This window comes from Schistocerca gregaria, chromosome 6 (genome assembly GCF_023897955.1).
Source record: "Schistocerca gregaria isolate iqSchGreg1 chromosome 6, iqSchGreg1.2, whole genome shotgun sequence".
NCBI classification, from domain to species: Eukaryota; Metazoa; Arthropoda; class Insecta; order Orthoptera; family Acrididae; genus Schistocerca; species Schistocerca gregaria.
Window position 1 is genome coordinate 490,589,986 of NC_064925.1, and position 288,358 is coordinate 490,878,343.

General features: G+C 40.0%; 3 protein-coding genes across 3 annotated transcripts; 1 reads left to right on the plus strand and 2 right to left on the minus strand.

Annotated features, from left to right (window-relative positions):
• Positions 1-407: 407 nt before the first annotated feature.
• On the minus strand, positions 408-2,047 carry LOC126277989 (gem-associated protein 6-like). The gene is made up of 2 exons (XM_049977655.1): positions 1,664-2,047; positions 408-1,589 (listed from the first exon to the last, which is right to left on the minus strand). The coding sequence occupies exons 1-2, from the start codon at positions 1,813-1,815 to the stop codon at positions 1,232-1,234; spliced, it is 510 nt and encodes a 169-aa protein (XP_049833612.1). The 5' UTR covers positions 1,816-2,047; the 3' UTR covers positions 408-1,231.
• Positions 2,048-2,085: 38 nt separating this feature from the next.
• On the plus strand, positions 2,086-71,337 carry LOC126277990 (transmembrane protein 62-like). The gene is made up of 14 exons (XM_049977656.1): positions 2,086-2,427; positions 2,511-2,622; positions 2,699-2,836; positions 12,818-13,032; positions 13,337-13,575; positions 25,922-26,077; positions 26,159-26,306; positions 42,664-42,786; positions 42,889-42,970; positions 50,226-50,354; positions 61,721-61,839; positions 61,929-61,984; positions 62,069-62,290; positions 69,648-71,337. The coding sequence occupies exons 1-14, from the start codon at positions 2,203-2,205 to the stop codon at positions 69,712-69,714; spliced, it is 2,031 nt and encodes a 676-aa protein (XP_049833613.1). The 5' UTR covers positions 2,086-2,202; the 3' UTR covers positions 69,715-71,337.
• A 40,170-nt stretch (positions 71,338-111,507) lies between these two features.
• On the minus strand, positions 111,508-236,299 carry LOC126279075 (serine/threonine-protein phosphatase CPPED1-like). The gene is made up of 6 exons (XM_049979533.1): positions 235,806-236,299; positions 235,663-235,731; positions 164,732-164,941; positions 159,595-159,733; positions 129,709-129,992; positions 111,508-112,382 (listed from the first exon to the last, which is right to left on the minus strand). Exons 1-6 carry the CDS (start codon positions 235,816-235,818, stop codon positions 112,183-112,185), a joined length of 915 nt encoding a protein of 304 aa, XP_049835490.1. The 5' UTR covers positions 235,819-236,299; the 3' UTR covers positions 111,508-112,182.
• Positions 236,300-288,358: the final 52,059 nt, after the last annotated feature.

Below are 288,358 nucleotides of genomic sequence, written 5' to 3' on the forward strand. Positions count from 1 at the left end.
GTGGGTCACAACTGGAGTCACTGAACTCGTACAAATAGTGGGATGTGACAATTTGTGGAGATGTGAAATGGAATGATCACATAGGTTAATATTAACACTTGCAGAAATCTCCTATCTCGAGCTTGAATGTTGTTATTTATGTTTTAACACATTTTGCCCAATCAGCAGTCAGCAATTAATTACAGTGACAAAGTCAGCCAAATACAACCCCTGCCAGTTACCACAGATGTTTCATTGGGCTCTGTTCTGGACTTTCCTCTTCTAGATTCTGAAGAGTGATTTCTACAGTTTTTTCTTCTATAAGTACAAAATTTGTTGTATTCCAAAACTGTTGTTAATCTGAACAAGGGAAAGGAAAAATTGCAAATTATGATCGAAAGTTTGACTTCTGCTTCCACAATTTAGGCTTGAACAGTAACAAAGCAAACTATTTATTTCTACCTCCATACAACAATGACAAGACTAATTAATACTTGTGCGTAGGCTTTTGGGTTCAGAGGCTGCGGTTGATGTAAGATACTATTTACTGACATTTCACACTCTGCGGGAGATATCTACAGAGAAACACTGTACAGTGGAAAAAACTCAAAAGGTCCCAGCTTTCCAGCTTTATAGGCCATTATGAGCTGTACGCAGGGTATTATTACTGATCATGTGATGCTAGTGCATCTCTGATAAGTTACATAAATTTTGATAGCTTGTCCCTAAAGATGTCTCCTGCAAACAGGGCTAAAATATCCATATGTACGGAAGCGAGACATGGATGATAAACATAATAGACAGAAAAGAATAGCAGCTTTTGAAATGTAGTGCAACAAAAGAACACTGAAGATTAGAACAAGTCGACTGCCACAATGCTGCCAACAGACCTTACACTAGGTGCAGTGGCTTGCCAATGAAACATTCATCACTATGCATATGGCAATCAACATGTTAACATTGCACAATCCAAATTGTGTGTATTCACTGTGAGTATTAACCAAAGAGTAATTGCCAACAAGTTACAATGGCTGAGCATATTCAGACTTTTCTAACAGCATGCGTACAGTAATATCAAGAACCACACTGGGGCTACAAGTATTGCACCTCAGTGAAGTTACTTCAAAACTTGAGACATTAGAACATTGAATAAACACATATTTTAAAATCTCTTTCACAGTCTACAGTAAAAATAATTTAATGACAATGTCTCATCTTTTACACGTTTCGCTGTTCATACTAAAAAGAGCGTTCATGTTGCCAGATCGTAATTATCTGGCATCGATAACATCAGTTTCTGTATGCGGTCCAATATAATTTCATTACTGCTTAAACAGTTATGCACTCCATATGGTGGGTGTATTTCTACAACACTCCCAATTCGTAAAATCTGGCCGTCTTCTTCTACTGGTGTCCTGTTCTTTTCCAACCAACCGGCCAATCTTCCCTTACGTCGCTCGATTTCACCTGATGGCATTTCTTCATCCTTCTTTAAGAACACGTCAACTGGTGCTTCCTCACAACTTTTTTTCATTTGCAAAGACTTAACAGCATGTCCCATTATGATATCCATACTCAGTTTGTCTTCATTTTTATTTACGAGAACAACGCTGAAGGAAATAAAACTGAGATTACTTTCAACAGAGATAATAATTACAACGAAAAATAACTGGAGTTATCATACCTCTCGGAAACAGGATCAATGGTATACAGTGTTCCTTTATGTACGTCGCCTTCGATGGTTTCCACTTCCACATATTTATGGACGTAAGACCGGAATTGAATCGGATTGTTTACGAATACTGCGTGAGAAAATTCACACTTGTTTTCACCCATAATCGCGCCAACTCGTTAAATGCTACAAACACTCAGGTTAACCAACATGTGTAAGGCTTCAGAAGTATTGAAGTCGTGGTTGTGAGATTTGTACTGATAATTTTAAATAATGACACAAGTATTGACAGATTAATCACTGACACAATAGCAAACACTTAGACACAATATTATATCACTACCACGAAATAATTTCATAGAAGCTACCTACGATAAATGAAACAAAACAACTACTAGCAGGATGACAACATTGAGACTGCGGAAATGCTCGATATCATTCGTATACACTATACAGGTGTTGGTCAACCTGATGGTGACGGAGATTGTTTCAGTTTCTGTGTATACTGTTGTAAATAAAACATAGAATACGTAGGAAACTCACAAGGAAACATGCCCGTGTTACGGAAAGCTTTAGTGGCAGTTGTAATGGTCCTAATTTTTTCTATATTCCTTTCTAATCTTGTTAGTGTCATAACTGTAGATATTGACCAAGTTCTCGAAAACAACAAATTCTCATTCAAGTCCAGGCGGCTGAAAGACAAGGAAAGAGGTGGCACGGATACTGACACTGTTATAATAGGGAATTCGTCCGAAAATTTGATGTGGTTTTTGCAGGTCTGTATTAGCAACGTTAATATGGGAAAGTAATTTACTTTCTTAATTTTAACTGAGAGGGTCAATGACTTGAACGATTACAGGTGTCAGACATACACATTAGTATTTTCCACGATGAGACGCGGGTCACGGAATTTAAAGAGTTTTGTGATATTACAGTTGATGCCATTAGGCCATCAGTTGTGTTGGCATCAGGTTTGTATAGTTAATGGCGACATGTAGTTGGGACTTCGCTTCGTATCTAGACTTTTACGAATGATTTTTGTTGAAGGTGATCTAACAGATGCCAAATCGGAAGACAACATGGGATCACGCCAGTATGTAAAGGAATGGATGGTATACAAAAATGTTTTAGATGAAACTAAAATAAACGAAAAGACGGTGTGGTTAGATATCAGAGGCAATCATGGTTGGTTTATAGATTTCTATATCATTTGACTCTTAGTTCCAGATGCCTAAATAGCGTATCTACTCGTATTGAATTCCTTGCCTATCTGTGTTTGCTGCATGCTGCTTCTCAGCACAACGAACTTAACCAGTTTTAATAAGCAGTTATCTGGCTTATGATGTTCCTTCAGTCTTGGTGCACGTATGTTTTTGTGACCATCACTTTGCATTTGTGGTAGTAGTCATCAGAGAATCAGTATATGATGTCACATTTTAGAGTTGTTTTTTAGGTTCTTTCTCGTGGTATGAGAACAGTTCCTAACATAATGGTATGGTTTAACCCTTATTTTTCCATTGCTAGACTCTGAACTGTAGTTGTTCACTGTTTACCTTACACACTTCTTTTCTTGCTTTGATAGTGGGGTGGTATTCTGCCACTGGTTGATGTTTGATTTGTCAGAAAATGCTCCATGTAGTTCATAAAGGCTAAGCTGCTATTTAATTCCCTTGAAAATGACTAGTTATAAATATCAGCTGTATAGGTTACAAATAAGAAGATAAAAATGAAATTTGTGTGTTTAAATGAATGTAAGAAGCCAATTGTAATTAAGTAAAGCTTAAGAATAGGGTAGGTGCTGTTATTTACATGTTACATTGATTTGTTGGCAGTGCTCAAAATTATGTGGGGATCCAAGACATTGTGTTGACAGCTGATCTTAAGCAGGCCTAGCTAATGAGAATACAGCAGGCAGGCAACACATTTAATAGGGATAAACCAAAACCAATCATTTGTATAATAACCTATCAGATACATCACAGTATCCATGGAATTTGAGAAAGAATGAGTTTTGTTCTTTACATACAACACTTTAATCTAAAACCACTAAGCAATCCTCTAGAGGAAAAAGAATATACTGCACTAATTAATTAAGCTATTCGCACAGATTATTGTGGGACTACTCGAATATTTGGTTCTCGAATGTGTCTTACCTGGCTGCCTGCTGGACCCGGGCCCTCAGTGTCCCACATGTCCTAAGCAGTACTTCCTGGGAAACAGATTGCACCACCCTCCTCTGATTGTACCGATCCCTTGGCCGTTCAAAACTGGACTATGCATGTTTCATTTGTGCATCTGTGTGTCTGTCCTCCTTATGCCATCTAAATACAATCCACCACCATGGCATTCGTTTCGCAACTGATGCGTTTTAGAGTAGCGCAGTTGAGAGTCTCTATGCAGAAGACGCTGAACTACTGTTGTCATACTGGTGTGATGTTCTCCTCAGTGTATACTCATGCCGTTTGTCTGCCATACCTGTCTACCCATCCTGTGCCTCCGTCTTCAATGATTCCTTGGACTGCCAGTATGGGCTGCGTCCCTCTTCTCTGCTACTTCCAGGAGTTGCCTTCAGCTCTTTTTCCGGCAGCTTAACTTCACACTACCTGCCACTTTACCAGTGAGTGTGAACCTTTCACCATCTTGGCTTCATGCGTCAGTGGCCTGTGTTCTCCTTGGATTTCATTCACTTCCTAAGGAAACTACTCTCGATCTTCGCACATAACTTAGCAATAGCACGTTTGTGTACACTGATGATACTCAGACTGACCGTGGTGTCGGGTGTTTCATTGGCACCGATGATTTTCGGTATTGGCTCCCAGAACACTGCTCAGTATTTACAGCAGAGCTCTTCACCTTCTATAAGGCCACCCAGTACATCCAGTGACACAGGCTTTTCAAATGTGTCATCTGCTCTGATTCTCTTAGTGCCCTTCAGAGTCTCTGTGTGCTGTACACCACCCATCCCTTAGAGCAACAGGTCCAAGAAAACTTCCACTAGCTCGCTCTTGAGAGAGCCACTGTAATGTTTATACGAGTTCCTGTTCATGTTGGTCTGACAAGAAATGAGGATGCTGACGCTGCTGGCGAGGCTGCAGTCCTCCTGCCTCCGCCTGTTGGTTCTTCCATTTCTTCCAATGATCTCCATTTTGCCGTCTGTCAGCAGGTGGTGTCACTTTGTCAACACCACTGGTCTTCCCTTCATGGGAACAAACTTCAGGGATTAATACCTCTCCAGCGACTTGGCCAACCACCTCTCGGCCCTCTCGCGATGAGGAGATCATTTTAGCTAGGTTGCATATTGGACACTGTCGTTTTAGCCATCACCATTTGTTAAGTGGTGATTCCCACCACTTTGTGCTCATTGTCATCAATCTTTGATGGTTCACCATTTCCTGACAGAATGCCCTTTTTTACCACTTATAATCTAATATATGTTTGCCATCTGAGTTATTGCCCATTTTAGCAAATGACGCACAGGCTGTCGATTGCATTTCACTTTTTATGCAGTACAGCAATATGACAAAAGACATTTAATCTTTAGTTCGAGACCTCCATTGTCTTTATGGCATATTTTGTGGGCTTTTCTCCATGAGGAAGTCCTTGTTTTTAGCTCTCTTTTCTTCCATCAATTGTGCTCCTTTTCTGTATTAGTGTTCTAAGGTTCTGACATGGGTTGGTGTGATCTTAGTTGTTCTTGAACCCTAAAACAAAACTGGCTTAGTCTGGCTTTGGACTGGCTTATATGGCAAAGTCTGGCATGTTCCCATCAGAATGTGTGCTTGAGGATCAGCGCCATCTCAGTAGCGGCACCACAGTGGTCAGTAGTAATGTAGCACCAGCTACTGTGTTTCCATGGTAACATCAGCTGGTGCCAATGCAGTGTGCTTCTGTACATGCCCTAATATCTCTTATCTTATTCTCACCATCCCGTAGCTAAGATATACAGTGATGACAACAGAATGAGCACACAGTCTGTGTCAAGTCCAAGTACTTATCCAACAGGGTTTGTGAAAATCAGGCAGTCTTTCTTCCAAGGGTTCACATTTATGTTCCCCATACATTTCTCTTACCGTTTCATAGGGGCTATACCACCATTTTAAGGTCTTGGTTATGCATCTCTCAATTTGTTCAATGTCTATTATTGTGCTTACTAGATAAGGTCTTGGTCACACTAGTGGCTTGTATGCAGTTTTCTTTGCAGATACACTGCACTCTTCTGACATATTTAAGTCTGTACTGTCAGGGTTCTTTCTCTTACTGCATTGTCTTGCATTTATCCACATATAAAGACAACTGCCAATCATTACACAGAGTGGAAATTTTTGTCAAAGACTTTCTGCATTTCCATACAGTCGTATGACAATGATACTTTCCTGTAAATAACAACATGGTCAGTGAATAGTCTTGTAGTGCTGCTGATTTTATCTGATACAACATTTATATACACGGTGAGCACGAAGTCTTGCCCTGATCACAAAAACTTATAACAGAATAACTGTTTGACATAATAATTTACATTTGATGCCGTTACATGAATAGTGTTACTAGTTTTTTAAAGAAGATTTATGTTAGTAAACCTCAACATGTGCTGCTTTGGTAGCTCAGAGAATGTCGAGGCGGTATTCCAGTTCCTGCCAGGTGTTTCATAACGTGTTCTGTCACAGTATCCACAGCAGCTTGTATCCTAGCCTTCAGTTTGTCGATGTCAGCAACTGGTGTGGTGAAGACTCTGTCCTTGATATAGCCCCAGAAAAAGAGTCAAGGGACGTAATGTCTGGAGAGGGGAGTACCCGCTCCCCAGACATTATGCCCCTTGACTTTTTTTCTGGGGCTGTATCAAGCACAGAGTCTTCATCACACTAGTTGCTGATGTCGACAAACTGAAGGCTAGGATACAAGCTGCTGTGGGTACTGTGACAGAACACATGTTACGAAACACCTGGCAGGAACTGGAATACTGCCTCAACTTTCTCTGAGCTACCAAAGCAGCACATGTTGAGGTTTACTAACGTAAGAGGTTTTAAAAAACTAATAACACTAACCCATGTAACGGCATCAAATGTAAATTATTATGTGAAACAGTTATTCTGTTATAAGTTTTTGTGATCAGGGCAAGACTTCGTGCTCACCCTGTATGTTGAGAGCAGTGGAATTCCTATTGTGCTTCTTTTACACACACTCAGTGATACTTTTATTTCTGTTCCAGAATTTGCCACCCTATATAACATACTGGGTTCTATTACTCGATCGTTCATCAAGCCTATTGTATCTGTCAAGATACTCTGTATGATTGTGTTTTGGTTAGTTGTCAGCAATGTGGTGCAGTATTTAATGCAGTCTCAAATGAGTCCTGTACTTGCAATTTTCATCATCTTCCGGGGCAAGGTCATCACCTGTTCCATTAGCATAAGGATGACCGTATACATAAAGTGTGTCATCAATCTAGATATGTGTAGCCACAGTTCTGTGCGGAGGGATGTGAAGTTCTGCATTCATCGGAACATACAATGCCACACACAAACACTGCCTCTTCTGCAGGCATTATCATCCTGACGAATGGATGATGATTGGTACTGGTTTCTTCTCAAATCAAAGCATACCTGCCATCACTTTACAAGATAAAATCTCACTTCAGTTGGTATGTTGTTCAGCATGCTCCTGAACTGAGCAGATGAAACTTCACATGTGGCTACATACATACTATTGGCAAACCTTCTACACAAGGCAAGTTCAGAGAGAAGAAATAAAAACTGTAATGTCTGCCATGATACAATATTTCTGCCAGTGAAGCCAAAGCTTTTTTTGCGGTAACTGGACTAAAAAAATTGTAGGTTGCTGGGGCACACTGTGAGGAATAGAAAAATAATTAATTTGATAATAGAGGGAAATGTGGGGGACAAAAACTGTAAAAGAAGACCAATGCTTCACGGCACTAAACAGGTTCTACTGGATTTGGTTGCAGTAGTTATGTACAGATGTAGAAGCTTGCACAGGATAGACTAGTGCGGAGAACTGCACCAATTGTGTCTTCAGACTGAGGATGAATGTTTAAACCTTTGGCCAATGCCGTCTGATCACTCTCTTATTTGCAGTGCACTACCATCACACACCATCCAGAAAATTCGATCCAAATCAAGTCAAACTGCCTTCCCTCACTCTGCATGATCTTCCAAACTGCAGATATCTGCTGTGTACAGGGAACTAAAATTTATCACAGTAGCACTGATTTTCATGTCATAGGTTTCTGCAGCTCTATCACAATAAAACCTATTGCCAAATGTTTTCATAAGCTGTTTCAGTTTTTGTGATTTTTCCGTAATTTATGGAAACCATTTTATTACTTATTGCTTAAACTCACATCTGCTTGCGTAGTTACATTTCCACTTTGGTTTCAAGTATGTGTGTTGTTATTCAGTTAGCTTTCTTGCCCTCTGTCTTAATGCTCATCATTTATGTCTGTAGCATCTATATAGTGTTCTTTGCATTCTTTCTACACAAGCAAGCCCAAATGGCCTAAAACTGAGACAGTACTCACTGTGTGTACGGAAACTTGTATTGAGTGGCATAGCATGTCTGGTCCAATTGGATTTTTTTGTACGTCCAAAATCCACATTGCCAAGCCACACAAATCCATCTGAGTTTCCCTACACACAGTGAATTAAGGCCTGCTAGATTGCTAGTGTGTTCAGTTGTTAAATTACTTTCTCCTAAAGTAACAGTACAGCTGCCTGCCTATTAATAACGACAACATTTTATGTACCTGGCATTTCAAAAAGATTCATTAGTTTTCCTAAGAGTATGTATTGCACAAGAATGAAAATAGAAACTTGATGTGGATTTTAACTTATGCAGAGGACTAGAGTGTTTCTACTTATAAAGGAACCTTCCAGTTTTGTGAAGGTACATCTTTTAAATGCATGCACATATAATCTTTGGAATACTTTTTTCATTTAGGATCAATGTTTTGATTTATCTTTCACAAACACTCAATGAGCATAACAGTCATCCAGATTGTGTAGTAAAACTTGACCCTTACTTGTACAAGCGTGAAGTTACTGCATTCACTGCTGTTCTTATGTTCCACTGCAGTCCACCCAAGATTGTCAGAAGGTGAGGCACATAGGTGAATTCTTAAAAGAAAAACCTTGCCATCATATCAGACAGTCTTAGAGGCCTATGTTGGAGTAAGAGGTCTTTAGGCCTCTTATAGCTGATCCAGCACTGAAGGACTTAATTGTTAAGATGTGTTTGCATGCAGGTATCAGTGCGATGGTACACAATCGTGTTGAAAAATGAAATTTTTGGCATCATCTTGCCATTGTGGAAGAAGCCAGATCTACAACTTTACTGGGTACGCTATTCATGTAACTGTTTCTTCTTCACAAAAGAAAAGGCCATAAATATTTTCTCAGAAAATGGCTCTAAACACATGAAGCAATGGAAAGTCTCTCTTGTCCTCAACTATGGTATATGGGTGTTGCGTTCTCCATAGTCTGAGTTCAGTTTGTGGCAGTTCACTTTCCCACTTTAGTGAAACATAGCCATATCAGTGAACACCAAAAATGAAAGGCAATTGTTATGTTCTACCTCCACACCCAGAACGTATGTGCAAAACTGCACTTATTTTTATCACCATCATGAAGGACTTGTAGCCGTTGAATCTTGTATGGTTGGAAATAAAAACATTGCCTGAAAACACACCAGATAGACATGTGAGGGATGGCTCTCTCTCGGCTGGCACGATGACTAAAACTTCACGTGCTCTGTTTCTTGAACAAGCATATTTGGGAAACCTGCAAAATTCCTCGTATAAAATAAACTAGTGTCTATAAACTACTGTTGCTGTCATCAAATACTTTGATCTCAGGAGGAAAAATGGCAGCACACAGTTGTAACTGAATTGCACTTGTTGACATGGAGAATGCAACTCTCATTTTCTTGTGCTGTTGTCATTGTCCCACTTCAGTGCACATTGGGCTAAGAGATAGTGATCCAGCTGCACCATGTAGATCTCTAATGGCAGTAAATGGAAAGCAACTTAACAACTGCTGCCGATGTAAGCTTTTAGTTGTGGTCGTAAGTTAAAATTTACTCCAAATTTTTATCCTTGTTAATGTAAATTATGTAGTCTTATGAAACTGGATGAATTTTTTTAAACACTCCTTATTATGGGTGATATTTTACTTTTATTCTTGTTTTCAGAGATTGACCCATTCGATGATCATCTGGTGAGCATAGTCAACACCCATTCCTTCTTGTACATGTCAACAACTTTCAAATAACCTCAAGTGTAAACAAACCAAGCGTCAGAAAAATAGCCAGAGGAATAAAACAACCTATCTCCATCCCCACACCGTATGTGGATAAACAAAAATTACTACATGATTCTGTTGGCAAACAGCTTTAGTGACACAAACTCTTAAATCTCTTAAATTAAGCAATGCACAGTTACTGAGCATACCATTACTGCTCTGTCAACTATAAATGAGAAAACAGTTGTGGCAGCAATTAACATTTCTGTCAGTTCAGTTAACAACAATAATGATTGAAAGGAATAATTGTGAGAAGCAATAACATTTTATATACATTGTTTATGATTTCTTAGTAATTTATTGCAAACCTTTTTTAATATTTAAATAATTTAAAGTTTTATTGCAGGTTTTTCGATATATGCCTATATTTATATGGTGTTGTAAACAACACAGAATCAATTGGCAGTTGTTAGGAATTATCTGATAAAAACCTGAGGTGAAATACCTGTAAGGAATTTCAGTTCATCATAGGTACACCCATGTGTAATCTACCAAAATGTGGCAGTCTGTCTCTCAAGTAGGGTAATGGCTTGTCTCGTATTTGTATCCTTTGCCCTGATGATTAGGGGTGGCAGTTTGGAGCAATGCAATGTACTTATTCACATCCATTTGTAAATACTTTCACCAATCAGCAGGTGAGTGAGACAGGGTTGTAGCCTCTCCCCGATGTTATTCAATCTGTATATTGAGCAAGCAGTAAAGGAAACAAAAGAAAAATTCGGAGTAGGTATTAAAATCCATGGAGATTAAATAAAAACTTTGAGGTTTGCTGATGACATTGTAATTCTGTCAGAGACAGCAAAGGACTTGGAAGAGCAGTTGAACGGAATGGACAGTGTCTTGAGAGGAGTATATAAGATGAACATCAACAAAAGCAAAATGAGGATAATGGAATGTAGTCGAATTAAGTCGGGTGATACTGAGGGAATTAGATTAAGAAATGAGACACTTAAAGTAGTAAAGGAGTTTTCCTATTTGGGGAGCAAAGTAACTGACAATGGTCGAAGTAGAGAGGATATAAAATGTAGACTGGCAATGGCAAGGAAGGCGTTTCTGAAGAAGAAAAATTTGTTAACATCGAGTATAGATTTAAGTGTCAGGAAGTCTTTTCTGAAAGTATTTGTATGGAGTGTAGCCATGTATGGAAGTGAAACATGGATGATAAATATTTTGGGCAAGAAGAGAATAGAAGCTTTCGAAATGTGGTGCTATAGAAGAATGCTGAAGATAAGTTGGGTAGATCGCACAACTAATGAGGAAGTATTGAATAGGATTGGGGAGAAGAGAAGTTTGTGGCACAACTTGACCAGAAGAAGGGATCGGTTGGTAGGACATGTTCTGAGGCATCAAGGGATCACCAATTTAGTATTGGAGGGCAGCGTGGAGGGTAAAAATTGTAGAGGGTGACCAAGAGATGAATACACTAAGCATATTCAGAAGGATGTGGGTTGCAGTAGGTACTGGGAGATGAAGAAGCTTGCACAGGATAGAGTAGCATGGAGAGCTGCATCAAACCAGTCTCAGGACTGAAGACCACAACAACAAATCAGCAGGTGTGAGTAAGAGTTCTTGAACCAAGTTGAAGTGACTCAGCTTCCTTCTAGCCGAAAGCGACATTTTCTGTATTTTCCTTTTCAGTTTTCTCTGGACAAATATGAATAACATCAGTAGCCAAATTAACTGATTCCTCCTCAGTCGTAATCTTAGCCATTTATTGAGAAGATTTCACCGTCACAAAATCACTGTGAACCAGCAGCGTGACTCAGTGTAGCCCATTTGCGAGTGTTGTTTAATTTGGAATCAGAATAAATTCACTGTTCCTGTATAGTGGTGTTTAGTTTCATGCCCCACTGGTTTATCTCTTTCTCTCATTCAGAGAAAATTCTTATTTTTAAGCATTCTTTTTGCTATCATCATATACACTGGCTTCTTCATATTTGTTTTTAATTCATGGGGAAGTAGTGTAGTTTAAGTGAACTATTCATGCCCAAATGCAATTTACTAATCTTTCGCCAACTAAATGATGATGGATGTCCGTCTTGTGTAAATTTCCATATCTTGATTTTGGCCCACTAGAAGTATAATGAAATTGCAAAATAGTTCACACCATGAATTATTACTGCTATTTTTAAGCATATGTGTTGTATAGAGGTCTGCCTCATACTTGATTAGTCAGTGTGATTTACAACCATACAGAGGACGTAGGTTTAATTCCTGGTAATGCCAGGCATTTTTCCTTGATGGGAGGACTGAAACAGGGTTTACTCAGCTTTGTGATCCTGATTGAGAAGCTGCTTGAATGAGAACTAGTGGCTCTGAGATCTAGAAAGCCAACATTTGCTGAAAAAGGCCCCTCCTTTCCTCCCCCAAATTGCATCAAAATTACTTCACTTGTAAATTATAGATTGGAGCAATCAGATGTCCTTTTTAAATTTTATTGTGCAGATCTAGATTTCAGCTAGCCTCTAGCCAAAATCTAGATCTGCACAATAAAATTTAAAAAGGACGACTTATCGCTGCAATCTGTAATGTACAAGTCAATATAGCACTAAGTGCAACAGCTTTCTGAATGGAAGGTAACCTGAAAACGACTTCATATGGCAGAGGATGACAAAGTGTCTGGTCAACGTTGTGCAGTCCTGTGAGCTTGATTGTGGAATGCTTTTGTTTGTTATTTTATTTATTTGTTTTGATGAAGAGATCTTGGCCTAATTTCAGAGCACTTAACATATTTGCCACATTTCACTTAAGAATGTTACATACATCAACTATGTCTGTTACTTAAATAGTCACCTCAGTATAGTTCTTTCAGAGCTATGAGTTTCATATTTCAAATAATATACATCTGTTACAGATAATTTTAATGTCCCAGGCATACAGTCAGCTAGAAATTATTATCGGAACTATTCAGTACAAGGACCAGCACACCCAAAGTCTTACTTATACAGACTGAGGCACAATGGAGACACATATTCATTTATAGCAATGGATGCATGCCTCGATCCTGGTCCCCGACGTCCTTTCAACTTCATCGGTGTGCTGTCTGCCGAGGAGATATCACATGTTAAGGTTAGCTATGGTTTTTGTAAAATTGCATTTTAAGCATATAACTGTTTCAATTTGGATCAGAACCATTTTTCATTCTTCGTTTCAAGTATTGTGAGTAAAAGATCTTTCAGAACAGAAACATTAATGACATATAAAATTAACTGGGGTGCTACATCTGTATTGAACTAATATTATATGTATTGCATGTTTGTTATTAATAGTCAGAAAAGAATTTTAAGTGGTAGATTGGCATTACATTTTTAATTTCAGGAAACTTTCTGATAATATCTTTACATATTTCTCATTTCACATCCCACTGCAACAGGGATTGGCAGAGGAAGCATCCGCTACTAGTGATGCGGTGATATGGTTTGGTCATTATCCAACATCCTGCATTTTAGCACCATCTCCAGGTGCGCGAGCATTGATTGGGGGACCACCTCAATCTGTGGCGTATCTCTGTGGTCATTTCCATATGTTGGGAGGTGTTGTTCCAAACATGTACACAATACAAAATGATGGCTTTCTAGAACTTGAACTTGCTGACTGGAAAGATAATCGCATGTAGGTATCCCAAAGTACTGAGAAATATTGTGTGCAGAGTCATTTGTACAATATTTGTAGTACCTCTCGTACTACTTAAACTATAATATTTGTTCATAGTTCATTAAGTGTAAAGAATTTACTGAAATGTATTGTTGCTGTAGTGTGGCACTCACCTCCATGCTGGTATACATTTGTTTATGTTAGCACAAGAGTTGGCTTATAACAAGCAACAGCAATCCAAAAATCATATGATAAAATATTAAATACAGGTGTAGAAAAGAAACTTGTTTGTGAATTCTGTTTGTTTCACTTATCCTTGTTTTTAACTTTCAAGCACATGAACAATGTCTGCAAGAATTTTGTTGCTCATAAACAAATGGTCTTACCTGCCATGTCAAAACATAGTTTGATATTTTTTAAGATAGTAAATTTTGCAAACAGAATTTTAGAGGTTCCTATGGCACGGGAGTTACTCATAAAAACAGGTAAATATATTTTCACACAATTTATGCTTTAAGAAACTATTTTACATGCAGCTTGAATTTTCATGCTATGCAACTCCAAGCGACTACATTATACTGGCGTTGTAGCTTAACTAAGGCGAGGGATTGTGTTGGGTTGAGTGGGAAGAAAGGTGTCAAGGAGAGAGGAAAGGGTGGCTGGCAAACGTGAAGGGAGACACAGCAAGCAGATGGAATAGGAATGTGGCATCAGTAAGCCAACCCTGGAGCAGCTGAGGAGTTGGATGTATCACACTGTGTACAGTGGAATGGAGGAGTGGATTGTAAGGATGATTTAGAAACAGGAAGGGAGCATGAGAGAGAGAGAGAGAGAGAGAGAGAGAGAGAGAGAGAGAGAGAGAGAGAGAGAGAGACTGCAGAGAGGAGGGTGAGAATGTAGAGAAGTGACGTTTGGGGTGTGGGGAAGGGTGGGGGTGGAGGGGCAGATCAAGAGCTCCCCCCCCCCCCCCCCCCCACCACCACCACCACCACCACCACCAGTCTACTCATTGTCCACTCACATCTTCCTCTCCATGTTCGCCCTCTTCCCCCATTCTGTCTCCTTCCCAATTCACTTAATTGTGAGTTACATGCAGCTCCCCCTGCCCAGTGCAAGAGCGAGCTTATCTCTACCACATTCCTATCGTATCTACTTGTCAGATATGCAGTGAGTGTTTCCATATCATGAACTATTGAAACAAGAGTGTAAAAACAACAAACTCAAAATACTCAATGCAAATTTGTGTCAAATTTTTATTAGTAGAGTGGAAAAGTGTCTGCTAACCTACGTCCAGGTGGAAGGAAACACAAATTTTGGAAGGACAAGTCAATAACCGTAAGCAATGTTTTGTTCATGTAAATCGAGTTATTTCAAAAATTCTGCACAATGTAAAATTATGATTCAATTTTTTTTTTTTAATTTCTCAATATGACTTTACAGGTCTTCAGTGTAATCTCCAAAGTTCTCATTAATAGCGTCTCATAATTTCAGCATGTCTTGTATTCCCATTAGGATGCATCTTCATTGATATCTTTTATTGTGTTGGTCACTGCATCAGAAGCCTCTTCAGTGGTTTGATAAATTTCCTTTGGAGTGGTTTCTTGAGTTTGGAAACATCAAAGTCTAGTTGGGCTATTTGGGCCATTTCAGGACTGTAGGATGGATGGGGAATGTTTTCTCATCCATAATTCTGCGAAACTGTTCATATTTCCTGAGCAACATGCAATTGTATGTGGTAATGAAGAATAAGCACTCCAACTGGAAAGTGTAGGACCTTCTTGTGGTGCAAAACATTTCACAGAAAATCCACATAGTATTATTCCGTTACAGTGGTGCCCTGGAGCACTTTATCTGTTGCTATCACTCTATTCTCGTTGTAAACCACAGTTATCACCATCTTGTCTTTCACTGATGGTGATGGCATTTTTTGGGCTGCAGAGAATCAGAATGTTTTCAATTCTCGCTCAATGTCTCACATCCTGTTTTCATCCCTGGCAACTGTCCGATTTAACAACTGATCTTCCTCTGTCTCATAGCATTTAAGCAATTGTGTGATTCTTGTGCAATTTGCTTCATTCAGATGATAAGGAAGCCATTTTGCAGTGACATTTCTTTTCTGTAGTTTCTCAGTAAGATTCTGAACATCAAACACACATTTGCTTCATTTTTAATTTCTTCACATTTTTTGTCGATCTCCTTGCAAAACATGGTCAGTAATGATGAGGAATTAAATAAATAGGAAGGGCATGTAAGTTAAGATGAAATGGCTGCATGAAAAATGTGAAGAAATAGAAAAATAAATGATTGTCGGTAGGACTGACTCAGCATACAGGAAAGTCAAAACAACCTTCGGTGACATTAAAAGCAAAGGTGATAACATTAAGAGTGCAATGAGAATTCCACTGTTAAATGCAAATGAAAGAGTGATAGGTGGAAAGAATACATTGAAAGCCTCTATGAGGGGGAAGATTTGTTTGTTGTGATAGAAGAAGAAAAGAAGTTGATTTAGAAGAGATGGGGGACCTGGTATTAGAATCAGAATTTAAAAGAGCTTTGGAGGACTTACGGTCATATAAGGCAGAAGGGATAGATAACATTCCATCGGAATTTCTAACATCATTAGGGAAAGTGGCAACAAAACGACTATTCATGTTGGTGTGTAGAATATATGAGTCTGGTGACATACCATCTGACTTTCGGAAAAGCATCACCCACACAATTCCGAAGACGGCAAGAGCTGACAAGTGCGAGAATTATCGCACAATCAGCTTAGCAGCTCATGCATCCAAGTTGCTGACAAAAATAACATACAGAAGAATGGAAAAGAAAATTGCGAATGCGCTAGGTGACGATCAGTTCGGCTTTAGGAAAAGTAAAGTCACGAGAGAGGCCATTCTGACGTTACGGCTAATAATGGAAGCAAGGCTAAAGAAAAATCAAGACACGTTCATAGGATTTGTCGACCTGGAAAAAGCGTTCAACAATGTAAAATGGTGCAAGATGTTCGAAATTCTGAGAAAAACTGGGGTAAGCTGTAGGGAGAGACGGGTCATATACAATATGTACAACAGCCAAGATGGAATAATAAGAGTGGACGACCAAGAACAAAGTGCTCATATTAAAAAGGGTGTAAGACAAGCATGTAGTCTTTCACCCTTACTGTTAAATCTGTGCATCAAGAAAGCAATGATGAAAATAAAAGAAAGGTTCAGGAGTGTAATTAAAATTCAAGGTGAAAGGATATCAATGATATGATTCGCTGATGACATTGCTATCCTGAGTGAAAGCGAAGAAAAATCAAACGATCTGCTGAACGGAATGAACAGTCTAATGAGAACAGAGTATGGATTGATAGTAAATCGAAGAAAGACGGAGGTAATGAGAAGTAGTAGAAACGACAACAGCGAGTAACTTAATATTAGGATCTATGGTCACGAAGTAGATGAAGTTAAGGAATTCTGATACCTAGACAGTAAAATAACAAGAAGTGATGGGCAGAGCAAGGAGGACATCATAAGCAGACTAACAATGACAAGGAGGGCATTCCTGGCCAAGAGAAGTCTACTCATACCAAATATCGACCTTAATTTGAGAAATAAATTTCTGAAAATGTACATCTGGAGCACAGCATTATATGGTAGTGAAACATGGACTGTGGGAAAACCAGAACAGAAGAGAATTGAAGCATTGGAGATGTGGTGCTACAGATGAATGTTGAAAATTAGGTGGACTGATAAGGTAAGGAATGAGGAGATTCTGTGCAGAATCGGAGAGGAAAGGAATATGTAGATCACACTGATAAGGAGAAGGGACAGGATGACAGGACATCTACTAAGACATAAGGGAATGACTTCCATGGTACTTGAGGGAGCTGTAGAAGGCAAAAAGTGTAGAGAAGACAGAGATTGGAATACATCCAGCAAATAATAGAGGATGTAAGTTGCAAGTGATTCTCTGAGATGAAGAGGTTAGCACAGGAGAGGAATTTGTGGCGGGCCACATCAAACCAGTCAGAAGACTGATTGCACCCACCCACCCCTCCAAAAAAAAAAGTGGAAGCATTGTCTGTTGCAGTTATTGGCCACCCAATCCATCGGTACTTGAGTGGCCTTTGCATTTATGGGAATTCCACTATAACACTATACTTTGATCCAGTACACTATTCCTGCACAGTTCGCCTAGAGCGTTGTGAGTTTTGGTAGGTGTTATCCCTTCAAAATTCAGTTTTGATATAAGACTGCTGGTCACTAGCTAAGATTTGACTTGAGTCATTTCTTCCCTCCATTTCAAATTAGAACATCTCACTCGAAACAAGAATTATTACTAAATATACATGGTGGTAGCTGAAAATGTGGTTCACAACTTACATTTTTCACATGGGTATCATTCAGTAGTTCCACAGTTACAGACGCTCGTGCACTTTGTGCAGAAGTTTTGAAGTGGCCTTCGCATATCAAGAAAAGTGAAGTACCATATTTAAAAGCAAAGTAGTGTTTTTTTGCAAATGGTATTGTGGCTGCCTTTGGCTGTAAATTTATTTGTTTGTAAAAGCCAGTATTGTAATTTTGGATGTGTGGCCATTATCAAGTGGAATACTGCAAAATTGTGCTTTAGCACACGTCAAAACCAAAATATGACATATGTGCATATGGGCATGTGTACAAGTCGGACATTTTTTAGGCTTTGACATGTGCTAAAGCACAGTTTTACAGTATTCCACTTAATAATACCCACACGGCTGAAATAACAATAGTGGCTTTTTACATAAATAAATAAATTTACTGTCAGAGGTGACCATGATGTCATCCACAAAATTTTATGTGGCTGTGAACCCCAGCTGTGCGAATTTAATCAATACTGCATTACACCAGAAAAAAAATCCACTTAAGATCCCTTTAATATACAAGAAGAAGTAAGTCTGGAACATAAATAACTACTGAATTGCAGTCAGAAAATGTTGTTTGAATTTATGAAATGAATATTTATATACTTACTGCAAAAAATGACCTCTCCTAAAAACTAGTTGATTATAAACAAATTTTGTGCAGTATCAGATGCTTCACTTCCTAGTTTCTTGTTTGAAAACAACTTCTGTTTTTAAATTTTCAGTTGGCCACATTCTTATGACATCTGTTATAGTAATCAAAACTAATGAACTTTTCATTTCATTTTCTGGTCTTCTGGCTCACTAATTTCCTGTGGCATGTGCAACTTGCTGGCTATATATTACTTTGCCAAATGTATTATAGAACCAAGTATGTCCACAAATTATGCATAAAAATAGTACACAACAAATTATATCAGATTATATATTAGTACTCATATGTAATCCATATCACTAAAGAATACAAACACAGTAATTTTCTTAATGAAATTTGTTGTAAATAATGTATTCTTCTTTCTCAACCACCATCCATTTCACAAATTCAATACAAGGAGTAAGAGAAAATTTGATAAAAGTACTTACATTAACCTCAAAATGTGCCACAATTCAAAAAGAAAATTTTTTGAATTATTATACACACTGAAGAAGTAATTAGCAGAAAAATGGAAAGGCAGCTTCAACAGCACAATGGGTGAAAACAAAATACATTGGAACTTTACCAGCACTACATAAAAAGCCTGTAAATCTTCAGGCTTTTCCGGCAATCTAATGACATCTTGGGTTGTCGGGTGTTCTGCCGGATATCAGCGTTGTACTTGCATGATATTTTGGTCACATAGCTCGTAACCTTCATCAGGTGCGACCTGAGACTGCTCCTCGAGTGGACCTGGTACAGTATTTATGCCTATGGCCTTCCCCCTCCACCAATGGCTGCAGGCGCTTCCTCTGTGGTCTGCGCCCATTCCCTGCGACCTGTTGGAGCGTTGCTGCTCCGTTTTCCGTCCGCTGCGGTTCTAGGTGTTCCCTCTGCGGTCCGCGCCCACCAAACCCACTCCTGGGAGTTTCATCTACGGTCTGGGGTACCAAGTGTTCCCCCTGCAGTCCGCACCCGCTCACCACGACCTGTTGGAGCGTTGCCCAAGATAAAAAGCCTGTTAAGTAAGAAAGATGAGCTTCTTATATCACAAAAGGAAAAGGAAAAATGTTGAGATATTCTCACAGATTAGCTATGCATAACAATATATCATTCAGAAGGCACAGAAATTGAACAGATGCATCTTCATTGATACAAGTTATTGTCCCATTACTGTAGACACAATATAAGGGAGGCTGTGTTTACAGAAAATGTGGAATGATGTCTCAGGGCAGAGCCTTTAATGTAAATTGCATGAACTGCTCTTTGAGTGCAGTACTTTGGTACAGATTTAAAAATATACAGTATTATGATCTGGCTGCATACGGATGCCACAACAGGAAATATTTTAAACTTTTAGGTAGAGTATAATACTGACTCAGTAACACTATTGAAGGAGACTTTACTCATCAGTCAGTGGGAATAGTTTACTTTGGATTCACAATTCCGAATCTCTGCCAGTGGATGTCTCAATAGAGGAAGACGAACTGGCATGGGTAGAACAGCGGAAATGTGGGCGAATTATCTTGCTGAACTGTCAAGTAAACCGTATCGTCTATTCAGCTGATAGGGCCATGTTGTTGTCGTTCAGCAGTGTAGATTTATTTGCAGCTGTCCAAAATTTGAAGCCTTGCACTTAGCCAGAGAGATTTCCTTTGATGAGCTTTGTCGGTTGCTTTGCTGTATTTCAGCCATTGAACCTATGTGGTATCAGACGGTTACAGCTTAAGTAGCACCTGCCATGTAGGGCACATGTTGTGTCACATGGGTAGACCTGCTGATGTCAGTGTTTAGTTGCAAGTGGCAGTAAGCGGAGCAGTCTGGTGGTCCTGCAGAGTTAGGCCGTCGCAGACCTAGCCTGGTGCTCGTGCTGAGAGTTGCCATGTGTTCAGTCACTGGCCACCCATGCCAGCTAGGTGCTGAATTATTGTCATGTACATATTCCCGTGTGTGTAGGCACTCTACTTCCCATAGTTAAATTCATACTGTGAGTTGGTTCCATTCACAGGGTTCTGTTCCCCAGTTGTCACCTAGTCACCAGCGCACCAGTTGTGTCGAGTTGCAGCATTGTCATGCTTTCTGCAGATGCTAAAGTGGCGATAAAGGACAATCTTATGTGTGTGATGCCCCTGTTCCCTGTCCCCCTCCCCCCCCCCCCCCCCCCTATGGGGGGAGGGGGACATTTCTGCAATGCTCACAGGAACAGTTGTGCCTATAGAAGCAGTAGCAGCAGATACAGCCTACACTTACCCAGAATGTAGACTTGCTTCATGCTCTTGCACCATGGGGAGGGGGGAGGTGGTCAGTGGCCCAGCTTTCTGCCTCTGAGGCCATTTGCGGCTTCGGAGAGTCTACTGAAATGTGGGAGAATTATCTTACTGAACTGTCAAGTAAACCGTATCGTCTATCCAGCTGATAGGGCCATGTTGTTGTCGTTCAGCAGTGTAGATTTATTTGAAGTTGTCCAAAATTTGAAGCCTTGCACTTAGCCAGAGAAGATTTCCTTTGATGAGCTTTGTCGGTTTCTTATGCTGTATTTCAGCCATTGAACGTATGTGGTATCATACGGTTACAGCTTAAGTAGCATTAAAAGTGCTCTGGGCAGTCGTATGCAGTGTGGATTACATGTTTACAAGGTCTCTGGTACAAGTGTCATTTTGAGCATTCCAAATGTGCTACTGCTTATGCAGACTCACTAATTCAGGATGTGATTGTCAGGTTAGCTCCTAATCGTGAGCTTCAGAGTAAGACATTGACCTTGTGTGACCTTCCTTTAGCCCACATTTCCCGAATTGCGCAATCACATGAGATTATGGCAGTGGCGAGGGACATCCTTTCTGATAATTGGCAGGTGGATGAATGAGGTGAGTGTGGTAAACAGCCATCAGTGCCCAGAGGGATACCCAAGGTGCCTCGCCTCCTTCCGAGTCACCTTGTATTGCTGCTATTGATGATGCTTTTGCAGAGGCATTGTGGCTGGCCTGTCCTCATCCATAGCAAGCTTGGTGAGTTCATGCCGCTCACACTGTATTTATGCCAGTGGTGTTTTTTGGGTCCTCAACATCATTCGCCCATCATTCGTTGGGCGAGCCAGTTATCCTGCCCCCATTGTCATTTGTAATTAAGTTCGCTGTGACTGCCAGCACATGGAGGCCATGTGCATGGTAATAGACCATTTTGGAACTGTTTGTGGCAGTCAATGGGCCATAAGTCAGTCCTTGGATGCCTCAGTGTTCTCACTAGACTCTGGGACTGCGTCTGACACCCCATGCATGTTGCCCTACCATGTTTTTCTGACATTGATTGTGGATGAGTGGCTGGTCAGATTTCAAATAGATCTAGGAGCCTCAGTGGACCTCATTAATTTGGATATGGACAGGACCTTGGGGTATCTGGAGTTGCAATGGTCATTCTGTCAGGTTAAGTCTTACAGTAAAAACTGCATTCTCTTGCAAGGGCAATTTTCCATCTCTCCGCATTACAAAAATGTGGAGCAACAACTTGCTTTGTTAATGGTCAATTCACCATTGGTACAAAATTTCTTTACAGTCAGTGCATTTTCTGTTTTCTGCTTTCAGATTGTAATTGGAGTGCATTTAATGTCTCAGCCCGCTTCCTTTTCATGATTTAGAATCCTTACTGCAGTCCTATAGCCTGCTGTGTGAGAATACCTTAGGCTGGGCGGAAAATTTTGAGACAAATGTTTTTCTTTTGCAGTCTTTTTCAGATAAGATTACGTATTACGCTCAGTTTGTTCTCCAGGCTGCACGTCTGCCAGGCTTTTTATCAGCTTCACCAGAACGACATTAATTTTGTCAAGTGTGAAGGTTCCAATGGGATTTGCAGTTTCTCGAGCAGTGTTTGTGCTCTGCTCCCTGTCTGGCTTTTTTTCCATATAATCCTATGAACATGGCCCATAATACAACCCACTGTGGCACATTTGCCATCCTGTCCCTGCAGAAACAAGACAGTACCAAACATCCCATTGCTTATGCTTCAAAGATGCTTTCCACTACCCAGCGTGTCAGTGCTGATGCACTTTTGCTATGACCAGTGGGGCCCAATCTGAAGTTTGATCAGTAAGAGGCCCTCGTGTTCGCATTGGATGACACCTTGCAGCAAACCCTGTCACGTTTTCTGTTGATAACACAAGAATTTGTGAATGTCACAGCTGCTGACCCGCTTTTCCAGAAAATTGTTTCAGCTGTCCAGATTGGTTGACTGAAGTGTATCTTGCCAGGTACAGATCCAGCATAGCATATGTTTTTTTCTCGTCTGTCCTTGGCTTATCGTTGTCGTGGCGGTTCTCATGCTTGCTGCAAAAGAGCAGTGCTATTGAGTTATTGTCCCCCTGGCATTGTGTTCTCACATTTTCCAGTTGCTGCATGCGTTGCACTGGGTATGACTTGAATGAAGACATTGGTGCAACACCACATCAGCTCACTGGCGATCAATCGCGACATCAGACATCTGGTACAGGCTTCCGCGGCTTGTGCTCAGAATTGGCCCACTCTGCCACACTTGTTCTCTCTTTGCCAGTCCTGGAGCACACTTTGGACAGCGTGCATGTCAATGTGGTTTATGCACTGTCAAATTTCCCATGTGTGGCCAAGCTGTTGTTCATATCATTGACGGCCACTATTCATTTGTTGCCAATTATTTTTGCCATCGACGGATCCCCGAGGACTCTCGTGTCTGTCTATGGTAGACAGTTTGTATCACATGAGTTTGAAGACTTTTGTTATTGCAGTGGTATTCAGCATCTGACTATTACCCTGTTTCACCCTGCTTCTATCTGGGAGAGGGAACACTTTGTGTGTACTTTAAAGACCTGGATGAAGAAGTCCAAGTCTGCCTCTTCTGGCAATGATACAGTGTCAAGTTTTCTTGTTATTAACTGAGTAGGGTGACACAGCTCGAAGGGTGCAGTCCAGTGGTATGTCTGTATGGATGCCAGCCATGGTTTCTCCTGGATTTATTGCCTCCAGGGTCACATGCCACAGATCACTGTAGCCTACCATGTTTCCCTCCCAGGGCCGCCGTTGGGCCCGGTCCTTCGGCGGCAAGCTGGGGTGGCTATTTGGTGTTGTGGTGGGCCACATAGATGACAGTTTTTGTGGGTCACAAAGATCGGCAGTTTTTTGTGGTGGATGTCGGTGGGGAATAGCTGACTCATCATGCCAATCAGTTGTGCCCATAGTCAGTTGGAATGTTGCTATTACGGCCTTCAACTCAATTGGGCAGCAGGATTGATTATGACACTGTTCAGAGAGCTGGCTCTCACTTGCAGCCGTGTGCGTGCTTCTCTGGCTGGCGTTGGGAGGGAGGGGGGGGGGGGGGGGGGGGTCAGCTATAAATACAGCTATTGGCTCCTGGCCATGTGAAAGGGAGGCAATTCCCACATTACTCCCTGCCATTGATTTCACAGCTAATACAGAGGCTTGTTGAAGGGTTGGCCATTGTCCCAGGTACTCATTGTCTCACAGGAGGAGGTGGGAGAATAGCAGCTGCTACTGGGATGCGGTGTTGGCTGAACATTGACTGGAATGGTCAGTGCCCAGAACTTGGCACCCAGCCTACAGCACTGGCACTGGCTTAGATTTTGCCATTTTACGGGAACAAATTATGTTGTACCAGGAAGAGGGAGCTTTCTTTGAAACAGATGTTTATCTTTAATGGAGACTTAAAGATGACCTACAAGCAGTGTTGCAAAATATTTCACAGTGTCATCAAAAAGGTAGTAACCCTGTATATGTTCCAAGAATAAAGAAAACGCAATTTGATGAATTATAAGACATAGAATGAATATACTGAGCAAGGCAAATTGTACTAAGTTGATAGTAATAGTTGGATGGGTAGTGTTAAATTCTTATCATTGGCCACAAAATTCCATGAATTCTTCCTAACAGTGTCCGAAAATGCAGGTGCAGACATGGACCTTTGAAAGTTGTTACATTCGATGTACTTAGTCATTGTATACTTCACCACCAAGACATCAGTTTTACATATCATCTGTTAGATCAGAAAAATCATTAGATTGATGAAAAGCAGGTACCTCATAGTTATTTGGTATTTCTCGTGCTGACCTGCTACTGCATATGATTTCCTTTATGTTTCTTGAAAGACTGTGACCCTCCATTGTAGACCCTCGTCCCTCCTTCCCACGTTCTCGAAATATTTGTGAGAGGGTAGCTTCCACAGAGTATTGAACTACCTTTCTGACAATAACAGCAGCTCAAATTCATTTCTAGTAGAACTACCATTTTCTGTGATCTTTCCAAGGCCTCTCTGGATGATACAATTCTACTAGGGGAACTAAAATGGTGTGGTTTTAAAAGCAAAGATTGAGTCAGATATTAATAGTAGAAAACATCATGTTACATTAACGAATGATACAACAGGAGTAAAACTGAATTCGAAGTAGAGAAACATCAAATATGGTGCCATGTTTGGTTTGGTGCTTGGTCTAATCCTGTTCTTGGCCTACACAAATGATTTACTTGGAACATTGGAGGGTCTTTAAAAATTGTGATGTTTGCTGATGATGCACATATACTGACAAAAATGCCAGACACGTCCATATCAGACACAGGAGAATAATGCTTAAAACTGGTAGTCAGCAGACAGCTTAACATAAATATTACAATGATTAGAAATAATATAATTCCAAACAAACAAAAACAACAGGAGGTGCTAGAATTGGAGATTAACAGGAACACACTGGTGAGGCTCCATGTCTGATGTTCTTAGTCGTCTAGATGGATAACAAACAGAGATAGCACCAGCATATGAATAGGGTAAACAAAGTGCTCCAGCTGACTTTTATATGAATCTGCTAGCGTACTTTGCATACTTACACCCAATATTGTACTGTGGCTTAATCTTCTGGGGCAGTGCATCTAAGATAAAAAAAAAAATAGTTATTCTACAGAAGTGTAGAGTAATAACAGTAATAATATTCTGTACAGCTGATACAATAATAATATTCTATAAAGTTGATAATTGAAATCTTGCTTAGACTCTTGAGGAACTTGAGGATTCTTACACATAAGTGCCAATACATGTATTTCATAATATATGTGTGGGTAATGAAAGGAGTGAAATTAGACTGAATTATTTTGTATTAATCATTACAAAAAAAATCCACATTTTCCTTCCTTTATAGTATTATTTCACTTACAAGTTGTCACTCTGCTTTTAAAAAAAATAATTTGACATCCATCTTGTTATTTGCAACTTCACTGATGGCAGTAAGTAGACTTTTTGATTACTTTCACATGTTTTTGTTAACTCGTCGTCAGGATTCTTCCCTGAAAGTTTGAAATAATTTCACTACAATGTTGCAGATATCGTTTAGGTGTTATGGATCATGGGTTGTTTTCTTTTGTTGATGTTGTGCATCGAGACTGGCCTGTTGTGTTGGTTACCAATCCAAAACATCTCTTATATACACTACCAGGAAGAGAACCATTAGAAAGGATACACACTTCAACACATATAAGGCAAGACATTTATACCTAGAAATTATGATGCTTAATAATTTTGTTGTTACATTATAACTATAATGCATTTTGTTATTTCAGAATATTAGCATTTTCTTTGGCACCTGTTGAAAAAGTACAAGTTACATTGGACAAAGAAATTTGGCAAGACTGTGTACACATTGAGGGCCCATTGTTTGTTGCCAACTGGAGCCCTGACAAATTTAACTCTGGAATATATGAGATAACAGTAAGTCAGATGTAAACTAAACGTTTCTGAAGTATCGAAAGGATTTATTACTACTGTTATAATAATCTATAAGTTTGTAATAAGTTAGGCTCTTTAAAACAAATGTTTTGAACTTTTACTGCCAAGTGTGCCTATCACCTGCAAACACTGAATAAATATAAAGAAATAAAAACAGAATTAAATGAGCAAGGCTCTGTAGATATTGTTAATTGTAAAAATATGATTGTTGCAGTTAATTGGGAGATGAAAAACTAGCAACCATTTCACCCCTCTTGCTGTTGGGGATACCGTGTTGGTCCAACACAGGGCTCTTGCCTCATTTCCTCTTTGTGCAGTTATCAGTGTCAAATCTCCTTGGCAGGAATTTTTCTAGTTATAGAGACAGTTAGCTCTTAACTCATGTGGTGACTCTTCTGTAAAGTATTCTATGAGGTGTGGTCTCTGGGATGTCTATGTTTAAACTGAGATTTTAAGTATACATCATTTGAAAATTTGAATTTAAGTTATCAAACAATGGAAACTCGAGGTAGGAATATCAACAATGTAGGAAAAGACAGATAGCTGCTTATTGTAAAGAAAACACATCAAGTTGCAGACAGGCACGATAAAGACACTCACTTGTAGCTTTCAGCTGCAGCCTTCATCAGTAAAAAAACACACACACACACACACACACACACACACACACACACACACACACACACACACACACACACACACTTGCAAGGAAGCAAGTACACCTCACATTCACACGACCGCCAACTCCAGCACCTCGGGCCTGGCACAGGCATTGGCGGTCGTGTGTGTGTGTGTGTGTGTGTGTGTGTGTGTGTGTGTGTGTGTGTGTGTTTTGCTGATGAATGCTGTGGCTTCATTGTTGATTTTATTGCACTAAATAATTTGTGCAGTATGTAATATGTTTTAGTGTGGTTTCTTGAATATCACACAAAACATACTGTTACAAGTGAACGACTGTCTGAACACCTCAGTATGATCTCTTATTTCCCCTATCTGTGAATGGTTATCATTGTGCAATTTAAAAGTTGGTGGTAATAATATATGCTCTACATCCTTGGTGAAGATCAGATATCGGAATTTAGTGAACAGCCCCGTCCATTTAGTGTGCCATCTATATGCAAGTGTGTCTCACTTCAAACTTTCTATGAGATTTGTAATGCTCTCACAATGGCTAAATGTACCAGTCACAAATCTTGCCATTCTCCTTTATACCTTCTCAGTCTCTTGAATCAGACCCAACTGGTAAGGGTCCCATACAGACAAACAATACTCCAAGACTGGACGAACTAACGTATTGTGAGCTATTTCCTTTGTTGAAGGACTGCATCGCTTCAGTATTCTACCATAAACCACAATCTAGAGTTCGCCTTACCCGTTACTTTTGAAATCTGATCATTCCGTTTGAGATCATTTCGAATAGTCACACCAGATACTTGACGGACAGTACTGCTTCCAAAGACTGGGCATTTATTTTGTACTTGTACATTAATGGGGATTTTCGCCTTGTTATATGCAGTAGGCTACACTTACTAATATTGAGAGATAACTGCCAGTCATTACACCACACATTTATTCTCTGCAAATCCTCTGTTGATTTGTTCACAACTTTCATGTGAATCTACTTTCCTGTAGACTACAGCATCAACGGCAAACAGTCTAAGGCCGCTGTCAATACCATCAACCAGATCATTTATGTAAATAGCAGAGGACTTATTATGCTGCCCTGGGGCACACCTGGAGTTACGCTTGTTTCTGTTGAAGTCACCCTGTTCAGGATGACATACTGCTCCCTGTCTGTTAGAAAACTTTCTATTCAAGCGCATATGTCATCAGATAGACAGTAAGCGCGCACTTTTTGTAGCAAGCAACAGTGAAAGAACTGAGTCGAATGCCTTTCGAAAGTCGAGAAATATGGCATCAACCTGGGAGCCAGTATCTAGAGCCTGTTGTATATCATGCACAAAGAGGGACAGCTGTGTCTCGCATGACCACTGTTTCCTAAAACCGTGTTGGTTTCTGCAGATGAGCTTTTCAGAGTCTAGAAAGGTCATTATGTCTGAACACAAAATATGTTCCATGATTCTACAACAAATCAATGTCAGTGAAATTGGCCGGTAATTGTGTGTATCTGATTTTCTACCCTTTTTATAGATTGCTATGACCTGGGCCTTCTTCCAGTGGGGTGGAACTTTCCACTGTTCCAGTGGTCTCTGATAGACGATGGATAAGAATGGTGATATGTTTGTAGCATAGTCAACATAAAATCTTACAGGGATACCATCTGGACCAGATGCCTTCCTGACATCTAAGGATCATAACTGTTTTACAATCCCAGATACACTAAACACTATGTCAGCCATCGTTTCATTTGTTCAATAATTGAAACGGGGAATGGCGTTGCAGTCCCCTACCATACTACCGTAAACGAGTTTTTGAAAGATCATCATCATCATCATCATCATCATTTAAGACTGATTATGCCTTGCAGCGTTCAATCTGGAGCATAGCCCCCCTTATAAAATTCCTCCATGATCCCCTATTCAGTGCTAACATTGGTGTCTCTTCTGATGTTAAACCGATTACTTCAAAATCATTCTTAACCGAATCCAGGTACCTTCTCCTTGGTCTGCCCTGAATTCTCCTACCCTCTACTGCTGAACCCATGAGTCTATTGGGTAACCTTGCTTCTCCTGTGCGTGTAACATGACCCCACCGACCAAGCCTGTTCATCCTGACTGCTTCATTATAGAGTTCATTCCCAGTTTTTCTTTGATTTCCTCATTGTGCATACCCTCCTGCCATTGTTCCCATCTACTAGTACCTGCAATCATCCTAGCTACTTTCATATCCGTAACCTCAACCTTGTTGATAAGGTAACCTGAATCCACCCAGCTTTCGCTCCCATACAACAAAGTTGGTCGAAAGATTGAACGGTGCACAGATAACTTAGTCTTGGTACTGACTTCCTTCTTGCAGAAGAGAGTAGACCGTAGCTGAGCGCTCACTGCATTAGCTTTGCTACACCTCGCTTCCAGTTCTTTCACTATGTTGCCATTCTGTGAGAATATGCATACTAAGTACTTGAAACTGTCCACCTGTTCTAACTTTGTTCCTCCTATTTGGCGCTCAATCCGTTTATATTTCTTTCCCACTAACATTACTTTCCTTTTGGAGATGCTAATCTTCATACCATAGTCCTTACATTTCTGATCTAGCTCTGAAATATTACTTTGCAAACTTTCAATCGAATCTGCCATCACAACTAAGTCATCCGCATATGCAAGACTGCTTATTTTGTGTTCACATATCTTGATCTCACCCAGCCAGTCTATTGTTTTCAACATATGATCCATAAATAATATGAACAACAGTGGAGACAGGTTGCAGCCTTGTCTTACCCCTGAGACTACTCTGAACCATGAACTCAATTTACCGTCAACTCTAACTGCTGCCAAACTATCCAGGTAAAGACCTTTAATTGCTTGCAAAAGTTTGCCTCTTATTCCATAATCTCGTAGAACAGACAATAACTTCCTCCTAGGAACCCAGTCAGATGCCTTTTCTAGATCTATAAAGCATAGATACAGTTCCCTGTTCCACTCATAACACTTCTCCATTATTTGCTGTAAGCTAAAGATCTGGTCCTGATGACCTCTAAGGCCTAAACCCACACTGATTTTCATCCAGTTGGTCCTCAACTAATACTCGCACTTTCCTTTCAACAATACCTGAGAAGATTTTACCCACAACGCTGATTAAAGAGATATCTCTCTAGTTGTTACAATCTTTTCTGTTTCCATGTTTAAAGACTGGTGTGATTACTGCTTTTGTCCAGTCTGATGGAACCTGTCCCGACTCCGAGGCCATTTCAGTTATCCTGTGTAGCCATTTAAGACCTGACGTTCCACTGTATTTGATGAGTTCCGACTTCATTTCGTGCACCCCAGCTGCTTTATTGCACTGCAATCTATTGACCATTTTCTCCACTTCCTCAAATGTGATCCTATTTCCATCATCATTCCTATCCCATTCTACCTCGAAATCTGAAACATTGCTAATCGTATTTTCACCTACATTGAGCAACTCTTCAAAATATTCCCTACATCTGCCCAAGGCATCCACAGGATTCACCAGCAGTTTTCCTGACCTGTCCAAAATACTTGTCATTTCCTTCTGACCTCCCTTTCGAAGACTGCTAATTACATTCCAGAATGGTTTTCCAGCAGCTTGACCCATAGTCTCCAACCTGTTTCCAAAGTCTTCCCAAGATTTCTTCTTGGATGCTGCAATTATCTGTTCGGCTTTGTTTCTTTCTTCAACATAACTTTCTCTGTCTACCTGAGTTCTAGTATGTAGCCATTTTTGATACGCCTTCTTTTTCGTTTTACAGGCTGCCTTGACTGTGTCATTCCACCAAGCTGTTTGCTTCTTCCTACTTTTACACACTACTGTTCCAAGACATTCCTTAGCCACTTCTAGTACTGTGTCCCTGTACCTTGTCCATTCCTTTTCCAATGACTGTAATTGACTATATTCAACTAACTGGTACCTTTCTGAGATCGCTGTTATGTACTTGTGCCTGATTTCCTTATCCTGAAGTTTCTCCACTCTTATCCTCCTACATATGGACCTGACCTCCTGCACTTTCGGCCTCACAATCCCAATTTCACAGCAGATTAAATAATGATCAGTGTCATCAAAGAATCCCCTGAATACACGTGTGTCCCTCACAGCCTTCCTGAATTGCTGATCTGTTATTATATAGTCAATGACAGATCTGGTTCCCCTGCCTTCCCAAGTATACCGGTGAATGTTCTTATGCTTAAAAAAGGAGTCTGTGATTACTAAGCCCATACTGGCACAGAAATCCAAGAGTTGTTTCCCATTCCTGTTGGCCTCCATATCCTCTCCAAATTTACCCATAGCTTTTTCATACCCTTCTGTTTGATTTCCAATCCTGGCATTAAAATCACCCATGAGCAGAACACTGTCCTTGTCCTTTACTCTAACAACTACATCACTGAGTGCCTCATAAAAACTATCCATGTTATATTGATCTGTCCCTACACAATGCGAATATACTGACACATTGTAAAATGTAAACTTTCAGGGCCGGAACTGTCATGATTAATAAAGTTCTTTTCCGGGCAATTATGCCGTGGTCTGATGGATTTCGCATTGTAACCCAACGTTTCGTCCCCATCTGCGGAGGACATCTTCAAGGGGGTTCGTGGCTTCTGTTAACTTCCGAAACACACACTGTCTCACTACTGTCAGTAGTGAGACAGTGTGTGTTTCGGAAGTTAACAGAAGCCACGAACCCCCTTGAAGATGTCCTCCGCAGATGGGGACGAAACGTTGGGTTACAATGCGAAATCCATCAGACCATGGCATAATAGCCCGGAAAAGAACTTTATACTGACACAATCCTAATTTTCTTGCTAGACACTGTCAAATCTATCCACATACCTTACTGCAACTACGCTGGGTTCCATTTCTTTCCTGATGTAAAGCCGTACACCCCATTGTGCTATTCGTGCTTTGACTCCTGACAGGTAGACCTTGTATTCTCCCACTTCCTCTTCTTTCTCACCTCTTACCCGAATGTCACTAACAGCTAAAACGCCCAGCCCCTTCTTACTTGCAGCCTCTGCCAGCTCTACTTTCTTCCCAGAGTAGCCTCCATTGATATTAATAGCTCCCCATCTCATTACCATTTGTTTGCCAAGTCGTATCTTAGGAGTCCCTGGTTTGTCAGTCAGAGGTGGGACTCCGTCACCTCCAAAGGTCTGTGGCATTTTGCTCTGATTGTTTCCAGCATCATATTTATAGTAACGGGGAAGCAGGTTGCTAGCCTTACTTGCCCCGAGTCCCATTGAGTTTTACCCCTAACGGTTGAGGGACTAACCGGTGGATTTGGTAGTCTTTGCCGTATGAGCAAAGCTAGGTTTAGAATTTCGGCCTTCTGTTTATCATCATCAGTTACATTACCCATACTGTCAGCAAGAGAAGGTATTAAATTATTTGCAGCATTTATAGATTTTACGTACGACCAAAATTTTTTTGGGTTACTTTTAGAATCTGCAGATAAAATATTGCTTTCAAATTAGTTGAAAGAATCTCTCATTGTCCTTCTGACAGCTGCTTTCATTTTGTACAATTTCTGTTTGTTAGCGGGGCAGTGACTACATTTAAAATGACTGCGAAATTTTCTGCTTTCTCAGCAACTTGCTAATATGTTAGTTGTACCATGGTGGATCCTTTCCCTCCCCTGTACTTCTGCTAGGTACATACACTCCTGGAAATGGAAGAAAGAACACATTGACACCAGTGTGTCAGACCCACCATACTTGCTCCGGACACTGCGAGAGGGCTGTACAAGCAATGATCACACGCACGGCACAGCGGACACACCAGGGACCGCGGTGTTGGCCGTCGAATGTCGCTAGCTGCGCAGCATTTGTGCACCGCCGCCGTCAGTGTCAGCCAGTTTGCCGTGGCATTCGGAGCTCCATCGCAGTCTTTAACACTGGTAGCATGCCGCGACAGTGTGGACGTGCACTGTATGTGCAGTTGACGGACTTTGAGCGAGGGCGTATAGTGGGCATGCGGGAGGCCGGGTGGACGTACCGCCGAATTGCTCAACACGTGGGGCGTGAGGTCTCCACAGTACATCGATGTTGTCACCAGTGGTCGGCGGAAGGTGCACGTGCCCGTCGACCTGGGACCGGACCGCAGCGACGCACGGATGCACGCCAAGACCATAGGATCCTACGCAGTGCCATAGGGGACCGCACCGCCACTTCCCAGCAAATTAGAGACACTGTTGCTCCTGGGGTATCGGCGAGGACCATTCGCAACCGTCTCCATGAAGCTGGGCTACGGTCCCGCACACCGTTAGGCCGTCTTCCGCTCACGCCCCAACATCGTGCAGCCCGTCTCCAGTGGTGTCGCGACAGGCATGAATGGAGGGACGAATGGAGACGTGTCGTCTTCAGCGATGAGAGTCGCTTCTGCCTTGGTGCCAATGATGGTCGTATGCGTGTTTGGCGCCATGCAGGTGAGCGCCACAATCAGGACTGCATACGACCGAGCCACACAGGGCCAACACCCGGCATCATGGTGTGGGGAGCGATCTCCTACACTGGCCGTACACCTCTGGTGATCGTCGAGAGGACACTGGATAGTGCACGGTACATCCAAACTGTCATCGAACCCATCATTCTACCATTCCTAGACCGGCAAGGGAACTTGCTGTTCCAACAGGACAATGCACGTCCGCATGTATCCCGTGTCACCCAACGTGCTCTAGAAGGTGTAAGTCAACTACCCTGGCCAGCAAGATCTCCGGATCTGTCCCCCATTGAGCATGTTCGGGACTGGATGAAGTGTCGTCTCACGCGGTCTGCACGTCCAGCACGAACGCTGGTCCAACTGAGGCGCCAGGTGGAAATGGCATGGCAAGCCGTTCCACAGGACTACATCCAGCATCTCTACGATCGTCTCCATGGGAGAATAGCAGCCTGCATTGCTGCGAAAGGTGGATATACACTGTACTAGTGCCGACATTGTGCATGCTCTGTTGCCTGTGTCTATGTGCCTGTGGTTTTGTCAGTGTGATCATGTGATTTATCTGACCCCAGGAATGTGTCAATAAAGTTTCCCCTTCTTGGGACAATGAATTCACGGTGTTCTTATTTCAATTTCCAGGAGTGTATTTCTCTAGCACATGGTGGACAATACCTTTAAATTCCGACCAAAGATGCTCAGTATCTTTGTGTCCCGCAGTGAATGCTTGGAGCTGACTATGAAGATAATCATTAATGACACTTTTATTTGCTTTCCCAAACAAGAAAATTTTACTCTGTTTTTTGCAACTTCCACTGACATAGAAGCCACAATGACATTATGGTCACTAATACCTTCTTATAGATTAACTTCCTCAAAAAGATCAGGTCTGTTTGTCACCAAGATATCTAATATGGTCCAATCCCGAGTTGGTTTGCTAACCAATTGCCCAGGGTTGTATGTTGAGAGTGCTCTTAGAATAACTTCACACGAATCTTTGCTTCTGCCCCCTGCGATAAACTTGTAATTTTCCCAGTCAATGGATGCTAGATTAAAGTCTCCACTTATAATTAATGGTTAATTTGGATATTTACTTCCTATGTACTCAAGACTTTCCCTGAAACGTTCTGTGATGTTTGTTCCGGGTGCTGGTGGTCTATAAAAACATCCTAATACAATGCTCAGTCCTTGTCTGATTGACAGCCTTATCCAGAATATTTCACAGTCCGACCCAGTATCGATCTTAACTGCAATGAACACACCACTTCCCATAGCATCAGTCCTATCCTTCCTAAACATTGTCCAAACCCGAGTCAAAATTTCACTGCTTTTTATGTCTGGTTTCAACCAGCTTTTGGTACCTAATACAATCTTGGCATTGCTACTGTTTATTTTGGAGACTAACTCTGGGTTTTGCTACAGACCCTTCATCCTTTGGACTGACCTGTTTAGGTGAACTAACAATTTTTACAGTTGGCACACCCACATCAGTGCCATGAACTGGTAATTTTTCAGGCCAGCAATTTGTTCCACGCGGGGAGGAACCTCGTCTAAAAAAAACCCTTTTGTATGCCACAAGTACTGTGCTACCCATGTAGCTGCTTCCTGTGTGTACTGCACCCCTGATCTATCAAGGAGCATCCTACAACCTTCCACCCCATAGCCTAGGTCAAGGAATCTACAACCATTTTCACCACAGAGTCGATGTAGCCTCTGGTTTATATTGTCCACTCGACTCTAAACCAGAGGACCCTGGTCCACCCTGGGTACTATGCTGCAGATCTTCAGCTTGGCTTCCACTCCTTGAGAGATGGAGGCCCCTTCACCAATTTAGCCAGCCGTCGAAAAGACCCAAGGATTTCCTCAGAACCTCGACGACAGGCACTGTTGGTGCCGACATGTGCGACAATCTGCAGCTGGCTGTACCCTGCACGCTTGATAGCCGCCGGAAAAACCTCTTCCACATCATGGACAAGTCCCCCCAGCAAGCACACCAAGTGAATGTTGGACTTCTTTCCCGCCCTAGCCCCTATGTTCCTGAGGGGCTCCATGACCCACCTAACATTGGAGTTCTCAATAACTATAGTTCAATTCTTTTATCTTAGCAGCTCGCGCATGCCCACCCAGACACGAGAGATTGTTGCGTTGCCAGTTGCAAATGACGCACGCGCCAAGAGAAGCAGCGCCATAGTATAGTAAGTTTGCAGACTTACGTATAGGGGGAGCGCGCAGTTCATGAAGTAAAGCCACCAAGGCCGCATTAACCCTTTGGCTGCTACAGAGAGATGCTCGCCGCATTCACTGCACTGCTCGTCTGCGCAGACACATGGTGTTCGGACTACTTTGACACACTTATTTGCTTTCACAAAAACTATTTGGCCCAAAAAATTGATTTTTAGACATCTTCTTGACTGGTACCTCCCCCCTATAACTAACTTAATTTTGTTTTGATGTTCAATGCACTTATTGTGCAGCATTAAATGTAGTAAACAGTTGCACGAAATTTTTAAGAGTTTGCAGAGGTAAAAGTCCATAGCGTATACTTTCCGTATGGTCAATTTTAGTTGCCACAATGTTGAGAACGAAATGTGGACAAGATACCTAAATTTCATATACAATTTACTGTTTAACAATATCTCTTTTAAGTACCAGATAGGTGTCGTATGTAATATTCAGAAATATTCCGTCTTTCGCAACTGTAATAAAAGTTTTATTTATACCAGAGTCATTTCACTTTTTTCTAAAAAGTTCTGATTAAAACAAAGTTGGCGAAGTACACAAAACTGAATTGTGGATGTAATAAAACATAGAAACTAAAATATGTTGTCAGTGAGCAGGGTGTATACGACCCAGGACAACCAGGAGATCCGAGAATAAACCCAGGAATTGTATACGTGGAAGAATCCTGGAGATACTGGAAGGTTTTAGATAGATTATATAATGGTAAGACAGAGATTTAGGAACCAGGTTTAAAATTGTAAGACATTTCCAGGGGCAGATGTGGACTCGGACCACAATCTATTGGTTATGAACTGTAGATCAAAACTGAAGAGACTGCAAAAAGGTGGGAATTTGAAGAGATGTGACCCGGATAAACTGAAAGGACAGGAGGTTGTAGAGAGTTTCAGGGAGACAATTAGGGAATGACTGACAAGAATGGGGGAAAGAAATACAGTAGAAGAAGAATGTGTAGCTTTGAGAGAAGAAATAGTGAACGTAGAAGAGGATCAAGTAGGTAAAAAGACGAAGGCTAATAGAAATCCTTGGGTAACAGAAGAAATATTAAATTTCATTGATGAAAGGAGAAAATATAAAAATGCAGTAAATGAGGCAGGCAAAAAGGAATACAAACGTCTCAAATGAGATTGACAGGAAGAGCAAAATGGCTAAACAGGGATGGCTAGAGTACAAATGTAAGGATGTAGAGGCTTATCTCACTAGGGGTAAGATAGATACTGCCTACAGGAAAATTAAAGAGACCTTTGGAGATAAGAGAACCACTTGTATGAACATCAAAAGCTCAGATGGAAACCCAGTTCTGAGCAAAGAAGGGAAAGCAGAAAGGTGGAAGGAGTATATAGAGGGTCTATACAAGGGCGGTGTACTTGAGGACGATATTACGGAAATGGAAGAGGATGTAGATGAAGATGAAATTTGAGATACGATACTGTGTGAAGAGTTTGACAGAGCACTGAAAGACCAGAGTCGAAACAAGGCCCTGGGAGTAGACAACATTCCATTGGAACTACTGACGGCCTTGGGAGAGCCAGTCCTGGCAAAACTCTACCATCTGCTGAGCAAGATGTATGAGACTGGCGAAATACCCTCAGACTTCAAGAAGAATATAATAATTCCAATCCCAGAGAAAGCAGGTGTTGACAGATGTGAAAATTACCTAACTATCAGTTTAATAAGTCACAGCTGCAAAATACTAACACGAATTCTTTACAGACGAATGGAAAAACTGGCAGATACGGACCTCGGGGAGGATCAGTTTGGATTCCGTAGAAATGTTGGAACCCGTGAGGCAATACTGACCTTAAGACTTATCTTAGAAAAAAGATTAAGAAAAGGCAAACCTAAGTTTCTAGCATTTGTAGACTTGGAAAAAGCTTTTGACAATGTTGACTGGAATACTCTCTTTCAAATTCTAAAGGTGGCAGGTGGCAGGGGTAAAATACAGGGAGCGAAAGGCTATTTACAATTTGTACAGAAACCAGATGGCAGTTATAAGATTCAAGGGGCATGAAAGGGAAGCAGTGGTTGGGAAGGGAGTGAGACAGAGTTGTAGCCTCTCCCTGATGTTATTCAATCTGTATATTGAGCAAGCACTAAAGGAAACAAAAGAAAAATTCGGAGTAGGTATTAAAATCCATGGAGAAGAAATAAAAACTTTAAGGTTCACCAATGACATTGTAATTCTGTCAGAGGCAGCAAAGGACTTGGAAGAGCAGTTGAACGGAATGGACAGTGTCTTGAAAGGAGTATATAAGATGAACATCAACAAAAGCAAAACAAGGATAATTGAATGTAGTCAAATTCAGTTGGGTGATGCTGAGGGAATTAGATTAGGAAATGAGATGCTTAAAGTAGTAAAGGAGTTTTTCTATTTGGGGAGCAAAATAACTGATGATGGTCGAAGTAGAGAGGATATAAAATGTAGACTGGCAATGGCAAGGAAAGCGTTTCTGAAGAAGAGAAATTTGTTAAGATCGGGTATTGATTTAAGTGTCAGGAAGTCTTTTCTGAAAGTATTTGTATGGAGTGTAGCCATGTATGGGAGTGAAACGTGGACGATAAATAGTTTGGACAAGAAGAGAATAGAAGCTTTCGGAATGTGGTGCTACAGAAGAATGCTGAAGATTAGATGGGTAGGTCACATAACTACTGAGGAAGTATTGAATGGGATTGGGGAGAAGAGAAGTTTGTGGCACAACTTGACCAGAAGAAGGGATCGGTTGGTAGGACATGTTCTGAGGCATCAAGGGATCAGCAATTTAGTATTGGAGGGCAGCGTGGAGGGTAAAAATCGTAGAGGGAGACCAAGAGATGAATACACTAAGCAGATTCAGAAGGATGTAGGTTGCAGTAGGTACTGGGAGATGAAGAAGTTTGCACAGGATAGAGTAGCATGGAGAGCTGCATCAAACCAGTCTCAGGACTGAAGACCACAACAACAAAACCCCCACGTGCCTGTCCAGATCTTGCTGAAGGAGCTGCCACTATCCTGACAGAAGGTGCATTCTGATGTGGCTCAGCCTCCCCCCTCCCCTCCCCCAGCATCATACAGCACACTGAATCTATTAGCAAAGTGCATGAGATTTGGTAGCAGCCTGGGTACCCCATGCAGCCTTCACCTTGAGGCTCTAGACCTCGACACAGTCTGCCACCCACACTGAGGTGAGAGTGGGCTGGCCGGTTCAGTCACTCCTGAGGTCGGCTCAGTGAAAGAGAGCTGTGACATCCCCCCCCCCCCGCCTCAAGCACCTCATCCCCACGGCACCACAAGGTGGCTCTCTGGAGCTTATTGACTGTGGCCAACAAAGCTTCCAGCTGTGTTTGGACTGTGGCCAACTCCTCCTGCATCTTAGTGAATACTAAAGAATAGGACAGTGACCTACAGTAAACTGCTGGGGGCTATCTAATGAATATTACAAACGAATTAAACAGTGACCTACGGTAAGCTGCACCTACTGATTATCCCCCGTGTTTGTAATTTAAACAAGCGATTACGTACACGCGAAAGTGACCTAATAAAACTATAAAAACTGCCCACCTTAACTGTTCCGTATCTGAATGATACTAATAAACATAAACACTGGACAGGTACAAAACAAAACCATTAGCTAACAATAAGAGTTCAGAATGAAAGTACAAATACTAATTCTACTTTATAGGAACCGATGGGCTCACAGTACATGATCACTAAAGCCCACAACAAGCTAAGGTATTTAAGCAGATGGCAAAGTGAGTCTTAGCTTTCTGCTAACTAAACCATATGAAAGAAGGGCTCAGAAGTTGTATTGTAACACTGATTTACTCAGATATTGTAGTGTAATACTAATGTACCACGTATTTTACATTTCCTTAACTGTTAACGATCGCAGGTTGCGCTAGTCAAACGTTTACAAGTGAGGTTAGAAATCACTGTCAGTATCACTATTCATAATAAAATGTTTAAAAACTGCTACCTTCAATGTATCGAATCTAAATGACACTAATAAATGTGAATACTGAGTATTGTACACTAACTTAAGCTGATTAACCCTCGTATTGATAATGTAAACAAACGTTTATGTTCACGTGAAAAATAACCTAATAAAACGTATAAAAACTGCTGCCTTCAATGTATCGAGCTTAAATGTCACTAATAATTGCAAATACTGAGTATTGTGCACTGAATTAATTGATAATCCTGTGTTTTTAACGTCAGTTAAGAATGTAAACAAACGTTGGTGTACTCCCGGAACTGTCCTAAATAGAAACTTCACTTATCTTGTTCAGCTGCAAATAAAAACTGAAACCTTAATCACATGTATCTAACACTAAAGCACGTAAATACTATAGAATAGACAGCAAAAACAATTAATTACGAGCTAAATTACTTATTTTCTAACACAGCAAGGGAAAAGCGCTCGTAGCTGGTGTCAGGGCTGCCTCGTGACCACAAAAGATAGTCTGAAAAACTGACTTTCAGTGATGAGATCTACATTTTTCTTTACAACCATTCAAAGCACATTTGATTTTAACCGAGACATTAAATGTTTTCTTGGAGAACCAGAAAGGTGCCCATCACCATTGTCCTTCAGTTCTTCCACTGCATCACCAGCTACTGCAAAATCACCATCTTTTTTGTGTATTTCTTGATCTATATCACTGACATCCTCCTCCTCCCACCGAAGAATAATTTCATCAAATTTAGGATCATTAAAATTGACACATTCCTGCGAACACTTTTTGTTGTATACTGAAGAACAGCTATGTAGTTTATGAGGAACTGACAGCAAAAATGTGTAGGGGTTGTGATTTAAGAAGGGTAGGTGGGGGAGGGGTTTTTAGAAGGAATTCCATTGCTGTCTGAAAGACCACTCCTCTTGAGTTAAGGGTTAGCAATTTATTTTAGTGAATAGTGCACAGATTTTTAGGCTAACTTCTCTAACTTTATTTATTTTTCAGTGATAACTGTGACACTTTTGCTGCTAACTCTAATATACAATCTCTCTCTCTCTCTCTCTCTCTCTCTCTCTCTCTCTCTCTCTCTCTCTCTCTCTCAGAACGTATGCTGCCGTCATCAGCTCTCACAGTGTTCTTTGTCATCTCTAGCCATCATGAACTTCGCCCAATACAGTTGATGATTTGCTTTCTTGAGTAGCAAAGATTTATTATTATTATTATTATTTTTAAATTCTGATGCTAAATTTCCCTGCTGAACTGTGAAAAATCCATGGGTGTGATATCTGAAGATTATGGAGACCATTCAATAGTACCCTGTCTGCTGATAACTCCATATGGTGCAAGAAGAGTCAGAAATGACAAGATTTCATCGTGTTTTTCAAATCACACTCTTATCTAACAAGACTTATTTCGGTGGGTGGTTGGTAGGTGCTCATCTTCTTTCTGTGATGTTGTTATCATAAAATGGTAATCTTCATCAAATGTTTGACGTTTGGTGAAATTAAACTTTGAAACATGAAAGAAGAATATGAATGAAAGCTAACGGCTTCTAGATGGATGCCATTCGCTTCCTTTTTAACTTTTCCAGAGTATAAGTTAAACAATGAAAGTTCCCACATATAACTTCGATACAAAACAGATACTGATTGAACAGTTTTCTGTAAGCAATTGCAAAGCTTCCTACATGCTTCGGTATTTTTATGGTGAATCATTTTTAATTCTTTTTATTCAGTTAACTTACTTTTAGGTACTTAAAATCTAAATTTGTCTCAATTTTTGTGCCATGTTTACTGGTTGTTTCAGGTAACATCTATTTTTGTTTAACAAAATGTTGCTTCTCATTTATCCATGGGTTTGCCTTTCCTTTCTTCACTGTGTTAAATTAGCACTTGTTCTTAGTAGGTAACTTCTACAGGTGATGCAGGTACTTAAATAAGTCTTATGTCTATGTTTGTCAACTTTTTACAGGAAATCGGCGATAGTTTGTTATTTAAAAACACTCTCTGTAATGATTGGGATCACATTTGTGTGTTTTTGACATATAATCACACAGGTGACTTTGATAATTATTGAAAACAGTGCCTGATGACTGCATATTAGTGACAGCCTCTGTTGCACGTAATATACGTTGGGGAAAATGCTAAGCCCAATCATGGTTGGTTGGTTGATTTGGGGGAAGGAACCAATCAGAGAGGTCATCGGTCCCATCGTATTAGGGAAGGATGGGGGAGGAAGTTGGCTGTGCCCTTTCAAAGGAACCATCCTGGCATTTGTCTGAAGGGATTTAGGGAAACCATGGAAAACCTAAATCAGGATGGCCAGATGCAAGTTTGAACCATCATCCTCTTGAATGCGGGTCCAGTGTGCTAAGCACTGCACCACCCCACTCAGTAAGCCCAGTCACACTGTAGTTGATGTTCAGTACTGAACTGTATGTTTGCTACATGAACTTTATTTTAGGTGAGAGAGATGCAAAATCACTACATTCTATGAGATTAAACCTGTTCCAAAAGCCCTGATTTATGTATGTACTTAATACACATGAATTGGAGTGGGAGGGGGGGGGGGGGAGAGAGAGAGAGAGAGAGAGAGAGAGAGAGAGAGAGAGAGAGAGAGAGAGAGAGAGAGATGCCACATTAGACAAATGTGGTTTACATTAGCTATTCTGAATCTCCAGGCAGGGTTCTCAAGCATCTTGACGTATGTTAACAGGCAGTGGGATACAAACCATTTACACAGTTTCAGTTGACACAGGGCTTAGAGTAGGCTAGAGAGTGCCTAACCTGGACTACGAGCAATGGCCAACAGTTCGTTTAGAAGTTAATTGCAGTTTTATCTCAATTTTGATCTGCAATCTCCATTAGTTTAGAGAGGTACAAGGACAGCCGTTTCATAATTCCTGGAAGAAAGAGAGTGCATTCTTTAAGACAGTGAAGCCGATCTTTTAAAACTATGTTGTTGAACAAGTATTACTTGGGTCCAGAGTTTACAGCATTGTATTGTGTGCTTCTGATGTTCACTGTGTCTCCCATAAGCCATGTGAACTAGAATTTGTTGCTACTTTTTGCACACTATAGTTACAATTTTTCTGCTCCAGGTTTTCGTTAGAGACACAGAAGGAAGAGAAAAAGTGATAACTCAGCCATTCTCATTTGATGGGTCCCGCATCAGTTTCAGACTTCTTCCAAGAATAGCATTAATGTGCAATGTCAGTGTTGTGGTAAGACTGACTTCATTGTGCATAGTTGTGTTGTTGATACAAGCAATTTAAAATTCATTGAATATGAGATTACAAGATAACAGAGTTTTGATTGTGCTTCAGTTTCAGTTCTTGTTTGGAGTCAGCCTAGTGATTTGTATTGTTCCCCTCTGCGCTGTGAAAATCTTACATGTTCTAGTCAAAGGTGAGTTTCTTTTTGCCAAAAAAGTATGCTATTGCTGTTGAGACATATGACTATTGTGTATATGACTATTGTGTGTTTCTACTTACTGAAAATGAGGACTACACAGGAATTAAGTTTGCAAAACTATGTCAGTTAAATAACTTTGTTTCTTGATAGCCTTCAGAGACTCTTTCTGATGCAATTGTGCAGTAGAGGAATTAAGGTTATGTCCATCATCCTCATTTTTTAATTTTTTTTTCCAACTTCTTCATCTCACAGGAACACTTACACCCAGAGTCCTCATTTATTTGTTGGATACATGCCAGACTCTATCTTTCCCTGCGGCTTTTACCCTACACAGCTCTCTATAGTTCCACTGAGGTTATTCCTCTGTGTCTTAACACATACCCTGTACCTTTTTTGCAGTGCTTTCCATATGTTCATCTCCTCGTGATTCTGCAAAAAACTCCTAATTTCTAAACTTATCTGTCCACCTAATTTTCAGCGTTCTTCTATAGCACCACATGTCAAACGCTACGATTCTCTTCTTTTCAGGTTCTCCCCACATGATTGACTGCCATATACTTTCAGTCCATAGTGTGTTCTCATTACAGTGTTCATCCCATTTAACAGACCCTGTAATTCTTCTTCACTTTCACTGAGGATCGTAACGTCATTAGTGAATCATGTCATTGTTGTAAATAGTCGTCACAGTTTTGCCGCCAGATCATGTTGTGCAAATTCCACAATATTTCCTTGGAGCAACTGTCTGACATCTTCAGGTGGTTCAACATTGCTGGTGGGTAGGTACGACAGATGGTATCTGCATGCCCTGTTTCTAAAACAGGTGAGCAAAGAATGTGCAGGTGTGAAAATGGTGCATGTGCAATGATTTGCAGATAGATGGTGCCATATGTAAATTCCCTCTGCCAAAAATCGCAGAGCGGCTCTCTTGTGTGTGCATTGTATGCTGCATATGCAAACAGTGCAGCCAGACGTTACTCACCAAAGGCCATACTAGACCAATGTTATGAAGGGGTCTGTTATCGAAGAATCTTGATTTTCACATCGTGATTTTATAGCAGCCAATGCAGGGTTCCAGGCTGTGCTGAGTTGAAATTCCACATCCCTGTTGATGAGCTTATCGGCTGTACAGTATGTATTGCTTCCTTAATGATGCAATTCTGCGGATAAAACTTCCATCATAAACCATGAAGTCCTGTCTGTATTCAGACATTGTTCCACAATTTCTGACTTTTCTGGTCAATGAAGACATGTATGACACTGATGTTCATTGCAGTGTTCTTGTACTGTGTGACATGCCTGACCTATATATGCTGCCCCACATTGACAAGGAATTGGCCTGAAACCCAGCATTGGCTGCTATTAAATCATGATGTGAAAATCAAGATTCTTCGATGACAGACCCATCATAACATTAGTCTAGTATGGTCTTTGGTGAGTAACGTCTGGCTGCACTATTAGCAAACACAGCATACAGTGCACTTGCAAGAGAGCTGCTGTGCAATATTTAGCAGAGGGTGTTTGAATATGGCACCATCTATCTGCAAATCATTGCGCATGTGCGATTTCTGCATTAAAAAAAAAAATTTTTTTTTCAGATCCCAAACCAGACATACATGTGAATTGTCTGGTAATCATTATCTAATGATATAACTTAATTTCTTTGGTTCACACCATAAGTAAAAGAAATGTTTAAATCTCACACACACACACACACACACACACACACACACACACTCTCTCTCTCTCTCTCTCTCTCTCTCTCTCTCTAAACATTACTTTAGTATCAAAGATTTCATTATTTGCATTATTTCACATCAATTACATCTCACCCTCCTTGCCAAATCTAGTTATTTGTAGCATCTATTGATTTCCCCCTCATCTGCAGTGTTCCATAAAACACAAGTCCTGGGGAAGTTTTAAATTAATTGATTACCCAACAGCCATATGTATCTAAAAACATCTTCCCTTTTCAACATTTATAAATTCCAAGGTGTAAAGTTTGCCATATCTGTAAGTTTTTATTCCTTTAAATCATCTCCCACCTGGAAATAAATAGTTTCTGTTGTGAATGTTGTTTTATTAGTGCATTTTTGTTAACATGAGTATTTAATAAAAGTAGTCATATTTACTAATAGTGGAAATCATCCTCATTCAACATAAGTATAAAAAAATACGTACACATGAAAATAAAGAAAAATGAGCAAGTAACTCATGAACTAAAATTAGAATAAAGATAAGAAAATTTTATTATCCCCTGCAGTGTTGGGGCCTTCCTTGCCTGTTGTAAGAGGCGGCTAATAGGAGTCTTTTATTGGGTCAAGTTTTTACTTTGGTGTTGTGACTGCATTTGGACACTTTTATTTTTAACACTTTTTTTCCTCACATTTTTTGACTTTTTAAATTGTGGTCCCCTTTTTGGCTCTGAACTCCACTTTCCAAATTTTACCGAAGTGTGGGCGGTCTGGGGAAGGACACCTTACTATGGTGTACTACCTCTCCCCGTGCGCTGTTACCTATTGAAGCTACCAGTGAAGTGGATCTACCTCTGCATCCAAAATCCAGCATGGTAGCCAGTCTGTCATGGTGGATGTTTTCATGTACCCTCTCGGTGGTAGCCCCCTGGCAATGCAGGGATTGCACTGCCAAAGCAGTCCGCGGCTTGTGGTCTTGCAGTAGCGTTCACGCGCATGGGGTCCCAGGTTCGATTCCCGGTGGGGTCGGGGATTTTCTCTGCCTCCAGATGACTGGGTGTTGTGTGTCTTCCATCATTATTTCATCCTCATTCACTCGCAAGTCGCCGTAGTGGCGTTAAAAAACTTGTGCAGCGGCGGCCGAACCGCCCCGCGAGGCGTCTCCCGGCCACCAATGCCATACGCTCACAAGACAACACACACTGCCAAAGCCTAAGTTGTGACCTCCCCATGTCAGCCAAGGGGTAGGTGCCCGTAGACTTCAGGGGGAGGGGGGCATGAGGAGAGCCTCCGATCAGAGTGTGCCATCGGGGTGGATCATCTGCAATAGAACGGATCAAATTTAATGGTGGCTGAACCAACATGGCCATCTCATCAGTAAGGAACAGTGATTTTAATACACAAGTTTACAATCCTAAGGTATTTCCATCAATAACCACGCACAAGATGAGAACCAGGCAAGGAGAAATGAAAGTAGTCAGTTTGTCAAGTTCTTGCTTTGTTCCTGTACTGGCAGTGGCTCTTTAGCTTCAACGCAGCATATGTTTTTCGTTGAAAATATTGAAGATCAGTTTGGAGAGATTGCGGTAATAGGGAAGATGAGAAATGTACCTTTGCTGATCAAAACATCACATGCTGACCAATCATGGGCACTTCAGGCATATGTCAAGTTAGGTGATATGTCAGTTACGGTTTCTCCTCATAACAAGCTCGATAGAATTCCATTGGGACTCAACACTTCAAACTAATGAAGAGGTGAATAATAATGTGGTGTGGTGTGGAGTCCGTTTCGTTTGCCCCATCAAGAAGGGACCCAATGATAATAGAGTGGACATTGGAGCTCTTATCCTAGCCTATGATGGTAACATTTTGCCTGAGAATGTTAAGGGCATGATTTATAGGTGTGACCTCAGGCCTTACTTTCCTCTTCCAATGAGATGTTCTAGGTGCCAAAGATTTGGACACATGTCCTGCCAATTTTCTAATGAGGCTATCTGTAGGGCATGTGGACGGGCATCCCGAGAGTGCAGCCCTTGTGACCCACCCCCTCAGCATGTCAACTGTCAAGAACTGCACCATCCTCTTTCACCATGATGCTGAATATTCAGGAGGTAAAAGAAAATTCAAGAGTATAAGATTCTTGACCGCCTGTCTTACCAAGATGCAAGGAAAAAGTTTGAAATACTTCTTCCACCTATTATGGTCTCTAATTTTGTGACTGTCATGTCACAGTCCACACCTCATGCAATGCTAACATCTCGCAAGACACCTCCATGCCCTGGTTGTGTTCCAGGGCCTGCCCTCAAGTTGGGGGAGGTAGTATCAGCTCCTTCATCTCCTACACCTATAGCACTGGTGGTTGCCGCACCATTGGTGTGGCCAGAAATCCTGGACCACGACCTGGGAGCAAAATAACCACACCCTTATTTTCCATTTGCCAATTTCTCAGACCTGACACTAATGCTCCTTCAATGGAACTGTAACGGCTACTTTCAACATTTGAACCACCTCAGTCATCTAATGGTTGCTTATTCTGTAATTGGCATAGCGCCTCAGGAAACATGATTTACGGCAACACACCTCCCTGCTCTGAAAAACTACCACCGTTACTGTACCAATCATGTTAATGTTGAGAGAGTGTCCAGTGGGGTCTGTGCCTTCATAAGCTCTGCTATTTTCAGTGAGCAGGTGCTCCTTAACCACTGTACTAGAAGACGTTACCTAACTGTCAGTTCAGATGACAATGTGTAATGTTTATCTAGCCCCAGAGTAGATTATCACGAGCTGTTAGAGTTAGTGGCTCCCTGCCTCCTTCCTCTTATTGGTGGACTTTAATGCCCATAATCATTTGTGAGGCAGCAATACTATATCTCACAGAGGCTAAGAACTAGAACACCTTTCAGAATTGGATGTCTGCCTGATCAACGCTTGAGCTGCAACTCATTTCAGTATGGCCCAAGGAATATTTTCAACTATTGATCTCACAGTTTGCAACCCGAGTATCTTACCCCTGATTCAGTGGCATGCCCATGGGGGTCTTTGTGACAGTGACCATTTTCCTATCTTTCTCTCCCTCTCTACTCACAGATATCTAGAACATACTGCACGTTGGTCCCTTCGGAAAGCTGATTGGCAGGCTTTCTCCTCTGCAGCCACTTTTGCAACCCATCGTGTGACAGATAATGACAAATTGATACAGGATACTATTGATAATATTACTCATGCAGCAGCAGGGACGATACCTTACTCCTCTGGCTCATTCCAATGACTGCCAGTACCATGGTGGTCTGAAGATGTAGCCAGGCAGAAGCCGGTGTCCCACCACTGCGGATCAGACAATAGCAGCTCCTGGCAATTTATGCAGTCACAGTCTATCAGATGCCTACCCACCCATGTCATTCAACACAACCAGCAGTTCAGACTGTTGCACATTGCCCAAAACTGGGAAGACCAGCTGATCTGTAGTGATTCGGTGAGTTGCTTAAAGGGCATGACCCTGTGCTATCCCAAAAATTTTTGGCTGCAAACACCTAGGACCTTGCTGACCTCTACAGCTCTGAGAAGACAGTGAGCTTCATCTGACACAGAGCCACATAGGCATTCCAGGAAATGAACTCACCGATTGTCTAGATAAAGGCGCATCTACAGGAGATCAACTTGACGTGGGAGTACCAGGCCCAGACTTCAACTCCGACACAATATTTTGAAGCTCTGGGAATTGTAATGGTAGGCTACTGTGACCCAAAACAAGTTGAGAGTGATTAAAGGGTCCACTATGGTGTGGCATACATCTTTGCAGTCCTCTCGGAAAGATGCCATTGTGTTGTGCCGACTACGCATTGGCCACACGAGACTCGCCCACAAATTTCTTCTTTGTCGGGTGGATCCTCCTCACTGCAGCTGCAATAGTCTACTGACAGTAGCACGTGTTCTTATTGAGTGCCCCCTCCTGGTTTATCTGCAGCACGCTCTCAGCTTCCCTACCTCACTATCTTAGATGTTTGCTGGTGACGTGAGAGCCACTACCAAAGTGTTGCATTTCTTGAGGAAGAGCATATTTTACTCTGACCTATAATACTCTTCCACTTCCAGTATTAGGGGTGGTTGAGAGGCAAGAGTCTTCCTCTGTGGCAGGTATCGACCAAGCAACCACAGATTCCTGTCTTCCCCTCTCACTGTGTTGTGCTTTTAGCCACCCTTGTGCAAGATGCTGACTGTTTCTCTCTTTTCTTTTACCTGTTGTGGTAGAACTGCTGTTATGCCCTTTTAAACTTTTTGACTTGCTTATATAGTTTGAGCAGCCTAGTCCCCATCGTTTTCACTTTTTACCTTTTGACATGTTTCTTTCATGATAAGGAGGGACCCCATTGTTTAATTCCATAAACATGTAATCATCAAGAAGATTTTATTGCAGAGTATTTACAGGATAAAACTGTAGTTTTAAGGTACTGCTGTCCAGACATTAGAAACACACTAATAATGTATAGCACAGAAATATAAAATAAAAGAGAAAGGAAATAGGTAACTTCCCAATAAAGGAAGGGCAATACAAACTAATCTGCATAGGATGGGATATTTCTTTCCTGCTTTCACAACCTCAGTTCTTGTTGCACATACTCAAATCATTTATTTTCTGGTAATAGCTTTTGCTATTTTTCTTTGTTACATTTCATCACTTTCTCTTATTTATTCCTATCTTACTCAACAAGTCTTTTTTGTTTTATTTTATGCATTTTGCTGGTTTCCCTTTCATTCTTTTTAGTCTTTCTTATATTTCATTTCTCTTGGACCCTGTTCTGCTATTGTATTGAAAAGTTAAATGTTGCAGTTTAACACTGAATCTGATATTCTACTATTTGTCATTAGTGATTTCATTGCTATTGTTACAATCCAGTCTGACTGTGGCCTTTACGCTTCCATTATTCATATCTCATTTTTAATACCTTGTCATTACCTAAAGTATACATATACATCAAACCTGAGGGTTGTTGTGCAATCAGTGGCAGTCTTCCCTTAGAGTGTCTCATAGTGAATCCACAATCAGCTTCTGCCTCTGTATCGGTCACACCAATCTGATTCATGGATACATCCTGTGACATCATGACAGTTGCCCATATCTTGTGGAAGTACCACACCTACACCACTATGCAGTGATCTTCGCAGATGTCCAATCACTCCCCAAAGTCCAAGATGATAATGCCAGAGTAGACTGTAAAATGTTACACATTGTGCTTATTATTATGCTCCCCTTAAAACCTCGTAATCCATGATCCTTAGTATTGTTACTTTGTACAGTGAAAAAAATCTATACTTCTTGATTTTATGTAGTATTGTATCAGCTTCTTCTCCATGTGTTGGTACCGTGGTAATAGTTTTAACAACAAGTGAGTCAGTCTTTTTGTTTATTTAGTCCTCATATTTTGCTATCTTCGTGATCATTTTGTTTATAAGGCTGGAATTTCTGTTCGAATATTGATAATCTTGATACCCTTTAATATTTCCAGTGTTTTGTTTAATATTAGCACAAACTGTTTTTATGGTGTTCTTACTTTTTCCAGCTCGCAGAATGCGTAAACCCACATGGAATGCATGGTTTTTGCGTATATGGGTACAGAAGTTATGGGTTTTATCGACTGTAGACCGAATATTCTATCCTTTGGTGATTTATCCTCTGTATTTAACTGTTGGTAAGTCCATGTATTTTTCCTGAAATAGGAAAAGCCAATAGATTCATGAGATTTTTTCTGTAAATATAATAGACAACATTATTGCTGTACATTTTAGTGGTGCAGTGTAATTATTTAATAATGATAACACTGGCCAAAAAGAAAATTTTTTAAAATGTTTCCTGCACTTCATGAGTCAATTCCTACTAATTTTGGGTTGAGAAAAATGAATATGACAATGAAAAATTTTCCTTAGCTCTAGTTTTTGTGTTACACACCAGGTGGAAGTATTATTAATGGATTAAGAGAAAAAGATAGATTTTAATTACAAATTGTAACAACTTTGAAAGTGTGTTTGATTTTTAAAAAAATGGTAGTTACATTTTAAGAGTTCTAAATTGCTGGAAGAACACCTCACAGACAGTTGGGTCTGAAAGGAATCATGTAGTGACTGAATGAGATCGTCATCTTTTAGCTTGCCTCTTGTAACGGAGTCCTGGAGCATCTCTACAGAAAGACCAACAGTAATCTGCAATCATTGCTTTGTTGCAGTGGCTCTGATATCTTTCTTCCATAACAGAAATGTCCTGATGGAATCTTTCTCCATGTTCATCTTCATCACTGACAGCTCCACAACAAGAAGGAAAAAAGTCTAGGTGGGAGTGGAGAAAATGGATTTTAAGGGACATGTTGCATCCAAGGTTGTGGTATTTTTGCAGGAGCATTTTCAGCATCTGAGTGTAGTTATCATCTCCTTTTTCGCCTAAAAACCCACGAACAACTCCCTTGAAACTAACGACCTCAGATGTTAAGTCCCATAGTGCTCAGAGCCATTTGAACCAACTCCCTTGAAGGCTTCCCAAGCTTCCTTTTCTTTCTCCTCCAAAACTTGATCCAATGCAGGATCCTTTAGAAGTTCTCGAATTTGTGGCCTGATAAAAATACCTTCCTTAAATTTTGCATCACTTGATTTCAGAAATTTCTCCCTTATGTACTTAAAGGCTTGGTTCGTACCTTCGACAAAATTTTGCATCAAATCCAGCTTGATATACAGGGGTAGAAGAAGAACATCTTTTGGTTCCACGAGAGGCTCGACAATGACATTTTCTCAGTAGGGCTAAGATTTCTTGCAGGCCTTTGTGCTTAATGCAATGTGGTTTCCTATCCCTACTGTCTCTCAAACATAAGAAGCAGCAATGTTTTGCATGCCCCTGGTGCATTCCTATAAGGATGGCAGTGACTTTTGGATCACCACACATTTTCCATTTGTGTTCATGATATTTGATTGAGTCCAGGGGGATTGTCATATTTGCATGCGTCTCCTTCATGTGAACTGCATGACCAACAGGAATAGAAGCAAGAGGGTTGCCATTGTGAAGTAACACAGCTTTCAAAGTAAACTTGGAGAAGTCTATGAATAGCCTCAATTCAGTTGGATAGTGGTTCATCCTCAAAGATTTTATCAAGCCATTAATGTGGCAGCAAACAACAAGATTGTTTTTCTTCTCCAAAAAGCGAAGCAGTTCTATGTGACATTTTCTGTACTGTGTGACTGTGACATCACTTTCGAGAAGATTCCATTTGACAGATCAAGACCTCTAATAAAAGCACTCAATTCCGCTTGACGCAGTTTGTGAGGTTTATCATTTTTGCCCTCAGAATCAGGGTCATGGAATGTGGAAGGCTTGTGTGGTTCTTCTTCTTCTTCTTCTTCTTCCACACTGTCTTCATTTGCTACTTCAAACACACAATTTTCAGGTGGAGTAGTAACTGGTAAACTGTCCGAAAGCAGAATGGGTCGATTAACAGATCGAAGATCGGAGTACTGAACTGTTGTTCTTGTCTTCATATACAATCCTGCCTTTATAGGTGGAATCAAGCAGAAACAGCAGTCAGCTGTATGGTTTGTAGGCTTCCGCCAAACCATAGGCACAATTCTAATTTTTCAGCCATTCTCACAGTGTAACTGAACATGTGTTGCAACATATATGTGGAGCCCAAGATTCATCCTGGTCCCCTGCTTCCTTACCAAAATAATGCTGATAGGCAGTCTTCACAAGAGATGTCAGGTTGTGTTTCTGTGAGGAAAATGTTATTTCACCACAAATGTAACAAAAATTATTCACCTCATTTACACATTTTTGTGAATTTTCCACTACAAAAGCTCTCTCAAACCAGAAATTCTGCTTTAATTGCAGCAGAAACTATATGAAACTCACAGTCACAGCAACAGTATCTATGTTGATGACTTACGAACAGCTTAAGAGTATTTGTGTTTTGTTATTAGACAGGTGTGCCAACTCCGAAAACAAATTTTCCTCCAAACTGAAAACGTTGACTATAACAATACCAGAGAAGGAAAGATGGTACTCACCATATAGTGGAGATGCTGAGTCGCGATAGGCACAATAGAAAGATTCACACAATTAAAGCTTTCTGCCATTAAGGCATTTTGTCAGCAGTAGACACACATATATAAACATACGTGCCCACTCACCCCCCCCCCCCCCCCCCCCTACACACACACACACACACACACACACACACACACACACACACACACACAAGAAAACAGTCAGCATGGCTTTGACATTTTACCTGAGCTGATGAACTTTTCTTGGCCTTCGAGAACCTTTTCCAATATATGGTGAAAGTTGAACCTTGTTCTCACCATCATAACTATAGACCTATGTCTCATCACTAGTGATGATTCTCTTAAGGAACATCTCATTCTCATTTGTGCGATCCAGAACTCTTCGCAGGTTGTGGGGCAAATGTCTTTCTTGGTCTTGACTCGTGAGCCATGGGACGAACTTGGTGGCAACATAATGCATTCCAAGATACTGTCAGGATTTCATTACATGATCCAGCTGAAATGTTACATTTTTTTGTATTGTCTCTGACAGTCAGTTTTTGAATGGCACGCACAATTTCATTGATGTTTCTAGCATGAGAGTTGTCGGTAGATGTTAAAGGGCGTCCTGAACTAAGGTTATCTTTAACTTTCGTCCTGCCATTTTTAAACCATGTGACCCATTTGTAACAATGATTAGGACTTAAGCACTCATCACTGTAGGCTTCCTGCATCATTTGGTGTGTCTCTGTAAAGTTTTTCTTGAGTTCACATAAATTAAATCAGATGCATTGTTCCCCTAACTCTGCCATCTCAAAATTCACAAACTGTGTAACACAATGTTCTACTCAATACAGCACTAAACAATAACTAACAGACATACAACAATGAAACTTCCAGCAGTTACACATTAAACACAGGTGTGTGCGGGGATGCTAGCCACATTTCACTCGAACACACCATTGGTGTGAAATTACGAATGTTCCGGAATGTTTTAGACAGCATGTGATGGAATCCCTAAATATTATTCCATATGTTACAAAAAAAAAAAAAAAGATTAAAAATAGCCAAAGTGTGCCATCCAGGCACCATTTGAGGTACAAGTGTTTGTGTGGTATACAATACTGATGCCATCAAACCTATGGAAAATTCATCTTAAAGTTCATACCATGGAACATTTGTTAGAACACAAGACAGTCATTTGTGGACCAGACATGACTGATTATGTTTCAATTATGATGAGTTCTCAAAGAGATTTCAAGGCTTTACACGATTGAAGACTTAATTTCGATTTATTTGTCAGGCCATTCTTGGTTTTGGCTACTTACGTACATCAATCCTTCAAACTTGAGTTGATAGACATACAGTGTAGCACCCAGCTCAATGACCTGTATGTTGAATCTAGGAATTTGCAAGACTATCTTAAAATGTTAGCCCAAGAGCAATTTTCTCCACAGCACAGATGCGCTAAATGCCTTTACACAAAATTTCTTGATTCATAAGAAAAGTTGCATAGTTCATCATATTAATAATATCCAATGTACTTATTCAATTAAGTAATAAAGGTTTTGCTTTGACAGAAAAATAAAAAGCTGAAAATAAACATCACTGATAAAACCCTGCTTGGCTGCAATGCTGCAGTATTCACCTATTCTCTTCCTGGAAGTGTAGCTTTCATAGCTGGTGAGGGGTAGCCAGGGTGCTGAGTAGACTCGGCTGCACTCGTGGCGCAGGAGTGCGATCCAGGGGCACAAGCATCTGCAAATGGCATGGCATTCACGGCACTGTGTGTGGCTCTGTACATCATTTTACAGATAAGAAGTTGTATTGGTCCTAGACTATTGCCTTGAGGTGCTCCTGTTTCCACTTTTCTTTTCCTTTTCCCTTTTTCTTTTTTTCTTTTCCTGTCTGAAACTAAATTGATTTTGTGAATGTACTATGGTGATATCTGTACTACAACTCTCATGATTGACAGTATCTAAAGCTTTGGAGATATCTAAATTAACTACTGTTATGCTATTGTCTTTCTTTTTAAGTCTCTGAAAGCAATGCTGATTACTGTTTAGTAACTTGGGGTCGTTTAGGCATTTGTTGATTTGGTGCGTCATTAATTTTTATACTGTTTTGGAGAAAACCAGTACTTTTCTGCCTTATACTTACCATTTTTAATAATGGCTTCAGTTTTGATATTTTCAACCTATCTGGGAATACTTCTTCAGTAAACGATAAGTTGGTAGTGTATGCAAAGGTCCTGCAATCTGTGGAGCTCTCATGAATATATTCAGAACTTGTGACAAACTTGCTTAAACTGATTTTCTTGAAAGAGAGAGATTAAACGAGTGGAATGAGAATCATGAGTGCACAGGAGGAGATAGATGTGGAACAGGAACTGCCAGAAATTCAGGCCAGGAGGATTGCATAATCAAAGAATGTGCTATAAGAACAAACCCCATCTATGTAAATCAAACTAGCTGGTATAATGGTACAGGGGAGTGGAGAGGGTAGGGAGATGTGAATTGTGTTAAGCAGTGACTGAAAAGCATGTTGTGCTCAACATGTTCTTCCATTGTATAATCAACTTTGCTATTCCCTTATTATTCAGAAAGGTATTGATACAATTGCTGGCCCTGTGAAATCCTGCCCTCATTTACACACTGGCACTATGCTTTTGGAGCCTACTTCTGATTCTCAAGCGCAACAGCTGCTTGCAGTTCGTTCCTTCATGGCTATCGTGACCGAATGCTGCATTCTTCTCAAGGTGTTATTTGCGCTAGGCTGCTTGACGATCTGACGGAGGCAGAAAGCCAAACATACTTCCATGATCAGGGTGTCATTGCTGTCCATTGCATCCTTAGTGCCCACATGCACTCTTTTTCTCACCTTTGATAGAATGGTGCTCCCGTCCAAGATCAAAGCAGTCTATGAAGTTACCACTGTCCGACCATACATTCCAAACCTGATGAGCTGCTACCAGTGTCATTGTTTCAACCACACTCAAATGTTTTGTCGACACCCAGCCAAATGTGTAACCTGTGGCTGGGATGCACACGAGGGCGATTGTCCACCTCCTTCTCCCCATTCTATGAATTGCATTGGTGACCACGCTGCCGCCTGTCAAAATTGTCCCGTGTATCTCAGTGAGCATCCAAGATAGGCGGGTAAAGGGAAAAGTGACTTACTTGTTCGTCCACAAGTTGTTGGTTAGTTGGAAACCCTGTGTTCTACCATTCGGTACTTACAGTACTGTTCTTGCTACATCTCGCTTCATGAAGGACATAGCCATGCAGACATGCGATTTCAAATTCAGCATTGGAGTTGTAAAATTGTCTAGTGTCATGGTAGCCCCCCTGACTACTACTCCCTCTGTCCAACAAACCGCCAAACTTTTGCCTCACGAGACAAAGTCACCTGCTACACAACCAGCAGGCTGGAAAGGACAGAAGGAACACTCCCGTGAAGACTTCTTATGTCCCTTCAGCCAACAAACATGTGAGTCTTGCTCTGCCAAGACCCGGAGAAATCCAACAATGCCAAATGGTCATCTCCTTTGCTGACTGGGAAATCCCCTTTGACAGTGTCGCTATGTGATACCCTCGCCTGGGCAACTTCCATGTCACTAGTGCACACCGCCATCCATTTTTCTGCCCTGGACTCCACAGACCAACAGAAGGAGAAAACTGATGCCTCTGTAGATCTCGTGGACCAGGATCCTCCAGCCTCTGCGACTTGTAACAGTGAGTCTTCGAAGGCTGACACAGAAGCTGAAGGATCCTCTCCATTACACCCCTTCATTTTTTTCCTCCTCCCCTTTCTTCATCATGACTCTCCTCCAACGGAACATTTGCACCCTCAGTCCAACAAAGAGGACTTATGGCTGCTCTTGGAATTGCAGCGTCCATCTTGGTCTCTGCCATCTAGGAACCAAAATTACATCCTCATGACAATTTCGAGCGCTCTCATTTCTTCCCAGTCTGCTTTCATCTACCCCCTGAGGACAGGATTCCATCTCGTGGGGGAGTCATGCTGCTCATCCTGGATAACTTTCATAGTCAACCCTCATCCCTGACTATCAGCCTTCAAGCTATTGCAGTGCGCATTTTCCTTCCTCGCTTCCCGTTTTCCCTGTGTAGAGTTTATATCCCTCCGTCATTCGGTGTCACCAGGCCAGACTTCCTCCATCTTATTAGGCAACTCCCACACTCCTTTCTGCTGCACTGTGACTTTAATGCACACCATCCCCTAATAGGGCTGTCCAAGAACCTGTCGGAGGTTCCCTCATGGCTGACCTCAATCAACTTAGCCTCATCTGCCTCAACACGGGTGCAGCCACACTCCTTTCAGACTCCACGCACACCTCTCCTTCAAAGCTGCCCAGCTTGCCCATCTTCTTGAATTGTCTGTTCTCTGTGAAATGTACTCAAGCAATGATTTCCAGTGTGCTATCCATTTACTGACTCCTACTCCACCTACATGCGCACTCAAATGGCAGCTCCGTAAGGCTGACGGGAGGCTTTACTCCTCCCTGGCAACCTTCGATGAACAACATTTCCGCATTTGTGATGACCAAGTAGAATATCTTACAGTTTTTTCCCTTACCTCCGCAGAACATTCCATTCCCCGCACTTCCCCTTTACTCTCCTGTGTCTCGGTCCCTTGGTGGTCTGAGGTGCGCAGAGACATGCTCTTTGTTGTTTTAACTGTCATCCTACAATGGCATTTGTTATAGACAGTTGCGTGCATTCTTCAGGATAGCAAAAAAGCTAGCTGGATTTCTTTTACTAGTTCTTTTAACAGTTCCTCTCCTTCTGTTATATTGGCCAACCTCCGATGGGCCCCTGGGACCAAAGTCAATTCCCTAATTTCCGGCCTGACAGTAACAGATGATGTCACAGTGGAGTCTTTTGCTACCTCCACCACCTTGGGTTGCTATTTTGCAGAGACTTTGAGCTCCACCCATTATCACCCACCCTTCCTCCATTGGAAACGAATGGAGGAGTCTCAGGCGATACCCTTCTCTTCTCAGAATTGGAGAGCCTTTCTTGTGCAGGCAAGCACTTTACGTACAACTGCGTCTGGCCAGAGGGCACAATTCCCATACACTGGTGTGAAGCCACTGGCATACCCATACCTAAACCCAGTAAGGAGAAACAACTTGCTTCTAGTTTTCACCCTATATCTCTCACCAGATGTGTTTGCAAGATGATGAAACATATGATTCTTGCTCGGCTGGTATGGTGGCTCGAGTCTTGCAGTTTGCTGACTACTGCGCAGCATGGATTTCGAACGCACCATTCTGCAATTGGTCATCTCATCACTTTGTCAATCCATGTCATGAATGATTTTCTGCAGAAATACACTGTGATCATGTTTTTCGATTTGGAGGGAACCTACAACACCTGCTGGAGGACTGGTATCCTTTGTTCTCTCTACACGTGGGGTTTCACTAGCCACATTTTTAAAAGACTGAGTTTTCAAGATACATGTGGGTTCTGCCTTGGACACCTTTATACAGGAAACAGTGTGCCTCATGTTTTCGTCCTAAGTGTCTTCCTCTTTGCTATTGCCATTAACGCTATTGTGGTCTGTCTCCCTCAGGCTGTCTCCAGCTCCCCTTTTGTTGTCAATTTTGTGATGTATCGCTGTTTTGCACGGACTTGTCTCTTCAAGCGGCGTCTTAAGTGATGTCTCGATCATTGTTATTCACAACGGCTTCATACATTACTATTTGTATGAATTTCTGGTGGTGCAGTTGGTTTCTTACACTGTCTTTACATCTTGGACTTGTTGCTCTACCATTCATTGAAACTACAAAATTCCTGGAGCTCATGCTTGAAAATAAACTTTCCTGGTCCTCCCACGTGTCTTACCTGGCCGCCTGCTGTATGCAGTCCCTCAGTGTTCTACGTGTCCTCAGCATTTGGTCACTGGTGCCTTTTTACACTAGCCTGGTTGAGAGTCTGTATGCAGAAGCTGGTGAACTACCACTGTAATATGGCTGTTACTTTCTCTTCAGCAGATGTGCTTGCTGTTTGTCTGTCATGCTTCACCACCCATCCTATGCCTCTTACTTCAATGACTCCCTTGATCACCAGTATGGGTTGCATCCCTGTTTTCGGTTACCTCCTGGAGCTCGCTTTCAGCTCTTACTCCAGTAGCTTAACTTAATGCTACCTGTCACTTTCCTAATAGGTGTGAACCCTTTGCCACCATGGCTTCGTGTGGCAGTCTGTGTTCAGCTTGGCCTCCATTTGCTTTGTAAGAACACTACTGCAGCCTCTCTCTATTGCCTTAAGTTTCACGACCTTTGCACGGAACTTCATGTACTATCTTTGTGTACACTAATGGCTCTGGGACTGATTGTGGTGTTGGATGTGTCTTTGTCACTGACACCAACCAACGACTTGGTATCGGCATCTGGAACATCGCTCAATATTTACAGCAGAGCTCTTTGTCCTGTATCGGGCCTCAATGTACATTCGGTGTCACAAGCTTTTCAATTGCATCATCTGCTCTGGCGCTTTCTGTCCCCTTCAGAGTCTCTGTGTGCTGTACATCGTCCATTCCTTTGTGCAATAGGTTCACGAAAGCTTTCACTTGAGGGAGCAACTGTGATGTTTATGTGGGTCTCTGGTCACATTGGTCTGACCGGAAATGAGGTCACTGACACTGCTGCCAAGGCTACAGTCCTCATGCCTCAGCCCAACAGTTCTTCCATTCCCTCTGATGATCCCTGTGTTGCCGTCTGTCAGCAGGTGGTGACAGTTTGGTGATGATCTCTGTGTTGCGTCTGTCAGCAGTTGGTGTCACTTTGGCATCTACACTGGTCCTCCCTTCGTGGGGACAAGCTCTGGGTAGTTAAGCCTCTCCCAGCAGCTTGGAAAACCTCCTCTCAGCCCTCTTGCCATGAGATCACTTTAGCTAGGTTGCATATTGGGCACTGTCTTTTTAGCCGGCACCGTCTGTTAAGTAGTGTTCCCCCACCACTTTCTGCTCATTGTCATCAACCTTTGACAGTTCACCATTTCCTGATGGAATGCCCGTCTTTTAACCATTTACGTTTGCCGTCTGAATTATTGGCCGTTTTAATGAACAACCTGTGGGCTGTTGATCACATTTTTCGATTTATCTATCATAGCAATATGGTAAAGGACATTTAATCTTTAGTTCAGGGCATCCATTTCTCTATGGCATATTATATGCATCATTCTCTTAAGTGCCTGATTTTAGCTGTCCTTCTTTCCATTGATTGGGCTTAATGTGTAGTCGTTTTTAACTCCTTTTTTTTGTCTTTGTGTTCTGCGGTTCTGACATGGTGACTGGTCCCAAGCAAAACAACCAATACATAATTATTGCAAATCAATACTAAACTATTTCAAGAAGAATATAATAATTCCAATCCCAAAGAAAGCAGGTGTTGACAGATGTGAAAATTACCGAACAATCAGTTTAATAAGCCACAGCTGCAAAATACTAACACGAATTCTTTACAGACGAATGGAAAAACTAGTAGAACCTGACCTCGGGGAAGATCAGTTTGGATTCCGTAGAAATACTGGAACACTTGAGGCAATACTGACCTTACGACTTATCTTAGAAGAAAGATTAAGGAAAGGCAAACCTATGTTTCTAGCATTTGTAGACTTAGAGAAAGCTTTTGACAATGTTGGTTGGAATACTCTCTTTCAAATTCTAAAGGTGGCAGGGGTAAAATACAGGGAACGAAAGGCTATTTGCAATTTGTACAGAAACCAGATGACAGTTATAAGAGTCGAGGGACATGAAAGGAAAGCAGTGGTTGGGAAGGGAGTGAGACAGGATTGTAGCCTCTCCCGATATTATTCAATCTGTATATTGAGCAAACAGTGAAGGAAACAAAAGAAAAATTCGGAGTAGGTATTAAAATCCATGGAGAAGAAATAAAAACTTTGAGGTTCGCCGATGACATCGTAATTCTGTCAGAGACAGCAAAGGACTTGGAAGAGCAGTTGAATGGAATGGACAGTGTCTTGAGAGGAGTATATAAGATGAACATCAACAAAAGCAAAACGAGGATAATGGAATGTAGTCAAAGTAAGTCAGGTGATGCTGAGGGAATTTGATTAGGAAATGAGACACTTAAAGTAGTAAAGGAGTTTTGCTATTTGGCAAGCAAAATAACTGATGATGGTCGAAGTAGAGAGCATATAAAATGTAGACTGGCAATGGCAATGAAGGCGTTTCTGAAGAAGAGAAATTTGTTAACATCGAGTATAGATTTAAGTGTCAGGAAGTCTTTTCTGAAAGTATTTGTATGGAGTGTAGCCATGTATGGGAGTGAAACGTGGACGATAAATAGTTTGGACAAGAAGAGAATAGAAGCTTTCGGAATGTGGTGCTACAGAAGAATGCTGAAGATTAGATGGGTAGGTCACATAACTAATGAGGAAGTATTGAATGGGATTGGGGAGAAGAGAAGTTTGTGGCACAACTTGACCAGAAGAAGGGATCGGTTGGTAGGACATGTTCTGAGGCATCAAGGGATCAGCAATTTAGTATTGGAGGGCAGCGTGGAGGGTAAAAATCGTAGAGGGAGACCAAGAGATGAATACATTAAGCAGATTCAGAAGGATGTAGGTTGCAGTGGGTACTGGGAGATGAAGCAGCTTGTACAGGATAGAGTAGCATGGAGAGGTGCATCAAACCAGTCTCAGGACTGAAGACCATGACAACAACAAACAACTAAACTATTATTTAACAAGCCTTTACTTACTCATTTGTTCTAATCCCATTGTCCCCCTCTCCCCCAATTTCACCACTTTGCTAATAAAAATAATCACAAGAAAATGTTCTGAATTACTCTTCTAGACATTACATGGCTTTCTCTCTCAAGGGTGGCTAATGTAGGTGCCACAAGGCATTCAATAAAATGAGACTTTTAGATTAGTTGAGGTAGGAAAGGACCCTGCTTGCAGTTACTCCATACTTTACAATGAAAGTGTTTTTTCCCTCTGGGACTTATTGTTCTCATAATATTTTTTCTGTTTCTGATGTGCAGGTCCGTGGTCAGTGGGTGAAGTGATAGAAGGCTACACTGGCGTAATTTTTGCATGGGGTATATTCATCAATAAGAGCTATCTCCCTGGCTCTTTCACTTACGCTTATGGATTTTTGCAGGTATTTTTCTCATTGTACTTAATTAAAGCAATATTCTTAATGCCTGTGTACAATGTCTTGTGTTCTGAAGACTGTTTTTTATGTTTCAGATGTGTAGTTTTCAGCTTCCACTTACCCTCTTCCTTGCACATTATCTGGAAAGAAGGTACACTTTTAAAAAGAGTACTTCTCATTAATGCGAGCGATACATATGTTGATAGTCCTTAATTTCTGCTCTTTATATTTTCAGGCTTTATCATAAAGTCACAAACAAATCGTGCACAATAATGCATACATTTCTTCATCATTTCCCATTTACTGTGATAGTGACATTGCAGATGATGTTTGCATATTTCTTTTGGCTTGCCTATGGTACAATGGCTTTTCTCTTGGGCCCTTTACGTACTTGGTCCGTGATTTTGGCTCTAATTCTGTGGTGTTTAGCTGTAAAACTTCCAGATAACTGTCTAAGGTAAGTGTATTCATAGTAGATATAAGAAATTTATATTTAACTGAGATAAATGAGATGTTTACAGATTTTCTCTATTGGTTCAATGATAAACCTAAGAGCTGACAAAAAGGTCATAAACCATATGGAAATTTTTAATGTCAATATATGGAACAATACTTGTAATAACAGAGATGTCATGATAAAAGTCATTGATTTGATTAAGCACATGTTGAAAGAGAAGTGCAATAGTGGAAATTTTAGCTAAGGAATAATTCCATGTACTAAGGACAAACCACTTTTGTACAGACAGAAAATTTCTGCTGCGTTGCAGATTTTTAAAAGAGCTGAAAGTAATGTACCTCATCATAAGTCCTGAAACAATCAACTCTTTCAAAAATAAAATCTCATGTGAAGTTGTGCACTTCTTTAAACTTTAGTCTGAATCACATTTATAATATGATAATAGTCATTACCAATTTCAGCTGTAGATTAGAGATAGTTTATTCTATATGTTATAGTTTGGATATCACTTGGTAGACAAAGCATTGTCATATTCAGTATGATTCTCATCATGTTATAAATATGACTTTGTCTAAAATAAAAATAAGTGAGTCAGTCAATTTTGTCCATAAAAAGGGTGTACCTTTCTCCATTTCATTTGGTGTTGCTTTAATTTTGAGAATACCAAAGTTTTGTGTTGAGAAGTAGTAACTAACATTAGTTTTGAAATATGTAATGCATCACAGTCTCCGGTTTTTTTTTTTTTTTTCCAAAAAGATTAAAATCAGTCATTGTTCAGCTCATTTTTAAGAGAAGTAATAAAATGTATCTATAGTTAACGTTCATTCAAACAATGGATAGTCCAGGTTGGAATATCAACAATTATGGAAAGGATAGATTGCTACTCACTGGAAAGATGACATGCTGAGTTGCAATCAGGCAGAACAAAAAGATGTACATATTAAGCTATTGGCCAAAGCCTTCATTGGAAAAGAGAAGCACACACTCATTCGTCCAAGCAAGCACGCGTCACCCACATGACCACTATCTCTGGGTGCTTAGGCCTGAGCAGCCAGAGATAGCGGTTGTGTGTGGGAGGCATGCCTGCTCGTGTGAAAGTGTTAATGTTCATTCATTTATGCAATCAGTCATGTTCCATAGATCGCTTCAGGAACCAAAAACTTTAGCTTTTTCTCTCTACGGCTCCCTCTAGTACAATGGAAGTTATTTCTAGATATCTTAATGTGTCTCCTATTGTCTCTGGCCTTCTTGTAGCTAGTATTTTCCACATATTGCTTTCCATGTTCATTCCTCAGAGAACTTCCCCATTTCGTACCTTGTCAGTCAATATAATTCTCAGCATGCTTCTGTAATACCACATCTCAAATGCTTCATTTCTCTTCTTTCCTACAGTCCATGATTCACTTCCACGCAATGCTGTGCTCCATTCATATGTACTCACAAATTTCTTGTAGGCTTATATTTGATAATAGTTGACTTCTTTTAGCAAAACATATATAAATTAATCAATAAAATAAAAATTGTGAGAAATGCTCTCTTTGTATGTGCTAGTCTGCATCTTACACTAGTGTGAAAAAGTTAAGGATGATGGTACCTTTAACATGATGTGTCACTGCCAAACAACATAGCTCGATGAAACTTGGACCACACACAGAAATAACTGCTACAGTATAGTACAGGAGGTAACTGAAAGAAATACGCAATGAGATGAACAAATATGAGACTTTTATTCAAAGACAATAATTACATGGAAGTCACCACAATTCTTGGTGGTTCATGGGACAATGTAAAAGGTAGGATATGGTTTTTAATAGAATGTGTGATCACCACTGACAGCAGTACATACTCTGCAATGTGCTTCTGTGCTGGCCACAAGACTGCTAAGGAATTGTTATGTTAGGACATTCCATCCTCCACCATCATGGCTGACAACTGTTGGATGGTGATTGGTGCATGTGGACATGCTGTGGTATTTCTCCCGAATGCAACCTGCACATGCTCAATGGGATTTAAGGTGGAGGAAGAGGCAGGTCAGACCATTCACCGAATATTCTCTAGTTTCAAGAGCTGCTCTACCTGTACTGTTTGATGTGGTTGCACTTTGTCACCCATAAAAATGAACTGTGGACCAAATGCACTCCTGAAAAGATGCACCTGAGGAGTGGTATAGTGTCATAATAATGTTGTCTGGTGAGTGTACCATGTTCAAAGATTTAGAAGTCAGTACATCATTGCAACATAATGTCTCTTCACATCATAACACCTGGACCACCAAAAACAATCATGTTCAACAATTCTGGATGTACCTTCATATGGTGAGAGGTGGAACACACAGTGCACCAAGGTACATTCTTGAACATGATAGTTTTGGTGGTCCAGGTGTTACAGTGTGGAAAGGCGTAATATTGCATGGAGAAACTGACATCCAAATCTTGGAACTCAATACATTCACCAATCAACATTATTATGACACTATACTCCTTCCCCGTGTGTGTGTCATTTCAGAGATGGTTTCAGTGCTGACTTCATTTTTATGTATGACATAGTGCAACCACATCAAGCAGCACAGATGGAGGAGCTCTTGGAGCAGATTGTAGATTGTATTTTATTGGTCCTGTTGTCTACATAGCAGCTTATGCATAAGACATTGGACATGTCAAGTTATAAATATACAGACTGAAAGTAATTTCGAGGCATACATATTTAAGCTTACAATAATACAATTTACACGTAAGTATTTATATAACATATTTCATAAATTTAAATATTCTACAATGGAGTAAAAGCAGTGATGCTGTAAATATGACTTTAGAGATTTTCCAAATGTATTGACCTCAGTGATAGCTTTTATGTATTCAGGAAGTTTGTTATAAAGCTTAACTCCCATGTGAAAAGTACGTTTTTGGCACAGTGCTGTGCTGATTTGAGTCGTATGTAAGTTTCTGTTTTGTCTGGTAAAGTGCTCATGTATATCACAGTTTTTTTGTAGTCTCCAGTCCTTGCCTATTACATTTAATTTAAAGAACAAAAGGGTTTCCATGATGTATACACATGGTAATGGGGGAATACCAGATTTCTTAAACAGGGGTTTACAAGAGTCTCTAGGCTTGCACCCAAACAAGATTCTATTGACCCTTTTCTGTAGTTTAAAAGTGCTATTAGCTGTTTTAGAGTTTCCCCAGAAGGTGACCCCATATCTAAGACGAGAATGAAAGTACACATGATATGCATTCAATACTGTTTTCTCACTACAGCATGATTTTAATGAACAAAGAAGATAACATGTTTTGCTCAGTTCTGCATTGAGATATTCAATATGCTTATTCCATTTGATGTTACTCTGCAGCCAAAGTCCTAAGAATTTGGTTTCAGTACTGTTACCAACTGGTTCGTCATTGATAGAGACTGATGGGATAAACATGTCCTTGTTAGGAACATTGTGGAATTTTAGAGCAACGGTTTTCTTCCTGTTTATTACAAGCTGATTACTCTGTGCCCAGCTACTAAGTTGTTTCGTGACCGTGTTTACTGTCTGCTGTAACTGTTCATCGTCGTCTCCTTTTAGTAGAATCGTGGTGTCATCTGCAAATATGATTGTTTTGTGTGCATCAATATTTAAGCTTAGATCATTTATGTACAGAAGAAACAGAAGAGGTCCCAATACGGATCCTTGGGGTACACCACATTTTATTTGTTTATAGTCAGATAAGTGATTAGATACAGTTTTTAGTTCAATATTTGTGTGCTTGATGCACACTGCTTGCATACGATTTGTCAGGAAGGAACTGATCCACTTGTTGGACAGACCTCGAATACCATATCTTTCTAGCTTTGATAGCAGAATTTTATGGTCCACCATGTCAAAAGCTTTTGACAAATCAATAAAGACTCCTATTGTTTCCTGTTTTTTTGTCCATCAGGTTTAGGATGGAATTAATGCACTCATAGATAGCAGTTGCCGTTGACCTCTTATTTCTGAATCCATGTTTTTCATTACATAGGATGCTGTTTGTATTAATAAATTTCATAAGCTTCTCATACATCACTTTTTCCAGTACTTTAGAGATGCAGGAGGAAATTGTGATGGGTCTGTAGTTATTTACATTGTCTTTATCCCTTTTTTTATATAAGGAATAACTTTTGATGTTTTCAACACATCAGGGAAAGTGCCTGCCTGAAGTGAGCAGTTGCATAAATGTGTGAGTACTTCAATCAGGTTTGATGTGTTCTTCTTTAACATTGTTGCAGGTATACCATCAATACCTGCTGATTTGGAATTTTTTAGTCCTTTTATTGCTTTAGCTACTTCATCTTGTGAAACAGAACTGATGTACATTGATCCTCTACATGCACTTATTTTATATTCATTTGCCTGGGTGCTCTTAAACTTTGATTGTGACATATTTTCAGCAACACCTGTGAAAAAGTTGTTAAATGTGTTGGCTACTTCTAAGAGGTTTGTTACTTTTTTATTTTTATGTGATAGTGTTATATTTTTCCAAGGTTGTCTGTATTCTCCACATTCTTTTTTTATAACATCTACATAGCCTTTGATTTATTAGCTGAATTATGATTGATTTCATCATTACGCATTATTTTTGCTGCTTTTATTACGTTTCTTAATATTTTGGAGTATTTTTCATAGTATGTACGTACTACAGGTGACAAATTTTTTGAGTTACATATTTCATGAAGTAGTCTTTTCTTCTGGCATGAAACCCTTATTCCCTTTGTGACCCAGCTGTTTGTTCTAGAGTTTCCCTGTATGGTTAATGTTTTCAGTGGGAATGCAAGTTCAAAGAAATGGGTTAATGTATCAATGAAAGTGTTGAATTTTTCATTTATATCGTTCATTTTGTACACTCCTAGCCATTTTTCTTTCTGTAATAAGTTGTTGAAGTAGTTCCCATTATGCTGATTATAACTTCGATATGCTGTTCTGAAAGACATGTTGTTAATAATACTGCCTTGTACTTTTATGCTTAATATTTGAGCAAGATGATCACTAAAACCTCCATTGAAAATTTTTAGTGAGGTATTGTGTAAACTCTTCTTGACTAGAAACTGATCAAGAGCTGTTTGGCAAGTTTCTGATAGTCGAGTAGCTGCTTTTACTTCAGCCTTTAAATTGTAGGACATTGCAAGGTTCAAAATGGTCTCCCTATTTCCACTATTCGTGAGGAAGACAATATTGAAGTCACCACAGATTATTAATTCACAATCCATTTTATTTACTTTATTTAGCAGTGACTCCATTTTGTTTAAGAAAAGTTCAGAAAAGTTCAAAATTCCCGGACAGTGATAGGTAAACTGTAGCAATAACTGAGTAATTTTTATAGCTGCAATTTCATAATCCTTTTCGACATTTGCCCTAGTTAAGTCAGGTAGTGTAATAAAATCTACATTATTCTTTGTGTAAATTTCTACCCCACCCTACTTGCTGTTTTTCCTGCAGTAGTAAGTAACCAAGACAAATTTGTTTATTTTCGTATTCTGGATTAATTCTAGGTTAAGCCAGTGCTTAGAAATGCATAACACTGAGATATCATTAAGTTCGTGTGTTAATAGAACGTTAATTTCACCGCTCTTATTACGCAGGGATTGCACATTATGGTGATAAATTTTTAGTTCGGGCGTATTCACGATTTGGTAATTGGGAATCATATTTACAGCATCACATACCTCTAGTTTAAATTAGGAACGTCAGCAGTGTTGTATTTTTGTTCTTCTTTCTTGTTTATTTTGTTTTCCTCGCTGTTGGAAGGATGTTCAGGAAGCTGATAAATTGTTCTATGCCTTACAACTCTTTCTTTAATTATTTCACTAACACAATCACAAACAAATCTTTTCCCTTCGTAGTTCAAATGCATTCCATGCTTCGTGTGCAGATTTCGATGCAGCTTGCTTATATCCAATACATCGCACTTAGTGCGTTGAGAACACAGTTTCCTTATTTTAATGTTTGTTTTCCGAATTTCTTTGTTTACACACGAACTATAAATCAGATCATGCCTATGAGGAAGTGTGGCAACTACTGTGTTTCTGCATTTATTAGCTTGTAAAAAATTGTGTAGCATTTTCACGCAAACCTCTGCTTCATTTTTTGCCACATCGTTTGAACCCATTATACAGACGATAAAGTCATTTTCTTGCATTAATTTCATCTGAGAGTCAATGTCTATAACATTTTTACATCCCGCTCCCGGTTTCACTACACTAGTCATTGCTATGTCATGATTTTTCTCACGGAGCATGCTGGATAGATTCCTGCCATGACTGTCTGTTAGTAATCGTACATAACTCTTTTTCCCTGATGACCTGTGTTTGTTGTTGACATTATTTGAAAAAACACTATTCATTTTCAGTTCACTGACTTTTTCAAGTTCACGATCATTTGGAGAGTCGTTATCACAGCCACTTGTTTGCAAAACATGATATTTGTTTTTTTCCGAAAGTGTGACAGTTTTAGCAAACTTTGTTGTTCTTTTTGTAGTTGGAACACTATTTTTTGTACGGCACTTGTACCCACTTGGACGATATATTACTTTTGTCTTGCATCACTTCACTTAGTATTGGCTTCCATCACAGATCCCGATTTTCTTTCTTCAGTGAGTCAACATCACTTCTTAAGGAACTGACTATGAATTGTAAGCTAGCAATTCGTTCTTTTAGCGTTGTTATTTCAATGTTACAATTCTTACAAACTCTCTTTTTAACAGCATAACTATAACTATTTCTCAAGTTAGATTCACACTTGCGCGCGCGCAACTCACACACACAACTGCAGCCTCAGGCAACTGCCACTGGCATTGTGGTTTCAGTTTTTTGAGACTGCAGTCCTGTGTGTGTGTGTGTGTGTGTGTGTGTGTGTGTGTGTGTGTGTGTGTGTCTGTGTCTGTGTCTATTGTAGACGAAGGCCTTAACAGCCGAAAGCTATAATTGTGAGGGTCTTTTTGTTGTGCCTATCTGCGACTCCGCATCTCCGTTATATGGTGACTAGTTTCATTTTAACTACTCATTTATACTGTATATATATTTCTGAGGAACTTCAAAAAAATGTTCATTTGGTTTCGTTCATTCATGTAGGTAGTTTGTTAAAAAAACCTTTTGCCTGGTACACTCATTGTCTGCTATAAATGTTTATTTTTTCATTTATTTATAAATCTTCGCAGTTGTGACAGTACATTTACTAAATGTTTCATAATTTTTATTTTAGCTTGTTTGTTGACCATTTCTCATTTTCATGTGCATATTCAGTTGTAAACTAAAACAGTTAATTTAAATCTAATCACTCTCATGTTAATTCAAAGTGAAGTTCTTAACAAAGCATTAATTTGTATCCATTGAAATCTTGCAGGGAAGCTGCTTCAATGTGGAATATAAGAAATCTTCATAGTGGAGTTGGGGAAATAAGTGCTACCTGAAGTTAGTTACTACTTGTACTGCATGCAAATGTACCTGTTTACTCCAAAAGGTTTAATTTATTCCTCCATGTAGACTTCTGACTGTGATTGTTAAGCTTTTAGTGAATATACAGTAGATGCATTTTAAAAAGTTCCTTTATAGTAATTTTTTAAAAGAAATAAGTTACTTTTATATATCTGTATCCATTCCCATGTTGTACAAGTAGTTTATATCCACTATAGATGCTCTGTGTACTTCCAAAGAATAGCATTTAAAGAAAGAATGTATTTTTGTATTTTTATTAATTTTTTTCCTGCATGTTGTGGATGATGAAATATTTTCTAACAAAATAATGAAATATGTATTACTATATTTATAAAGTGATTCCATTCCTACTTGTGCCAAACATTTATTGCTATTCTGTCTTACTGCATGACGTACTGAACATATAAAGTCTATTTTGTTTGAAACTTGTTGGACCACATTTCAAATATACTCTTCTTGTAGAAAACTGTTTGTATCCCTAAGTAATATCTAACTATGTACCTTAAATTGGTGACATTTGTTCATTTGCATAAGACAATTGATCAATCAGCAGATCACATTTTGCAATGGAAGACATCACCAGTTACATTAATTGAAGTAGAAAGGATAGATATTACAACATTAAATAGAAGAATTTTGATTTGTAATAATTTAGTGGGATTGTATCTGTCTTGTATATCCTTATCTAACATTAACCTATATTTATGTCATCTGCTTTGTGCATTCACTTAAATGTACTTGTTTGTTTTTATGTAACTATCATTCATTGTGTTCTGGTTACTCTAATAACAGAACTCTTTTGAGTGATTTTTGAGGTGTTCCATGGTATAATTAATAGACAATATTTTTCTGGATGTCAAGCCAGGTTGACAATACCATTATTGTGCAATCTGATCAGAGATCAAACAGAAGGTGTGTGTAAGACCATCATCAGAAACACTTTTCAAAGATTATTAGGTAATCCATTTTATTATGCACAAACATGGAATCCCAACCTGGCTGAGCATCCAAAAATATATCTTCTGCAAACAACTACACTTTCTTAGCTGAATTTTTAGGTTTCTCCATTTAACTATTTGTTGTTGTGTTTTCCATACTGCAAATTACATGAACACAGCAGTCAGGTATGTCAGTGAAATATTAACTTTTTGTGTGTACGCCACGACTTCAGTCAGAGAACTGTCTTCAGTTGCAAATTGTTTTTTTAAGAAATTTGAACAAATGCTACTGCTGTTCATAATTGTGAAACTGATGGTAGTTGTACTTATCTGTGATGAAACTGTTGTGCTTTCAATGTATGTTATTAGTCATAAGTATATGAATTCTAAATCAGATTTTACATGTAATCCAAGTACATTTGAAGATAAAATCCTGAGAACTGTATCAGTATTGTAGACAGTGAAATGAGTGTCCTTGCATCTTATCTCATGACACACGCAGAAATTGTGCTTTAACTGAGAACATGTATTGCAGCTGTACATAACTTCTGTTGGTAATTCATCATGTTTTGTCTGCTTCCATATACTAAATGTCATTGAACTAAAATGTTATGTACATGGGTGTTGGCTGGTAACAATTATATATGTATATATTTTTGACATTCTGGTCATTTGTGCAACATTCATCTTAAACCAGTGGAAATTCAGCATGATACTACACAAGTTGTAAGGTGATTAATTTTGAAATTAGTAACAGCAGAAGTCCTGACATATGTACAAGAAATGTTCATTCTTAGAAACAGGTGAGGGAAGAAAAGTTAACTTTACAATACGCTTGAACATGCGGGAGTCTGATTGTGATTTTACTGAGCACTTAAGATTTTTTTGAATAACGGATCAAAAAATTAAAAGCTGTAGTATCAAACAATTTATTAAATTACTTTGTCTTCAGTAAAAGTTACCAGCCATGTATCTGTGTTGGAACGTCTACATTTCACACACTTATGCAAGACACACTTTTCATGAACTTCCAGATTTCATAGTTTTATTTTGGACAAAAGTCTTGGTAATTTGTAATTCAACATAGCCCATATAACCTGTTGCTAACTTCTTGACTTGCTGTTGAAAGTTTATCTTTGTTGCAAACATCTCAGGGGAAAGTTTTCTCAATAAGAACAAAATTTGACTATCCTGGCTGTGTTCTTTTAGCATTTCCGATCATTTTGGTTACATTGACTGTGAACCATTTTTTGCCGGTTTTAAGTTATTAGAGCATGATTTCCATTAGAATTTTATATTTTAAATACTTTATTTGTCAGTTCTAAAATAAGATCTTTTTCACCAGCATCGTGCTGTTGAAAAATGAGTGAATACACCAATTTGTTTAATAGTTCCCATCAGCACATCACTGCCCCTGTGTAATAGCTAAGTAACATCTGTTATTCAACAAGTAATATTTACTGGTTTTGTCAATTTTTCAATCTAGTGGAACCATTTTCACTATCACTGTTGGTAGGGGGCTTTTTACTTGGCAATGGTAGTACAAAAGGGATGGAATGTTGCATTGATTGAATACAAGTGTATCAGTGACCAATTAATACAGTGAAATTTAACATCAAACCTTTCCAGTTAAATGCTATACACACATATGCAGCAACTTTAGCAGCTGGTGATGAAGAGTTAGAAGAATATTATAAAAAGTAAGTTACCATAGTCCAAGGAGATTTGAGTGCTAAGGTAGGGGAATGGGACTTGTCAAATGCAATACTTGGTTGTCATGGTTTCGACAAAATCAAAATGATTCAGGTCTGTCAGGCAAATAGGTTTGTTATTATCAACACCTGCTTCCATCAGCATCCACAAAGACTTTCCTCCTGGAACTTACCATTATATTGGATATTGACTCTAATTAGTCCTCTGTGAGATTATAAAGTTGACCTTTTAATCAAATACGCAATACACCATATTGCCAGGAACACACATTTTTAGAGAGTATTTATTCAGTGATGTTACACAACGAAGATCAAAGAGAAAACATAAGCTACCATACATATAACACATCAAGAATAAAATATGATACTTCCCAACACCCCCACAAGTTCCCCAGATGTCAATTCATGAACTCTGAAAGTCCCACAGCTTGACAGCACCACTGGTGTTTACCTTTAGGCAGTGCCTTTGTCAAAAAATCGGCTTGCTGCTTATCGGTACTTACAGGTTTCACACTGAATTTTCCTGTTTTAATTAAATCACGAATATAGTGGTGCAATGTGTTTTGTTCGAGCGTGATGCACACCATTGTGACTCAGTGCAATGGCACCTCTATTATCACAGCATACACTTACTGGTTTTTCACTGTGCGTAACACATACGTCACGAAGCAATCCTTGAAGGTATACTGCTTCTTGCGCTGCTGCTGATAGAGCCATATACTCAGCTTCTGTAGTTGATAGAGCGACGGTTTGTTGTTTTGAAGTCCAGAAAACTGCTGCCCTAGCCATCTGGAAGATATAGCCGGTCGTTGATAGCTGCTGATGGAGGTCTGATGCATAATCAGCATCACAGAAACCTTCAATTTCAGTTGTTCCACTTTTTCGGTAAATTAGTCCTACATTGACTGTGCCTTTAATGTATCGCATAATTAGTTTGACCGCTTCCCAGTGGATTTTCCGATAATTAGAATTGAATCTGCTTAGAACCCCCACAGCATATCAATGTCCGGTCTTGTACTTTGAACTAAATACAATAGTGATCCTACGGTTTGCTGATAAGGAATGCGATGTAACACAAGGTTTTCCTCATCTGTCAATTTATTTTCAGATTTTTGCAGCTTTGAAACAGGTTCAAATGGATATGCAACTGAATTACAATGTTCCATACCAAATTTGTTGAGTATGTTTGCTGCATATTTACTTTGATCAATACTAATCGTCCCTTGTTTCCTGTTTCGTTTTATTCTCATGCCAAGACATCAACTAATTTCACCAAGATCTCTCATCTTAAACTGATTCATTAATCGTTTCTTCAATTCTTTCCTCCACTGATTATTTCTATTAGAGAAAATGATCAAGTCATCTACATAAACAGCTATAATGAGTATCTTTTGTTTCTCAATTCTTAAGTAAATGCAAGGGTCATATTCTGACTTCTTTAGTTTCATTTTATGTAATGTCACATCTAATTTCATATTCCAAACGTGTGACACCTATTTTAGACCATAAATTGCCTTCTTCAGCTTTCAAACCTTCATCTAATCGATAGATACCATTCAAATAAAACAGAAAGAAACTTCCACATGGGAAAAATATATTAAAAACAAAGATTCCAAGACTTACCAAGCGGGAAAGCGCCGGCAGACAGGCACATGAACAAAACACACAAACACACACACAGAATTTATAGCTTTCGCAACTGGCAGTTGCTTCGTCAGGAAAGAGGGAAGGAGAGGGAAAAATGAAAGGATGTGGGTTTTAAGGGAGAGGGTAAGGAGTCATTCCAATCCCGGGAGCGGAAAGACTTCCCTTAGGGGAAAAAAAGGACAGGTGTACACTCGCGCACACACACACACACACACACACACACACACACACACACACACACACACACACATATCCATCCGCACATACACAGACACAAGCAGACATATTTAAATGTGTGTGTGTGTGTGTGCGAGTGTACACCTGTCCTTTTTTTCCCCTAAGGGAAGTCTTTCCGCTCCCGGGATTGGAATGACTCCTTACCCTCTCCCTTAAAACCCACATCCTTTCATTTTTCCCTCTCCTTCCCTCTTTCCTGACGAAGCAACTGCCAGTTGCGAAAGCTCGTAATTCTGTGTGTGTGTTTGTGTGTTTTGTTCATGTGCCTGTCTGCCGGCGCTTTCCCGCTTGGTAAGTCTTGGAATCTTTGTTTTACGATAGATACCATTCGTTTGAGTTGCAGTTGCTACTAGTGTTCCAGAAACAATTACATCACTTTCATTGTATACACCACACTGCACATTGTCAAACAATACACACAATCCACGTCTTATCATCTGACTAACCGACAGTAGGTCGTAAGCAAGGCTTGGAACATATGCAACATCATTAGCAGTTATCTGTTTATTCTTGTTGTCACAAGTAACTTGAAGATGAACATCACCTTCTCCAATAGCCTGAAGATTGCTGTTATCTGCTACTGTCACTTTAGCAGCTGTGGTCAATTGGAAAGTGTTGAACAAATCTCTTTCATTTGTCATGTGTCGTGAACACCCGGAATCCACATACCAGCCATCATTATGATGCAAAGATGCAGTTAGAGCCATTAACACAGTTTTGTTTTCAGTACTCACTGCATTCGCAGAATCTGAAAATTTATTTAGAGTTGCGCAGTGGAAGCATGCTGGGCCCATAACCTATTAGATATTGACTCTAATTAGTCCTCTGTGAGATTATAAAGTTGACCTTTTAATCAAATATGCAGTACACCATATTGCCAGGAATACACATTTCTAGAGACTATTTATTCAGCAATGTTACATAACGAAGATCAGAGAGAAAACATAAACTACTATACATATAACGCATCAAAGAGTGAAATATGATTGTTCCCAACACATTATCAGATTGACAATTCTTTGGTTGGGTTAAGATGGGGATCATCCTTTAAAAACATCAGGACTCTTCGTGATGCTTACTATGGTTCTGCCCATCAGCTTCTATGTCTTGAACTGAAAATGAAACTGTTGGAACGTAAATGGTCCCCTCTGCAAAAGGCCGAAATTGAAATTTTTAGGAATCAAGTCCACAAAATACTTTTGACAGATCATTCAGTTAATGTGACATCTGCACAGAAATGGAATTTCCTGAAGAAGACTTTAGTTAAAACAGTAGAGGAAGTAGTCAAGGATAGCAAAAAAGAGAAGAATAAATGTAATTGGCTTATTAATGAGACCACATAAATCATTAAGGACAGAAGATGAGAGAATTACAGGGAACTCTACTGTGTGACAACTTAGCAGTGTTAATACAGAGAAGTTACCGAAGAGACAAGAATAATTAAGAGTGAAACATAGATAGAACTGAGAAGTTCCAGGATCGCTCTAAGTCCAGGTGCATGTTCAATGAAATAAAGAAACTAACAAGATCCTTCAAACCAAGGACATGTGTTGTAGATTTTGAAGATGGCACACACTGACTTATATAGAACTAGGTGCTGACCGGTGGAGAACATACTACATGAATAAAAATGGAAAACTTGGTAACGGAAACACTCCAGTAGAGAAGGAACATAGTATCTTAGGAAAAGAATAAATCTGAAAAGTTATAGGTAAACTGAAAAACAAAAAAGCATCTGGATTGCCCTTATTAATGCCAAAATTATCAAAGCATCTGGAGATCTGAGTTAGGAAATCATTGCATGATTTATGTAACAGCATGAGTGGACCATGTAATGATTCACTTTCATAAGAAAGGAAACACACAGCATTGTGGAAACTACAGAACCATTTCCTTGCCAGCAAGATTGAGCTGAATGTCATCCATGAATTTCTTGAGAACCTACTAAGATAAATAAATACCAGCAGAGCAAGCTGAGTTTGTGCATAATGAAGGAACATTAGAGCAGATTCTCAATGTGACAAAGATAACTGAAAACATATATGATTCAGTACCACTTTAGTTCTTTGTTTCGTAGAGTGTAGCTAGGCATTTGACTGTTTCTGGTGGAAATAGCATACTAGGAGAAATGGACTTTCCTTATCATCTTGTTACCCTTATCAGAAATCTATGTTCTGATATCAAGGCATTAATCAACCTAGATAAGACTGTTTCAAGTCTCTTTGAGCCATGTAAAGGAGTTCCACAAGCATACATTCTGTCACTAGTTGTATTTAACTTCTGCTGAAAATATGTTATGAGAAAAAGTCGTCATGGTTGGACTGGTGGGATCCAAATTGGAGGACAAAGAATCAGTAATTTAAGATTTCTGTAGAATCACAAGGGGAAATGAAGGGACTACTAGATAGAACGAACACAGAATGTGAGAAACTTGGATTGTAAGTTAATAAAAAAAAAGGTCAAGCTCATGGTAATTGATAGAGATGAGTTAGTACCAGCTACTGATGTATTGTCGGAATATGAAGAAGTTGATCAGTTTGTCTACCTGGGCTCAGTGGCTCTGAAAGAGAGCGACACTACTCAGGAAATATGATGTAGAATTGTTCTTGGTTGGGATGTTGCATCAAAGCTGACAGTGACTTGGAAGGACTGAGCCCCCAACCAGACATGCTAAATTTAGAGTGCTGAAATCTGTAGTGTTTCCAGTTGTCTTTTATGGTACTGAAATGTGGACAATAACTGAAGAAGAAATGATGCTTTTGTGATGTGGAAATATAGAAGCTGCTGAGAATATCATGTATGGATGACCAGACTAACAAATCAGTCCCTCAAGAACTCGAGGATCCTGCAGTTCTTTGGACACACAGTTTGGTAATGCAAGAATATCTTGGGAAAGATGGTCATTCAAGGCAAAGTGAAAAGGAAAATATGGCAAGACGACCACATAGTTGATGGATGGACAAGTTAACGGAGAAGACACACCATGGGCCAGCAACAAGATCAGAAAAAATGGAGACAGACTGTTACGAGGCTTTTGTGATCGATCACTAACTCTCAACCAAGAAAGCAGTGTTGATGATAATGGACAAGAGTAATGAACTCCACAGAAAGTGTTTTCTTCCTCAAAAGTGTGTTTTAATTTTGGATTTGTTTGTTCTTTTTTATTCCATACAGCTGAAATGATATTTCATATCATGCACTCCCTTTTTCAATATAAGACACTGTTTTCATTGTTAAGTACTTAACAAAATATCCATTGTTGAAATAATTTATTAATCATCATATTCGAGTTCACTGTCATTGCAAAGTAGGTATACTGCATTACAAGTAACGACCGCATCCACATTTCAAAACATCTTTATTTCATTACCAGTTTCGGAATAACAATTTCGTTTTAGATCATTACCTGCATCACCTGGAAGCACGTATTTGTTGGCATAGTAGTGGTAATAATTTATTATGTAATTTGTATTGATATTTGTAACTATTACAAAGTTTCATGTATAATTACAACTGATACAAGTAAGGGTCTTTTTTATTCCAGAACTGTCACAAAATAAAGATACTTTGAAATGTAACTGTGATTGGTCCTTATTTAGTATATGTACTCCATAACTGTGTTGCTGTACTACCTGTCCTCCACTTATAGTCAGAGCTTAATCGAAGGTAATATCTTTTGGACCATTCAAACTTCTGACCCTTGTGGAATTTACTACTTAGGAAATGACTCTTTCTTAGTGACAGCAAAATGAAAGTGAATCAAAACACTATGCAGAACATAAGAGGAATATGTGCTTACTAAATGTCAAAACTCTTTTGTCTGTGTGTGTGTATGGGAAGGATCAGATAAAAAATGGTCAGAAGTCATGGAACAGATGTATGGACATGGTTAAGAAGGAAAAGTTGCTCTACTTGAAACTGAGAGGAGTGCAACTTGTGTTACTCCTAATACAGTGTTTGGCACTTCACAACAATCACTTTTTTTGCCTCTTTCTTGTTATAAAATAAGTTCTTTGAAAATTGCAAAAAATCCAAAATATTGATTATTTTGTGTGCATTTAGACTTTTCCTCACTTTCTGTTGTTTTGACAGCTGTTCTTATTTTGACAGTATTTACTTTCAGTTTTTCCTCGTCATTGTAAATACAGTATCCCATAATGAGATTTTAATTTTTGTCAATTCAGTCAAACCAGACAGTTTGAAGTTGTCCACCTTGTTCACTGGTTTTGAGTCTTAATTCCACAGTTATTGCATATTTTCCTTATATTGTAATTTACCACTACATTGTTGCCATATCGTACGTTTCACAAAATTTGGGGAATGGCACTTTTAACCAATACCACCTCCTCCGATTCTATGAATAATCGAACTCCTATGTGTAAAACAGCTTCAGATTATGTTTAGTTTGATAAGTTGCTAAGTATGCATGTTATCAAACAGTGGATGAGTACAGACTCTGGGTAATTTGTGTTTCGTTTCAAGAAAAACAAATTGTTTCTTGCATCTCAATTTTTATGATGTCTTAGCTCCTAAACCGTGTGTTGTACAATGATATAGTTTTGTAGGTACATTCAGTGGTATGTGTGGAAACTCTGCAAAATGTTTTGTGAATACAGGTAGTAGTAAATAAGTAACATAATAAAACAACATCGTGATGCTGAAGTTTTTTCTGGATGAACAGTGAAAATGTAGTAAGTGTTAATATTTTTATTTTGTTTTTTGTTAATAAAGTAAAATTTCTTTGAAGTCCCTAAGTGCTCTCACTATCAAATACTGGATGAATGAGTGTGGGTGATTTGCTCATTGTGAGTTACACTGCCTCAAGATAGATGTGCAGTCTATAACTTTAGTACTTGACTTATTGTGTTAAACCTTTAATGTAAGATTATACCTACTAAAGAGCAGATTATGACAGCATTGATCAATTATTACATGACACATGGAAAATAAAGTTTTTGTTGCCTGGGGGATCCGTTAAACCTGCAACTGAGACTGATGACCATTTCAGCTGTTTAGTAATATAGATGGTTGTTTTGTTTTTGAATAATGGATTAATCCAAGTATATCAAATGTTAATTTTAAAGTCTTTATGTACATTGATATGCTTATAATTCTTGTCTAACCCTGTAACATATTGAATTTTCTTCAAATTATGTTCCAAAAAACATTTTTTATTAATGAAAAACATCCTGTAATGAACCACATTACATATATAGACATATAAAGAGACCATTAAAATCTCAAAATAATGAGTTACAAAATTTTGAAGATCACCCATAATAAAATTGCCACTATATTCGTACACTGGACTTGTGTAAAAATCTTGACACTTTAAGTCCTTTTTCTGTTTCTGTGTAGGTATGAAGTCTAACCATGTGTTTTACAACTGTCTCCTGTGAACATAAATCTTGGAGCAGCTGGCTAAAGCACAGTGAATGTATTTATCTCATACCACTAGCAATTGTTACTTAGCTGATGAATTTCATCACTTTATCTGTAATGAAGTAACATCACATTCTTTTTCACTTTCTGAGCAGCTAAATTCAGTGTCAAACTGAGAATCACTATCGCCATCCTTTTTTGAAACCATTGTGTAAATAAGAATAGAGGAGAGGCTGAAAGGGTGCATTTTGTTGCTAAGTATCCATGACTGCACACAGTAAAGACGAAATCTAGTGGCAACCACCTCAACCAAAATAAGTCACTCAGGTTACAAATGTAGTACCAGATGCTCCCTAGTGGCTCAACACTTAACTATAAGTGCAAAAATGCCTGTAAGGGGGGTCTTATTTTTTTCTAAGGCCTGTTCATAAGTTGCCTGAGTGTACTCACGATTTTAAGTTTCTGTCAAAATAAAAAAAATTAGATAACTTAGGGTTTCATGTTAAGGTGCTGTTATCCTTTGATGCAATGTGCAAAATTACTTTCAATAAACCCAATCTTACATTTTAGCCCCTTGCAAATTTGTGCCCATGTTTATATAGAAATAAGACACCATCAAGTGCTATTACTCTCAAATGCTGAACCACTACCTCTCAAAATTCTGTTCAGATAAAATGATGTAGTTGTTCTTGACATGAACTACATCATCACTGCAACTACTCCTGTGCTGAAAACTGGAAGCTATAAGCAATTCTCATATCTATCTTTTTCTCTCCCTCTCCACCTCCCCCCCCCCCCCCCCCTCTCTCTCTCTCTCTCTCTCTCTCTCTCTCTCTCTCTCTCTCTCTCTCTCTCTACCAAAGTAATGGAAAGCTCTTCTGGTATATACAGTCACATTGCTTCTCTTGATACAATATCATGTGAGAGGTAACACTTCATTTACCATTTGTGAACACACATCTATCTGACATTAATCCTGTACAATGTTCATCAATAGCAGTACTGTACAATCTACAACAGAGTGAATCTCATTTTTTTTCTTCTCTGATGCAAGCACTATTGTCATGGCACACCCTGCTTCTGCGAGCCACTGCGCAGCAGCGGAATACTTAGCTAAACTGCTGTCATCGTCCCACCTTGGAGATGTGCATAACTTCCCAACAGTTTAAAATTCTAAACAAATTAACCAATACAACACACACACACATACACACACATACACACACACACACACACACACACACACACACACACACACACAGACCGAGGTGAGGTGGCACAGTGGTTAGCATACTGGAATCCCATTCAGGACTATGACGGTTGAAACCCGCGTCCGGCCATCCTGATTTAGGGTTTCCGTGATTTCCGTAAATTGCTTCAGGCAAATGCCGGGCTAGTTCCTTTGAAAGGTCACGGCAGACTTCCTTCCCCATCCTTCCCTAATCCAATGGGATCGATGACCTCACTGTTTGGTCCCCTCCTCCCAAATCAACCAACACACACACACACACACACACACACACACACACACACAGAGAGAGAGAGAGAGAGAGAGAGAGAGAGAGAGAGTTTTTGAAAGGTAGGCCAGTATGCTATTGTAAATAACGCTTGTTAAGTCTATGTTGTAATTGCCAAATATACAATTTTGAAAAAAAAAATCCTGTATGCTTGACCATGTTATGGAGTCAAAAAATTCTAATACCATAGTATTCTCTTCCGAGACATTTGAAGACATCAGTAGCTGCCATATTTTCTCATGCCTTTTTATTATCGTAATGCCATTATTACAGCCTTCCCTACCAATTCATATGAAGCCATTTATTTTCTGTCTGCCCTGATAGCTGAGGGATCAGCGTGACAGATTGCCGTCCTACGGGCCCGGATTCGATTCCCGGCTGGGTTGTGGATTTTCTCCGCTTAGGGACTGGGTGTTGTGCTGTCTTCATCATAATTTCATCCCTGTCCGGCATGCAGGTCGCCCAATGTGGCGTCGACTGTAACAAGACCTCCACCAAAGCAGCCTGATCAGAAAAATTACAGCAATAATTATTATATCACCCTTTACTCCTGCCTGTTTTCATAATGTTTATATGATGAGTGAAAATACATTCCAAATAGTATGTTAGACAAGGAATCACTTCAAATCCTACTGATTATGAGATACATTTGCTAAAAGAAAAATAATAATAAATAAATAAAACAGAAGTGTGAAGAACTCTGTTCATTTATAGAATACGCTTAAATGTGAAGATGAAAATTGCTTGCACTTACTATGTCTCCTACTCTGCTTACCTAATTCATACTTAAAGAAATGTTTTTTAGTGGTATCAGTTACTCTGACTACAATATCTACAAGTCAGCAGCAAACAGTGTGTTGTTTGCTACTGCCAGTGTTGCAGTCAAATGACTTTGTGAATCTATTACATGTGTGTTGATATTAACTGAAAGCAAAAGATTATAAACATGTGAAGTCCAGGATGGAATAACAACAACATCATGAAAAGGATAGCTTACTAAGCATCACGTAGATGAGGCACTGATTCGCAGACAGGCACAATAAAAAGCTGCTAAACATTTAATGACAAAAAAGTTATCTTTTGGAACTAGAAAACGCACAGGCCACTGTCTCCAACCACTGTGGGCTGATAATCTGAAAGCTCAGCAATATGTTCAGTGTGCTTCTACAGAATCTAATGTGCTGAGACAAAGCAGTCAGCCAAAACTATTTAGCTGTGAATGCACTTTTTGTTAGTTATATCTGAAGGAGGATATTATCCACAAGCTCAGTATCATTTCCAATGTCGTTTATGTGTCTCATAGCCACTTATCAACTCAGCTGTAGTGGTTGCCTTTACTAATGTTATTTTGCATTCCACCCAGAACTTTCTTGTGTCTAACTTAACACTCTTTCTTACACTGTTCTTTCACTTGATTTTCAGTCCAGTATTTTACTAGGGTTTAGTTGTTATATCATGTGGCTTTCTTTTAAATAAAATGGTTATGTTCTGAAGCATGATTTTCAGCTGACTTGGCCAGAAAATGAATATTGCAATTCTGTACAAAGATTCTGTTGAGATCAAAAAGGAAGGAAGGTTACAGTTAACCACATGATAATGATGTGGTCATTAGAGACTGAGGACAGGCTTAAGTTGTGGAAGAAAATGAGCTGTGTTCTTTTCAAATGAATTATTCCACCACATTTGTCTAAATCAATTTAGGGTATGGTAACTAAGAAAAAAGTAAATCTGGATGTCTGAATGGGAATGCGAACTACCATCCTCCTAAACACACTGCCAGGAAAAAAAAAAAAAAAAAAAAGAAAAAAAAAAAAACAGTACATCTAGAAAGATGACATCGATTTTGATCCGATGGCAGCATATGCCACCTGGAGGATAGTAGATGTACTAATAATGGTTTCAGTGCCGTCTGCTAAGAGGTAGTGTAGGTGCGTAGCTACCAGTGTGCCATATATGACTACCTTTTCATAAGGAATGCTCACAGCCAGAAAGCTCAATGTGTTGCAAACATGTGAAGCAAGCAGGCAACCATGCCACAGAGAAGCACTCGTGCTTCCTACAGCCAACTGCACAAGTTCGAAGAGGGGCAAACTGTGGCCATTCCTGTATCAGGATTGATCCTTTTGGAGAACTGCCACACAAGTTGAACGTACTGTATCATTTGTGAAACAATGCTCGTATCAGTCATGTTAACATTCTCACGTCAGTAGATGCCCACCAGGATTGTTGTATTCTAAGGGCAACAGTGGCAGATCGTACAGCTATCACAGTGCAGGTAAGAGGGCTCGTGAGACCATATGTGTCAACACTGTGAACCGATTATTAGCAGCGGGACTGTGGGCATGCACATCTCTAGACCATATTCCACTCAACATTCATGGCTCAACTGGTGCTATCAGAGGATCACTTTGAAGATGGAATGGTGCAGTATGGTCTTCACAAATGACAGCAGATTATGCCTGCACACAAGTGCTAGTCGTGTACATGTACAATTTACATTTGGTGAGTGCCGTCTCATAGAGGGCATTCGTCCAAGGCACGCTGGCCCCATCCCAAGCCTTATGGTTCAATAAGCTACAACTCTTGTCCACCTTTGGTGTTTATGAAGAGGATGCTAACCAGCTGTCAGTACATGCATAATGTTGTTAGACCTGTTTTCTTGCCATTCTTGCAACACGAAGATGATGTGTTGTTCAAACAGTGTAATGCTCACCCAAACACTGATATGAGAACCAGAAAGGTTGATGTAAAGAAGATGAATTCTATACCTTTGTACCTTAAGAGATGCTCACACTCTATAAATAAGATTTTATTAAACATAAAGCCATAGTCAGTCTCTCGTGTAGTGGAACAAGTTCTCTCATACAAGTCTCCTGTTTTGTTGTATGTAGAACAAGCACTTTCAGTAAATAGTTACATATTTCAGTGTTCATTCTTAGGTAATTCTGGTAATTTTCAGCTTCTCCACACACGCTGCAAAATAATATTCGATGGTGAAATTGTCACTTTAATTATCACCATCTTCATCATGTGGGTCATTCTTTGTGCAACAAATTCTTTGTTAACATTTTTTCAACACAGCAAATTATGAAAATACGCCACGGCAATTGTCCTCTGTGACTAAGTTGTGGGAGTGAGGGTACAAAACTCTGCTGAAAGCTGCATAAAGATTCCTCTCCACCATGTGATTTTGAGAGAGGAGACTTGGTCTCTCCTTGTCCCCACAGTTGGTAGTTTCCTTTCATCTCTGGGTTTGAGTGACCTGCTCATCCTTTTTAACCTTCCTCAAAAAGAACAAATTGTAGTGAAAGTTAAGGTGGTTTGTTGTGTGTGTCTGTCAACAATACAAAATATTTCACCTCCTGTAGGAAAGTGTTACGCCGTCACCCTACCTTTCTTTGTATTCCTCCCCCTCCCCATGAGTGAAATTTGCTTTTGATACAATACAATGGGAAGTTTTATATACAAGATCGTTTCAAATTTAGATACCTCAAGACAGAATTATTAGGAGTATCTCACCACAATGTACTAATTTCACAACTCACACTTTTACAGTGAGACAGAGACTTCTTACCTAGAAAGCAAATTTCTCTGTGAAAAACTGCGCAACTTTATCAATAGTCAAAGTAGTAACGAATTATCAGTAATGTTGCCACAAACAACTACTATATATGCTTACAATACTTTCTTTTTGGACTTCTGACCAGATGCGTACAGCATGAGGACAGTTCCAACCAGTAAACATGCAGTAGTAAGGGCAAATGATGCACTGCAAATTCAAAATGACATCTGGTGTATAATTTTTAATCAAAATTGTGGAGACCTAAGTACATATTATGAATCAATCATTTTGAGGTGTTTCTCCAAAGATTAAAAACTTCCAAAGTGATGCCATTATTTAAATGTGTAACATGGATAAAGTTGAAAACCATCACACTTTTCCACCCTTCTCAGCATTCTCAGCTTATCAATAACAGAGTCCCTCTTGTTATTCCACCATAAGGAAACAGCATTATGCTACAACCTTTTTTTGAGTCACCATGTCTGAACATCAATAGAAGTATTGAAATATGAAGAACCAAAGGATTCCAAATCATTAGCTTTTTCATTAGATAAAAAAAGTCACATTAGCCCTTATATCTTGGGTTTGTAAGTTACTGATGTAACTTTACCATTCTTTCTTAATATGTTCTATAAAATTTTCTTTGTTTGGAATTGCATGTCATTTTTGTTTACTTTCAGAAACTATAAGAACAGATTTTTGGAATAGGCAACCTTTGCAATACCCCAAGGGTAAGGGTCTCCTGGCACCCAAATGAAAGACAAGTAAAGGAGTTGTAATTAAAATAGGAAAGAAAAGTGGAATATGTGGCTTGCATCAGCGTATGTGTAGAAATATCCTTACTGTGTTGGTGAACAATATCTTTATCCAGAAGTAGTTCTCTTAAAACACGCCAAATGGATTTTGATCCATTCAGATTGTGCCAACTGCTCACAGCTGCTGACAGATATACCTCAGATGCTTGATGGCCACCAATACGCCATCCATTAGTGGAAGGAAAAGGTCAGGTGTACATAGACTGCTAAGCTATGGTTGTCTGCCCCAGAAGAAAACACAGTCCATGGAATTTCTTGCAAAAATTTATGTACGGAGGAGAACAGAAGGGAAAGAAGTCACACAGGTGATTTCTCTGACAAACAGTTCACTTTCGGCCACTTACGTTGTAATCGGTATGAAAGACTACAAACATAAGTCACTTAATTTGTGTGTTGCTAATTCTGACCCATGAACTTCCTGAAAAGTAAGCTGCATACTTTTTCACTCCACTGCCTGCTACTGCCCCACACTATGCATTATTGGTGGCTGTGGGCATGACATGGTCAGCATACACTTGTCCATTATACAAGTTACTATTTAAATTTATTCCTTAAGATGCTATCAATCAAGATACAACCATATTTTTTGAAACAGTGGAGAACATCTATACATTTCTCCATCGCATGTTATGGTGGCATAATTTAAAACTAATTATGTATTTACTTCCAAGGTCACACTGAAGCCACTAACTCAATGTGCTGAGCTGGGAGGTACAACACCATCTATGCGCGTCATTGACAGACATAATTCTTATGAATAAGAAATGTATTAGTAGACAAATCCCAAAAAGAAAACTGAATCCTTCTTCTCTGTTATCAAACCTAGTAATTCAATGCAAAATATGAGACAGATTCAATATAGCTCCTAAGGCCTAGAACTGGTGAATATGGACTGTGGAGTTGCATATGGCATCTTACGAATGGCACTGATAGAAACGGCTAATATCAAAGGATGATTCAACAAACTTCTTGATGAACCTTTCGACATTAATTTACGTGGTCCATGTTATCTAGCATTATACAGTGTGCCTCAGAAGTTCAAGGAAAAAAAATGCATTGGCTAGGTTGTGGTTTACAATGCATCACAATAAGTTTATATAAGATTTTTGTTTCAGTACAGAACAGTTCAGTGCTTCACTTAATCATAACCAGCAGATTTACTGTTCTGCTCTTTTGTATAGTAAAAACAATGACACACCCAATAAGACTTCATAGCTTACAAAATTGTGTATTGTATCCTGTAGACTTATACTTGTGTGGAACTTATTGAACAGCTGAAGACCGGTGTAGAATGCTGTGTTTTGACAAGTTGTATATTACATACAATCCATATATTAAAAACAAAGATTCCAAGACTTGCCAAGCGGGAAAGCGCCGGTAGATAGGCACAATAAATAAAACACACACACAGAATTTCTAGCTTTCGCAACCGACGGTTGCTTCTTCAGGAAAGAGGGAAGGAGAGGGAAAGATGAAAGGATGTGGGTTTTAAGGGAGAGGGTAAGGAGTCATTCCAATCCCGGTGTATCCCTATGCGTGTGTGTGCGAGTGTACACCTGTCCTTTTTCCCCCCTAAGGGAAGTCTTTCCACTCCCGGGATTGGAATGACTCCTTCCCCTCTCCCTTAAAACCCACATCCTTTCGTCTCTCCCTCTCCTTCCCTCTTTCCTGAAGAAGCAACCGTCAGTTGTGAAAGCTAGAAATTCTGTGTGTGTGTTTGTGTGTTTTATTTATTGTGCCTATCTACCGGCACTTTCCTGCTTGCTAAGTCTTGGAATCTTTGTTTTTAATATATTTTTCCCATGTGGAAGTTTCTTTCTCTTTTATTTACATACAATACATATATGTTTGAGTTTGTTCTACAGTAATCATCTGTGAAAGATGGAAAAAATAAACTAAATTTTTTAACAAATGAATAAAAATGGTAAATAAGCACTTTGGTGATGTGGTAACAAGAGCTATGCTGCCACAGTGTAGGTGCTAATTTGGCACTATGAGAGAAGATGGTCCACACCGACCACAGTGCCCTCTGGCTGACACTGTGGAGCTCAATGAGCTTAGCTTGCTATAGAGACTCTTACAATGTCGCACCTACGTACTCATCACCTAAGTTACGTAACATGTTTGAATATGCTTATACACTAGTAAAGGTGCTTTAACTGTATTTTCAGTACCAAAAGCTTTACCTCATCTGCTCCTGCTTGCTTCCTACATTCGGCCTATGTTACCAATTTTAGGAGCAGACCCACACGCAGCCTTCCAGGCGTGATACAAAAGGTGAGACCTATCAGAACCAGTAGTTAGATTTAGAGCAACAGCATGTAGTTTCCAATAGATAAGGAAATGATATATGCATACAGGACAATGCAACCTTTGTTAAAAATCAACCACATGTGATGAACATCTTAGAAATGAAACACTTATTGATTCAGTTGAAAATGTAGCTCAATGGTATCAAATTACCACGATGTATGCACAGACACCCTACTGTATCTAGTACCTCTGAAACTGAAGTGACAAGGGGAGGGGGCAGTGGAAGTATGCTGATGGTGTACGAAATGAGTCAAGAATGGTTATCTGGATTGAAAGTGATATCAACAAAAAATTAATAGCAGTGAATAATTTTTTTAAAAATAATGTAGGTAATATTACAATTACTAAAATGAGGAAAAATGATTTAAATAAGAGAAAAATTTAGATAATTAAGCATATACATATCATTATCAGTTTATATTTTAACAAGGATATTCATATTTTCAAATTAACTTTTTGTTTCTGTTTTGTTCTGTAATGTTATATCAGGTATTATTACACTTTTATTGTAATCAGAGGACACAAAAGGAAAGTAGTAGTCAAGAATGGAGGGAGACAGAGCTGTTGCCTACCCCAAATGTTTATCAACGTGTGCACTGAACAAACAATAAAGGAAACCAAAGAGAAATATGGATAGATTATTAAAGTCCAAGGACTTGGAAGATCAATTGAATGAATGGAAAGTGAGCATCAACAGAAGTATAACAAGAGTAATGGGGTTGGTTGAATAAATCAGGTGGTTGTGAGGGAATTAGATTAGAAAATGATACAGTAAAAGTACTACACAAGTTTGTATATTTGGGTAGCAAAAGAACTGATGATGGCAGAAATTGAGAGGATTTAAACTGAAGACTGCCTGCAGGAGCATGTCAGACACCATCTCCATATGTTATCCAACCTGCTGACGTCCTACTGCCACCTCGGGTCACTGCTATCCTCCCCAGGGTTTGTACTAAATTCACACAATAAAAAATAATGACTTTTCAGCACCTTTTCTTTACTGACAATAGTTGCACTCAATGCTGTAGTGAGGTCAAGAATAAAATAACATGCATAAATAGATGATAACTTCAACGTAGTATCACTACAATAAAATTCAACAGTAACAACAAAAATAAGGCAAATTCTTTAAAAACTTACCAACAATATTCTTCATTGCACGGCTGCTTGATCTTCAATAAATGTTTATCTTATTAATGTAGTTAAAGTAAGTGTGTAACATTTTACAGTCCTCCCTGCAGTTTCTATCATACAATCAAACATAAAAGTAATTTCAAATGTATGAATTTTAATGAAATTGAGAACGAATTGTCGACAAGAAAAACTTATAAGCACTAAAAATAAATTCATTAATTAAAAAAGTGACAGAATAGATAAAAAACAGTAAGTTCCATCAGCTTTTTCCTTAATCTGGCTTTATAATGCTTGAACATCTTCTTTCTTTTTATGACCCTTTTTCCTTAGTGCATTAGATTGTGAGCAGTAAGAGAGATCATTGTCTTTTCTACAACCTCTGAAAGTTCGTCAATTTGTGTAATGAAGAAATGTCAGAAATGAGATGCAAATTTTCTGCTTTAAACCTTCCAACTGCTCTGCAATTTGCACTTCCTTTCTGGTTGTGTCTTGGTCTTCTATACTTGTTTTTGTTCCTCACGATAAGCCCTGTATTTTTTTCTTGCAGACGATGCAGGCTCCAACAAACCCTTAGTAATTTGTATATTTTGCACTCCCCTGCAAAATTTTTAAGGTGGTCTTTAAGTTACCACACGGAAAACAGAGGAGCTTTTTTCAATTTCCCTACTTCTACAGTCTAGCTGACTGAGAATCTATTGTCTGATGTTGCCCTGACCATGTCAGTACATTGAAATCTCGTTGTGAGCCTTCCAGATTTTTTTGAAATCTCTTGAATACATGTTCTTGTACAGAATGTCATCTAATACTGAAATTTTAATGTCAAAATCTCTACATTCTTGATATGCAATTTGCTGTACAAAATCTCCAAACACCACTAGGAGGGAATCATGATTTGCCACCAAAACATGGCCACTTTCAATCAGACTATTCATTATTAATTTCATCTTTTTCTTGCAACTGTCTTTTATTTTCGAGAATAACTTTTGGATCAAGACAGGCTGAATTATGAACAAAGGACTATTGCAATGGAAATTTTTCAAGAACACTTTTAACCATTTTCAAAATATGTTATTATCCTTGAAGGTACAGATGAAATGTGTTAACAACTCATACACAATTTAATGTATAACGTGTATTTAAGCCCATCAAGTCAAGTCATTCAAATCAAGTTACATAAAACATGAAATAACACTTACCCTTCATTTACACTTTTAATGCTGCTTCCCCCATCATTGCTTTATCAATGTCCTTTATGCAAATCTTACACTTCCCTTTGTGAGTGTCTTTCAATAGCACCAATAGTGTTTATACTCATCTTGCTGTGGCCACTGTTGGCTAAACACACAGTTTACAGGCTTTTTAATCACTATTTTAAAAATATACCTGTTCTGTAGTGTTTTCATCAGACATGTCTTGCAAGTACTGATGACCAATAAATCGCAGACTGATACTTTGCCACAGTTATTTTCTTGTCACAAGTGTATTATGTAGTTAAGGTTCCATTGCCCTTGCTGCCAACATATAGTATCTCCCACTACCAGCACTGCAGTAATGAATTTACATACATGAAACAGAGTCAGTTGCCAGTGCTGTGTTTAATCATACCCCCTCTCAATTCAACATTCCTGATGCAAGGATAGCCTTACCCCTCTTGCCCTACATGTCACCCATGTTTGGACATAATTGCCAAGACAAAAATAAGGACTTACACGGACAATGACTTTTTAAAAAAGATAGAAATAAGCACTTATAATGACTTTTATTGCACAGTATAAAAATAAAGCACTTTTAAAAAGTGTACAAACCCTGCAACCTATATCATACCCACAGTGTTCCTCTTGTCCACCATCATAGCAGCTAAACCCTGTCAAACTGACCACTTCAACTTGCCACACACCCCCCAAAACTCCCTACCAACTCTCCACCAAACCCAGAGTCAAAACATTAACGTAACACTGTTATTGACATTTCCACCAAAACCCTCAGCCCCACAGAAGATTCAGTCCTATACACAGACCTCACCTTTAGCCCTATACTCAAATTTCACCAGGCTGAACTTGTCAAAGACCTACTCTTCTTCTCCCGATCCCTGCAATGGAAGCACTTCTTTGCTGCCAGTACCTCCAACCAAAACCATTTCAACATTGAATCCTGCCCCTTCTAGTTCATACCTCCATCCAACCATGATCCTCCTCCCCTCCCACCTAATCACCTGCTAGTCACCTTCCACGAATTCTTTACTTCCAACATAGGCCCTCCATCCTTTCTCAGGTCCCTTCCTAAAAACACCAACCTTTCAGCAGAAGGAAGAGCAGCCATACACAACCTCAAAACAAATTCTGACCTAATCATCCTACCTGTAGACTAAGGTTCCACCACTCGTGTTATGAATTGCAGTGACTATTGGCAGAAAGCATCCGCCAATTATCTGACTCCTCAGCCTATAAACTCTGCCAGAGTGATCCCATCCTAGAAGTAAAACACAAACTCCTATCCATGCTTAAAGCCTTAGGCCCTTCCCTCAACCTCTCCCATGAATCCATTTCCCTCCTCACCCCTATGGCACCCCGCACACCCACCTTCTACATGCTCCCTGCTCGTAATCTAGCTTCCCACATCAAAGACACCAACCACTTCCCTCTTCGACTCTCCACCATCCCTGCCCCTTTACCTCCTGGACCCCTGCTCATCACTGTTGACACCACCTCGCTCTACTCCAACACTCCTCATGCCCATGGTTTTACTGCTATTGAACATCACCTTTCCCAACATCCTTCAGACTCCAAATACACTACATCATTCCTTATATATCTTATTAACTTCATCCTAACCCACAACTGCTTCTCAAATGAAGGGAAAGTATATATAGCGTTGGGCACCAGCATGGAACCCTCCTATGCCAACCTTTTTTAGGCCATCTAGAGGAGACCTTCCTAGCCTTCCAAAACCATATTCCTAATCTGGTTCAGTTTCATTGATGATATCTTCATGATCTGCACTCAGGGCCAAGATGCCCTGTCTTTGCTCCATCACAACCTCAACACCTTCTCTCCCATCCACTTCACGTGGTCCTCCTTAACCCAGTGTGCCACATTCCTAGATGTTGAACTACTCCTCCTCCTCCTCTCTGATGGCTCCATCAACACCTCTGTCCACATTAAAACCATCAACAGTAGCCATTCACACCAAAAAATCCCTCCCATACTGCCTGGCCACCCGGGGACTGCACTGAGGGTCTCAAGAAGGCCTTCACAGACAGTCATTATCCCCCAGACCTAGTAGGCAAATGGATCTCCCATGCCATTATCCTTCACACCCTCAATCCTCCCACCACCCTCAAGAACCAGCCACAACGAAGTGTCCCCTTCATCACCCAATATCACTCTGGACTGGAACAACTCAACCAAATTCTTCACCAGGGCTTTGATTACTTATCATCATGACCTGAAATGAGATATATCCTACCAAAGATACTTCTCACCCTCCTAAGGTGGTGTTCTATTGCCCACCCAACCTCCACAACTTCCTAGTCCACCCATATGCCACTCCCAGTTCCAACCACTTGTCACAAGACACAAGGATCGTATCCCTGTGGAAGACTCAGGTGCAAAACCAGCCCAGTCACTTACCCAGCACTTCCTATTCCAATCCTGCCACAGGTTTATCCTACCCCATCAGGGGTCAGGCCAACTGTGACAGCAGCTACGTCATTTACCAGCTCTGCTGTAATCATTGCACAGCTTTTTACACTGGTATGACTACCAACCAGCTGTCCACCAGGATGAACAGCCACTGCCAAACTGTGCCCAAGAGCAAAGTAGAGAACCCTGTGGCACAAAATGTAGATGAAAATAACACAGTTATTTTTAATGGCTGCTTCACTACCTGAGAATCTGAATCCTTCCCTCCACCATCAGCTTTTCTGAACTGCACAGATGGGAGTTATCCTTACTACACATTCTCCACAACCTCCTGACGCTGCACCTGTTGGCAGTCTAGTCCCTGCACACTCCATTCCACCAGACAGCGTTCGTCTTTCTCCCCATCCGTACACTATCCTTCTCTTTCCCCACCCCCGCCAGATTGCTGCTTGCAACCCTTGTTATAGTTGCATTCCGGCCCGAGATGCTGGAGCTTACAGTCGTGTGTGTGTGTGTGTGTGTGTGTGTGTGTGTGTGTGTGTGTGTGTGCGCACGCGCATGTGTGTTACTGATGAAGGCTGTGGCCGAAAGTTTTATGCAAGTATCTATTAATTGTGCCATGCTACGACCTGATGTGTCTTCTTTACAGTAAGTAGCAATCTGTCTTTTCCTACATTGTTGATATTCCTACCTGGACTTTCCATTGTTTGATATTCTGGAAAGAGAAATATATTAACATCTAATATAAATTTTGAGTGTTTGAAGAATTTCTGAAAGTATTTGTCGGAAGTGTAATCTTGTACACAAGTGAAACATGGGTGATTAACATTACAGACAAGAAGAGAACAGAAGGTTTCGAAATGAGGCGCTAAAGAATAATGCTGAAGATTAGTTGGATAGATCAGATAACTAATGAAGAGGCACTGAACCAAATCATTGAAAAAAGAAATTTAGAACACAACATTGCTCTATTACCAAATTACCTATTCATTGATGCCTCAGGATGTGTCCCATCAGTGTATTCCTTCCTTTAGTTAAGAAGTGCCATAAATTTATTTTCACCCTGTTTCGATACCGCACCTCTTCATTAGTTACTTTTCTGCCCACTGGATCTTCAGGATTCTTCTGTAGCACCACACTTCTAAAGCTTCTATTCTTTTCTTGCCTGTATTGTTTACTGTCCACATTTAGTTTTGATATAATGGTTCAATGAAGACAAATAATTTCAGGAAAAAATTCCAAAAACTTAAATCTGTATTCATTATCATGTGTGTCTTTTTCAGAAATGTTTTTCTGGCTGTTGCCAGTACATATACTATATTCTCTCTACTTTGTCCATAATCAGTTATTTGCAGCCCAAATAGCAAACTTGTGTAGTATCTATAGCGTCTCATTTCCTAATGTAATTCCTTCAGTATAACCCTAGTTAATATGAGTACATTCAATTACTCTTGTTTTACATTTGTTGATATTCATCTTATAACCTACCACTGAAGACAGCAAAAAAAAAAAAAAAAAAAAAAAAAAAAAAAAAAAAAAAAAAAAAAAAAAAAAAAAGGTTCAAATGACTCAGCACTATGGGACTCAACATCTTAGGTCATAAGTCCCCTAGAACTTAGAACTACTTAAACCTAACTAACCTAAGGACATCACACACACCCATGCCGGAGGCAGGATTCGAACCTGCGACCGTAGCAGTCCCGCGGTTCCGGACTGCAGCGCCAGAACCGCACTGCCACCGCGGCCGGCTGAACACAGCAATGCTTCACAAATGGCTAAATAATTATAGGAATTGGATGTTTGTCCTAATCTCCATCTCCCTCTCTCTTTGTCCATCTCCTCTTCCTCGTCGCTCTCTCTGTCATTATCTTACTTCCTCTCTTTCTCTGTCCATCTCCTTCTTCTCACGCTCTATCTGCATTTCTTCCCCCCCCCCCTCCCCCCTCCCTCTCTGTCCACCTCAATCTTTTCATGGACTTTGAGCTTTGTTCATTGGTGTTGCAAAGTAAACCTTGATTGAGAACTGAAGTGTCTTAAAATGAAAAGGTAAATAGTTTGGTATCATTGGTACATGGTGTGTAGAGAGACCTCTCCAGGTGTTGGCTCTGTCAGGATAGTAGCTTCAATGACAGTATTTCACATGGTTTTTATCTGTGAACAAGTAGCATTCAGATGACTGATTCCTTAGCAGTATTCTAATGATAAGCAGATAAGCCATAAACACAACTTTCCTGTTTTCTATTAAAACCAACAGCAACGAATAAAAAGGACAATGGAACAGTACATTGTTGTGTATATAAATTTTGTTTAAAATTTTATATAAGGAGTAATATAGGAGAAACAATTTGTCTAATGGTTTAAAAACCCCAATATCGTAGCTAAAATTGGCTGTAAGAAAGAAAATTAAACCACACATTTTCATACCACGGCATCATTTTCTCTTGCTGTCAGTTGTAACAGAAAACTGTACCATGTTGATTAAATAAATTTATTGCCCACGCCCATCCAAATACTTATTAGAGTAACGTATAAGAATTTGAAGTATATCAGTCAAGAACTTTCAAGAGTTTTGCTAACAAAGGTTCTCCTTTATATATTATACATACATATATTTATATACCACATAAATTTACAAAAATATATAGCCTATGTCTGTCTGAATGTTTATTAGAGAATAGTGTAAAAATTTGAAGTAAATTGGTCAAGAACTTCTTAAGGTTTTTTCTAACAATGTTTCTCCGTTATATGATGTATATATTAGTAAATTACTTATATTAAAAAGGATATAGCCTATGTGTGTCCAAATGTTTGTTATAGTTTCATGTAAAAATGTGAAGTAAATTGCTCACAAACTTTTTGAGATTTTTGTCAACAACTTACACCCTTTATATAGTATATGGATATTTATATACCACATATAGTAAAAGATATGTAGTCTTTGTCCATACAAACATTTATTAGAGTATTGTTCAAAAATTTGAAGTATATTGGTCACAGACATTTCAAATTTTTTACTATATCCCCTTAATGTAGTATATAGGTATTTACACACCATATATATCCTAAAATAGGTAGTCTACGTCCATCTGAATGTTTATTAGATCATTGAGTAAAAATTTGAGTAAAACTGTTCAAGAACTTTTCAAGCTTTTTACTCTCTGTCAGAATTGCAGCACCCACTGACAAACCATAAAGTTTTTATTTCTTCTCATTGGACTTAAATAACCCTTCAAAAATTTTTCCTTACTTTACTTTACTGCTTGCTCAGTATAAAGGTTGTATAACATAGAACTGAAACTTGAAACTTCCAGGCAGATTAAATCTGTGTACCAAGCTGGGACTCAAAATTGGAACCTCTGACTTTTGTGGGCAAATTTCTCTACCAAAACTGAGATATCATGATACAACTCACAACCAGGACTCACAGCTTTACTTTGTACATATTTCTTCATACATGAATTTACATACTTTTACACATCCAGTTTGAGAAGGATGGGGCAGATAGTCTGCTGTGGCATTATAATAGGAATCATCCTGCAATTTGTCTGAAGTAATTTTGAGAAATCACAGAAACTTATATCAGGTTGGCTGAGTGGAGGCACCAAATTTCTCTTCTTCAGAAACACTTGTCTTGTCACTGCCATTCTAGATTTCATATCCTCTCTACTTTTATCATCAGAAGTTAGTTTACTGCTCAAATAGCATAACTCATCTACTACTTTTAGTGACCCATTTTCTAATCTAATTCCTTCAGCATCACCTCATTTAAATCAACTACTTTTCACTTGATTTGCTTTTGTTCATGTTCATCTTATACCCTCCTTTCAAGAAAGTACCCATTTCAATCAATTGCACTTCCAAGTCATTTGCTATCTTCAACAGAATAACAATGTCACTGGCAAACCAAAAAGTTCTTCTCTCTGAACTTTAATTTCCTTTCTGAACTTTAATTTCCTTTCCGAATTTCCCTTTCCTTCACAGTTTGCTCAGTGTAAAGACTGAATAGTGCTGGGAATAGGCTACAATGCTGTCTCACTTCTTTCTCAACCACTGCTTCCAACCGTCTCTTATAACTGGTGTCTCATTTTTGTACAAGTTGTAAATAGTCTTTCACTCCCTATATTTCATCCCTGCTACCTGCAGAAATTTAAAGATTGTATTCCAGTCAACATTATCAAAACTTTCATGTCAGAGCATCCGCACTGCCTTGCAGGTTCAAACGTTAGTCTGGAACCCAAACTGATCTTCCCTGGGGAGAGCTTATAGCAGTATTTCAATTATTTTGTAAATAATTTGTCTTGCTATTTTGCAACCATGACATATTAATCTGACATTTCGGTAACATTCACAAATTCAGCACTTGCTTTCTTTGGAACTGGAATTACATTCTTCTTGAAATCAGAGGGTACTCCCGTTGACTCATACATCTTGACCACCAGGTGGAAAAGTTAAGTCATGGCTGGCCATCCCAAGGATATCAGCAGTTCTGAGGAAATATCATCTACTCCAAAGGACTTGTTTCAACTTAGGTCTTTCAGTGCTTTGTCAAATTCTGTTTGCAGTAATATTGCCCATCTCATTTTCATATACTTCCTCTTCCCTTTCTATGATTTCTCCAAGCTCATTTGCCTTGTATAGCCTCTTTTTATACTCTTTCCAAATCTCAGCTTTTCTTTCAATACTGAGATTTTAGTGATAAACTTAACTTCCATGTCTTACTAAAAAGCTAATGTGTTATAAGATTTATATGCTGTTATGCCACTATTAATTTTTTTCATCCTCTTTGACATTTTGATAAATAAATGAAATCATAGCTGGCTCAGTATTTCTAGACAGGTTCAACAAAATTCAAAATTATTAATGGACAATGGACTGCAACAATTCTACTGTGATATGATGGCAATGTTGGGAAATATGTGTTGTGAGTTTCCTGTTGTGTTTGTATAACAGAAGTTTTGTGACCACATATAACTAACTGTCACTGCCGAGATATTCACTTTGCCAATTATATATTAGAAATGAAACTTTATATATACTCCTGCAGTACATTTGGTATGAGACGATCTCAGACAGTTTCTGCATACTGGGCGCATCTGCTTCACATGTATACAACACAATTTTAGTAATGTCTCTACAGCAACATCTCTTCATAGCTCTATAGACAGCTATTGATTTTGCCTGCAGCCATTTGCACTTCACATGTGAAAGGTGTCAAAGGCACTGCCAGTATCAGGGGTTTCTTTAAGGTGTCTAGATTGTAGGAGTACCTTAGTAGTAAAGAACAAATGTATTAAAACTTCATGCATGATGCAGCATTTTTTCATGCATCTCTGTGTTTATGAAGTCATATCTCTATAACTACATGCCTTACAATGATATATTTGTGCAGATACAGTAAGCGGCATATGTGGATACCGTCTTTGAAATATAATGTGAATAAAGTTTGTAGCAAAGAAGTTGTTGTTGTTGTTGTTGTTGTTGTTGTTGTTGTCTTCAGTCCTGAGACTGGTTTGATGCAGCTCTCCATGCTACTCTATCCCGTGCAAGCTGCTTCATCTCCCAGTACCTACTGCAACCTACATCCTTTTGAATCTGCTTAGTGTACTCATCTCTCGGTCTCCCTCTACGATTTTTACCCTCCACGCTGCCCTCCAACGCTAAGTTTGTGATCCCTTGATGCCTCAAAACATGTCCTACCAACCGATCCCTTCTTCTAGTCAAGTTGTGCCACAAACTTCTCTTCTCCCCAATCCTATTCAATACCTCCTCATTAGTTACGTGATCTATCCACCTTATCTTCAGAATTCTTCTGTAGCACCTCATTTCGAAAGCTTCTATTCTCTTCTTGTCCAAACTAGTAATCGTCCATGTTTCACTTCTATACATGGCTACACTCCAAACAAATACTTTCAGAAACGATTTCCTGATACATAAATCTATATTTTCTATGTTAACAAATTTCTCTTCTTCAGAAACGCTTTCCTTGCCATTGCCAGTCTACATTTTATATCCTCTCTACTTCGACCATCATCAGTTATTTTACTTCCTAAATAGCAAAACTCCTTTACTACTTTAAGTGTCTCATTTCCTAATCTAATTCCCTCAGCATCACCCAATTTAATTTGACTACATTCCATTATCGTCGTTTTGCTTTTGTTGATGTTCATCTTATATCCTCCTTTCAAGACACTGTCCATTCCGTTCAACTGCTCTTCCAAGTCCTTTGCCGTCTCTGACAGAATTACAATGTCATCGGCGAACCTCAAAGTTTTTACTTCGTCTCCATGAATTTTAATACCTACTCCAAATTTTTCTTTTGTTTCCTTTACTGCTTGCTCAATATACAGATTTAATAACATCGGGGAGAGGCTACAACCCTGTCTCACTCCTTTCCCAACCACTGCTTCCCTTTTTTTCATGCCCCTCGACTTTTATGACAGCCATCTGGTTTCTGTACAAATTGTAAATAGCCTTTCGCTCCCTGTATTTTACCCCTGCCACCTTTAGAATTTGAAAAAGAGTATTCCAGTCAACATTGTCAAAAGCTTTCTCTAAGTCTACAAATGCTAGAAACGTAGGTTTGCCTTTTCTTAATCTTTCTTCTAAGATAAGTCGTAAGGTCAGTATTGCCTCACGTGTTCCAACATTTCGACGGAATCCAAACTGATCCTCCCCGAGGTCCGCATCTACCAGTTTTTCCATTTGTCTGTAAAGAATTCGCGTTAGTATTTTGCAGCTGTGACTTATTAAACTGATAGTTCGGTAATTTTCACATCTGTCAGCACCTGCTTTCTTTGGGATTGGAATTATTATATTCTTCTTGAAGTCTGAGGGTATTTCGCCTGTCTCATACATCTTGCTCACCAGCTGGTAGAGTTTTGTCATGACTGGCTCTCCCAAGGCCGTCAGTAGTTCTAATGGAATGTTGTCTACTCCGGGGGCCTTGTTTCGACTCAGGTCTTTCAGTGCTCTGTCAAACTCTTCACGCAGTATCGTATCTCCCATTTCGTCTTCATCTACATCCTCTTCCATTTCCATAATATTGTCCTCAGGTACATCACCCTTGTATAAACCTTCTATATACTCCTTCCACCTTTCTGCCTTCCCTTCTTTGCTTAGAACTGGGTTGCCATCTGAGCTCTTGATATTCATACACGTGGTTCTCTTCTCTCCAAAGGTCTCTTTAATTTTCCTGTAGGCAGTATCTATCTTACCCCTAGTGAGATAAGCTTCTACATCCTTACATTTGTCCTCTAGCCATCCCTGTTTAGCCATTTTGCACTTCCTGTCGATCTCATTTTTGAGACGTCTGTATTCCTTTTTGCCTGCTTCATTTACTGCATTTTTATATTTTCTCCTTTCATCAATTAAATTCAATATTTCTTCTGTTACCCAAGGATTTCTAGCAGCCCTCGTCTTTTTACCTACTTTATCCTCTGCTGCCTTCACTACTTCATCCCTCAGAGCTACCCATTCTTCTTCTACTGTATTTCTTTCCCCTATTCCTGTCAATTGTCCCCTTATGCTCTCCCTGAAACTCTGTACAACCTCTGGTTCTTTCAGTTTATCCAGGTCCCATCTCCTTAATTTCCCACATTTTTGCAGTTTCTTCAGTTTTAATCTACAGGTCGTAAGCAATAGATTGTGTTCCGAGTCCACATCTGCCCCTGGAAATGTCTTACAACTTAAAACCTGGTTCCTAAATCTCTGTCTTACCATTATATAATTTATTTGATACCTTTTAGTATCTCCAGGGTTCTTCCACGTATACAACCTTCTTTCATGATTCTTAAACCAAGTGTTAGCTATGATTAAGTTGTGCTCCGTGCAAAATTCTACTAGGCGGCTTCCTCTTTCATTTCTTAGCCCCAATCCATATTCACCTACTATGTTTCCTTCTCTCCCTTTTCCTACACTCGAATTCCAGTCACCCATTACTATTAAATTTTCGTCTCCCTTCACTATCTGAACAATTTCTTTTATTTCATCATACTTTTCTTCAATTTCTTCATCATCTGCAGAGCTAGTTGGCATATAAACTTGTACTACTGTAGTAGGTGTGGCTTCGTATGTATCTTGGCCACAATAATGCGTTCACTATGCTGTTTGTAGTAGCTTACCCGCATTCCTATTTTCCTATTCATTATTAAACCTACTCCTGCATTACCCCTATTTGATTTTGTGTTTATAACCCTGTAGTCACCTGACCAGAAGTCTTGTTCCTCCTGCCACCGAACTTCACTAATTCCCACTATATCTAACTTTAACCTATCAATTTCCCTTTTTAAATTTTCTAACCTACCTGCCCGATTAAGGGATCTGACATTCCACGCTCCGATCCGTAGAACGCCAGTTTTCTTTCTCCTGATAACGACATCCTCCTGAGTAGTCCCCGCCCGGAGATCCGAATGGGGGACTATTTTACCTCCGGAATATTTTACCCAAGAGGATGCCATCATCATTTAATCATACAGCAAAGCTGCATGTCCTCGGGAAAAATTACGGCTGTAGTTTCCCCTTGCTTTCAGCCGTTCGCAGTACCAGCACAGCAAGGCCGTTTTGGTTAATGTTGCAAGGCCAGATCAGTCAATCATCCAGACTATTGCCCCTGCAACTACTGAAAAGGCTGCTGCCCTCTTCAGGAACCACACGTTTGTCTGGCCTCTCAACAGATACCCCTCCGTTGTGGTTGCACCTACGGTACGGCCATCTGTATCGCTGAGGCACGCAAGCCTCCCCACCAACGGCAAGGTCCATGGTTCATGGGGGGGGAGCAAAGAAGTAATAAACTTAAATGTCATGGCCAAAGTGCCAGTTTTTCATGCATCTCAGTGTTTATGACATCATATCTCCTGAACTGTATGTGGTACCATGATATAATTTTATATGTGCATTTAGCAGCATATGTGGATACTGGCTGCAAAATTTATTGTGAATACAGTGAGTAGCACAGAAGTAATAAATTTAAACGTCAGACACGATGTGGCAGTTTTCACTCATCTCACTGTTTATGACATCAGACCTTCTATGATAGGTAGGTGGTTCTTACCCCAACAGTGATTCTTGCCTGACAGTAAGACATGTGTGTACCAAGTTTGGTTGCATTTGGTCAAGTGGTTTAAAAGGAGAAGTGAAACAGACATAACTAACTACTAAACTCCGTCCGAACAGACCATGAAGGCCCAACAGTACCGACTGGCCGCCGTGTCATCATCAGCCCACAGACATCACTGGATGCGGGTATGGAGGGCATGTGGTCAGCACATTGCTCTCCCACCCATTGTCAGTTTTCATGACCGGAGTCACTACTTCTTAATGAAGTGGCTCCTCAGCTTGCCTCACAATGGCTGAGTGCACCCTGCTTGCCAACAGCACTTACAGACTGGATGGTCACCCATCAAAGTACTAGCCCAGCCCAACAGCGCTTAACTTTGGTGATCTGACAGGATCTGGTGAAACATACATACATACATTTTTATTATATGGGTCATGACAGAAGGAATAAAAGTAACCACTCACCATACAACCAAGGTTTTTGGTATTCAACAGGCAACTATACAAGACTGAATTAATGGCTAAGCTTTTGGATTATGTCCTTTTTTGAAGCTAACAAAAAAACAAACCACAGACAGACACGGCTACCATGACCCAGTACCGCAGCCAAAGTAGCCTTGTATACTCCTTAAAGTCTTTACTTGGTTCTTTACTTTATTCTCTCGTTACCTGTGCAAATGTTGTATTATTTATACAATTAGACGGAAGATTAATAATGAAAGTGGTACCAAGAGAGATTTTATGTGGAGGAATCTAGACTCTGTTCCCTTCCTTCTCACTACATTACAATACATTAATACTTGTTCCATAGATAATGAATATGACATTTCATAGTGGGAACATATCAGTTTAACCATAGATAATGAATATGACATTTCATAGTGGGAACATGTCAGTTTAACATAAGTTTTCTTCATACTCTCTCTCTCTCTCTCTCTCTCTCTCTCTCTCTCTCTCTCTCTCTCTCTCTCTCTCTTTTACAGTTACAACTTCATATATAAAAATTCATCTATTGAGTAGAAGGAATTGTCATTCAGACATTCTTTCAATTTGTTTTTAAATGCTGGTTGGCTGTCTGTCAAACATTTAACGCTGTTTTGCAAATGACCAAAGATTTTTGTGGCAGCATAATTCACCCCTTTCTGTGCCAAAGCCAGATTTAACCCAGAACAGTGAAGATAATTCTTTCATCTAGTGCTGCAGCTATGCAGTTGCCTATTATTTTTGAGTTGGGACAGGTTATTAATAACAAACTAATAAGTAACATATGCATTGCAAAGGTACTGTGAATATCCCGAGATCATTAAATAAATGTCTGCGAGATGATCCTGGGTGGGCTCCAGCTATTATTCTGATTACAGGCTTTTGTGCAATGAATATTTTCTCTGAATGTTAATTGCCCCAAAATATGATGCCATATGAAACCAGTGACTGAAAATAGGAATGGAAGGCTAATTTACTAATATGTTTATCATCAAAATTTGCAATAACCCTAATAGAGTAAGTAGCTGAATCTAACCATTTCAGCAGATCATTAATTTCGTTCTTCCAATTTCTCATCAATGCGCACACCCAGAAATTTTGAATATTCTGCCTTAGCAACAAAGTTCTGTTCAAAGTCTATATTTATCAATGGTGTTATGCCATTTACTGTACAGAACTGTATATACTGTGATTTCTCAAAATTTTGTGAGAGTCCATTAGCGGACGACAATTTCATAATTTTCTGAAAGGCATCACTTACAATTTCCTCAGCTAATTCTTGTTTGTTGGGTGTGATTACTATACTTGTATCATCAGCAAAAAGAAGTAACTTTGCTGCTGATTTTTGGAGACTATCTGTACTGTTAGTTTCAATCTTCTGCATTCTTCTAGCTAGATATGAATTAAACTATTAGCGCACTGTCCCACTCATACCACAATACTTACACTTATCTAGAACAATTTCACGATTCACACAGTCAAAAGCCTTTGAGAGATCACAAAATATACCAATGTATGACATTAGATTATTCAGAGAATGTACTATTTGATCAGTGAAAGCATATATAGCATTTTGTGCTGAAAAGCCTTTCTGAAAACCAGACTGACATTTTGCTAGTACTTCATTTACACGAATATGTGAAGCTACTCTTCAATACATTACTTTTTCAAGAACTTTGGATAAACGTATCAGAAGTGAGACTGGATGGTAATTGTTAGCAGCAGACATATCCCCTTTTTTATGCAATGATTTAACAATAGCATATTTCGGTCTATCTGGAAAAATGCCCTACTTCAGGGAAGTACTACATATGTGGCTGAGAATCTTACTTGTCTGTTGGAAACAAGCTTTCAGTACTCTGTTGGAAATGTATAGATTTTGCTTTTGTGTGAATTTATTATTTTCCTAATTTCAGTAAGAGAGGTGGGTTCAATCTCAATTTATCAAATTGCATACGGTATTTTCCCTTCCATACACAGTCTTGCATTTTCTAATGAACAGCTAGATCCTCTTCCAGTAATTTTCAGGTTTGCAGCTGGATCCCATCAACATTCTGCCACAACATTTCGGCCCAGAGGAATCCAGCCATCCTCAGGTGCGTAGACGAAGTACTCAAGAGACCTGATGCAGTAATTGTATTTATAGCGAATTCCATGCAAGCAAATCATACTGGTGGTTTATGGCACATGTGTTAGGAGGTGACATGAACGAGGCAGCCAGGTTGTGTTTGCTGCACTCAGGGGTTGAAGTAAGAACAAACTAATCGCTGAATATTGACTGAGCATGTCAATTCCATTGCGGCCGCATAATTTTAATAATTGGGTTCCAATTTTTATCTAGTTGGAAGCCGTTATCATCCCAAAAGATGGAAACCTGTACTAAAATTTTGGTGTTATTGTATTCCATTGTCCAATGGAAATGCAATGTTCTGCCACTGTTGATTTTAAAGATTTCCGCAGACAAGTGTGTCTTTCATGCTCCACACAGTGTTTCTGGACCATTTGTGTCGTACTTCAGTACTTCGTCGACTCACCTGAGGATGGCTGGACGTCTCTGGCCCGAAATACCGTGGCAGAATGTTGATGGGATCCGGCTGCAAACCCAAAAATTACTAAAAGAAGAAATATGTCAGGAAAATTTCAAAGTCACAGCTAGATCCTATTTGACCCACAACACTTAAAAATGTTTATTAAAAATATTGTCAACTTTTGATTTTTTGTTAACAAACTTTCCATTGAGTTTTATTTAATTGGGTAGATAAAAAATCTACTCACCAAGCATCCGCACAGAACACACACATAAATAACTATTGTACCTGGCAAGCTTTCGGAGCCAGTGGTCCCTTCTTCAGGCAGAAGGGTTGAAGGGGAAGGAAGAAGGGTGAAGGAAAAGGACTTGAGAGGTCTAGGAAAAGGGGCAGATTTTGAGAAGGTCACCCAGAACCACAGGCCAGGTGAGACTCACCATATGGGATGAGAAGGAAAGACTGATTGTTGGGGTCTGCATCAAATGAGATTTGAAATTCTGAGAGCTTAAAGATTGAAGACAGGGTAAAATGCAAGACACAGATTACTACTTAAACTAAAACATCATTTTAGTAATAATCTCTGTCTTGCATATTACCCTGTCTCCCACCTTTAAGCTCTCAGACACAGTCTTCCTGTGCTCTCGGCTGCTCTGTTTCTCTTTTAATAATCTTTCAAATTGTTTTAATCTTTTATCGGAGGTGTTTATCTCACCCCATGAACCATGGACCTTGCCACTGGTGGGGAGGCTTGCGTGCCTCAACGATACAGATAGCCGTACCGTAGGTGCAACCACAACGGAGGGGTATCTGTTGAGAGGCCAGACAAACATGTGGTTCCTGAAGAGGGGCAGCAGCCTTTTCAGTAGTTGCAGGGGCAGCATTCTGGATGATTGACTGATCTGGCCCTGTAACACTAACCAAAACAGCCCTACTGTTGTGGTACTGCGAACGGCTGAGAGCAAGGGGAAACTATAGCCATAATTTTTCCTGAGGGCATGCATCTTTACTGTGTGATTGAATGATGATGGCGTCCTCTTGGGTAAAATATTCCGGAGGTAAAATAGTCCCCCATTTGGATCTCCAGGCGGGGGACTACTCAAGAGGACGTCGTTATCAACAGAAAGAAAACTGGCGTTCTACGGACCAGAGTGTGGAATGTTAGATCCCTTAATCAGACAGGTAGGTTAGAAAATTTAAAAAAGGAAATGGATAGGTTAAAGTTAGATATTGTGGGAATTAGTGAAGTTCGGTGGCAGGAGGAACAAGACTTTTGGTCAGCTGAACACAGAGTTATAAATACAAAATCAAATAGGGGTAATGCAGGAGTAGGTTTGATAATGAATAAAAAAAATAGGAGTGCCAGTAAGCTACTACAAACAGCATAGTGAACGCACTATTGTGGCCAAGATAGACACGAAGCCCACGCCTACTACAGTAGTACAAGTTTATATGCCAACTAGCTCTGCAGATGATGAAGAAATTGATGAAATGTATGATGAGATAAAAGAAATTATTCAGGTAGTGAAGGGAGACGAAAATTTAATAGTCATGGGTGACTGGAATTCAGTAGTAGGAAAAGGGAGAGAAGGAAACATAGTAGGTGTATATGGATTGGGGGTAAGAAATGAAAGAGGAAGCCACCTGGTAGAATTTTGCACAGAGCATAACTTAATCATAGCTAACACTTGGTTCAAGAATCATGAAAGAAGGTTGTTTACATGGAAGAACCCTGGAGATACTAAAAGGTTTCAAATAGACTATATAATGGTAAGACAGAGATTTAGGAACCAGGTTTTAAATTGTAAGACATTTCCAGGGGCAGATGTGGACTCTGACCACAATCTATTGCTTATGAACTGTAGATTAAAACTGAAGAATTGGGAATTTGAGGAGATGAGACCTGGATAAACTGACTAAACCAGAAGTTGTACAGAGTTTCAGGGAGAGCATAATGGAACAATTGACAGGAATGGGGGAAAGAAATACAGTAGAAGAAGAATGGGTAGCTTTGAGGGATGAAGTAGTGAAGGCAGCAGAGGATCAAGTAGGTAAAAAGACGAAGGCTAGTAGAAATCCTTGGGTAACAGAAGAGATACTGAATTTAACTGATGAAAGGAGAAAACACAAAAATGCAGTAAGTGAAGCAGGCATAAAGGAATACAAGCGTCTCAAAAATGAGATCGACAGGAAGTGCAAAATGGCTAAGCAGGGATGGCTAGAGGACAAATGCAAGGATGTAAAGTCTTATCGCACGAGGGGTAACATAGATACTGCCTACAGGAAAATTAAAGAGACCTTTGGAGAGAAGAGAACCACTTGCATGAATATCAAGAGCTCAGATGGAAACCCAGTTCTAAGCAAAGAAGAGAAAGCAGAAAGGTGGAAGGAGTATACAGAGTGTTACAAAAAGGTACGGCCAAACTTTCAGAAAACATTCCTCACACACAAAGAAAGAAAATATGAGTCTGGAAACGCTTACTTTCCATGTTAAAGATCATTTTATTACTTCTCTTCAAATCACATTAATCGTGGAATGGAAACACACAGCAACAGAACGTACCAGCCTGACTTCAAACACTTTGTTACAGGAAATGTTCAAAATGTACTCCATTAGTGAGGATACATGCATCCACCCTCCATCAGATGGAATCCCTGATGCACTGATGCAGCCTTGGAGAATGGCGTATTGTATCACAGCCGTCCACAATACGAGCACGAAGAGTCTCTACATTTGGTACCGGGGTTGCATAGACAAGAGCTTTGAAATGCCCCCATAAATGAATGTCTAGAGGGTTGAGGTCAGGAGAGCGTGGAGGCCACGGAATTGGTCCGCCTCTACCAATCCATTGGTCACTGAATTTGTTGTTGAGAAGCGTACAAACACTTCGACTGAAATGTGCAGGAGCTCCACCATGCATGAACCACATGTTGTGTCGTACTTGTAAAGGCACATGTTCTGCCAGCACAGGTAGAGTATCCTGTATGAAATCATGATAATGTGCTCCATTGAGCATAGGTGGAAGTACATGGGGCCCAATCAAGACATCACCAACAATGCCTGCCCAAACGTTCACAGAAAATCTGTGTTGATGATGTGACTGCACAATTGCGTGCGGATTCTTGTCACCCCACACATGTTGATTGTGAAAATTTACAATTTGATCACGTTGGAATGAAGCCTCATCTGTAAAGAGAACATTTGCACTGAAATGAGAATTGACACATTGCTGGATGAACCATTCGCTGAAGTGTACTCGTGGAGGCCAATCAGCTGCTGATAGTGCCTGCACTCTGTACATGGTATGGAAGCAATTGGTTCTCCAATAGCACTCTCCATACAGTGACGTGGTCAACGTAACCTTGTACAGCACCAACTTCTTTGATGCTGACATTAGGGTTACTGTCAATTGCACACAGAATTGTCTAATCCACAGCAGGTGTCCTCGTCGTTCGAGATCTTCCCCAGCCGTAAGTCATAGGCTGGAATGTTCCATGCCCCCTAAGATGCCGATCAATTGCTTCGAACGTGTTCCTGTGAGGACACCTTCATTTTGCAAATCTGTCTTGATACAAACGTAACGCGCCACGGCTATTGCCCCGCACTAATCCATACATCAAATGGGCATCTGCGAACTACGCATTTGTAAACTTTGCACTGACTGCAAAACCACGTTTGTGATGAACACTAACCTACTAAAATGTAGACTTTCACGATTGGAAATATCATGTCCATTATAATTATCCGGGCTGTTATGCCACGGTCGGTTGATAAATTCTGTGTTGATTCCCAATGTTTCGTCTCCGGCTGCGGGAGACATCTTCAAGGGGGTCTGTAGCTCGATGGAAGGTCCAACACACCCACTGGCTTGCTCAGCCTGTTGATGCTACATACTGATGTGCTTGATGCTAGTACTGTAGAGCTATGAGACGCATGTCAACACAAGCACCGAAGTCAACATTACTAGCGGTGAATCGAGGAATAGAAGGTGCATAGAGGGTCTATACAGAGGCGATGTTCTTGAGGGCAATATTATGGAAACGGAAGAGGATTTAGATGAAGATGAAATGGGAGACACGATACTGCGTGAAGAGTTTGACAGAGCACTGAAAGACGTAAGTCGAAACAAGGCCCCGGGAGTAGCCAACATTCCATTAGAACTACTGACAGCCTTGGGAGAGCCAGGCCTAACAAAACTCTACCATCTGGTGAGCAAGATGTATGAGACAGGCGAAATTCTCTCAGACTTCAAGAAGAATATAGAAATTCCAATCCCAAAGAAAGCAGGTGTTGACAGGTATGAAAATCACCGAACTATCAGATTAATAAGTCACAGCTGCAAATTTACTAACGTGAATTCTTTACAGACAAATGGAAAAACTGGTAGAAGCTAACCTCAGCGAAGATCAGTTTGGATTTCATAGAAATGTTGGAACCCATGAGGCAATACTGACCCTATGGCTTATCTTAGAAGAAAGATTAAGGAAAGGCAAACCTACATTTCTAACATTTGTAGACTTAGAGAAAGCTTTTGATAATGCTGACTGGAATGCTCTCTTTCAAATTCTGAAGGTGGCAGGGGTAAAATACAGGGAGCGAAAGGCTATTTACAATTTGTACAGAAACCCGATGGCAATTATAAGAGTCGAGGGACATGAAGGGGAAGCAGTGGTTGGGAAGGGAGTGAGACAGGGTTCTAGCCTCTCCCCGATGCTATTCAATCTGTATATTGAGCAAGTAGTAAAGGAAACAAAAGAAAAGTTTGGAGTAGGTATTAAAATCCGTGGAGAAGAAATAAAAACTTTGAGGTTTGCCGATGACATTGTAATTCTGTCAGAGACAGCAAAGGACTTGGAAGAGCAGTTGAACGGAATGGACAGTGTCTTGAAAGGAGGGTATAAGATGAACATCAACAAAAGCAAAATGAGGATAATGCAATGTAGCTGAATTAAATCGGGTGATGCTGAGGGAATTAGATTAGGAAATGAGACACTTAAAGTAGTAAAGGAGTTTTGCTATTTGGGGAGCAAAATAACTGATGATGGTCGAAGTAGAGAGGATATAAAATGTAGACTGGCAATGGCAAGGAAAGCGTTTCTGAAGAAGAGAAATTTGTTAACGTCGAGTATTGATTTAAGTGCCAGGAAGTCGTTTCTGAAAGTATTTGTTTGGAGTGTAGCCATGTATGGAAGTGAAACATGGGCGATAAATAGTTTGGACAAGAAGAGAACAGAAGCTTTAGAAATGTGGTGCTACAGAAGAATGCTGAAGATTAGATGGGTTGATAACATAACTAATGAGGAGGTATTGAATAGAATTGGGGAGAAGAGGAGTTCGTGGCACAACGTGACTAGAAGAAGGGATTGGTTGGTAGGACATGTTCTGAGGCATCAAGGGATCACCAATTTGGTACTGGAGGGCAGCATGGAGGGTAAAAATCGAAGAGGGAGACAAAGAGATGAATACACTGAGCAGATTCAGAACGATGTAGGCTGCAGTAGGTACTGGGAGATGAAGAAGCTTGCACAGGATAGAGTGGCATGGAGAGCTGCATCAAACCAGTCTGTGGACTGAAGACCACAACAACATTAATCTCAAACATAATGTACATACTTCTGGACTTTCTAACAACTTTTCTTAATACAGTGCATTAGTTTTTATAATGTTTGTTCTGTTTAAAGATTTTTTATACCTCTAGCAATCCACAGCTTCTCAGATCGATCCTTATAATGTTTCATTGTTTTCTTAGGGAAACAGTTCTCAAATATACTCCCAAAGGTATCATGAAATAGGTTAATTTTTAAATTAGCATCATGTTTCATGTACGCCTCATCCCAGTCGAACTGTTGCATGCTTTCCCTAAAATTTACAATTCTTAAAATAGGTAATTGATCAAACTATTTTCGAGGATTATTTCGCGTTACTGTATGGAGCTCTGTAATATACTGTAACTAGCTGTGCATCATGACCAGAAAGACCATTCTTAACAGGAAAAGTTTTTACTTGATTAAATTTATGTTGGTGTATAAAAACATTATCTATAGCATACTGGTTTCCTGTACTAACTGAGTAGAAAAATTAATGACATCAAAGTGAAAGAAACAAATAATAATTCATGGTCAATCTTACTATCAGACTCTTTCAGAAAATCAATGCTGAAATCCCCACAAACATTTGCTGCCCTCTGTCTGATAAATAACATGACAAATAATCCAAGTTTTTCTAAAATAGCTGAAAGGTTCCCAATAGGGACCTATACACAGCTACAATTCTAAAAGTACCATTACTTAGTTTAAGCTCACATGCCCATGCTCCTATATGTTGAGCTACACAACATTTTTTGATTTCTTCATTTTTCACACTATGATAAATTTTAACCTATATGGCAGCTCCTCTTTCTCTCCATAGTGTACTGAAAACTTATACTCACTTACATTTACCTTTTCCATATCTGCAACTAAACGATGTTCAGACAGGTATAGTACTCCTATGCCATCCTGTCTCTAAATCTTCTAAACAAACAAGAAGCTCATCTACTTTGTTTTTTAATCCCCTGATATTCTGATGCAATATACGAGCATTATTTTTCATTGAGCTTTTATGAGAATCTTGTAATACTTTAACATCTTTAGTACCTGCCTGTCTGACCTCTTGTTAAGCTTAATTTCAGTCAATGCTTTTGCTATCATTCTAGCCCATTTACTGTACCATTCCCTACACCTTAGAATCACACAGTGAAAGACGAGAAAGAATAATGCTGTATGAATATGTAGTGTGTAAGTTAACTAGTAACTTGCAAAGCATAAATTAACAAATAAAATAGTACTTTTTATTTTTGCCTAAAGGATCTGCATATAATGGCATCATGATGCATGATAAAATACAGGGTTTCATGGTCAGTGATTACTTCCCTTGTAAAATGCATTTACATCACTTCCCATTGCAACACACACTTTAATTCATAATGTGATAAAAATAAAATGTAAGATATAATTTGCTTGGAGATCCAGATCATAAGTGTAAAGGGTGAAAGTAAGGTATTTTGCTGATCAATAACACTGTGGTGTTCTCTAGTGAAGCTTTACATCGATGAAATGATATCACATAAAACAAAGAATACCTTGATAACAGTTTGTATGAACTTATTAAGAAGTTAAAAGTTGTGCATAGAATAGTAAACCACAGAATGTTTACATTAACATTATGTTTAAACTTTGCCTTTTTAGTAAAAAATTTAACTTTTTCTCTAATGTATATGTTTTACTTTTCTCCCCTTATAATCTTTACTTTTTTCTTTTTTATGTTGACATACAAGGATTACATTTGTCAACATCAAAGTAAATTAACCTTATTGAAAGAAAGAAAGAAGCAAATGTTCCAACATATACTGACAAAGCCTCTGGAGAAAGGTTGCCACAAAATGCACTGCAATGAGTGTCTCATCCAAACTCTTCACACAGCTTATCATTAAGACTGACACTGCTACACTGTGACTTCTTTTGGAACATTATCAAGATCAAAATAAGTATGGGTGATAGTATCATTTTTGACATTAACAACTCTGAATCCAGGTAAATCAGAACCCAGTTGTCCTCCCATTGCAGAAGTTACAATTATTTCCATATCCTTGTAGAACCCTCCAGCATTGCGATGTAAATGACCACAGAACACCTTCTTAACACCTGTAAAATTAAGATTCCAGTTATTAGATGTTAAAAGCTCATGGTGAAGAATGTACAACTATAAGAAAGATACAGCACCATTTTAAACATTAGCATTCTATGTTAGAATCACCAATTTTGTAATATGCAAGGATAATACCAAAGTAAGAACTATTTTTTTTATAAATTAAAGAAATTGTTTTCCATAATATTTAATTTATGTCATTTTAAAAGCTGGACATTTATCTATCTATCCATATAATCGCCATTTTGGTTCGCGAATTTTTGTAGACACTATGATTGTTTTTGTATTGCCATGTCATACCAGCTCATTATCATATCCTTGAGAAAGCACTAAACCTAATCTTTCACCTTATCATTAGAGCTGAATCGCATTCTGGCCAACTGTTCTTTCAACAGATGGTAGTCAATGGGTGCCAGGTCCACACTTGGGTGCATATTTATGTTCTTCTAAAACATTTGCTGGAGAGTGACAGTGTGATGGATGATATGCGGGCGAGTGCTACCATGTAGAATGATTACACCCATGCTCAACATTTCCTTCTCTGTTTCTGAAGTAGGCACACCTCAGGCACATATGATCGTTATCTCAGGCCAGCTAAAGTGGCCAGCTACAGCAGTCATGTGTGTGTGTGTGTGTGTGTGTGTGTGTGTGTGTGTGTGTGTGTGTGTTTTCCTTTCTTTTCTAAAGTAGGCTTTGGCTGAAAACTAAGTGTGTAACAGTCTTTTTGTTATGCCTGTCTGCAGCTCAGAGTGTCATCTTCACAATGAATAGCAAACTATTCTTTTTATAATTGTTGATATTTATTTATGATTTCTAGTTTATGCAGACAGTCTAGTGATCTTTTCAAACAACGGAGAACAGGCAATTAACTGCCTTAAAAAACTCCATGAAATAGCAGCTAAAAGTGGACTGAAAATGCCTTATGAAAAAATTCAATACATTGAAGGTTTTCCTGAGTACCTACATGGACAAACCATGTTTACATAGAATGAAATTTTCTCTCTACAGCAGAGTGTGCGCTGATATGGAACTTCCTGGCAGATTAAAACTGTGTGCCGGACTGAGACTCGAACTCGGGACCTTTGCCTTTTGCGGGCAAGTGCTCTACCAACTGAACTACCCAAGCACGACTCACGCCCCATCCTCACAGCTTCACTTCTGTCAGTACCTTGTCTCCTACCTTCCAAACTTAACAGAAGCTCTCCTTCGAACCTTACAGAACTAACACTCCTGAAAGAAAGGATATTGCAGAGACATGGCTTAGCCACAGCCAGGCATTGGCATTTGTCTATGTTTAGGGTCAGTTGCCACTCCCTGCACCAAGTGCCTATCCGCTGCATATCTTTCTGCATTTTGCTGCACTTTTCTAATGCTGAAACTTCTGCATCATTCGCGAAAAGCCGCATGGAACTTCCAACACTATCTACTATGTCTTTTATATATATTGTGAAAAGCAATGGTCCCACAACACTCCCCTGTGGTACACCAGAGGTTACTTTAACGTCTGTAGACGTCTCTCCATTGAGAACAACATGCTGTGTTCTGTTTGCTAAAAACTCTTCAATCCAGCAACACAGCTGGTCTGATATTCTGTAGGCTCTTACTTTGTTTATCAGGTGACAGGGCAGAACTGTATCGAACGCTTTCCGGAAGTCAAGGAAAATGGCATCTACCTGGGAGCCTGTATCTAATATTTTCTGGTTCTCATGAATAAATCAAGCGAATTGGGTCTCACACGATGGCTGTTTCCGGAATCCATGTTGATTCCTACAGAGTAGATTCTGGGTTTCAGAAATGACATGATACGTGAGCAAAAAACATGTTCTAAAATTCTACAACAAATCGATGTCAGAGATATAGGCCTATAGTTTTGCACATCTGCTCGACGACCCTTCTTAAAAAACTGGGACTACCTGTGCTCTTTTCCAATCATTTAGAACCTTCCGTTCCTCTAGAGACTTGCGGTACACAGCTGTTAGAAGGGGGGCAAGTTCTTTCGCATACTCTGTGTAGAATCGAATTGGTATCCCGTCAGGTCCAGTGGACTTTCCTCTGTTGAGTGATTTCTGTTGCTTTTCTATTCCTTGGACACTTATTTTGGTGTCAGCCATTTTTTCGTTCGTGCGAGGATTTACAGAAGAAACTGCAGTGCAGTCTTCCTCTGTGAAACAGCTTTGGAAAAAGGTGTTTAGTATTTCAGCTTTACGCATGTCATCCTCTGTTTCAATGCCATTATCATTCCTGAGTGTCTGGACATGCTGTTACGATCCACTTACTGATTTAACGTAAGACCAGAACTTCCTAGGATTTCCTGTCAAGTTGGTACATAGAATTTTACTTTCGAATTCACTGAACGCTTCATGCATAGCCCTCCTTACACTAACTTTGACATCGTTTTGCTTCTTTTTGTCTGAGAGGTTTTGGCTGCATTCAAACTTGCAGTGAACCTCCCTTTGCTTTCATAGTAGTTTCCTAACTTTGTTGTTGAACCACAGTGGGATTTTCCATACCTCACAGTTTGATCTGTTAGGTAGTCTGAAATCTGCCTCCCAATACTCTTGCTAAACAGATAAACCTTCCTCCCTTTTTTTATATTCCTATTTACTTCCATATTCAGGGATGCTGCAACGGCCTTATGATCACTGATTCCCTGTTCTGCACTTCCAGAGTCGAAAAGTTTGGGTCTGTTTGTGATCAGTAGGTTGAAGATGTTAATTGCACGAGTCGGTTCTCTGTTTAATTGCTTGAGGTAATTTTCCGATAGTGCACACAGTATAATGTCACTCGATGCTCTGTCCCTACCACCTGTCCTAAACATCTGAGTGTCCCAGTCTATATTTGGTAAACTGAAATCTGCACCTAAGACTACAACATGCTGAGGAAATTTATGTGAAATGTATTCCAGATTTTCTCTCAGTTGTTCTGCAACTAATGCTACCGAGTCGGGAGGTCAGTAAAAGGAGCCAATTATTAACCTAGCTCGGTTGGTGAGTATAACCTCCACCCTTAATAATTCACAGGAACTATCCATTTCTATTTCACTACAGGATAAACTACTAACAGTGACAAACACGCCCCCACCGTTTGCATGCAATCTATCCTTTCTAAACAGCGCCTGTGCCTTTGTAAAAATTTCGGCTTCATCGAGCTTTCCGTACCTATAATGATTTCAGCTTTGGTGCTTTCTATCAGTGCTAGAAGCTCTGGTACTTTATCAACGCAGCTTTGACAGTTTACAATTACAATACCGATTGCTGCTTGGTCCCCGCATGTCCTGACTTTGCCCCGCACGCTTTGAGGCTGTTGCCCTTTCTGTACTTGCCTGAGGCCATCTAACCTAAAAAACCGCCCAGTCCACGCCACACAACCCCTGCTAGCCGTGTAGGCACCTGCTGTGTGTAGTGGACTCCTGACCTATCCAGCGGCCCCTAAGGGGCCCCATTACACGCTTGATGTTGGAGCTCCCAACTACCAGTAAGCCCACCCTCTGACTGCCCAGATCTTGCAGACTGAGGAGCAACCTCTGTAACAGGCCCCTGGAAATGTATTAAAATTTAAAACCTGGTTCCTGAATCTCTGTCTTACCATTATATAATCTATCTGAAACTTTCCAGTGTCTCCAGGCCTCTTCCACGTACACAACCTTCTTTCATGATTCTTGAACCACGTATTAGCTATGATAAAGTTATTCTCTGTGCAAAATTCTACCACGCACCTTCTTCTTTCATTCTTTACCCCCATCCCATATTCACCTACTATGTTTCCTTCTTTTCCTTTTCCTACTATCAATTTCCAGTCCCCCATGACTATTAAATTTTCATCTCCCTTCACCATATGAATAATTTCTTTTGTCTCATCATACATTTCTTCAATCTCTTTGTCACATGCGGAGCTAGACGGCATATAAACTTGTACTGCTGTGGTAGACGTAGGCTTTGTGTCTATCTTGGCTACAATAATGCGCTCACTATGCTGTTCATAGTGGCTTACCCATTATTAAACCTACTCCTGCATTAACCCTATTTGATTTTGTATTTATAACCCTGTTTTCACCTGACCAGAAGTCTTGGTCCTCCTGTCATCAAACTTCACTAATTCCCACTATATCTAACTTTAAGCTATCCTGTTCCCTTTTTAAATTTTATAACCTACCTGCCCGATTAAGGGATCTGACATTCCATGCTCTGATCTGTAGAACGCCAGTTTTCTTTCTCCCGATAACGATGTCTTCTTGAGTAGTCCCCGCCTGGCGATCCGAATAGGGGACTATTTTACCTCCGGAATATTTTACCCAAGAGGACACCATCATCATTTAACCATACATTAAAGCTGCATGCCCTCAGGAAAAATTACAGCTGTAGTTTCCTCTTGCTTTCAGCCATTCACAGTGCCAGCACAGCAAGGCCATTTTGGTTAATGTTACAAGGCCAGAACAGTCGATCATCCAGACTGTTTCCCCTGCAACTACTGAAAAAGCTGCTGCCCCTCTTCAGGAACCACATGTTTTTCTGACTTCTCAACAGATATCCCTCCATTGCGGTTGCACCTATGGTATGGCTATCTACATCACTGAGGCATACAAGCATCCTCACCAAAGGCAAGGACCATGGTCCATGGTCCATGGTCCATGGAGGGAGGGGGGGGGGGGGGGGAATCACTAAAATAAGCACATGCCTCGATAACAAGGAGAGTGTATCTGGTATCTCCTGTGACCTCAGTAAGGCATTTGATATGGTATAACCCTAAGCAGCTGCTCCTCAAATTAGCTTCTTATGGCTTCCATGAAGGATCTTTACGTTGGTTCACATCTTATCCCAAAAATAGGAAACAGAGGGTAGTTATACAACATAAAGGCAAAAAAGCTTTCTCTAGTTGGAAGAAAATACAAACAGGTGCACCCGATAATTGACATGCCAGGTAAGGTAACTTCAGATATGATTCTGTATGCAGATGACTCAACAGCAGTAGTCTGCTCTAAAAACACTGAAGAGTTAGCACAGAAAACGAAGCAAACTCTTCAAGAATTAGAAAATTGGATAAATAATAATGCGACGAAGCTAAACCTAACAAAAACACAAACTGTACACTTCAGGACCAAACAAACTGTTGAATATATAGCACAGTCAAGTAATGAAAACAGAGAACTGGTCACTACAGAATCTGTTACATTTCTTGAAGTGACCACAAACAAAACCTTGATATGGACTGATCATGTGGGTTGCTTACTGCAGCAGTTAAATAGTTTTGTTCACACAGTTAGTGTTCTAAATAACGTAACTGACTTAGATGTTAGGAAAATTGTGTACCATGATATTTTATATCAGTTGTAAGATATGGCATAATTTTTTGGGGAGTTGAAAAAGGAAGCATCCTCAGAGTGTTCAAACTACAGAAAAAATTATCAGAAGTACGACTGGAACACACAATAGACAATCATGCAAACCTTTATTTGCAAGCCATGACTTCCTAACAGTTCTTTCTATGTTTGTGTATAAAACACTTCTCTTTGAGCTAAAAAAACCCACATCTTTTTGAGGGAAATTCTTTAACACATGCTTATGAAACAAGGCACAAACAAGATTACATGTTAGCTCACCACAGACTAACATTATCTGAAAATACACCATATTACATAGCTTTGAAGTTTAGCGATGAAATGTGTTCAAAGTTTAAGGACTGCAAGCTACAACCCACAGGTGCAAACACTGAAAAAATTTGAAAAGCAAATGTTATTACAGTGTGGATGATTTTATAAACAACGAACAAGTAGGAGATACTACATTTGTTTTGTTTTCCTGTTTTTTCTACTTACATTCTATGTGTATGCATATGTTTTCTTTTAATGGAGGTATATGTTCTTTTTATACATGTCCATACTTACAAACTATGTATCATGTAAACTATATATCTAAATATGTAGATGTATATATGTATACTACTTTTATGGAAGTATGTGCTCTTATACAGTATGTTTATATTTATAAACTAGAGATCACCGTGGAATTTTTTAAGAAACAGGAACAAATCTAATATGTAATTATCTTTTTATGTTCAAAAATGTAATTATATTTTTATGTTGTAATGTGCTTCTGGGAGCATCCATATTCTTTATTTTAACATGTCTTGTTTCAAGGCATACTTAGATAGGCACAGAATTAGTCATTGATGAGTCACCAATGTTTCAATCAAATGATTGTATATAACATGTCATTTGACTATAAGATTCTATTCTATTCTATTGTATTCTATTCACACCTAATTTTGGAAACACATTCTGGCAAAATTCTCTGGGTTTGGCACTGCAAATAATTCTGACAGATTTTTCTGTAGTGTTAAAATGTTTTTGCGTTCTTGCACTAATATTCTACAGCATTTAAATCTGGTTAGAATAATGAACAATATCCAATTTTTACCACATACATATCTTTACAATATTTGCTCTTCATGTTTATGGCAAATATCTTTTTAGACACCTTACAGGCTTAGGAAGCTATCTGCATGTCGCACTTGAGGTTCCAAGAATTTTTCCTTTCTTACAGTGTTGTTTCCCGTGAGTAATTTCATACCGAAATTTCTTGTGTTATATTTCATTACTGCAGTATTTGATGAAACAATATTTAGATGGTTTTCACTGAAATACTTGACTATTTCATTGGTAACACTGTTTTACTGCAGTTCCAGACTGTCATGAGCTTTGTGTTTGATTGATGTATTGTCCACATGCAATATTTTTTTTTTAGATTTATGAGAAAATTACTTTACACATTAACATAAATTTAAAAAGGCAAAGTCCCAACATGGTACCTTGAGGAACTTCTTATTTGATATCAGTAATTTTGGATTTGAATGACCCCCAGTTTGTTTTGATAAAATTATTTAATTTGACAGACAAAAAATCTACTCACCAAGCAGTGGCAGAACACACACATAAAAGACTGTTGTGACTGGCAAGCTTTCAATGCCAGTGGCTCCTTGTTCAGGCAGAAGGGTTAAAGGGGAAGGAAGAAGGGACAAGATTTGAAAACTTTAAGTTGGAAAACAGGGTAATATGCAAGCGTCTGATGCATCCCCAACAATCAGTCTTTCCTTCTCATCCCGTACAGTAAATCTCTCCTGACCTGCTGTTCTGTGGGACTTACTCAAAATATACACCCTTTTCCTAGACCTCTCCAGTCTTTTACCTTCACCCTTCTTCCTTTCCCTTCAACCCTTCTACAGGAAGAAGGAGCCACTGGCTCCAAAAGCTTGCCAATCACAACAGTCTTATGTGTGTGTTCTGCCTCCACTTGGTGAGTAGATTTTTTATGTATCCAGTTAAATAATTATCTCAATAATTGATTACTTTTGTTGTTACATTAGCCCAGTTTGTTCTGAGCAACAAAAATTCATTCCTGTTGTTCATACATGATTTTATCAATTCATACGCAGTTCCTCTAATACCCAGGTTCCACTGCTTGTCCAGTAATATAGTGGTGTTGACACAATCAAAAGCTTTTTGAATATCAAGGAACACGTAAGTTAAATACTCCTTGTTCTCTATGGCAGTTGTCTATTAATCGAGCTGAAGCTGCTGAAGTTGACTTGGTTTTCATAAACCTATTCTGATTTTCAAATATTAGATTGTACTGATCAGGAATGTCATTAGTCTTGTGGAAATAACTTTCTCAATTATATTAGAAAATCCAGGTAAGACTAGAATTGTGATTGTAAATCACTCGCATAGCACAAAGTCCCAAGTGACTGGAAAAAGAGCAGATGACTCCAGTACATATGAAGTGTAAAAGAATGGACCCACAAAATTACACACCAATACCTCTAACTTCATTTTGCTGCAGAATCCTTAAACATATTTTTAATTTGAATATAATAAACTTTCTTGAGACTGAGAAACTTATGTCCATGAATCAGTATAGTTTTGAAAGCATCGCTCGTGCAAAACTCATCTTGCCCTTTTCTCACATGATATACTGTGGACTATGGATGCAGGACAACAGCCAGATTCCATGTTTCTAGATTCCCAGAAGCATCTGACACATTTCCCCATTGCAGGCTGTTAATGGAGGCATGAGCATATGTAATAAGCTCACAGATATGCGAGTGGCTTGAAGATTTCTTGAGTAACAAAACCCAGTATGTTGTCCTTGATGCAGAAGTTTCATCACAGACAAGCGTATCATCAGGAGTGCCTCATGGAAGTGTCACAGGACCACTGTTGTTCTCTATATACACAAATGATTGGCAGGCAGGGTGGACAACAATCTACAGTTGTTTGCTGATGCTGTGATGTACAGTAAATTGTCAAAACTGAGTGACTGCAGGAACATAAAAGACAACTAACACAAAATTTCTAGTTGGTGTAACGAATGGCAGCTAGTTCTAAATGTGAAAAAAAATTTAAGTTAACATGGATGAGTAGGAAGAACAAGCTTGTAATGTTCAGTTACAGCATTACTAGTATCCTGCTTGACACAGTCAAGTCATTTAAACATGAGGGCGTAACGGTGCAAAACAATATGAAATGGAATGAGCATGTGGAACTGTGGTAGTGAAGAAGAATAGTCAACTTTGGTTTATAGGGAGAATTTTATGAAAGAGTGGTTCACCTGTAAAGGAGACTGCATATAGGACGATAGTTTGAACCTATTCTTGAGTCCTGTTCAAGTTTTTGAGATCTGTACCAGGTCAGACTGTAGGAAAACATCGAAGCAATTCAGAAGCAGGCTGCTAGAATTGTTACCACAGGTTTGAACAACATGTAAGCATTACGGAGATTCTTTGGGAACTCAAATGGGAATCCCTGAAGGGAAGGCAACATTGTTTACGAGAAACACTCTTGAAAAAATTTAGAGAACCAGCATTTGAAGCTGACTGCTGAATGACTCTACTGCTGCCAATATACATTGCGCGTGAGGGCCACAAAGAAAATATTTCAGAAATTAGAACTCATACAGAGACATATAGACAGTCATTTTCCCTTGCTCTATTTGCGAGTGGAACAGGAAAGGAAATGACTAGTAGTGGTGTACAGTACCCTCCGCCACACACCGTATGATGGCTTTCAAAGTATCTTTGTAGATCCGTAGATGGGTTGATAGTTTTAGATTTATCGGCTTTGTTGCAAATCAGGGTTATTTGTATTATTTTTAGATTGTTTGAAAAATTACATGATGCAGTTACATCATTTACTGCTATGGGCATGATATTAGACATCATACATGTTTTCTATGCAACTTTTTAATGTGCTGGTGCTAATACACAGCCTGCCATAGCTAGTTGAATTTGGATTTTTTTTTTTGTGATCTTACTATGTATTTTATTTCCTTACTGTTAACTGGGCCCATGTAAACACTTTGTTTAACTGTAATGCTCTTGTGTCTGTCATGGAGATTGTTGAAATGCTCACAGGTCGATTCCCAAAATCAGGAAAGTACTCCTTCAAAACATTTGCGACCTGATTTGGAATTTGATGATACTCCCTTTATAGTCGATATAATTACTGGCTGATTTGCCCTTATGGTCTCTATGCCTATTTATCACTTTCCAGGCAGTCTGCCAGTGTAGCTAAAGTTTAACACCATGGCTGCGTATTTACCTCTACCTTCTAATAGTACATCTTTGTAATAAACATATTTCTTAAATTCTACATTTACTCTATAATTATTGCCATCCTTTAGCACTGCATATTGAGAAGATCCTAGTTTTTCTGGGCCTGAGAAATTGAAGCAAATTCACTGAAAGTAATACCAATCTAATATTTTCAGAATACCATTGAGATTTTCAAGATTGTCTTCATCATGGGTGGTTCCTTTACGACTTTCTTCTCCTTTTTGCCACTGACATAATGGTTTTTAGCTTGTATTGCTACCTGAACAGCACGATGGTCAGAAATGGCAAGCTTCAGACCTGATGCACTGTACTTAAAGTGAGACATGTTAATTATAATGTTTCAGTGCATGAAATGCTGCTATTGACCTTTCTATTGGGTTCATTAAAAGAAAAGTTAAATTAAACTGATCTAGTATTAACATTAGTTTCTTTGGCCTGGAGTCAGTAGCCAGCATGTCAATGTACATATCTTCAGTCAGGATGATGTTAACCCAACCATATTTATTGCAGTATTTACTGTCTATGTCAACAAGTAGGTCATTAATAATGTCAAAGAAAATGTCCATGATACCACAAGGAGGCCTGTAACTATTAAACTATTAAATTCTCTTTTCCCCACTTATAATTCACTGATGCTAGTAGTTCACACCTGCTAGGAGTTCATTACTGTTAATTCTATTATACCCTCTATGCTGAAAATACTTACATATAGTTACTACCTCTCGCAGAAAAGATTGCCACCCCACAAACATGTTTTTCTCTCCTGCTGAAGGCAGAACAAAAGATCATGCAGAATGGCTGACATATACTAATTAGTTCATTGAGTACTAATGCTCACTTATAACTGAAATATCACTGTTATCAGTCTCTGCAATGATATCCAAGTCATTGTGATTACTGCTAAGACTTTTTAAGTTTCGTTGAATCAATTTGAATCTCAGTTTGGATTGCTGAACAGTGGCTGGATGTGTCACTCTATCAAACTACCCGGCAATATGAATATAGATTGTCAGCAGCCTTTCCAGTAGTTGCAAGGACAAGATTGGCAATGTGACACCAGACGCTGTCAACCATGGTGGGAAGCAAGGCGGGGTGGGTCAGAAGAGTCATGGTTACTGGGGAGAGATAGTCTCTCACCATATAAAATCTCAGCAACAGAGGCTTTGAGGCCTTGTTTATGCACTGTGCTGTCACCCAGCAGAACCCATGGAAGTACTCACTCCCGTGACACATAAGAGTAGACTTTATGGCCTGATGCCACTTCTCAAAAAGCCCATTAGCTTGAGGGTTTTAGACAGTTGTTCTGCAATAAGTAATGCCACAGAGTTCAGCAAACAGCGAGGACTCAAAGTGCTTACCTTAGTCCATGGTTACGGAGGCAGGGCAGCTTAAGTGCATGATAGACATGAGAGCTCTGGCAACTGCTTCAGTGGTGATGTCTTGGATGGGGGTATCATCTACCCAGCATATTACCCAGTCAACAATGGAGAGGAGGTAGAGGTAGCTGCCAGATGGGGGAAGAGGGGCAACCACACGAATGTACTGGAAGCATCCCTTCAGTATCTGGAAGGTGCCCAGTAGGGGCTGGGTGCACCGGGTGGGTATCACATTGCAGGCACAGTGTGTAGGTTCTCATCTACAACTTGTAGTCTTGCTTAACATGGGGCTAAATGTATCACTCAGTCAAAAGGTAAGTAGTAGGTTTGACACTGGGGCGGATGAGATTGTGAAATAGGCCAAAAATAATTCTGTGAAACTGTTTGGGACAAGTGGGCATATGCACCCTGGAACATGTCACAGAGGACAGGGTGAGCTGAAAAACTTTAGCTGAATGATGAGGGTGGAGAAGGCTTAATCCAGCACAGATGGTGCGAGTTGGCGTGACCCAGATGGCACTGATTCGTGACAAGTATTAAGCAACAACAATGCCTGTGCCTTTCATGTGACAGATGTCCGTAGTGAACTGCAAGATGTATTTGAGGTGATGTTAACGGTGGAGGCACTCTTGGGTGGGCTACAGATGGTACTGGCTAGGAGTCGGTAGTCCATGTAAATGACAAAGGGACTACCTTCAACATCTTCGCTAAATTATCACACAGGCTCATAATCGGCCAATAGCTCCCACTCGTTAACTGACCAGGTGCGCTGTGTCTCGGTCAGTTTATGGGAGAAGAAGCACAAGAGTCGACTGCAGCTGCCAACCTGTTGCTTAAGAACTGCTCCAATCTCTAAATCACTAGCATCAGTGGTGATGGACAGGAGAACTTCTGGAATCAGGCGTGCTAACACGGCTGCCTGAACCAGATCGTCCCTGTCACTTGAAAGTTGTGCTACATGTCCATGGTCTACGTGAGCTTCCTGTGACTGGCTGTTGCCTTTGAAAAGCCTTGTTAAGGGTTCCTGTGGGGGGGATTGGTGTGAGGCAAGTGACAGTGATAGAAACTGACTGTTCTGAGGAAATGCCGGAGTTCACAGTAATCACATGGTGCCAGTAGGTTATGAATCACCTCAATGCACTTGGAGTTGGGCAGATGCCAGAGGAGTTAATCATGTGGCCCAAGAAGGTTGACATTTCTCATTGTAGTACACAACATCATTGGCTTCGTGAGTGATAAGAACTCATTCAAGGTGGGCAGAGTGTGAGTCCATGCCTGATCAAAAAATAAGGACATCATCCAGATACACATAACAAAAAGAGAATTTAAAAACAGACTGTCTGTAAAGTGCGGCCATGTTTGTGGAGCGTTTTTTAGTCCACAAGGCATAAAAAGGAACTCAAACAATCCAAAAAATGTGGTTATGGCAGTCTTGTGAATGTCATCTTTGTACATCAGTATCTGTAGATGTGTCTTCTTACAAACACCTACACAGCCAGCAAGATAGTATGTAAAGTCTTGGATATTACAAACTGGGTAATTTTCCATGATTGTGTGAGCATTCGAGGCACTATAGTTGCTGCAAAGTCTGGCTGAGCCATTCTCCTTATGGAGGAGACAGATGCGTGAGGCCCAGCTGCTATCTGGTGGGTAAATGATGTCAGCTTGTAACAACCCATCCACTGCTGACTTTGCCATGTGGAGGTGGTTAGGGGGTAGATGATGGGGTAACAAGCAACCAGCGGGCAGGGTGTAGCATTAATGCGATGCGCCATGTCATTTTTGCTGGCTCACAAGATAAAAGATCATGTAGGGTGGAGCCACTGATTGAGAGTTTCTCAGTGTGGACTGTGTGCAGGTCGGTGTCCCAATCAGCAGAAATGACATCAAATGTCAGCTTTAGGCTGCAATCAGGTTGCCCGAGAAAGATGGTATTCTGCGCACATGTGACACAGACAGTGAGCTGCAGAATTTTGGACATGGCACGGCAAGCAGTGCCGCATGCAGGCGCTGGCTCGGCCCAGCAGGCGGCGGCGTCAGATGGCAGCTGCAGACTGGAGCTGGGCTGCTCGGGCATAGCCGGCGCGTGCCCATGCAGCACAAAGCAGTCGATGAGATGTGGAGGTTTGACATGGCACAGCAGGAGGCAACACTGGGTGCAGGTGCTGGCTCAGCTGCAGACTTGCTAGCATAGGCGATAGGTGAGGAATGAAGGCATTTGAAGGTGGAGTGAGCCTCTGAAATTTCTGCCTGTGCTGTTCAGATGCAGCTGCACAGGGCCACACTGTCCTGTCAGAGGCGAGTGAGCATCTCTTTCACGTCCATATGCACAAGGTGAAAGTCCCGCAGGAAATCAGAACCTCGGGCTGGCTGCGTAATTGGAGTGACAATGAATTACCTCATGATGGGTGTAGCAAAGTTGAGGTCTAGAGTCTGCATCTGATAACCCCTAACAGTGATAGGAGAGCCATTAGCACCTGTCAAGCGAAGGAACGAGTCTTCAGACGTAGGTAAGGCAGGTGTGTGAGGTGCCATGCTGAGCTGCGATCTGGTGTCGACCAGGAAACGTAGTCTGCTGATGTGCTCAAGGATGTACAGACAGTTGTTTGGAGCAACGTTGGAATCCAGCAGCCAGGTGGGACTTTATGTATGTTGAGACACCTTACTCATTGTTCACAGCTTGGGGCACCTCTTGAGGCCTGTGAGGGGAGTTCGGGTAGTCACAAGGCTGACAACGGAGGAGTGCGGTGTTGCTGAAGCAGGCGTTGTACCAACAGAGGTGAGACTGTGTGTGCATGTCTGCCAATGTACTGGAAGTGACAGCTGGGGCAGAGTTTTTTTGTAAACACATGTGTTGGTAGCAGCTGTGACATCAGCATCAGAGGGGCCAGGAGTGCTTGGTAACTGCAGGAGGTTGCGCACACTGCAGTAGCGTGCATATCCATACCACTGTTGGGAGATTTGTTGATGCTGTGCTTATGTCGAGAATGCAGTCAGTCAGGAAAATGCAGGCATCGGGAGACTGATCACTAGTGGCAAGTAAAGTCAACTGCACCTGGGATGGGAATTTAACACTCCAGATCGTCCACAGCACCTTGTCACGGAAGGCCGCACAGGTCTATTTTGCTGCGAAGATGCCACCACAATGCAGACGGGGTCCCCTCTGTAAATGTTCACTGTAAAGTACCTGGTGTAGTTGCTCATCAGGAATCCAGGAGAGGCCTCGTAAGAGCATTGTTCTGGCAGTCCCACTATTGTCTGTAGGTGGCGGTGCCAGGACGATGTCATAGAAAATGTCAGTGTGGGTGCCAAGCTAACTGAGTCGAGTGACGTACTTTGTGCTGCCCGTAATAATAGCATTGGAGGTGAACATACTTCCGACAATCGCAAACCACAGGTGTGGGTTGTCCGATTGGAATGGCAGTAGTGTGAGCCATGAAGCAGTCGACTGTTCAACTCAGTGATGTGGTTGGAATATGGAGAGAACTGCGTGTGGGCAGTGGTTGGTAATGCAGCAGGCTCCACGGACCGGAGGATATATAGCCTGCCACATGGTAAGGATGAGACAACATCTCTATCAGGTGGAAATGTGTCCGATGCGTGCAATAATGGCCATGATGCAGTTGGCATGGATCATAGTCCAAAGCGTGAAAATGTTGGCAGAATGCAGAGGTAGATGTTACACTGGTAGAGTCCATTACAAAGTCAATACGTAGATTGTCAATTGCATTGTATTGTTGTGCCCCTACGATGTGTGAGGAGGCTGCAACTTGAGAAGTATCACTGTCACTTTTAATAACTTGGCCAACTTACAGAGCACTGTTCATGTCTGTCAATAGCGACGGATGTAAGAGTTTGACCAAAACTGCGGTCAGCATAATACAATGCGGGTGTGATATCCATATTGTTGTGGCACAAATTTGCACTATTTTAGCATTCATTCAAAGTATGGGGTTACCAATATGGAACTCCAGTACACAGTGATAGCTAACGATAGATGACACAGAGGTATGGAGAACACATCACACTTTGATACATATCAGAATACACGACATAACACACTCGAGTCATAGAGTGAACTGCACTGCTACCACCCACCATCAGAGATAAGACCACAAGTAGTTTTCTCTGGCCAGTGATGCTAACATTCCAACAGGGTCTTTGTGAGCAGTTAGTTACTCTAGTTGGAAAGTTTACAGCAGGAATTAAGTTCAATGATAGTATTACTTACTATAATAAATTCTTATTGGAGGAATTGTTAAGAGAATCTACATTAAAGTCTCCAGCAACCACTATTTCCTTGTTTTTTGCTGTTAAATAGGCCAGTGGGACTTCAAGATGAATTATGAACAGATTAAACTTCCCTGCAGGTGCTCATTAGACATTTCTTAATATGAAGGATTTATTACAAAATTCTGCTTCCATTGCACATGCTTCCACGTGCTGCTCTAGGAAAACTTACAAATGTCCATGTTCTTAAATTTATAACACTTCCTAATGAATATGGGAACTGCTCCTTTCTCCATTTCTGCTCTACAAATGTGAGATGCTATCCTAAATCCTGCAACACTTACACATCTTCACCAGTGTTCATATGATGTTCAGAGAGGCAGATTATATCAACAAGCTTTGATGACCAATTAATCAATGCATATAAGTAGTTCATTAATTTTACTTTAATCCTCCAATATTTTGATATAATAAAGAAAGCTGGCATTTCAGAATGACTGAGATAAAATTGGGTGGAAATAAAATTTCCAGTGATTTATGAAAATTTTTAACTTTCATCTGTTTGTGATAGTGAAATAAGCCAGAATGATGTTGTTGGGTTTCTTTCACTAACTCAGGGTTAATTTCAATCCTAACTTCTCTTAAAACTTGACTTCTTTCTGTCCCCTCTTCTCTAAAAAAAGGCACTGCTCTGACACTTGTAACAATGAGTATTTTTATCACTCCTGACAGTGCATCCCCACTTCAATTTTCTTCTATTAGCACACCCTTTCCTACTGAGGTGAAAGCCATGCAAAACATAAACTCATCTACTGACGGGATCAACAGGGACCACACAAATATGGCACCCTGCACTCGACATAAGCAGCCATTCCAATTCCAAATTAACTCTGCTGACAGAAAGAGTTCAAATGATTTTTTTCATATTTAATAAATGATTTGTAGACAACTCATTGTTATCAATTACTCCAACAGTTTCTTCACCAACAAGGTTTGAAACAATACTGCACTCGCTATTTATCACAAACTTCCCGCCTGACAGTGTAACTGATGAATAGTTTGTGTGTGTGTGTGTGTGTGTGTGTGTGTGTGTGTGTGTGTGTGTGTGTGTATGTGTGTGTGTGTGTGTGTGTGTGTGTGTGTGTGTTTTACGTGACCTTACTGCCTGTTTCAGCACACGTGCCACCAGATTCATCCCCCAGAACTCCACATGTGGGAACAGGTGTTACAACATGTCCTTGGTCTTAATTATGTTAATTTATTAGGTCTCAGCATTTCTTCTCAGTAACTATTCCTTTCTCCATCCCTGTTTCATTTTCTATATCTTTTATTTACTGACCTGTCTATTTTTTACCACTCCCCCCACATCTACCACATACAATGTAGAATAGCTTTCCACTCGTATTAACTCATGTACAATGTTTTGTTAGTAATCTCTGTCATGCATATGACTCTACATTCCACCTTTATGCTCTCAGGTTTTCAAATCTTGTCTGGTGCAATCGCCAACAATCAGTTTTGCCTTCTCATCCCATCCAGAAAGTTCCACATCATTAAGTTTTATCATTCAAATGATCAATGTAACACGAAACTACCTAACTAACTTTTGTCATATTCAAATTACGACATTACTTACAGTAATTAACATTAAACACTCTCATTTCTCACCAATCATTTGAAGACATAATATTTCTGTAGAGTGATAAACTTAATACTAAAAATTGCTGTTCCATGAACTGTTTTTTATGTTAATTATTTGTAAAGTGATTAATTATTACATTTTATAATTTTGTTCTCTTAGCAGACAGATCATAATAATCTCAATAAAGCATGTGTGCCAATCGACAGCTCTCCTCAATGGCTATTGATTGACATCTTGCCTGCAATATTGTGTATTCAAAAGTTATAATAAAACTAGTTTTTATGATAATTAATCATATCTCAGCATCAATACCTCTCCTGATAATCAAACTCCTGTGACAGCATTTCTAACTTGAGACTGTGGCATCACTTAAGCTGGCAACATGACTAACTTGCGCTCATTCACAGAGTCATTAGTGCCTAGTGACTATACTATAAAATGTGACAGGTTTAATTTTGCCTTACTAACCTGCAGACAAAAGTTTATCCAGAAGCTTCTTGCGTGGTTCTGGTGCAAGTGAGAAGTATCCAATGTCTGTTTCATCAGGACTGTTTATAAATGGTGGAATGTGCATGAAGACAACGGCTCTGCCTGGCTTCACACCAGATAAAACTTTGTCAAGCCACACTTCTTGTGCCTTGGCTTCTTCAGGGACACCAGAAGGATCATAGTAATACTGGCTGTTCAAGGAAATGTACAGGATACCAGCACACCAGAAGGAGAAGTAATCATCGCCCCAATTTGAGTGGAACCTGTAATACATTACAAACAGTGAAATGTTGAATTCCCATAATATATATTTTCAGTGTGAACTTATAAACCTGTAATCATAGCAGTTAGAATCTCACAAAAACAAAGATTTAAAAAATCATCATACTGATATAGTCAAACATTCTTACATCTAAAATAATATATGAAACATAGCAAGAAGAAAGCTGACTATAACGGGTTTTGAGTAAACAAGTTTATCTATATTGCAACAGGATCAGTTCTGCGATGCCCTGGAAATGAAGAGCTCTTCTACCAATTTGGAAACACTCATGTAGCAACCTATTCTTCTGGGAGGATGAAAGTCACTGATGGTCAAATCACTGCAGTAAGGCAGTTGTGTATCTGTGCTGGCTTAAATCCACAATTTTAGCTTACATATGTGCAGCTGAGTGGTCTCCACAATGTCATTATTATTCTGTCTACCTGAGTTGCTTTTCTTTTTTCTGCATTTTGAAGAATTTTGTCCACTATTTCTGACAATGTATCACTATTAAAATAACTTGACTATGGGGCATGACACCTATTTTAATTTTGTTTTCTTTGGTACTTCACTAGTTCTTGGTTCTCTTTCTTCCAAAATTATTAATGACATGTACATGCTGATATTATCTCGCCAATATTTTTGAATTATAGTGTTTGATTCAATTAATGCTAGACCACTCTTATTTTTTCCATTAAGTGACATTTTCTCTGAAAGTTTGATTAATTTTATGTTTTGATATTTGCTGTGTCTCTAATGGATTCTGATATAATTTCGTTATGATTATCAGCACGTAACAGCAAGTACTTACAGTCCCTAGTTGGTAATATGATTTTGGGAATCAATTGAGCGAAATTTCACCACTACATCTGAACTACAGAAAAAAGAATAATAACTAAAAACTAATAATTGGCTTCATTGTAAAAATCTGCTTAAAGAGTTGGGAATTATGGCTGTGCCATCTGAGAACCTCTAACAATGCACCTTAAGAAAACATTATTAATTATAGCTCTAGTTATGGTCATAGAACAAGGACCCAAATTCAGTTAAATGTTACATTAAAAATTAAACAGAAATCTCAAAACAGTATTTTTTATTACGGAATTAAAAACTGTAAAAAAATTGTCCACTGAAATAAAAATGATTACTGGATCCAATAATTTTAAGAAGGATAATAGACCTTACCTCTTAAATAATACACATTACACAATAAAGCACTACTTAAACAACACAAATTAGGGGTAGAATCTGAAAAAATAAAATCTCATTTCACAACATACTTTCAGAGTGCAATGCACATTACTGAAACAGTGTATGAACAACTTCTGAGACAGAAAATGCTAACCTCTTTTTATCTTCCTGAACACAATGTCTCTTCATTATGGATGAATTCTATCTCATTTTAAGGAGAAGACATACACACACACACACATCATCCAGCTCTGAAAAAGGGTTTGTCTGACAGCTAGCAAATGTCCCATTCTAGTTTATGTGCCTTTAAATGACTCAGCAACTCTATTGTTTGGTGAGTCGTTACTGTTCCAACAGAACTTTCCATAACTATAGACACTCATGAGCCAAAATATTATGACCACTTCCACAAATGTGGAACTGAACATCTGGTAGTATTGCAGCCCAACAACTACTGAAGTTGGTTTGTGTGCTATTGTCATGAACATCAATGAAAACTGGTTGAAGGATAGTGAACCAATAAGTACACAGCAAGGTGCTGGACAACCACAGCTCATCACTGAACACAGAGGTCGGAGTCTTGCTTGTCCTTTAAAGCATGATAGGCAATGTCTGAAGCACATCTGATGACAGAATACAATTATGGTGCAGGCACAAGTGTTTCAGGGAACACTGTCCAGTGCACATTGTTGAATGTCGAGGTCTGCAGCAGACAACCCCTATCAACAGTTAAGATTGCAGTGACCAGAGGATCACTGATATTGTACTGAGATCAATGGAAGCAGGTCACCTGGTCAGATGAGTCATGTTAGCTTCACCCAAGCCAATGGTCATGTCCGGATATGATGTCATCCAGGCAAACAGATGCTCGAAATATCCACTGTGCTATCGATGCAGGCCAATGGTGTAAGTATTATGATATGAGGGGACATTCACTTGGGTTTCCATGGGACCTATGGTAGTAATCAAAGACATCACGGAGTTTTGTACTATGTAAACACTATTGCGAACCATCTGCTTTCCTTCACGCTTTACGTCTTTCCCAACAGCAATCACATACTCTGATCCTTCAAGATAAGTATTCTTAATAAAGGTTTCGTTTCCTGCTTTACTTTCATGACTTGCAAAATGTCTCATTTGTGTGGAGTCTGTTCTTTCAGACAAGTGTGAAAGAACAGATGCCATTTTGACCCAGCAGCCACTGTGAATTAAGACCAAAGGAATTTGAGACACTGGCTGCAAGTGGGCACTAATTTTAACCAGTGGGAGAAGTTGAAAATTTGTGCCGGACAGGGATTTGAACCTAGGTCTCCTGCTTACTAGGTAGATGCTCTGACCACTAAGCCATCCGAACACAGTGGTCATCACAATCACAACTGCATAGACTACCTTAGCACGCCTCCCGTCAGATCCAAATTCCCAACTTATCCACACACTTGAAAATCTCTTTGGGTTTGCTGCCGGATCCTAAAATCAACTTGACTCGATATTTCGGCGATCCAACTGGTCGCCATCTTCAGGAGAATGCTGCTTGCTGATGAGTCCCGCTGAGAACTAACGCCGGCTGCAAAACGACATATTATATAGCCCACCGTGCAGTACACGGCGCGTGCGCCGCCCGTCACAGTTGCTGCCCTCCAAGACAGGGAAGGGGCGCCGCCCCTGGTAGAACTTTGCGGCAACGATATATCGCACTCATGGTCGCACCGAAGAACGTTCAATCTTGATGCGGGATAGTACCGGATTCCACGTCCTGCTAAGAGGAAACCCATTGTCTCTATTGATTAAATTATCCGCCAACCTAATTTCAATGGCCTCTTTATGAACACTATTCCAAAAACTGGAAATGTTGGCAACTACCACCGTTTCGTCATATTTCATGCCGTGTCCCTCATTTAAACAGTGTTCTGCTACTGCCGATTTTTCCGGCTGTTGTAGCCTCGTATGGCGTCGGTGTTCCACACACCTGTCATGAACTGTGCGAATCGAACGACCAATGTAAGTTTTCCCACACTGACACGGAATTTTGTATACACCGGGTTTCCTAAGCCCCAGATCATCTTTTACAGAGCCAAGTAGTGCCCTAATCTTAGAAGGCGGTCGGAACACACTTTTGATGTTAAAATTCCTTAAAATTCGTCCAATCTTAAACGATATACCTCCTGCATAGGGAAGAAAGGCCACCGATCCATGTTCCTCTTCATGCACCTCCAGAGATGGTCCAAACTCCATAGCCTGACGAATCTGCTTCTCAGAGTATCCATTATCCTTAAAAACAGCCATCAAATGCGCAAGTTCTTGGGTTAAGCTGTCCGCGTCGGAAATGGCATATGCTCTCCGTACCAAAGTCCTGAGAACGCCACTGCGTTGGTAGGGTGGATGACAACTTGTAGAATGCAGATACCGATCTGTGTGCGTTGGCTTCCGGTGAACACTGTGTCCCAAAGTACCATCTGGTTTTTTATAAACCATAACGTCTAAAAATGGAAGCATCCCATCACTTTCGACCTCCATGGTAAATTTGATGCGGGGATGAAGACAGTTGAAATGGTCCAAAAATCTATTAAGAGATTCCCTATGCAGGAGGTATATCGTTTAAGATTGGACGAATTTTAAGGAATTTTAACATCAAAAGTGTGTTCCGACCGCCTTCTAAGATTAGGGCACTACTTGGCTCTGTAAAAGATGATCTGGGGCTTAGGAAACCCGGTGTATACAAAATTCCGTGTCAGTGTGGGAAAACTTACATTGGTCGTTCGATTCGCACAGTTCATGACAGGTGTGTGGAACACCGACGCCATACGAAGCTACAACAGCCGGAAAATCAGCAGTAGCAGAACACTGTTTAAATGAGGGACACGGCATGAAATATGACGAAACAGTGGTAGTTGCCAACATTTCCAGTTTTTGGAATAGTGTTTATAAAGAGGCCATTGAAATTAGGTTGGCGGATAATTTAATCAATAGAGACAATGGGTTTCCTCTTAGCAGGACGTGGAATCCGGTACTATCCCGCATCAAGATTGAACGTTCTTCGGTGCGACCATGAGTGCGATATATCATCGCCGCAAAGTTCTACCAGGGGCGGCGCCCCTTCCCTGTCTTGGAGGGCAGCAACTGTGACGGGCGGCGCACGCGCCGTGTACTGCACGGTGGGCTATATAGGACGTCGTTTTGCAGCTGGCGTTAGTTCTCAGCGGGACTCATCAGCAAGCAGCATTCTCCTGAAGATGGCGACCAGTTGGATCGCCGAAATATCGAGTCAAGTTGATTTTAGGATCCGGCAGCAAACCCGAAGAGATTTTCAAGACTTATTACGCCGGGAAAGCCTACGAAGTCTTATCCACACACTGCTGATGTAGTGCCCCTTGCCCATCATCCTCATTACTTGCGGCACTTTGCCAATTCCTGTAAGGGTTCACCCAGGTGTGCATCCAGACTGAAGAGATCACCGGCCATCCTCACCTTAATTATATAAATGTGGTGTCTCTTCTTTCGGACATGTCCACAACAATGGACACAATTCTCATAATAGGCAAGGGGCACTACATTAGTAGTGTGTGGATAAGTTGAGAATTAGGGTCTGATGGCAGGCATGCTAGGGTAGTCCAGGCAGTTGCAATGACCACCGTGTATAGATGGCTTAGTGGTCAAGAGCATCTGCCCAATAAGCAAGAGACCTGGGTTTGAATCCCAGTCGGGTACAAATTTTTAGGTTTCCCCATTGATTTAAATTAGTGCCCACTTGCAGCCAATGTCTGTAATTCCTTTGGTATTGATTAATAGTGGCTGCTGGATCAAAATTGTGTCTGTTCTTTTGGAAATGTGTTTTGCAAGCAGGAAACATGACTTTTATTAAGAATGCTTATTTCAAAGGATTAGAGGGTGACAATGATTGCTGAGCTTATTTGTTTGCTGCAGATGTCCTAGGTTCAGTACTTTTTGGATTATTCTGCATTCTTTAGCAAATCTCCTAATTTTACTTTTTGAAATAAAAATCCAACACAAGTATTCTGATACTTTTTTTCAAACTGCAACTTCTTACATCCACCGCTTACCACAACAAATCAACAACAGAAACTAACTATTTAGGTCTAACATGGGTCCTTATATAAAAAAGTGACAATCCATGATGACAAGTTCATTATTAGTATAAATAATTTTGTAAAGTTATAATGAAAAATTACATATTCACAAAAACTTTAGTGTGATAGTAAGTTTTACAATCCTGAAGGGAAAATATGAGCCAAAACGTCTTCTTTTATAAAATATTGGTTTTGAACAATTTCTTTCAAAATATGCAAATTGTTACTAAAGTGCTTAATCATTCTGATTACTGCCATTTACTGAGGTTTAAATGCTAAAGTTACATAATTTTTTACAATCAACTATTTTGTATACATTGTTAAAGATTATTATCCAATAAACGATTCAAAATTTGAAAAATTACACATGACATGATGTAATGTTTTTCTAGAACTTTGTATTCAATACTTTTGTTTATTTCATAGAAAAACTGTATTGCATTAGTGAACTATTATCTTCCTGGATTATATACCATTGTTTTAATAGAAGGGGAATGTGTATAAACAAAATTTCAAATTATCACAATCTTGCAAATGAAATAGTATAACTATGATTGTAGTTTCTAGCATATCAATTATTCTAAATAGTCTTAGATAACGAATAATAAATGTGAAAGAAATAAGCACAAATGTAAATATATGATGACATAGTAAAAAAAGATATAATGTATTGAGTAATTCACTAAAGATTATGTATCATTTACTCCCATACGAAATCTAAGGCTGTTTCATTACATCATGCAGGATTGCTGCTGTATTATGTTTCAAAGGTAAATGAACACATTACTTAACAGGTGGGCATAACATTTTGGTGCATCCATTTATTTATATCACTCCTTCAAGCAGACACATGGGAAAGTACAGTGTATATAAAGGATAGGCAGGGACCAAGCAAGCTGAAAGGATGTGCCTGTAGTGAGTCACTGTATGAATATCTAACGGAACATTTTTGAGGAGGGAGAGTCAGGTTGAAATTTCAACAATTGTGGAATAGATACATTGCTACTCACCATAAAAATGAAATGTTGGGCTGCAGACAGGCACAACAAAAAGACTTACACATGAAGCTTTTGGCCAAAGCCTTCATCAGAAAAGAAAAACATACAGGCATTCACACGAGCAAACATAACTCACATATGCGTGAGTGCTCTCTCAGGCTTCTTGGGTCAGACTGACTTTTTACACATTGTTAAAGATTGCAAAAGATTTTTTAAATAACACAAACTTTATTAACACTCTACATCTTTATTCTTCATGACTACATAGTTGCATCTGTCTGCCAATAGAGAGCTCGAAACTGTGGAGTGTAACATGGCAGTGTGTAACATAACTACGTCAGTGCATGAGATACAGTGAGCAGTAATCAGGTTTTGAATCTAATGAGTTTGTGCACACATGGAGCACCCTCTTGTTCAGCATATCAGTGCCTGACCATACACACGCAAAGCAAATCTGCAACAATCCGATGCCTTGGGTTCACTGTCGTCAATCATACTCCATACTGTCCTGACCTGGCACCATCTGATTTTTATCTGTTTCCAAAACTTAAGGAAAACTTTCAAGAACTTCATTTTGACAGTGATGAAGCAGTGCAAACCATAACAACGTCAAACACCCTACAGTGATGGTATCAACAAATTGTTCTCTCATTGGGAGAAATGTGTTCATTGCCAAGTTGACTACATTGAGAAATAAACATGCAGGCATGCACAATAAAGATGTAGAATGTCAATAATGTTTGTTTCATTTAAAAAGGTTTAAAGGATTTTTAAATAAAAAATTCAGAGGCATTACCTTTAAGTTTGCCCTCATATAGATTGAAGTCCCCCTACAGTTTCTGTCTGTAAGTCTGGCCTAATCTCAAAAACTACACTGATTTTGACATGGTTCCCATTAATAGATAAACTGCTCCATGAGGAAGGTTTGTGTATACATTTCCATATATTTCATGCAAATTTGTTGAGCTATGATGATTAAAGTCTCCTGCTGCTGCAAAAACTATGCTATTTCCATCTAGCAGTGAATGACAGAACTTGAAATCTGCACAGGCTGTGCTTCCCAGTAGTGGTAGCTTGTGCCAACTTGGCACTGCAGCTGGGCAGCTTTATGGCTGTCTCTGAGCCCACAGAGCACCCTTGCCATTGTCAGAACAGTTTTCTTCTCTAAATGCAACATGCATTCAAATGCAGAGGGCACATGTTGGATTTTTATAGGATCTACCATTTGCCTCAGGAAGTACCACTGTTTTGGATTCTGGAGTATATAAGATGCCTTGATCCATCCAGCTGCAGCATCATGCCAGTGCAAAGTACTGCTGCCAGAAGGCTGGTACATGTTACTGTTGACTTCCTCAATGATTTTGTGATGTGGGAAGTATCAGATATTAAGCTGATAAAAACAGCCTTTTAGGTGTAAAGTTATTGTGTAGTGAAATGCGGCAAAAGGTCTCATAGGAAATGTATCACTAGCAATGGTGTCAGGGCTGTAGCTTGCACTGAACTGGAGCTGTAGGTGGACAGACAGGGCAGTGCGATAGCCCACAGGTCCCATCATTGCCACAAGATGTCACTCTAATGAAATATGGAACAGATAACATTGATATCTCCTGATAACTTTCCTTTCATGTGCTACTTAAATATTAATGTGGTGAATTCATTCACCTAATGATGTTCTCGGAATCTGAATCATAATTTTATGCAGTGGCCCATAAACAAAGTTACTGTTACATAAGACAAGTTGTTCCTGCCATAGATGTTTAGTGATACCCATGCAGACCTGGGTTGGGTCACTAGTATCAGTATAAAAAGATCTGTTACTCTACATCTACACAAATAATCTGCAAACCATTGTGAAGTGCATGGCAGAGGGTATTTATCATTGTACCACATGTTATGGTCCCTGCCTGTTCCAATGAGGTATGGAGCAGGGGAAGAATGACTGCTTAAATGCCTCTGTGCACCCTGCGATTAGTCTAATCTTATCTCTGCAGACCAAAACAATGAACTTATTAACCAACTGATACAAACTTGAGAAATAAAAAACACAAATCTCACTCACACAAAGCTGACAGCCATTTTACTCCATACCTTACTGCTTCTAGTGTCAAAGCTGGAGAACTGCAAGTCAGTTTTGACAACACTGAAAGCATTTTATGGCAGTTAGTCAACACCAGTAAAGTCTAATTCCTTAAAGAATCAAACTTCCTTGTATGAAACAGCTTTGAAGTTGTGATTACTTTACAAATAAGTTAGTGTGTTAAATATTTGGTGTTCAGCACATAAGTGAGAGAATGTCTAGAAAAGGTTTGAAATTGTGTTTAAAGTTTGTGGAAGTCATTATGTACTCACATTGTGATACACTGGATGGTATAGTCTGGGTAAATTGTGTAAAAGATAGTTATTCACACACCTCAATGTTTATGACATCATATCTCCTGAACTGTGCATCATATTTTATTTTGTAAGTATTTATTGTGTATTCTTGTTTTCTGACATGTTCCACATCCCTGTGGATCTCCTTGCTATGGACCAATTGGAACGAAAAGTACATCTAATCTAATCTAGTAAATTAAAACGTTATGTCTGATGTAGCAGTTTTCCTGCACAAACAGTGAAAATGTAATAAGGGGTAAAATTTTTTCCTTTCACTATTTTGCATGGGGTGTCAGTGAGAAAAAGTATCATAAAGGTCTGAAGTTTGTTGGAAGTTACCAAGTGCTCTCATTCTCAAATACTAGATGAATATAGTCAGGTTTTTGCTCACAGTGAGTTAGACTGCCTCAAGACTCTAACTGCAGTACTTGTCTTACCATGTCAAACCTTTAACATAGGAGTTTACTTTTCAATGAGTAGATTATGACAGCATTTTAAATTTTTAAGTTTGGTGAATAATTACATGAAAAACTAAAAATCGAATATTTGTTGTCCCTCTTAGCCATTACATAGGCAACTGGGACCTCTACAGCTTGGCAAAAGAAAGTAAGCAGTAAACTTGAGTGGATTATGCTAAGAATAAAAATTTCTAGTGCCAGCAAAAGGAAACTCCACAATGGGTTAAAATCTAACAGTAATCCAGATTTTGTTATGTATGTCAAATGCTATAAAGTTGCAGGAAATTCGTAGCTGCAGCTAAAAATACGGCCTACAATACTTTCATCCTCCAACACAGTAACATGTCAAAAGCAATGTGGTCAGTTGTTCGGTCAGAATTAGGAGCCAAAGTTAAAAGTGGGATTTCAAACATTAGATTTGAAAATGACACTGCAGTAAACGCTGTTCAGATGTCGAACTGTTTCAATGAATTATTCTTAAATGTAGCATGGAAAACAATCCAAACACATCTTTCAAATAGTTTAAAAAACCACCCAAAGGGATGTGGAAAATGAAATTTTGTCTTTTAAAAAACAAAACCTCATTGGGGTGGGATGAAATACCCACATCTGTAATCAAGATAATGTATAATATCATCTGACAAACACTGTCAGTTATCATAAACCAATCTTTTGAGCAGGGATGTTTTCCAAATGTGTTAATATATAACCACAATTCCAAAATGGATCGACAGAAGATATGGCAATTACCAACCTACTTCTCTTCTGCCAGTACTTTCTAAAGTGTTTGAAAATATTGCAGCTCAACAAATTCAAAAATTTCTTAGTGTAAATGACATTTTTTTAAAAACCATTTGGATTCAAACAAGGAAAAAGCACTGTAAATGCAATCAATTAGTTTATTCAAAAGATACACTCCTCAATAGATGAAGATAGCAAGGTCACAGGTATATTCTGTGATCTGACAAAAGCTTTCGATTCAACGAAAAATTCCTTACTTCTACTCAAATACCATATACACAAAATCAGAGGCACTACTTTACAATAGTTCACCTCTTACTTAACAGATAGGAGACGAAGAGTAATTATAAATTCAAATTCAAGAAATTACTCCTCAAACTGGAAAACAATTGGTCAAGGAGACCCGCATGGTTCAATATTGATCCCCTACCTGTTAGTTATCTACATAAACGACCTACCATTTGTTACTAATGATGATTCAGTTTTATTTGCTGACGATACATCAGTTCTACACTAAGGTGATAAAAGTCATGGGATACCTCCTACTATCATGTTGGACATCCTTTTGCCTGAAGTAGTGCAGCAACACAGTGTGGCATGGACTCAACAAGTCATTGGAAGTCCCTTGCAGAAATACTGGGCCATGCTGCTCCTATACTTACATCTATACTCTGCAAACCACTGCGAGATGCATGGCAGAGGGTATGTCCCACTTACCAGTTATTAGGGTTTCTTCTTGTTCCATTCATGTATGGAGTGCAGGTAGAATGACTCACTGAATGCCTCTGTGCATGCAGTAATTATTCTACTCTTATCCTCATGATCCCTATGTGAGCAATACGTAGGACATTGTAGTATATTCCTAGAGTAATCATTTAAAGCTGGTTCTTGAAACTTTGTTAAGAGACTTTCTCAGATAGTTTACGTCTATCATCAAGAGTGTTCCAGTTAAGTTCCTTCAGCATCTCTGTGACATTCTTCCATGCAGTTAACAAAACTGTGACTATTCATGCTACCCTTCTCTGCATGTGTTCAATATGCCCTGTTAATTCTATTTGGTACGTGGTACGGGTACCACACATTTAAACAATATTCTAGAAATGGTCACACGTGTTATTTGTAAGCAATCTCCTTTGTAGACTGATTGCACTTCCCCAGTATTCTGCCAATAAATCAAAGTCTACCATATGCCTTACCCACAACCGAATCTAAGTGATCATTGAATTCCATATCCCTACAAAGTGTTACACCCCAGTTTTTGTGTGAGTTGGCTGATTCAAACAGTGACTCACTGACATTATAGTCAGAAAATATCAATTTTTTTCATTTTGTGAAGCACAAAACTTTACGTTTCTAAACATTTAAAGCAAGTCATCAGTCTTTGTGTCACTTTGAAATCTTATCAAGATCTGACTGAATATTTATGCAGTTTCATTAAGATAGTACTTCATTACAGATAACCACATCATCTGCAAAAAACCTGATTTCACTGTTAATACTGTCTGCAAGGTTAATGACATACAACATGAACAAGGATACAAACATGCTTCCCTGGGGCACACACATAGTTACCTCTACATCTGACAATGACTCTCCATCCAAGATAACATGTGTGTCCTCCCTACCAAAAAGGCCCCAATCCAGTCACAAATTTCACTTGATACCCCATACGATTGTACTTTTGACAATAAGTGTAGGTGTGGTACTGAGTCAAATGCTTTTCGGAAATCAAGAAATACTGCATCAACCTGGTTGCCTTGACCCAAAGCTTTCAGTACGTCATGCGAGTTGTATTGTATTGTATTGTATGCTGGTTGGCATTGAGAAGGTCATTCTGTTCAAGACACTTCATTATGTTTGAGCTCAGAATATGTTCTAGAATTCTGCAACAAATCAATGTCAATGATATTGGACAGTAGTTTTGTGAGTCACTTCTACTACTCTTCTTGTAGGCGGGTAAGACCTGTGCCTTTTTCCAAGAACTGGTGTGTGGTTTTTTTTTTTTTTTTTTTAAGGGATCTATGACAGATTATAGTTAGAAGAGGGGCTAACTCAGCCGAAAACTCAGCATAGAATCTGACAGGGATTCCATCAGGGCCTGGAACTTCATTCAATTTTAACAGTTTCAGTGTTTCTCAACACCACTGACACTAATACTTATTTCAGTCATCTTTTCAGTGATACGAGGATTAAATTAGGACACTTTTCCTGGGTTTTCCTTTGCAAAGAAACATTTGTAAACAGAGTTCAACATTTCAGCTTTTGCTTTTCTACCTCAATTTCAGTTCCTGTCTCATTCATCAGGGACTGGGCACTAACTTTGGTGCGACTAACAGGCTTTACATGCAAGCAGAATTTCTTTGGGTTCTGTGAAAAAATACTTGCCAATATTCTGCTACAACAGTCATTGAAGGCATCACGCATTGCTCTCTTGACAGCCAAATGCATTTCATTCAGCATCTCTCTATCTATAGCACTATGTTTTGTTTTGTACCTAATTGTGAAATAATATCTGTCTTTAGAAGTTTCTTTACAGTGACTGTATACCGTGGAGATTCCCTACCATTATGAAGTGTTCCACTGGGTACATGACTATACAGTGCATGGTCAACTATTCTTTTAAACCTGAGTCAGAGTTCTTCTACATGATCCTGTCCTGTGCTGAAAGTTTCAAGTTCCTTATTGAGATATGACACTATTTATTTATTATCTAGGTTACTGAACTTATATACCTTTCTGATTGGCTTAGTTGTCCTTTGTACTTTGGTAATCATTGTTGCCACAACCATGTCATGATCACTGATACCAGTTTTGATGTTGACATCCTCAAAAACATATGATCTGTTTGTTGCCATTAGATCCAATATATGAGTGGGGTTCCTAACTATCTATTCTAGATAGTTTTCCGAGAAGGCATTTAGTAAAGTTTCACAGGATATCTTATCACGCCCACACTAAGAAAACTGAAATTTTCCCCAGTAATTGCTGGATGATTTCGGTCTCCACTAATGATTAAAGTATGATTGAAAAACTTAGGTACAAGTGAACTGAGGCTTTCTCTAAAGTTTTCAGTTACATCAGGAGATGAGTCTGGTCGGCAATAGAAGAATCCAACTATCAGCTTATGCCCACCCCCCGTACTGAATCTTGCCCAAATAATCTCTCATGCAGCTTCAATTTCTACTTCAGTGGATTTGAGTTTCTTGTCTACTGTGACAAATACACCACCTCCATTTCCCATCTGCCTCTCCTTTTAATATAAGCTTACATTTTCCCCAAAAATCTCACTATTATCAAATTCAGGTTTCAACCAGCTTTCTGTACCTAGTATTATGTGAGCTTCACTGTTTTTCACGAGTGCTTCAAACTCTGGCACTTTGTTGTGAATGCTTCAGCAGTATGCCATTAGGATTTTAATACTCTCACCTGTGGGAGGCATTTCTTTCTCTCTTACACTTATATGTCTGGGTTTCCTACAACTATCATTATCTGGATTGAGTGGAGAGTTGCCTAACTAAAAAACCCTTGTGTGCACCCAACACACTGTCTGCTAGCTGAGTAGTGTAGTGCACACTTGACCTATTTCAGGGAACCCGACAGTTCTCAAGCCTATTGGGCAAGTCCAGGAAGTAGCAGCCTAGCTTGTCACAGAATCTTCGAAGTCTCTGGTTCAGTCCTTCTATTCAACTCAAAAAAAGGCCATGATCAGTTCTGGGGACAATGCTGCAATTTGTGAGCTTTGTTGAAACTCCATGAACAAAGCTGGCCTCAACCTTCTCTGACAGTCACTGGAATAACTCAACTATGATCTAGGACCCAGACAACAGGCATCATTTGTTCCATCGTGCACCACAATCTGTAGCTGGTTGCATCCTGTCCCCTCAATGCCTGCCGGAATAGCCTCTTCAACATGCTGAATGGGGCCCCCAAACATACACACTGAGTGCACCTGGTGTCCTTTCCTGTCCCCTGATGGATGTTCTTGAAACCACTCACTACCAATTGTGGCCCAGTGACATAGAACATTATCATCCATAAAAATTCCACTGTTGTTTGAGAACATGAAGTCCATGAATGGCCACAAATAGTCTCCAAGCAGCCAAACATCCGGAGAACCCAGTCCATTCCATGTAAACACAGCCCACACCATTATGGAGCCACTACCAGCTTGCACAGTGACTTGTTGACAACTATGCTCCATGGCTCTGTGGGGTCTGCACCACACTCAAATACTATCGGCTCTTACCAACTGAAACTGGGACTCATCTGACCAGGCCACAGGTGTCCGGATGTCTAGGGTCCGACTGCTATGCTCACAAGCCGAGGAGAGGTGCTGCAGGTGATGTCATGCTGTTAGCAAAGGCACTCGCATCAGTTGTCTGCTACCATAGCCCATTAACACCCAATTTCATCACATTGCCCTAATGGATATGTTCGTCATACAGGGTGTTTCAAAAATGACCGGTATATTTGAAACGGCAATAAAAACTAAACGAGCAGCGATAGAAATACACCGTTTGTTGCAATATGCTTGGGACAACAGTACATTTTCAGGCGGACAAACTTTCGAAATTACAGTAGTTATAATTTTCAACAACAGATGGCGCTGCAAGTGATGTGAAAGATATAGAGGACAACGCAGTCTCTGGGTGCGCCTTTCTGTACGTCGTCTTTCTGCTGTAAGCATTTGCTGTTCACAACGTGCAAGTGTGCTGTGGACAACATGGTTTATTCCTTAGAACAGAGGATTTTTCTGGTGTTGGAATTCCATTGCCTAGAACACAGTGTTGTTGCAACGAGACGAAGTTTTCAACAGAGGTTTAATGTAACCAAAGGACCGAAAAGCGATACACCAAAGGATCTGTTTGAAAAATTTCAACGGACTGGGAACGTGACGAATGAACGTGCTGGAAAGGTAGGGCGACTGTGTACAGCAACCACAGAGGGCAACGCGCAGCTAGTGCAGCAGGTGATCCAACAGCGGCCTCGGGTTTCCGTTCGCCGTGTTGCAGCTGTGGTCCAAATGACGCCAATGTCCACGTATCGTCTCATGCGCCAGAGTTTACACCTCTATCCATACAAAATTCAAATGCGGCAACCCCTCAGCGCCGCTACCATTGCTGCACGAGAGACATTCGCTAATGATATAGTGCACAGAATTGATGACGGCGATATGCATGTGGGCAGCATTTGGTTTACTGACGAAGTTTATTTTTACCTTGACGGCTTCGTCAATAAACAGAACTGGCGCATATGGGGAACCAAAAAGCCCCATGTTGCAGTCCCATCGTCCCTGCATCCTAAAAAAGTACTGGTCTGGGCCGCCATTTCTTCCAAAGGAATCATTGGCCCATTTTTCAGATCCGAAACGATTACTGCATCACGCTATCTGGACATTCTTCGTGAATTTGTGGTGGTACAAACTGCCTTAGACGACACTGCGAACACCTCGTGGTTTATGCAAGATGGTGCCCAGCTACATCGCACAGCCGACGTCTTTAATTTCCTGAATGAATATTTCGATGATCGTGTGATTGCTTTGGGCTATCCGAAACATACAGGAGGCGGCGTGGATTGGCCTCCCTATTTGCCAGACATGAACCCCTGTGACTTCTTTCTGTGGGGACACCAGGTGTACCGCCAGAATCCAGAAACAATTGAACAGCTGAAGCAGTACATCTCATCTGCATGTGAAGCCATTCCGCCAGACACGTTGTCAAAGGTTTCGGGTAATTTCATTCAGAGACTACGCCATATTATTGCTACGCATGGTGGATATGTGGAAAATATCGTACTATAGAGTTTCCCAGACCGCAGCGCCATCTGTTGTTGACAATTGTAACTACTGTAATTTAGAAAGTTTGTCTGCCTCAAAATGTACTGTTGTCCCAAGTATATTGCAACAAACGGTGTATTTCTATCGCTGCTCGTTTAGTTTGTATTGCCGTTTCAAATATACCGGTCATTTTTGAAACACCCTGTATGTTTCACTATGGTTTCTATGGTTATTTCACACAGTGCTGCTTGTCTGTTAGCACTGACAACTCTACACAAACACCGCTGCTCTTGGTTGTTAAGCCACTGCATTGACCATGTGAGAAGTAATGCCTGAAATGTGGTATAGTTGGCACACTCTTGACACTGTTTATCATGAAATATTGAATTTCCTAATTATTTTTGAAATGGAATGTTCCATGCACCTATCTCTAACTACCATTCCACATTCAAAGTTTGTTCATTCCCGTTGTACGGCCATAATCTAGTCGGAAACCTTTTTACATGCATCACCTGAGCACAAATGATAGCTCCACCACTGCAGCACCCTTTTATACCTTATGTACACAATACTAATTCCATTTGTATATGTGCAGATCACTATCCCATGACTTTTGTCACCTCAGTGTAAATGAAAGTGAGGTGCATGAAAGAGTTCCGGAAAGTGTCATACATTCTTTAGAGAAACTTTAATCTTGTTTCCATCAAAATGGAGTGAAACTTAATGTAATTAATACCAAAATGATGCAATTTGAAGCTAAATTGTTAGAACAAAGGGAAATAAAGGTAACATGCAATGATCAGGATGTCACAGAAGCAAACCATGTGTAGTGCATAGGCCAAAATACTGATACAAATTTAAACTGGAAGGTGCACGTAGACTGCTTAGCAATCAAACTTAACAGCCTAGCTTTTGAACTGTATATTTTGTCAGGTGGCACAAGCAGAAATCAGAAAGACAGTCTATCACTCTTGCTCTGAGCCAGTTAATCAGTATGCAGGATCTTCTGGAGAACATATTACAAAAAATTTACAAACATTTTTGTTTCCAAACAATGGGCATCATGTCAACCACTGTTAAAAAATCTAAAAATAGTGTCTCCTGCTTCCCTTTACATATATGAGGTGCTGTTTTTCTCATATAAAATAATCAACATACAGTTAACGCTCCGTTTTGACCACAACTACAGCACTCGCTACAGAGAGAATTTTGAAGTCCCAAAACACCATTTAAAACTCTACACCCCAAGACCAGAGTGTGTGAGATTAAAAATTTACAATAAAATAGAAGGCAGTAATATATTTAACATGGAGTTAGATTCACTGGAAAAATTAGTCTATACCTGTCTGGTGGAAAGATGTTATTATTCTATTGAAGAATCCTTTGAGGTCAATTTTACAGTTTGAACAAGGAAATTTTATGTTTACTTTTGTATACTGGATTCTGTAGTATCTAACTGTGTAGCAGTATCTCAGAAATATATATAAAATAATGCAAAAATCCTGATATGTCTCCAATACATCAAATCAAAAATGATTTGATGTTGTATGTTATGAGATGAATAAATCTACTTATTTATCATGTGCACATTCACTATGTTAGTAATTTAGCAATACAAATCAGTTCTCCAGTTTTCACCCATCTAAAGTACCAGACTGGCTGGAATATTCCAGATATTCTCTCTCTATCTCAGCTGCAAATCAGGCCATGTTTATAAAATGTAAGTTCACAGATTTAAATGCTATAAGAGCTAATAATACAATAGAAAAAGAGAGGAGACATGGTAGTGATAGAGTGTTGTTGGCTCCAACAAGTTATACTGTGACATCTGTTAGCTATTTTCTGGTTTTTAGTGTTTCCATTAGGTCCGCTACTGACAGCTGATTTACTTTCACGGTAATTCACAAATCTCTCCAGTTCATATTCACTGACAGTGCTATATCAATAGCAAGTTTGCATAATATATATTTGATCAAAAATTACTGTTAGGGTTCACTGAAGTGAGTTATAAATTTGTATTGCCAATAGTAATGTTATTGTCTTACATGCCTTGATAAAGTCCATAAATACACTCCTGGAAATGGAAAAAAGAACACATTGACACCGGTGTGTCAGACCCACCATACTTGCTCCGGACACTGCGAGAGGGCTGTACAAGCAATGATCACACGCACGGCACAGCGGACACACCAGGAACCGCGGTGTTGGCCGTCGAATGGCGCTAGCTGCGCAGCATTTGTGCACCGCCGCCGTCAGTGTCAGCCAGTTTGCCATGGCATACGGAGCTCCATCGCAGTCTTTAACACTGGTAGCATGCCGCGACAGTGTGGACGTGAACCGTATGTGCAGTTGACGGACTTTGAGCGAGGGCGTATAGTGGGCATGCGGGAGGCCGGGTGGACGTACCGCCGAATTGCTCAACACGTGGGGCGTGAGGTCTCCACAGTACATCGATGTTGTTGCCAGTGGTCGGCGGAAGGTGCACGTGCCCGTCGACCTGGGACCGGACCGCACCGACGCACGGATGCACGCCAAGACCATAGGGGACCGCACCGCCACTTCCCAGCAAATTAGGGACACTTTTGCTCCTGGGGTATCGGCGAGGACCATTCGCAACCATCTCCATGAAGCTGGGCTACGCTCCCGCACACCGTTAGGCCGTCTTCCGCTCACGTCCCAACATCGTGCAGCCCGCCTCCAGTGGTGTCGCGACAGGCGTGAATGGAGGGACGAATGGAGACGTGTCGTCTTCAGCGATGAGAGTCGCTTCTGCCTTGGTGCCAATGATGGTCGTATGCGTGTTTGGCGCCGTGCAGGTGAGCGCCACAATCAGGACTGCATACGACTGAGGCACACAGGGCCAACACCCAGCATCATGGTGTGGGGAGCGATCTCCTACACTGGCCGTACACCTCTGGTGATCGTCGAGGGGACACTGAATAGTGCACGGTACATCCAAACCGTCATCGAACCCATCGTTCTACCATTCCTAGACCGGCAAGGGAACTTGCTGTTCCAACAGGACAATGCACGTCCGCATGTATCCCGTGCTACCCACCGTGCTCTAGAAGGTGTAAGTCAACTACCCTGGCCAGCAAGATCGCCGGATCTGTCCCCCATTGAGCATGTTTGGGACTGAATGAAGCGTCGTCTCACACGGTCTGCACGTCCAGCACGAACGCTGGTCCAACTGAGGCGCCAGGTGGAAATGGCATGGCAAGCCGTTCCACAGGACTACATCCAGCATCTCTACGATCGTCTCCATGGGAGAATAGCAGCCTGCATTGCTGCGAAAGGTGGATATTCACTGTACTAGTGCCGACATTGTGCATGCTCTGTTGCCTGTGTCTATGTGCCTGTGGTTCTGTCAGTGTGATCATGTGATGTATCTGACCCCATGAATGTGTCAATAAAGTTTCCCCTTCCTGGGACAATGAATTCATGGTGTTCTTATTTCAATTTCCAGGAGTGTATTTGTAATATATTTTCTGTTCCTAGTAACAAAAACATTGGTAATATTGCACACAGTTCCAAAGAGTCACACTATGTTGCACTGAAGTACTCACGGATGCCATTTGCAGTCAACTAAACAAACTCTGTATAAGAGCAAGGATTTGTATAAATTTAATTTGAAAAGTTATTTAATTAATCACGAGTTTACTTTCCTCTATTATGTAACAAAGTTTCATACCTGTAGTTCTAACAAATTACCTGGACGTAGGCAAGAGCCCCACATTGCTACACTACATATTGGCTTGTTTATACTGCACGAAGACCAGCTGTGGAAGTCAAAGTGAATGGACATTTAAGTGACATACTATTATGGTGCCCCACATATTATTTATTAATGGATCACTTTTTTTTCTAAATTTTAATTTTTTGCAAAAAATTGTGATGTGCATTACAAGCACAGTAATTTTTCAAAAATGTATATCACTTCTGGACAACAGTTCTGCAAAGGCATATTAATATTATAATGAGAACACTTTCTGCAATTTTTTTCCATTGATACTGAATTGTGATGAATGAATGTAAGCAAAACTCAATGGTTGATGTCTAACAGCAATATTGTGTAATTTTAGTGGAATTTTTAGGGAAGTAAAGTTAGTAACTGCTTTGTTACGGTGCATATGTATGTAGAGATGGGAGAGCTGTTATCAGGGTATTGAGCACATCCAAATAATCATTAAAAAACTGCACCAAGTCAATGATTAAATCTGATCAGTCTATGATTAATAAATTATCCCACTGAAGTTTTTATTACTGAACTGTAATTTATCATGCCTACCTACAGCTAAGTTAGTCTTTTAACAGTGTGTCAAGAACCTACATTGCAATGATAGGAAATGCAAGTGGTTTGTGTATGCAGAACTATATTAGCAAAGAGAGAGAACTTTCGATGAAGATGTAAATGGGGAACCGTACCAATGAAGACATCTACATGATCATGATGCTATGTATGACAGCAGAGAACCACTCATTATTATGGCTTCCCATTACAACCTGTTATCTCAAGAAGAAGAGGATTACGTAAAAACGGACAATTATGACAGCACAGACAAAATCCTTTCACCGAGCTTTATCAAAGCTGTAGAGAGATTAGGAAACTTTTCATTGCTGTTGAGCAGTGCAGTAGACCAGTATACATTTGTCTGGCATGAAGAACTTCAAGATATGAAATAAACAATTAAGGCCCGTCCACAAACAACAATCTGCCTGTGCTCATCACATCTGTGCAGACAGGTTCTGTTCTGATGGCCGCGAGTGTAGAAGTGTGTAACTCTAATACGAGAAAAAGTTACAGTTATGTGCTAAAAAAGGGAGTTTGCGAGGATCGTAATGTCGAAATAACAAATTTAAGAGAATGAGTTTCAGGTCTACAATTCTTAGTCAACACTTTAAGAAGCGAAATCACCACACTCAAGAAAGAAAATTGGGAACTACGCTCGAAGAACAAATCAAGCCAAGTGGCACCTGACAAAAGGCACAAATCGTCCGTATGGACAGAAGTTAAACACAAAGGTAGGGCTTTAGCTGGGGGAAAAAAAAACAAAAAAAAAAAAAAAAAAAACACAACGGACTTTGCAACAGCAGTTACATTTACAGATAGAAGCAAATACGGTGCTCTGCAGTCCAGTAACAGTGTTAAAGACAGTGTAAATGATCCAGACCATTCAAAAGACAATGCACTGAAAACGAATAATCCTCTGGGAAAAATGTTGATAAACGGGGAACAACAGGTAAAAAGAACAGTGTGCTTTTTCTAACAGACACCCATGGCAGGAATTTATCAAGTATGTTTCGAAAAAAATATCGACACTTGGCAGTGACCAGTGTTGTTAAACCTGGAGCCAGAACTAAACACATTATAGACCTTTGCATTCAAACAAAATCCACGCAAGAAAATGACTTTGTCGTATACATAACGGGATCAAATGATGTTGCAAAAAATGAAGCAGATGTCTGCGTAAAAGTGCTTCAGAACTTTCTCGAAAAAAATAAATCAAGGAATACAGTAATTTCTACAGTGCCTCATAGGCACGATCTAATCTATAGTTCGTGCGTTAATAAATAAATTCGAAGAACAAATATTAAAATAAAGAAACTGTGCTCTGAATACGCAAATTGTGCTGTGGTCAATATAAGTAAACTGCAGCATAACCTTCACATCAGACATGGGCACCACCTAAACTATGAAGGGAAAAAGTTTGTGTGTGAATGTGTCAATGAAATAATTAAAGAAAGACTCACACGGAATAAAACAGTCTACGAAAGTAGCGGTTTGAGTAATACCTGGAATGTACGTCATTTTTTAGTATAAAAGTCTGTGAATCGGCCAGTAATAAACCTCCTGAACTTGAACTTGGTGCGAAAAGCGACATTCGAATGAGAGAGTGTTCACAGACAATAAACAATAAAGATAAATCTGTTACTGTGATGAAAATGAACATTTACTGCATTAGGAACAAAGTATTACAATTAAAACATTATTGCAGTATTGAAAACGTTGATGTTTTTTGTATCTCAGAACATTGGCTGACATAAGATCAAGTACAATATTTTGTTCCTCAAGGGTATGCTGTTGGAGACATTATGTGTAGAAGTGAAAGAAAGAATGGAGGTGCCCTAATATTTGTTGAAGATAGTATAATGTTTACTGAAATAGATGTTAGCTCTTACTGTGCAGAATTAGATGGAGAATTTAGCTGTATAAGACTAAACATAGAGAATACTATAATTGTTAGCTTATATAGATCACCAGGAGGTGATGTAAATACATTTTTCAAAAGATTTGAGCTGCTTATGAGGAAAATACTAAAATCTAACATAAAACTAATTATCTGTGGCGATTTCAACATTGAAATGGCCAACAGTGATGAACATGTTACTAGAACGTTTTTTAATATCTTAAGCTCACTAAATTTACAATGTACAAATTGCACACCAACACAGAATAAGGCGTGCTTAGATAATATTATAGTAAATTTTTCTAGAGATATGTATGACGTCAGACTTGCCAGTGGAGCCCTAGCTGATCATGAACCATTGATTTTAACATTCTCCTGTGATCGGTTGCCTAAATCAGACAAATCAGTCAGAATCAAGTCTAATGCCACATGGGTAAGAGGGCAGAAAGATGAATATATTAATTTATTTATTGACAGAATATCTTATGTTAACTGGGACTTTGTATACAACACACAACCTGAGAAGGGTGCTGGTGAAATGGTTTTAAACAATTTCCTGGAAATACTCATAGAGTTATGGTACTCCTGCTCACCATTAATCAAAAGTAGCCCTAAGCATAAACTGAAAAACAAACAGCTAAAATGGTATACAGATGAGCTAGCTCTCATTAGGGAGGAGATGCTCAGACTGTACAGAATGTATAAAAATTCTTGTAAACAAGGACCTGAGCTAGATAATACTTCTTATAGAGCTTCTCTAAAATGTAAAAAAAATCTATAAAGACAAACTGTCCTTGGCCAAAAAATAAGCATGTGAACATTACATTGAAAGTGCTCTCAACAAATGTGAAGCGGCATGGTATATCATCAACCAATATAATTCACACACCCATACACAAGATGCAATGCTGGCCCAGAAGAAGTAAATAATTACTTCCTAACCTCAGTGAGCGTGCTGAAAAACAAAATCAAGCAAAATGGTACTTGTGCACTAGATCATCTTGGTGCTGTGCCCCATAGGACGTATACTTTTCACTGGAATGTTGTCACCCCAGAGGATATTGTAAAAGCTGTGGCAAGATTCACCAACACCAAAAGTATGGACTGTTATTGGTTTTCTAACTATGTAATGAAAAAAATAATACACCTTATCTGTCAACCTCTTTCTTTCATTTTTAATATGTGTTTAGAATCTGGAGTCTTCCCAGATGCACTCAAAACTGCTAAACTGATACCAGTCTTTAAAAAGGGAGATAAGCATCTGCCCCAAAACTATCGACCAGTTTCTATTGTCTCAGTTTTCTCTAAAGTTTTTGAATATGTAATGTACAGTCAACTAAATAACTGTTTTGATAGCATGATCTCCTCTCCAACAGACAGTTTGCATATCAACATGGTAAAAGTACCACTACTGCTGTCACTGAAGTTGTTAACCAGGTGTTAACTGCATTCGAAAATAAGTATCTAGTATCAGCCGTACTTTGTGATCTTAGCAAAGCCTTAGAGTGCATATCATCTAACACCCTAATTGCAAAACTGGAATTTTATGGCATATACAAACCATCTTTGGATGTAATTGAATCATACTTAAGTAACAGGAGACAGTTTGTATCAATTAAAAATAAATGCTCCTCACTGAAGGAAATTCAGACTGGAGTGCCTCAGGGCTCGGTCCTAGGTCCTTTTCTGTTCATCATTGCAATTAATGACTTACCTTACCATGTAAGAGCAAATTCAATTGTGTGTTATGCAGATAATACAACATTGCTCAATACATACCATGACGCAACAGAACTGCATCAGGCAACACAGGAAAAACTAGAACTAGTAATGGATTGGTTTTCTTCTAATGACCTAATGTGTAATCCTGATAAAACACAAGAACTAATTCTGGGTTTAACTACAGCTTTTGAAAGCAAATCAATAAAATTGTTAGGATTCCACATTGATTCAAAATTAAACTGGGAGGAACACATTACCCATATCTGCAAGAGAATGGCAAGAGTGTGTTATCTCATCTGGAGATGTCACTGATGAGTATCTAAAGGTGATATATTTTGGCTTCTTTCATTCACATATTTCCTACGGCATATTGTTATGGGGACATTCTTGCTTTGTCAGTGAAATTCTGAAAATTCAAAAAAAAAAAAAAAAAAAAAAAAAAAAAGTAATCAGAATAATGAGCAAAGTTAAGCCCAAGGAACACTGCCACCCCCTCTTCATCAAGCACATGATATTAACTGTTGTGAATCTATACATCTACACAGCACTGCTTTATGTCAAAAGCAACTTAAATGAGTTCGAGACCAGAGAGAACATACATCACCACAAACCAGAGACAAAGTGGACTTCGACACGCCAAGACACAGACTCACAAAGATTATAAACTCACACAAAATAATGAGTTTAAAACTCTTCAATACACTTCTAGCATCTGCCTGGTCACTGACCAGTAATATTTTCAAACATAAGGTTTATGACTGGTTACTCAAACACCCATGTTTAAGATAACAGAATATTTTGAAATAATCATTGACATTAGTATATTATAAGAATATTCCTAAAACAAAAGGAATTAAATTGTAAAAACTTTACTGTAAAGTTATTGTTAATTGTATATTTAATGTTCAGACCTATTCCTCTGTAAGTGGTCAATGGTGAATAAACTGAATACTGAATTGCAAGTGGACAGGAGATTTTTTGCAGATATCAGATGTGCGAAAACCTGGAAATTGGATTTGGAGATTTGGGTAAAATTGCTCAACTCTATGGGCACAAACCACATCTGCACACACAAATTGTAGGAAGTGGGCAGGAGATCACTGCAAATCTGGTATGCAAATTGTGTTTGGGTCACCTGTTTGTTTAGTCTAATGTTTCTCATCTGTTGCGCACAATAAACTTTAAAATGGCAGACATACACCAGTGCTCTAAGAGAGTTCACTGCTGAATTTATTAAAATTTGTAAGAGCCAAGGAGTACAGCGATTGATATAAGAAGGCAGCTGCTTAAAATTCTTGAATAAAGAAAAAATGAGCAGTTCTCCCTGTGCCAATTGGGGAAACAGTAATAAATAAACAAAAATCATTGTGGACTGTTTACTGCAAAGAGCTAAGCAAAGGAACAAAATCCTTATGTAAAGTGTGGTTCATATTAGAGATGAACTATAGAATTCACTACCACAATGCTAGAGTAATACCTCGCAGATAAACCTTCAATCTGTTCAAAATTTTCCTTATTGCAGCACAACAAAGTTTCCTGGAACTAACAGGATATTTTAGAAAGATTGTCTCAAATTACTCTATATAACTGCCACACCTCTGAGTGATTTTCTGAGGAATAATCAGGAATATAAGTTTTAGAAAAAGCAGAGGTGAACATTCAAACTGAACTACATACATGTAAGAAAACAAAGCAGTGGAACTGTGTTATTAGAAAATCTCCACACGATGACAAGTTCCACATAGTCTCTTACATGAGGAGAAAACACAATCTCAAGACAAGAAATGCAGTAGTTATGAGCTTGAAGCCTTGGCTATTGTTAATGCTTTAATGAAATTAGGAATAAATTTTAATATTGTAACAGTCTGTTCTGCATTGCAAAAGAACATGGATAAGAAACACCTATCGCTAAGAACAGTAAGATGGGCTTTAGTCCCAGAAAGTATTCCTACACCACTAAACACCTATCTGGTTCTCAGATGAAACATACAGGTGCTGTAAAACACTGGGTAAATCAACTGCATGCTTTTGCTGACAGTTTAATAGCTAGAATGAGGAAGGTCCAAGAGTAGAGAAGCAGTATGGTTTCACGGCAATAAAGATCCTTCTCAGAGAATGACCTTATGAAAACTTTTTAATGCGATATGGAAGTCTTTCCACGTTTATTTGTTTATTTATTTATTTATTCATGCAAAAAATCTTTCCCGATTGAAAGAACAAACACAAAACAAAACAGTAACACAACAAACTAAAAATACAATATTCTTTCAGTAGATACATAAATTTTAGCCGTATCTACAAAAGAGCTTGCACTGTTTGCAGTAGCTGCACTGTCTTGTTTCAAATCCCTTGTAGCTCAAATGTTCTAAAAATTCTGCTGCTGAATAGAACCAGTAATCTATATGAATGTCCTTAGGGTTTTACAAAACAGTGTGAGTGATGATATTATTTTTACCTTACGTGGAAGACTACTGTAAATTTACAAACCAATGTTTACTGTGGAAGTTTTAATTTCTGTCTAACATACTTACATCATGTTGCACTGCTTACATAGTTCTGTTCTGGTTTAGGAAAATGACTGAACTGAGTGTACCCCAGAATACAATTCCATACAGTAGTATGCTACAGAACTGAGCAAAGTAGGCACTTCGGTCAGTGTTAAAACCTGCTTTAACAGATAGGAATTTTAGACTGTAACATATTTTATTCAGTGTTTCAGTTATTTTGTTTGTATGTGTATGCCATCTGAAGTTATTTTGATTCCATACGCCTAAAACATTGTTTCCAAAGAACATGAAATTTTGTTGGAATTCATTTTCACCTTTTAAACAGAAATTTAGGAATGTTGTTTTTGGTGTTTATTGGTAGTTTATTCCCCTCAAAGCATCTTTTTAGCTATGCTGTAGATTTATTTACAGATGCTTGTAGCTGATTTGGGGTGTTTCCTGTAATTAGGATGATTGTGTCACCTGCAAGCAAAGTATTTGTATTTGATTCAATGTTTAGGTCCAAATCATTTATGTGCAGGAGAAAGATGATTGGAGCAAAAATCTATCCCCGAGGTTTTCTTTTAGTTCATGTTTTATTGGTATTTTCTGTTTCCTGTTGTCAAGTACGATGTGAACCATTTTAGTGCAGTGCCTCTAATGCCATATACTTTGAGCTCATCCAACATTATGTTTGTCAAACGCCTTACTTAAGTCTAAAAAGAATGCCAGTGGTACTTTGTTTATTGTCCATTGTTTGCAAAGTATTGTGTATAAAACCATAGATTCAATGACGGAAAATAGACTTATCTGTTCCACACACTCTGCAATGTGAAATCATCAAATTTGCACATAAGAAAGGACTTAAACAAAGTCAAGAGGATGTAAAAAAACTTTTTAAATAGCAGTTTTGACTGACAATTGTGTAAATGTTTAATTTTGAGTAAGAAATCAGGAAAGAAGGAAGGTTTCATTCACCTCTTATTCAAAGAAAGAAGGTCATTATATACACTATCTCATCAAAAGTATCTGGACACCCCTATGTAATGCAGAACTGACCACTAGATGTCAAGAGAGGTGGATAAAACCAGGCATGGTGCATTTCGTGGTCAGTAGAGAAACCTGAACAGCAAGTCTTGGGATGTAACCTGAGTAACAAACCCATCAGGGGCATTTCAACCGTTCAAAAGCTGTCCAGGTCAAAGGTTGGTGACATGATTATGAAGTGGAAATTCAAAGGAGCACTCACAGTTAATGTAAGACTTGGCAGACAAGGACTGTCCAGCATCGCACAGGTCGGTTGTGAAAAATCACGTTAAATTAGTGAGTTCCAAAATTCTACCAACAGTTCAGATAACACACTGACTGTACATTGGGAGTAAAAAAAGAGGTACAAAGGTCAAGCTGTTCCTCATAAGCCACACTATTCTATAGCGGTGCTTGAGATTGTGTAAAGAGCAATGCCACTAGATGGTGGATGACTGAAAATAAGTTTTAGAGTGATGAATCACACTATGATCTGAGGTAATCTGATGGAAGGGTTTGGGTTTAATGTCTGGAGAATATTACCTGCCGTCACGTGTGGTGTCAATATTGAAGTAAGGAGGAGATGGTGTTACAGTATTGATGTGTTTTTCAATATTAGGGTGCAGCATTCTTATTGCACTTGAGAAAACACTGAATGCAGAAGGATGTGAACACATTTTACAGCATTGTGTACTATGTACAGTAGAAAAACAGATCATATATGATGAATGATTGAAAATGAACACAGTCATGAAGTAGCTTCAATGAGACAATGGTTTGTGGACAACAAGATTTCTCAAATAGACTAGCCTGCCCAAAGTCCCAACTCAAAGCCAATGAAACATCTTTGAGATGTTTCAGAATGTCAGCTTCATTCCATACCTCAGCTTGCAACATCATCTCGTTTTGGATCTTGAGAATGAATGGGCTGCCATTCCTCCACAGACATTCAGACTCCTCACTGAAAGTGTCCCCAGCAGAGTTCAAGCTGTGATAAAAACAAAGGACAGACGTACTCCATATTTAATTCCACCAATAGGTGTCTAGAAACTTTTGATCAGAAGAACACTTATCACAAAGATTTCATTGGATCCCTTTAATCAACTCACAAATGATACGACCACATAGTAAATAGCACTGTTGCATTTAACACGTTTACCTGGTGGTATCGTGTAAAGACAACAAAATCAGCAGAAGCAGTTAGTAAGTTGGGGTAACAGTAAACTAATTTTAGAAATTCAGTCCAAGTAATTACCAATAGACAGACTTGCTTTAATTTTCATGAATTTGAGGAGTACTGCAGGACAGAAAAAAGTGAAAATATTTTAATAACAAAGGACTCCATAGAGCCAATGGAAAGATTGAGAGGATCAACTCTATTCCAGCCACAATCATCACTATGCTTGGTACTGACAACCCTACCAAGTGGCATAAAGTAGTACCAGTCAACATACCGCAGAAGTGTTCTGAAAACATCATTTCAACTTTTGATAGCAGTTAAGATACGCACAAAGACTGATATCACATCATGAAATTGTTAGAAGAAGATATTATTAATTCAACTGAAGAAAGACGCAGTAAAATGATGGAAGATCTAAATGACAATTCAGAAAAAAACCTGCTAGCTTGGAGTGATCTTCTAATGATAAATTACCACAAAGTAGACCAAAATTAAGGCTTAAGGTCCCCACTGATTCACAAAAGTCAAAACTAATGATATAGATGACATGTGCATAGAAGGGTTCCGGGACTACAACAATATGTGCTGGATTTATGCATCTCTGGACAAATGGCTACTCATCACAGAAAGAGAATATCTGAGTTGCATTTAACTGGTCTTTTGTTGCATTGTCCTGTCCATTGCTAGAGTTTGTAATGATGAAAGAAAGAAAATGTTAATATGTAAGTCATGTTTTGTATTTTAATGCACTGCAGTTATTAATGCATTTAATTTTTACTTTTATAAGGATTGCTTCTGGGATGGTGTTGTTTGTTTTCATATGAAGCATGCATGTGCTGCAGCCATCTGAAGTTCATCTGTTATGGCTCACAAAGCTGGTCACTATTATGCCTGCCAAGGAATGTAAGAAGATTCACTTCAAGATGCCACACAGCAGCTGCTCCTTGCATCTTAATAACGGCTTCCTTCATGTTTCATTTATTTAAGTTTTTACGGGAAAGGTATGTTCACCTCTTAGTTAGCTGCACTTAGTGAAATGTAATATTGGTAAAGGAAAATACAAATTTATATCAGCAAAAATAATGTTGACTGAATTTTACATCACAATGATAAAAAATTAATAATTTTTTCGAGTTTGCAGCCATTTTATAGAAACTGTCACTGCACCTGCAATCTGAAGAAAAAATGTTGAGAGAAACAATACAAAACAACCCCATGGTATACCTTCAATAACTCTGATTAAGTGTCATGATATAACTGCAGCTTGTGGTTGCTTCACATTGCATAATCTTGTTTTCAGCGAATGGAAATAAAATTAGACCTTTTTTCCATTAAATGAAACATAGCCATTAGAATTCATGTGATGACATAACACTCACATTTTCATTGTTTCTTTTGTAGGATGGTCACCAACATCATGATTTCCACAAACACAAACCATAGGTATTTCAGGGTTCAGCTTGCTGAATATTCTTTTGAAGGTTGCAATTTGCCTTTTGTATACATCAGGATCACCACCTACATAAATTAATTGCATGAAAACCATAACAACATCAAATATAAATAAGTTAGCCAGATACAAAAACTGCAAATATGAATACACACAAATATAAAATTAGCATACTTGTCAAAATATAAGTATTTAACAATGTATGCAAATGTGTAATATTAATTTCTGTTAACATAGATTATTTATTATGTTCCTTTCTTGTAAATGAATACAACTTTCTGGATGGTACTCTTACTTAAATAAATATCACTTTTAATTAGAAGACATATTCAGTCACAAAAATCGACATTATTATTTTAACAGTTCTCGTCATTTTTTCTTTTCTCCCACTGTGAACACCTATTACTGTTTCTTCATATCTACTGGCTCTGAAGGCAAAAGTTAAACTACATAATCTCACCTGCATTGTCCTTTCCACTCCCCCCCCCCCCCCCCCCCCCCCCCGTCCTTTCCTCTCCCCAGCCCCCCTCGACACAGCCTCCCGATGCTGCACCTAGCACACCATCATCATCTCCCCACCAAATCCCATGCATACTGCTGCAGGCAGCAATACAGCATTTTTCTCCGCCCTTTCTTCCCTGCTATCCTTTCTCTCTCCATGCCCCACATCTCCTCTGCACCTGCCATTAACCCAATGCGGCCATGGCTGCTACTCACTGCAGTTCGATCTCAGTACCCAGAGACAACAGAGGTGATTTTGTGTGTGTGTGTGTGTGTGTGTGTGTGTGTGTGTGTGTGTGTGTGTGTGTGTGTGTGTGTGTTTCTAAATATGAAGAAAGACATTTTCCTACAGCTTAGTCTGCTTCCCACTCTAGTTTTAAATGTGCCTGTCTCATGCTCAGTGCTTTCTTATGCGGTACACAGGCTGTATTATGTAAAGGATAGATTGCTGCTCACCAAAGAGGAAAAACAGAGTCGCAGACAGGCACCATGAAAAAGACTGCTGTATATTTCAGTTTTTGGCCAAAAGGCCTTCTTCTGGAATAGAAAACACACACAGAGTCACACAGGTTAAAGTGTACAGCCGTTCTTTTTGTTGTGCCTGTGTTTGATGTAACATCTTCTTTATATGGTAATTAGCAATCTATCTGTTTCATAATATTATTATTATAATTATTATTAATACAATTCCATTCTGGACTCTCCAATGTTTGATACATAGTCTATTCAGTCATGAATGCAGATACTGTCAGTTTAATAAATTTATTTAATATAAACTAAATTTTTAGCTGTAAATTCTTACACAGACATCTTGTGACAACCAGTCTGCTCAATGGGAGAGGTAATGAAGCTCTGTGATCAAATTTCTATCATAACCCTTTTCAAATGTGCACAACTTCTGTTTTCTAATTCAGTGTCTGTTTTGCATTAATCTATAATCCCCAGATGAGATCATCTGGAAATACAATACACTTGACATAGTAAAAAAATAGGATCAAGAAGAAAATGTCTTTCTGGTACACAGATCGCACTGATATCAATGATTTTAGTAGTTATATTGTTGCATGAAAATCATTCACAAGTGTCAACTTTAATTCCAGAAGAGTTTTGTTTACACAATGTGTTGTGTGTTTCATTCAAATGGATTCAACAGAATACTGTGCCACAGTAAAATTCTGTTTTGGGAAGATTATCACAAATATAAGCTCATACAAGGTTCTTTCATTTTCACCTGATAAGAAATGGGTAAATAGAGTCAAAAATGGCTATACTTCTCTTAAAATTAATTCATGTATAGAACATATCAAAACTGAAACCATAAAGGAAAACACCTGAAAAATGCACTACACAACACAGTATTGGACAACTGGCAATAAACAATGGCTGAAACAGCTTATGATGAAGGCATATCAAAAGAAAGCAAGTGATATATTTTACACAAAGAATAACTATGAGAAATATTAATGAAAAATCTGTGGCTCATTTGTTGAACGACGAGCAACAGAAAGTGTGAAACTGAATTTCTCAGCAATGTTCAGATAGTTTTGAAATAAACATTTTGGAAACAAACTGATTTTGTTCAGCAATTTCTTGCTGCGAGTAAGGCAATGGGTTCACCACTACACACCAGGGGGGGGGGGGGGGGGGGGGGGGGGGGGGGAGGAAGAAAGATTAGACTTTAATGTCACTTTGATTTCATTGCCATTAAAGACTTACCCTAAAGGAAAAAATCACATGTGTTTTTTACAGGAAACAATCTTGACATCTGCAATTTAGGGAAATCATGGAAAGCCAAAAACTGAGAGCCCGTACTGGGATTTGAACCAATGTACTCCCAAATGCCAGTGAAATGTATTAACCAATATACCCCTTTGCTTGGTCCCAGGAATGAAACAACAATAAAGCAATGAAGGGAAGCTAGTGGCTGGTGGCCTTGCACCGAAAGGAGCAAAGTCATCGTTATCAGCTAGAAATTTTGTGTTAGTACTTTACAAGATGCAGAAAGATTCTTCTTACTGAATACACTGCAGACGGTAAAGTAATATGTTACAGATACTACGTAAGTCTCTGGAACAAATGTGATGAAAAGAAAAAGAACATGGGAATACACTGAAATGTCATCAGGACAATGCACCTATCCACAATAGTATCATAGTAATGGTAAAACTTAGAAACTAAGTATGAATTATTAGGTATGAAGTACCCGCCTCTGCAGCTGAGTGGTCAACATGGCTGAGGACCATGCGAGGGGCCCAGGTTAGACTCCCTGCTGGGTCAGAGATTTTCTCCGCTTGCAGATTGTGAGTTGTCCAGTTCATCATTGATATTCAAGTCACCAAAGACTTGCACCAGGTAGCCAAACTCTCCAAAACGGAACTCCTGGTCAAAATATTCCATATACAGATTTGATTTCGAGTATGAAGAATGAATTACCACAACATCCACCCTTGAGTCAAGATGTGGGATCTTTTTATCTCGATTCATTCTCACAAGTGAAGAAATTTGTTGATACAAAAAGTTTTGGGCCCAATGAACAGGTTCTAACAGCTGTAGGTAAGCATTCTGCAGACTTCCCATAATCACATTTTAAGACAGAATCTGCTCACCAGAAAAAACTGTTGGTCATAGTGTACTGATCTAATGTACCTCCATTTTTAAATAAAAATAATCATTTACTTCCAGGCAGACACATTTTCTGCTTTCTCACATAAAAAAATTTTTTTTTCTGTTTCTGGAGGTCTGTTTTCAACCATTCTTATCATCAGAACATCTTATGTAACACTCCATGTAGTCGTTTCATTTTCTAGGAGTATAAACTACGGCCAGCTTACTTGCTTTCTCAGTCAACATTCTATCTTTTCTTGTAATATATTGGCTAGCAAACCTTATCTTATTCTCCTTCTCTAACATATGTAGGTCAAGATTCTTTCCAAGTAATTCAAGGTAAGCCTATAAGTTCTCCATTTTCTCATCATTATTAAATATCAGACCATTTTTTTATCTATCTAATCAAGCAATAATTTCGACTTGTTCCTATTTCTTATAATTACCAATTACCAGGTCATCTAGTGCCACTAACTAGTCTCAGGTTAAATTTGTAAGAAGCTGCTGTGGAGCATTGAGTTAGCTATTGATGGCTGGTAAGCAAAGTGTGGTGATGTTTACGTTATAGCAAAATGCGTGCAGAAGGATTGCAAGATAAGCTAGCCGTGCTCTGCAAAGCCAGCACTGTGCAGCAGTAATAGCCAAAGTGGGCAGGACGGTGTCACCACACCAGGGCTAGAACTATGTTACAAGCTAGGTGACTGAGAGCCGGGCGACAGTGCAACAAATGCTCTATGGATATAACTCTGAATTTTGAGACAGATGCATTTGGAGCCCAGTAGTACTGTCACAACACCAGGATGATGCTAGACGACCAGACGACTGGGCTCCGCCACTTGCAGTCGTGGGTTCAAGTTCAGGAGAGGGCAGCAGCCTGTCACACTAAGCAAACCCTGAGGGTTTGGTGCTGCAGCACAGCAGGCCTGCCATTTACACCACTTGCTGCCAGATGTCTGCCAGGAGGTAACAGGTCATGCACCAGGCACAGCAGTCATCCCTCATCACTGTGGAAAACGCGAGCCACATCTGGGCACAGGTGTTCAACATCAGAGGAGTGACAGGACAAGTAGTAAGCCGCTGTCACGAGCCTCAGACAACTGACAGACCACTGGCTCACTTTCTAGAGCCAACATGTGTATCATCGGGTGCCATCAAAAGTACCGTTCATCTGGGGTGAGGGCCAACTGCCTGCTTACCATCATTGGACTGCCATGTCAGCATGGGGATGCCTGACTCTCACTGACTATGAACAAATGCAATTAAAAGCAGTAAAGTGTCTTCTCAGCAACCGGTCTGTCACTGGGCCCCACCAACCCACCACTAAGTCCCACCCTCGGCCAGACGGGCCCTATAGCAATAAGAAAACATGAACTTATTTTTACTGTCTCCAACAATACCATTTGTTGAATCTCTTTTGTCATTGCCCAAAAAAAGAATTTACTTTATTTTAACTCCATTTCCATTTTAAAAGCAACCTTATTCTTACTGGTGTGTCCACATGTCTTACCATGTTCTTTTTAACACTGTGCTAACTTTACAGCTAATTAAAATAATATTTTTTTAAATTTCTTTCTTTATGTCCACGCATGTCATCCAGTGAACCATGGGAATGCAGGCTTTCTCAGCGAATCTTGATGATAAAATCTTCTCGGGTTGACAGCTGAGTCAATATGTTGCTCTCCGGCGATGTTTCAGCAAGTTTCTTACTTGCCATCTTCTTTGCCTGAAGATGGCAAGTAAGAAATTTTCTGAAACCTCGCCAGAGAATAACACATTGACTTGGCTGTCAACCTGAGAAGATTTTATGGTACAGTTCACAGTTTTTCTTTTATTTTTTTATTTTTCTTATTAATACTTCCTTCTCTTACAATAGTTGTGAATACCCTGCATATACAGATAGAAAACCAAACTCAAGAAACAAGAAATAAATTCCTGTTTATCAAAAAATACTTAAAACATACCTGGCACAGCATCACATAAATCTCCACACATAACAACAAATTTTGGCTTAGGTGTCAGACTATTGATTTTTTTTACTGATTTTTCAGCTAATTCAATTTCTTTCTCCCAACCTGGATTTGTTAGTTTCAAAATGTAATGATCAATCAGCCCAAACTGAATATCAGCAGCCTGAATGAAATAGTATGGTCCTTTCCAAGTCTTCTCACCATCTGAAATGAAAATTATATCTGATGAATTCCAAATTTAACACATTAGAAAGAAGAAGATGATGATGATGAAATTCTAGGCAAAGGGATAAGTCAACTAATATATTAACAAACGCAAAACAACTCTTCAAAATTTAACCTAAACATTATGTAAATAATAACTACACTAGTTAATATTATTTGTGCTTATGCCAGCTAAACATAAGCAAGTAAAGTGAAAGAAAAGACACAATTTTGAGAAAAAATGGTGCAATTGCATTAAATAGCTGATGTTTATCTTCAGTTGGTATCTTAATATTTACTTGATTACACTGGTATCTTCTTAAGAAAATATTTATCCATACCTGCAAGGTGTTCCAAAATTCATGTTACACACTTGTATAGGCTGTAGGAGGGACTTAGTAGATTAAGTTTTACATACAAACCCACGCCTGGAAATGGTTAGTTTCCAAGTTACAAGGAATTAAGATGTACAGATTTCCCTCCTATTTATTGTGATATTACAACAGCTGCCAAAGGTGTTAAATCTGTGGATCTTGGTGGCCAAGCATGCTCACCTTGATCGAGCCACCTGTCGCTGTACACTACATTCAGATGGTTTTGGATGTGAACTGAAAAATATACTGCCGCACCATAATTCTGTAACCACAATTCAAAATGAATGTCCAATGGCTCAAGTTTCAAAAAACTCTGCCAGCACTTGTTGCAGGAATGTCAAGTACTTGGCACCCTTTATGGGGGGAGGAAGGATGTATGGCCCAATCACACAGTCATCGCAGATACCTGCACAGACATTGATGCTGAAGGTGTGCTGAAATCTTTACGTGCACGTGACTTTTGGGTTTTTCTAATCACAAACGTGGCTATTTCAATCATTCAAAACACCTTCCCTGTTGAAATGCACTTCATCAATAAACAAAATTTGCCTTGGAAACTGAGGAAAATCCACACAATGGTGTAAAAACAAAGTACAGAAATTAAAACATGGCACAAAATCCACCTGGAGCATAGTGTGTACCTTCTGAGGGTAATATAGGTAGAGCTGCTGTTCATGCAGAACATGACAGAAAGATGAGTGAGACACATCCAAGTGACATGAAATGGCTCTAGTACTCATCAACGAGTTCTCTTCAACTTGATGAAGCACTTCCACTTCCAATAAAACAGTGCAGTGTGTTCTTGGAGCACCACAATTTTTGCTCCATTACTTGGGAATTTCCTACTTTCCTGCAGCCTTTGTCTACTCTGACAAACATGGGATGAGATGGAATCACATGATTTGGAAAGTACTTGTGGTACAGACAATGAGCTTTTCTTCTTTTATGGTGAGGGGTACCAAAGTACCATTGTACTCTGCAAATGTGTACTCGGGCACCCTGTTACTGCAGTACTAGTCACCATAAGGTCAACTGATGCATCATCAGGAAGCATGAAAACAAGGCAGATGGAAAGAGAGGATACCACTTGACACTGTGTCAACGTATCATTCATGAACGTGGTTAGCCTGTCATAACAGGCAAACTGCATAAAAAATAATGGGTTCATACATAAAACTTGATCTACTAAGCCCCTCTACAACTTCTAGAAGTATGTAACATGAATTGTGAAACATGCTGTACATCAACTTAGGCCTGTTTACAGTACACTATTGCTTACCATGCAATTCTGCAATGAGCACTGTTACTTGCCATGCCAGTCCTTGAATCTAAATAAGAACACAGTTTGTAGGAATAACAAATGATGGACTTATGTTTTTAACTTTTGTTTGAACTGGTAAGGATTACCAATTTCCTGCACTGTGTCAGATGGGAGCTTGTTGACTAGCTTTGCACTAAAGTATGTAACTTCCCTCTGAAGTGTAACAAGGAAACAAAGTCTACAAGAAAATTATTTCTTCTTGTATTACCATTGTGCCAACCAAAATTCATCTATATCTACCTCTACTAGATTCTTCTAAGCCAGTGTATGGTGTGCAGCAGAGGGTGACCTATCCCATTAAGTCATTTCCTTTCCTGCTCTACCCACAAACAGAGCTAGGGAAAAATAACTGTTTGTGTGTCTCCATACGAGCTCTAATATCTCTAATCTTACCTTCCCAGTCCTTACGCAAAGTGTATGTTGGCAGCAGTAGAATCGTTCTGCAGTCAGTGTCAAATGCCAGTTCTATAAATTTTCTCAATAGTGTTCCTCGAAAAGAACATTGCATTCTCTCCTGTGATTCCAATTTTAATTCCCAAGGCATCTCCATACTAATTGCATGTTGTTTCCCATCTCTGAGTTACTTCAGTGTCTTCCTTTAATCCAATATGCACAGTACTCAACAATGTGTTGCACTAGTTTCCTATAAACAGTCTAATTTACAAATTAACCACACTTCCCTAAAATTTTCCCAATAAAATGAAGTTGACTATTTAGCTTCCCTGCTACAATCCTCACATGCTCAATCTACTTGATATGGCTTTGCAATGTTGCGCCTAGATATTTAATCAACACTACTGCATCAGGCAGCACACTACTAATACAGTATCCTAATATTACAGATTTGTTTTTCATTTGCATTAACTAACATTTTCTACATTTAGAGATAGCTGCCATTCATCACACTAACTAGAAATTTTGTTTACCTCATCCTGTATCCTCCTACAGTCACCTTCCCATACACCACAGCATCATCACCAAAAAGACATTGGCTGTCTGCTGGATCATTTATGTATACAGCAAAATAACAGTGGTCCCATCATACTGGGCACTCCTGACGATTCCACTGAAACTTATATTTATGACCAGTGACAAAAACCATTAAGGAGTAAATGTGCTGAGAATTTTGTATAAGAATTGCAAAATCCTTAAAGGAGACTCTGCAACATGTGTGGTTATCTACTGTACACAACAATATTACTGCTCACTTTTACCACATAAATACTTTATTTACAAAATCAAACAGTGGAAACTACAGACTGGACTATCAAGAATGAAAGGAAAAGAAAGAGTGCTACTTACCGTAAAGATGGCACGTTCAGTTGCAGACAGGCACAATTAAAAGACACTTACACAGTACCTTTCGGCCTCAGCCTTCATACATACATACCTACATTAATCCTTGTTCTATAGATCATGAATGCGACCATTCGTAATAATGAAGAAAGAGAAAAACACACACACAATTGTCATCTGTGGCAGCTTGCACCACAATGCAACTGTATGGCAAAGCGTGCAGAGACTAGACTGCTAACAGGCAAAGTGTCGGGAGGCTGTTGAACAGGGAAGTGGGGAAGGGTGTCGGGGACAGAATGAAAAAGGTAAGGTGCATTGGCAGAGAGTGGCACACAAAGGCCGTGAGAGGCAAGAATAGGGAGGAAGTGGCAGGACAGAGAGGTTGTAAACTGTGGGGGAGAAGGTGTGGGGACAGTATGTTACCATAGGTTGAGGCCGAGATAATTTCAGGAGCAGAGAATTTATTGTAAGGATAACTCCCATCTGTGCAGTTCACAAAAGCTGGTAGTGGAGGAGAGGATCCAGATGGCACAGGTAGTGAACTACTTTGTTTTTGGCCACAGTTTGGCAGTGGCCATTCATCCTCGTGGACTGCTGATTGGTAAAGAGTTGTACAATGATTGCTGCAGAGGTGGTATACGCATGACTGCTTTCACAAGTGGCCCGGTCTCTGATGGGGCAGCATAAGCCTGTGAAAGGACTGTAAAAAGAAGTAGTGGGTGGATGAATTGGGCAGGTCTTATACTGGGTCTTCCATAAGGAAATGATTCTTGTGGCAAGGGGTTAGGACTGGGAGTGGCATGGGGTTGGATTAGAATGTTGTGGAGGTTGAGTAAATGACGAAACATCACTTTAAGGTGGGTGGGAAGGATCTGGGGTAGCATGTCCCTCATACCTGCATATGATGATAGGTAATAATAGCCCTGGCAAAGGATGTTGTTCACTTTTTCCGATCCAAGGTAGTGCTGAGTGATGAAGGGGGCATTCCTATGTGACTGGTTCTTGCAGGGGTGGGAGGATTTGGGGTGTGAGAGGAAATGGTCTGGAGAATAGTGCCAGTCTGTGAAGCTCTTGGTTAGACCCTCAGCATACTGGGCAAATGAGTTCTTCTCGCTGCAGATACATTGTCCCCAGGTGACCAGGTTGTATGGGAGGGGTTTTTTCATTTGGAAGGGACGGTGGCGGTCGATATGCAGGTACTGTTGGTGGTTGGTGGGTTTGATGTAGACAGAGGTATGGATGGAGGAAGGTTGAGGAAGACCATGCGAAGCAGATGGGAGAGAAGGTATTGAGGCTGTGAAGGAACAAAGATAGGGAGTCTTGGCCCTGAGTCCAGATCATGAAGATATCATCAATGCACCTGAACCAGACTAGGGGTTTAGTGTTTTGGGAGGCTAGGAAGGTCTCCTCTAGATGGTCCATAAATAGTTCAGCATAGGAAGGTGCATGGGGATGCCAATGGTCGTATAGTGGATTTATTTGTGTACCTTCCCTTGAAAGGAGAAGTAGTTGTGAGTTAGGATAAAAGTGAACAATGAAAAATCCAGGATGGAATGTAACAATGTTATGAGAAGGAAAGTTGCTACTCACCATATAGCAGAGATGCCGAGTCATAGATAGGCACAACAAAAAGACTTTCACAATTGTAGCTTTCAGCCATTAAGGCCTTTGTCAACAAAACACACACACACGTAAATGCAACTTATACACACGACTGCAGTCTCAGACAACTGAAACCACACTGACAGTGTGGTTTCAGTTGCCTGAGACTGCAGTCGTATGTGTGAGTTGTGTTTGCATGAGTGTGTGTGTGTGTGTGTGTGTGTGTGATGTGGGCGTGCACACACGTGCGCATTTGTGTGTCTATAGTCGACAAAAGCTTTAATGGACGAAAGCTACAATTGTCTTTTTGTTGTGCCTATCTGCGACTCAGCATCTCCACTATATGGTGAGTAGCAACTTTCCTTCTCATAATATTGTTATGGTAAAATTGGTAAGATGTGCGAGGAAGTGTGGAGTTTGGAGAATATTGGGAAAGGTAGTGACCAATAACAGTATCACCATGGGCACAAGGGATGTTGGTGTATAGAGATGTGGAGAAAACAAGTGATGAGTAAGGACTGGATTGATTTGGGGGAAGAGACCAAACAGCGAGGTCATCGGTCTCATTGGATTAGGGAAGGATGGTGTAAGAAGTCGGCCGTGCCCTGTCAGAGGAACCATCCCGGCATTTGCCTGAAGTGATGTAGGGAAGTCACGGCAAACCTAAATCAGAATGGCCGGACGTGGGATTGAACCGTCATTCTCCCAAATGCGAGTCCAGTGTGCTAACCACTGCACCAACTCACTCGGTGACGAGTAAGGATCCAGGAGGTAATGGGGTGAGGATGGTGGAGAGACAGTAAATGTAGTGGTTGCTATCATTGATGTCAGAGGCTAGATTATGGGCAATTAGATGGAGGTCTTAGTCAAGGAGGGCCGAAATTCTTTCAGTGGGGGGGGAGGGGGGGGGGGGACGACAATATGCAGACACAGTGGGGCATCCAGGATTGTTGATTTTGGGGAGCATGTAGAAGGTAGGGTGTCACAGGAGTGAGGAGAAAAATGGATTCAGGGGAGAAGTTCTGGGAAGGGCTTTAAGCATGGACTGGAGGTTACGTTGTACTTCTGGGATGGGTTCACTCTGGCAAAGTCAAGGTGGAGGAGTCAGATAATTGGCATAGTCCTTCTGCAAGGTAGTCACTGAAATTCATAAAAGTAGTGGTGGAACCTTTGTCTGCAGGTGGGATGAGTAGATCAGAATTAGTTTTGAGGGTGTCTAGACTGATACAGGTTCATTGATGATATCTTCATGTTTTGGACTCAGGGCCAAGACATATATCTTTATTCCTTCACAACCTCAAAACCTTCTCTGCCATCTGCTTCTGTAAAGTTTGGAAGGTAGGAGACGAGATACTGGCAGAAGTAAAGCTGTGAGGACCGGGTGTGAGTCGTGCTTCGGTAGCTCAGATGGTAGAGCACTTGCCTGCAAAGGCTTAGGTCTCGAATTTGAGTCTCAGTCGGGCATACAGATTTAATCTGCCAGGAAGTTTCATATCAGTGCATACTCTGCTGCAGAGTGAAAATCTCATTCTGGAAACATTAGCCAGGCTGTGGCTAAGCCATGTCTCAGCAGTATCCTTTCTTTCAGGAGTGCTAGTTCTGCAAGTTTCGCAGGAGAACTTCTGTAAAGTTTGGAAGGTAGGAGATGAGATACTGGCAGAAGTAAAGCTATGAGGACGGGGTGGGCGTGAGTCGTGCTTCAGTAGCTCGGATGGTAGAGCACTTGCCCGCGAAAGGCAAAGGTCCTGAGTTCGAGTCTCGGTCAGGCACACAGTTTTAATCTGCCAGGAACTTTCATATCAGCACATATTCCGCTGCAGAGTGAAAATCTCATTCAGGATATGCAATATGTTCCATGTTCAGGATATGCAATATGTTTCATTTAAAACTCAATTATAAAAACTGAAGAACTGGAACAAAAATAAATGTATGTACATCAGATGACAGAAAAATTACAATGTAAAACTTCTGTTTCTCTATAACTGCACCTTAAAATCTTAAAAAGTGAAAGACAGCATGTCAGTAACTGAATTCATACAGGAGAAAAACAAGTAAATTTATTACTTCAGAAGATATGTTTGTGGCAAACATAACAGTTTAACATGGAAAGCAAAATCCAATACTTCCTTTGAAATTCATTTATAAATTTTAAAAATGTATGATTTCACCTAGTGGCATATTGAAGGGACAACAACCAAGTAATAATGAACTGTACACCATTCTGAACAAACACTATGTTTGCAAGTACTTTCTTATGTTTAAGAGACAACTTAACTTATGTAAGAGCAAAATTGACAACAAGAGTCTGAATTTTCAAGTAATATAATATATATGAAATGTGAAATCATCAAAACAGACTTTCTTTACACACTTCTGGCACCTAGTTTTTTTTTTTTTTTCCGCAAGAAAGAAAGCTTGGCTACATTATACTGTCTCATCAAAGGTATCCAGACACCTATTGGTAGAGATTAATAACGGGTGCCTTTATCTACATCCATACTCCGCAAGCCACCCTACGGTGTGTGGCGGAGGGTACCTTGAGTACCTCTATTGGTTCTCCCTTCTATTCCAGTCTCGTATCGTTCATGGAAAGGATTGTCGGTATGCTTCTGTGTGGTCTCTAATCTCTCTGATTTTATCCTTATGGTCTCTTCGCAAGATATACATAGGAGGGAGCAATATACTGCTTGACTCTTCGGTGAAGGTATGTTCTCGAAACTCCAACAAAAGCCCATACCAAGCTACTGAGCATCTCTCCTGCAGAGTCTTCCACTGGAGTTTATCTATCATCTCTGTAACACTTTCACGATTACTAAATGATCCTGTAACGAAGCGCGCTGCTCTCTGTCGGATCTTCTCTCTCTCTCTTCTATCAATCCCATCTGGTACAGATCCCACACTACTGAGCAGTATTCAAGCAATGGGCGAACAACCGTACTGTAACCTACTTCCTTTGTTTTCGGATTGCATTTCCTTATGATTCGTCCAATGAATCTCAATCTGACATCTGCTTTACCAACGATCATCTTTATATGACCGTTCCATTTTAAATCACTCCTAAAGCGTACTCCTAGATAATTTATGGAATTAACTGCTTCCAGTTGCTGATCTGTTATATTGTAGCTAAATGATAAGGGATCTATCTTTCTAAGTATTCGCAGCACATTACAGTTGTCTACATTGAGATTCAACTGCCATTCCCTACACCATGTGTCAATTCGCTGCAGATGCTCCTGCATTTCAGTACAATTTTCCAATGTTACTACCTTTCGATATACCACAGCATCATTTGCAAAAACCCTCAGTGAACTTCCGATGTCATCCACAAGGTCATTTATTTATATTGTGAATAGCAACGGTCCTATGACACTCCCCTGCGGCAACCTGAAATCCCTCTTACTTCGGAAGACTTCTCTCCATTGAGAATGACATGTTGCGTTCTGTTATCTAGGAACTCTTCAATCCAATCAACTTGAACTCTGTTGTGGACACTTTCAATGAGATGTATGAATATCTGTGGAGAAATGGCGGTCCATTCATCCTCAAGAGCCAAAACCAGAGAAGATAGTGATGTTGGGTACTGAGGTACAAAGGGATGTCAACTTTGAGGGATGTCAACTTTCAAACTCATCCCAAAGATGTTCCATTGGGCTCAAGTAAGGATTCTGGGGAGGCCAGTCCATTTGAGGAATGCTATTGTCCACAAACCCTTACTTCACAGATGCTGATTGGGTGCACTGTAATGCTGATACAAACTGCCATCGTCTCTGAACTCTTCCTCTACTGTGCACAGTACACAATACTGTGAAAGGTCTTCACATCATCCTGCATTTAGCGTTTTCTCAAGTACAGTAAGGGCACCAGACCATAACCTTGAAAAACACTTTCATACTGTAACACCACCTCCTCCTTACGTATCGGCAGTAATGTGATGGCATGTAATGTTCTCCAGGCATTCGCCACTCCCAAACACTTCCACTGAATTTCCACATGGCAAAACATAACTCAGTACTCTAAACCAGTCATCTCCTGTCACTCATTGTCCAGCAGTGCTTTTTACACCACCTTAAGTGTTGCTTCGCAATGACTACAGAAATTTATGGCTTATAAGGAGTTGCTCAACCATTGAACCCCTATATTTTTAACTCCCAACGCACAGTCATTGTGTTGGCTGGAATGCTGGTAGCACTTTGAAAAACTCATAACTGATTCCTTTTGCTGATTCGTGAGACTTTTCGACAATGACCCTCTGCAATGCCCAACTGTCCCTGTTCAATCAGTACCTGAGGTCTGCCAGGTATTGGTTTATCTTTGATTGTTCCTTCACATTTCCACTTCACAATCACACCACCAACAGTTGACTTGGACAGCTTTAAATGGATTGAAATGCCACTTGCAGATTTGTTACTATGGTTAAATCTATAGCTAGTCCTTGTTTGAAGTACCTGAGCTCTCCTGACTTATCCATTCTGCTGTTACTGCTTTTTTACTGACAACACAATACCCCCAGTCTCCTTTTATACTGGCAGGTCAACATCTCTTGCCATATCATCTAGTGATCTAAAAATAAACCCTGTATTACACAAGGAATAAAGATATCATGTGAGACAAAAAGGAGGCGATATCTACTATCTAGGAACAGCTCTGATGCTTGCATCGTCTTGCACTACAAAGAATATTGCAAAATATTGAAGAATGTAATCCAGAAACCTAAGCAGCCTTTATTGTGGAAAAAAAACAGGCAACAAAATAAAAACTGTATGGGATATAGAGAAGATAGACAGTTGGGCCAAGAGGAAGAGGAGCAGATAACTCTAAAAATAAATGAGACATTGGTAAGCAGTGCATGTAGTGTTGCAAACCGCTTAAGCAAGTCCTTTTTCTGTTACTGGCAGCTTGGGGTTACCAGGTTCAGTAAACAGTGCAATGGACCATCTGAAACCAGTGTTTACAAATAAATAGAAATGACTCATGTTTCCCAAAGAAGTAGCATCCATCATAAAATCCTTAAAATCTAAGTATTCTGGTGGTTATGATAACATATCAATTAAGTTAATCAAAGAGTACTCATGCGAGTTATTTGTGTAATCAATCTCTTATCAGTGAAACATTTACAGACTGGCTAAAATATACAGAAGTTAAGTCTCTTTGGAAGAAGGGGGATAAAGAGACACCATCAAACTATCGGCCAATTTTAGTTTTGCTTGCTTTTTCAACAATATTTGGAAAGATTGTGTTCAAGCATCTCCTTAAGCATCTGACTGCAAATAATATATTGTCCAAGTCACAGCTTGGGTTCCTTAAGGGTTCCAATATAGAGAAAGCAATATACACATACAGTGAGAATGCATTTAATTCATTAGATAACAAATTAGACGTTGCTGGCATTTTCTGTGACTTGTCAAAAGCCTTTGACCACATGAATCACAGCATTCTGTTAAGTAAATTAGAATATTACAGTGTCACCAGGAGTGCTGATGCAAAATTGTTTGAGACTTATCTAACAGGAAACAAAGAGTATTGCAAAATACCTGTGCAGTAAGCAACCAGTCTTTATTTGATTGGGAATACGTGGCATGTAGTGTTCCTCAAGGTTCCATTTTGTGTCCGTTGTTTCTTCTTGTGCACTTTAATAACCTTCAGCTGTTACATTACCAGATACTAAGTTTGTTTTGTTTGCAGATGATACAAACATTCCAAGTTAAGTACAGACTTAGAAATAGCTGGTAATCAAATTTTTACTGACATTAAGTTTAAGTGAACTGATGAAGGCTGAGTTACTAATAAAGAATCTGAATAAATGGTTTAAAGCTAATTCACTGTCATTAAACCTGGAAGAGAACACTCTATGCAGTTCAAAACCTATAAGAGATTTCGTTCCAGCATGTGTATAACGTATGAGGACATGCGAACAGAAGAGGTTGACAGTGTAAAATTTCTGGGATTAGAATTTGATAATAAATTCAAATGGGGAAAGGTATACCACAGAATTGCCTAAACAAGTCTGTGTTAGCAGTGAGAACGATGTCATATGTAGGAAATATATAAAACATGCAAACTTTGCTTACTTTCATTCTGTTGTGTCACATGGGGTCATTTTCTGGGATAACTCGTCAGACCAAGCAAAAATTTTTAGCATGCAAAAGTGTGTAATAAGACTCATCTGTGGTGTAAATTCATGATAATCTAGAAACCTGTTCAAGGAATTTGTATTCTAACCACTGTTTCTCAGTATATTTATTCCTTAATCAACTTTGTTGCATTTCTAACCAATAGGTCAATACACAGTATCAATACTAGGAATAAGAACGATCTACATAAAGACCTAAAATCACTTCCTTGGTCCATAAAGGGGCCCAATATTCAGGAACAAAAATTTTCAATAAATTGCCAGCAACCATTAAAAACTTTGTTTCTGATAAAGCACAGTTTAAACAGAGTTTGAAATACTGTTTGGTAGACAACTCCTTCTACACTATAGATGAATATCTTAACAGGGACTGTTAGACCCGCTTAAGTAAATGTGTCTGTTAGATTTCAGTTTTGACAGCACTTTGTTACAACAGTCAAGATTAGGTATTTTGTATATGATAAATTTATCAAAAGTGCATAACTATGTTTCATTCTGACAGTGTCTTAATTCTGTAAATATTAGCAGTTCCAGTTTACTGTCATTTTTTACCTATTTTGTCAATCTTCTGACAAATGATCAGGGTAGGGAGTATTATATTCAAATGTTCTCTGTTTTTTGTATTATAATTTCTGACTTGTTCCACACCTATAAGAATAATCTCATTTTTTGGGTCTCGAAAACTGAAAATAATCTAACCAATTCTCTATTAGCCACCGGGCATCCAGATACTCTGATCAGATAATGTATGCACAATTGTAACATATTGTCATCTATGAGGAATGTTTGCAAACTGTTTTGTTAGGTCTGTGTTGATGGTGTGGACTCTACTAAATATAATTATTTATTTAGAACCAAGCAAAAGAGACTACCACAAAGGCATACATACAGTAGACACTCAACTATCCAGCTCTTGACTATCCAGCCTCTGTACTAACCACCCTACTTAATTAATACCATAATAATGCTTCTCCATGATAAAATAAAGATTAATTTATTGTATGTGAAGTACTTTTCCTAGGTTTTAGCAAACGAATGCTGGCTATAATGCTGTGTGGCAATTCAAAATGTTTAGTGTGTCTGGGTCACAATTATAAGGCGCAACCTGTATTGTTACTATTGAATAGATTACCGGAACTACTCTTCCACAACCTATTCTTTGAAGCACTCACAAAGAACAATGAACACATGCAGACAGCAGCTCTGTTGGCAACCCTGTTTTTTCTTCTTTTTTTTTTTCTACAGTTGCATATCAGACATCTAAAGTGTGTTCATTGTTAAACTGTTATTCTGTGCAGTCCTTTCTGTTTCAAATAAAAAGTTCATTTTTTCATGCAGCCCTTTCTGTTTTGATTAAAGAGTCCAAAATCGGTGATAGATGAAAAAACCTTGTAATGACCAAGTGTCAGAAACTATGTGCCATAACACAACAGGGTTCTGGCACAGCAGCCAAAACTATTGCTTTGGAGTTAGGGATAGGAAAAAGTACTGTTTCAGACAGGAAGAAAAATCAAGCAGAAATTGACGTTTGGTTTACGTTAATATGAAAATCATGGGACCTTAGAGCTTTCAAAAACCTGAAAAATAAGGAATTTGTACCCTACATTACACTCATCAAAAGAAAGAATTCATAAATCTTTCAAACCTGGTTGCAAAATAAGTTCGTACTGGTTCCAGAGAAATATTTCAAAGACCATGCTCTACTGACGGAAGCTCTACTGATTCTTGATGACATGCCTTTACATCTTGCCAGTGATGAACTCATAAATGGAGATATTCAAGCCACCACCAGATGTGACTGCTCTTCGGCAGCCAATGGACCAGGGCATCTTTAAAATGCTAAAGAAGAAGTATCACTGCCATCTTCTCAGTTTGTTGATATCAGCATTTGATAATAATGAAGACTGTAGAAGCATTGTGAACAGGATTGACTTGCTGGATGTCAAAAGGTAGTTGGCCAAATTGTGGGAACATGTCAGATCTTGAAAAATTCTTTTAGACAATGAAGGTGGACATTTTAACTTTTACTCCATGTGAGAAACCAGAGTCAAAGGTGGAAACAATGTCATTTTGTTGTTCAGAACTGTACCGCTCTGTGAGGCTATTGATGCAAAATGGATGGCAAATAATGATGTTGATGAACAAACTGACAATAACATTGTGGAAATGATGATGCAGAGGGAAGTAACACAAGAGGAAGAGGTGAACTTAGATGATAGGAGAAATCTCATCCCACATATGGAAGGGCTCAAGATGACTGGGGCAACACTGCAGTACATTAGTGAACAGGAGGAAGTAAAAGCAGCTGATATCCTTTGTTTGCATAAGTGAAAGATATTGCAGCATGAAAGAGGGCTAAAGGAGGGAAACAAGTCGCCTACCAAAGGCTTTTTTTAAAACCTCAAACTTGCAAGTTTCATCTTTATTGGTCACATGTCTGTAATCATACATTCATACTTTACAATGCAGATTGTTTTATGTTTCCTGCAAACACTTATAAATAGCATGTATTATGGTAGAAGTCAGAGAATGTTGTTAAAATTGGGACTTGGTACAAAAATGGATGTTTTGAATGGTATGACTTGGGTCATAAGAGAGAATTTATAGAACTCTGGCCAATTTTGGCTCTTTTGTTATCCAGCTAGACCTTCTGTCACATTAGGCGAGATAATCGTGAGTCTACTGTATATCTTTTTAATATCAGTCGCAATGGAGATAATAAACAACCAAAAACAACAGTTCAGTTATTCCAATGTGTATCTATAATTTTCACACAATATTACTCCCTCCCCAGTAATAACATTGAGGTATTCCTTTGGGATGCAGACTGTACATCCAGAATGTGTAGCCCAGTGGGTTGGCTGAAGGCGCACTGGAGTTTTGGTGACTGGAGCTAGTTGTTTACATGAAGTTGATGTGAATGAACCGGGATCCAAGTTCTCCAGCAGCAGGTCTGGCTAGAGTCTGTTGCTGGCAATGATCTTCTGACCATGAGGAGTTTCTATAACGAAGTGTTTTTTAGGCAGACATGTTTTAGCATAGAAAGGTCATAGGGGATTTCTCGGTGCATCATATCTTGTGAATCGATGTGAAGAGATCTTGATTTCAGGATGGATCTTCATTCATGGTGTATGATCTGAAACATTTATTTGTTGAAACAATGCCATGTGCTATTTCAAGTTGGAATTTCACACTCCACTGCTGTAGGATTAATAAGTCAACTGAATGTCTAGCTGTCATTCCATAAGACATTTCTCACATCAGTATGGAGACACATTAAAGTTGCCGGTAAGTTATCAACATAGTCATCTGAAAGCTGGGCTCTCAAAGCTGTCTTAATGTTGCGATGCCACTGTTCAACACTGCCATTCATGCTGGATGGTAAGCAGTAGTTTTGATGTGGTGAATACCTAGGGCCTTTGTGAGATGAGTGAACAATTGACACTCAAACTGCCATTCTCTGTTGGTGGTGACAATTTTTGAGACTCCAAAATGCTCAATATGTGATAGTAAGAGAGAGCTGGCAACACTTTCTGCAGAGATGTTCTTCAATGGAACTGTCTCTAGAGCCAACATGTAAACCTGTCAATCGCTGTCAAGGGAGAGGTGAAGCCCTGAATGCAACGTTATGCTCCCACTAGATCAACATGCACATACAAGAAGCAACTGTCAGCTTCATTGAAAGTTCCACAAACGATGGATGTATGTTTTGAAATCTTTAGTTATTGACAAAGAACACATTTCTGTCACAAGTTTACATCTTGTTTCAATGAAGGCCAAAAGAAGTGTTGTTGAATCAAGTCTATTGCACCTTTTACGATAGGTTGAGCAAAGTCATGTAGTGCATGGGAGATTTGTTGGCAATAGGATGGAGGAACATATGGCCTGAGTTTACCTGCACAATTACCACAAAAGTGGCTGTGACCAATCAGATAACAATATTGTTACAAACGCTATGGAACAGGAGACTGAATTCTTCAGTTTGGCCTTCTGGGTCACTGCTTTGTACCTCTGCAGTATCTTTGTATGAAATACTGGCTGGCAACGTGATGTCTGCAGCTTTTTTTTTTTTTTTTTTTTTTTTCACTGTCTTAAGGCAAATGTTTATGGCTTGGGGTCTGTGAATATTGTGAATTTTCTGTCTTTTGGAAGACAACAAAGTGTGACTACATAATACATGTTGCCAACAACTCATGATCATGGCTACTACAGTTATCTTGTGTGTCAGTGACAGACCTACAGAAAAACACAAGTGGTTCCTTCTCACAACTGGAGTGATGAAGCACCTGTAGCATACTCCGAAGCATCAACCTCCAAAATGAAGGAAACATTGAGACACGAGCCAGGTGAATTGCATTAGCTAGTTATTCTTTAAACTTCTTAAGTGATTTATCTGTTTCATTAGTCTGTGTGACATGATGCTTAGCCTTCCTCACTGTGCTCTTGCACAATTTAAACTAAGGTTCTTGGATTTCTGCAGTATGTGCTAACATACGTCTTTAGAAACTCACAAGTACTAAAAAAATTGTATAGTTCTACTGCCACCATTTTAGAATGAGGGAAGTTCATGATTATTTTTAATTTTTTCTGATGGCAAAATCCCTTGATGTGACACAATACACAAGAATGATTTCTTCCTTTCCAAAAATGCATTTTTCCACACTATTTATCCAGCTCTTCAAGAAACTTTCACAGATGCAGTTTATGTTCTTCATCTGATGCTGACGCAATACGAATATCACCTGAGTAGGAATAAGTAAAAAGTAAATCTTTCAAAACACTATGAACAAATTGCTGGAATGTTTGCAATGCATTGCATAGACCAAACACCATCTTCAAAAATTCGGAAAGTCCAAATGACATAATAACAGCCGTTTTTGGTACATATTCTGATGCAACAGGACTGAGGTGATAAGCTTGCATAAAATCAATTTAGTGAATATCTTTCTGTTGGAGGGTTGGTAGTTGAAAACTTGTAAATCAAGTATTTGACAGTGGTCTGGCACTGTGGTAGCATTTAAAGATCTATAATCTCGACAGGAATGCCAAGTTCCATCTTCCTTTAGAATTAAATGGAGATGACTAGACCAGCAGCTTTTAGAGGGATGACATATGTGAAGGTTGATCATCCCCTGAAACTGAAGTTTTACTTGTGTTAACTTTTCTGACGACAAGTATCTGGCTCATGCGAGCACTGGAGGTACCATTGTTGTGATAAGAGTGATTCATATTAGGAAAAAATTAATTAGGTTTCATTGTGAGAGTGTTTGAAATATCTCTTTAGCATGGCTCAATATTTGTGTTAGGGTCAATCAAAAACACTAAATTGCCAGTAGGTACATCTGCAGAAACTGTACTAGTGATTAAAGTAACTTTTTTAACTTAACATTAAGCAGCAGTCAGTTCACTACATTCATGTATTACAGAACCATTCGCTGCATACAGCTGCCACTTATGAAAGTATTTGTGATCTAATACTGTTGCTGGCAATACTGAAACATATGCCCCAGAATATATATACACATATAAAAATCGAAGCTATGAAGATTCTATGGCTTTGCACTGTAACACTTTACACCTTGCATTGGTCAATTCACTTTGTTAAGGGGTCTGTTGTCAAGGACCAAACCACAAGGTGCTGGAAATCAGTACATTCAGTAGACATTTTTAAACTCTAGTTCAGTGAATAACACAGTTGAAATAAAACTACTAATCTACTACCTGGGATATTTATATTTACTTAATTGCATTACATCTGAATTATTTTCTTCCAATAGCAATGTTAGTTTACAAGCCAAAACTACTACCATGTTTGAAAATATGTAATTATCCAAAAATAATAAATAGTGAGGCAATTTATAACACAATAGTTCTCAATCTAGTCTATTACTGACCACAAATTGCAAATAACCTCAAAATTACCACATAATGAAAGCAACATTGAAATTCATGAAACTTACAATTTACTAAAATAAAACAGAAAGAAAATTCCACATGGGAAAAATATATTAAAAACAAAGATTCCAAGACTTACCAAGCGGGAAAGCGCCGGCAGACAGGCACATGAACAAAACACACAAACACACACACAGAATTACGAGCTTTCGCAACTGGCAGTTGCTTCGTCAGGAAAGAGGGAAGGAGAGGGAAAAATGAAAGGATGTGGGTTTTAAGGGAGAGGGTAAGGAGTCATTCCAATCCCGGGAGCGGAAAGACTTCCCTTAGGGGAAAAAAAGGACAGGTGTACACTCGCACACACACACACATATCCATCCATATGCGGATGGATATGTGTGTGTGTGTGTGCGAGTGTACACCTGTCCTTTTTTTCCCCTAAGGGAAGTCTTTCCGCTCCCGGGATTGGAATGACTCCTTACCCTCTCCCTTAAAACCCGCATCCTTTCATTTTTCCCTCTCCTTCCCTCTTTCCTGACGAAGCAACTGCCAGTTGCGAAAGCTCGTAATTCTGTGTGTGTGTTTGTGTGTTTTGTTCATGTGCCTGTCTGCCGGCGCTTTCTCGCTTGGTAAGTCTTGGAATCTTTGTTTTTAATATATTACAATTTACTAAATTTTGTATTACTAAAAGTATTTACCTTTATGAGAATTTAGATCTCACTAGATAGTTTAGGTAATGGAGAATATGGAAAACGTTTCCACATTTTGTCAAACTTGCTGAACTGAGAATTTATTGTAACATGAAATATTGAAATAGTGTTTTAATTTTTAACTTCACAACACAATCGATTTGTGTCATTGTTAAAGCAAAAATTCTACTCACATTTCCACTGTTAAATTAACTTAACGGCACTCAAAAAGCCACACTTTTAAGAAAACTAACTTACAAATATGCTTTCATGTAGCAAGTGCCAAAACCACTTTCTTGTCAGATTATCTGTACTATTAATGATTCAAACTATAAAAACATAAATCTACACTAAAACCCACAAGACAAGAATAATATGTTGATAAGAATTATTAACATCTGATCTATTTTTAACACTAACATTGTCTTCTGATTAGCATCTGTGTAAGGATGTCACATTGTAGTAGCTACAAGGGCACTGGAAGTGTATAGTCTGTGACCTCAGGCATTTCTGAGGCAAAAGTCACTTGCAATGTGGATGTATTAACGTATGGGCATAATTGTCAAATGCTCTGTGCATATAATTATTTTACAGTACTACTGGATATTGTGCCATACATGTCACTGAGTAGAGATTAGTCAACCAGTTAATAAATGGTGACATACAACAAATTTTACAGGCATTATTCTTATTTGAAGGGGAACTGGGAATACTGAATATATTCTACACAGCATTTCAGAGGGTCGGGGAAATACACAACAATTTTCAACTTGGAGATCAGCACTATGAAAGATAAAAACAATAATTTATTTTAAACCTTTCAGCCATTCCCACAGCAACAGACCATTGTGCAAGTCTCATGACCTCTGAGTGCACTCCCAAGTTCCAGATGAGAAAGCTGAATAACATTTCAACACAGTCCAACCCCAATGACTACAGATAAGTTCTGCCAGCTTTTTCATAATTCATAACAACAGATGAAAAGTTAGTAAGTGTTTGAGTTAAAAGGTCTATACAGCAGCTGTGCACCTTATTATCCAGTAAACTAAAGAAGACAGTCAACATTGCAGTCTGTATGGAGCTGAGTTACAAGGCTGCAGCAGAGAATGTGGATTTGCGTGTCATAAACTAGGGTGTTATACATAATATGCTGACACTATGATTTCCCACCCTGTCATGGATTCCACAGGGAGCGCTAAAGCAAAGCTGCTATCTTACAACATAATTCCCTTAAGATATTTCCTGAAGTTAATTTCTGTGGTGGTTGTCAATAAGCCCTCTGTATGCTGTCCTGAAGTGACATGTCTCCTAGTATGTCATCCCATCATAATATGAAATACGAAAGAATCGTGTTCATGATCCATGGAACAAGTAATATAACTAACTAACTATATTCCTCGCTAGTCCATGCTGCAAGTAACTGCTCTGTGGCACTGAAATTTTCAAAAGAGAAACACCACCATGTTTTATACTATACTACTATACATGCATATGTGTATTCATATTGCCACACTGCAACCAGCATCTAGTCCAAATCCGAAAGAAAGGTTGCAAATGAAGTATAACAATTATTAGCACTAAAAGCATGTTTGTTACAAACACCAACATATACAGCCAGGACAGAACTGAACTCTTGGATGCAGAGTGCAGCTACTTTTATAGACACTGAGTTTTCCAGAATGTACAAACATAATACATTTCAAGACTCTTCCAGAACTATAAAAACTAAATGATAAACAACTGTGGATGGTCGCCACCCAGTGACACTAACCACTCGGTCACCACTGGGTCATCTTGCATGCTGCACAGCTCATGGCATTGCTTCCCCTTCTGGAGGAACAGGAACCTGCTGCTCTTCTCACTGGAGCCGATTACATCATCCTTGATCTTGATCTTGTCAATAGTTCTGTGTATAACAGCACAGGTTGGTCTAAGCTTTCTGGTCACATTGTCACATCGCCTATGATGAGCAACAAAGGTAGCCCCTCTCATCAAAGCTTCAAAACTGTCAAGTGAGTATGCAGTTTCCTTGAACAAGAAGTCTTCATTGTTGATCTGCACCTCAGTACTGTAGTACTGCTTCATATGGAGGACATGGATGATGCGTCTGTGCTTTTGCCTTTTGGATATTGCCTAATTGGATATTAAATAATTTCATCAGTAATTGACTGTTTTCATTGTCAACTTCATTTATGACATACAATATGTGGCAAAGGATATAATACAACCCAAATTAGTGCTTTAGTAACTTTTGTGAAGGTCCCACTTTTCACACATGCAAAAAACACCCATACGATGTCTCCCATTCTGTACTTCATTGGTTGGTTCTTGGTGTTAGTGCTCTCTGTCTTTTTCTGGGCATCCAGGATCTGTATACCAGCCACATGCCTTGCTTCTTCAATCTTGATGAAGAGGTGTTTTATGTAATCATCATGACTATCATCCAGTTGAAATGGAAACAGACCATCCACTGTTGTTTTGTCCACATGGAGCAGAAAAACAGCATGAACCCTGTACTCCGTTGCTTTGCTGTGTTGTATGCAAATGTCACAATGAGCAGTGTTGTATCCGTCTCTCTGTTTGACACCTATGTACTTCGAGAGCATATCCCCCAACATCTTATTAAAGCATTCTGTAAGCGGTAGGTAGTTATTCTGTTGGTGATGTCACAGCATTGACATTATCTCTGATAATAGTTTCCACTGTAAAACTTTTCCATGATCAGAGATCACCACATACGATGCTTCATGCTTAAAAATGATGTTTTCGACAAGTAACCTTGCAATTTCCAGAGTTTCAGCAAAGGGCATAGCTGAATGGTCAACACGTTGGAATGCCACGCACAGGGGCCTGGGTTCGATTCCTGGCTGGGCAGGGATTGGATGTTGTGCTGTCCTCATCATCATTTCATCCCCATTGTCGACACGCAAGTTGCCCAATGTGGTGTCACACTCAATAAGACTTGCACTTGGTAGCCGAACTTCCCGTATGGGAATGCCCAGCCACTGAAGGCATACACTCATTTTTTCATTTCAGCAATGGCCACAGCTTTGGTGATAGCACAGCGAGTAAGGTAGTCAGTGCACATTGCAGTTTATGACTTCAGGAACCTCCCCATGAGTTAGATCCCAGTTTGATGGAATGGCACTGCTGCAGGCAGAATTGGTACCAGATGCCCCCAGAGGCAATTGTGACAAATGCCTTTATCACTGGCATTCCTTACAGTGGCTCACACAGTGTCTAACAGATCAGTAGAGACTTGGCCAATGAAACTGTGTCTGATTCTGTCCACAGTCTTCACAAATCCCAGGTGACCAGATGTTGGAGTGTCATGGAAGAACTTCAGGATACCTGGCCACAAATGAGCTGGGATGACAAACAATCATTTCCACCACATTGGATCATAGTCTCTCTTACCCAATGCCACAATGCTCCATTTATTAATTGGAATTCTCTTTCTTCAAGGCTTCTATGGTTTTTGACAACTGGATCTTACCTTTTTTCAGCAACAGTGTTATTTATGCAGTGATGATTATCATTTCATTCATATAGCTGTGTTCCACTACGGCATTCCTAGAAAGGCAGTTGGTGTCCTCCTGTTTACATCCATTTTTGTATACCACTGTGATGTCATATTTCTGAAACTTCAGTGCTCATCTCGACAGCTGACCCAACGGATGCTTCAGGCTGGTACGCCAGCACAGAATATCATGGTTCACTACAATGGTGAACTGTTTGCCAAATAAATATGGCTGAAACATGTTGATACTCAGACAACTTCAAGGTACCCTCTCTCAGTTGTCAAATAGTTGATCTTGGACTTCAAGAGTGCTCTAGAGGTATAAGTTACCATATTTTCAGCACCTTCCCGAATTTTACTACAACTGCACCATCCAGTAACTGCTAGTGTTGATATGAAGTTCTGTAGGAGCATTTTCATTGTACAAAGACATTAACTCCTTCTCAACAACAAGGAAATATCTTTCTTACACCTCATTCCAGAAAATATTGCATCCCCCTGCCACAGTACTTGCAAGTGATGTGCTTCTTCCAGTTGTAAGAGCACATTCTGAACACACTTTTCATATCACGAATGTGATGAGGAGTTGGAAAATTTGTGACTGCTTCTGTTGCCTCTGAATTGGGACAAGCTCCAGCAGCATTCAAGATTTTTATTTCTTGGGCAGCAAAGAAGCAATATTTTGGATTCTGGTCGAGACCTGTGGTCTGAACACACTGCACCACAATCGTTAAGCAGCTCAGATATTCTTCAAATATATTTTTTAAAAAAGAGACAAAGTTATGCAGACAGAAAGCTGTTGAAGCAGGTTGACTATTGTACACTTAGATGCAGCTGGTGTGTTACATAGTCCAAGTGGCAAATCTTGAACGTGTAGATGCCATCAGGAGTTGCAGTCAGTTTTATCAAACTCAATTTACCAATAGCCTGACTTCATGTCCATAGTCGAGAAATACTTTGTGCCTTTCCAGCACAGTATAGGGTGTCACCACTGCATGGCAACAGTTAGACATCTTTCTAAATGACTTTGTTCTGTCATCAGTAGTTGACAAAACACCATGTGCCATCCTTCTTTTTCACAATGACCACAGATGAGAACCAAGGACTTTCTGCAGGTTCAATGTCATCATCTTGCAACCTTTTCTCAACTTCCTCTTGAATGATGTGTTGTTCTGCCAATAGCATCTACATGAGTGCTCACTAATAGGTGGATGATCTACAGTGGTTGGTTGATTTGGGGGAGGGGACTAAATAGCAAGGTCATTGGTCCCATCGGATTAGGGAAGGATGGAGAAGGAAACTGTGCCCTTCATGAGGAACCATCCCGGCATTTGCCTAAAGCGATTTACAGAAATCAAGGAAAACCTAAATCAGGATGGCCAGACATGGGTTTGAAACCAGTGTGCAATCTCGCTCGGTGTTCTACAGTGTTGATATGGTGTTTTACCATGAACTCCTTCGTCTGATTTTTAGCCACTCCTGATCTGAAAGCAATCAAAAATTGGTATACAACTGCTAACACTCACTAAAGTTGTTCTTCAGCTAAGTCAGATCCTGTTGACAGTTGGATAGCAGCTTCCTCCATTGTGTTGTCTGCAGTGGTTGTGGAGAACAATTCTTTGTTGATGGCAGCGATATGCTCTTCCTGGACTGGTTCGGCTAACCCTACACAAGTACTTTGAGGGATGATATGTGGCTGCTCGTGACAGTTAGTAGTTCAATGTTCTCCTGAACCACACGTTTATCATTGCCAATGGTATATAGTTTTCTTTTGTGTGTCTGAGAGCTTTTCGTAACTGATAAAAGTTTCACAAATTAACTGAGCATACAGATTGACAACAAATTAATCTCGTTGATTTCGCCAGGACACCATCTCCAACAGCAAATAAGCACCTAAAGCAATCTTTGTTATATGTGCTCGTTGAAATAGCTTTGTCAGTCATCCTGTAACTCTGACCTTCCACAGTCTATGTCAGTCTGTGATGCCTGCAAGAAGTCCCATCTGAGAAAAATGTTAACTACATTTTGCTTAAGAGACAAATTCAAAGGTCTGAGTTCAGTCACTGACAGTTCCCTTGCACGGCTTTGAAGCCTTTTATGACAGAGTCCTCAGATAAGTTCTCATCAAATTCACTGAGTGAAATTTGGATAAAATGCCAAGCTTCTGATTACTACCTCCATCATCATCATCAGGGACTACAAACTGCCTATTGGCTTCTGTCTCGAGTTCTTCGGCCGATGTTCACCTAATGATTTTTCTGACGTTTCGCCAGCACAAGTGGCTGGCATTGTCAAAGCTTCACCCTCCATTGCCAGTGGTGAACTGGTGCCGAGCTCTCGGCCGCAGACTATATGTGCCCAGCGCGCCAACGTCCGAGGGCTTCTCCGCGGTCATTTCTGGTGCAATTCTCCTCTTGCTACCTCCGACGGCCGTTCGCTGCAGTACGGGAAGCCAGGATCAGTTTACCGTAAGGCTTTCTTCTTTCTTGTTGAAACTGTTCGCATGTTTTTGTATTTCTACAGCTTCTCTGAATAAGCGCGTGTGATAGTGCTTCTCTACAGCCAGATCTTCCGTGTCGGCGAATTTTATTATGTGGTCAGTCTCATTCAGTGCGTGCTCTGCCACGGCCGATTTCTCCACCTGCCCCAACCTGCAATGTCGCTTATGCTCTCTGATCCTGGTGTTAATTGATCACCCAGTCATTCCGATATAAACTTTTCCGCATTTGCATGGTATACGGTATATTCCCGACAATGCAAGTGGGTCTCTTTTCTCCTTCGCCGATCTAAGACACTCTTTGATCTTCCTTGTCGGTTTGAAAATCGTCTTTACACCATGTTTGCGCAATATACGGCCGATTTTGTCCGGCACTCTTGGAATGTATGGCAGAAAGGCCGTACCCAACATTTCTTTTTCTGGTTCCTTACTTCGCCGAGTGTTTGGCTCTGTTACACTTCTAATATAATTTGTGGAGTACCCATTGCTCCTCAGAACAGTTTCCAGGTGTTGAATTTCTCATTTGAGGTGTTGCGGCTCATATATTCATCCTGCTCCTGTTACGAGCGTACTAATCATGCCTCTTTTCTGGCTTGGGTGGTGGTTTGACAATTTGTGCAGGTATCAGTCCATGTGTGTCGGTTTTCGATACACTCTGTGTCCCAGGTTTTCACTGTCCCTTGTGACCAGCACATCTAGAAATGGCAGTTTCTTGTCCTTTTCTACTTCCACGGTAAATGTTATGTTGGAATGGAGGCTGTTCAAGTGTCTTAGGAAGTCACCGAGCTGTTCTTCACCATGGCTCCACACCACGAAAGTATAATCGACGTACCTGTACCACACCTTAGGTTTGCAAGATGCCAAGAGCAAGCAATGAATGAGACCAACCACATAATAAAATTCGCCGACACGGAAGTTCTGGCTGTAGAGAAGCACTATCGTAAGCGCTTGTTCAGAGAAGCTGTAGAAATACAAAAACACACGAAGAGTTTCAACAAGAAAGAGGAAAGCCTTAAGGTAAGCGGATCCTGGCTTCCCATACTGCAGTGAACGACAGTCGGAGGTAGCAAGAGGAGAACCGCACCGGAAATGACCACGGAGAAGCCCTCGGACATTGGCGAGCTAGGCACATATAATCTGCGGCCAAGAGCTCGGCCGCATTGCTAAGTGCATAGCCGAGTCCTCTATTCAATTTTTTATTACAATGTCTAATTTCTGTTGCTTCTCTAGCCACAGAATCCCAATAGTTCAAAGCACTTGTCAGAATTCCTGTATGTTCAGACATAATCTTGTGTTTGTATAACAGGCTGTGCTCAGCAACTGATTTTGCCAAATTCCTGTACTTAAGGTGATGCTGATGTTCAACACAGCAACCAGCAACAGTTCAGACTGCCCCGTGTCACTGCTGCCACATCCTCAAGGAATATTCTAAATCCCTGGCACTCTCAAACTGAGATTATCTTCAACAGGTAACAACATTTCCTTTATTTTCCTGGATGTGTAAATAGCAGTCTGGTTCCTTCCCTGTTTAAGACTCTCCCAATCTTAATATTTATTGCACTGTAGAATGGAAGCCATGCTATGTGTTGGTCCTCATGGCTTTGTTGAACGGCATTGCATTTCAGTTTTCTTGATCATGATGACCCAATATCACAGACTGAATGCCCGTTCCTTCTGAAAAGCATTGTCATATGATTCATTTGTGAGCTGAGGGGTTCCTTGTCCAAAATATTCCTGGTTCTGTGTATTATGGTGTCCAGCATAGCTCTCTTCAGAACTGGATGGTGAAAGCTGCTCTCAATGAGATACGTGTCTGTATGCATCAGCTTTAGGTACACTGAATGGTCAAGTTGTCCATCTGCTTTCCATGCAAACAACACATCGAAGGAGGACAACTTCCTGTCCTTTCCCATCTCTGCCTCAACTCTTACGTATGGATGCATTTCGCTTCTCTGATCAGTAAAATGCTGCAGCACCTTGCTGTCATGCAGCCAGATTAAAAAACGTATCATTGACATAATGTGAAGAAGAAGAATGGATGGAGGGGGTCACTATTCAATGCTTGTTCTTCAAAACCCTCCATGAAATAATGTGCTATGGCTGGTGACAATGGTGAACCTGTAGTAACCAAAACCAACCGCGGGAACGCCTTGGGCTGCGGATCAGAGCTGCCAGGTGGAGAAGCCAGCGACGGTGGAGCACGCACCACCGGGTAAACAGAGGACGAGTCGGACGACAGATCAACGACAAGTGACAACAACCGACCACGACCGACTATGACCGACACAACAAAGAAGAGATAAACAACGGAGCCTTGTGGAAACCATAACACCAAACACCAACAGTAAATCCACTCAGAATCAGAGCCAGGCAAATGTCAACAACGAAAAATGACCAGAACGCAGTACCGCCGAGATAAAAACGAAATCCAGAGCGAGTACCAGACTCACTGGACTAGGGCTGAGCGGGTCCCTATATACGAAACCAGAGGGAGCGGCTATTGGCCGCTGTCTGCATGTGGCGTAGCGGTGGTGCCCTCACTGCGTGAGAGCCGCTGCGCGGAACAGTCGCCGCGGAGGCGGAGCCCTCTATGGGCTGACCATGTCCATTTGTTCTGGCGTGTGTTTGACTTCTGCAGCGGAAGGTACTAGAGAACCCATGACTGTTCTATCAGTCATTTCATAATAATTTCCACTGATCAAAAAGTACTTGGTCATCAGGGTGTGTCAGCATAATTTTATCTAAGATTTCAGGTGAGGAATGAGCAACCAATAGTCATAGTGTTTCTTCTGCTACTTTCATAATCAGAAAGACCACATCAAGGCTGACCACAATTTCACTTGGGCATATTCTCATCTGCCTGATGACATCTACACACGTTTGAGAATTTTTAATATTGTGTCTGCAGTGGCTGACTACTGGTGCCCTGTACATAGGGGAGCACTCATGACTGTTCAAAGTGGTACACAATCATGTATTTTAGGCAGACCATACAACATGGGTGGGCTGGGTACTCTTGGCCTCCAGTTCTTCACAAATTCTTCAGAGAGACAAGAATTCATTAATAGCTCTCCTGTCTTCCTGCTCAGTGCCAATGTTACATCTAATTTAAGAATACGGTCACTGAGGTCATCCCACAACACACACCTTTTGTTATGATAATCAACTGTGTTGAGGGTAACTGTAACGTTCTCCTTGTCAGTCAGTAAGGCAACTAATTATTCATCTCTCTCCAAGAGTTTCAGTCCTTGTCTCTCCACCCTGTCAATGTTGGAGGTAAGTAGTCTAGCTGTTGCTAAAATCTGGCTAATAGTAAGCCTTATCTCATCTGCTGCTTCCTGAGGAAGATGCTACACTGCTTGTTCCACTCTCCTGATATTATTAGCAATTAGTAATAATCATGGAGCTGCAGCAAAATTCAGGCATTACTAAGTACTGAGTTGGCGGCTTCATCCTGTTCCTTGCTGGAGAAGTTGATGACACTGTGGTGAATACTGCTGGAGCCAACAGTTCCTTGTTCATGGTTAAGACACTCAAATTTATTTGACTGTTTTGTTGTTGTCTTGCTCAAATTAGCTCATTGATGTGCAGACAAATTCACATATAACCATTTCCATTCCAATGGTGAGAGAGTTGTTGACATAAACATATGGCAAACATACAAGAAATGAGTGTTGGCATCAAGTTTGTGCTTCGCATGTATGGTCCCTTAATGACATATGAGTCATCTTCTGTAAAATTCTGTACACTGCAACCGTTTTTATATGGGGTTTGATGGCTGCGAACTTTGGTATGACAGCATTGTAGAGAAGCCAGATTTCTCAGCAGCTGTGACTGCATCACGTATAGTTTCTCCAGCTGACAGTCATTGCATGCTATATCTTCCTCCTAGAAGAAACTAATATGTCTAGTAAGTCTTCTTCAACAAAGCCCTTGTACAAAAAGTTCTTGGTAAACTTTTGTGCCACATTCGGAAAAAATTGCGGGCTTCTGATAGTTACTTCCACCATCATCATCATCGTCATCATCAGTGGCTATTTCTAATTGTCATGAAATTGGCTAGGCTCTCACTTTTAATGCCCAGATGACATCTGGATTATGTCATCATATCACAGAAATTCTGAAAGTATTTGTATGGAGCTTGTGGCACAACTAGACTAGAAGAAGGGATCGGTTGGTAGGACATGTTCTGAGACATTGAGGGATCACCAATTTAGTATTGGAGGGCAGCGTGGAAGGTAAAAATCATAGAGGGAGACCAAGAGATGAATACACTAAGCAGATTCAGAAGGATGTAGGTTGCAGTAGGTACTGGGAGATGAAGAAGCTTGCGCAGGATAGAGTAGCAAGGAGAGCTGCATCAAACCAGTCTCAGGACTGAAGACCACAACAACAACAACAACAACAACAACACAGAAACGACATGAACTGAGGTGGAGCCCTCCAAGTGCATAGATCGTGTTTGCACTCTGTCCAGCATTGCTTGCAGCTCCACCATTTGTTTAGAGGTGTCAACAATGAGAAGTTCTGTTCTGTACCCTCACTTTATCAAATCCCCACTTCCGTGCCTTGCTAAGTGCATAGCCAGTGTCTCTATTTAAGTTTTTATCACAAAGTCTAATATCCACTGCTTCTATAATCAAGGAATTTCTATAGTTCTATTTGTGGGCCAGAATTCCCATATGTTCAAACATAATCTTGTGTTTGTTTAATGCGCTGTGTTCAGCAACCGCTGATTTTTTCCAAATTTCTGTACTTCAGGTGATGCTGATGTTCAATGCAGTATTCAGCAACAACACATATAGACTACCCCATGTAACTACTGCCACACTTTCAAGGAATATAATAAATCCCTAGCCTTCTAAGGACATGATTATCTTTTACAGGTCACAACATTTCCTAAATTTTCCTCGGAGGTTGCCTGTTTACGTCTATCCCTACCTTACTAGTTGCTCCACCGCAGAATGGAAGCCGCACTATGTGATGGTCCTCAAGGTTTTGTTGAATGCCATTCAGTCTTGGTTCTCCTGGCAGCTTTGAGCTAATATCACAAACTGTATACCCATTCCTTCCACACTATCGTCTGGTCATTTATCTCAGAGCCAAGGCCCTCCTCGTCCAAAACAGTCTTGTCTCTATGTATTAAGGTGTTCAGTATAGCTGTTCAAAAAAGTCACAAGGACCAACACACAGTGCAGCTTTCGTCCTACGGTGCAACAACTAGTAAGATAGGCAGAATCGTGTTCAGCCAAGGAATTAGAACAGTGTTCCACCCACCCAGGAAAAATAAAGGAAACATTGTAACAAGTTAAAGATACAACTGATGTGTTGAACATTACCATCACCTGATGTACAAGAATTCTGAAAAGTCGGTAGTGGCTGAACACAGACGATTAAATAAATATTAGCCGTTTGAACACACAAGAATTCTGGCCCACGCTTTGAACTACTGGGATTCTGAGATTTAGAGAGGCAGTGGAAATTAGGCTGTGATGAAAACTTCAATAGAGACACCAGCTAAACATTTAACAATGCATGGAAGGATAGACTTGATAAAGAAAGAGCACAGAGAAAGACTTTTAGTACTTTACCATCTGACACAAGTGACGGATCAGCAAGCAATGCTGGACAGAGTGTGCAAATGTGGGCTATGGACAAAGACAGCACCACCTCAGTTTGCGCCATTTCCACATTGTCATCGTGACATAATCCAGGCAATCAGAAGCTGTCTTTTGGACAGGAAACTGGGAGGCTCAACAGTTTGCCTAGTTGGAGTCATGATGTAGATTTTTGAAACACCAGCCATCTCCACCAAACACTGTCACGAGCCAAAAGTGGGGTTGTCAATGAAGTATAACAATCAGCACTGTCAGCACATTTATTACATACACCAATGTCCAGCCAGAACAGAAATGAGCTCCTGGGTGGAGAGTTTAGCTATTTATACAAGCATTGAATATTCAAAAATACACAAACATTAAAAACATAAGCAATTCATCAATGTTCCAAAACTAATGTTACTACATGACAAACAATTGCAGCTTGTTAGTTTTAATCTGGAGGCAATTGGCATGCAGGTTGCAGTAGGTACTGGGAGATGAAGAACCTTGCACAGGATTGAGTAGCATGGAGAGCTGCACAAACCAGTCTCTGGACTGAAGAGCACAACAACAACATAGACGTCTCGCAAAGTGGAAAAACTGTCAGGGTACCCATTGAAAGGGTGAAATCAGCATGGACCTTACCATCGCCTAAGCACACAAGGACTCCTCCAGTTCAGGATGATCAAGGGTCAGGCAAGCCAACACCCAGTCGAACTGAAGAGACAATGCCAAGATGCCAGAGGAATGCGTAACAACCAGTCACACATGTGCTCACACTGACACAACTACCGGTCGTCCATACAAGAGCTGGACAAGAAGTCAAATTCAAGTACCACTAAATCTCATTTGCTCCACACTGTAAAGAGGGTAGTGGTCTGTGTGGGAACAAGAGACCGACCAGTGAAGTGCATTGTTTATTCCTTGGAAGAGTAGTTTTTTTTTTTATGGTTTGATGTTTATTCTTTGTTTTTGGTTTTTGTTTAGATCTTTACTTCTGACCGTAATCCAAGTAAATAAATGTCTCTAAGTATATGTTGGTTTGACTTCTGACCTACAAAAACATTAGAAGTAAGCCCACATTGGTAATACATGTATTTCCAAGCCTTGCTATTATTGTTGAAGGGTATCGGGAAAGTTACAGCTTATTACATAACAGCAAAGACTAAATTTTGTACAGAAAGATTAAAAGCTTTTAATGGGATGTTCCCAAACTGAAATCAACCCATGATGGACCTCTGCTAAGATTGTTGGCTAAGAAAAATCAGGTCTTTTTCAGGACATTCCTACTGAGACTGGAATGTGTGATCATCATGTAGGTAGTAACAATGATTATCAAGTCAAAAAGGTGTACTGAGACGAGTAGAATTGTCAACATGTTCACTTGAATGTAGAGGTAAGAAAAAATGTAAGCAGTAAAAGAGTCATTTGAAACATTTCTGCCAAGGATTATTTTCAGGATGTATGGCTCAAGTTCAGACAACAGTTAAAGTTCTAGGAAGATATGTATCTTGTAGAATAATTAGAAGATACATATTTACACAATAAAGGAAACTTTTTGACACATGTTGCCAATTGCTGCACAGCAAACCTTAGAAATGCAGATAAACAAATGGTAATTGGAACATACTGGCTAACAAAGGGCTAATGAACAAAACTGTCTCACTTTGTGTCAGAAGTGTTAACTATGATAAAATTTCTTAAGGCTATAATTGACAGAAAAATTAGTGACTGTACATCTGTTAACAACATACAAACTAAAAAGGTAAAAGTAAAAAACTAATGGTAAGCAACTACATTTTATTTGTTTACCAAGGAACATTGCCAGACAGCCGTATGTTTTGAGAAGCTATTTGGTTTAGACAACCAATTTCGGCATCTCAGTAATGCCGTCTTAGTCCCCTATGCACTCCATATATAGGCAATTAGCTCTACCGATACTTGCATACATTTGTTTCAGTAGTGTTTACTTCAAAGACTTGACCACCAATGTGGTCAAACCTTCATAGTAAACAGTCCTAAAATGAATTCACGGAATCCAAATACTGATGGCTCCATTTATGCAAATATCATTACTTCTGATTGTCTATGCCTGGAGTGCATAGGGGCCTGAAGATAGCATTATTGAGATGCTGAAAATGGTTGCCTAAATAAAATAACTTTCCAAAACATGTGGCTATTTGATGTTATTCCTTGGTAAATATCTGACTACCTGCTGTCCCTTATTCACAATTGATTAACAGAGACTTTCCATTTGATCCCAATATGACTTTGTTAACAGTCAAAACCATAGTCCCACCTTAGACGTAATTTGTTGTAAAAAAATTATAATTGGTGTATATAAATGGACAGTGTTTGCCTTAGAGACAAAACACAGACAGTTATTCTGTGCCTGTATGTATTAGTTTTCGATAAAAGCTTACAATCCCATTGTGACAGTGTTATTAACTTTTAAGACAAATAGCAAAATATAAATTCAGCTTTCAAAAATTTCTTCACAAAGAAAAGTATTCCTCTCATCAGTACCAATTGTGTTGATCAATCCTGAGTTTGTTAAAATATCACAAGACCTTGGATTCAGCTCTATGTTGAATTTATTAATAAGCATAATATACAGCAAATTGTTTGTGCTTTATAAAGTACTTACTTGAAAGAATACAAAAGCTGCACCAGTGTATAAATATGGCAGTAGGACACCCACAACATTTTTGTGTTACTGGTACATTTCAGTCAAATAATTCCATAATTTTTTTCCTGATTTCAAACAGAATGAACTACTTGGAAATAAATGGCCTATCCCACAACAGTTAATGTGTATTATGTCTTCCTTCGCATGCTGTGTTGTTCTTTAGTGGATACAGGAGTGAGGAACTGACACTGTTCAGTATCAAATAGTAAAAGTAATGCATTACTTCGTTGCTGAAGTCGCAATGTCGGTTGCTAATAGTAGATATGAAAGTAGAAATATATACACATACATAAGATTTATATATCTGTCACTTTTCAATACAATGTCTATTCAGAAGATGATGATTCCTGTCCACTATAAAAGTCTGTAAATGTTATTCAACTGGCAAGCACACAAAATGGGGCCAGTGAATGAATGTTCGAACTTAAGTACACTTGGTCCTGGAGCTTTGGAGAAGGCATGCTTGCATCTCATTGAGAGCGGTATAACTGTTTGTGGCAGTGCCCTCATGCTGGGATGATGGCTGTAGGAGATGCGGCAGCATAATTGATGGCACATGTATTTGAAAGTGCCCCTGGCCTGATTGTGGACAATATTGCAGTATGGCTTTAATGAATACTGATCAGAGGGGGGAGGGCAAGCCCACACACACAAAATCTTAAAATCCACAGTTGTTGCTGCTGAAACATGTTAATGAAATAGCAGCCATGTCAGAGGTAGTCAGTTTGAATCCTGGCTGTTGGAAGCAGTTGTTATCACTAGAATTAAGAGAAAGAGGGAAGAGACTTGTGGCTGGCAGTTCATGATCTCTGTGATGTGTAAAGAAAAAAGACTCAATTTTTTCGATGCAGTATAGTGAAGCAACTTAACGTTGTGAAATATTGTATTCCAATGCTAATACATATTATAACCTGATGTGGTACTATTAGAAGTTTCATTAGATACTATTCAAAGGAATAGGAAGAGTTGCCTGCGACTCGTTTCTACTCTATTATGTTGGTAAGTCCTTGTGATCTTTGCAGAGGCTGTTTTTGGTGCTAGTGGTATATTTCATGGCATGAAATACTTCTTTTTGTTTTAGTCAGAATTACATTTATAATATGATAATCATTACTGATTTTGGCCAAACATTTTCCATATTCATATTGTAGGAGATTACTGCCCATATACCATAATCTTAAAATCCACAGTTGTTGCTGCTAAAACATGTTAATGAAATAGCAGCCATGTCAGAGGTAGTCAGTTTGAATCCTGACTGTTGGAAGCAGCTCTGATCACTATATTTAAGAGAAAGAGGGAAGAACTTGTGACTGGCAGTTCATGATCTCTGTGATGTGTAAAGGAAAAGACTCAATTTTTTAGATGCAGTGTAGTGATGCCTCATGTAACAGCAGCTGTAAGTATCTCTCCAAAAAGTCTATTTTTGAGTAACATTGTCATCACACCAGTTTTGAAAGTAATTCTCCATATTGGAGATAACAACTGTTAGCGGACTCAGTCATAAAAATGGGAGTGACATAATTGTTGCTTTAGTTCTTTATATACTTCACTGATTGAAAGCTGTGGCTGTCTTGGTTACATTTTTAATGAACAGATTTGTGTGAAGAAATGACTGCAATTATTTCAGACCATAAGGGGTTGGAAAAGGTGAGGTCTAAACGTTCTACTTGAGGGTTGTGTCATAAGCCATCAGTCCATACTACTTTGAGCAGCAAGACAAGGAATTTCATGTTTTGCAGCACTTCAGATTGTATAATGATTGTATTGACCTATGTCAGTGGTTCCCAACATTTCTAAGGCCATTACATATGAACAAGACTTGAGGTCAGCCTATATCCACAGCAAAGCTTAGCACCTCAAATTTGTATTGGATGCATCAAGCATCATTGTCAATTCGAAGAGCATTGAAACATCCTTTACAGCAATCCTGCGTTGGTAAAGTTCCACTTTGCATAGAAAACTGTCAACCTTACCTTGTATATAAAAACATTTGCCATCTGGCCTTGCAAGGTGAGGATAAGTTTATTTCTCCAAGAAAATCCACATAATATTCAAGTTGGGAAATAAATAAATAAATAATCTGCTATTTTGGCTTGGTAGACAACTGAACAACAACCTGGTGAACAATGAGTGCCAACTGAGATGATCGTTAGGTCAAACCAGTGGACATTTGGCGTCAAGGAGCTGGTTGCAGAGTGATTGGTCATCTGTCACTGCACATGTATCCCAAATAATATCACATTCATTTGTTATTCAATTTGTGGCTTGTGCTGAATTACTTCACCTAATGATCTTATTTGAAATGTCTAGATATTTATTGGTTACTTATCTAATAATATTAATACATTAAAGAAGTAATGAAAATAGAGACAATTGTTCAGAAAGAATTTTATTTTTTGATTAAATCATAGTAAACACTTTTTGTTTTACCACTTAGAAAATTTAGCATTGCCCTCAGGTTGGGACTCACTGGTACAGATAGTTCATGTACCCTAGAAGTTGTCATGTGATATCCTCTAGCTATTGTGAATGTGGTTCTGAGGTGTTGAAGTAAGCCAGAATGTCTATTGGTGACTAGGTATCGCTTCATGCCTCATGTAACAGCACCTGTAAGTATCCCTCCAAAAAGTCTATTTTTGAATTACATTGTCGTCACACCAATTTTGAAAGTAATTCTTCATATTGGGCATTATATCAGTCTGAGACTGTGACTCTTATCATCCTCTTGAAATATTCAGAAATATAAAAGGTTCCATTTGGTTGCCAGCTGACTAGAGCTGAGCTGTTGAACTATTCCATATAGTTGTAAATAATGTAGTTTGCTTTAAGTACAACTTTTACAGAGAATGCAATATTTTGGTGCCTTTGTAACTTTGGGTTCCAATACAGTTTTAACATTACACTTGCTGTGTAGTTGAGTCTCAAGCTATGTCTGAGGTAAAGATTTCACAAGATTGCTGTTAGTGTCAAAACCATTACATGGAATGGTTTCTGATATTTCATTCCCCCACCCCCAAAAACAAAAAGTTTGAATGCATCCCTATTTAGTATATTCTGTGATCTGTTCCGGTACACTACTGTTAATGTAAGTCAATGCCTAGTAGCTACTTATTGTGCTCTGTTGCAAAAACAGCTTTAATCTGTAGGTCATGTGTGCCTTCAGATGTCAAGAATGTTTGTCCTTGCTCTAAATGCATGCTATGAAACATGGCATTAATCTATAAATTAATAAGTGTTAAAGACACTTACTTGTGTGTTGAAAACTTAGTTCCTTGGCTATGGATATATAACACCATAAACAAATGCTTATTCTGTGATAACAGAATAGATTGCATTTCCTGAGTATTGTGGACTTCTGTAGGTACATGTGTATTGTTCGTACTATGACATACTACCATAAAATGACTGCTTTCCAAACATTGCACAACATGTAGTTAAATACAAGCATTCACATTTTTCATGTGATGTGAAGAAATTCATATAAGATTTTGTCCTTTATTTGGAACATGGAACCTTCTGAGGCAGATCTGACAGGGAGCTTTTAATCAAGTTAATTTTTGTGGCATAGTCGTGTCATCATCATCTTTTTTTATCAACTTTGTATCTCTGAACTATTGCCAGTAGGCCATCATGTGAAGGATTTGGAAACTTGTGTTTGAGGAGAAGGAGCCACTTGATATACTTTCATCACTTGTGTAGCAACATCTACACTGAAGCACCAAAGAAACAGGTATAGACTTGCATACTGAAATACGGAGATATGGAAATAGGCAGAATATGGCGCTCCAGTTGGCAGCGCCTATTTAAGACAAGAACTGTCTGACACAGTTGTTAGATCAGTTACTGTTGCTACATTGGAAGGTTATCAAGATTTAAGTGAGTTTGAACGTGATGTTATAGTTGGTGCATGAGTGGTGGTACACAGCATCTTCGAGGTAGTGATGAAGTGGAGATTTTCCCATACGATCATTTCATGAGTGTACCATGAATATCAGGAATCCGGTAAAACATCAATCTCTGACATTAGTGTGGCCAGAAAAAGATCCTGCAAGAATGGGACCAGTGATGACTGAACAGAACCGTGCAATGTGACAGAAGTGCAACACTTCCACAAATGGATGAAGATTTTGATGCTGGGCCATCAAGTGTCAGCTTGCAAACTATTCAATGAAACATCATCGATATGGGCTTTTGGAGCCGAAGGCCCACTCGTGTACCCCCGATGACTGCACAACAGAAAGCTATGTGCCTTGCATGGGCTCGTCAACGCGGACATTGGTCTGTTGATGACTGGAAACATGTCTGGTCTGATGAGTCTCGTTTCAATTTGTATTTAATTTGTATAGATATGGAGACAACCTCACGAATCTGTGGATCCTGTATGGCAACAGGGGACTGTTCAAGCTGGCGGAGGCTCTGTAATAGTGTGAGGCGTGTGCAGTTGGAGTGATGTGGGACCCCTGATATGTCTAAATACGATGCTGAGAGGTGACACGTACGTAAGCATCATACCTGACCACCTGCATCCATTCATGTCCATTATGCATTCCGAAGGACTTGGACAGTTGCAGCAGGACAATGCGACACCCCAAACATCCATAATTGCTGCAGAGTGGCTCCAGGAACCCTCTTCTGAGTTTAACCACTTCTGTTGGCCACCAAACACTCCAGATATGAACATTATTGAGCATATCTGAGAAGCATTAAATGTGCTGTTCAGGAGAGATCTCCATCCCCACATACTCTTACAGATTTATGAACAGTCCTGCAGGCTTCATGGTGTCAGTTCCTCCCAAAACTAATTCAGACACTAGTTGAGTCCATGCATTGTCTTGTTGTGGCACTTTTGAATGCTCGTGGAGGCTCTACATTATATAAGGCAGGTGTACTAGTTTTTTGGCTCTTCAGTGTATAACTGAGTGAATGTTGTAGTCATACTGCAGTGAGTTGTGCTTATGCAACATGGTGCAGCATTAGCATTGCCGGCTGGCATGCCAAGTGTCTCCAGATTAAGACTAACAAGCTGCAATTCTTTGTCATATAGTAACATCAGTTTTGGAACATTGATGAATTGCTTATGTTTTTAATGTTTGTGTATTTTTGAATATTCAATGCTTGTATAAATAGCTAAACTCTCCACCCAGGAGCTCATTTCTGTTCTGGCTGGACATTGGTGTATGTAATAAATGTACTGACAGTGCTGATTGTTATACTTCATTGACAACCCCACTTTTGGCTCGTGACAGTGTTTGGTAGAGATGGCTGGTGTTTCAAAAATCTACATCATGACTCCAACTAGGCAAACTGTTGAGCCTCCCAGTTTCCTGTCCAAAAGACAGCTTCTGATTGCCTGGATTATGTCACGATGACAATGTGGAAATGGCGCAAACTGAGGTGGTGCTGTCTTTGTCCATAGCCCACATTTGCACACTCTGTCCAGCATTGCTTGCTGATCCGTCACTTGTGTCAGATGGTAAAGTACTAAAAGTCTTTCTCTGTGCTCTTTCTTTATCAAGTCTATCCTTCCATGCATTGTTAAATGTTTAGCTGGTGTCTCTATTGAAGTTTTCATCACAGCCTAATTTCCACTGCCTCTCTAAATCTCAGAATCCCAGTAGTTCAAAGCGTGGGCCAGAATTCTTGTGTGTTCAAACGGCTAATATTTATTTAATCGTCTGTGTTCAGCCACTACCGACTTTTCAGAATTCTTGTACATCAGGTGATGGTAATGTTCAACACATCAGTTGTATCTTTAACTTGTTACAATGTTTCCTTTATTTTTCCTGGGTGGGTGGAACACTGTTCTAATTCCTTGGCTGAACACGATTCTGCCTATCTTACTAGTTGTTGCACCGTAGGACGAAAGCTGCACTGTGTGTTGGTCCTTGTGACTTTTTTGAACAGCTATACTGAACACCTTAATACATAGAGACAAGACTGTTTTGGACGAGGAGGGCCTTGGCTCTGAGATAAATGACCAGACGATAGTGTGGAAGGAATGGGTATACAGTTTGTGATATTAGCTCAAAGCTGCCAGGAGAACCAAGACTGAATGGCATTCAACAAAACCTTGAGGACCATCACATAGTGCGGCTTCCATTCTGCGGTGGAGCAACTAGTAAGGTAGGGATAGACGTAAACAGGCAACCTCCGAGGAAAATTTAGGAAATGTTGTGACCTGTAAAAGATAATCATGTCCTTAGAAGGCTAGGGATTTATTATATTCCTTGAAAGTGTGGCAGTAGTTACATGGGGTAGTCTATATGTGTTGTTGCTGAATACTGCATTGAACATCAGCATCACCTGAAGTACAGAAATTTGGAAAAAATCAGCGGTTGCTGAACACAGCGCATTAAACAAACACAAGATTATGTTTGAACATATGGGAATTCTGGCCCACAAATAGAACTATAGAAATTCCTTGATTATAGAAGCAGTGGATATTAGACTTTGTGATAAAAACTTAAATAGAGACACTGGCTATGCACTTAGCAAGGCACGGAAGTGGGGATTTGATAAAGTGAGGGTACAGAACAGAACTTCTCATTGTTGACACCTCTAAACAAATGGTGGAGCTGCAAGCAATGCTGGACAGAGTGCAAACACGATCTATGCACTTGGAGGGCTCCACCTCAGTTCATGTCGTTTCTGTGTTGTTGTTGTTGTTGTTGTTGTTGTTGTTGTGGTCTTCAGTCCTGAGACTGGTTTGATGCAGCTCTCCTTGCTACTCTATCCTGCGCAAGCTTCTTCATCTCCCAGTACCTACTGCAACCTACATCCTTCTGAATCTGCTTAGTGTATTCATCTCTTGGTCTCCCTCTACGATTTTTACCCCCCCCCCCCCCCCCCCACCACGCTGCCCTCCAATAAAATTGGTGATCCCTTGATGCCTCAGAATATGCCCTACCAACCGATCCCTTCTTCTAGTCAAGTTGTAAGACAAATCTCTCTTCTCTCCACTTCTGTTCAGTACCTCCTCATTAATTATGTGATCTACCCATCTAATCTTCAGCATTATTCTGTAGCACCATATTTCAAAAGCTTCTATTCTCTTCTTGTCTAAACTATTTATCGTCCACGTTTCACTTCCATACATGGCTACACTCCATACAAAAACTGTCAGAAACGACTTCATGACACTTAAATCTATACTCAATGTTAACAAATTTCTCTTCGGAAAAGCTTTCCTTGCCATTGCCAGTCTACATTTTTTATCCTCTCTACTTCAACAATCATCAGTTATTTTGCTCCCCAAATAGCAAAACTCATTTAGTACTTTAAGTGTCTCATTTCCTAATCTAATTCCCGCTGCATCACCTGATTTAATCTGACTACATTCCATTATCCTCATTTTGCTTTTGTTGGTGTTCATCTTATATCCTCCTTTCAAGACACTGTCCATTCTGTTCAGCTGCTCTTCCAGGTCCTTTGTTGTCTCTGACAGAATTACAGTGTCATCAGCGAACCTCAAAGTTTTTATTTCTTCTATAGTAGAGACGTCTACAGTATTGGCATTATGGCGCAGTACTTGGTGGGGCCCAGTATAAGGAGGTTGTAGGGGAGCCCGTATGGTGTCTGTGCATGACATGACACGTGAGCAGTCCGCCAATGCTTCTTGCACAAACACCGGATGTTCACCATGGCGAGATGCCAGTGGCCCTCTCATCCATGAAACATGGTCACGAATGCACTGTACCAGCAGCAGTAGCTCCATTTATGGTTTCAGGGGTACAGCTGTGAGATAGTTTGCAGGAGCTCTCAATGGTTATATGTAAATATCTCTGCCACTGAAGCGTCTATATCCACCTTATACGTAGTCCTTAACCCTAGTACTAGCAGTAGCGCCTCTGTCCAACACTCTTGGTGACAAGAGTGTTCTATGCCACCTTTCCACCATCCCGTTGCTTGCTGGGTGATAACTGATTGTGTGGTGATGCTGGAATCCACAAAATCTAGCCAGTTCATTGAACAGATTAGATCTGAACTGTTGACCCTGATATATTATAATATGTAGAGGGCATCCGAAACATGCTAACCATTGTGCAACAAAAAGCCTTTGCTACTGTCTTGGCTGCTACATCTGTCACTGGTATAGCCTCTGCCCATCTTGTGCATCTGTCTACTGCCATGAGCAATTTTTATGACTCTCTGAGGGCGGAAGTGGACCCACTATGTTGAGGTGAATGTGAGCAAACCTTGTCGGCAAACCAGAAAAATTTCCGACCGCTGCAGGAACGTGTCAACCTACTTTACAACGCTGCCATTGGAAGCATGAGCAACTCCAATTCCTGGCATCCTTTTCAATCGATGGCTACACAAACTGCTCCGTTAGCAGCTTGATAGTAGTGTATGCACCTGGGTATGCTAGTTGTAGACACTGTCAAGCACAACTTTGCGGAATTGCTGCATAATGTAGGGCAGTGGCCTCTGTTGTGATACGTTGTACCATATTCTGATCTTGCTTCCTGGCAATTCTATATGTTCCAGCGGCAATCCTGTGTACTGATCTGTTAGTACGTCTTGCAACTCTTTATCTCTGTCTTGTTCTTTGGCTAAGTCATCATAACTTAAGATGCCGACTAAGCTGCATGCTCGAGTAAATTAATTGGCAACTATGTTCTCTGCACCTCTAATATGTCGTATGTCTGTAGTGAATTGGCTGACAAACTGTGTGTGTCAGAACTACTGTGGCGAACATTTTGTCATTGATGTTGTGGAATGCTGAAATGATAGGTTTATGATCTGTGAAAATTGTCACTGATTGGGCTTCAATGCAAGGGCAAAAATGTCTCACTCTCTTATATATCACCAGTAAGTCCCTATCGTAAGCATTCCATTCTGTCTGTCTGTGCTGTAGCTTCTTAGAAAAAGCACAAAGGCTGCCAATGTCCATTCACCTCCTGGTGTAGTGCTGCTCCAATTGCGACCTGACTGTCGTCAACCACAATGTTCAATAGTGCATTTGGGACAAGTTGGGCATGCAACACTGCGTCTTCAAGCGTTACTCATTTCTGGAATCCTTGGTATTCTTATCCGCAAATGCGTCCATTACTGATACCTAGGTGGCAGCTGTTACTGGCAAATGACAGCAGTAAAAATTTACCAAGCCTAAAAATTGTCTAGGTTTCTTTTAGTCCATTGAATTTGGTAGATTACACAATGTGGCAATCTTTTCGCACAAAGATCCAATTCCATTGGCTGAGACTTTGTGGCCTAGGAAAGTTACCCTGCTTTTGTGCAAGATGGGGTTGTCTTCATTTAGTGCCACTCCATAGTTACACAACCTCTGTTGCACTTCACGGATATGCTTGTCATGAACTTGTGCATCACCTGAATATATTAATATGTCATCTAAATGCGCAAAGCTAAATGGCAAGCCTTGTAGCACTTCATCGATGAATCTATGCCAGGTTTGGGCTAAGACCAAATGGCATAAACAAAAACTTAAATGGGCCGAAAGGTGTAATAACTGCTGTATTTGCAATATCAGTATGCACCACTGGGATCTGACTGTAAGCTTTATGGCAAACAAACACAGAAAACTTTTGCACCAGCCAGAGAATAGGTAAATTCTTCGATATTAGGTATCGGATACTTATCTGGTACAGTTCTTGTGTTCAGCCTACAGCAATCGTCACAGCGGTGCCATGTGCTGTCCTTATGCGCACAAGGTGTAACGGGGATGACCATGGGCTGTCTGACGTTCGTATAACATCAGCATGGAGAATATCCTCAAATATCGCCTCAGTCTCAGCCAATCTTTCTGGAGCTATTCTAAGGACAAATTCTGAAACTGGTAGACTTGTTTTATGGGTATATAATGCACTGTATTATGCTAACACTGCTTGGCTGCACTGACATATGTGGAATCGACTGTTTGCTTGCATCATTAATTACTCCTATTACATTGCCCACAGAACCTCTCTGAATTACATTTACTCTGTCATAGTATGCCCCACTTATAAGGCAGGAATTTGCGAAAGCTACAGCCAGCACAAAGTGCAATAGAAAATCAGCACCTAATATAGATTGCATAATGCCTACCACGACGAAGCTCCAATTGCATGGAGTAGGGAAACCAATGTCTATCATCATATCATTGCACCCATATGTTTTGATGGTGGGTTATTCACAGCTAAGGGGTCCTGGATTGTCGTTTTAACTGTGTCCGTGACTGGAAGGGTGCCGACCACTGAACCAATGTCTACTAAAAATCTTAAGCCTGAAATCTTACCCATCACGTGCAACCGACGCGATGTTGTGCCGTGACTCATTGGAATAGTAGTAAGCATGCCATCATGGGCTTTACCTTTGCCATGTGTCCATTTGCAAGTCACTGCAATATAACTCTTTTTATATCAGCACATCATTTGCGAGTGCAACAGCCCATGGCATTTAATTCGGACTCCCCTTGGCATTTGGGTACTCACATGGTTTCGTGCACTTTGAAGCACGGGCACCAAACCGTGTGTGGTACCAGCAGACATCTTCAATGGTAGTTTGAGCTTGAATGGTGTCTAACGGCTGAAGGTTGGACGAACAAGGCGGCCGCATCCTCTTATATGAGTCCATAGATAACTCCAAGTTTTGTAACTCTGTGACAATTATTCCCATTGTGGTCCTTAATTCTCGGAGTTCCCCAGCAATGTCAGGTGATTGTCAACCAGTTGTGGCAGCACAATTCAGCATTGGCTCCTCCAAAAGTACTGCGATGAATGTTTTGTCACCTCCTGTTGTGACACTCGTACTCGTCACTGCTGTGCATGTCACAGTGGTTGACTGAAATGTGGCATATGCTCTATCAGCTACTTGTACGAATTTATCCAACAGTTGTTCTTCATACGCTATTAATGTCAACTGCACTTGAGACGGAAGCTGTTGTCGCCAGATATGTATCAACAATTCATTAGTTATTATGCAAGATGATGATGATGATATTGAGGTGAGGGGCACTCGACGTCATGGTCATCAGTGCCCTGACGAAAAGTCAGCATGCTACACTCATGGGTGGGACAAAGGCTGTCCCCACATGCGGAGTAGTTTCTAACGTATTAAAGTCTGCCTCCATTCCCCAACTATGTAGGGATGAGCCCTAACAATTCACAAAATTTCACCACCTTTGTTACACTGGAATCAGTATCTGCAAGGATGATGGACAGATCTCCATCAAGACTAAGGGCTGCCCTAATATCAAGGACACACATTGCCACAACATGCTGTAGCATCTATCCCAAACGGCTTGGTCGCATGGGGCCGATTCCTGAACAGTCATTCAAAGGTGGGTTCGACCACTAAACTAAATGTCAATGACTGAGGTGACACTGAGATTTTCAGTGTTTGTCGAGCCTAAATGACACATTTTCGAATCCAGAGTGGTGGTTCACCAGCCTCTGCACACAGACTCTGAACTGGGCTGTGTCCAAAAGGCTTCACTCAATATTCGAATGTCCTCATGGTGGACAGCATCTAACATCTTGAGGTAGGAAGGATCGGCTGATCCATATACCATGCTGCCATAATCTAAGAGGGATTGAACAAATGCCTAAACTGCAGGAGGAAGTACCTGTCAGCTCCCCATGTTTTTCTGCTAAGGCATTTCAAAATATTCAATGACTGGAAGCCATTTCTTCGTAGGTCTTTCAGTTGTGAGAAAAAAGTTAATTTAGAGTCAAAAATAAACCCAAAAAGTGCACAGTTTTTTGAAAACGTAAAATATTTTCCCCCACTGTGAGCACTGGTTGGTTAAAACTTTGCCGAGCATGGTTAAAACTGCCACATGTAGTATTCCTGGTGAGAACCGAAAACCAGTTTTCCTGGCCCAGGTTTCCAGCCTCCTAATGGTCAACTGTAGCTGCCTCATCATCATTATAAGCTCAAAAAGTAGAAGATTGCAAAGTCATCCACAAACAAAGAGCATTTTAACGGGCTCCTGGCAGTAGAGGAAATTCCTTTGATAGCAATGGCAGACAATGTGTCACTGCCTTGGGGGACCCCATTTTCTTGAACATAAGTCAGATAAGGCATTGCCAACACAATATCGAAAAGGCTGGTCCTTGAGAAAGGACTGGATCAGAAGTGGCAGGCAACCACATAGTCCCAATTTATGAAGTTGGCAAAGGATGTTTTACCTCCAAGTAGTGTCATACCTTTTTCATGGTCAAAAAGCACAAAAGCCAAACAGTTACGGTGTAAGGAGGAGTCCTTTATCATGATTTCCAGTAGAATTAGGTTGTCAAGGGTGGAATGGTAGCATCTGAAACCGAACTGGAAGTGGCTCTGGTGACTTTGGCATTCGAGCAGCCAGACAAGGCTGCAGTTGACCATGCGTTCAAGAGTCCTACCCATACAACTGGTAAGGGCTACAGTTCAGTAACTGTCAGGGGCACTATGGTCCTTGCCTTGTTTCCAAAACTGAATTAATATTTCCTCCTTCCAAGTCGTTTCCATCAACCCAGATCTGACAAACAAGAGGAGCTGTCCTTTTGATTCCTGGCACAGATGACAAAGCACGACATAATGGATCTCATCAGGTCCTGGAGCAGTGTCTCTGGCTGTAGACAAAGCTGATTCCAGTTCCTACTTGGAGAACAGAAGGTTGTATATTTCCTCATTACACAAGAAGAAATTGAGCTTCCTCATCTCTGCAGTTCTACAGAACACCAGAAAAGTAGGAGCTTGTCTGAATGACGCAATAACAGTAAAGAAGTACTCTGCTAAAACCCAAGCCATGTCTTCTGGTGCGTCCACCAAGACCCCACTACTCAACAAGACTGTATGGGGACATGTACTGCCCTTGCCTGAAACCTGTCATATAGATTCCTTAACTTGTACAGCTACCACAGTAGTACAAATTTATATGCCAACTAGCTCCGCAGATGACAACGAGATTGATGAAATGTATGATGAGATAAAAGAAATTATTCAAATAGTGATGGAAGACAAAAATTTAATAGTCATGGATGACTGGAATTCGATAGTAGGAAAAGGTAGAGAAGGAAAGCAGCCACCTGGTAGAATTTTGCACAGAGCATAACTTAATCATAGCTTAACACTTGGTTCGAGAATCATAAAAGAAGGTTGTATACATGGAAGAAGCCTGGAGACACTGGAAGGTTTCAGATAGATTATATAATGGTAAGACAGAGATTTAGGAACCAGGTTTTAAACAGAAGACATTTCCAGGGCCAGATGTCGACTCTGACCACAATCTATTGGTTATGAACTGTAGATTAAAACTGAAGAAACTGCAATAAGGCAGGAATTTCAGGAGATGGGACTTGCATAAACTGACAGAACCAGACGTTGTAGAGAGTTTCAGAGACAGCATAGGGAACAATTGACAAGAATGGGGGAAAGAAATACAGTAGAAGAAGAATGAGTAGCTTTGAGAGATGAAATAGTGAAGGCAGCAGAGGATCGAGTAGATAAAAAGACGAGGGCTAATAGAAATCCTTGGGCAACAGAAGATATATTGAATTTAAATGATGAAAGGAGAAAATACAAAAATTCAGTAAATGAAGCAGGCAAAAAGGAATACAAACGTCTCAAAAATGAGATAGACAGGAAATGCAAAATAGCTAAGCAGGGATGGCTAGAGGACATATGTAAGGATGTAGAGGCATATATAACTAGGGATAAGATAGATACTGGCCACAGGAAAATTAAAGAGAGCATTGGAGAAAAGAGAACCACTTGCTTGAATATCAAGAGCTCAGATGGAAACCCAGTTCTAAGCAAAGAAGGGAAAGCAGAAAGGTGGAAGGAGTATATAGAGGGTCTATACAAGGGCGATGTTCTTGAGGACAATATTATGGAAATGGAAGAGGATGTAGATGAAGATGAAATGGGAGATACAATACTGCGTGAAGAGTTTGACAGAGTACTGAAAGACCTGAGTCGAAACAAGGCCCCAGGAGTAGACAACAACCCATTAGAACTACTGATAGCCTTGAGAGAGCCCGCCCTGACCAAACTCGGCGATCTGGTGAGTAAAATGTATGAGACAGGTAAAATCCCCTCAGACTTCAAGAAGAATATAATAATTCCTATCCCAAAGAAAGCAGGCGTTTACAGATGTGAAAGTTACCGAACTATCAGTTTAATAAGTCACGACTGCAAAATACTAACACGAATTCTTTACAGACGAATGGAAAAACTAGTTGAAGCTGACCTCGGGGAAGATCAGTTTGGATTCTGTAGAAATGTTGGGACACGTGAGGCAATACTGACCCTATGACTTACTCTTAGAAAATAGATTATGGAAGGGAAAACCTACGTTTGTAGCATTTGTAGACTTAGAGAAAGCTTTTGACAATGTTGACTGGAATACTCTCTTTCAAATACTGAAGGTGGCAGGGGTAAAATACAGGGAGCGAAAGGCTATTTATAATTTGTACAGAAACCAGATGGCAGTTATGAGAGTCGAGGAGCACGAAAGGGAAGCAGTAGTTGGGAAGGGAGTGAGAAAGGGTTGTAGCCTATCCGTGATGTAATTCAATCTGTTTATTGAGCAAGCAATAAAGGAAACAAAAGAAAAATTAGGAGTAGGAATTAAAATCCATGGAGAAGAAATAAAAACTTTAAGGTTCACCAATGACATTGTAATTCTGTCAGAGGCAGCAAAGGACTTGGAAGAGCAGTTGAACGGAATGGACAGTGTCTTGAAAGGAGGATATAAGATGAACATCAACAAAAGCAAAACGAGGATGATGGAATGTAGTCGAATTAAATCGGGTGACGCTCAGGGAATTACATTAGGAAATGTGATGTTTAATGTAGTAAATGAGTTTTGCTACTTGGGGAACAAAATAACTGATGATGGTCGAAGCAGAGAGGATATAAAATGTAGACTGGCAATGGCAAGGAAAGAGTTTCTGAAGAAGAGAAAATTGTTATCCTCAGGTATAGATTTAAGTGTAAAGAAGTCTTTTCTGAAAGTATTTGTATGGAGTGTAGCCATGTACGGAAGTGAAACGTGGACAATAAATAGTTTAGACAAAAAGAGAATAGAAGCTTTTGAAATGTGGTGCTACAGAAGAATGCTGGAGATTAGATGGGTAGATCACATAACTAATGAAGAGGTATTGAACTGAATTGGGGAGAAGAGGAGTTTGTGGCACAACTTGACTAGAAGAAGGGATTGATTGGTAGGACATATTCTGAGGCATCAAGGGATCACCAAATTAGTATTGGAGGGCAGAGTGGAGGGTAAAATATGTAGAGGGAGACCAAAAGATGAATACACTAAACAGATTCAGAAGGATGTAGGTTGCAGTAGGTACTGGGAGATGAAGAAGCTTGTACAGGATAGAGTAGCATGGAGAGCTGCATCAAACCAGTCTCTGGACTGAAGATCACAACAACAACTTGTAGAGTGGCAGTGGACCAATTAATGGGAAGTCACGAATTCCCTTCAGGAAGCCATCTTCCGTTCTTTTATCACTTGCCTTGCATGTGCTCTCGCAGAACTGAAGCATGAAGGTTTTCTGTAGTTGGACAGTATTTAAAGTTCCACAGAGCTGTTTTTCTGTCCATGACCGCCAATTGACAGTCATCATTTGATCCAGGTACAGGCCGTCACATGAGACCAGAGGATGGACTCTGCAGCAACCTGTTGCATCTTACAAGTGATACGGGCCACCGTCTCCTGTGCACAAGCCTTTTGTTCAAACATAGCTTGTCGACTGTAGTGCAACAACGTTGCGTTTTGTGTCGCCCATCTGCGTAGTCTCCTGTCAGCCACCAGCCTAGTCGGCAGATGGATCCACACTGGGAAGTGGTCACTAGAATGTAAATCTGGAGCCACTTCCTACTGAACTGAGTCCTGAATAGCAGCGGAACAAAAACAAAAGTCAATGGCTGAAAAAGACCACACAGTTGTGGAAAAGTGTGTCATATGACCCGCGTTCAGATGGAAGATATTCTCAGAATGCACAAGTCGCTCGATCATACGACCCCTGGAGCATGTAGTAGCCGAGCCGCACAGCACATAGTGAGCACTGAAATCTGCCACAAGGAGGGAAGGGCATGGGAGTGCTCAGAAGAGTTCTGCCTGCGTGTCTGCATCCAAAGCACCATAGGTGGAAGGTAAAAAGAACACACTGTGATATTAAAGGGTGCAAGAACTTTCACAGTAATTGCTTGCATCGCCTTGGTAGGAGGGACAGGAGAGGAGTGGCATTTATCATCAATGAAAACAGCCGCTCCACCATAGCGCTGCCTCCAGAAGTATCATCCTTTCTGTATGGATGATAACTCCTTAATGCAGGTGTGTCAGTGACTTTAAGACGCATTTCTTGTAAGTGGTTGCAAAACAGTTTCTCCTAGACCAGGAGCTGTAATTCTTCCAAATGTGAGTGACATCCATCTAAATTCCACTGCAATAAGAAAGTCCCTGTGGAAGCCACTGTATAGCAATGGTTGTTCTTTGCTTTCTCCCTCGGAGGCGGTGATTTACCGGGGAGGTCAAGAGGAATGTTAGCCATTTCCCGTCTCTCCAATTTCTCCAATTTGAATTCCATATCCTCCAAAACATAGTCCCCATCAGAAAGCGAGAGAGCTCACCGATCTGAAGGTTTAACCACCACTTTCTTGGACTTGGAATTACTTTTTGAAGGACTTTTTCTTTACTGCTGGGAGGAGGTGGGTTGCGGGGGTGGCTTCTGATGGTGGGTACTGGTACGTGGCTTAGGTGGTAAGCCCATTGCTAACGGCTTCCAAACAACTTCAGTTTCAAGTGGAGTATTTCCCCCACAGGTATACAAACAAGTGCATGTGCTCATACTTGGATCTGTGGTCTGAGTTTGTATGGAGGCATTACACTTGGCGATTGGTGTCTTAAGGGCGGATGCAAAAGAAGTAACGAAAACCAGTGGTTGCATAGCTTGGAAAGCTTTTTTTAGCTTCACCACAGGGTATGCATCTTCAACTCCTGAACTTTCCTCACTTTCTGCTCCACACTGGATGATCTCCAAAGCAGTTCACACATTTCAAAGGAAGTGTACAAGAATTGCTTGATTCGTGAACTAAGCCTTCACAATTGCCACACGTAGTCCTCCCATTACATCCTGTAGTGGGACAGCCAAATCTTTGGCATTTGTAGCATCGCATTCGGTTAGGAACAAACTGGCAAACCTTAAGACGGATATAGCCTGCAAGAATATGTTCAGGTAATTCTGAGGTACTAAACATTGGAATAAATGTTGCAGATTTTTCCAATTTGCCATTGACTCTCCTCATATAGTTCTGCACTTCCTTGACACCCACTTTTTCCATTCTTCACTTAACTCTGTGGGGACCACCTCATTATATCAGAGCAGGTAAACATGCCCTTACTAAAGTTAAGGGTGTTATGATATGCAGACTAGACTGGGTAGTCACCTAAGGCCTTACATCCCAGGAGCTTAGATATTTTGGTTGAATTAGCAGTTTCAACTAGAAGTGTTCCATTAAAAAGTTGTTCGACACTTTTTAGATACCCATCAATACCTTCCAATGCCTTGTGAATATAGAAAGAGGAGACCTCAAACGTTCCCCATGTTCCCTTGATTGCAATGAAAGTGTTATGGCACACTAATGCCCTGTTACTACTATGATTTGGAGACTTCTTGGGAGGAATGACCAACTGAGCTCTCTTTGATGAGTGGGTGTAAGTACTACCTGACAGTACACCCGTCCCATCAGGAGTATTAGTTTGATGAGACCATTCCACAGGGAAACAACTGTCAACCCAGGCACAGTCCTGCATGCCTGAGCAAGTGTGTGTGTGTAGTGGGGGGGAGGGGGGGGGCTGCAAGTGTCCCAGAGGTTGCCCGCTAGAGAGTGTTTTACCTCAACAGTCATTCACCTCATCACCACACAGCACACCCTGAGGTTGAGAGGTTTTTTATAGAGGTGTGTACCTTCCACAAGGTGAAGCCAAGAGCCCTATTCTCCAAAACATATCACTCCAACGCTGCACCACAGGGTGGTCATTGAAGCATGCCCAGAGCTTACGGTGACAGAGGGCTGGCGGCACTTAACCAGTCCCCAGCTCAGAAACCCTGGGATCACTGAGCCTGTACTCAGCAAATGAATGCTGTGCCCCTGAGGGGTATTACGTTAGAGTCCACTATCGCTTGCAAACGTCTCCAGAGGTAAAGAACTTGTGAGAGCTTTTGGTCAGGTAACTTTGTGCAGTGTGATTAGCAAAGTCTTCAGGGTGAGGTATGCTTGTTGATGAGGTGGATGTAGAATCACATCAGAAAGTATTGTCATCGCTCTTTGGCCCCAACAGCGTAAATTGTTCACGGTCTTCTGTGATCTGTTGTTGTAAGAAAATGTTTTCCAAGATCGTAAACTATATGTCGAATGAAGGTGCTCCCAATTGCACGCACAGTGCAGTTGGCACGAATGAATCAACACAAGTAAATTTTTGGCATGGGTGTTTGCTGGTGGTGCTGCAAATATCACTGGAGTTTGTAATCTCGTTGTGTCCCTCTTACTGTCATTTCTCAGCATCAACTGTTCTAATGCTTCAATCTCTTGTTGCAGCTGCAGCATCTTGCCACGAATGCTTTGTAAAAGATTATCTGCACCTTCCATGTTTAATAGGTGTAATCCAAAAAATGTTATTGCAAAAAAAAAATCAAAATCAGCTACTCTTCCAAGAAATAAACAATGCACTTCGCTGGTCAGTCTCTTGCTCCCACATTTTCTCTGTTCCAAATATCTCACGATCAAGCAGTCAATGTTTGAGCTAACTTCAGTACTAACACATGAATAATCTGTGTAATATTAAGTAATTCATAGACTATTAGAACTAATCAGTATAAAACTAAAAGAAAAAAGTTTACAAGGTTACTTGCATTTACTTTACTGTACTGTACTGAAGATAAGCAAAAACTGAATATTACATCGAACTCATATTACATGTGAACTGTGAGTTATTCATCTCATTATTTACAATTTTCAAAAACATTTGGTCTGTTGTACAGCAGACATGTCAAGATATACATAAGTTTTACATTATTTTACATACATTACTGTGATACAGTTACACAATACCCACTATAGTTTTGACATTCTACAAAACTTCCTTGGTCAAACTGAGAAATGCATCATTTTTCAACTTATTCAATACAGTAATAGTATTTTCGATTTGAAGAGTAAAGAGTAGTCATTCCACATAGAATATATTCCTGCCTCTGGTTTATTGTAGATTTTTAACCCAATATACTCTAGTATTTGGCCAGAGTATTAAACAATGTGTGGGGCGTTTAAAATTATCTTTGCTTTTATATCAGATCATTAAGACTGCATGAAAGCATAGGAAGGAATGGATAGTAACTTCATTTTTTTTAACCATGGATCAAACAATATCATTTGTTTGGTGATACACATGTTCTTAACCACTTTCTTCTGCGAACATAGTACCCTCTTGGTAATAGTGGAATTTTCCCAAAAAATTATGCCTTAATGAGTAACTGACTTGAAATAACAGTGATAAACTACATTTCTAACAATATAAATATTAATCAATAATGCTAATAAATTCGTTGGTGGAGTTTACCGAAAGATCCTATACATTCTTCTTAAACTGTACTTCGATAGTTATGTAGTTTGCTGGTAAATTAAATGAAATGTGTGTAACTGAATAACAGACTCTTAAGAGCAAAACTGAACAGAAGCAAGGTTAATGGGTGGATAACTCCTTGGATTACAATATCTTGTGATAGAAATAGAAAGTGTTACATTCAACTGCACAAACATTGCGAGCCCCAGTGACAGATATTAGTTTCAAAAACACAATCTGCAAAAAAATTATTAAAAAAGTAGTAATTCTGATGGTTATGATGGTCTTTAGAGCAGAAAATTAAATTTTTCTGCTCTATCAGTAGCATTACTGTTAAACTATCCTTTTAATCAATGACTCAGGGCATATTAAATATACTTTAATAACACTCGTCTGCAAAACTAGAGGTAAGCAAAACATCTCTAATTACAGACCTGTATCACTCCTTCCACTATTTTCTAAATTATTTGAGAAAACTTGTTAATTGTCTCTCAATTTGGCTTTCATATGGTATTTTCCAAACTGGGAGCAATACAAGACCTCACAAATGAAATTCTAGCAGAGCAGACAAGAAATAGTATCTAGCTGGTATAATCTGTGACATTACCATAGCCTTTGGCTTTGTGGATCACAAAATTCAACTCTGCGAACAGAAGTATTATGGCATTCCTCTTGCATGGATGGAATCTTACCTCCATGAGAGAGAGGGGGGGGGGGGGGGGGGGGGGAAGAGAGAGAGAGAGAGAGAGCACATATGATCTCATTAACAGACTGTATCACACACGAAAAGCACCTCAGAATGGGGGAACATAACATGTGGAATATCACAGGGATCAGTACTGGGCTCACTCTTGTTTCTAACTCAGATAAATGGTCTTCTAAAGACTTTCATGGTAGTTCAAAGACCGTAATTTTGCTGATGATACAAGCATACTAATCAATGGTTTAAACTCAACCCTAGCAGAGATAGCTCATTGATAGCTGAACATGCCCAAGAGTAGTTCACAACCAACAGTTTTGTATCTCACAGAGACTTCTATTACACAATTTCAATGAAGTAATAATAACCTTTTAGAGCCTGAAGTAGACATTAATGGTAATACAATGAATGAACCACTGTGTGTCAAATACCTTGTGATCCAGCCGAATAAAAAATTAAAATGCAGTCAACACATGAATAAATTAACCAAGATCAGTTTAGCATGTTATGCCCTTAGAAACATCTCCCATTGTGCTTACTTACTCACTTACTTTACTTACTGATGGTAAGATAAGCAGTGAGCTTTCATAAACAGGAAGCAAGAAACTGGGAATCCGTACAAATTCAAAAGAAAAATAAAAACATACCTTATTCAGCAACAGACATTCCCTTTAAAAAACGCAACTTTAATCACGTAAACATTAAGCTACTAGTAGCTGATAAATAGCAACTATATAACATGCCCATACCCAAGCATGCAGGTGCATGTGCACCCACCCACCCACCCCCTCACCCACCCACACACACACACACACACACACACACACACACACACACACACACACACACACACCATCAGAAGGTTGCAAACCTCTATGAGAACGGCCACCACGAATGTATTAGTGTTGTTCATGTTTAGTGTTGTTACCAGGCCTGGTAGGGTATTTAAGTAATGTGAACAGCATCAGATGTTGAGTGCCTACTGTGAAGAACATGGAGACATTCTGTACATGATGAAGTGTAACCAGCACCAGACAGAGTTTGAAAGGGGGGAGGGGGGGGGGGGGGCAAAATGGGGTGTTTGGCGGAAGAGACAAAACAGCGAGGTCATCAGTCTCTTCGGATTCGGGAAGGAAGTCAGCCATGCCCTTTTAAAGGAACCATCCCAGCATTTTCCTGGGGTGATTTACAGAAATCACGGAAAACCTAAATCAGGATAGCCACACACGGGATTGAACCGTCGTCCTCCCGAATGAGAGTCATTTGAAAGGGGCATCAAGGTAGATGTTGCTGCTGCTGAGGTCATAAGTGCCTGTGTCATAATTTAAAGCTGTCAATTACTGAATGAATTTGAAGGCGATAACCCTCAGAGCCTAATCGACAGGAGTAGAGGGACACCTAAAAACGATCACGTCCCCTTTGTGGAGATTGATCAAACATCTGAAAATTGAATTCCCTTCACCATATTACTACGACAAATAGAAAATGAAATGTGATCTACGGCTTGTGTTGTATGTACTAGAATCTCTGACAATTCAGATCGTAAACATACATTAAAGCGTAAACAGGTACATCAGTGCTCAATATGCAACCTAGCTATAAGTATCTCCTCGCAATGAGAGGGGCTAGAGGAAGTTGTCCATGCTGTTGGAAGGTGTTTAAATTCGTGGAGTTTGTTCCCATGTAGAGAAGATCACTGCTCATGCAAGAGTGACACATTTTTCCTACGTGCAGCAACACAGAGATTATCTGAATGACAAACAGCTAAAACGCCTTGCTAGTCGCCTTGCACCCTTGGCTGTAGTATCGGCAGCTTCATTCCCTGACACTCTACAGGAGACAACAAAAAAGTTGTAATTACCCCATAATGGTGGTCAAGAGTGTCATCAAAAAAGGATGTATAGGCTGGTTGGTTGGGACATCACGCCAGTGTGACAGCTGTAGTTTGGCAGTGTCTGCATAGAGATTCACAACTGTGCTAGTGCAGAAAGCTCCAGTGGCCAAATGTATGCCTCAATGGTGGATTGTATTGAGATGCTGTAAAATAGACAGTTGTTCAGATGAGTAAACAAGACATCCATAATCCATTTTAGATCAAACAAGGGACTGGTATAAGTGCAGAAGGATTTTTGAATCTGCCCCCCATGAAGTACCGTGTAAAACACGTAGGATGTTCAGAAGATCGGGTACATTGTGCTGCCAGATAAGATATGTGCGAGGACCAACAGACAGACAGTTTTTTTGAGTGGAAAAGTGGAAGCTGTTGTCGATGCTCCACAAGTAAAGATGGTCGAGACATTGCTGAAGTTGTTGCTCAAATGAACAGGTCTATTGAGAGTTACGGTAAATCGCAAAGTCATCAACAAAAGGAGAGCCTGAGATGCCTGGCGGGAGACAGTCCACGATAGGGTTGACTGCTATGGCAAACAGGGCTACGCTCAGTGCACAGTCCTGACACACTCTTTTCTCCTGAATAAAAGTGTTCGACAAAGCCGAATCCACACATACCTTGAAAACCTTATTTCACTAACTCCCAAATAAAATGGGGCAGGTGGCCTTGGAATGTATCATGTGAGTTGTACGGAGGATGCCAGTCCTCCAGCAGGTATTATAAGTCTTCTCCAAATAAAAAAAAAATAAAATAAACACAGCGACAGTCTGGCATTTCCACAGAAAATTGTTCATACTGTGGGTTGACAGGTTGATGAGATGATCAACTGCAGAACGATGCTTACAAAATCCACACTGTGCATTTGTTAGCAGATTCCGAGACTCAAGCCACCATAACAGCTGACCACTGATCATGCTTTCCATCACCTTGCAGATACTGCTGATGAGGGAATTCGGGTGGTAGCTGGATGGAAGATGTTTGTCCTTACCAGTTAGGGTCTGGAGATAACAGTGGCTTCACGCCAACATCAGGGAAATGTGTCATCCGTGCACATGTGATTATGCATATGAAAGTGCTTGCTATCAACAGAGAGATGCTGCAACATCTGAGTGTGTGTATCATCCGGTCCTGTAGTGCAGGACTGTGATGAGATGAGAGCATGTTCGAGCTCCCTCATAGTAAAAACAGTATTGTAGCATTCGTGACTCTGGGAGGGGAAATATATCTCCCAAACCTCCTCCACTCATTTCCAAGGTAAGAAGGCAGAATGGTAATGGACGGAGCTTGAAAGCTTTGCAAAGTGTCAACCCAAGGTGGTGGAAATCTCGATAGGGTACACAATGATATTTCTCGCTAGACAGGTCAGGAGTCAGGAAATGTACCTTTTTTTCCAGAAATCTGATATAGTTACCCCAAACAACAGAAGAGGGAGCAAAACAGTTAAAAGAATTAATAAAAGAGATCCAACTGCCTTTCTACTGTCTCTGATCATGTGACAACACTGTGTGCAACTGTTTATACTGAACACAATTCTCCTTCGTGTGGTGGCATTCAAAGACACATAGAGCATGCCCCATTGCATGAACTGCATCGTAGAATTCCTCAGTCCCCAGGGAAGTGGGACACATTGTTGTAGGGAAGAGGTTCGGGGGTTGGGGGGAGGGGGGAGGATGGAACATTCTGCGGCATTATGGTTAACACTAGTAAGCAGCGCACGGAAACAGCAGTGTGGTTTGCACAAACAAAATTGCCAATTATTGTGCAAAGAAATTATCGTTGTGTGTATGAATGTGGTCCACCTAATGTGAAAACAATTGAGAAATGGTATGGGAAGTTTCTGGCAACAGGAAGTGTTCTGAAACATCCTGGCAGTGCACGTTACGGAGTTTCAGAAGAGAAAGTGGAGGACATCAGACAAATGTTTCTCAGAAGCCTACATCAGTCAACTCATCAAGCATTTAGGCAACTTGATGTACCTCAACCAACACTGCATTGTGTAGTTCACCAGCGTCTTTGTATGTATGCAAATTCTGCAACATCTGATAAACGACAAACCACTCCAACAACAATTTGCTGCGGATATGCTGCAACGTATTGATATGGATGCCAGCTTATTGGAAAGATGTTTATTCTCAGATGTGGCAACCTTTAATCTATCAGGAAAGGTTAATAGGCACAATATTCGGATTTGGGGTTTGCCAAATCCGCATGTTGTCATTGAACATGTTCGTGATAGCCCTAAACTAAATGTCTGGTGCGGGCTAATGCAAGACAGAGTTGTTAGACAAGACTTGCAACCCAATATCATTTTTCAACAAGATGGAGCTCCGCTGCATTGGTCAACTGCTGTTCGCATATTCCTGGATAGGAAATTTCCCAATGTTGGATCGGACATGGAGGACCCATTGCCTGGCTACCATGTTCACCCGACATTACGCTACCTGATTTCTTCATGTGGGGATTCGTAAAGGACCAAGTGTATGTGACCAAAGTGGACGATATTCCTATGCTGCGACATCATATCACTAACGCGTAATGAGACTGCAAAAATAACAGAGGAAATGTTACAAAGAACTTGGCAAGAAATTGAATATAGACTCAATATTCTAAGTGCTAGGTTCACATGTAGAGGTGTATTGATGATAATTAAATTCTTTGGGATTCTCTAGAATGTGGTGCACTTCACTGTAGTATCTACTGTGTTTTGTTTTTTGTGGGTTTTTTTCCTGGGTCTTTGAAATCAGGGAGGTTTGAGTGGGACACTCCGTACATTGTCTGACAACTGCCTCAAACAACTAGTCCGACAAGCCCCGCAGGTACGATTTTAGATGTCCTGGTTACAGACTCAATATTTTTGAGAGGGTTTCACCAATGAGGGGGAATTAGTAACCAGGATGCTGTTACAGGAACAATGGTTATCAAAGGCAGATAGGTCACCAAGAAACCTAGGGGTATTTGTTTTTGGTCAAGTTGATATACAGTTATCACCAACTTGATTAAAGGAAGAACTGAAACCTTTAGTTCAGAATTGGCAAGTATGGGACAATCTTGGTTAAAGCTGAAGGATATTACACGCCACAGTCTAGGTAAGCATGTACCACGTAAAGTAATACAATGTGTCAAGGATCCACCCTTGTTTAATGATACCTTTCAGAGAAGCTGCAACAACGAAGGCTTCCACACACCTGCTATAAAAGAGACTGTAAAGAAACTGTTACACATAACTTATAGCAACTTGTACATCTGTAAGAAAGGTCATACATGAAGTCTACAATAATTTTCACAGGCATATCCTGGTGAAAAGTATATCAGAAAGTCTTAGGAAATTGTGGTCATATTAAAGTCAATAAATGATCAGAATGAGATTTTCACTCTGCAGCGGCGTGTGCGTTGATATGAAACTTCCTGCCCGACTAAGACTCGAACTCGGGACCTTTGCCTTTCTCGGGCAAGTGCTCTACCAAGTTTGGGAGGTAGGAGACGAGATACTGGCAGAAGTAAGGCTGTGAGGACCGAGCTTGAGTCGTGCTTTGGTAGCTCAGTTGGTAGAGGCACTTGCCCACGAAAGGCAAAGGTCCCGAGTTCAAGTCTCGGTCGAGCACACAGTTTTAATCTGCCAGGAAGTTTCAATAAATGATCAGTTTTCCATTCAATATTTTGTAGATCAGTCAGGTGCTCGTGAAAAAACAGCAAATAGACTTTCTGCATTTAAAAATGTATTTATGCATGACAATACTGCCACACAAATGTTTCACTACTGTACCGACTCACAAATGAAATATACCGACATTAGCACTCCCAGTATTGACAAACAATTAAGATTACCTAATCCTTTCAGTACCAGCATTTTTTGCCTGAAACCGCCATTTTATTATTGTTATTTAAGTACCAGTGCCTTTAGCTTGAAACCACCAATGATGCCGCAAGACAGAGATACCTAGTGTTACTTCTACAAATTGTGACTGCTTTTCGTTTTTTTTTTTTTTTAATATAATATAGTGACTATATTGAGGAGATCTTTGACAGTGAATGAAGTATAACTAAAATTATTGTGATGTAAACTTGAGTTTGTACTACTGCTTTTAAGAGTGGTTTGAAAATTAAACCACTGGGGCAGTATTTTTTGGTATAAGTGTATTAGATTTTAGGCAAATTTTTTGCTTCTTATTCAGGACTAGAATTTGTTTTAGGTATTATGTGTTCATGGATGTTTCATGATGTGGGACTGTGTCTAGGAAAACTGCAAATTTGCACATACCTGCCACTGTTTGCCATTAAATCTCAGGTCAATCAGGTGAATTTGAACCAGCCTAGTCAAACATACTGAAAGGCACTACATTAGCTCCTAGAGCATTGTGTAAGAGGAGGAGCAGTGGTTTTTAATTTTTTTAAAGTACTTTTTTTTGGTCCTAATATACATATGTAGATTAATATAAAAGTATTTCCCACACTTCTCAGGGTAGGTTTGTCGTGACTTATTAGAACATTTTACAAAAGTGGCCTGCAAGGACTGCTTCTGTCTGTTAATTTATAACTCAAGTCTAATTTTTTGCTTGTCTTATGCTAGCCTAGTGTTAACTTGCAACTACTGAAATGCATCTGTTCCATTTTGTTGAATTCCTGGTATGCATAAGAGCTAGCTCACCTATCTGTGTCAATGGCTGTGCCAAGGTGGATACACCAGTACCCATCAGACCACCAAAATTAAGCTTAAAGCATGATCGAAACTTGGATGGGTGACTGTCCAAATACACTGTTGACAATTTCTCTTTACCTTTATGGTAAAGGGGAAATGAGGGGGGGAGGGGCGGAAGGGGGAGGGGGGGAGGGGAGAGGCATAAAGTCTCTGATTACCAGTCTCTGCACCAATGTCCTGGATTAAATTCTAAACCTCTTGCTTGGAGCTCTCCACTGGGCAACAGATTCACAATAAATGAAAGCTAAGTTTGGGACCAATGTCAAGAAGTACTCTGTAAAACCAAACTGGGATTCCATCCGGACCTGATGACTTATTTATTCAACTCTTTCAGCTACTTTTCAGCACCAGGGTTGCCTATTTCCATGTTCCCCACACAGGAGTTTGTGCAGCGGTCAAACGATGGTATGTCTGTACAATACTCCTGTGTGAATGATTTTTTAAATGAGAGAGTTAAAACTTCAGCTTTCCTTTTTCTCTCTTCTATTGCCACAGGCTGGTCTAAGCCTTCAATTCAGTGATTTTATGTAGGACTATAATTTTTATATCTCTTGATAAAACCTTTTGCTAAAATATGACTGAAGGTTATAGGATGTTTCACTCATTGATCTTTTTATATAGCAATATGAATTCCTACTAACTTTTGCCTGTCAACATTTTGGCACTACTTTCAACTGAGACCGCAACAATCCATTTTCTCAGAATTTTCTGAATTTGTTATTAAACTGCAACAGGCCTTTTCCATCCTTAACCTACTTATTTCTTATTGCAGAACCATGTCACTTCTTCTAATTTTTTGCAGTTTGTTGTACAACAGAATAAGGGCGCAGTTTTCTTAGCAAAACTTGCTGACTGTCTCCCAGTTTGGCTACCACAAAGGCACATATGAACAGGAAAGGCATATATGAAATAATGCCGGAGATAAACAAGAATTATTTTCAAGGACATTCTGTGACCTTGCCACAGACACTGAATAATGTGTGTATCGTACTCCTCTTTGTGTGTGTGTGTGTGTGTGTGTGTGTGTGTGTGTGTGTGTGTGTGTGTGTGTGTGTGTGTGTTTGTTTGTTTCGAGCTTATGGGCACTCAACTGCAAGATTATCAGTACTCTTAGACTCGCCAAAACAAAGGAATGTGGCTAAAAACCTCAAAATTGGTCCACACTCATGCACTTGAATCGACCACAAAATCATTATCTCGCATGAGCTAAAACAATGGCGAAGAAGTAAAATTAACTATCCACGATATTAAAACATAAGTAAAATGAGGAAGGAGCTAAAACAAAGGCACAGGTTAACACCACTGTCTTACTACTTACAAAAAATATGGGTGAGCCAGTCACCCTATTAACAAATTAAAACCATCTTTCTAAAATCTTGGGAAAGATATTGGACAATTAACTAAACTTTAAAACTAGAACCACATTTGTTTGAACATTACTTAAACAGGAGGGCAGATACATTGGCAAATCCGTCGTAGCTGATTTGTCGCAAAATAAAATACAGTCCAATAAAATGTGGTGTACAGTCATCTGTACGCCACAAGCACCACATATTGGAGGGTCATCTTGCTGAAGTAAGAAGCCATGTGTCATACGGCTGTGGCCTATGCGAAGATGAGTAAGAAGGACCTCGTCCCGTTGACCTGGCTGGGAGGAGGTACACCATGGCCGAGTCATGGGCTTAACTACACGGAGCTTATTGTCTGTCATTTACGGCCACTCGCCTTCCCATCAATGCATGACTTTGTACCTCAACAGTGAGGTGATAGCGTGTAGGGAGGTGGCACACCGAAATAGCTAATCATCACAACACACCTCCTTGGCTGCTAGATCAACCCCTTTCGTTTCCCACAATACGCACGAGCCATGGTACCCAACAGAAAGACACCTCCTTCCCAGTAGTTGTAGTTGGAGGAGGGCATCCTGGATATTCTGGATTATTTTATCTGCTGGGTACAAATGGAGGGACTGAATGGCACTCAGACACGAAATTTAGCACTGGAAGAAAGTCTCATCTGCTCCACTGCCCACAAGAATCGCATATAATTCTGCACTGAAGACAATAAATTCTTGAGGCAGTCAGACCTTGAGGACAAAATCCGGGCAAACTACAGAGCAAAAAAGAGAGTCCCACCTGTTTAGACCCATCCATAAAAATGGCTACGTAGTTGCAGTGCTCATATTAAATGTCAGAAAATATCACATTATAAACAGAAGCAGGAGTGCAATCTCTACCGTACTGTACTAAATCTGAAGTGACATTGGGCCTCTGCAATAACCATGGCGGCAAATGGTTAAAACCCTGATTTTGGGGTCGTACTTGCTCCTCACCAAGCAACACCAGCACACACTGCACACAGATCTCAAAAAGCATTGTGGCTCATGGATTGTTGAAGAAAAGGCATTAAACAGACCATCGAGCAATGGTATTGTATCCAGGGGAAGTAGGAGCTGGAGGAACTGTCGCCAGGTGGTGAGTGGCAGTTATACAGCCTCAGCACAGAGACTGGGTATGGGACTGGTCCTATAAGCACCCGTGGCCATCCCAGTCCCTTCACGGTAGACAGTGTCAATGATCTTCAAATAAGGTGGCCTCGCTAATCCTTACACCATGCACCCCTAGTCCAGCTGTGAATGCTCGGAAGCACTATAAAACTGGAGCAAATGTGCCCTGTCCACAATGTGTCTCCAAATAGTATCATACACCTTACTGATATCTAAGAATATGTCAATACAGTGATGTCTACATAGCAATGCCTGCTGAATAGCCACCTCTGGCAGGATCAGGTTGTCAACAGTGGACTGAAATCTCCAGAACCCACACCGAGAGTGGCTGAGTCACCTAGTCTCTAAAAACCAGACCAGATGACAGTTAACCATTTGCTCCAGGGTCTTTCCTACACAGCTTGTTAAGGTGATACTCCGATAACTACTAGGACATGTGTGGCTCTTTCCTGGTTTGAGAAGAGGAATCAAAAGTGTCTCTCTCCAAGAGTTGTGGAAGTTACTTGTCTGCCGTATAAGATTAAAACATTTGACAAGGATTTCCTTCAATGCTGCTGGCAAATGTCAAAGTGTGCAGTACCAGATTTGGTTGTGACCGGGTGTAGTATCATGAGTCTCAGACAGGCCAATCTCAGCTCCCACATGGAAAAAGGGTAGTTGTCTCAGAGTTGTTAGATCTGAAGTCCAGTTTTTCCCTCTCTACAGTCACATGGAGAAACGAAATGCCGAATCCTGGCTGGCATTGGCAGTAGTTTTGCAAAATGCTGTGCCAGCGTCTGACCAATATCTCCAGGTATTATTTGGCAACACCCATGTTTCACTACTGCTGCTATTGGTAAATGGCCGTGTTTACCAGAAATCCTTCAGATAGCTTCTCATACTTTCATAGGACAAGTGGAACAGTTTACAGAGTGCAGGAACATTGCCCTGATCTTTTCTTGCTCTCCTTAATTAAGTGCTGAGCCTTGGTTCTTGCGACTCTAAAGGCTGCTGTAGCACAGCATTTAAATCGTTGAAGAGATGCATCACTGTCCCAGACTGCTGAACAGCACTCATCTGTTGACCAAGGTACGGGACACCTCCCAATATGACCTGAGGACTTAGGGATGGACAAGTCAGCAGCATGATAGATTACTCCATTCCTGGAAACTGTCGCAATGTTCAAAGCTGGCTGAACAGCATTCAGTTAGCCCTGCTGACCATCCATTCTGATGAGTTCTGTTGAAGCAATCTTTTGTCCAGTAGATTAATGCATGTGGGAAGTGGTCACTGGGATGAAGCTCATCAATGACTTCCCGCAGAACAGAGGCTGCAAGGGCTGGAAAGCAGACAGACAGCCAGAGAGAGAGAGAGAGAGAGAGAGAGAGAGAGAGAGAGAGAGAGAGAGAGAGAGAGAGAGAGGGAGGGAGGGAGGGAGAGAGAGAGGGGGGAGGGGGGGTTGACGGCTGACAATGACCCAGTAGCAGCACAGAAATGAGTGGGAGTACCAGTGTTGAGGATGCACAACTCTTGAGAAGTCATGAGGCCCTGCAAAACCCGACCCTGGGGGCAAATGGAGGTCGAGCCCCACAAGACATGATGAGCACTAGCGTCTCCCGAGAGGAGATATGGGCAGGGGAGTTGTTCCATAAGATCTGCGAGAGTCTCCTGCATCAGACGGAAGTAAATAAAGCAAGCAGACTGTGATCCTCTGACACGTTGGAATTTCAATTGCAACTGCTTGCAGGCCAGTAGCTAGGGGGAGAGCAGAAGAGTGGTATGCATTGTTTACAAACATAGACATGCCACCCTTGGCCCTTTCCCCTGCCAAGTCATCTTTGCAATAGAGAGTATAGCACTGCAGGATAGGGGCACCAGACACTTTAAAGTGTTTCCTGCAAAAACATGCATAGTAAGCATTCTTGGGCTAGGAGCTTCCATTCCTCCACAAATGTCCAGAACCCATTAAGCGTCCACTGGAAGGTGGGAGCCATTTATCAAATGGGTTGCACTTTCACCCTGTCTTTCTGTCTGGGAGTGAAGCATACCTTAAGAGGAGGCTTAGCTTTGGGGCGACATGGCTGCGCCAGTCCAACATCAAGTTCCATTAGGTCAATTAGAATCAAGAGAGACATAGGAGAGGTTGAGTTTGACATCACCGGACAGTTGACTTCCTGACTCTGTCAGTGGTTGACGCTTTGTCTTGGATTTTTTGCCCCGAGTGGACTCTGGGGCCACAACTGCGGCCTTGGTAGTAGCAGCATTGGACGGCGGACCAGGCTGAACCTTTGGAGGGGCAGGGAGCTTCACAACAGCGGCAACCACAGCCTTGTCTGAAGTCCTGTGTGGAGGTTTAGGGACCAGCTGTTCAAGAACAGATGCAAAGGACGTAGCAAACGTCGGGGGCTGCATGGCCTTATAGATCTTTTTGGCCTCTCCATACGAGATATGTTTAGTTGTTTTTATTTCCTGCATCTCCCTTTCTTCAAGAAAGATGCTGCAGTCCCTACTCCACACAGGGTGATCCCTAGAGCAGTTGACACACTCCACTACAGATGAACAACCAACTCCTTCTTGGGCGGCCTTTGGACTTTTGCAACAAGTGGCTTCTCCGTTACATCAGAGAGTAGTACGCCCAAAGCTTTGGCATTTGAAACAGCACATTGGATTGGGGACATAAGGCCACACACTTAGACAATGTAAACCTGCCTTAACATGTTCAGGAAGTCTCGTGCTACCGAATGTCAATATAAAGGAGTTGGATTTGATACGGTCACCCATCCACCACCTTCATGATGTTCTGCATGTCGACTATACATTCTAGTGCCCACTCACATTGCAGTTCCTCCTTAGAAATGCTAACTAGATTCCTGCATGTCACAACACCTTTGCTATACTTCAGGATACTGTGCAGTTCAGTGTCTATTGCATACTCTGCAAGGCATTTAGCTTTTTGAAGGTTAGTGGCTTGCTCAGAATTTGAAGTTTCCACTAGCAGTGTCCCACTGTGCAAACGCTTTACTGATTTTATGGAGCCACAGATTCCCTATCAACACTTTTGTATATAGAACAGAAAAACCTCCTCAAAATTACCCTCCTTTCGTTTTGCTACTAAAAACACATTCTGATGACCAATATGCATCCTGTTACTACTGTACTTCTGGAATGAACTCCTAAGTTAGAACTGGCTACACGAGCTCTCTTGTGACAATGGGCGTTAGTAACTTCCAGCGGCCCACCCTTTCCACTGGGAGGAGGAAAAGAAAATTTTGGAGTATCTACTTTGGTCCCAAAGGCAGCTTGGGAAATAAGGGTCCATTCTGATCCCCGTATGCCTGAGTAAGCCTTATACAACTGAGTTGCGGCAGGTTTCCCTGAGATTGCCCACTAACGACTGTTCTACCGCAACAGCCCTACATCTCATTAGCACACAGCACACTTGAGATTGAGGTTTTTTTATGGGGTTTATTCCATTCATGTGATCCAGACAGTCAAGCCAAGATCCTCGTTTCCTGTGACACACAATGTTCCATTGCCGCGCCGCCTGGTGGTCACTGAAGCGTGCACAAAGCTTATGGTCACAAGAGGACTGACTGCTCCCAAAGTAGGTGGTGCAAGAGTGACAGGGAGGGAAGTGCCCCCACCATCAAGGGGGCAGGTGCAGTCTTCCGGCTCTGAGAGGTGACTGAGGTTAGCGGAGCACATGGGGCTAGAACTGTTGTAGTGGGGGCATAAGACGATGTCATACATACAGGATGTAGGCGTTCAAATTTACCCTTAGCCTCAGTGTAGGTCTGTCGATCCAGGGTCTTGTACTCTATGATTTTCCTTTCTTTTTGGAGAAACCTGCAGTCAGTTGAGCAAGGCGAATGGTGGTCTCCACAGTTGATATAGATGGGAAGTGGGGAACATGGAGTATTGGGATGTGATGGGCATCCGCAATCTTGACATGTGACGCTGGAAATACAGCGGGAAGACATATGGCCAAACTTCCAGCATTTAAAACACCGCATTGGGGGAGGGATATGGGGCTTTACATCACAGCGGTAGACCATCACCTTGACCTTCTCGGGTAATGTACCACCCTTGAAGGCCAAGATGAAGGCACCGGTGGCAAGCTGATTATCCCTCAAACCCCGGTGGACACGCCAAATGAAATGAACACCTCGCCGATCTAAATTGGCATGCAGTTCATTTTCAGATTGCAAAAGAAGGTCCCTGTGAAATATAATATCCTGGACTACATTTAAGCTCCTATGGGGCGTGATGATTACAGAAACATCCCCCAGCTTGTCACAAGCAAATAACACCTGTGACTGGGCAGAGGATGCTGTTTCGATCAAGACTGACCCAGATCTCATTTTGGACAAGCCCTCCATCTCCCCAAACTTGTCCTCTAAATGCTCAACAAAAAACTGAGGCTTGATCATCATGAGATATTCCCCATCAGCTCTCGAATATATAAGGAACTGGGGCGAGTAAGAGCCACTGCCATCCTTAGCCTCCCAGTGTGGCCAGGGAGGGCAACGATTTGGGGTCACACTTCCGTGCGCTGAGTTGAGCCCATGAACGCTTAAGAGACTGCTGGTGTTTGACCACCAGCAAGAGATGATGTACTATGCTTCATCGCGTGTCATCCATCCTGATTCCACCCACTCTGACCAGGGGCCCTCCCCATAGGTGCCACCCAGCCGCAGCCAAGGCCACCTGGCAGGATGGCCATTGCCGAGAGTCCTGATGTCCCAGGGTGACGGGCATCTACTCCTCAGCATACGTGGGGAGTTAACAGTGCAGGCATCAGCAGAGTGATCCATGTGTGGTCGGGGGCTACAACCAACAGGGTACATGGCAGGCCCACCACAATGGACTGGCTACCGTGCTGGATTATCAGGTGCAACCAAGCAGTCCATTATCATCGTCAGCAGAGAAAATGATACTGCACAGTTGATGGAAAAACACGCACCCTGGAGGGTGACCTCACCTAACAGTTGGAGAATGAGCAGACGTGCAGACCCACATCGACGAAGGATGCGATAGGTCTCAGCACATGATGGACACGATGCACCATGTAAAGCACCTTTGCCAATCGGCTTGCTCTTCGGTAAAAATTTTGAAAAATGGAAGTCAAACCCTACTGGGGACCATCACATAAAGGCCGAAATGTGTGAGACTCCTTTTAGTCGCTTCTTACAACAGGCAGGAATACCTTGGGCCAGGGGGTCGATTTTAATGACAAGTGTTTATTGGACATGCTTTTATTTATTTATTTATTATTGTTCCGCGGTAACAAATTAAGGAGAAGTCTCCATGGTCATGGAACGAGTCAATACATGAAATTGTAACACGATAGTAGAAACAGATAAAATGAAATACAAGAAACGTATTCAGGCGACATTTGATAAGTTTAAATATAGAAAATCAGCAATGTAACACTGGAATTTGCTTAATTTTTCAGCTCTTCCAGGATCTCCTCGACAGAATAGAAGGAGTGAGCCATGAGGAAACTCTTCAGTTTAGACTTAAAAGCGTTTGGGATACTGCTAAGATTTTTTAGTTCTTGTGGTAGCTTATTGAAAATAGATGCAGCAGAATAGTGCACTCCCTTCTGCACAAGAGTCAAGGAAGTGCATTCCACATGGAGATTTGATTTCTGCCTAGTATTAACTGAATGAAAGCTGCTAACTCTTGTGAATAATCTAATATTGATAACAACAAATGACTTTAAAGAAAATATATACTGTGAGGGCAATGTTAGAATTCCCAGACTATTGAATAGGGGTCGACAAGAGGTTCTCGAACTTACACCACATATAGCCTGAACAGCCCGTTTTTGAGCCAAAAATACCCTTTTTGAATCAGAATAATTACCCCAAAAAATAATACCATATGACATAAGCGTATGAAAATATGCGAAGTAGACTACTTTTCGTGTTGAACTGTCACTTATTTCAGATACTGTTCTAATGGTAAATAAAGCAGCATTTAGTTTCTGAACAAGATCCTGAACATGGACTTTCCACAACAGCTTACTATCTATCTGAACACCTAGGAACTTGAACTGTTCCGTCTCACTACTAATATGCCCATTCTGTCTGATCAAAATATCAGTTCTTGTTGAATTGTAAGTTAGAAACTGTAAAAACTGAGTCTTACTGTGATTTAGCATAAAATTATTTTCCACAAGCCACGAACTTATTTCATGAACTACATTATTTGATAATGTTTCAATATTACACGCGAGATCGTTCACTACCAAGCTGGTGCCATCAGAAAACAGAATTATTTTTGAATCACCTGTAATACTAGAAGGCATATCATGTATATAAATAAGAAGCAGCAGTGACCCCAGCACTGACCCTTGGAGAACGCCCCACTTAACAGTGCCCCATTGGGACTGAACATCACTACCACTCTCAATATTGCGGAGAATTACCTTCTGCTTTCTGTTCTTAAAGTAAGAAACGAACCAATTGTAAACTACTCCCCTTACTCCATAATGGTCCAACTTCTGCAGTAATATTTTGTGGTCAACACAGTCAAAAGCCTTTGTTAAATCAAAGAAAACACCTAGCGTTCGCAACCTTTTATTTAATCCATCCAAAACCTCACAAAGAAAAGAGAATATAGCATTTTCAGTTGTTAAACCATTTCTAAAACCAAACTGTACAATTGACAGCAAATTATGTGAATTTAAATGCTCCAGTAACCTTGTATATACAACCTTCTCGATAACTTTAGAAAGCACTGATGGCATAGAAATAGGTCTAAAATTGTCAACATTATCCCTGTCTCCCTGTTTATAAAGTGGCTTCACTACCAAGTACATTAATCGGTCAGGAAACCGACCACTCCTAAAGGAAAAGTTACAGATATGGCTAAATACTGGGCTAACATACATAGAACAATACTTCAGTATCCTGCTAGGTACCCCGTCATATCCATGAGAGTTCTTGATCTTTAGTGATTTAATTATTAACTCAATCTCCCTCTTGTCAGTATCATGGAGGAGCATTTCAGGTAACAGGCTACTACTATATGCCATCCATAGGGCAAGAACTGCCCCCACCCCGCCCCACTTACATTTTTCAAATATGACGCGCAATATATTTTTATAATATGTGTCTTTTTTATTTATAAAGAAAAGTAAAACATGAAGCAAATGTTAGCTATGACAAATCGTACTGAAATTAAACATTGCTGAACCAATTAAAAAGCAGAGTTCATACATATTCAAAATGATATGCAGAACATATGGAGCAAATGTTACCAATGACAAACACAGACCTCAGTCTATGGTAAATATAAATCTGCTATCATAACAATTATTTTGTATTCACATTCATCGACTTCACTAAATCACAAGGGTCACCTATGTCTGCTTCCCCAATAATGTTATGATAACGTGCCAATTGCTGTCTTATGCGCACAAACAGAAAAGGAACAGAACCTGACAACCATTTCATTTCTGTCTACATAAGTTTTTAAAATGTAAATTGCAGTGTCAGACTGATCTGCAGGTCTGCGAGGTCTAAGTTAGGTTGGATGTTGACATTTTTATTTTTGCTCTCTCTCTCTCTCTCTCTCTCTCTCTCTCTCTCTCTCTCTCTCTCTCTCCCCCCCCCCCCCCAAACACACACACACACATACCACATACACAACCTATTGTCTCCAGCTGCTGTGGCCACAGCAACCTGAGGCAGAGGCAGCGAGGTCACGTCATGCGAGTTGTGCTTGTGTGTGTCCTTTCTACTTCCACAGAAGGCCTTGTGGCCAAAAGCTTAAATGATTAGTACCCTTTTCATTGTGCCTGTCAGACTCAATGCCTCTATGCGGTGAGTAGTAATCTACCCTTTTCATAGTATTACTGTTACTCCATCCTAGAGTTTCCAGTGTTTGATAGCTAAATTTCAGATATTTTCTGACAAAGGCTCTTGATGGTTTAGATCATCCAGTGCTCTTAAACAAACACAACAATTATAATATGTGAGATGTGCCAAACATGTTGCTTAATCTTACTTAAGCAATCAATCACAGATTACAGAGGTCAAACACAAGCATGCTAGCACTGCACAGACTACCTTTCAGAACCATCCTTACTGACACTTAGTAAACCACTGGGCTCTGTCTTAGGACTATTCCTTTTCCTAGTGTACATTACTAACCTGCTCTCATGTGTAAAGAATACAGAAGCAGTATTATTTGCAGATACCAGTTGGCTTACTGAAGCAAGGTCACTTCTGCAGTTTCATCACGGATGAAGTTTCCTGATGGCCCTATCAAAACCGGTTCATTTCAAATCCACAAAAATCCTTTTCTTTACACTGTCATACCCAGCCAAAAGTAAAAATCCAGTAATTCACATTAACCACCAGCAAACTGAAAATGTCACTGTTTCTAGACCTTTGCCTACAAGAAAATATATAATGAAACTCTCACATATTGTATCACCCCTTAAATTCAGAACACTCTAACATATGTAATCAGGGTGCTACTCAGCAATGCAGCTCCTGAAACTGTAATTTTCTTGGATACATTCGCTGTTAAGACATGCTATTATCTTTTGGGGCCACTATCTTCATGCCTTAACAAAATTCAGGAAACTAAACATAATCTCTAATTAGAATACTAAAAAAAGCAAACATCAGAAGTTCATGAAGGATTTTTTAGATATTTAAATATTATTGCTCATACCTGCATTTCCAATTTAGAAATTGTGCTGCTTGTATGAAAAACATGATGAAGGAGAATATCTTCACCCCGAACACTGCTGTGCATGAGTACTATATTAGTTTAAGGATAAATATTCATGTAAACTCTTTCAGCATAATTCTGTGTCAAAAGGGTGCTTATCATCCATGTGTAGCATTCTACAATAATCTGACACAAATTGGTAAGAGCCCCAATCATGTAAATAAACTCAAAAACGCTGTTAAATGCTTTATTAAAGAATTGTTTCTACAGTTTGTGACTATATGGACAACAAACTAGAATAGTTGTCTCAGTACTCTAAAATATTGCCAACATCTGCCATACATGATATTTATAAAATATTAAATGAACAAAAATATAAAGACTGGGCATCTGCAGGAATACATTCAGGGATTAATGAGGAAGCGAGAGGCGGGGCAAGATTAAGTAATTGGTTTATAAAACAGCTTGCTCATTTTTGGGACGAGTAATGCCGCAATAATAAAATTTGATAAGTGAAACAAAAAAAATGATTTCATCCCAGAGAATTTATGGTTATCTATGGTGTATGGAAAATTTACTCTGCACTCTTGCGGGCACTGACGCAGAACACTTATTTTGTAACTTATTTCCTGCAACCGATTTTTTCAACATCCCTACGATATACAAATGTGGTAATGGCACAGTTGGAGACATAAGACGTTAAATGCGATCCTCGCCAACAGGATAAACTACATGTTAAAATCTGGTGCAATCAACCTCTTTAAATGCCTAAGTGGAGTATGACGTTTCTTGATTGTGACGATTTCGTGCCACAGCAAAACGTTACTGAAATTTTTTCAACTATGTTATTCAATTTTAATTGTATAGGGAAATAAAATTTCCATGCGGATCCTACTTCCAATACAGTCCTTATAGTACTATTTGCGATTGATGTATGAATGTCTTTCACAGTCTTGAACGACAATACCCATTGACTAAATAACTACGATTTCTCTGTAATAAGAACGGTCAAATTTAATTATAAAAGCCATAGAAACGATGATCGTGGATTGTTTTCCGACACATGTACTTTCCTCTAGAAAATGGATCTTACCATTATCAAATGCTGAATGTGTTCTGTTCATATTCTGTATAACCCATCGCTGTTCATCGCCCGGTGAATCTGAAGTAAGAATATGTACGATTTAGTGAGACATTCTAGAGGAAGGCTGATTCAAGCCACATATTCGTACACACCTCCACAAGACATCTTCGACACCACTAAACAACGGCTCTACAGTATCACACAGAACAGCGTTACATTATCTTTCTTATCAGCATCACCTATCTAGTCAGGAACAACATTTGTTACGAAACAAAACTGCCGCTTCCTGTTATTTACAAAATTGCCGCTTCCTGTTATTCAAGACTGAAATATCCACATGTTGAAATAAAATCGACGAGCATTAAATTTAACAACATATTGTCCATTTCATTTCTGAAGTTTCTTAAACAGAATGAACTAGAAACAGTAGTCTAAAACGCAATGTAAATAGTAAACACTCTAAAAAGGACATGCATATTCACAATGGACGTCAACTGAGAGCAACACTTCACCGTCAATCAGTGCTTTCGGAAAGTCGAAATATCAATTCTCTACAGTGTTCGTGTTTGTTTTTATGCTCAGTCTTACTTTGTGTAGTGTTGCGTATTGTTTTTAGTTGTGTGCGTGTTCTTTGGACAAGAAACAAAATTTACAAACTTGTCACACACTGTGAGACAGAAGGGTGCCAGTGGAGCGTTCTCTTTTCCACAGTCATAATAATTCTAAACTGGAGGATGACCCCCTTGAAAATATAGGTGCATTGCTTGGCACCAGCAGCGATGTCGACCAAAAATTATTTGTTCGTACATGTAGTATCCGACATATGTCATACTTTACAGCAATAAGTACATTTACAAAGTAGGATAGGATTTGGTGAAGATAGGGCATCCAGTTGCCGGCAAATGAAACAAGTAAATTTACTTTGGGTGTGGCGAAAGATACCCTTTTTTTTTAATGCAGAATATGCTACACGCCCTGATGAACCAGCAAATACGCCTCCTCCACAAAAGATAGAGGTAAAGGCGGTGTAAAAGATTGTGAACTGTGAATTATAGCACAGCATACATAAGCTACTCATTTGATAGAGTACAAGTTCAGCAGACACGTCAATATATGGTTTATACAGTTTCACTGATATAAAACTGTGGTTGATAAAATGATTGAAAATTTAATGTAACTTTTGTGTAAAGATATCGTCACATATTTACAAAATAAGACAACTGATAAACTAAATCCTGCTCAAATACTCAGTTCTTCATTCATGAATTCTCCAACTGAGTAGTAGCATCGCCGAAGCAGAGTTCGTGCAGCTTTCTTTACAGTGGATGTAGGTTCATATTCAGTATGTTCTTGGCTTTTAATGTGTTGTAAAATTTTAATTCCCATATATTGGGGAGTTTGAGCATATAAGCAGGCAGCATAAAATTTTCTTTATTGCTCCTATTGTAAGTGTAATCAAAGCAGTTATCCTGGCATAATTTAAAATTGTTATTTTATATCACAGTTATATAGGGAAGACACTGTTAATAATTTCAGATTTTTAAATAATTGGCGACATAATTTTCTTGGATGTACGGTGCGCATGTTTCTAACAATTCTTTTCTGTTAATTTCAGTATGCACATTAAGTTGCTTAAATTTCCCCAAAAACCAATACCATACCTGACTGGAAGTTGCTATGGTACACAATTTTCCTAGTGTCCATGTCAGTGGCATTAGCTACATAGCTCGTTTAATAGATATTCAGCATGTTTATTCCAATTTGAATTCTTGTTCACATTCAACTCTAAAAATTTCACAGGATCAACTTCTTCAAGATTTTGATTTTTGTGATTTATTTTAATTTCCCGGGGTGTTGACTGTTTTGTTCAGATCTGGACGATATGGGTTTTTAGGATATTTAGGATTAATCCATTGAGATGAAACCAAGCTTCTAAGTGATCTATTGTACTGATGATGCTGAGAGGAATAGCTACTGGCTCCTGTTCTTCAATTAATACAGTCATGTCATCTGCAAATAATACTAATGGGGCATTTATATTTATTCATAAATCATTAAGGTAGAATAGAAACTAAACAGGTACTAGGGTAGAATCTTGAGGGACACCTTGTGTTACTGTCTTCCATTTGAAAAGTAATTTGCTTCATTTGCAGAGACAGCCATTCTGTGTCTCCTATTGCACAGATATGAAGTAAGTCACTGTAAAGCACTTCCCCTAGTTTCATACTTGTCAAGTTTGTGGATAAGAAGTGCATGATTTACTGAGTCAAAAGCTTTTGTGGCATCACAAAAGATGCCTGCGACTTTATTCTTGTTGGCTAATGATGTGCAAATCTTATCAACAAACTTATTTATTGCACCTGTAGTGATTTTTCCATGTTGGAAGCCAAACTGAGTTTTCAAAATAATCTCATATCATTCAGTAAAACTTTGTATCCGAATGGCATCAACTTTTTCGAATACTTTTGACAGGACTGGGAGAAGAGATATGGGCTGATAATTTCCCATATCTTCTCTTGGCCCTTTTTTGAACAGCGGCTTTACTTCTGCATACGTTAACACCTCTGGAAAACATCCAAGATGAAAACACTGATTTATTATTAAAGATATTGGGTGTCCTATTTTTTTACAAACAAATTTGAGGACTTTTGCGGTTATCCCATCCCAACCTGAAGAATTTTTGTTTTTCAGTGTTAATATAACGTTTTCTACTTCTGTTGCTGACACCGCTTTAACTTTTATGAAGCATTCCGACATTTGATCAAGTCCAGAAGGATATACTTTGCTGTCATAGTCTGCAACACTGACATCAGATTTCGCTATATTAATGAAGATTCCATTGAAGCATTCTGAAATTTGAGCTGGATTCACAATACATTATCTTCGAGCTTGATTTTGCAAATTTCATGATTAGATGCTTTAGTAGTTACTTCAGATTTCGCAAGTGACCACACTGCCTTCGATTTATTCTCATTAAACTATTATTTGCCATTTGCTGTGCTACAATGACAAAAATCAGTACTTTTGTTATATTTCAGTTCATTATGTATTGCCTTTTCTTAGCACTGGAGATTTCTATACCTACAGTGAGCCATTTCAATTTTGTTGCCGCCTTATTAAAACAAGTTTTAATTGGAAACATTTGATCTAAAACATTTAAAAAACTTTTAAGAATGCTTCAAAATTTGCAGTGCTTGAAATATTTTTGTCAAAGTGCCATTCCGTCTCATTCAGCTTGTCTTGAAATGAAATCATGTTTTCCTTATTAAAGTTTTGTTTTACATAGACCTATTTACACAGAACTTCCTTACTTGATCTGGGCAACTCAATAAATAGTGGTGAATGATCAGAAATTCCTAAATCTTAGCAAAATTTATGTACATCTTCAAAAATATAATTCGTTCAAATACTGTCAATACATGTACTTGACAGCGTTTTCCCTCGTTCACTCTGAAAAATTTAATTTCAAACCGTATTTTTTTATTGAGTCGATGAATTTTGATGCTTCTCCATTTCCACTCAACACACTGATGATGAAATCAGCAGCAATTACAATTTTCTTCTTTTTTATCAACTAAGGTCTTCTAGCAATAACTTCAATAGGAAATGCTCAGTTATGACTTTCCCTGGGATTCTATAAATCGAGATTATAGCAACATAGAGGTTCCTTAAATCGAACAGCTACCCTCAAAACGTCACTCTTCATTCAAACTTAAAGTTACTTCTCACATGGCAATCCAAATGTGAATGAATAAGTATGCAAGGACCTCCATATGACTTTCTTTTCCTACAAAAGCTGGTAGGTACCTTAAAGTTTCTGTTAGCAGAGTAATTTACGGGTGGTTTCTGATTGGAACAATTTGTTAATACATTAAAGAAGCTACATTAATTACACACATAAAGGGCTCAATACATGGAATAAAACAAATCAAAATGGCCGTAGTTGCCCATAGCAACACAAAAGATATTCACACACCAGGAAGGCATAGATTTTAAAAGCCCAAACCCCACTAGAATTACGCCTGCAAAAAAGATACACACACACACACACACACACACACACACACACACACACAACAAAAAACTACTTTCTCAGTCCAAAATCTTGCAGCAGCAGATGATAGCGCTCCTTCATCATAGATTTTGGCATATCTGCCAGCATTTGGTCTGAAGGTATGTGCTCTACAGTAATTTGAGCTGACTCTATTTTTTTCCTTATGAAGTGGTGTCTTGTATCTATATACACTCCTGGAAATGGAAAAAAGAACACATTGACACCGGTGTGTCAGACCCACCATACTTGCTCCGGACACTGCGAGAGGGCTGTACAAGCAATGATCACACGCACGGCACAGCGGACACACCAGGAACCGCGGTGTTGGCCGTCGAATGGCGCTAGCTGCGCAGCATTTGTGCACCGCCGCCGTCAGTGTCAGCCAGTTTGCCGTGGAATACGGAGCTCCATCGCAGTCTTTAACACTGGTAGCATGCCGCAACAGCGTGGACGTGAACCGTATGTGCAGTTGACGGACTTTGAGCGAGGGCGTATAGTGGGCATGCGGGAGGCCGGGTGGACGTACCGCCGAATTGCTCAACACGTGGGGCGTGAGGTCTCCACAGTACATCGATGTTGTCGCCAGTGGTCGGCGGAAGGTGCACGTGCCCGTCGACCTGGGACCGGACCGCAGCGACGCACGGATGCACGCCAAGACCGTAGGATCCTACGCAGTGCCGTAGGGGACCACACCGCCACTTCCCAGCGAATTAGGGACACTTTTTGCTCCTGGGGTATCGGCGAGGACCATTCGCAACCGTCTCCATGAAGCTGGGCTACGGTCCCGCACACCGTTAGGCCGTCTTCCGCTCACGTCCCAACATCGTGCAGCCCGCCTCCAGTGGTGTCGCGACAGGTGTGAATGGAGGGACGAATGGAGACGTGTCGTCTTCAGCGATGAGAGTCGCTTCTGCCTTGGTGCCAATGATGGTCGTATGCGTGTTTGGCGCATTGTTGTAGAAACATTACAAATTCTTATTTTTTCGAGTTTTAGAAGCACTACACAACAACTCGGTTTCAGAATCTTCTGTTGCTGTTTGGCTGTCGACCCCCGACGTATAGGTCCGGCAGCGAAGAAGCTGTCTCCGTACGTTGCGCCGCCCCTCTCCGTACATGAAACACAAAAATAAATACAAAATCTTTAGATAATTCACAACAATTATAAATATTACAAAATACCTAAACAAAACACAAAATCAAACTCACATTCACCTGCAAACTGGGCTGACACTGGTGGATGTGTGACGCTTTAATTTCATGTCCCACCACACTGTCCTTGAGGATTTAGTGATCCTAGTTGGAAAGTTTACAGTGTGATATACGAGAGAGAGTGTGGCTGATATGATACCCAAGTTGGGATGGAAGTCATTAAAGCAAAGACGTTTTACGTCGCGGAGAGATCTATTTACGAAATTTCAGTCACCAACTTTCTCTTCCGAATGCGAAAACATTTTGTTGAGCCCAAAATACATAGGTAGGGATGATCATCAAAATAAAATAAGAGAAATCAGAGCTTGGACAGTAAGGTTTAGGTGTTCGTTCTTCCTACGCGCTGTTCGGGAGTGGAATGGTAGAGATATAGTATGATTGTGGTTCGATGAACCCTCTGCCAAGCACTTAATTGTGAATTGCAGAGTAATCATGTAGATGTAGATGTACACTCCCACGTGTTGTTCTCTTTGTGATATTGTAACTCATCCTGTATTGCCTTCAGCCAGTTTTCAGAGTTGTCTGACATCTTCACTTCTTCTAATGTCTAAGGATTGGAGTCAGTTGACTCTTTAGACTGATGAGTTACTAAGTCATGCAGTTTCTTTGGCTTCGGAATTCTCGATGACCTTTCTATTTGCTGCAGTTGCTCATTATCATCAACTGGATCGTCTGGACTTCTTACGCTATGCTGCTAGTATTTAACTACTACTTGATGTTACACTCTCAGGTTCAGGTTCAATTTCTTCTAATTCTATTGTAGTTACATCATTTGTTTCTTCTCTGTCAGTAGCAGAAACAGTCGACTTGGTTCCTTTGAGTAGAGTGACCAGACGTCTAGATTAATCCGGACATGTCCCTCTTTTTAGCTCTTTGTCCATGGTCCGGGCGGATTTTTACAGTGTCCTGCTTTTCCCAAAGTTGAGCGTAATACAGTTAAATTTACAATTCGTCCCATTCGATTGCTATTTTCTTAAATACTTTAACTATTCGCACAGCCTTTGTGATAAACATGCACACGTTAATAGGTGGCACCAGGATTGTCGATGTTATCGTTGATCGACCTATAAGCGAATGCAAATATCCATTATTTAAAACTTTCATTTCGTATCTTCGCTTTGTATTTGCTTGGCTTCCTGTAGTGCACGTGTGATTTGTGAATATAATTTTTAAGGGAGTGAGTTACGCAAAATACTTGGCTATGCTTAAACGAAAATGTACATTTTCTGATGTCCTTTCCTGCAAATACCCGGCTTTCAATAAAGGGAGAAATGAATTTAAAGTGGGATGTAAGATATGTGGAGCTGTAACGTACATCTCAGTGGCCAATAAATGTAAGAAATAACTCGACAGATTAACTGTCATGGTTTTATTTCATTTTTTCATAGTCATTCAATTTATTTGTATTCGGAAGGTTAAAGTGCAGTTTACATGGTGTCAGCTGCTGCTTGAATTGTAGATGTTGGTAGCGATGCGTCAAATGAAAGGAGGTGAATGGTCTTAAGTTTTTCACTTTGTAAACAATTCCGTGTGGTTGACATAACAAAACAATTGACACCACACTGTCACCACAATCAATGTTTTTAATTTAAAATACAAAAGTATTGATCTGCGAATCACCACCGGACCACCAGTATCAATTAACTAATACTTCGACCGGTAATTCCTGGCAGTCACGTCCAAAGCTGATGTGTGGTATCCTCATCTGCAGTTGACCTCTTGATGTGTCCTCTTTTTTCTTCCTTAGTCCTCCTTTTTGAAGCTGTATGTCCTCCTTTTTAAACAATTGCATCTGGTCACCCTACCTTTGAGTCAGTTTCCTCTTTACACTGTTTCGAAGTATCTTCATCAAAAATCTCATCTCTCGTTTTTGTGATTCTCTGACAGTTATGTTAAAAAGTCTGTACACTTTTGAACCTTCGCAGTGTCCTACCAAAATACACTCAACACTTTTTTTGTCTCATTTCCGTCTGTTGGCTCTTGGAACGTGAGCATATACGTTACTTCCAAATATTCTAAGGTGCTTAAGATTCGGCTTCTGTTTGTCCAAACTTCCTCTGGGGTCTTGTTCTTTATTGCATTTGTCGAGGGCCTGTTAATTAAATAAACTGCAGTGGAGACTGCTTCTGCCCAGAATTTAGTTGGCATATTTGCTTCAAAGAGAAGCCATCTTGCTTTTTTTTTTACTACTGTGTGGTTGTAAAGCTCAGCCACTCCGTTTTCTTCTGATGTGTATGGCGCTGTAGTCTGATGTCGGATTCCTTCCTTTCTGAAAAATGTTATCAGAATATCATTCACATATTCTGTGTCATTATCGGTGTGTAGAGTGCAGATCCTTTTTCCAGTTTGCCTTTCTCCTAGATTTTTGAAGTCTTGTATCAGTTATAATACTTGATGTTTATTTCTGAGGAAATATACAAATACTTTCCTGGAATAATCATCAATTAGAGTAAGGAAGTATTTGGCTCCTCCAATTGATCTAGTTTCCATCGGCCCACACAAATCTGAGTGAAGTAGCTCGAGAATTACTGTGGCTCTTGAGGCGGATCATGGAAAAGGAAGTCTTGTTTGTTTTCCCTCTAAGCAAATTGCACAGGGAGTGTTTATTGTCCCCTTATATGATATTCCACGAGCCAGTCCATTACAAAGTGCATCCATAGCTTCAGAATGCAGATGACCTAGTCTTTTATGCCACAAATCTGGACTATTTGTGTGCAATACGGATTTTGCTTGAAAATTTCGATCATATGGTTGATCTAGTCGGTACATTCCACTTGTTAATGACGCACTAGCAACCGTATTTTTGCATGCGACATCCTTGTTTGTCAAATAAAACCGAATGACGTTTTTCTACTATTTTACTAACAGACAGTAGATTTGTGCTTAGCTGAGGCACATACAGAATATCCTCTACTTTGATTGTAGCTTTCTTGTTGCCAGTGAGAATATCTACAAATGAAGATCCTATACCTTGTAACCTCCCAACATATGAATTCGGTAACATCACAATAATAATCTGACTAACCTCCCAATGGAAATGTGACTCATATATAAACTTTCAATAATTAACTGACTGTGAATGTAACCTGAAAAATCTAGACGTCAGCAATGCTGCGTCGTGGCCCTGAAAAGTCTTTGTGAATAAACTGAAGAATCTTATCTCAATTATGTCGTCAGATAACGCGTATATATCTGCTCCTATAAGAAATTTTTCTGGCACAGCCTAGCACAATGCGGCCACTACATTTTGTTATATATAAAAAAAACATGATTTTTCTTTGGCATGAGTGTGGATAGGAGAAAATAGTAAAAACTTTAAATTCAGATGAATGACTGCCAAAAATATCTTAATAAGAAAGATTATTATTGAAAAAATATTGAAAATTATTCACATGTGACTTTGATAAAACAATAGTACAAAATGAGTTAGAAATTACATATGCGCATGGCAATAAATAATAATTTTTGCTTTTATCTTATACTACGTCGCTCAGGCACCGCCATTGTTCTCCGCGACTGGCCTGGGTAATTCCATACAGGACACAAGTGCTCTCTGTGAGCTATACAACTAGACAACCGCCTGACTGTGAGCTACTACCATTACTGCTCCTGACACTGCTCTATGGACTGCAATTCTATGGTGCCTTACATATGGCAGGCAGCATGTGAGCAATCCATTGAAGTTACACCTGCTCGAGTGCGCTATCAATAAATTGCTTTGTCATGGAACTCTTACATAACCCTCCACTCGGGGGACGAATGATTGACAAAAGTTATCTTTATAAGAAAGATTATTATTGAAAAATTATTGAAAATTATTTACTTGTGACTTTGATATAACAATAGTACAAAATGAGTTGTTGCAAATTACGTATGTGCACGGCAATAAATAATAATATTTTTTTCTTTTACCTTATACTACATCACTCAGCACCGCTATCGTTCTCCACGACCGGCCTTGGTAATTTCATACACGATAAGAGTGCTCTCTGTGAGCTACAACTGCTCTGTAAGAGCGACCTGACCCAACCGCCTGACTGCGAGCTGCTACGACTACTACTGCTGCCAATACTGCTCTCTGGTATGCGACTCTATTGTAGCTTACATATGGCAGGCGGCGCGTGCGCAATCCATCGAAGTTACATTTGCTCGAGTGCACTAGCAATAACTTCCTCAGTCATGGACCTCTTACAACGTTTTATTGGTAAGTTTTCATTATTTGCTATTAAAACTTGCGAGTCTGTCAATGCTTTAACACTATTTTCATTACAAGGATATTTAGACATGAGCGCTCATGCACCTGAGTCTACGTACCATTCTGTCCATGTATCTTTACCTTCATCTGCTGTTGTGAGAAACGTCTGGGAGCTGGCTCTCACGGCCGGTAGTTTTTTCGTCGTTTATCTTCTTGCTGCGACAGTTTATAGCCAGATGCCCGTACTTGTTGCAGTTATAGCACCTGGGACACTTTTTGAATATTACATCGCTCTTTTTCTTGTTGACTCGCAGTGTAGCATCGCTAATCGATTGTTTATTACAAGCTTCATCGTTTATTTCTTGTAATTTATTTTTTGTGGAGTCTCCTGTGATCGGCACATTTGAATTTTCTAAGCTCATAACCATAGGCTTATATTCGTCTGGTAATCCTGCAAGCAGAATACACTCAATTCATTCTTCTTTGACTTCAAAATTCAATCCATTTAATTTTTGTAACGTGGAAATTATCTTTGACACATATTCCTCTACTGACAAACAATATTCCAGTCTGGCTGACAGTAACGTTTTTAATGACACTATCCTTCTGAAGAGACCAGAATCTTGCAAGTGAATTATATATCGACGGATGGATGGACAGTATAATTTTGGCTCTTCCTGCACAAACTTTAGTTGCATTTTGTACTTCACCACTGACGCATCCCCACAATTGTTCGCATTTTAAATGGAAGATACTAAGTTCACCGGACTTGGATACGATGTGATGTCATTATGACGTATACACGCTACATCGAAAACGATAGAAACCGTATATCGACTATTCGACTTTTGTGAACCTTCGAGGGGTTGTGACAGGGTAGCGCTGTGCTCTGCGCCATTCGTTTAAATGTGTTTTGTGTTCCTTGTGTTTAAATCGTGTATTGTACTGTGTTTGTGTCCTGTGCGTTGTTTTTCGTTTGCTCGTCTCTAGTTATTGTGGCTATCCGCTTATGTTGTGATGCAATTCGTATTTTGCATAATCTTGTCTTAGCAAATTATACTGCTGATATAAACCACATTGACGTGGCTAGGTACATGCTAAAACTATTGTAGTTGCATACATGACATAATATACAGTACGTCTGGTTTATCATACAACCATGAAATGCTTTGACACTGCATTTAGTCTTTTCATACATCAATCAGTACTAGACACTAACCTTTGGTTAAGATTACATCGAGGAATCCACTTCCCCTCGTATTTCATCTCCGGTGAACGATTTTTCTTCAACAATGCCTCATATTTTTCTTTTTAAGTTCGAAATTCAATCATTCTACACACCAGTCATTACTGGACACTAAGGTACCACCTGTCTCTGCGGTCCAAGTGTAAAATTACTTGGAATTATGGTTGATAAAAGACTATCTTGGGATGGACATGCAAATTACTTAGCTAACAAACTTGCACGAGTTCTCTTTCAGCTATATAAATTAAGAAAAAAAAGTCAGCAAGAGTATGCTGCTAGAATCTAATATGTACTGACAAGACCAATTGTATGAAACCATACTAAAATGTTGATAATAAGTAAATATTATTTTCGGCGTAAGCATTCAATACAACAATCACATAATCTAATCTGGTCGGGACATAAGAAGACTTCACTTTTTTACGAAACGTGTTGTCCGTGGTGTTTTCACGGCCACGGTCAGGAATATTTCTATTAATATCCAGCTCTTTTACTTTTATTTTGGCGAAATACGTATACGCTGCCACACTGAGCTGTTTTCAGAATCGCACGTGTCAAAGTAGCTGACGATAGTTTAGAATCTCGAACGTTCGTAAAAGTCGATAGGTGTGTTAATCGGCTAAAGCGTATATACGTCATAATGACGTCACATCATATCCAGGTTAAGGTCCGTCCACACGCAACGATCTGTCGCGCAAATGTCTGCGCACATCACGTCTGCGCAGACAGATCGTTGCGTGTGGACAGAAGATTTGCACCAACCTGAGGTGTGTGCAAACCTGGAAGTTAGAGCTGGAGGTTTGAGCGAAACCTCTCAAATCTGTGGGTTCAAACCACATCTGCGCATATAAGTTGGAGCGTGTGGACAGGAGATAGCCGCAAATCTGGCGCGAAACAGATTTTTGATCAGTCTAGTGTTTGTATTTGTGCGCACAGGGCATTAAAATGGTTGATACTCGTCAGGGTTCTCGAGAGTTTGTAAGTGAATTCATTGAAATGTATAGAAACCACCCATGTTTTTGGAAGATTAAAAGTAAAGAATATAGTGACCGAGACAAAAAGACAGCAGCATACTATGCTCTAATTGAAAAATTGCGGGCAGTTGACGCCTAGGCAAACAGAGAAACGGTAATAAAAAATTAAAAAACTCGTTGCGAACTGGCGAAATTAATTGCGGATGGATGTCGAAACTAATAATTATCTCTTAAAGCTTGTAACCCTTCATATTATGAGAAAAAATATTTGTATGTCAAGTGCAATTTCTCCTCATGAACGGCTGGCGGTAACATCAAGATTCCTAGCAACAGGAAGGAGCTACAAGGATTTGGAATTTTCAACTGCAATATTGCATCAAGCGTTGAGTAAAATAATACTCAACACATGTGAAACTATTTACGCTGTCCTGAAGGATGAGTTCATGAAGGCAAGCCAATAAATTAAGTCTGTCAGCGAACTATTTACCGAAAAGAGTTATCCAAAGTTCAGAAATCTAGAAGATCTGGTGTAAGAGTAGATCAAGTATACCAGCCAATGTTATGGTATTTTCATCTGCTTGGCTTTCTTAGTGAACAAGAAACGCCAAGGCCAAGCAGAAGTACAATTGAAGATGAAATTGGAGAGTCAATGTACCAGGAAATGGAACACGAGGTAATGTAAAACAAAACAGGTTCGCCCTGCAACTCTCGCAGTAAATGTTCGTGAGAAAACTGCTTTCGCTTTAGCAGCCACTGTCTACACCATTTTGAACGCTTTCTCTGTTTACTGCAGTTCGTCTGAATGTTTTTTGCGGCACAAGTTGCGAACACAGACCACAACAGAACTTCCTCCATATCTGAATTTCAAAATAACTGTATTAAATTTTTGACGTTTACGGGGAGCGTAGTCGCTTGCCACTGATATTTCTTTTCTACACCGACAGATGGCGAGCGAGTAGTAGATTGGGGTTTGTGTCGTATGAACACACCTCATTTTCAGTGATCTTTTGCATGTACAGACATCTGCGCCGATGTCTGCGCAGATAGATCGTTGCGTGTGGACCGGGCTTTAGGTGAACTTAGCATCCTCTGTTCTAAATATGTTCACATAGCGAACTTCCAGGTATTGTAGTTTTCTCTTCCCATCAGCTAACGATCGTAGGCAATGAATTGGTATTTACTGACACCATGATTTTGGCGATTACGTCGTTCCAAATTATAGCGAGCTACTGCTAATTTTCCCGAGCCGGAGATCTCGTAATTTTTTTTACAAACTACGCCTATTTACAATTCTGGGACCATAACCTGTTAGCAGAGTAATTTACTGGCGGTTTCTGATTGGAACAATTTATTACTACATTAAACAAGCTACATGACTTGCACACATAAAGAGCTCAATACACGGAATAAAACAAATCATAGCATCCATAGTTGCCCATAGCAACACAAAAGATATTCACATACCAGGGAGGCATAGATTCTAAAATACCACAGTTTTCAATTTTGCATAAGATTTTTATTGTACCTTCACTAAGCCAGTGTTCATTTAAACAAATTCCTTTAACATTTTTAAACTGAGTCAAAAAAATTTCAATCTCATCTATTTTAGAGCTGTGTCACCAGAGTATTCAGCGTTTAATCCATTTACATTATAGTGCATGATGTATGTACACTCAGTTCTATTTATAATTTTATGTTTACTATTGGTTGGAAGTCGTACACACCAGCACTTTTTAGTTTCCCTAGTTTCTTCTGATTTGACAGGTATCAGCAGACACTTTCCTGAGTGTTTTGGAACCCAATCTGTTAAGATGTAAACCACCTTTCTCCAAACATTTATTACTCAATAATTTATTAGTATCTATAAATACAGCTCTTAATCTGTTCCAATTCTCTTTAATACAAGAATTTATTCTTGCTGTGTATATTTCGATCGCTGAACTTCTGCATATTATGCCACTTATTACAATCCTAGAAGCTTTGTAGAGGTGTCTTGCCATTCAAATCATGTTTCTTGTCTCATCAACAATTTCTTCCTCGCTGCTGCTTCAAAGAGAATTTGTCCCCACATTTAGGAGAACAGTTTTGTAATTCCCACTGGATCCGCCTCTTTAAGTTTCTTCTGAGCTTAATAAGCTATTCAGATGTTTATTCATTTGCTGAGACTTGATTCCTGCATGTACATAAATTTTTGTGCTTCGATATTTTTCAGCATTTTGTTGCCAATAATAAGGAACTCTTCTTTGAGAGGATTCATTTCACGACTGCGCTGCTTGAGTACTCGTTTGCTGTATGTCACTTTTGCCCATTTACGTTTGTTCGTTGATTTAATGTCTTCAGATTGTTCCAAAACTGTTACAAATTCTTTTGAAGATTGCGGAAGTGTATCGCTCAGCCAATTTTCGCGATTTTGTCCATTATGTATGTTTCGTTCATTTTCTTCTGTATGTTCCACAACAACTGGTGTTTTCGTACAACCACAATTTTTTTGACGCTTCAGGTCTTTGTTTTCTTTTGTCAGTAGTCATATTTCACATTTCAGAGCGTCTATATCACCTAACAGCACTTTTATAATATCATATTTCGACTTCACTGCCGATGACAAACACGCGATTTCTTGTTCCAAACAGTCACCACACGACCACTGTATATTGTCACTAATGAATTTCAGACATACTTTCGTACACTTTTCTTGTAACCAAAGTTTGCATTTAACTCACAGAATTCCTTTAAATACACGTTTTTAGCATTTCTTACATGATGCAATGTTTATTTTATTCTTTTTTGGGAGCTATGTGACTCTGCACTCTACACCCAAAGCCACCGTCAAATCATTCCTATAAACGAAGAAGTAGAAATGGTTCAGAATATTTCTCAATCAATGACAATAAGATTTATGATGCGGCTTTGGTAAATATACAACCAGCAAATTGCTTGAACTGTCCCCCTAAGACACGACAGTCACAACAAAAAGATTATGACTGTCTCTTTGAAGCAGAGGTGAATTTTGACAGAAAGGTAGAGTCAGTAATGAACTTGGATGTGGCAGGCAGATTATCAGGTGCAAATTCCCTTGACACATTTACTGGAAATGCTAGTGACATCGGGGTGTTTGTTAAAAAAGATGATTATTTGGAATGATTGTAATGTATACATAAAAATAGATCTATGGCAATAAAACATACGTTTCAGTATTATTAACGTAACTGAATTACCTTTACATGAACCATGGACCTTGCCATTGGTGGGGCGGCTTGCGTGTCTCAGCAATACAGATAGCCGTACTGTAGGTGTAACCACAATGGAGGGGTATCTTTTGCAAAGCCAAACAAACATGTGGTTCCTGAAGAGGGGCAGCAGCCTTCTCAGTAGTTGAAGGGGAAAGAGTCTGGATGATTGTCTGATCTGGCCTTGTAGCACTAACCAAAACGGCCTTGCTGTGCTGGCACTGCGAATGGCTGAAAGCAATGGGAAACTACAGCCATAATTTTTCCCAAGACCATGTAGCTTTACTGTATGGTTAAATGATGATGGCGTCCTCTTGGTTAAAATATTCTGGAAGTAAAATAGTCCCCCATTCGGATCTCTGGGCGGGAACTACTCAGGAGTACATCGTTAACAGGAGAAAGAAAACTAGCGCTCTACGAATCAGAGCATGGAATGTCAGATCCCTTAATCAGGCAGGTAGGTTAGAAAATTTAAAAAGGAAAGTGGATGGTTTAATGTTAGATATATTGTGAATTAGTGAAGTTTGATGGCAGGAGGTTCAAATGGTTCAAATGGCTCTGAGCACTATGCGACTTAACTTCTGAGGTCATCAGTCGCCTAAAACTTAAAACTAATTAAACCTAACTAACCTACGGACATTACACACATCCATGCCCGAGGCAGGAGTCGAACCTGGGACCGCAGCGGTCGCTCGGCTCCAGACTGTAGCGCCTAGAACAGCACAGCCACTCCGGCTGGCGATGGCAGGAGGAACAAGACTTCTAGTGAGGTGAATACAGGGCTATAAATACAAAATCAAATAGGGGGAATGCAGGAGCATGTTTAATAAAGAATAGGAAAATAGGAATGCGGGTAAGCTACTACAAATAGCATAATGAACGCATTATTGTGGCCAAGATAGATACGAAGCCCACGCCTACCACAGTAGTACAAGTTTATATGCCAACTAGCTCCGCAGATGACGACGAGATTGATGAAATGTATGATGAGATAAAAGAAATTATTCAGATAGTGAAGAGAGACGAAAATTTAATAGACATGGGTGACTGTAATTCGGTAGTAGGAGAAGGAAGAGAAGGGAACATAGTAGGTGAATATGGAATGGGAATAAGGAATAAAAGAGGAAGCCACCTGGTAGAATTTTATACAGAGTATAACTTAATCATAGCTAACACTTGGTTCAACAATCATGAAAGAAGGTTGTATACATGGAAGAAGCCTGAAGATACTGGAAGGTCTCAGATAAATTATATAATGGTAAGTAAGAGATTTAGGAACCAGGTTTTAAATTCTAAGACATTTCCAGGGCCAGATGTGGACTCTGACCACAATCTATTGGTTATGAACTGTAGATTAAAACTGAAGAAACTGCAAAAAGGTGGGAATTTGAAGAGATATGACCTAGGTAAACTGAAAGGACCAGATGTTGTAGAGAGTTTCAGGGAGACCATTAGGGAAGGATTGACAAGAATAGGGAAAGAAATACAGTAGAAGAAGAATGGGTAGCTTTGAGAGATGCAATACTGAAGGTAACAGAGGATCAAGCAGATAAAAAGACGAAGGCTAATAGAAATCCTTGCGTAACAGAAGAGATATTAAATTTAATTCATGAAAGTAGAAAATACAAATATGCAGTAAATGAGGCAGGTAAAAAGGTATACAAACGTCTCAAAAATGAGATAGACAAGAAATGAAAAATAGCTAAGCAGGGATGTCTAGAGGACATATGTAAGGATTTGGAGGCATGTATTACTAAGGGTAAGATAGGTACTGCCCACAGGAAAATTAAAGAGACCTTTAGAGAAAAGAGAACCAATTGCATGAATATCAAGAGCTCAGATAGAAACCTAGGTTTAAGCATAGAAAGGAAAGCAGAAAGGCGGAAAGATTATATAGAGGGTCTATACAAGGCCGATGTTCTTGAGGGCAATATTATGGAAATGGAAGAGAGTTTAGATGAAGATGAAATAGGAGATATGATACTGCGTGAAGAGTTTGACAGTGCACTGAAAGACCTAAGTCGAAGCAAGGCCCCAGGAGTAGACAACAATCCATTGGAACTACTGACAGCCTTGGGAGATCCAGTCCTAACAAAAGTCTACCATCTATTGAGCAAGATGTATGAGACAGGCGAAATACCCTCAGTCTTCAAGAAGAATATAATAATTCCAACACCAATGAAAGCAGATGGTGACAGATGTGAAAACTACCAAATTATCAGTTTAATAAGCCATCGCTGAAAATACTAACACGAATTCTTTACAGATGAATGGAAAAACTGGTAGAAGCCGACCTCGTGGAAGATCAGTTTGGATTCCATAGAAATGTTGGAACACGTGAGGCAATACTGACCCTACAAGACAAACGTACGTTTCTAGCATTTGTTGACTTAGAGAAAGCTTTTGACAATGTGGACTGGAATACTCTCTTTCACTTTCTGAAGGTGGCAGGGGTAAAATACATGGAACGAAAGACTATTTACAATTTGTTAAGAAACCAGAAGGCAGTTATAAGAGTCGTGGAGCGTGAATAGGAAGCAGTAGTTGGGAAGGGAGTGAGACAGGGTTGTAGCCTCTCTCCAATGTTATTCAATCTGTATATTAAGCAAGCAGTAAAGAATTCAAAAGAAAAACTAGGAGTAGGAATTAAAATCCATGGAGAAGAAATAAAAACTTTGAGGTTCGCCGATGACATTGTAATTCTGTCAGAGACAGCAAATGACCTAGAAGAACAGCTGAACAAAATGGACAGTGTCTTGAAAGGTGGATGTAAGATGAACATCAACAAAAGCAAAACTAGCATAATGGAATGTAGTCGAATTAAATCGGGTAATGCTGCAGGAATTAGTTTAAGAAATGAGAAGCTTAAAGTAGTAAATGAGTTTTGCTATTTGGGGAGCAAAATAACTGATGATGGTCGAAGTAGAGAGGATATAAAATGTAGGCTGGCAATGGCAAGGAATGCGTTTCTGAAGAAGAGAAATTTGTTGTCATTGAGTATAGATTTAAGTGTCCAGAAATTGTTTCTGAAAATATTTGTATGGAGTTTAGCAATGTATGGATGTCAAAAGTGGACTATAAATAGTTTAGACAAGAAGAAAATAGAAGCTTTCGAAATGTGGTGCTACAGAAGAATGCTGAAGATTAGATGAGTAGATCACGTAACTAATGATTAGATATTGAATAGAATTGGAGAGAAGAGAAATTTGTGGCACAACTTGAGTAGAAGAGGGGATCGGTTGCTAGGGCATATTCTGAAGCATAAAGGGATCACCAATTTAGTATCGGAGGGCAGCGTGGAGGGTAAAAATCGTAGAGGGAGACCAAGAGATGAATACACTAAACAGATTCAAAAGGATGTAGGTTGCAATAATTACTGGGAGATGAAGAAGCTTGAACAGGATATTATAGCATGGAGAGCTGCATCAAACCAGTCTCAGGACGGAATACCACAACAACAACAATCATTGAATCAAAGTTTCGCAAACTGCAGGAACTATTTCACATATCGCTGATTTTGTAGTGAGAAATCATTATAGATGGCTTTGATAAGAACCTCCTGTTGCCATAAAATGATGAGTACCAGCAAGACTTTGCTTCCCAGGAATCGCTTTTCTGAAACTTGTGTCTTTCCTTGAAATTTGTGTCTTTCCTTGAAATATGAATTTTAATTTCAAAATCAGAATTTACATCCTAGTAGAGCTATTAAAACCAAATCTGTTTTCTAAACTCAGGTAAGTCAGCATCTCATTCCCACCACATCTTATATCATTTTTTTTTTGTCCTGGCATTTTAACTACTGGCTCTAAGTCTCATTTTCAACTTTACCCTTTACAATGTGCTTATGTCGTCTAGTATTATTAATGCAGCACCACATATAATTCATTCTTTGTCTTCATTTGTCGTAGTATAACTCTTGGTGCTAATACACAATCTCAAATGTTTGCTGCCAATCCAGCATAGCAGGCAGTGCAAATACAGGAGGATAAACGTTTGTTGCTAATGCAGATGGGAAAGTGAATAACGAATATTGTTGCCAAGATGTTGCTGACTTTGGTGAAACAATATTGCGAACAGAAAAACGTTTTAAACTCAATGTAAACGCAGTTTATGGTGCGACTACCGCTCAGGCTTGAGACTCATGTAGGGACTTCTGGTAATGAGACCCTGGTTCGCTGCCAGGACACTAGGAGTACTGCAGGTTTATCAGTCTTTCATCCTCCGTTTTCTTATTGGGTGATTTGAAGTCTTCCATATTTTGTTTTGTAGTTAACATCAGCTAGTTTCATTGAATTGTGTTTCTGACTGTGACTTGTTGCATGTACTGTACTCTTTGAACTGCACTATAAATATAAGGAGTAATCAAAAAGTTTCTGTTTGAGGGTGTTGCTGCAGTGTATATGCCACGTAGAACCACTCTGATGTAGGTATATATGCACCAACATGTAGGCAAGGAACAAATGTGGCATTTATGTTTTTCCGATGTATGTGCGGTAAAAGTAGAAACGTGAACTATGAAGACATTTGTACTAAATGCGACCAAACAGAACCCATTTCCTGTTATTTTTTCTTGTCTTCTGAAGAACAAACACTGGTAGACACCAGTAGGAGAATAAAGAAAGTCTATAAGGCAGCATGTCTGTCGGAAACGAATGGTGCACCAAGTATTGTGATAGTTGCAGTTCGACACAAGATGTTGGTCGATTGCAAATATCATAACATCGAAATTACGCCAACTCAAGTGGGAGACGCTTGAGATTCCACACTTATAGGCTTGATCTCTGCACATGGAATTATCACAACTCTGCTCCCAAAAAAAGGCCTTGAAGGTTGGACGATTCCTGTCGCGCGACTATGTGCAACAGACAATAATAGACTTCTTGACACAGCATGACACATTGTTAAAACAAACAGGTATCTTCAATTTGGTGCAATGGTGAGATGTTTGCTTCAATGCTCATGGCAATTTTGCCTGGCTGGTATACTGATTTTAGACTGTACTGCGTTTGGACAGAAACTTTTTGAACGCCCCATACCTATAAGGTGCTCATATACTGGGAGAAATATTAAAATGCTTGAACCAGGATGGAATATGAGAAATATTGAGATTATGTAATAAAATATATGACAGTGGTGAATGGCCTGAGTACTTTCTGATAACAGTAATGATTCCATTAGCGAAAAAACAAGGAAACAAGTAATGCAATGAGCACAGGACAATCGGCCTCATTTCACATGCAATCAAAGCGATATTAAGAATAATTAATAAGAGACTTGAAAAAGTAATGAAGGAGAATCTTGGCGAGGAGCAGTTTGGCTTTAGATGGAATACAGGTACCAGAGATGCAATAGCGCTCCTACAAATCTTGGGATAAAGTTTTATTGAAAGAGGAAGAGACCACTATATGTGCTTCATCGATCTACAAAAGGCATTTGACAATGTCGCTTAGGAGAAGCTGGCGACTGTAATGAGGGAAAAGAGAGTGGAATGGAAAACCAGAAGACTTGTAAACTCATTATATCTTAATTAAAAAGCCTCAGTTAAAGTGAGAGGAGAAAGAACAAACTGGATCGGACTAGGAAAAGAAGTAAGACAAGGATGGTGCCTATCACCCACCCTTTTCAACCTCTATTTGGAAAATATGATTGACCATTGCTCATTAGATGACAAAGGAGCAGAAATTAGAGGAAGAAAAGTAGGGTGTTTGAGATTTGCTGATGACATAGTCCTTCCAGCCACAGGGGGAAAAGAATTACAAAATTTAGTGGACACCATTGATGTTAACAGAAAAAATTGTGGAATGAAAATTAACACAACCAAAACAAAAATACTGGCACTAGGAGGAAATAAAGAAATACAAATTATGTTGAATGGAGAAATATTAGAACAGGTGCAAAATTTTAAATATCTTGGAAGAGGTATAGACATTGACTGGAAGTGCTGCACAGAAGTTAAAACAAGGATAGCAATGACAAAAGAAGCATTTTGTAAGAAAAAGGAGAATATTCTGCAGCAGTCTGGACAGAGAACTGAGGAAAAGACTCATAAAATGTTTTGTGTGGAGTGTTCTTCTCTATGGCACTGAAACATGGACTTCGAGGAAGAAAGACAGAAAAAGGCTGGAGGCTTCTGAGATGTGGACATGGCAGAGGATGGAAAGAATAAGTTGGATGGACAGAGTAAAAAATGAAGAGGTACTGAGAAGAGTGGGAGAGAAAAGCAGTTACTAGATGTAATAAAAGAAGTAAACGAAATTGGATTGGGTATATACTAAGAACGAATGATGGACTGATAAAAACAGTTTTAGAAGGTTATGTAGAAGGGAAAAGGAATTGAGGAAGGAAGTGATTTCAGATGCTGGATGATGTGAAGGACGGTACAACATACAACAGCCTTAAGAAGGAAGCAGTGGATCGCAGAAAATGGAGAGGCAAAGGTCCTGCTAATATAGTAGAAAACTTATGATGATGATGATTTTACTTGATTTCGTCTCGCATCTGTGATACTGGTTGAAGTAAATGTTTCCAAATTTGTCTTTATTTCATATAAAACAAAAGCTGGTTTCGTAGCATGGTGTTCTAGGGCATATGTATGTTCGTTGCCACTTATGTATCCATGTTGAACTGCTCGAATTAAATGGTTTTATTCTACTTTACTTTGTTTGCATCCTATTTCCATTCTTTCTTGTGTGTTAAAGAGAACACTATGTTAGTAACTTCTGGCAGATTTGGCAGTCAGTTTTATTACATCTTCTTACAGAATGATTCTGTCCGCCCCCGTTAGCTAAGCAGTCAGCGCGGCAGAATGCCACGCCAAGAAGCCCGGGGTCTATTCCCAACTGAGGCAGGAGATTTCCTCTGCTCAGGGACTGGGCGTTGTGTTGCCCTCATCATCATTTCATCCCCATCCGAAGCTCAAGTCGCCCAATGTGGTGTCAAATGCAATAAGTACTTGACCTCGGCGACCAAAGTTCCCCAAATGGGGAACTCCCGGCCCTCAGTGCCATATGCTCATTTCCATTTTTTCACAGAATGATTCTACGTTCAATTTAGTTGCTTCTTACTACTGAGCGCAGTGTCTTTCATAGTGAGTTGCAGGCTATGGATGGAGATGTAAAATGCTTTGTAGTCTTAGCAGCTAGAAAGTCCTTCCTTGCAAATACTAAAAATATAACAGAAGTTATGCAAATGTATCCACACACTGTTAATAAGTATTACAAATTCGACTGACTCATGAATGTATAGGGGGTGAATCTTGGGCCACACGTGGTCAAATATCTGTTGTCATAGGTAGGAAGAGTAGGCCGTTTTAAGGATAAACCAGACAACAGATTCCTCTGCCTAAAGCGTATCTCCAGCAGCTTAAAAAATACTGAAACAGTCACTCACAAGACAGATTTCAACACTTCAGATATCACACATACCAGATGTCACAAACAAAAACAAACCACTGGGAAGAGTAACATGGGGCATTTCACAGACTTAACAATCCTCCATCAAAACATGCAATCAATAAAAAATAAAATACAACTATTAGACGTTGAGCTCCAATCTTTGAACTGCACATTAGTTTGTGTAAGTGAGCACTGGTGTAGAGACACAGAAATCCAACATGTAGTATTATCATTGTACGAAAGGGCATACTCTTACTGTAGAACTGCTGCAAGGGTTGGAGGATCATGCATTTATATCAGAAAAGGAACACAGTCCAAATAAAGACATAAATGCAGTACAGTAAGTGAAGACAAACAATTTGAAATATCGGCTATTGAATTAACAGGGCTTGATATCACGAAGAAATTAATCATTTTGTGTGTGTATAGATCTCCCAGTGGTAGTGTGGACACTTTTTTCAACAAATTAACAGACGTTCTAGATAAAGTCTCAAATACAAAGGTCAACATAATTCTGTGTGGGGACATTAATATCAACACTAATATCATAAACGAATCCAACAGCACCCTCATTAATATCCTTCAACATTTTGGCACGTCCCTATTGGTCAATAGTGCAACAAGAGTTACTACAATGACTGGATCAGTAAGTGACCATGTGGCCACAAATATGGACAGGGAAAAATGTGATGTAGCTGTAAAAGATCTCGAACTATTACACCATCTCTAGCAAATAACAATCAGGCATCAAATCATTCCCTAAACTACAAGCCTACAAACGACGTCTATCAGAAATCGAAATAAAAGATTTTTCAAGACAACTAGCAAAACAAAGCTGGGATGAAGTGTATAAGGAAACCAACGTGAATATGAAATTCCCTAAATTCTCCAGATTATTTAAATTGAACTTTGAAAAGGCATTTCCAAAAGTATGCATGTCTGTATCAACATCTCACAAAAAACGATGAATAACAGCAGGCAAATACTTAAATACCTCAGTTCCATGAAAAAGAGTCACAATGGTCTAGAATTATTAATTTCCTATCATAAATACAAAAAGATCTATAGGAAGGTGCTGATTGCTGCAAAAAGTATTTAATGACAATATAATACAAAAAGAAGAGAATAAAAGCAAAGCAGTCTGGGATGTTTTTAAAAAAGAAACTAAGAGAGGCAAAGAAATGCAGAATAACACACTGCTAAGGGAGGGGGATAAGGTAATAAATGATCCACAACACTTAGCAAACTATGTAAAACAGAATTTTTCAAATATTGCAGAGAAGTTACAGCAAAAATTCTCCAAAACAAATATAACTCCTGTCAATAACGTTGACTAAATACAATGATGTTACTTCCAACCACAGAGAATGAAGTCAATAAAACTGTTCAAAAAATAAAAAATAAGAAGTCAGTAGGCTTAGATGAAGAACCAATGTGTGTGCTGAAACCATACACAGAGATTATACAAGGCTCCTTAAGAGATATAATAAATGAATCCTTCACATCAGGGACATTGCCGGAGCAGTTAAAACAGGCAAGAGTTGTACCTTCGCTAATGAAGAAGACATAGAAAATCACAGGCCCATTTTCCTGCTGTCACCATTCTAAAAAATAATAGAAGCAATTATGAAAGAAAAATTAATGAATTACCTGAATAAAAACAATCTTTTAAGTGAATCACAGTTTGGTTTCCGCAGTGGCAAAATAATGGAGTCAGCCATAGTAGAATTTACAAAAGTTGTACTTGATGCTCTTGATAAAGATGAGTGTGTCACAGGCATATTTTTGGATCTTAATAAGGCCTTTGACACAGTCGACAACAAGATCCTAGAAAATAAATTAGAAGCATTAGGAATAAGAGGGGTAGCTAATGACGGTTTCGGCCATACCTAGCAGATAGGGTACAAAGAGTAGAGATAACCCATACTTCAAATAGATCTAAACATTTAGTGTAATACATATAGAACCAAAGTACATTAATATAGGGGTTCTGCAAGGTAGCATATTACAACCAATGCTATTCCTGATATACAGCAATGTCTTTCCCAGTAGTACTACTCATGGTGAAAAAATTCTCTTCGCTGATGACAACAATATTATAGTCACTGAGAAAACAAGAGAACTCCTTGCAGAGAAAGCAAATGAAACTCTCAATTAAGTTTATGATTGGGCAATAAGCAATAAAGTGACACTGAACATAAAGAAAACTAATCCCATGAATTTCAGTTTGAAGAGAGAAAATAACAATGTTAAATTAAATGTAGATGACCCGTCTGTAGACTGTGTAACAAATGCAAAATTTCTAGGAATGAGTATTGATTTTCAATTGAAGTGGTGTGAACACACAAAGGTACTTGCAAACAGAATGTCATCAGCATGTTATGCCCCTTAGAATCCTATCATCAGTGTGTAACATGTAGTGTCTTTCAGTTGCATTATATACACAACATATGAACACAATTTTCAAGCTCCAGAAAAGAGCCATAACAATAATAACCAGAAACAGTAGTCGAGCTCATTGTAAAGATGTGTTCAAAACACTGGGGATTTTAACTGCTCCATGTGAATACATTTACCAGTCAGTTGAACACATCAATAATAACATTGATAATTACTGCACAAACAGCTTTGTCCATGACCATGGAACACAAGTTAAACTCAACTTACATTTACTAAGAAAGAATAAACATAAAACTCAAAACATCATTTTCTACAGGGAATAAATCTGTACAATAAATTACCAAAAGAGATTAAAGAAACTGCAAAAATACACTTATTTAAAAAGGCAGCTAAAAAGTACCTGTTATGCAATTCATTTTATACAGTGAAGGATTACTTAGATAAAACATAGTAGGGATTTTGTAAAAAAAAGTTATACAAATAAATAACAATAATGATTATAAAACTTGCAACATTACACATAATACCTTTCACACACTGTTTTTTCCTTCATTTTTCGTTTTCTGGAAATACATACCCCCAAGCTAAGCATAGCACAATACTAACAACTCTTCCTCTTTCTGACTCAATATCTCTCTCATTGTAGAGGGATGCTGGCTCACTTTTTCAGGATTGCAATGGGAAGTTGCAGTACACAAAATGCCCAGAGATCATCAGTGTGTGTGTGTGTGTGTGTTTGTATGTGTTGGGAATGAAGTGTTATGAAGCAATCTGTGTATGGTGTGTGCAGTGACTGATAGTGAGATATGAGTGAACACCATGGCATTACATTATTTAATAAGTTTTTTTACAAATGGTACTGTATACCAGGAGTAAATCTAATGATTGTCTCTAACTAGAAGTTTGTAACTGTATATGTATACGAATTAGGTTATTTTAAATTGGTCTTAACCTGTAAATACTTTGACATGTTCTATATTCTTGTAAAAAGAGATCTACATATGAATAAAGCTACTTCTACTACTACTACTACTACTACTGCTTCTACTATTAAATAATACATCTTCTGACTTCAATGAATTTTCAATCGCCACCTTTAACTGTAAGAAAGTACCAAAAACGGATGTGAACAAAAGTAACACAGCATATGAAATATACTTACAATGCAATACAATGTAACGAGCTTTTGTGTCATGTAATGACATATGATTTTCAGGTTTTGACAAGTGATAAATTGCAATTATCTTCACTTGATAATGGCCAAACGGTCAAAATTACAATTCTGGATTTGGCAAATAAATAATTTTTTAGTCAGGAGGCGCCTGTAATGTCATTTACAGAATTTTACGTACTGTGTACCCAAGCTGTGCTAAGTTAATCTTAGATTTTCATTGTGATTTCTCGAGTATATTTCTTTGTAAGGTCACAAAAACGCTTCTGGGTACACACTTTACCACCAGACTACTCATAAATACAAGAAAAGATATTACCGTCTAATACTGCTATTTTGCAAAGCAAGAATACACATTTTCGTGCCATATTTTCTCATACCCAAAGTTCATTGTCAGACCACTAAGAGCTCTACTGCCATGATGTGTTTTTGTATTGTAATGGCTCCAATAAACGAGCAAGCAGTTTGTCAAACTTAAGTGTGCTTGCCAAATATTTGACAGTGTGCAGTGCTGTTTCACATATTTGTCAAGCATAGGGTGTTTTAAAAGTATTTGTGAACAATTTGGTTGACGTAAATTTCGACAAGATTGTGTGGTGAGCACAGTATCGACTGATTGCGAAATCCCAGTGAAAAGATTGTGTATGATCTTCTTTGAGAGGTCTTGATGGCTTCTTCAACATGTTTTGAGTGTATATGTATCAGTGCTCACACGGGATAGCTGTGCCGTCTGAGGCTGCTAGCCACAGTTTGCACAGCTGCCGCCTTTGGAGGTTTGAGGCCTCCCTTGGCCATCGATGTGTGTGTGTTGTTCATAGCTTAAGTTAGTTTAAGTAAGATTATGTAGTGTGTATGCCTAGGGACCGACGACTTCAATAGTTTGGTCCCATAGGAACTTAACACAAATTTCAATTTTAAATCTGTGCTCCTCACAAGTGTTTAGAAGCTTAATAAATTGTTTGCTGTGCTATGTTTGTTCATTCGTAGTTGAGATAACTCAGAACTTCCTTTCATTATCTCCTACATTGGTGACCACCGACTAGAACACGGATAAACCAGTGACAGCAGAGTCAGATCAATTACTGTTGCAACCTACCGGTACTTTTGAGCTGTTTCTGGCATCAGTGAAGCAAGAGCATACACCAGTTTTTACGCCAACAGTTTCTATTTCGACCACAGCTGGGCAAATAAGTAATCACGCCAATATGGAGCTGCATCATGCTTCGTCTGTGTCAAACATTGATAATGTGAATGTGCTGCCATTTTGGTCGACAACAGTGAATTGCGGTTTATTCAAGTGAAAGCAATATTTTTTGAAACACCAAGTGCACAGTGAGTTTGACAAGTATGCATTAGTGTTAGCTCAACTATACCCTAATTGCTTCAAAAATGTGTAGCATATACTACAACAACAATCTTATGCCGACCTGAAACAGGTGCTAATGGAACATTATTCTCTACTGTTCCATGAACGTTTTAAAAACTTGCTCTCATTCCAAACCTATGTGCATTTGACGCCTTCAGAACTGACACTTGAATTACATTCATTTGCAAGCAAAGTCTTGTTGATTGAGACTGCTTTATGCCTCATATGGCTCAACAAGCTTTCTGTACAGTTACACTCTGGGTTAGCTGCTGAAACCAATCCACCACTTGCAGAGTGAGCTAATAATGCGGTCTCTATTGCTACTTTCTTTGAAGACAGGTACTTTGGATCAATTATCACATGCATCCGAGAGCACTGGACCGGGCATGCCCTGCAGTGTAATGACTAGTGGCCCTGTAACATGCATGACTAGAACAGACAAAGCTAGCTCTGACGCATGATGCCCACAATATGTACACAGCAATCAAGTGATACCTGTGATAAAATTCAACATCAATTCACGTCCTCCAAAAAATTTCTGGGACACAAAGAGCTCAATAGAACCAGATGAATCTTCCATTTGGTGTTTGTTTCACAAAAAGTTTTGGGGCTAATGCAAAAAATGTTCTGCACTGTGTGCATATCCAAACGTGAGCGACGTGCATTAGTGGGTGTTCCCTCTCGTCATTCAAACAAAATACGCCTGACCAGAGACAGTGCACTACATTGCAGCAATGCACTGGTCGCAGGGCTACAACATACCAGCAAACTGTTTATCAAGGACAGGAACACTTGTTACCTATTTCTAGTCGACTCTGCCTCAGAAATTAGTGTTTTCCCTTGGCATCAGAGCTCTGAACCAACTTCAGCCACTCCTCATATGTCTTCTGCAGCAAGTAATATGTGCATCAACACATATGGTGAATGAGAAATTTCACTGGATTTTTGTCTATCTTGGAAGTTCATTCTTGCTGATGGTTGTGGTCCAATCATTGGCGATGATTTCCTACTTTTTTACAAGGCGATTCTGGACTCACTCGATGGCTGTCTATTGAGAGTGCACACTGGCAATTTCCAACTGTCGCGTCACTTGCCCTGGTTCGTGATGAGTGTGTTAAGCCCACTCTGGCTAACTCAAAGATCTCCATGTTGTGCTGCACTAAATTCAGACCACACACATGTGCGGAGTGTGAGAAGCAAACCGTTCCTTCCAATACCCTGCCTGTGAGAGGCAATGAGCTCTATTCCATATCCAGTGTTCTCAGTAATTGCGTGAATTCCCCACTCTGACAGTCCCACCGAAGCATGTGAAAAATGTTCACACACCACTCAGCATCTCATCAAAACATTTCCTGGACAACCTATCTTCTCTCATTCACGTCGCCTGCCACAGATAAATTCAGAGCAGCACAAGAGGCAAGGAACAAAATGTTAGCAGAGAGTCTTATATCCATGTCAGACATTGAATGGGGGTCTCCACTCCATATGGCAAAAAAAGTAAGATGGTAGATGGAGGCTATGTAGCGACCACCGAGTTATCAGTTCCTTACCATGCAGGACCATTACCCATTCCCCAACTATGCGCTTTGTGATGTGCCAAAGAGAATATTAAGAAAATAGCCATCATAAAACCGTTTGGACTATGTCTGTACAATTTCATGCCCTATGGAGTACATAATGGCACACAAACAGGACAATGGTTTACACAAGGTTTTTAATGTTGCCTCTCAACCATCTTCTGCTATGTCGATGATATTTTGATTTTTTCCAAATCACTGCAAGATCATTTTCAAAATCTTCATCAGCTCTTTCATTGTCTTGAGGACTGTAGTATTGTCATCAACCCTGTTAAGTGTGTATTCGCCAAACCTGAAGTTTTCTTTTTGGGCTACGAGGTTTCCCACTACATGAAAAGGTTCCTACCACTCAAGATATGCCACACCTCACAACATGCAAAGAACTTTGACGATTCATCAGAATGATAAATTATTATCTTTGTCATCTACCAAATGTAGTTACACAACAGCCTTTTGATCGACTTCTCTTGGGTAAAAATACCTCTGGCAACAGGAAGGTCCCATGGAATGCAGAAGTAGCCGCAGAAGTTGAAAATCTAAAAATTGCACTATCAAAGTCTACACTGCTCGCACATCCAAAGCCTGGGGAGCTGATCATGCTCTTTGTTGATGCCATTTAGGCATCATTTGGTGCAGCATTACTACAACAAGTACACGGTTCACAGCAACCCTCAGCATTCTTCTCCAAGTGTCTGAAAGAAGCACAGACAGAATGGTGTGCAACAGACAGAGAACTGCTGGCCATGCACCATGCTGTTAAACACTTCCGACCTATATTAGAACGTCTACACTTTAGAGTGTTTACTAATCATCAGCCTCTCACGTCCATTCTCTTGCAGCCAGTGGAAGATGCCTCACCATGTCAAGTTAGACGTGCAGTTTACGTGACTCAAGTCACAACTGACATTTGTCACATCAAAGGCAAAAATAACACTGTCACTGCATCTCATGAGTGGTGGCAAGTATTACTATGGTGCACTGGTGAAAGATTGCAGATAGTCAGTGCACAGACATCTTAATTCATCAGTACGTCTGCAGTGCAAACTGTGCATCACATTGGCTGGCGCATGTGCTAATTCATGGTTGCTCATATGACATGTTGTATGACAATGGTTGCAACCAATTACATTTGCTCAAGCCGCAGAACCACAGTTGAGAGATCTTCAACAAAATTCACAACATGTTGCATCTCAGTGTGAAGGCAACGGTCAAATTAGTGATGAACAACGTCATCTGACGTGGGATCAAAATGAACAGTCGTACATGGGCCCCTTCCTGCCTTGCAAGCCAATGAAACAAAATCTCATAGCATGTGCATGTCGTGCATGCCACTACTTTGGACTTCCCTCTCCAACGACATGCTTTGACTGTATCCACTTAGATCTGGGTGTCCCAATACCATACATTGACATTCAACATTACCGCCTAAGCATTTTTGATCATTAGAAGAGGTGGCCTGAGACCACACCTCTTGCCTACATCACAACTGAATCTATTGCCACAGTACCGACCGGCATATCGTTTTCTCGCCATGGAATTCCTCTCATCATCACAACTGGCCATAGCTGTCAGTTTGAAGCATCGCTATCCAACCACCTATTCATCTTCATAGCACAAGTTATCACCCTGCTAGCAATGACATGGTTGGAAGCATGCATAGGTCACTAAAATCTATCTTCCTGTGCCACAAAGAGTCATGGATTAGTGCTTTGCTATGGGTGTTGATTGGCCTCCAGACAGCATTAAAATAGAATTTGTCCTGTTCTCCACCACAACAGGTCTCCAGTGAACAACTGCGGGTGCCCCGTGACTGTATCGCACCTTCACCAGCACATATTCCTGGAGACCAGCTGAACTTTCTTAAAAATTTGGAGCAACATGCCAGTCATCTACACCAATGCATGGCTGCATGATGACGTGATTTGGCTGCCTCTCGCTTCCCCATACTGTGGTCCACACGACGTGCTCTCGAGGGGACCTAACAATTTCATCATCTGCAAGGGAGGGGGCACTGAGACTGTATCAGTAGAAAGACTCAAACATGCCTTCATCACTCCTCCCCAAGATGAACTACCGTGCAACCCACCAGTACTGACATCAATGCCATACCACCTTGTGGTCACACCCCTCTCCGATTCATCTAAAGGAACATCATTGTTGGGGGATGCAGACACTCCTCTCCTGCTATCTGCTCCACCACTTCTAACTTGAACTGTCAGACAAATTCCCAGAGATTCCTGGTGCATCAGGCTATCATGTGCACAGCAAAAGGAGGGAGTGCGATGGCGTCATTCTCTGAAACTCTAACAGCACTGCCTCCCTGTGTGCCAACTTTGGTCATATCCCTAGAAGTCCTCATCAAGGACAGAAGTCTGATGAGGCACAACGCAGCAGCGACACAAGCAGCAGCCTGCACAGCTTTTCAAGGTAGGGGAGCTGCTGAGGTGACCACAATGTCGACTAATCAAGTGACTCCAGTGAAGTTACTTTGTATGAACTTCTTTGATAAGTACTGATAGTTTCGACAGCGAGTGCTGAGTGAATATGTACAAACAAAATAGCGCTGACGATTATCAAAACGGTAGAAGTATCACACCTTTCCCAGCTATATATTATGCAGGAAGAAGTTATTAGCAAAATCAATGTTTTGTGCATGACATACCAGAAGGAATGCAGTGAAATAAAAGAAATCCAAGTTCTCTGGTTTTTCTACAGATGATGTGGGCTATATCTTCCATTATTGTGGTATTTTAATGAAGTGTCATTAGAGGGACAAGAAGAAGAGAATAAGTTTTCAGATACTTGTATTTCCTTTTTCAATGTGAGGGCGAAGACTCTCTGAACAAGTTATTAAACGAATATGAAACCATTTTGAATATTTTTAGACCGTGACTGTCTCAAGCAATATGTAAAGCTTTTTTTAGTGTTATATATTTAGCGACATGTTTCGAGGGTTAAATCTTATCTTCAGGCTAAATGGAATTACAAAAAGAACTTTACAATAAGGTCATACTCTTGTTTCATAGTCTTCTCGTAAATGCTGTGGTCATCTTTGGTCTTCTGGCGTGGCAGTCTCGTTGTGATGTATTGTGGTGTTTTCATTTCCGTGGCTCTCTTGGTCACTGTTCACAAATTGTCACTAAGATAGCAGTAACTTTCAAACACGATCACAAACAGTTCTGTAGTGTAGTGGACAAGATGGCGGTCGAAATACAGCTAGTTTCGATTTGACTATCGAGTTGCCTATCTATGTGGTGTCAGATGTTTACATGTCTTCTGCATTTCTTTTTATCGTATTACAGGTGTAGGTCGACGAAATACATTCCAAGTTGAGCACCTATTACAATATTATTGAACACATCACGATATAAACTACTTATCTTACATACTTCTAAGCTATTGCTGCGGCTCGAGTCAAACGACTGTCATGTTATATATCTTTTATTCTAGGAGTACTGTAGTGAAATTGGAAAATAAATGTGAATTTCTGTAGTCTGTCATTTCATTCAGGATGTCGTTGTTCCCCATATAGCCATTGACAAATATTTCCATTTCTTCCAAGACGTTCATTATCCAGCACTTTTCTAAATTATGTAGTACTTTGAGATCGTTGTCTATTGTAACACTGTGTCCTGTTTCATTTATATGTTTCGCTATAGCTGATTTATTCAGTTTGAAAACCTTTACATTAGAAAACCTTTGCATATGTTATTAAACGTTTCACTCTCCATCCACAGAACGTTGATGTAACGATCAGATTGTGAGTTTAACATTTCCATTAATCTAACGTTTGTATGTTTCATTCTCATTTTAAACAACACCCTGGCAAAGCATCTTGTTTTCTTCATTTTGTTCTTCTTTAAACTCAGTGAAAGGAGCAATGTTAGAAATGCTTCACCTGCATTTGTAGCAATTCCTCCTACTTCCAAAACACATAATACATGAAAAACGTCGAAGTAAAGTTAAAATGACGTGCTTTCCTGGTGTAGTTACCGCATGCCTGATCCATCTGTAGTGAAACTGACAGACAAGTTTACTCTTTTACGAGGGCCTTAACAAATTTTTAAATGTATCATTGTTCATTCGAATAAAGTTGATGTAATCATCGGGTTTGGAGAGTAATGTTTACTTTATCAAATTTTCGTAGATAAATGTCTCATTTTAAGCCATTGGATGGACTAGCATCTTCCTGCTTTTTCTTCTTTAAACACAGAGGTACAAATGTCGAAAGAGAAATCTGAAAAGTCGCAACTGTCCAAAAAGGCACACTATTCACCAAGAAAGTCCAACAAATTGTAGTGTAATTTCAGCAGGCAAGATGAACAGTACTATTAATAATCTCGAAAATAGCTTCGGTAAAATAAAGAATTCAAATATACAGTGATGAGAAAAAAGGGAACAGGATATGTATTTTTAATACTATGAACAATACTGAACTTGAAAATCGGACAAAAAAAAGGACATACAAAAATGCGATTCTCCAATTTTTAATGAAGATTCACAGGTACGTACTGTCTCAATGTGTCAGAATATGAGCTATTAAGAGAATATTTATTGTACTTGCCGACAGTCATGGACTTGGAATTACTAGTGAGATCAGCAGCTGGAATAGAAACAGCATTTGTGAAGCCTGGTGCTCCCATGTCTGAAATGGAAAAAATCGTCCACTTGCCTGATGTCAGTAATTTAACTCATAATGGTTTTACTGTGTTATTTTGAAGGGCAAATGATGTATTTATAAACGAAACCTCTAAAGCCATTGGCGACTTAAAAAAGGACACCTAACTCGTACAAATGTCCTGTTGATGGCCATTCCACACCGCTGTGACTTAACTTTGTGATTGGGTGTAAACAAAGAGATACATTCTCGGTCTTGTTCTTTATTTGTCCATGGATCATTTCTTATAATAAGACTGTCCACTTCATGTTTGCATAAAGGTTACATACAAATAGTAAAAATACAGTTATATATATATATATATATATATATATATATATATATATATATATATATATATATATATATATATGTGTGTGTGTGTGTGTGTGTGTGTGTGTGTGTGTGTGTGTGTGTGTGTGTGTTTAACATGTTACAGAATTTTCACAGAAAGTACATTACAAAAGGAGCCAATGATAATATAGTTCATTTTTCTGTAATTCCTTGGTCTTCACTTATCACTGCCAAGAAAAACAGAGAAAAAGTAGAGGACAGCAGCATCAATATTCTGACATGAAATATTATTTTGTATATCTTATATACTGAAAGTGATTCTATATACAGTTTTAAATTTGCTGCAGTTTCTCTTTGTAATGTATATTGACACGCTCTTACACTTTTTATTTGAAGATATTCTTTAACTCTGTAAGGGCAAATAATCATCAGATAGCTATTTAATTTTCTTTTAAAAAGGGACATACTTTATTTCATCTTTATACACTGTGGTAAACTGTTGTACAGTATGCGTCCAGCATTTATAGGTTTTTCGTCCGTTAATTTTAGTCTACTTCTTTCTCTAAGATCCTCTGCACAGGACACCACCTTGAAGTAGCACTATACGTGTGGATGGGGAGGCTTGTGCATTTGTGTGAAGCTCAGGGCTATACCAACTATGGGAATCTATGGTCAGTAAGGTCTTGGCAGATGCACCTGACTAAGTGTGTCCCACAACGACATTTCATCCTACATCCAGTCCTTGTTTTTTCCCAACTCCTCAGTACCCAACCCAAATTGTGATGTGATCCATCTTCATGGGTGCGTGGCACATGGAAAGATGTGTCACGAATGGAGCCTCAGGGATACCAGGTGCCCTCCCTGAGTAATTAGTCTTGCACTGCACGTAGCTTCAGTTGTGTTGACTGATTAGATCCTCAACTCTCGTGAGACCAAAATGGATACTAAAGAAAATAGCAATACTAAGGAGCAAGTTGAGACATCAGACACTCAAACATTGGGGCTGGAACCAATGGAAAACATTCCCTCAGCTGAACAGTGGGACAGTGCTGTTCAAGAAGTGGGAATGGTTATTAAGAAGTTGGACCAGATTAAGATCAAAGACTTGCCTTAGCTCAGAGGAGGAAACATCTTAGAAAACAAAAGCTAAAGGAAGGAAAAGAATGGCTCCCTAAACAAAAGTGGAGGGAATTAAAAGGGCTTGAGCCCAAGACCTCCAAGAAAAAACTGTTCCATGGCGAAGGGGGTGTACAAACCCCTTCTACATCGAGGGCAGGCAGTAAGAGAACAAGGTAGGAATCTATGTCTCCATTTCTCAGGATGAGCTTAACCAGAAAATGTCAATGCAAGAAATAGGGAAACAGTCCTATAGTACTGCAGTCTATCCACTGGTCAAGATAACCTCACAGCAGGAGGAGCTCGTGCAGATCGCTCTCTTTGGTAAGACTGGGGGGACACTGGTCCAAAACCAAAATTCCGGAGAGTCAACCTGGATCACGGAGCTCTTATCCTTGTCTGTGAGAGAGTGGGTACAGTGGACTGGCTTAAGAAAAAGGTGCCGCTAATATCACCATGGGAGGATGCAAAGCTGCTGGTAAAGACAGTGGCTGAGCTTTTCAGGATATTAATCTGGGTTCCAAAATTCCTTAAGGATTCTCCAGAGACTCTGACTGAGAAAATAGCGTCTCAAAATCGGAAAGTCTCGGCAGAGGGTTGGAAGGTAATTAATCTGACAGTTGCACCAAACAGCCAAACCCTTGTGGTGGAAGTCAGAGAGAAGTTCCTGAAGGACCTGAGACTATTCTTGGAGTTCTCACACATTGCCGTCTGGGTAATAAAAGACATCAGAAGCGACAATGGCGGCAAGATGGAGACTGGACGTAATTCAGATAAATCTCCAACACAGTAAAGGGGCCACTGCTGCCCTGGGTCGTTTTCTTGGAAGGCAAGAAGTGGATGTGGCCTGACTCAGGAACCCTATTAATATAAAGGGGGTGTATCAGGTCTCAGTGGCACTGGAGGTAAGCTGGTATATGCTAGAAATATAAGAAACCCCAGAACATTCATTTATGTAAAAAATGTAATCCCTTACATGCCGATGGAGGACTTTTATTCTAGAGACTTAGTGATCATCAGGATGTGGCAGCGTGAGAATGGTATCACAAGGGAGTTTATAATGGCCTTGGCATACCTTCCTTATGAGGCCAGTGCTCCTCCTTTTCAAGAGGTAAGGAGACTGACAGAAGCCTGTGCACAACTGGGCGACCAACTATTGGTGGGATGCAATGCTACTGCCCACAATATAGTGTGGGGCATCACCATCACCTACAGTAGAGGTGAGAACCTTGCAAAATACCCTCTACCTGATAACTTAGAGATCCTCAATAGGGGCACAGAAGCTACACTTTGGAAAATAAGAAGAGAAGAGGTAATTGACATTACCTGCGGTTCCACTTTGATGCGAAGTTATGTCAAACAATGGCATGTGGCTTTAGAGTCATCCTCATCGGACCACATGTATATTAAGTTCGAGATTTAAATGGGCATTAGACAGACCATGTCCCATAGGAATTCCAGGAAAACAGACTGGGAGGTATATAGGAGGGACCTCGACTCAAATCTATCAGAAATTAGTACTTCAACAAATACTCCAGTAGAGTTTGAGGAGGTAGCAGATCCAGTGACCTCTGCCATCATGACCTCATACGATGACAACTGATTAGTCACCAAGAAGTGCATGAATAGGAATGTGTCGTGGTGGAACAACAACATAGAATCACAGAGGAAACAGGTGCGAAGACTGTTTAACTTTATGAGAAGGAAAGGACAATGGGCAGAAATTCGGGAGACCCTTGTCAAATACAGTCTTGCAACTGAGCAATCAAAGCAGGCGTCTTGGAAGGTATTCTGAGAGGAGGTAGAGGGTACAGCTATTCGGGCCAAACTTCACAAAATCCTCACAAGGATACCACCTAATCCAGGAGGTACTTTAAGGAAAGAGGATGGGAAGCATACAAGGACAGCACATGAAACGCTGGAACTACTCCTCAAGATTCATTTTACTCAGTGTACTCTGACAGACAACATAGACCAGGACGAGATTCCTGTGGGATATCGGTTTTCAGGTATTCGAAGGGAGAACTGGGAATCTGTCAGAGAATGTGTTGAACATAGTAAAATCCAATGGGTGACAGGAACATTCCAACCATTCAGGTTACCTGGCCCAGATGGAATTTTTCCAGAGGTCCTGCAACAAGCAGGAGTGAACTTAATAAGATTCCTATGCAGGTTATTTAGGATTACCATAGCAGCAGGAATAATTCATAACATCTGGAGGGCAGTGAAGGTGGTCTTCATTGCAAAGACAGGGAGAATTGATCATGACAAGGCCAAGCATATGTGACCAATCAGTCTGTCCTCCTGAAGATGCAAGAAAATGTGTAAATCAACACCACCCAAGGCTGTCCACAAGAAGGGGTTCTGTCTCTACTATTGTGGAGCGTTGTGATGAATGAACTCATTGTAGCACTATTGCCAGGGATACGCAGACACTCTTGCCATGATAATACTTTGGAAATTTTCAAATACAGTCAGAGCTATGGCACAAGGAGCATTGAACATTGTGAAAAATTGTTGCAGCAAACAGGATCTAAGGGTCAGTCCTAAGAAGACTGTTACGAGGAAGCAGATCCAACACACATATTGGAATCTCAAGCTTCTCAATGAAACTCTACCACTGAAGTCGATAGTGAAATATCTAGTTGTAACCCTGGATGAGAACTATCGTGGACCCCTCACATAAGGAGCACCTGTTCCAAGGCGAAAGGTACGCTAATGAGTAGCAGGGGAGCTCGTGGTAAAAACTAGGGCTTAACTCAAACAATATGTACGGGATATACACAATGGTAGTAAGACTTACGATCACTTATGGGTTTACAGTAAGTGGAAAAAGGTAGAAAAGCAGGTAGCTGCTAAGGAGCTTGATAATGTGCAGAGATTGGCCTGCTTAGCCATTACAGGCTGAATAAGCAGCGCACCCTCTGCTGGGATGGAAACCATGCTGGGCCTGCCCCCATTACACCTGTGGGTAAAGATGAAGGCAGCAGCTGAAGCACACAGGTTAAGACTGGCGAAAACTGGAACTCACTGGGGTATCCAGAATCTCACACAAGAATACTGGTAGGTAGATGTAGATATGTAATAACTCCCAGCTGCTTCAATAAGCCTTTCAATGTAGTAATTGGCAGTAGAGAGCTCTGGGAGAACAAATTTCGACATAGTCTGGTTCACTGATGCTTCGAAAACAGACCGAGGTGTTGGGGCCAGAGTATCCGGAGTGCAGCCAAGGCTGGAGAGTGCAATCTCCCTAGCGAAGATGGCCACTGTATTTCAAGCAGAAATATCTGCTATCAGGGTGTGCATGGAGGAGAATTTGTGGAGGTGTTACAGAGAACATGGCATTTGCATTTATTCAGACAGCCACACAGCCCTGAAAGCACTGGCAGCCGCTGAAACAAGGTCAAAGATCGAGGAGGAATGCTACAAAGTCCTTGTGGAGCTAGGGGAAATCAATAGGGTAAACCTATTGTGGGTCACTCAGGGATTGGTGGTAATGGGCAAGGTGATAGGTTGTCCAGAATAGGGGCGATGACACCATTTATTGGACCAGAACCTGTCCTCACAATCACCAAGGCGACGATCAAAATAAAACTATGAGACTGAACAAGGAGACAGCGTGTAGAATATTGGGCTAGGGTCCAAATGCAAGATCATGGCAAGGCATCGATGCCAAAGCTATCTTCTAAGAGAAGTCTCTCAATCCTGGAACTGAACAGGAGAGAAATGAAAGTCATGGTTGGACTATTGACAGGCCATGGGAATTTCAAAAAACAACTACATACAATGGGGATAATAGAAGAAGACCCAAATTGTAGGATGTGTGATGTGGACAAGGAAACTGCATAGCACTTGATCTTTGAATGCGAGGCATTGGAGATTAAAAGACACAGAATATTCAGGTCAACCAGACCTGAATAAATTGTGTCTAGCAGAGCACTGGTAAAGGATCTCCTTGGGCTGTTCACAGGCATTGGTTGGCTTTACTAGAGACACAGGGAACCTTATGGCACAATAAACTCTGTTTTGGTGTGGGCAGCGGCAGGCATGACCAATGTTGTTTTTGCATCCCTGATAAAATCACTATGGTAGTATTTTTTTCTTTTTGTATTATATATATATATATATATATATATATATATATATATATATATATATATATATATATAAGAAAGTATATGGACCAGTGGTTTGGGAAGGAATTTGGATGAAGAAGGCAACTAGAGAGATTACCAAGATTTAGAAACAATAACCGACACCATTAGAAAGAGAAGGATGAAATTTTATGGACATATCAGCAGAATTAATAAAAGCAGGCTCACAAGACAAATCTTTGAGATAGTAAACAAGAGCAAAAACAAAGTGGATCACTGAAGCAGAAGAAGAGATTAAAGAACTGGGGATCACACAATTCAACATAAACAATAGAGAACAGTTTACAAACATCATAAACAAACTCACAATTAAACAAGAACATACGCAGAACAGAATGGGAAAAAGATGGTCGGAAGAACGCAAGAGAGAACACAGTGAACGTATATACACTCCTGGAAATGGAAAAAAGAACACATTGACACCGGTGTGTCAGACCCACCATACTTGCTCCGGACACTGCGAGAGGGCTGTACAAGCAATGATCACACGCACGGCACAGCGCACACACCAGGAACCGCGGTGTTGGCCGTCGAATGGCGCTAGCTGCGCAGCATTTGTGCACCGCCGCCGTCAGTGTCAGCCAGTTTGCCGTGGCATACGGAGCTCCATCGCAGTCTTTAACACTGGTAGCATGCCGCGACAGCGTGGACGTAAACCGTATGTGCAGTTGACGGACTTTGAGCGAGGGCGTATAGTGGGCATGCGGGAGGCCGGGTGGACGTACCGCCGAATTGCTCAACACGTGGGGCGTGAGGTCTCCACAGTACATCGATGTTGTCGCCAGTGGTCGGCGGAAGGTGCACGTGCCCGTCGACCTGGGACCGGACCGTAGCGACGCACGGATGCACGCCAAGACCGTAGGATCCTACGCAGTGCCGTAGGGGACCGCACCGCCACTTCCCAGCATATTAGGGACACTGTTGCTCCTGGGGTATCGGCGAGGACCATTCGCAACCGTCTCCATGAAGCTGGGCTACAGTCCCGCACACCGTTAGGCCGTCTTCCGCTCACGCCCCAACATCGTGCAGCCCGCCTCCAGTGGTGTCGCGACAGGCGTGAATGGAGGGACGAATGGAGACGTGTCGTCTTCAGCGATGAGAGTCGCTTCTGCCTTGGTGCCAATGATGGTCGTATGCGTGTTTGGCGCCGTGCAGGTGAGCGCCACAATCAGGACTGCATACGACCGAGGCACACAGCGCCAACACCCTGCATCATGGTGTGGGGAGCGATCTCCTACACTGGCCGTACACCTCTGGTGATCGTCGAGGGGACACTGAATAGTGCTCGGTACATCCAAACCGTCATCGTTCTACCATTCCTAGACCGGCAAGGGAACTTGCTGTTCCAACAGGACAATGCACGTCCGCATGTATCCCGTGCCACCCAACGTGCTGTAGAAGGTGTAAGCCTACTACCCTGGCCAGCAAGATCTCCGGATCTGTCCCCCATTGAGCATGTTTGGGACTGGATGAAGCGTCGTCTCACGCGGTCTGCACGTCCAGCACGAACGCTGGTCCAACTGAGGCCCCAGGTGGAAATGGCATGGCAAGCTGTTCCACAGGACTACATCCAGCATCTCTACGATCGTCTCCATGGGAGAATAGCAGCCTGCATTGCTGCGAAAGGTGGATATACACTGTACTAGTGCCGACATTGTGCATGCTCTGTTGCCTGTGTCTATGTGCCTGTGGTTCTGTCAGTGTGATCATGTGATGTATCTGACCCCAGGAATGTGTCAATAAAGTTTCCCCTTCCTGGGACAATGAATTCACGCTGTTCTTATTTCAATATCCAGGAGTGTATAAGAAAGAAGAAGAAACTATGACTACTGAAGTTCAATCGCTCCCTCAAAAGGGAATCATCAAAAATAATAATAATATACTGATGCTACTGTTAAAATTTGCTGCAAACTTATTATTCATGAAAATATGCATACAGTATGAAAATGTAGAAGTTGTTGATCTCAGTGATATAGGGTATAGATTCCATACTACACATTTAATGTGCTAAAATGGACTAGGGAAGCAACTTGTAGTGGAAAAAATTAGCAGATGGGTCTTCAAGAAATCGTAGATGACACACACAATATCAAAGAAAACAGATCCATCTCCACATCTTCTCTCTTCACCAAAACATCAACCATCTCTCTCTTATGTATAAGTGGTCTGCATATCATTGCAAGAAAAGATTTGGACTACAACAACTCTATACAGGTGATTTTTTTTTTATCGACAAATCTTTACCAAGCAAGAATGAGGTTAGTGATGTAACAAAAATGCCCTTAGCGAACTTGAATGTTAATGCAAAAATCAGTACTGGTAGTAAAATCAATCGCAGCAACAGAAATCCTTCGGTTTGTCATCAAAATATTCATTCAATATCAAAGAGAGATGTATAGATTTTACTAGATACAGAACTCCCCTTTATCTACATTCTGTACATTGACCGAATTGTCTCTTTTCTATACCAGGGAACAAACTAGCAAATTATATCTGTATAAAAAGTTATAAAAATAGAAGTACAGTGATTTTCATGAAGCAAGGTCTAAAATATAAATCTATTAATAAGTTTCAGCGTCTCAATACAGAAAAGGACTTTGAGCTGCCACTCAATGAAGACAGTGAGGCAAATACAGTGATAGCAAGTATTTATCACTCCTAAAATGGAAATTTTGAGTCATTCCAAAATAAGCTCAAATATGTATGAAACAGGCACCATCTAGACAAGATATTAATAGTGCTGTGTGAGGACTTCTACACTGATTTTCTTGGAACCAGCAAAAGAAAAGAACTACTGTTCAGTCTCACAGGTACTTTAACTTAAAACAGATTGTAACAACATTCAACAGTCACAAAAACTACTGCCACTGCCCTGGATCAGATATTTGTGAACAGAAAGTGTAATGCAAAATGTACAGGGTGTTTCAAAAATGACCGGTATATTTGAAACGGCAATAAAAACTAAACGAGCAGCGATAGAAATACACCGTTTGTTGCAATATGCTTAGGACAACAGTACATTTTCAGGCAGACAAACTTTCGAAATTACAGTAGTTACAATTTTCAACAACAGATGGCTCTGCAAGTGATGTGAAAGATATAGAAGACAACGCAGTCTGAGGGTGCGCCATTCTGTACGTCGTCTTTCTGCTGTAAGCGTGTGCTGTTCACAACGCGCAAGTGTGCTGTGGACAACATGGTTTATTCCTTAGAACAGAGGATTTTTCTGGTGTTGGAATTCCACCGCCTAGAACACAGTGTTGTTGCAACAAGACGAAGTTTTCAACGGAGGTTTAATGGAACCAAAGGACCGACAAGCGATACAATAAAGGATCTGTTTGAAAAATTTCAACGGACTGGGAACGTGACGGATGAACGTGCTGGAAAGGTAGGGCGACCGTGTACGGCAACCACAGAGGGCAACGCGCAGCTAATGCAGCAGGTGATCCAACAGCGGCCTCAGGTTTCCGTTCGCCGTGTTGCAGCTGCGGTCCAAATGACGCCAATGTCCACGTATCGTCTCATGCGCCAGAGTTTACACCTCTATCCATACAAAATTCAAACGCGGCAACCCCTCAGCGCCGCTACCATTGCTGCACGAGAGACATTCGCTAACGATATAGTGCACAGGATTGATGACGGCGATATGCATGTGGGCAGCATTTGGTTTACTGACGAAGCTTATTTTTACCTGGACGGCTTCGTCAATAAACAGAACTGGCGCATATGGGGAACCGAAAAGCCCCATGTTGCAGTCACATCGTCCCTGAATCCTCAAAAAGTACTGGTCTGGGCCGCCATTTCTTCCAAAGGAATCACCGGCCCATTTTTCAGATCCGAAACGATTACTGCATCACGCTATCTGGACATTCTTCGTGAATTTATGGCGATACAAACTGCCTTAGACGACACTGCGAACACCTCGTGGTTTATACAAGATGGTGCCCGGCCACATCGCACGGCTGACGTCTTTAATTTCCTGAATGAATATTTCGATGATCGTGTGATTGCTTTGGGCTATCCGAAACATACAGAAGGCGGCGTGGATTGGCCTCCCTATTCGCCAGACATGAACCCCTGTGATTCTTTCTGTGGGGACACTTGAAAGACCAGGTGTACCGACAGAATCCAGAAACAATTGAACAGCTGAAGCAGTACATCTCATCTGCATGTGAAGCCATTCCGCCAGACACGTTGTCAAAGGTTTCGGGTAATTTCATTCAGAGACTACGCCATATTATTGCTACGCATGGTGGATATGTGGAAAATATCGTACTATAGAGTTTCCCAGACCGCAGCGCCATCTGTTGTTGACAATTGTAACTACTGTAATTTCGAAAGTTTGTCTGCCTCAAAATGTACTGTTGTCCCAAGCATATTGCAACAAACGGTGTATTTCTATCGCTGCTCGTTTAGTTTGTATTGCCGTTTCAAATATACCGGTCATTTTTGAAACACCTTGTATAAGTACAAGGCTTTGTGATTATGAAGCACAAGCTGTTACCTTCTGCAGCTACTTGCTATCCACCCAGAACTACAAAAGAATTGTAACAACAAGAAGTTTCAATAAACATAATACCGAAACATTCAATTCCCTATTATCAGTAGAAAGGTGGGAAGCAGTAGATGACATAACAAAAAGTTCGAGAAATTCTCTATCATCTTAAGCGATTACTTTGAAATTACACTCCATCTCAAAACACGAGTAATAAAAGGCACAACTAAAAAAAGGAGATTGATAATAACAGGTATCAAAATCTCAAGTGCGAGGAGAAGAGAATTACTCAGATGCTGTAGAAACAATAACATATCCCACTTCTGAACAGCTACATTCGGAAACACGTTCAAATCTACAAAAATTGATACACCAGGCAAAATAAAAACAGCTAATGATAAGTTTACAACAGAGTCAGAGAATAAAAGCCAAGCAGTATGGAACGTAATAAAGAAGGAAGTAAATAATGTGTCCCCCTAAATGGAAAATATAACTTGGAACTGTGGCAGTGTTATTTTTCATATCTGGTGCAAAGTGATATCAAAAGCGCGCGAGAGTTTTTTCTGGTCATGTGTTGTTTTTTTATCTTTGCCATAAGACTATAGAGTCTCCTAGTTTTTGTTACTTCTCTGTTGTTTTTTTAGTTTCTTCTCATTGCGAGTTTTTGTGAATAAACATTTTTTCGTTAACATATTATACCGGACGGCTATGTAATTATTTGTTGTAGGCAAGTCGCCTACATAATTGGTGACTTCCGATTAAGGAACTGTAAACCTTTTGTTAGCTACGTCGAACGTTAACTGCAAAAGCAATGAACGCCGACGGCAAACGATACAGTTCGATAACGGAAGAAAGTCATAGGCTTCAGAATGAGATAGAAACTTCACAGTTGCATATTTCGAAAGATATGAACTTCAAGCATATACCGGACCAAAGGAGTGACGTTGGTTCAACAACCATGGCACACACCAGCAAGGCAACATCATCGCAAACTGAGACTACTGCAGCACAACCACAGCAAGTAACAGCAATGGAACTACACGCTGGTTTCAACGCTTCACCAACTCAACGGTTGCAATTATGAGCGCCCCCATTCATGCCTTCTCAGCCACACACATGGTTCGGGGTAATGGAAAATATATTTTTACAGCAAAGAATAGTCCGTGCTCATGAGAAGTTCACCTTGATGATAAGTAATTTGGACCATCAGACCTCGGCTTTGATATCTGACATTATAGTGAACCCGCCTACAGAAGAAGCATACTGTAGACTGAAAGAAGAATTAATTTCTCGGTGTGTGAAGTCAGTCGACATCAGAGTCAAACAAGTACTGTACCAAGAGAAAGGGGAGATAGCACCCCGTCAGAATACTGGCGTCATTTACGCAGCCTGGTAGATAGTTCGACAGTCTCTGATAGACTGTTACTCCACGTATGGCAACTACACTAGCTACCTACGACGAAAGATCAGTTGACAAACTGGTGCTCGTGCAGACAGAATGTACGAGACGCACGAGCCCACTGCAACAGTCGCAATGACGTTGACAGATGCCACATACGATGACTACCATTACCAACAAGACCAAACTGACGATATAACAGTAAACTGTGCCGCGGTCGCAACACGACAAACAACAAAAAGTTCAAACGAAATAAGAGATTTAAAAACTGCAATAGAGGATTTGCGAACGCAGCTACGCACGCTACAGCGACCACAAGTTATCTTTAAGCGCAAGAGAGACCGGGCTGGGTGTGAAACACGAAGTAAACAAGAGGACGAGCGTAAGGTGTGTTGGTACCATAAACGTTTTGGGAGAGATGCTACTAGATGTACATCACCGTGAGCCTACTCAGACAACCAAGGTATGTACAGAAACAGTGCAGTGTTTTCATGTCAGCGACAGCAGTCGTCAATACATATACCTCCTCCTTCGAAAAGATTGTATGTATCAGACGTACTTATGGGTACAAGGTTTTCGGTGGATACCGTGTCAGACATTAGTTCGCTTCCTCTCAGCCATGCACCTCACAACGAAAAAGACATACAGCCACGTTTGAAGGCAGTGAATAACTCGGTGATTAACACGTACGGATGTAAAGTGTGCAAGACTGATGTGGGTTTTTCCAAACAGTTTACCTGGTATTTTGTGATAGCTGGTTTATCAGAACCTATTTTGAACGCTGATTTTCTAGCACATTTCGAGTTGGCGGTCGATTTACAAGGAAACCGTTGTTAAATCTGACAGACAACAGTGCAATATCAAGCACTAAAGGGCATACAACTTGTGAGAAGCTACAGGCGATTGGCAACTATGTAGCTGGAAGAGCTAGGCCTACATGAGGAAGAGAAGAATCGGAGATGTTCTGACAGACAGACAAAAGAAGTTAAACATAGTACGGTTCAATATATTCGTACCACACTAGGACAACCAGTTTCACGACGAGCACTTGGAACCGCACCAGAGAGATTGACAGAAACAAAGGTGATATTCGAGGAAATGTTACAGTCGGGAATAATTCGCCGGTTAGACAGTCCGTGGTCTTCACCCCTACACTTAGTACGTAAGAAAGATGGATCATGGAGATCGTGTGGGGATTAGCGAGCATTAAACTCAAGAACCATTCCAGATAGATACCCAGTACCTAATATACAGGACTTTACATGTGCTTTGGCCGGCGCGAAAATTTTTAGCGTCCTCGATTGCAAGAAAGCATACAACCAGATACCGGTGGTTCCAAGAGACGTTCAGAAGACAGCAGTGACTACACCATTTGGATTATTCGAGTTTTTATTTATGCATTTTGGCCTTAAGAACGCAGCACAGACTTGGCAGCGTTTTATCGACGAAGTAATAAAGGGATTAACATTTTGCTTTGTTTATCTTGATGACATCTTGGTTTTCTCTCTGGATAGTCAAACACATTAACAGCATCTGAGTCAACTTCGCAAGCGTCTATCTGACTACAGAGTCGTTTTAAACGAAAATAAATGCGTCATGCACAAGAATCAAGTCACTTTCCTCGGACATACTGTGTCATCAGAAAATATATTGCCTCTGCCAGAGAAGATCAGGCCCATCCGAAACCGACAAACTACCAAGAGCTACAACGATACATGGAAGTAATAAATTTTCAGAGACGTCATCTGCCAGCAACGGCTACGGTGCAAGCACCACTCATTGATGCACTCAAGGGACGCGACGCCAAAGGTCGACGAATAATGAAATGGACACAAGAAATGAACAAAGCATTTAAAGATCTTCAAGCAAGCCTCAGCAAAGCAGTGTTGCTCGCTCACCCAGTTCACTACGCACAGCTAGCTGTTGTTGTAGACGCGAGCCAGTCAGCAATAGGGGCCGCGCTGCACCAGCGTGTAGAAGGGCAATGGCAACCACTACGGATTTTCTCTAAAAAGTTACAGACTGCACAAACGAAGTGGAGCGCGTATGACAGAGAATTGTTCGCGATCTACGAAGCAATTCGATACTTCCGCCCACAAATAGAGGCTAGACCAGTGACTGTGTTTACAGACCACAAACCCATAACATCGGCTTTTAAAAACACCAGTGATAAGTTCTTACCAAGACAGTTCCGTTATATTGAGTTCATAAGTCATTTCACGACAGGTATACGCCATTTAAGAGGCGCAGAAAATTTAGTGGCTGACTATTTTTGACGTATTTGCGGGATTTCAGAGATTATAGACTATGATCATCTTGCAGTGGAACAGACCAAGGATTGGGGAGCTACGACAGCTGTTAAACGACCCGTCTACAGGTCTGAAGTTCGAGGAAATTCTGGTGCCTAACTCCAAGCTGAAGCTGTGGCGTGACTTCCCTCAAGGCAGAGGCAGATCAAGACCATTCATTTCAGAAATATTGCGCAAGACGGCATTCGACAGTGTCCAAACACTATCGCACCCAGGAGCCAACGCTACAATCAAGCTGCTGACAGACCGCTATGTGTGGCCTTCTATGAGAAGAGACGCGCGCCTTTGGGTACGTTCCTGCATTCCTTGTCAACGAAGTAAAGCAGGACGACATGTGCGTGCTGATATTGCAGAGTTTCAAGGTACCTCTCCTAGATTCGCACACGTTCTCATGGATCTGGTTGGACCTCTCCCACAGTCAGAGGGTTACAGATATTTGTTTATGGCCAGAGATAGGTGCACAAGATGGGCAGAAGCAACGCTAATAGTCGATATATCAGCCGAAACTACTGCGAAGACGTTTCTGTGTACGTGGGTTGCCCGTGTTAGATGCCCCCTTCATGTCACAATGACCAAGGACGTCAGTTCGAATCTACGTTGTTCCTTGAGCTATCAAAAATGTGCGGTTTCCATCGCCACCACACGACTTCCTATCACCCTGCCAGTATTGGTATGGTCGAACTATTGCACAGAACACTCAAAGCAACATTGATGTGTTATCAAGAGAGATGGATGGAGGCATTACCATTAGTGTTGTTAGGCCTGCGGACAGCTCACAAACCCGATATTGGTGCATCAGTTGCCGAGATGGTTTACGTCGAGCCGCTACGGATTCCTGCAGATTATTTAGTACCAACCTCACTACCTGGATTAGAGGGCCTCACACACTGGGTGCAACAGCTAAAACGACACTGCACAAATATACGTTGCCCGCCACATTCTCGCCATGGCAACTGTAAGGTGTTTGGACACAAAGACTTATACGATTGCTCTCACATAATGTTGCGGACAGACTCAGTCAAATCGCCTTTACAACCACAATATATGAGCCCATTTCAGGTGCTGAGTTGAAATAAGCATACCTTAGACATAATGTACAATGGTGTTCCGACAAAGGTATTGATTGAACATGTCAAGCCAGCATGGGTTTTACCCTCTCCAACCCCTGACACCACGCCTGTGCATCAACACATGACGGACGCAGAGCATACCGAAACACCGCTCAGTACTTCGTCCGAGACAGGTGAATCACCACCACAAACAACAACGTCACCGCCCCCGAGACAACCGATGCACACCAGAGCTGGACGTTGAATAAAATTCAAGTATCAAGATATCCCTGGGGCTCCGCAATTTAAGGGGGGCTGTGTGGCAATGATATTTTTCATGTCTGGTGCAAAATGATATCAAAAATGCATGAGAGTTTTCTTTTCTGGTCATGTGTTGCTTTTTTTTTATCTTTGCCGTAAGACTATAGAGTCTCCTAGTTTTTGTTACTTCTCTGTTGTTTTTTTAGTTTCTTCTCATTGTGAGTTTTTGTGAATAAATATTTTTTCGTTAACACATTATACCGGACGGCTATGCAATTATTTGTTGTAGGCAAGTCGCCTACAGAACCATGAGAACAAGAATGTAACTGATCCCCAACACACCGCAAATCTTTTGAGGCATTACTATGCAGATATCACAAATAATTGCATAATCAGTGATAAAACAGATACTAGAAAGAAACAGAAAAACAAAGGGCAATCATGGTCCTTTACATTCTATGTTTGTGAAATAACTCCAGATGAAATCATTTCTGTTGCATCAACTCTGAAGAAAATTTCATCAGAGAATGATGAATTTCTGACTACATTATAAAGTACAAACATTTTGCTCCCTGTTGCAGATACAGTCAATTCATCTTTACTGACAGGCACATTTCCAGATTGTTTAACAATTGCTACAATGGTCCCAATACATAAGAAAGGAGACAAATAAAATACAAAAAACTATAGACCAATTGCCTTATTATCAGGATTTAGTAAAATCATAGAAAAAGTAATTTTCCATAAATTAAAGACATTTTTGGAGAAGAAGAAAATTCTCACTGATAGTCAGCTTGGATTTAGGAAAAATAAATCAACAACTAGTGCCATCTAAGATTTTATGCACAGTGTCCTGCAGACAATTGGCCAGAAGCAAAATGCCACTGGTATTTTGTAGGTGTAAGTAAAGCTTTTACATATTACTCCACAGCATACTGTTGGACAAGCTAAAAGCATATCGCATTAGAGGCACTACAATGGTTCACATCGTCTTTGTCAAAAAGGAAACTTAAAATACAAATAAAACCTGATCTAAAGGGAAATATTGGGATATCTTTTTCAGATGCAGAAATTCTAATATAAAATAATAAAAGGAGTCCCTCAGGGATCAATTCTTGGCCAAAACCTCTATCTCCAATATTTAAACGATTTGGACCTTTAACATTGAGTCGCAAACAAATGCTGTTTTGCAGATGATTCAAGCATCATTATTACATGAAATATCCCAAGTCAGCTACAATCAGCTGTAAATAAAACTGCAGCACAGCTAAATAGATGGTCTGAAGTGAATAAGCACTGATAAACACCAAATAAACAATATTCCTAAATTTCTGTTTCAAATATGATGCATGCAACTCCTATGTGACAATAAATTCCAACAAAACTTCATATTTTTAAGAAACAAAATTTTTAGGTAAATGGATTCAAAACAACATCAAATAGCATACACAATGTGGAACACTAAATAAAGTATGCTGTAGTGCACGATTACTCTCAGTTAAAGAAAGTTTTAGTACTGTCCAAATTGCCTACTATGCTCTGTTTCATTACTTTATGGAATTATGTTCTGGCATAATACACAGTCAAGTTCACACATTTTCATAACCAGAAACTGTCTGTAAGAGCAATGTAAGATGCTCAACAAACAGATTCTTGCAAACCCCTCTTTCAAAAGTCATCAGGTCTCCCACTTTCGTGTATGTACATACTAGAAATCTGTAAGTATGTTAGAAAAAATTTGAAAACCCTAAATGAAAATTTTAATAGATATGAGCATGATGCAAAACAAAAGGAAAAGCTTAATGTCCAATGAATAAGAACATCAGCCTACAAAGCTCCCACAGTAATCAGTGATACACAGATTTACAATAGTCTTCCAAATAAGATAAAAATCATATCATCATTCACACTCTTTTGTAAAACCCTAAGGGCATTGTTATTGGACATTGCTTCTATTCAATAGCAGAAGTTTTAGAACATTAGAGATACAAGAGATTTGAAACAAGGCAGCGCAGTTACTGCAGTTAAGCTTTTTTGTGGATAAAGCTAAAATTTATGTATCTGCTCAAATAATACTGTATTTTTACTGTGTTGATTATGTTACTGTTTTGTTTTTGTTTGTTCTATGTGCCACAGTCTGGAAACATTTTTAGATGAATGAATAACTCAGTGCCAAATTCAATGCCATGACTCTTTTGTTTGTATCTGTGACCATTCTCACTACTGTCAAAATATGAACGTGATCAGCATCTGCTTCAAGATGAGGTTGTTTGTACATGTGTGTGAGTGTGTGTTTGACAAATGCACTACTAGACAAAGCAAGTTTAAGAAATAGGTTTGCTCGTTTACAGGGGCCTTAACATGGCCCTGCCACCTCTTATAATTTGGTGTTCTGTAGTCCACATAGTCCACACAATGCTTTTTTCCTGTTCAACTTTGCCCATGTACTTACATTTCCAACTATCCGAGGCAAATTAGTCAAAAACAAGAAATACGGGAAATAATTTTAAAAAATTTGGATCATCTGGAAAATATATGCTTTGTAGCAGTAAGAAACAAAAAAGTCCCCACCCCAAAAGGAAGATCCATCAATCTTTTCCCCTACCAAAAGTCAGTTTCTTCCATTTTTTAAACTGTTGTACAAAATACTTCATTTTCAGAAGAACTACAACAGTATGCCTCGTAAAATCGTACAATAAAACGATTTTGTGCATATTTTTAATTCAGATGAACTGTTTTAGAGCTATAAGAGTTGAATCGGGATTTTTTAAATGCATAGTTTTTACGGTTTTTGTTGCTTAGTCAGTTATGTAAATGGGAAGAGTAATTACATTTATAGATATACATCCTATATTTTCAAACTGTTGCAATTTACTGTATTTTTTAGTATTGTTGATAACCAGATTACATGCCTAACAATAAAAATGAATTTCCTATTCCCATTCAATCACAGTTTCACTGTCGCTGCTGGTTTTCCCTACACGAAACTGGTTTAATTGAGTTTATGCCAGGAACTTATAAAAGCCATGAGAGACAGTTCAGTTTGTTGTATTATGTAGCGTTTCTTTTCTGTGGACTGAGAGAAGAATAATGCCGGACTCTACCATCTATTTTCTTTCTTTTTTTTTGCAGTAAATTTCTTTCAGAAGGAGGGACATCAGAAGTGACGAAAGGTTTGGAAAAAAAGTGGTTCAAATGACTCTGAGCACTATGGGACTTAACGTCTGAGGTCATCAGTCCCTTAGAACTCAGAACTGCTTAAACCTAACTAACCTAAGGACATCACACACATCCATGCCTGAGGCAAGATTCGAACCTGCGACCGCAGCGGTCACACGGTTCCAGACTGTAGCGCCTAGAACTGCTCGGCCACTCCAGCCGGCGAAAGGTTTGGAAACTTATATGTGTGTCAGCTTGGAATGGAAAGATGATGCTCACACTCTTCTAGAAAACATTAGAATGATTGGAAGTACATACTTTATATCTCTCTAAATACATTTGGCACTGTAATGTAAAGAAACTACACTCCTGGAAATGGAAAAAAGAACACATTGACACTGGTGTGTCAGACCCACCATACTTGCTCCGGACACTGCTAGAGGGCTGTACAAACAATGATCACACGCACGGCACAGCGGACACACCAGGAACCGCGGTGTTGGCCGTCGAATGGCGCTAGCTGCGCAGCATTTGTGCACCGCCGCCGTCAGTGTCAGCCAGTTTGCCGTGGCATACGGAGCTCCATCGCAGTCTTTAACACTGGTAGCATGCCGCGACAGCGTGGACGTGAACCGTATGTGCAGTTGACGGACTTTGAGCGAGGGCGTATAGTGGGCATGCGGGAGGCCGGGTGGACGTACCGCCGAATTGCTCAACACGTGGGGCGTGAGGTCTCCACAGTACATCGATGTTGTCGCCAGTGGTCGGCGGAAGGTGCACGTGCCCGTCGACCTGGGACCGGACCGCAGCGACGCACGGATGCACGCCAAGACCGTAGGATCCTACGCAGTGCCGTAGGGGACCGCACCGCCACTTCCCAGCAAATTAGGGACACTGTTGCTCCTGGGGTATCGGCGTGGACCATTCGCAGCCGTCTCCATGAAGCTGGGCTACGGTCCCGCACACCGTTAGGCCGTCTTCCGCTCACGCCCCAACATC

What these genes read in the sequence shown, in the direction of transcription:
- LOC126277990 (XM_049977656.1), top strand. Translation starts at nt 2,203, where the DNA reads ATGCCCGTGTTACGGAAAGCTTTAGTGGCAGTTGTAATGGTCCTAATT. An exon ending in GACTGGAAAGATAATCGCAT is followed by an intron (nt 13,576 to 25,921) that starts GTAGGTATCCCA and finishes ACAATGTTGCAG; the next exon opens with ATATCGTTTAGGTGTTATGG. An exon ending in CTTACATGTTCTAGTCAAAG is followed by an intron (nt 42,971 to 50,225) that starts GTGAGTTTCTTT and finishes TACTTTTTCCAG; the next exon opens with CTCGCAGAATGCGTAAACCC.
- LOC126279075 (XM_049979533.1), bottom strand. An exon ending in ACATTCAGCATTTGATAATG is followed by an intron (nt 164,942 to 235,662) that starts GTAAGATCCATT and finishes TTTTCATTTCAG; the next exon opens with ATGGTGAGAAGACTTGGAAA. An exon ending in ACAAAAGAAACAATGAAAAT is followed by an intron (nt 129,993 to 159,594) that starts GTGAGTGTTATG and finishes AATGTATTACAG; the next exon opens with GTTCCACTCAAATTGGGGCG.
- LOC126277989 (XM_049977655.1), bottom strand. Translation starts at nt 1,815, where the DNA reads ATGGGTGAAAACAAGTGTGAATTTTCTCACGCAGTATTCGTAAACAAT. An exon ending in ATTGATCCTGTTTCCGAGAG is followed by an intron (nt 1,590 to 1,663) that starts GTATGATAACTC and finishes TATTTCCTTCAG; the next exon opens with CGTTGTTCTCGTAAATAAAA.